At 37.7% G+C, this 278,215-nt stretch overlaps 2 protein-coding genes across 4 annotated transcripts; one reads left to right on the forward strand and one right to left on the reverse strand.

Annotated features, from left to right (window-relative positions):
• The first annotated feature begins 37,455 nt into the window (after positions 1-37,455).
• On the forward strand, positions 37,456-41,587 carry LOC131073075 (methylcrotonoyl-CoA carboxylase subunit alpha, mitochondrial). The gene is made up of 3 exons (XM_058009471.2): positions 37,456-38,396; positions 39,247-39,608; positions 40,330-41,587. The coding sequence occupies exons 1-3, from the start codon at positions 37,790-37,792 to the stop codon at positions 41,530-41,532; spliced, it is 2,172 nt and encodes a 723-aa protein (XP_057865454.2). The 5' UTR covers positions 37,456-37,789; the 3' UTR covers positions 41,533-41,587.
• A 33,718-nt stretch (positions 41,588-75,305) lies between these two features.
• On the reverse strand, positions 75,306-218,084 carry LOC131073146 (GPI ethanolamine phosphate transferase 2). Of its 3 annotated transcripts, XM_058009571.2 has the most exons (17): positions 217,651-218,084; positions 217,457-217,547; positions 189,906-189,950; positions 189,593-189,760; positions 189,384-189,468; positions 189,149-189,255; positions 185,751-185,831; positions 171,987-172,039; positions 171,789-171,891; positions 135,451-135,597; positions 116,503-116,599; positions 80,475-80,703; positions 80,219-80,321; positions 78,973-80,088; positions 76,490-76,582; positions 76,066-76,355; positions 75,306-75,660 (listed from the first exon to the last, which is right to left on the reverse strand). In XM_058009571.2, exons 1-17 carry the CDS (start codon positions 217,773-217,775, stop codon positions 75,531-75,533), a joined length of 3,063 nt encoding a protein of 1,020 aa, XP_057865554.2. In that variant the 5' UTR covers positions 217,776-218,084; the 3' UTR covers positions 75,306-75,530. The 3 variants fall into 3 exon arrangements, with proteins under 3 accessions (XP_057865554.2, XP_057865680.2, XP_057865610.2); XM_058009697.2 differs by lacking the exon at positions 217,651-218,084 and having other exon boundaries at positions 189,896-189,950; positions 217,457-217,534; XM_058009627.2 differs by lacking the exons at positions 171,789-171,891; positions 171,987-172,039.
• Positions 218,085-278,215: the final 60,131 nt, after the last annotated feature.

Raw genomic sequence — 278,215 nt, forward strand, 5'->3', positions numbered from 1 at the left:
TTCAAATTGGCTCACTTGAAGCTAACAGTTATGAAGCACTCTGCACATTTGCATGAAAGAAATAAACTCAGAAAATAGAAGCTTGTCTCTAATATCCTTTTGCAAATTAGTTTTGAAAATTCTTCGAACATTATGATTAGGCACAAGATAAGCAGTTTGTGAATGAAAATGTTTAAATCTACTGATAAAACTATTCACTTTTTCTCTAACTCCTTGCTTACAATAAATCAAATTAGTCAAAGTAATTTTAGGACCAATATTATTTGAAATAATTATCCAATTGTTGAAAAGATGTGATGGAATGAGGCAAAGAACAATACCATTGTAAATCTTTATCTCTAAAGGTTTGCGCAAATAGCTTTGTCATGAGTCTTTGATCATGAGAAAAATCACTACACAAGGTTTGGAATGTCTTCACATGAGTTAAGGGGTCACCTTTTCCATTGTATGTAACATGCCCATTGTTCTACCTATTTAATTTACTAAGTTTAACCCACAAGTGGAAGAAATATATTGACATCATACAAGTAATAATTTGTTTATTTTTCCCAATTCATAAACAAGATGCTACATTTTCCTTTTCAAATTTCCATCTACTTTAGGAACATTTGAGTACATATAAAGCTTCTATGAGCTTGATGAAACATAAGAGAAACAAATGATCTAGATGTCCTTGCTGGCATATATCCTCAAATTTCGGTTACCAACTGCATGAGGACGAGCATCACTCAAGGGATTTTCCACCCAACCAGGACTTTATAGTCATTCGTGCCTCTTCTAATTGAAGTGACCCAACCCTTTGACAAAGAGATTGGTTTGGTGACCTCATAATAATAGTATTGTGAGCATAGTGTTGTGTCCTACATATCTAGAGATATCATACATTGGCTACAATCTACATGTATGATGTTCCATGTCTAGTATTTAAACCTGGATCACAATGAACTAACCGTGTAGACAGTGGAAACCTACACTACTTTGGCCAAAGAATTCATCACCCAATACTTCAAGTGTGAGTCATAATATGTCCACCCACTTCATTTCTCTATTTGGTATATTGACCATTTATATTGTATTCCCACATCATTCCCATAAAGTTAATAATAGGATGACTAACTGGGTTATTCCCATCCATACATTGACCTAACCCCAAGATTAACTAATTCAATCATTCCTACATACTTAAGATGCACACCATTGCACAATTATAACTACATAAATCTATACATAAAGATTAACAAGTTTCTATCCATCCATGAACACATATTCTACAAGTAAACACAATTTCAATCATTGCATCACTTAAACTTCTACAATATCTTCTCTATACACATAACATATCTCAATATAAAAGAAAAGATAGAATCCTTATACTTGGATTCTAGCTTGCACACAAATATTGATTCCTACTCACAATCCCATTTGCTTCACAAATTATCCTCAAACTTAAAATCTCACAAGCTCTCAAAGATAACAACTATCCCACTTTTTCTCACAAATGAAGAATAACTAAAAGCAATGAGCAACATGCAAATGAAAAGAGATTATGAAGATTATGATCAAGAAGAAATAGAGCTCGTCTATTTATAAACAAATTGGAGAGACTTAATGCTATAATTAAGTTATCGAATTCTCTCTCCCATTGCCACCACTAAGACTATGTGGCTTCTCTTCTAACTATAAAGTTGACACATAAATAGTCTAACAAAATTTTACTATGAATCATCCTTAATTTCACTTAGTCAAATGATGATTAACCATATATAAACAAATAGGTAAATACCACATGCCTATCTACTAAGTCCACCTTTATATTAGGTGTAACTTATAACTATATTAACCATGCTATATAATAGGGTGCACTTATGCATAGGTGCTTGCCCTATTAAATAGGTCGATGCTTGGTCAAGGCATTACACTTATCCCTTTTTAAAGGGAGGGCTTGTTAACAATATATTCTAAGCGTTCCCCTTATACCACGCCTCCCCTTACTTGGTTTGCTTGACCTTTACCACTTACGTGGTATTGCCAAGGATTTCACCACTACGTGGTATTGACTGAGCCTTCACTTTCATGGTAGTATACACGTCAACCATTTCCATACTCACCACTTGATCGACCCATATCTGGTATACGTGGAGTTAATATGTTGTCCGATATATATATATATATATATATATATATATATATATATATATATATATATATATATATATATATATATATATATATATATATATATATATATATATATATATATATATATATATATATATATATATATATATATATATATATATATATATATATATATATATATATATAGTCCAATATTTCAAACAACTAATCAATCAAATTAATACAACACACACACACACACACACACACACACACACACACACACACATATATATATATTGATTAATATATAGTTGCATGAAGATTTAAATCTATCATAGTAGCATTGTTTGTTTTATGAACTTTCAAATTCAATCAAAACATGAGGAAATTTTTGCTTCATCTCAGCATAATCCTCCCAAGTGGCAGAATCTTTTGCATACTAATCCCACTAGACCTTGCATTGCAAAACCTCTTTGTTATGCAAATGGAGTTGGCGTGTTCTAAGTACTTTGAGAGGCTCGACTGTTACCACCCCTGAATCTTGTACCTGCAAGGCATTCCAATCAATTACACGATTATCTCTTGGTATGTACCTCTTAAGATATGATACATGAGAGACATTTTGCATCCTGGCAAGAGTTGGTGGCAACACTATTCAATAAGCAATAGGTTTGACTTCTTCGAGCACCTCAAAAGGACCTATGAAACGTGGAGCTAGTTTAGATGACTTTCCAAACTCTATGGAACTCTTATGAGGTTTAACCCTTAGCAAAAAAAATTCCCCTATTGAGAGATGTCTAGGTACCCACTTGGAATTTGCATAACTCTTATGTCTATCATTAGCTTTTGCTAGCCTATGCTTAATTATACCAACTTGCTCCTCCATTTCTGATATAGCATGTCAAGTCCCAGACTTATCATATCCTCAATATTATCCCAACTTATAGGAGTTTGACACTTATACAATGCTGCTCCTCCATTTCTAATATAGCATGTCAAGTCCAAGACTTATATAATGTTTCAAATGGAGCCATCTTAATTGTAGAGTGATATGAGTTCTTATATGCAAATTCGACTAAGGGTAAGTAATCTTCCCACTTGTATTGTTAGTCCATGCAATGCATTCTTAGCAAATCTTCCAATACTTGGTTCACCTTTTCAATCTGACCATCAATCTCTGGATAGTATGCTAAACTTATGTTCAACTATGTCCCAAGTGAAGAAAACAAGGTTTTCCAGAACCTAGATGACACACAAGCATCCCTATCAGAAATAATCTTTTCAAGAATTCTATGTAACCTAAATACCTCTTGAATAAACTTTCATGCTATAATAGGAGCTCCATCAGTTAAATTCCCTGGAATAAAATGTGCTACCTTGGTAAGCTTTTCCACTACTACCATAATGGAATTATGCTTATTCCTTGACATAGGGAGACCTTGTACAAAATCCATACTAATGACTTGCCATTTCCTTTCTAGAACTTCATGAGGATACAACAATTTTGTAGGATGATGATGTTCTGCTTTTACCCTTTGTCATTCTAAGCAACTTGCTACAAATTTTGCAGCATCCTCTTTCATCCCTTTCTAGAAATATAATGGCTTGACATCAACCAACAACTTTGTTACTCCAGGATGTCCAGGATATGGTGTTGTATGAACTTATTTCCATACCAAATTCCTTAGTTCCTCAGAGTTAGGTAAATAGATTCTTCCCTTAAACCTCAATAATCCATTGGGTTCAAAACGAAATCCTTCATACCTTGGGTCCTTTGAATTATTTGAGAGTGCATTCCTGACCTGCTCATAATACTCATCACCCTTGGATTTTTGCAACACTTCCCCTTGAAGTCAATTTGAATTGATATTTTTGAAGAGATATGCCTCCTTCGATTTAGGGTGTCTACCACCTGATTTTCCTTTCCCTTAATGTAATTGATATTGAAATCATAATCTGATATCAACTCCAACCATCTTCTTTATTGAGCATTCAAAATTGGTTGGGTAAAAAAATACTTCAAACCATGATGATCAGTTTTCAATTCAAAAGGTTTTCCCAAAAGACAATGTCTCCATATTTGTAATGCATGGACAACTACAGCTAGTTCCAGATCATGTGAAGCATATTTTTTCTCATATGGCTTCAAATTCCTTGATTCATAGGCTATGACTCGCCCATCTTGCATCAACACTCCACCCAGACCTTCTCTTGATGCATTTGTGATGACAACAACATCACCACCTGGATTAGGTACTTTTAATATAGAAGTTGTAGTCAACTTCTTAAATTGGTCAAATGCGCTTGACATTTTTCTGACCACTCAAACTTCTTCCCTTCTCTTTGTAATCAAGTAATGGGAAAAGCTATCCAAGAAAAGTTTGCTACAAACTTTTGATAATATCTACACAGACCCATAAAAATTTGAATTTTGATACATTGCTTGGTACTGGGCATTCAAGTACTGCTTTTATCTTTGTAGGATCAACTGCAATCCCATCAGTTGAAATCACATGACCCAAATATTGTACGTTCTTCTAAAAGAAGGTACATTTAAAGAGTTTCCCATACAACTTATGCTCCCTTAACCATTGTAGAATAATTCCCAGATGTTGGAGATGCTCCTCTTCATTCTTGGAATATATAAGAATATCATCCAAGAACTAACACAAATTTATCTAAGCAATCCATAAATACATTATTCATCAAGTTCATGAATGTTGCAAGTGTATTTGTTAGTCCAAAGGGTAGGACTGTGAACTCATAACGACCATACCTAGTTCTGAAAGTTGTTTTGTGTTAGTAAACAGATTTCTCACTTTAAAATATTCTACTATGTGCCCAATGGAAGAGTGACAAAAAGTTCCCAACAGTTGGATAGATCGTTCGTTGAAACATGATCTTCCTCTGCGTTTGAGAGGGGTAGCTCCCTCGTATGATAGGGGTATTTGTATTTTCATGTATAATTAACTTTGAAAAGAAAATGAACAATAACTATGAATGGAGTTTAAGAAAATCTACACAACATACATACGATTTCCATTTAAATTACACTAGCTTTTAAACATATCACTATCAACTCTAGACGACACATGAGAGGAGAGTGAAAAAGAACATTAAGTTTGCATAACGCCTATATATTTTAGAGATACCAATGAAATCTATAAGGTTACATGACCATTGTCTTCATGAACTGGGAAAGTAATTTGCAAGCTTGTTATTTCAATATCACATGATAATCGCATAACATCGAGAAAATGAACACTTAACAATCATAGGAGCACTCCCAATCTGCCTTGTATTCAAAAATGATGAAATAATACAATTCAAAAAAATTAGCTGTCCCAAACTCATAAAATCCAAAAAGTCCTTCCTCCATCTATATTTCTAATATTTTTAGTCTCTCAAAATAACTACCTCATAACCAACTTTGATTCTGAGTTAAAAACTAACTCATTTATGCGCAAATTACAATGAGTTAATAACTAGCATATTTATGCGCAGAAAAAGTCAACCTATTAACCTTGACTTCTATGAGATAGAAAATCACAATTTATACAATGAAACCAGAAATAAACTCAGGATTAACCAAGCGAGACACAACAAAAAGAGAATATACAAAGATATGAACATGGTATTACTTTTCGAAATCATGAAAGAGCACACTAGCTGATTAATTGTCTCTGTTGAATTGGTGTTCTGGCCTTGAATGATTTGTATGCTTTGAGCGCGTCTATCATGAACTTGTACCTGGGAATGATCACATTATCCATTTTTAATTTGGCAGTAGCTTGGCCATCCTTAATGTTAACTAAATCCTGATAATATGAAGGCATGCCACAAGCATCCAAGGCAACTGAAACAACATTGAGTCTCTTCATTCTATTAGCATCTGACACTTGTACATCTGCCAATTCAGTATTAATCTTGTCATGAAACTTGCTCAAAAGTAGCTGACTATCCATTTGCTGAAATTGCTCTTTTACCGATACATCACCAATGATGTTCATTGTGTCTTCTATTATCTTCATCTTTGTTTGTTTGCAAGTTAACAAGAGTTTTTAATACTCATTCAAACATTGCTCAATATTCTCCAATTTCCAACCTATACTCTTGCACCATATGCTGGATTGATTTTCTTCTTTATGAGAGAAGACCTTTTCAGCAATGAGTACATTAATATCTATTTTTGCTATCCCTTGGAACTCTTTTAAAGTATCTTGCCAAGACATCTCTTGTTCTTTAGCATTCTTTAACTCTGTTGTGATTTCCTGTTCCTATGAATCTAGTTTCATATGGATATCCTTGGCCTTCTCAATGAAGTCTAGTGTTTCTAAATTCATTTGATTAATCCACTCTTCTAACATGCTACTCTATTTCTTGCATTTATGTATATCTTCCATCACCTTCTTCTCAATCATTCCTCTGGTGTGTGCTAATGTCGAAGTTGAAGCTGACTCTACTTGTGTATCTGAAGAATCCACAATAGATTTGATGTAGGATGAAAGAACCTGAATTTGCTGCTTTAGTTGCTCCTTTGTTTCCTTATCCTTATTTGCTTTGTCAACAAGAATAGCTGCTGAAATTTGAAAATTATGGACAACTCCCTCGTGAGTTGTAGGACCTAGATCCACCCATGTCATGTTAAAATCTACCTCACTAGCTTCACATACATCTTTTTCAACAATGGGTTGAGCTACTTCAACACACAAATTTCCCGATGATGGATTAATTCCCAATCTGGATGCAACTTTGGTTTTCTTGGGTTTGGCTGTCTTGTGAAGTACATTTGCAACTGCATCAAAACTAGGAGTTACCAGCTGAACATTCCTCTTCTTATTCTGCAAACTCTGTTGTAACCATAATGATGAAGATGATAGCAATGATTCTTGATTGCTCACATATGCAGATGTTAAAGATGTTAAATTATTTGGGAAAAACGTAGATTGGATTTCAGCATGAGCATCATTCATTTCAACTTCTTCATGAATAACAAAATCACCATGTTGAGGAGATGAAATAATGATAGATGGTGAGGCATAAGGAATTTGTTGACTTTCAATATTGGGAGGGTGTTGAGGTGAAACACTTTCCATCTCATCTTCAAGCTCCTGGGCAAGATTCACTTTTTTCCTTTTATCTTCGATCTCTTTTTCTTAGTGACAGTACTAACTTCACATGCCTTTGCAATATCCTTCCCTTTTTCTGGATCTTCTCCATCATCACCTCCTTTGGAAATATTTTGGTGTGGACTCATCCCCGAGTTTGATCTTTGTGAATTAGTTGGAATGGAAGAACTTCCTTGTGCTCCATTTCTATCCTTTGAGGAGTTAGCTTTATTTGAAGGTCTAGTTGCCGTAGACTCAATCCTCTTACTTTTAACCCTTTCAAGGGTCCTCCGAACCACATAAGCTGATCTTTCTTGAATACTTCTTATTTATGAAATTGACCAATTGATGAGTGGGAGTGGAAGAAGTTGAATCCTTTCAAAGTAAAAACCATCAATCAAATCAGATTCATCATCCTCAATGCAATTCACATTTATTTCAATTCTATAGTCAATTATCTGTTTGATAGAAAATATCATCCAGTCCCTTTTCCGTACTTCAAAATAATCTTCACAGTCTTGCCAAAAATCTTCTATATCAGGAAAGTGTTCAAATTCGGCACCGAGCTCTAACTCTCCTATAGCATATCTTTTGCTATCAAAGGGAAATCTCATTTCATAAGGATACATGTGAATCTTTGCTATAGACCTCTCGATACTTTGAGCATCTGAATAGCTCTCATAGCTATAATAATCAAGTCCAATGGGAAAAGAAATGATACCCTTTCTTTTGTTCCGCCAAATTTTGTTGACTTGTGCAATCTGTCGACATACCTCAATGAGAATCAACTTATCTTCAACAAACTTCGACAACATGAGAGGGCGACCATCATAACCTCCTATCCGAATGTATGTGAACTTTGAAAATTGTATAAAGTAACTACCATAATTCTGAGTCAATGTTGCTGCTTCTGAGGATATTCTGAGTCCAATATTTCCTTGCAGCTCTCTTACTGTCAACATAGTGAAAACATCATTAATCCTCCTGAAGTGATGATAACTTTCCTCCAACTGCAATTGTGGATGATAATTGTAAATCTGAGTCGCATCATCATAAATGCCTTCAGCATTCAATCCTGGCCATTTCTTCATCCCAACAATGGCATAAAAGAGGTATGATGTCATGTAGAAGTTATAATTGTCCTTTAGTTTGAGTAACTGATCGCAAAGATTATTACTAATAATCTCGACCCAATTAATAAATTGTATGCCCTCACATATGATATTAATGAACAAGAACATCCACCCCTCCAAGTCATTTGAGTCTTCATTTCCTGTGACCCGATTCAAGAAAATGACCATATTAGCAATATCTTCCATCAGCAGAGACCTGTGAATTATTTTAGGAAGTTGTATTTTTCCTTTCCTTGGTTTTGCTAACCACTTCCTGGCTATGTTATTCAAACACTGGGTTTCGTTATTGATAAAATAATTTTCTGCATATTCCCTGTCTACCTCTGTGAACTGATCTCTGAAAGGTAATCTGAAAAATTATGACAATAGAGACTGGATCAAGTTTGGCGCCCACATTACCTTCTGTTGTCCTAATTTCTTTTGTATGTGGATTAAATGCTTTCATGCATTCCAAAACTAATTCCAAACATTGCACTGATGTGGGGTATCCTGTTGCGTGAGCCAATCCACTATTTAATAACCTCTAAGCTATCAAAGTCTTATCTTTCCTTTGCATTGATTTCTAGAAATCTGAAAGATTCACATTTCCCAACTTGGTATCCCCAATATCTGAAAGTGAACATTTGAGAATGGGAGCATAATTAGGGCTATGAAACTTATATTTCATTATGACAAATAAAAATAATGCTCACTCAGCTCTATTTTGATGAATATTCGCAACTTTACCAAATCAATTTATATACTGTCTTTGTATTGAAAGTCTTCAAATAGCTGGACATTTCCAATTATAACCTGTGACATAAATCTTGCTCTCATTATGCTTCAATAGCTGCCCATATATCATAACAATACCTCCATTATTGGCCTGACAAAGATTATGATGACAAAAAGTTATCAGACTCATCTCTATATCCGCCCATTACATACCCTGTGATTTATGCTCCATGCTCTGCATACAAATCTTCTGAAACAACTGCAATCATGACATCTAGAGAAATAATTCCATCTCTATGCTTTGATGAATGTCTATACCCCGATTCAATGCTCTCATTTTGACACGGAGGAAAGGATGTTTTATAAAAGGTTATGAGATTTGGTTAAACACCCGCTAATTACACTTCATAAGGCGACATTCTTCTTGAAACAATCTGTCAAACATCTCACACACTGTCTATGCTCCACGATACATGCATATCTACCAAAACAACTGCAACTACATCTGTCATAATTCCTCCATCCGTTATGCTTACTCCATGATGCAAATATCTTTTTACAAATATTTATCATGTAAATTATGTCAAAGCAGTTCACGTGCCAAAACGATGCCTTCATTTTCTGCAATTTATATGGATTTGGTTTTCACGGCAGTCAGATTTGAATACAAGTCAACCAAGCAATTACAATGACAACGACTGACGAAAAATCTTCTATCGTTTACACCTTGATGAGTGTCTACGGCATTTCAGTGTATATCCTACGATTATTGCAATTAGTGCTTATCATGCAGATTCCATGCTAAGTCCGTTTGGTGTTCATCCTGTAGTCTTTGCTCACCGTGATGAGGTGACATCTCTTTAAGGCATTCTGTCAAACAATTTGCATGCCACAAATCTACTCCTCATTCTGCACACAAGCTTTCCCAAACACCTCGTGGTATATTTCTTTTTGCATCTACGATTTACATGCGTATCAAACTCCAACGTTTGACAAAAACCAATGTATCTTCAACCTGGTTCGAAGATCCCATTTTGCATAGGTAAGGAATTAGCGAGGGTGTGGAGGAATTTAGCATAATATTTGCCAATTGCATCTGCTTTAATGTTTTCAAAAACTCTTCAACGAACCTGTCATTCTATTCCATGAATCTCCATTACTTTGAGACATTTCATCAGATGGTTCAAATGCCTTGTCGATGCCTTGATATCTCGCATACATCTACAACTATAATTGCCAATATGAGATATGATAAAATCTTACTATCCTTTATGTTGTGATGAGTGTCAATGTCGTGATCCAAAGTTCCCATTTTTGCACAGGCTGGGATAATGGAGTCAAAAGTTACAGAGGATTTCATTAACCTTACCAATTGCAAACACTTAAAAATTTCCAAAATCTAGTGAAATATAATATGTGTGTATTATGCCATCATTGCAACCACCAGATGAAAATCACTTGCTTTTCATTACATCTAATGAACATTCATAACTTGAAGTTTGAATTTTATGGAAGAGGTTAAGAATGCTCCAGAATGGAGCATTTCTAACCTTCTTGACAAAAGGTGGGCCCACAAGGTTAACAAATGAGGTTAGCGATGCTCCATTTTGGAGCATTCCTAACCTTTTTGTGAGAGGTTATAGATGTGGGTTAAGAATGCTCCAAAATGGAGCATTTCTAACCTTTTTCTTCTTCTTTTGTTTTTGCAAAGGTTATGGTTAAGGGTTAAAAATGCTCGAAATGGAGCATCTTTAACCATTTCTTTCAAACATATGACCTTGACTTTCGGAAACCATCGACCACGAAGAAGAATAAAACAGAGATGAAAATGAGATTTTAGACAACTTTTTCCCTCAAATGGCCACAAAATTAAAAAAAATCTAAAATCTAAAATTATTTATTTGAAAAATAATTTAAATATTTTAAATTTAATGCACAGGCTTGAGAAAAATGACCATAACTTCCAAATGGTAGGGAGTTAAGTCTTGAAATTTGAAACACGCGTTGATGGTAGGGAAACAAGCCAACAACACCATTTACTCCTCATGACAAATCCTAAAATTAGAGATTTTAATCATTTCTAGGCAACAAACACCAAAAATTGAAGGTTTAAAATATGACAAAGTATGAACTGGGTTCAAGTGAAAGTTGGCCACGTGATACAAAATGATGCTTAGATCCTGACTGTCAGCTTATTTCCCTCAATTTGTGGTAATTTTCAAAATTCTTGCATTTTTCATATTTTGACTAGCAATGACCTTGGACAACGTGCTCATTACTTATGTATAAACACCTATTGGATCTTTACTCGACACTGAGACTGATTTGAAGTTCAATTTTAAAGGTATGCCAAATATGGAGCAACATTTTGAAAATATCCTCATCCTTTATCCTTAATTGATGATATCTAGATCGTAGATCAATTTTTGAGAGCATTGCCACTCCTTGCATTTTATCAAATAGATCATTAATACATGGTAACGGGTACTTATTCTTTATTGTTGCCTTATTAAGCAAGCGATAATCAATGCACAAGCGTAGTGTACCATCTTTCTTCTTCACAAACATCACCGGTGCTCCCCAAGTCCCTGTTGCTGCCTGCACGACCCCTCGTGCCTTGGCATCGCACAGGCCCTCTGCTGCCTGCACGACCATTGGCCCGCTCCGCAGGCTCCCGCCGGTCGCCGATCGCCCGAGCCTCACCACTTGCCAGGCTCCCACCGGCCGCCCGCTGCCCTCCAAGCTCCGTCCGACCATCACCCAACCGCCGCCCCTGCACCACTCACATGCCGCCCAGGAGCCACCAACCTGTTTCCGGCCCCTCCTTTGTTTTTCCGACGATCAGGATTTTTTTCAGGCACCGGATTTTTTTTTTACGAGTCTTTCCAAGTAGATTGGTTTTTTGGTGGTGACGACCATATGACCATCAAATTTATGCTCACAAACAAATGATGTCAACACTGTGTAGGCAACCTTCAGGCCTCTTTTGGGCCCATGTGGACCACCTTCAGTCTTTTGGCCATATCTTGGGTATATGGAGGTGTTTTTTGAAAAATCTTATATTGTCGGAAAGCTCTTTTTGAGCTCTATCTAGATTTGGAGGTTTGCATTTTTTATTTTTCTTTTTTGATGGTGTTTTTTTCTGTCAAAGCCAAAGGTTCATTTTTGCACTCCGAGAGACATAACTTGAGCATCCGAACTCCGTTTTTTGAAAACTTTATATCGTTGGAAAGATTGTCTTGTGTTCTTTCCATTCATATGAGTTTTCTTTCCAAATTATGCTCCAGGTATATTTTATTCATTTTTTTTCTTTTCAGCACTCTGGTGAATATCTTGAATGTTTCAGGTCCCGGGATCTCTTTCTTTGAGTAGGATGTCTCGACTTTGGTTGTTCTTTCTGTTTCCAGTCTTTTGTCTCTTCCGATAATTGTAGCATCTTATTTATACAAACACACTGAGATAAAGTGCCACCATGCATTGTATACTTGGGATCTTGCACATCTTGTGCCTTATTGTACATGCACTACTTATAAAGTGTCATTAGGGGGTTGATGTTTGTCTTTGTTTGCCATCTAATTTTTTCATGTGAGTGTTCCTTCCACGAGATTAGCCTCATGATGTGTGTCAAGTGAGTGTTCCTTCCATGACACTATGTACTTTCTCTGCACCTTTGATGTTCCTGGTTCTTCATCATGCAGTTCTTGTTGGTCGTTCTTTTCAGTGTACCTGTCACTCTCCCTTTTCAACATTATGGGGAGATTTGTCCTATTGGTTCTAATGCTTCCTTGGTTCGATTGATCGGCTCTTCAAGCTTTGGTGTTTCATACCATCTGTATATTCAAGTTCAATTGTTTGCCTTTGTTTGCCATCTGATTCGAGTAGTGCCATTTGAGGGCACTCATGTAGATTACAATCTTCTCTACCTAGTCATGTTCTATTTCAGTGGAGGTTCTTTAGATCAATAGTTACTCTTCAATAGTGTTTGCAACTAGTTCATGCTTTAGTGGTGTTCTTCATGCTTTTTTTTGTTCCTATCTTCTAGAACACTCTTGTTTGGAGGCTTCTTAGTCCTTCACTTGATCTTTCATCTCTTCTTGGAGAGGAGTTTTGTTCCCACATGGTTTTCTTCTTTTTCTCCACTTTACATAGATTTTTATTGTACTTGGGTACCTCATTAGGCCTAGTTGTCAGGAGCCATTGTTGATTTCATGCATTTTTTACATGCTTTTTTAGTCCTTAGTTGTTTTTAGCTACTCCCTAAGTTCATCTTAAGGGGGGGTGTTGGAGTTATCTTTTATTAGCTAATAATTATTTATTTAATTATTAGTCTATTATACTCCATGCTTAAGCTAAACTTAGGAATCTTATAATTAATAAAAGTTATCACCTTTAGGGTTTCGAGTATCCTTTTATAAGGATTCTCTCTTTGTATTTTCATAACAACTATAATTATTGAATTGCATTCTTGTCGCACAATCAATATGACCCCTCTTTTTTGGATCTCTGAATTCTGGCCTCCATAGCTTTTTTGCTTCTCTCCTTTTGTGACAGGTGATCTTTGGGAGCTGTAGAGTTGATTTTTCCTCAACTCCAATAGTATATGTATATGTGTGTGTGTGTGTGTGTGTGTGTGTGTGTGTGTGTATACATATATATACATATACATATATACATATATATACATATGTGTATATATATATATATATATGTATATATACATATATATGTATATATACATATGTATACATACATACATACATATATATATCATTATTTAAATACATAAATATACTTTCATTTATATATTCATCGGTCGATATATACATTAATCACATATATTCATCGATTAATATATAGTTACATAAAAATGTAAACCTATCATAAATATTCAGTCAAACATTCCAATCAAGGATATTTGAACCATAACATTACGAAACATCACCAATTCAACAGAAGACAACTTACCACTAACCCAAATAAGTTTACTCAACTTGGCCAACTAAGACGTGAGTGTATGATAGCTCAATAAGGTACATATATAAGATTACTGAACCAAGTTCTTTTCCTGAGTGATACTCCTCCTCCCTTCTAGAGGCTTGTTCATTCCCTGCATCCAAATTAGAACATCACAAGAGTAGTCAGTTGTTATTAAAACATATATATAAACATCATAGATTTCATATTAAATACTCCAAATATCACATTGATTGCATATTCATTCATCAGATTCCCAATCAAGATAAATATATTCAAATCATATTCTGGTGCTAAAGTATTTTTACTACACAAAGTAACAGTAAATAAGTAATATCACAATGGGGTGTAAAATTGTATCTCTAATTAAGGGCTTTCCACATTGTTAGGAGCAACTATACGAATAATCTCATCAAATAGTGGGATTGATACATCATAGGTGGGAAGACTGAACTTGGATTCAATTATAGAATCCAATTGTTATTGTAAGGATGAAACACTTTGAGCTAGGTTATTGATAATGGCTTTAGTGGATAGATTGGAATTGGACATATTGGATTGTGATGGAGGAGTAATGTTATTATAGGTAGGTGGAGGTTGAGAATAAGGAGGGGGAACATTGTGATATGTTGGTATAGGAGACGATTGGGAAACACATGGAAGACTCATGGAAGGAGGTATTGAAGAATACGAATTAATAAGATTGCCCCACCGACTAACATGTATAGGATTATCATTTTGTGTAGGTAGTCGTGATAAAAGATGTATATGTAGGCACACTAGGCAAGGTTGTAGGCAAAGGACTGGAATGCTCAACTTGAATAGTAGGATGAGAATAACCAAGAGCTTCGACACAACTTTTAATAGGAATAATATTGGTATCAAGAATATGAGAAATGCCACATATCACTTCCACACCTAATTTATCACTTTGAACCATTCTCTTCAACCCTTGAATCAAGGAGATTTCTTCACTATTTAGGTGTTATTTTCCCATCCATTGTTGAAGATTATCAAATTCCATGTCAAGCTTCCCCAATTGAGCACTAGTAACCCTAGTTGGTGAGGCAACATTATCGTCACGAGAAGTGTGAGGTGAGTGGGGATATGCAATATTAGGTACATCATGCGTTGGATTAGAGGAAGTACCAACACTCACATGGAATAAGTTATTTAACTCAGGCTCCATATCCTTGGTATTTAAACTTTGAGAAGCCCTAAGTCTATAACTTCTTCTCACTAAAATATTTGATGTAGGATGAAGGGTAACAAAACTCATGCACAAGAAAGGAAATATTGAATGGAAAGATTTGAAACCATAATTTTTTTTATAATGTAGGCTATATGCATGATTAAACAATGAATTTTTTTTGTAAAATGATTGATTAACAAATGAATTAAACAATGTGAATTATTTGAATACTAGATGCTTCTAAATTTAAAAATTATATCTAATAAAAATCATATCTAAGCATGTAATTTGGAAAGTATGTAACCTATAAATCAATTTTAACACAATATCTAGGGTTTTGTCAATTTAACCTTTAAATAATTAATATGATTTAAGTGCAATGAATAAAAGATAAATTGAATTAAATGCCTAAAATTCAGATTTGAACATAAACAGTCAGAAATAAGCATTAGTTATAGGTTCACCGAAATGTTTGATGGTGAAAATTAGGGTTCTACCACCTTAATGGGTAAAGCCACTAATTTCCATGGGATCACCAAACATTAAGGGAAGATAATTGAACTTGACTGATCCAATCCTAAAAGGACTAAATTTATATCAAGTTAATTCTTCCCTTGTTAGAGTTGAAATTGAATTATAATTAGGGTTGACTTGCAATGCTAAATCTAGGACAAACAATGAGAAATTGACATAAAATAATAGTAACCAAATGTTCTTGATATCATGCAGAGCTGTAAACCTAGATCTGAGGAGGGAAATTGGATCAGAACCTGTGATGAGAGATCCAGTTGAATTATCAAGACCGAGGGGAGCAAGTAGCCCTGGTCCTCCAAATATTGGGGGTAGATAGACTAGATGTTTTCCGGATCAGTATGATACATAAAATCCATTGTCAAAAGGTCGTTAGAAATTCTAAGGACCGAGGGGAGCCAACCATCCCAGTCCTCCACTTTTTGCACCTTCAAAATCTGAGTTTAATTGTCATCGTCTACACTTCTTGATTCCTCGCTCACAACTCCTAAGATAATCTCTGCACACAAAAGAAGGAAGTAGGTTTGGTTGATGGGGGTTTGCCTTGGGTCAAACCCAAGTTTAGGAATTAACTTTGAATTGAATTGATAATCAAAATGGAATTGAACTAAAATATAATTCTCTCCTTTTGAGGGAGCTCAAGGAGAAAGAAGCAACTCCCCTTCAACTCCAAGAAGCAGGAAGCTTTCTAGAATGAAGATGAGAGCCAATCCATCAAACATGTGAAGCTATGATGGTGATGGAAATAGTGAATGAACAAGCTTAATAATGGTGGAAGACGTGCATAAAACCAATCAAAAAATACCAACAATAACAAAGCCCAAAGATTGAGAATGTTGAAGAAGACAAAATGAAGCCCCAAAAGGCAAGAAATACAACCCCAAATAGAATCCTAACATTGGTGTTCTTAGAGGGAGGTGTTACATTGTCGGGAATAATAGGTATAACATCTCAACGACTACCTTCAAACTGCAAATTCGTAGGATGAATGTGTGACACTAAGATGTATTTGCAACACACAAGTATCCTCAAATAAAATAGTCAACATTGTCAAGGAGATTGACAAGAAGGGTGACTAAGCAAGTCAAGGAGGCAAATGAGGTGGAAGCCAAGGGGATATCTCCAATTTGTCTTAAAGAGGAGGTGCTATATGATGTGGAATTGCACGGGGTACAATTTACGATGTTACATTTCTCCCCCACATTAGTGAGAATATCATTAAGAGGATGCAAGCTAAAGTAAACAACAAAAGTTAAGAAAAATTTATCGATATGAAAGGGAAAAATAATCCTCTATCTGTGCAGAGTTGCCCCTAGGGAAGAGACATGAAACTTCATGAGATATTGTTGAGGTGTATCATCACAAACATGTAACCTGCAGATAAACAAACTAGATGAAAAGTGAAAGTTTCGATATAAAAATGATTCATGATCAGACACAGATTGCAAGATAGTGATCATTGAGATAAAATATTATTAGATTGTGTCAGTATGGGTAGCAAGTTGTGTTATGCTAGATAGCCATATGATAGGGTAGTGTGTGACTTCTACAAATTGGGTTGTAGGATAGTTACATGAATTATTAAAGATTAGTTTAGATAGAGGTTTGAACCCCACAAAGACAACAGATAAAATAAATGATCTAAGATGGATATGAGATAAAAATAATATGAATGTAGATATGTAGAAATGTGAAAGCTAGTTTTAGCATAGATGGGGACAAGGAAGATAAGTTTAAGAAGACCTAGGAACATTCTACTCCATATGAGAGGCCATCAATATCATTGATGGTAGAGAAGAAGGCTCAATGAATGAGGTAGGAGGTGCCACTATAGTAGGCATGTAGGCTCAACCATAGACACCCTTCCCTATTTTTCTCTTGGAGTAGTTAGAGGACAGGGGACACCCTTGGAGGCTGAAATATAGGAACTAGAGGTGAAGGACAAGAGTGATGTGAACACCTACCCTTACCATATTGAACAGGTTAATGGATATCAACAAGGATTTACAACTCAAATGGAGGGTAAGCCTTAGACGTTGACAACATAGGTGCCTTTCCTTTATTTGTGCTAGGCATAAATCTAGAAATAGAAGACACTACCAAAGGATACACGGTCCTCGACATATGGGGAGCTCTACACTAAGGAATGGGTCTACTCTAAGGAATGAGGTATTATTGACGTAATCTAACAAAAGAAGTGAGCAACGAATGTCTCATGCAACCACAAACTTGGATCTGGGCTAAAGGAGATGTTTAAAACTTGTCCTCGAAAGTTTGGCATGATTTTTTAGGACCAGGTAGCATAGATCTGCTTGGTCCTCTAAAAATTTTGCTTTTAAAAGTTGACCTGTTTGTCGGTGTTGACTCCGTTAGATTTCCTGAGTATAGCTCCACACCTACTTCCTACACACAAAAACAAAGGGAAATATGTTGGAGATAGGGATTTGCCTTAGGTCAAATCTTGATTTTTGGAATTAACCATGAATGAAATAATGCAAATACTAAAATAAATATTAAGGGAATATACCTCAGATCTACAATTGTTGATGATGATGCAATGCTCTTTTAATTAATTATAAATGTTGAATGTAATGGCATGACAAACACATGGACATGAAAAAACCTAATCATACACAAATGCTTACATGAAGACTGATGTAACTTTTCTCCATAATGCTTTAATGATGAATATGTAGCCTTGAATCTTTGAAGATGGTTGACAACTAATGCTTCACGAATGCATGAATGATATAATTGATTTTCTTCTAGGTCTAAAATAAATTGATGGGATGTCTTTATATAGGGTTCCCTGGGCAATTTACCAATTAGGCCAACCTCCAACGATCATGTGTAGCCTCAGGAATCAAATGTTGTTGAGGAGATATAACACCTACCCCATTTCAAATCGGGGCCCCTTTGGGAGGGAGCAGGGCATTTTGGGACACCCTAGTCCTTCTACAAATAGGACCAAAATAAGTAGTCAGGGGGGAGGGTATCCCATAGTTGGACCCACCAAAGGGTGTACATGACATCAAAGTTGGATAATGAGGCCTAAATAGACCTAGAGAAGGGATGATGGTAGGGCACACTAAAGTAGGAGCACAAAAATGTAGTGTAAATTGGACACGTGACAATTTACAATGCTACATTTAGTCCCCACTTTAATGGGAGTATGAGCCTATGAAAATACTCATGGTAAAGTAAAAATATGAGAGAGAGGAGAAATTAGGAGTGTGATCAAAAGGAGATAAGACATCACTAATCTCGAGGAACCAAGCCCCCAATATTAGGATCTTACCTCACACAATCTTATGCAAGGACATACAAAACAAGACAAAGACAAAAAGTCAAACAAAGACAAAAGACATAACACAAAATACAAAAAGGCTCCAAGTCAACTAGTTGAAGAGACCTCAATAATCAAAATATCTCAACCGTTAATATTATTCCTGGATTTCTATCACAAGAACACAAGCAATCGCATAAAAAAGAGCAAGAGCATGCATCAAATGATGAACCATGATCCACCAATAGAAAAGATATGATCCCATGGGCAAGAGAGAAGAGAGAGGACATGGTTGTCATGACCTAGCTATGTTTTGATAGGTGATCCATGTTGGGGAGGAGAGTTGAAATAGTCTAGTTGTGTTTTGTTAGTTCCACTCATCCTGCTGCGTATGCTACTATCTAGTTTCAAGAGTTAAGCATCTCATATAAGAATTTCTTTTGTTTGGTTTCCAACATGCAACAACCTATGTAAGACATGAAATAAAAATGCAAAAGTGTCTGGTTTCAAGCATGAAGCATATTGTATAAGACTTTTTTTTGTTTGGTTTTGAGTCTGAATACCTCGTGTAAGACAAATATATGTCTAGTTTTGAGTACATCTTGTATAAGAATTTGTTTTATTTGATTAAAGAATGTGTACTTCGTATAATACATATATAAATGTTGCGTCTAGTTTCAAGCATGAAGCATCTCGTGTAAGACTTGTTTTGTGTGGTTTCAAGAATGGACACCCCATATAAGACATGCAAAATATAGTACAAAGATGGCAATATGCAATGCCCCCCCTTAAGATGTTAGCATAGCCCTATGTTGATGCCAAAAGGAAGCTAGAAACAAGGATACGCACCTTCAACACCAAGAGATGTCCTTTTAGGCAACAATGTTCATAAATCCAAGCTAGAGTCATTACTCTTATAAGCAAGGAAATGATAGTTGAAAAAGAGATATACTGCAACAAGTGTAAAGGGAATCCTTGGAAGGGAAGAGACATTTGATCAAAATACATCTACCTCCAAGAGGAGTTTATTGGACAAAAATATCATCATCAGCCCAAAGGGAGGAAGAAGAACAAGAATACATACCTTCCCACTATTGCTAAGTGAAAGGGATTCTTGGTGAAGAATGACACACTTTTAGGGTTTGTTTATAATTGTAGACTCCTAAAATTGTCCAGTCTAATTAAATAAATATTTTATTTATTTAATTACTTTTAGCCTAATTCTTCTATTAATTAAATAAATCTTTATTTATTTAATTAATTCATTTATCCTCTTCTAGCCTTATTTCTCATTTAAATAAATACATTTATTTATTTAAATTGTCCTTTTCCTAAATTAAATAAATATCTTATTTATTTAATTGACCCACCAGGCGTGCCAAAATGTATATGGTGAAAATGGATACAACAATAACAATGTTGGAAGACTAAATGAATTCAACCACAAAAACCCTAGCCTAACAACAACAAAGATCCACCATAACATATGAAGATTACCTAAGACAATGCAAATCAAATGAAATCACAAAGATTATACCATTACATGTCCAATAGGGTTTGAATCTCCATTGATCTTGCTTGATATATTTGCTCTCAGATTTTATGTGCACAAGAGCTCAACAAAGAACGGAAATGTGGTTGCAAGTAGGATCTCATATGAAAAGCGTAGTGTAGTCAAGTGCATAAATTGATTAGCCAGGGTTTGATAATGAAGGAAGCATCTCCTTATATAGAAGACACTATAAGAAATGGAGGGATAAGATTAAGAGGTGTAAAAAGAGGCCGGCTATGATTAAAGGGTAGGTAAAAATAATAAGAAAATAATAAGAGGGTAGGTAGTGTAGGAATTAAGAGATGAATGACATGTTTCATAGGTAGAAGAGGCTAATGAATTAATTAAATAAATAACTCTTCTACCTATGACACATGTCATTCATCTCTTAATTCCTACACTACCTACCCTCTTATTATTTTATTTTATTTTTACCTACCCTTTAATCATAGCCGACCTCTTTTTACACCTCTCAATCTTATCCCTCCATTTCTTATAGTGTCTTCTATATAAGGAGATGCTTCCTTCATTATCAAACCTTGGCTAATCAATTTATGCACTTGACTACACTACGCTTTTCATATGAGATCCTACTTGCAACCACATTTCTGTTCTTTGTTGAGCTCTTGTGCACATAAAATCTGAGAGCAAATATATCAAGCAAGATCAATGGAGATAGGAAGAATGGAGATTCAAACCCTATTGGACATGTGATGGTATAATCTTTGTGATTTCATTTGATTTGCATTGTCTTAGGTAATCTTCATATGTTATGGTGGATCTTTGTTGTTGTTAGGCTAGGGTTTTTGTGGTTGAATTCATTTAGTCTTCCAACATTGTTATTGTTGTATCCATTTTCACCATATACAATAATAGATATGCATGGCCAAGTGTAGAAGAAGTTGTAGTCAAGGATGCACACCTCTTGCATAAGAGAGAATCCTTGAGCAAACAAACAACTTCACAAGGAATGAGATTGTATCATAAGCAAACACCACTCAACAAAGGAAAAGTGGATCCTTAGAAAGGATAGGAAAAATCAATGCCCACCAAGCATAGGGACAATGAGAATGATTACACAACATCCAAGGGGATATTTATTCATAAGAGATGTATTGTTTCAAGAAAGGAATAGGTCCTACACAAGGAACACACATGTACTCGCATGAAGGATAATTCTATGCAAGAAAGGACATCATGTTATAAAAAATACAACACAAAAGAAGAGGTCATCTTTAAAGAGAAAGAGAGAAGTGAATATATATTGTCCTTGCCCCCCAAGCAAGGAGACAAGGAAGAACTATTTTTCTACCCCAAGATGTTTGGTATTGAAAAAGCATCACCACTCATGACAAAGATCCCCCAATGAACTTATCTACTAGTGTCATATGGTGAGGAGAAACATGAGGAGGCAAACAAATGTTATGAAGAAGAAATAAGATGAGGTATCATCCCATAATCATCAAATATTTGAATGATATGAGCTATAAAAAATTGTTGAATTTGATTCTTCAACTCATTACACTCATTGGTAGAATGCCCATGTATCAGAAGATGCTTGCAAAAAGAAGGATTGTCCAGATGTTTCTTACAAGTCTCTCTTCGTTTTTTCAAAGGTAGAGTAATTACATTGGCTTTAAGGAGCTCATATAAAATATCCTCTTGCTATGATGAAAAGTTAGGAATAGATGTAGTGATTAGTGGGAGAAGACTTTGTGATATTTTGAAGGGTCAAAGGGATAAATGGATGAAGGAATATCCTTTGTGGGAAAATTTGCCTTTCTGTCATCATTATTCATGTCCTCTTTAATTTGTTGGGAAGGAAGTTCCTTATCTTCTAAGGCTTCGTCTTTACTTAATGTTATATGAGGAGATGGATCATGAATAAAATGCATAGCATCATTTTCCCTACAAATATTTTGATGACTAAGATAAGCTCTAGGAGAATAAGGAGAATCTAAAGGGACTGATAAATCAACATTTTGATCTTGCCCCCCTTGCACTAAAGTATCCTTATTAGAAGAGGATTGTGTCATGTTGCTCTTTAATGCTTTCTCTCCATTAGAGAGATCATTGATAGGAGTACTGAGTATTTCCTCATGAATAATAGGAATTTTAGGAGGGGTACAAAAACTCATTGATACTTCACCTTTGGGTGTAATATCATGTATAAAAGGTAAGGTGACATTAAGGAAGGTGTTTATGATATCATCCTCTTCTTCTAGGATATCCTTATGATAGGCAGACTTTTTAGGAGAAAGATCAACATAATTCATCAAAACATCACCTTGAGGAGGAGAGAGTTTTAAAATAAATGTTAATAATCTCATCTTGCACTAAAGTGTCCTCATGGATAGGAGAATCCTTAGAGGAGGGTAAATCATAATTATGCATGAAAGAAAAACATGAGCTATCATCATATGCACAAAAGGGAACATTATGGAGATCTTGAATTAAACTTGAAATTGATTTAGCAAAGCAAAATAACAAATCCATTTATCCAATCTACTTATGAAATAGCTCAAGCAGTGTATGTAATGAGAAATCAAATCTAAACTTACAAGTGAAAAATTGTACAACCTAAGAGTTAAATCTAACAAAATAAATTAGGGTTTTTATGATGTTAACCTCTAAATTTATGTTTTTAATTGAAAATATGACCTACGAGTGCAAATTTGAAAGCTAAAATACATTCAAATCAGATCTGAGAATACAAATCAGAAATTAGCATGGAAGATGTTGGGTTCACCAGAATGTAATGGTGCAAATTTGGAATTAGGGTTCCAATTAGTAAAAACACTAACTAACCAAATTAACCATACATTGACAGGGGGTAAATCCAATACATATAGCCACAATTTGATTTGAAAAGGGCTAAGAATACTGATAAAATTTACCAATTTTAGTGGTGGAGTGTGATTCTCCTTCTTTCTAAGTTGAATTGAAATGTAATTATAAAATTAGGGTAAATGAGAGATAATTGAAATAATATGATAAAAATAGTGAGCTACAGATATCCCATGAAGACACAAACTTGGATCTAGGCAAAAGGAGATGTTTAGAACCTATCCTCAGAAGTTCAACCTAATTTTCAAGACCAAGTAGCACAGATCTACCCTAGTCCTCTAAATTTTCCATCGTTGAAAGCTAACCTATTTGTCACTATTGACTCTATTAGATTTCTTGAGTATAGCTTCACACCTATTTCCTACACACAAAAAGAAAATGAAATATGTTGGGGATAGGGGTTTGCCTAGGTTTGCCTTAGGTCAAACCCTAGTTTTGGAATTAACCATGAATGAAATAATGAAAATACTAAAATAAATATTAAGGGAATAAGCCTCAATTATGCAATTGTTGATGATGATGCAATTCTCTTTTAATGTAATCACAAATGTTGAATGTAATGCATGACAAACACATGGACATGAAAAACCCTAATCACACACACATCCTTGCATGAAGATTGATGCAACTTTTCTCCATAATACTTGAATGATGAAAATACAACCTTGAATATTTAAATATGCTTGACAATGATTGTTTCATGTATGCACAAATTATATAATTGATGTTCTTCTTGGCCTAAAATGAATTTATAGGATGTCTTTATATAGGGTTCCTTAGGCAATTTATCAATTAGGCTGACCTCCAACAACCATGTGTAGCCCTGCGAATCAAATCTTGTTAGGGAGATATAACACCTACTCCATTTCAAATTGGGGCCCCTATGAGAGGGACCATGGCATTTCGTGGTTCCTTTGTCCTTCTACAAATAGAACCAGAATAAGGAGTCGGGGGGAAGGGTATTCCATAGCAGGACCCACTAAAGGGTGTAAAGGTCCATCAAAGTTGGATAATGAAACCTAAAAGGACCTAGAGAGGAGATGAGGGTTGAACGCGTTAAAGTGGGAGCCTTATGTACTGTGTTGCTGTAAAATTAGGGTTAGGGTTAAATTTAAGATAACAAAACCACTAAATGACCTAACTAACCACCACATTAAGGAGAGGAATCTAATAGATCTAGCCTTGATAGATCAAGATTCTAATCAGATTCTGGGATCCTTTGATAGGGCTCTATCTTCCTTATATTTAATTGATTTGAATTGTTGAAAACCAGGGCAAGAAAGTGAATTATTGAAGCAATCTGATAGAAATAGTGAGCTACAGATGTTGTACGGATATTAGTCATAGCATAAGAATGAATTGACAAGTTGCATCACAATCAGATATGATCTCTACAAAATCCCTATGAATGTTTTAATAATTTTAACCTCCTACTTTAGAAGAAGCCAAAATCCATACACAATAAAAAACACAGTGCAAAGGTAAAATAAGAAATGCTTGATCATCGATTAAATAAGATTTTGGAACATATATGATGGGAAAAATCGGGAAATCATTGAACTAGATTTCAAGATGTTTATAAAATTACAAAGTACTTCACATATCCATTGCAAAAAGACTGCAAATAGGACATGATACTAAAAATAACACTATATTACAGAACCTCTGGACTTTCTATATGCAAGTTCACCCTTGGTGAAATGCCCTTTTCTAAAAACTAGACACAAGACTTCTAAAAATACTTTCAACTTGTTTCTAGAGACTCGACACAAGGCCTTGAATATCCTTTTATAGAATAAGGATGCAACAAGCTTCAACCCTTTTACAATATCAAAAAGGCAGTAGGTGACCACCTAACAAAAAAAGACAAACATCTTTTTGGATTTTCTGATAGAGACAAACATTCTCCTTCTACTCTCCATAGATGGTATATATTGTACATGATCTAGAATCCTCCTTTTCTCGCACAAGCTCTCTTATCAAACTGGAGAATCAAATAACCCTGAAGACCTATTGAATGCACAAGGACAAATAGCAACTTACCATATCTTTTAAAATATTTATATTAAACAAAGAGATCAAAAGTCAAGAATCTATTTGAGAATGCCATAAATTGGCCACCTAATTAAAACAAATTTCCATTTACATCTATACATATCGAGGAAAAAAGAAAAGGAAAAATTTCAAAAAAGGCGAGAAACAACAGTTAGTTGCTTAATTCAAAAATATAAAAAACAAAGAAGAATTAGGAAGCTCCCAGTCCATTTTGCTTGAGTTGTTGCAGTATCTTGATGTGTAGCTGGTAGTCCTCATCATCAATTGAAGTCCTTGCTACCTCAATTCTTGTCATCCCAATGTCAAATTTTGACAATGCATCAAAATAGGTCCTTAAATTTCTTATTATTTGTACATCATCAACATAGATATCAACCAACATTGGATCCAAGATAGTCTTAATTTTTGCCTTCCATTCTGATTTGATTTCAAGACCCTTCTTCCGTCAAGATCCCTCCCATCTTTGTCAAACAATACTAGCATATGGCAAGTCATCAGACACTAGCAAATTGATAACTTTCACTTGATCATCTTAGTGTACATCCCGTGAGTGATGAAAATTTGTTCCATCACACTATGTCCTGATCTTAAGTCCATTATAAACTCATGTAGATGAAGATGAAGGGATCTAACCAATTCTATCTCCAACACATTAATCATCTTGCTCAAGAAGGACAAAAGGTAAGCAAGGAATCTCTGCCATCTTAGATGCTCCTGATAAAATCCCCAAAGATCCATGTGCTCATCCCATGTCGCATCTGCATGGTCAAGAATAGCATCAAATTTAGACTCCAATAAGGCCCTTGTCATTTTAGTGACAACCTTCTTTTCCATCCTTATAGCATCAAATCTCAGTTGGTATATCTCATTCCTCATCCTTGACTAATCCAATCTAGCCTAAGCTAGATATTTTCTCAATCCCATATCCTCCTCAGAAGGATATTCCTGCAAAGTTGGAGGTTTGTATGTAGGTCCTAAATATAGTTGACCTCCAAGTTTATTCACTTTATCTCTCAAGATTTGAAGCTCTTCTTTAGTATTGAGTGCCACCTTATGGGAAAACTTAGCCACATTCATTGTCATATCAGTAGCCTTTGTGGCAGAAGTGTTTGTCACTCTCTTAAAAATAAAACTACTAAAGAGTATGTCCATATTGATTTAATGTAGACCTCCATGTAACTAGATGTAAACACAAGATAGCAAGATGATCCAAATGATCATCAAAGATCGTGCCAGAAAGCAACTTTTGTCTCTGCTCAAGATCCATGTCTTCTTCTCAAACTATCAAATGCAATGGCAAAGGAGATATCCCACCCCTCTAGAAGAAGTATTCCACTTTTCTTTACTACTTGTCTCCAAATCTCGGGGGTCATGATAGCCAGTTGTTCCTTTGCACTTTTCAAAATCTCTTGGGTGAACTCACAATGATGGTTCCCACTTTTTCGTACATCCTATTTTTTGTTGAAATCATACATTTTTTAGAAAATATAATGATTTAAGCTTTAAGAGGTCCCATTTGAAGTAATTAATTGAAGAGAGTTAGATCAAAGGTTCTTAGATCAAAATTTCGTGGATAGAACCTCTCTAGTTCTAAATCATACTTGCAATGGAGTCTCCTTTGGATCTATCAAATGCTGATAAAAAACCAATTTTACATTATCTTTTGGGGGGTCGAATGAATTCATTTAGAAGTTTTGTTTTTTTAAGTATTTATCCCTTTTTTTTTTCGCAAAAGTGGCAAGCCACTGATATATATATATTAATAAAAAGAAAACTGATTCAAGAGCTTAATAGGGAAAGAACCGAGAAGAAAACCCTATATCCTTGCTCAGATACAATGATAAAGAGGAAAGGAGGCAAAGAGGAGAAGCCACTCAATCCAGAGAGATAGATAGGGACTGCTCATAGAGTGAGTCGCTTAGGGGCCAAAATTAGAATAAATAGTCGAGGCGAGACCAGAGGAAATCATAAATAACCGACCCCCTTAACCGGTTACCGTGGCGACTGGGAAGCGTGGCTCTGAATGTTGAAGCACTGAAGAGTTGCGACAACCGGTTGTTGATTTTGCTATACCAATGCTTTGATACCAGTATGAAGTCCTGATGACCGGTTCATAAAAATAAAAGCCTCCAATACCGGTGTTAATCGTCAAGCAAAAAAGGTTCCTCTACTAGTTCTAAAATACCAGTGGAAATAAAAGCAAGAGCCAATCACCGGAAGGCTAGGGGCAGACAAAACATAGTGTCATAACGATTATCATTAGATTCTCCATCCATAAAAAGGAAGCAATTTCTGGATAGCAAAAACAAAGTCGAAACCATAATGACTTTACTCTTCCATGGTAGCGTCATCTTGGGTCTGATTTGCGGGGGCATCGATGATGGGCATGGAGGAGGAAGTCCATCCCGTGGCTTCATCCTGAAACGGTACATTGAGGTCAGGAACCCTATCTGTGGTCCGACCCCTTTCCACAGGTTGCAATATTTGCAGACAGGGGTCAACATTTTCTGTTTCCAGGATTTCCATTAGAGCCCCAACTTTAATTTTGACCCTATGTACAATGTGGTCATCCAATTGTCTGTCGAATTGATGCAGGTCGTTCTTCACATGGCGAAAATTTTGTCGTGCAAGGCCATGCTTAATTCGATCATAGAGTACCATGTAAGCATGGCTAGATTGAATGAAGTGATGCGGAAAGAGGCCCCCAAGGAGAGCCGACCTCTGCCATAGATTATATTTTGCCAGAGCTTCATGGAACGAGGCCGAGGGGAGCACATCTTGTCTTACCATCTTGAAGAATACTAATTCCAGCATAGGAATAGATTGCAGGAGATCCAGAGCATTTGACAGAAAGGAACTGAGAAGTTGATGGAGATACATAATCCTTTTAGCTTGCGGGGATAGCATCTCCTCACCGATAAAGTCTTTGACAACCCTTCTCAATTGTGGATTATGTAACAGAAAAAGATGGTGTATAATTCATCCCTTATTATAAGCTTTCCAAATAGTATAATTTTTAATATATTTAATTTCATTAATATATTTTTATTTTATTTCTTATGAATGTAGGGTTTTCACCGAACATGAACTTCTTTGTTCAATGCTTATGGAAAAATAGTAAATGTCAACCAAAAAATTCGGAAAAATATTTATGCACTAAGTATTGAAGTCCTCCTTCCAAAAAAAAAATTGATTTTCGTTAAATATACAACAAGTTATGTAATATCAAATGGACATATGTCAAAATTACAGTTAACTCAACTTCAAACCTTGATAAAATATAAAATATTGAAGATAATATTACAAAACCAATTTCAAACACTAGATATGGATGTTACAAAACCAAATTCGAAAGAATCATGTTCATATCTATTATAGAAAAAAAAGTTATGCTATACAGAGTGAGTATCACTCTTTAAAAATGTTGTTTTTTGAAAAAACTAGTTTTCGAGGGAGATAGAAAAATGGAAGCAAATTGATTCCCAAAATTATCAAAAAAATATTTTTAGAATATGCATACAAAATGACACAAATCACTAGTTCACATCATCTACAAATTCCTTACGGTTTAGAAGTAATAGGTGTTTGAATCTAAAGTTTTTTGTGAAAATGAATATTGTAGTGTCAAAGTGGGCCAAAAAGTGTAACCCACTATTGTGGGTTCATCCTCTTATTTTACCCTAAGTCTCTCCCCTTCCTCCAAGCAATCAAGTTGAATATCTTTCCTTCCCTGCATCTCATCCACCATGTTCCTTATTATAAAGTATTGGAACTCCTTTGTGTAGATAAAATCATCATCACTCATGAATTCCTCACAAGCATTGATCCTTACATCATCAGTAAGGTCTCCTCCCAATTTGAATGCATCAAGGACCCATTCTTGAGAGGGGTCCTCAATCCTCACACCAAGTCTGGTGTCAAATCTATGTGGGGGAAAAGGTGCTTCTCCTTGGTAATCAAAACCTTCATAAGATTGAAAAGGGATGTATCTACCAAGAGACAAGGTATGCAAGGGTGTTACAACTCTAGGGCTCTCTGGGACAAGGAGAGGTTGTCCACTTGAAGAGGAAGAGGCAACCATTGGCCTTTTCATAGTATCCTCAACAAGTAATCTAGATGGTAGAAGGGACTCTTGAGATGGGGGTTGTGATGTCTCAGCAGAAGGGGGAGAAGATGATGACTCCTCAAATCCAGGTGGAGGTGATAGTGGAGGGGAGGCTGGGCCAATAGGAGAACCAATAGATTGAGGTGAATCGGGTTCCTTCTCTTCAACTTGTTGCACTTGGGGCTCCACAAATTCATGCCTTAGATGGGGTAATGGCATTTGGTCCACATCAATATCCTTCAACCTTGCTTCTAGTATCAAGAGTTGGTTCCATGAAGGAGAATATGAGCTATCAACTCTTCTCTTTCTATTCTCTTCATATTGTATTTTATACCATCTCTCCTTTTGCTTCAAGACCTCATTATAATTAGAGGTATTTCTTATAAGGCCTTCCTCACCATCACATTCATGTTGATGGGTCTTTGCCTTCCCAAGACCTTGCACAAACCACTCTGAGTCATAAAATCTATACTTGGCCCGGGGGAGGTTGTATCTATTCAACAAACTATCTAAAATATCACAAGCCTTTCTATTAGTGAAGTGGTACATTCCTACCTTAACTTGAGAAGGAAGAAGTGAACCCTTCTTGTGAGTTCCCCCAATAAGGAACCTCTCTACCTCAGCCAATTGATGCATAATTTCTAAGAAGGCAACCTTATCAGGTAGAGTTATGGGAAGGAGCCTTGAGACCACAAGGCTACCAAAAATCCTGATAATAGTGTGGTCTTTAAAATAAAACCATGACCCCCAATTGTGGTCAATGCCTAACATAGACAAACGGTCCTTAGGCCTCAAGAACTCCTTTGCCTCTTTACTCAGACCCCACCATACCTCCCCTTGGAGAATACTCATCAACTTCCTAACAAAGTGGTTCTCAAATGCAAGATAACTAGACTGCTATGAATGTCTACCCCAAACATATGTCCATTCTTGGATAGGGGGATGTTCACTTTTAAGAATTGGTACAACTTTCAAATTAGGGTGTCAAACCTTAAGGCCCTTATACAACAAAATATGCATTAGGATAGAGTAATACCTAAAACTTAGAGAAGGTCCCTTCTTCAAATTACAAAGGGCTTTATGAAGTTCTCGGCCAATACACTTGCATAATCAAAGCGTCTATTTATGTCTATTCTCTGAATATCCATGCACAAGACAAGCATCCAATTAGAGATCATTTTCTGAGCATCAACATCACAAACTCGACATAGAGCATGGTATGTGTCCTTGAAGTATCCAACAAACATGTTAATATTGTAGGGTGTTATGTTCCTTGAAGTTAGGGCCCCTCTCATATCTCTTCAAATATGTGAGCCTAAAGGCCGAAATTTTGCTTCTATATAGGCTTTCATGTGTCTTGTATTTCTTCTCTAGTTCTTCTTCATTTATAGGCCAATTCGTGTTGACATTCAACATGAAAACCTCTCCAATCACCTCCCTGGTTATAGCAACTAGTCTCCCTTCATCCTTGGCCACAATTTCCCTCACATCTGGCCTATAGTTGCAATTAATTGCAACAACTATATATCAGTATTCACAAAGACATTTGGGACCACCAACCTTCCCAAATTGAAACTCTAGATGTTTCATATTGGCACCCTGTCCTTCTTATTGTAGAACCTTATCTAGAGAATGAAACCCCAAGGATCAATTAGGGGTTCCTTGTACACACTTTAATAATCAATCAAGAATTCATCTAGCCCAACACTAGGCTTGGATCTTTTCTGAGTTTCAGTTGACCTAATAATTTGTGCAATGATCTCCTCTAAGAATTTCCTCTTTCATTGGCTAGAGGATTCAACCATCTTCTATGATTGGGGTTTTAAACAAATAGACATAGAGGACCTCTAGGGTTTCAAAATTGACACACTGCTGACAAGAACCCCTTAGAATCCCTTGACAATGCAACAATTCAAAGAGCTAAAATGCAAAGTGACGCACATAGATCATAGATTGAGACAAGTATGATTATCACTGCACAAAACCTAGGGTAAAACCCTAAAACTCAAAAATTCAAATTACAAAAGATACACAGAGCGCAAGGGAACAATATGAGAGCACAAAAAACTCAAAGTGGAATGAATTGGATAAAAAATCTAGGCTTTAATAGTGAAAGTCGATCATTTACTATAGGCATGTATGTGTTAGGTTAGTGCAAAGTAGCCATTAATTTCCATATTCAAGAATGTTGCAGTTTCAACAACTAATTCCCTCTCTTAGGCAATGACTAATGAGAAATAGACACACAATTTTCCTTTTTTATTTATAAAATGGCCACCACTTTAAAGAGATTTAGAGTTGCAGAGTTAGGCTTTACGAGCAACTCTCCCTAGTTGCACAATTGTGTGCTCAATCTAAAGCATCAATTTCTCCAGATGCGGATGCAGATTATCTTGGCTACACAGTGGACATGCGGGGCTCATAATTTTGTCATGTCACATGCAAAATGTGTCATGTAACTTGATTTGTCCACATGTAATGAATCATCCATGGTGGGGCCCTCATACCATGTCCACAGACAGAGTTACAGAGTTAGCCCAAGCGAGCATATTTCTTTAATCACACAACTACATGAGAATCCTAACCGTTGATCTTAGAGAACCAACACGAAAAAGACAATAAAGTATAAGCCATAGTGATGGGATGGCTAACACGTGGGGCCAATCAATGCAACGAATTGAAAGACATAAGTTGTAACTAATATGATTGAGAATAGGATGTAACAAGTCTACACAAAAATATAACAAAACAAAGGAAAAACTTAGGTGCCAATACTAGGGTTTAGGGTTTAAGGTGTTTTAGGGGTAAAGTATGGTCTCTCAGGCCTTAAACCCAAACAAGACTTTGACAAAAAGGAAAAATTTCGCATCCCAACACATGCTCGATTTCACCTTGGGTCTCGTGAATACCATCAAGGTGGTGCAACCCAAAGAAGGAACAAATAGCCCATCATGCATCCAAATAGTAGCTTGACACTCATCATATCTCACCCGATTAAGGTCATTAATAAATAGAGCCTCTTCAGTAATAACACTGACTCTACATGAAGAGTCAACCATCACACATATAAGAAAGTGATCATTTATCTTCACAAGGATGTATAAAGGAGTGGGCTTCCCACAATACAAAGCATGTAGAGGCATGCAAAATATATCATAAGATTTTGTCCTCTAGCTAGGGGGTTAGATTGGAGTGATAGTAACCATATTCACATAAGGTCCATCACTTGATGCAGGATCTGATTATCCAGAGATAAAATTAGATGAATATGGTGAAAAAGGATCAATGTAGATCTAGAGCTCACCATTTGCCTTGTCCACAGACTTGTTAGATTTATGCTTTCTCACCAACCTAGATGGCATCATTGTCTATATGATCCTAAACTATATCTTGCAATTGCATACAATGCTTAGGATCATGGTCAGGCGCATGGTGATACTAGCAGAATTTGAGACCCATCATACCAACAAGGGTATGGTCAGTTATTGGTAAGCGGTCTAATCTCAGGAAGGTTCAAAAGATTATATTTTAATAGTTTCTAGAATATGCTCAAATAGGAATCTAATAACAAGTAGTGAAAACCTGATTCCATTGAGGCTCCTATGTAGTTCTCTTAGCTGCCTAAGGCACAGTGATTACATTCACCATAGCCTTATTCTTTCTAGACCCTCTTGAGGAAGATACACTCCCAAAGACATCAACATGAGAGTTCAATACAAAATGTTCAAACCAAGTCAGGAAAATTGGTACTCAAAATAGCACCACCAAATAGAGGATCCACAGTAGGACTAGTGTCCACCATGTGAACTGATGCCTCAAGGATAGTGACACCAATCTATGGACCAATGGTATCAGACTGATCGACCTACGTGATAGCCTCAATAAGAGGGACATGAGACCTCATGATTGTAGATAAAGCCCTTAACATCTATAGGACATTACTATCTGAGATAAGAATGTCCCTCAGATTGTTAATAACAAAGTCAACTTTGGTAGGACATCCTCTTGATTTAAGAACCCAAGTTCCTCGAGTTCTCCTCTAAAGATTGAATCTAGTCAAATGAATCATAAGAGTAGACTCATGATCAATAGTGGGAGTAGACCTTGGAGGATTGTTTGTTGGAGTGTTGTTTTAAGAGTTAGGTTGCGAACTAGATGTAGTAGATTCATTCGTGATAATGCTTTTAGGCAAGGGATGGGAAGTGAAAGGATCATTAGGATCTATAGTCCCTCAATAAGAGGGACATGAGACCTCATGATCATAGATAAAGCCCTTAACATCTCCAAGCCCTTACTATATGAGATAAGAATTTCCCTCGGATTGCTAATAACAAAGTCAACTTTGGTAGGACTTTCTCTTGATTCAAGAACCCAAGTTCCTCAAGTTCTCCTCTAAAGATTGAATCTAGTCAAATGAATCATAAGAGCAGACTCATGATCAATAGTGGGAGTAGACCCTGGAGGGCTGTTTGTTGGAGTGTTGTTTCAAGAGTTAGGTTGCGAACTAGATGTAGTAGATTCATCCGTGATAATTCTTTTAGGCAAGGGATGGGAAGTGAAAGTATCATTAGGATCTATAGTCCTCGAGAACATTGGTCCAAGTCTTGTAGGACTATAACAATTTGGTGGAATGCTAGGTCTAGAAGTTCTCCTCACAATAACCCTAGAAACAGTCTGGGTCATAAAGCTCATTGACAAGCCTCACAAAGCTTTGACAACTTCAAAAGTTTGCGAAAGAAAAACCTAAAACAAGAACTGAACTGTTTAAGTTTAAGAAAAAAATTTAAAATATTTAAAACACTTTTAAAAAATGAGGCAAATTCACGTTAGGTTCACCATAATGTAGAGTAGGAAAAGTGAAGCACTATGAAAGGTAGTCAAACCTCTCAAGGAATCACTAACCTCCTCTCCACTCAAAGCAACCTTTGAGGTCCTCAGACCTTTAAGTTTAACTTGCTATGATTAAATAACAACATTAAATTGACTACTGCTAACAAGATTTTTTTTTTGACCACATAACCAAAATATGCAAATTACAAGGACTATCTCGTAGTCTCCCCTAGCTCTCTATCTAGGATGCACATGCAAGTTATGGACAATAACGTGACATGCTGACGTCTTGTATAAATAGAGCACAAAGACTATACTAAAAAGTACAACAACGACCAACTACAAGTTCTAACTATTTAATGTGATGAAAATGACAATAGAAAGCTAAAATTTAGTTGAAATGAAACAACATAAATACAAGAAAGGGCAAGAAAAGTTCACAAATGTCCAACAAATATAGCCTCCAACAATGCTTCTCTTTCAACGAACCTACACACAAAAAAGAGAGGATGAAATGTTGGGGCAATGATTTAGAGGTCTGCCATAGTCAAACCCCCATTTTGGTGTTGCCACATCCATGGACAACCAAGATGGATGAAAAGATAAAATGATAAAAGAGATATGATGAAACAAACAAAAAAATGTAATTATATACTAATAGAGAGATTGATAAAAACAAGACAAGGGATGAAGAATCAACTCCCCTTCAACGCCAAGAAGTAGGAAGCTTTTTGGAGTGAAGACGAGAGCCACTCCCCCAAACATATGAAACTACGATGGTGATGGAAGCAACAAACATACAAGCTTGATAATTGTGGAAGAAGTGCAACAATCCATTCACAAAATACCAATAATAGCTATCCCAAAGATTGAAAATGTTGAAGAAGGAAAAATGAAGCCCCAAAAGGCAAGAAATACAACCCTAGATAGAATCCTAACATCGATGTGCATAGAAGGTGTTACATTGCTAAGAATAGAAAGTGTGATGTCTCAACGACAATCTTTGGACTGCAAATTCGTAGGACAAATGCGTGGTGCACAGATATCTTTACGGCGTGCAGGTGTCCTCAAATAAAATAGTCAACACAGTCAGGGAGACTAACAATAAGGGTGACTAAGAAAGCCAAGCGAGTATATGAGGTGGAAGCCAAGGGATATCTCCAATTCAGCTTAAAGCGGAGGTACTATGTGACATGAAATTGCACAGGGTGAAATTTATGATGTTACAAGGAGCCTTTTGTTTTTGGGAAATTTATTGTTATCTAGAATTTTGTACTATATATGATCACGCTAACAAATCTTTACAAACTTGTTATTTTCTCACATGCTTTATAATTCTAGTAGCCTTTTATGTGTTAGGGAATGTTCTAATGGTTTTACAATTATGTAACAATATTAGAAAATAAATAGTTGTCATTTGATTGATCACATATTGACACATCTAATGGAGCTTGCTCTCACTTGAAGTAATTTTAATGTTGTTTGAAATTTGGTGTTGCATTGGTTATATGATCTACATTAGTAAGAAAAAGGCCCAATATTTCTTAACATGCACACCATTCTTCATAATAGGTGATATTTAATGGATATCATAGATAATATATTTATAGATCTTGTCTGCCATGTTTTCGAGATTCAAATGTTATTGTAGTGATCATGCTAGAACATTGAAGATGCGTTCAAGGAAGAAAGCTACTCCTCCACTTCATATCAAAATAGTGGGCATTCATGTGCTAGGTGAAGGAGCCATTTCATATAGAATTTCATGTAGGTAGTATGTCGAAGTCCCTAGATGATTGAGGTACCCAGTCTCTATTTAGTTTTTAGTCTTTTAGCTTTGCAAACTTTGCATAACTAAGAACTATATGCTCAAATATAAGTTTAGAATGCACTAGGTATGCTCATGCTAATAGAGCTCTCAATAAACTTGATATTTTCTCATATATTTTTTAATTCTAGTAACCTTTATGTGTTTAAGAATGTTTTAGTGGTCTAAAATCTTGTAATTGTGCACACAAATGATTAATAAAAAAAAATTATGTTTAGTTTTCTCTCTCTTGTTATTCATGAGATTAACATTTTGTTTATGTTGTAATTGTGCACACAAACTTTATCTCTTTTTAACAACTAAAAGCTTTTCTAATTCCACTCCCTTTTTATGGATGCAATTAAATTATATAGATATGAGTATTTTGCCTTTGAGTGGCTTGTTACAACATGTTGATTAGGTGTTCATTTATATTAAGAGTCTCTTTTGACTAAGCTATCACAATTAGAATGATCTTTGTTAGAGTTACTTGAGGATCAAATTTAGCTCTTTTCTTGATGATGGATTGTTGAGTGCAATCCAAAATATCAATTCACAAAGCATACACAATTTATCTAAAAACACTTTCACATACTACATGGATTGTGGAAAACTCATGCCTACTATGTCTCTCTTCCTTTGGATATTTCAAGAGATTAAGATCGACCTTGATCTTCTTCAAATAAATATCTCTAAATATTTATATATCAATAAACTACAATCTCTTCTTCTTTATTCTATATTTAATTTTTAATTTAAAAAAACCATAAGAACTTTCAGAAGCTAATTTTCATAAGCTTTGGATGGCATTACTACATAAAAATTTGAGTTTGTGTAATTATGTCGAGAGGCATCTACAATGACATCAAAATGTTCGTAAACAAAAATTCAATTTTGAAACAATTTGACATGCAAATGACGGGTAAATGCATGAAATATGCCATCATGCCATCTTTTGGTTTTTATGGGGAGGTTATTTTATTATTCAAAATAAAATAGAACCCTTTGTTTCCAATTATATGAAACCGTTACATTCAAATGATAGTGAAAGAGTGCCATAATATTTAAAATAGAACAATCAATAAAATAAAATAAAGTTGAAAGGTTAGTAGAGGAATAGACTTGGCATTGTGAAAATTTGATGATTCTACTAATATTGTTGCAATTCTTGAATTCCCTTTTATTATAAGATATCTCTCAGACATAATTTACCTTATACCAATAGACTCGGGCACAACTTAAATATTCTGATATGACGTGTAAGCTTGATTTGTTGTAGTTATCCAAACTGAATTGTTATCATTTTGCATATCTGATGGCATGCCAGTCATCCAACTTTACACTGCATCTCCACCCAATCGAGTTGCAGATCAATGGCCTGCTAAATTTTGCCCTGTATGCCAAGTTCAAAATTTAAGCCTGGGAAGAATACCCGTTTATCACTACACCGAACTCCTTTGAACGGTTATAATGCAGCCTAAAACGGAATAACCTCTTTCAAGCACAAAGGGGATTTGCTGGGCAGGACATTACAATGGGAATTGCAAGACTTGTTGCAAAACATCTTTCATCAAAGAAAATTCAGACAATAAACAGGCTCTACAGCTCAACCTCATCGAGTATCGAAAAAATTCTGATAGCAAACAGAGGCGAAATTGCCTGCCGTGTGATAGGAACAGCCAGGCGGTTGGGAATAAAGACTGTGGCTGTGTACAGTGAAGCTGACAGGAATGCCCTACATGTAAACCTAGCAGATGAGGCTGTTTACATTGGCCCCGCGGCCGCCCGGGCCAGCTACCTCAATGCAGGGGCAATTCTCCAGGCAGCCCGGCGCACAGGTGCTCAGGCTGTACACCCCGGCTATGGCTTTCTCTCTGAGAGTGCCCCCTTTGCAGAGTTATGTGAAAAGGAGGGCCTCAAGTTCATTGGGCCACCAGCCTCGGCGATCCGAGACATGGGGGACAAGAGCGCCTCCAAGAGAATTATGAGCCAAGCTGGGGTTCCGGTCGTGCCCGGCTACCACGCAGCCGAGCAGGACCCTGAGCTTCTCAGGTCCGAAGCCCAGAGAATTGGCTACCCGGTGTTAATCAAGCCTACGCACGGTGGAGGTGGGAAGGGAATGCACATTGTCTCAGCCCCGGGTATTTTTTTGTTTCTTTTACTCTGTGCTCGAATTGTTTTGGTTTTTCTTTTCATTCAGTTATATTTATATCAGACAATAAGATTTCAACTTCTTAGTTCTAAGTCTACTGTGAGTTTGGTTAAAAATTCAAAATTCATATAAAATTTTGAAATATGAGAGGTCGATTGATGTTTTTCTTTGTTGTGAACTTAAAAATCATGTTAACTTTTGCATTTGTTATTCATATAATTCTTTTGATTTCTGTTTTGTGGTGACCTAAAAATCTATGTTTATCTACAGTTCTTTTGATTTCTTTCTTTGTGGCGGTTTCAAATATTATCTTTACCTTGTTGTTCATACAATTCTTTTGATTTTTTTCTTTGTGGTGACCTAAAAAACTATCTTTACCTTTATACTCATTATTCATATAGCTCTTTTGATAACAACACTGTCTCACTCTTTGCTTCTCTTGATCGTACACATAACTCCTTTTGTTTAAGTTATCAAACATGTTGTTTTACAGTCTGATCGATTGTTTATGTAACTTGTCTTATTAAATGGCATTTAATTGTTAGTAGCTTTGTTTTACATTATGCTCCTTTTTATTGCTCATGCAACTTCTTTTATTAAGGGCATTTAACTTCCAACAATCTTATCTTACTCTGAGCTTCAGGCTTTAGATGTTTTTGACCTTTTGTTTCTGTGAGTTTTGATTGTTTATATAACTTTTTTTATTAATGTCATTTGACTTATGATAGGCTCGTTTTATTCTTAAGATTTACAGTTATATGTCTTTGGCCTTTCTTTTCTCTGACTTTTGATTGTTTTAGGAATTTCTTTTATTTATGGCATTAGATTTTATTTTTCAGAGGAATTTTTGGACTCTTTACATGCTGCCCAGCGAGAGGCTGCTGCATCCTTTGGCAATGAAGCTGTGCTTTTGGAAAAATACATTGCCCGCCCTCGGCACATTGAAGTGCAGATTTTTGGAGACCGGCTAGGGAATGCTGTGCATTTGTATGAGAGGGATTGCAGTGTACAGAGGAGGCATCAAAAGATAATTGAAGAGGCTCCTGCACCTAATGTTTCAGAGGAGCTTCGGCGCCATTTGGGAGAAGCAGCGGTATCTGCTGCCAAGGCAGTGGGGTATTATAGTGCTGGTACTGTGGAATTCATAATGGATACTCAATCTGATGAATTCTTTTTCTTGGAGATGAACACCCGACTTCAGGTTAGCAAAAATTGGGATACCTAATGTAGGCATGTTGGTTTCTTGAATTAAAAAAAAAATATTTCAATTTAAAATGAACGTTACCTTCTTATAGTTTTTTCTCAGGCGATGCTGCTAAGTGAGAAATTACTAATATGGAAAGAAATTCCATAACAGAGACATGCCTTTGCATTAAAAAGCTTCCATATTAATAGACATCCCATACAAGAATTTCATAGTCTATTGCATTAAAATCTTCAATGAATTTATTGAGTTTTCTCTACCAGTTGTCACAAAGAAAAATCAGGAGACTTTCACTGGAACTTTCTTTGACAGACTGTCACTTGGCACCTCAGACACATTCCCTTCCCTCTTTAGTACTCGCTTATAGTCTCATGATGGAAAATGGTCAGTCCTTTGACTTTCTTCCCTAGAATCTTTTCATACAGCTTTCTTGGAACTGCCAGAACAGTAAGTAGGAGTGGCAGCCCCCTCAGAAGGACCCTACTCTTAGCCACAAATTATCTTGAAACTTTGTATTTTTTCTTTACAAATAAGAAAATTGGAAATTAGATCCACCTATGAGATCCCACCCTTAGCCTCAGTTTTTCTTAAAAATCTTTTTGATTCATTACTGATCTTTTAAAATTGGAAAATGTTTCTAGTTTTTGTTATTGAAGAATTTTTTCCAAGATTTCTCATGTTCTAAAGCTATGCTTTAATCAAAATTTCACTACTCCAGGTGGAACACCCTGTAACAGAAATGGTAATAGGCCAAGACCTTGTGGAGTGGCAGATTCGAGTTGCAAATGGGGAGCCCCTTCCACTTGGGCAGTCCCAGATTTCCTGTACTGGGCATGCCTTCGAGGCTCGAATCTATGCTGAAAATATTCCCAAGGGATTTTTGCCTGCAACAGGTGTTTTGAATCATTACTGCCCCCCTGCAGTTTCCCCAACCGTGAGGGTTGAGACTGGCGTTAGGGAAAAGGATACTGTAAGCATGCATTATGATCCTATGATAGCAAAACTAGTAGTCTGGGGGAAGAGCCGGGATGCAGCTTTGGTTAAACTCAAGGACTGCCTGTCTGACTTCCAGGTTGCTGGCTTACCAACAAACATTTCTTTCCTCCAGGGACTTGCCAGGCACTGGGCATTTGCTAGTGGTCAGGTTGAGACCCACTTTATACAGCACTTCAATGATGATCTCTTTAATGTTGAATTGGTAAAAACTGAGTTGGATAGTGCTAAATTTGGTGGAGCACTGGCTGCTGCTTGTATCTGCATGAGGGAACAAGCCGAGGATGGGTCATCTTCACTTTGGCATGCTGCTCCAGCATTCCGCATCAACAATGAATTGAAGCGTGGATTTGAACTGAAATGGAAGAGTGAAACCGTTGATATGGAGTGGGTACCTGTGGGAATTCTTGTAACGTATAAGAAAGATGGCACATTCTATGTGGAGATTGAAGATGGAGACTTTCTTGGCATTAGAGTGAGAGGGGATGATGTTGCAGGTATCAAGGAAGGAAAGTTGAAGCTGCATGTTGATGGGCTTAGCATGAATGCGAGTTTGGCAGTGTATTTAAAGGACTCCATTGAACACATACACATTTGGTATGGTAACCATCACCATCATTTTACTCAAGATATACCAATGAGACACCAGTCTGAAGAGGATCTTATGGGTCAACAAAATAAGTTATCTGATACATTCACTACTAGTGTAAAAGGAGCAGTGATTGCACCCATGGCAGGATGCATTGTGAAGATTCTTGTAGAAGAGGGGAAAATGGTTGGCAAGGAACAAGCCATACTGGTTTTAGAAGCCATGAAAATGGAGCATGTTGTAAGATCACCACAGCAAGGTTATGTTCGACAATTACAGTTTGGTGTTGGGCAGCAGGTTTTTGACAATTCTGTTCTCTTTGTTATTGAGGACAAATAACATCTAAATGCAATTAAAAATAAATAAAAATTTAAAGCATCTGTCATGACTACAATTTTTTTGGCTTGTGTTGGTGATACCGTTTACAAGAAATTTCAGGGTTTGACTATCATGGGAAAATTTTGGTAAGTACTAAAAATGTCTTCTGCCTGTAATGCACCTCTTGCACTTCCAAATTAAATGAGATGATTTAAAAAGGTGACCATCTTCACATTCTTAAAACATCTATCTTATTTTACAACAAGGTGCATTGAGGGAGATGCGTCACCATAATCCTGATTGCTGACTCTAAAAATATATGTTTCACAACTCTCTCTTCTTGAGACAAATTCATGTGATCTCTAGAAGTATTGCATGCTTTCATGAAATTTTCACTTACTGCAACTTAATAAACACAATCACTCAGCAATCATCAACTGCCTTTAATGAACTCTTTGCATTTGTTTCCATGGTTGCTTTCTTCTTTTAATGGAAAATCCTGTGCAACTGGTAGATATAAGAAGACACCATGAGGTAAAGCATAATTACAATGATCTGCCAAAGCTTATAGAGATACAATGAGGATTTTAAGAAAAGAAAAAAAACCACTTACAAATCTGTGCATATGGAGCAGATGCCATTAGACATCAAACATATTGGCACTAATCAAGATAACATGTTCAAGAGATTAAATTAACTAACACATAAAGTATGATATCAATACATCTGGGTGCATTATTTCAAAAATAAGGAAAACAAATTCACTGTAATTCGACAATTGAGTAGCAATCATCTACCTAACATTTTTAATGGTCATGTCTATCCTCTCCCAACTTGACCTAACAAGTTACAGAAAATCTCCTTAATCAATCTCAGGGTATAATGCCTTAGTCTACAAGTAATCTACAGGGCCCTACAAGTAATCTACAGGGCTTATTGTGGAAGCACCAGAAATCTGGTAGCCACAATAGCTACCTAAAACAATTTCAGGAGTCTATCCTAGCGGTCCCATGGAGTAGTGCAACAGGATTTCTCATTGGGTGCTGCAGTGAGAATTCACGATATTGTATGCTGAAACCTGGTCCCATGTACATTTGAAATCTTCTTATTTGGCAGGGAAAAATCAGAAGTTTTTACCAGAAAGTTAAACATGAAAAAATATTAGCCACACCAATCATTTCCATCCTGCCACTTGGCAGTAAATTTAGTTTAAAGGTTCAGGGAAAGTTACCAAGCTGCCTTCTCTTGGATTCTTGCTACAAAATGAAGATCCACTTTTTCAGCTTAAGATTCTTTCTTTTCTTGTATCTGCACGAAAGTTTCATGGGACCCCTTGCAGAGTGGAAGTAGGAGCAGCAACCCACTCCCTGGGATCCCATATGAAGAAATCTGAAGGAGAATAAGCGTAGCCATACTTACCATATGGCATTGGATACAAAGATCGGAATGCCATTTTGCAGAAGGGTAAAACAGGATACAAATATAGAGAAGAGTATATTACATTGAAATCTAGTACCCAGGAGTATGTCCCCATCTTTAAACCCAGGAACTGAAATTAGCTGATTTATTCACAAAGTTCTGCAGCTTTATGTGCTACAAATGTGGAGTAAATGTTTTCATTCTTCCACTTTGTTGCCTAAGAAAATATCTTCAACTCAACTTTTCGTACTTATCTCTGGTACCTGTATTATAATAAATATTCTAGCAAATGTTCAGGTTTTGACATTATGCGATAGACAAAAATGCTTGTATAAGAACATAAAGATCAGGACTGGCCTATTTATTACAAAGTTTGTTAGCAAGGAATTAGAATTTCCACGTAAGATATTTATGCTGATAGGCATTTCCCTATTAGATTATGAATTCTAAGTCTACCCCAATCTTGTACAAATCTAGGGGAAAAGATGAATATAATATTGTAGGACAACAAGAGGTTATATATAGTTTTAACATGCACGTGCAGTTGACATCCAATCTGAGATCATCTAATTGTGGCTTTGTGTTGTGCTTATGTAGACCCTCATGTTTCATGCTTATGCATTTGTGCCTTGCCTTGTATATTTCCTCATGTTGTTGGCTGGATCAAGTTCCTGGTTTGCATTCATGACAGATTGGTTTGATAAATACTATATGAAAACCAACGACTTTGCCTTTCCCATCATTATCCCCTTTATGTTATATTGCCTGTTGACTTATTATCGGCTGTCACATTTCCCTTAAGTAGTACTTTTTTTCTTTTGTTTGACCAGTTACCAGCTTTGGCTGGTAAAATGCCATCTACAAATCCACCATAGTAGTCCATGTCATTGGCACAAGGTGCATCCAGCCTGGAGTCTGGTTGGGTTTGGGCCACTAGTGCAATAGGTCGGGATTGATAACCACAGTTTGGCAGAGTAGAATGGGTTTTTTGTCAGCATTGAAACTCAAGGTAACGTGGCAATGTTTCATTGGTTTTTGTAGACTAACATATTAAATCATCTAGCACTTTGATGATCAACCAAAACGTGGAAGATGTTGATTTTGAGGACAAATTAATCTTGCCCATTGGTGATCATTGAAGCTTAAAGAGAAGTTAGAAGGCATTACTCAAAGGGAGCAGGAAGTCATAATGAATCCATGTATCAATATCTGTCTTACTTCTTGAAAGATAACTAGCCAAAACTGAACTAGCTTTTTGCAAAATGTCAAAACATTGAACTCAGATCCAAAAAGAGTTCTCAGACAGCCAGTACAGATTTATTAATTTCCAGGAAATACTTCAACTGTTCAACATACAAACTCTGAAACACAACCTCAATGAACCAATCAGTCTGTATATTTTATTTCTAGAACACCAGTTCAAGCAAGAAACTGAATCAGGAATTAACAATACCAAATTATATTTCTCAGATCTGCACTCTAAAACATACAGTAACAATTATAATCATTATGATTAATCTGACTCCCTTCCAGGGTCTGTAAGACAAACTTTAAAGACACTCTTATTACTGGCTTGCAGTATCGATTTATATCTCTGACTAACAATACACGGGCATGCTGAAATCCGATATATGATTGTTTCCGTTTTTGCCCTAAATCGCTCTCTCCAGATGATGGTCGCTGTAGCAGTGATTCCTATTGCTGCATTTACCATCTTTTCCTGTCAAAGACAATGGCCAGATGCGAAGTTATTCCTCCAGATGCAATCATCTTATCACAAGTTCCCTGACTGTGGCGGACTGATGATCTGCTTCTAAGTGCTTAGCCAATGGTTCTTCTTTACTCCTGCGGATTAACAGAATTAGAATGCTGTAAAATATAAATGCTCAGATTGAACAATGGCAGGTATAGGGGTTTCATCCTAACCTGCGAATTTGGTTCTGGTTTGCCGTCCAGAGCCAACGTGCACAAGGCAACTCAATTTGTCTTCCAAGCATGTCTTCTCTTCCAAGTGAATTGCCTTATATAGGCTTTGTGAGTGCCGTGATAAGGAGATGGCTGACCTCAAGTTGGCTGGCAAAATCAAAAACAAAATTATAAATTAAAACTACTGCCAAAACCACATAGGTCAGACTCCTATGATTTAGGAAATTTATCAATAATTTCATTATTATAAATTTCCTTTATTTATTTATTCTAAGCAAGCGTTGGGTGTTAGAAAACATCTTCGTGAGGCTGAGTAGGCCCATAAAAACGGGATCATGACAGTCCTCCCATCCTCTAATTGCTTGACCTCAAGCAATTGCAGATTGGGATTCTCGAAAATCTCTATTCCTTCCCATGTCGCATCCTCCAAGGAATCACTTTGTTTCTTAACCTCTTTTCCCTCACATTCAGCACTGTTTTAGTTTCAAGGATGAGCTTGCCTTCATAATTAAAAGGAGGTAGGTCCATTGAGGAGGTAATCTGTTGACCAAGGCCTTCTTGAGACATGAAACATGAAAGGTGTTATGAATTCTGCTGTTAAGCAGTAATTCCAGCTCATAAGCTACCTGGCCCACTTTCCTTATCACTGGATAGGTCCATAAAAACTAGGCTTTAACTTCTCTGCCCCATTGCCCTTGATTGAAGACTGTCAATAAGGCTACAATCGTAGAAACACTAAGTCTCCTACCTCGAATGTCTATTCAGTATGATGCCTATCAGCATACATTTTTTGTTGATTTTGAGCTTGTCACAAATTCTCCTCGAGGGCCTCCATAATGTTCTTGCTTTGTTGTACCATATCTTTAGCACTAGGAGCTCTACTATCAGTAAAAATCAGGTCCACAAAAGAATTAGCATCATAATCGTAGCGTGCTTTGGAGAAGACATCCCAATCGACATGTGATGAGTTGTGTCATAGCAATACTCACCCAAATGCAACCATTTAATCCATGTTTGCTAGTCTGTTACGTAGTTTTTCAAATAGCCCTCAATCCACTTGTTCGCTATCTCTATTTGGGGATGATAATTGGCACTAGGTGTTAATTTAGTCCCTGTCAAATGAAATAACTCCTGCCAAAACATATTAAGAAACTTGTTGTCCTCATCACTCACAATTGTCCTTCACAACCCATGAAGTTTAAAAATCTCTTTAAAAAATAGATCTGCCACTTGAGGTGCTTTAAAATTTGATGATATAGCATGAAAATGAGCATACTTTGTGAATCTATCAACCACTACATATAAACAATCTTTACCTTGGACGTTTGGCAATCCAATGATGAAATGCATAGATATACTATCTGTAGACACTCATTTATGTCCACTTAATTAAATGAATATTCAAAATTTGTTTGATTATTTAACTATTTTCTTCTATTAATTAAATAAATTATTATTCACTTAACCACATGTGACAATTAACTAAATAAATAAAACATATTTGTTTAATTAATTCATCTTATCCTAAAATCCCCTTTCTCACATGTAAATAAATTAAATATTTATTTAAATTCCTATATCCCTCACCCACTTGCACTTTTTCGAAAATGCAAGTTGCAAGTTGCAAGTTAACCTCCTTTTAATCATGTCTAAACCCCTATTATTAGTCTAATGACCCTTTAATGATTTGCACATTCCTAAACCAAAGGTTAACCTAAAACCCATCAACTCAAACCTTTTAAATGGTTTCCTTTAAAGTCTTTAAGCCTTTAATGGTTTCCTTCTAAAGTCTTCTTAAGCTTTTAATGGTTTCCTTCTAGAGTCTTCAAGCTTTTAATGGCTTCCTTCAAAGTCTTTAAGTCTTTAATGACCTCCTTGTAGAGTCCTCTTAAGTCTTTAATGGCTTCCTTCAAGTCTTCAAGCATTTATTGTTGTGTCCTCCTCTCCTCTCAAACCTTCCCTCGTTGACACTTGTCAACATGTGATTGGCTTAAAAGAGAGCACATAGATTGAGAATCAGCACTTCCTCAAGCAATCCTAATCCTTCCTCAATCAATTCAATCTCAACCCTTCATTTGCCCATTTTCCCTATAAATAGAGCTCAATCCTTCTTTGGTGAAAGAGTCACAAGGGTTATCCATGGATTGTTACTTTGCTTAGAATTTGAATGTTTTGTAGGAAGTCTTTGTATTATGTTTTAGCTCTTCCACTAGTTGGAATTGTTGTTTAACATTAATACTCCATTCACGTCTTCAAGCATTCAACACTTCATATAATCAACCATCTCGCATCCTCCATTTGACATCCTTTTGTGCTAGTGCTCAAGTTGAGGGCATACTTCACATAGCAGCAAGATCTTGGAGAGGAGGAGAACAAGGAAGAGTCATGGCATAGGGAGCATCATGGGGAAGTAATTTCGTTTTATTTATTTCCTAACTAGCTTCTAGTTTTAATCTTCTTTGATAATGCTTTGAATGGATTTGTTTTTATGCATGTGCTTATGGTTGAAAGCTTTTACTAACATGATTTTGTATTGATTTTACTAATCTCCACTTTCACAGTGTTTCACTATCCCATTTTTTATTTGGAATGGGCAAGGGCTGCAATAACCTTGCTGGAAACAAATGCTCAGCCTTATTCTATTGACATTCCTTGCATTCTCTTACATATTGCATTACATTTTTTTTAACCCTTTCCAAGAAAGATGTTTCCTCACTTGTTTATATGTTTTTTAGAAACATAGATGGCCAGCAAGTGGGGTATCATGACAAGCTTTTGTAATCTTTCCCTTTAATTTAGATTAAGGTGTGATGTTTATTCGCCCCTTGTAAAGAATTCCCTCATTTGCATTTTGAACCTATCATCTTGCACCTTGCCTTCCAAAATATCATTAGCAAAAGAATTTTTCACATAAATCAACAGATATATCAATAATAGAATGCAAATGAGGTTTTCTAGATAATGCATCAACCACTACATTGTTGTTCCCTTTCACATACTCAATGTCAAAGTCATAGGCTTGAATTTTGCTTACCCGTTTTTGTTGCCTATCATTTAAATCCCTTTGGTTAAGAAAGTACTTCCCTTAACCAAATATTGTCTGAACTTAGTCAAAGCATGCATTGTAGCCAACATTTCTTTGTCATAAATTGAGAGTTTATGCTCAACCTCTTTAAGCTTCCTACTCTTGAATGCTATGGGGTGTTTATTTTGCATCAAAACAACCCCTATTTCTTCACTAGATGCATCACATTCCAAAACAAAAGTAAGTGAAAAATCTGGAATTGCCAAGACTGGACACAAACTCATTACCTCTTTGAGCTTATCAAAGGCTTGTTGAGTTGATGGAGTCCATACAAATGCTCCCTTCTTTGTTAGACTTGTTAAGGGTGCAACAAGTTGTGAGAATCCACTTACAAACCTCATATAGTAATTGCATAACCCAACAAATCCTCTCAACTACGTTAGATTGCTTCATCTAGGCCACTCTTGAATGGCCTTGATTTTCTGCTTGTCCACACTTACTGATTTTGAATCCCAAATATAAGATTTCTTGCAACCCAAACTCACACTTAGATGCTTTGGCATAAAAGGATTGTTGTTTTAGGATACTCAACACCTCATCAAGTGTTTTAAATGATCTTCCTAGTTTTTGCTATAAACTAATATGTCATCAAAGAAGACCAAAACAAATGTCCTCAATTGTAGAATAAATACTTGATTCATAGATGATTGGAAGGTTGCTGGAGCATTTGTTAGTCCAAAGGGCATCACCAAAAATTTGTAGTGCCCATAATGACATTGAAATGTTGTATTGTGTACATCCTCATCCCTAACCTTGATTTGATGGTATCCTAAATGCAAATAAATTTTGGAAAAATACCTAGCTTTGTGTAGCTCATCAATCAATTTATCAATTTGTGGTATTGGGTAACAATTTTAATGGTTCTATTATCGAGAGCTCGATAATGAATACACATCCTCATAGTTCCATCTTTCTTCTTAACCAACACTATGGAAGATGCAAAAGGGCTAGAACTAGGCCTTGTATGCACCATATCCAACAATTCTTTGATTGCCTTTTCAATTTGTTCCTTATATAGTTTAAGATGGCGATATGGAGTGACATCACTGGTTTTGCCCCTTCTTCAAGTTCAATAATGTGTTGGAAACCCCTATTAGGGGGCAGACCTAGGGGTATGTCTTTGAACACTTTGCTATGCTTGTCTAAGATAGATTGAATCTGCACATTGGTAGCACCTCCTTTCTTAGCAGCACTTGTATTAGTGATAACACATTCTACTAACCATGCTACTTGCCTTTTATAGAAAACCCATTCCATCATCTTAGCTAATATTTACATTGTTCCTTTGCTTGTCAAATCATGTAGCACTACCCTATTTACGTTGTGTTGGAAAGAGATCTCCATCTTTTGGTGGTTGGTTTCATATTTGTCAATTGTATACAACCATTGACATCCCAAAACTACTTCCATATCCATGTCATTTACATAAAAATCATCCTTCAATTTATATTCCCTCATAGCCAACACCATTTGGGGAACCTTCTAAGTGCAAGAGAGAGTGATTCCACTGGCTACTTTTACTTCAAACCTTTCAATTGGAACTATGTTCAAACCAAGTCTCTTTACCACATCCCCATTAACATAATTATAGGTGTTTCCCCCGTCAATAAGAATGATTGCTCGTTGTCCTTTCAAAATCCAATTTATGCAGAACACACTATAATGTGGTTCACCTATGAGAGATACAATTGTGTCTCCCTCAGGTGACTCATTTTTTTCTATTTCATTTTCAAAAGAAACCCTTCACTTTTCATATCATCTTCGGAGATCATTTCTATATAATGCACTTGCCCTTTTCCTAAACAATGATGCCCTAGCTGCCATGGTTATTTGCATGTGAAACATAACTTCCTCCTCAGTTTGTTTCTTCTAATATTTGTTTGCTTGTTCTTTGCTATATGCATCCTTCGAGGTATTGAACTTTTTTGAAAAGGTTGTTTGGTCTGCATAGGTGGACCTGCCCTCTTACTATTGAAATTGTCCCTTGCCACTGAATCCTCTAAGTTGAGGGTTGTTTTGATGACCTCTTGGACAGTTGTAGGGTTTAAGGCTTTGAGTAACATTTTAAGAGGTTCAGCTAAACCTTCAACAAAGAGAACTATTAGCCTCCTATCTATCACATCGGGCAATATTACAACAAGTTTTTGGAACTCAGTGACATAATCCTCCACTTTGCCTTCTTGTTTTAATTGAGCCAAGTTTTTGAATTTTTTTTCTAGGTCTATCCTATCAAACCTTTCGATTAGCCTTTGACTAAATTATCGTATTGAAGTTATTGCATCATGCCCTTGAGTCACAATCCCATGATACCACCATTCATGGGCCACCCCTTCCAAATGCAAGGTAACAAACTTCAGAACTTCCTCCTCAAGCATGGGGTTTAGGGAGAAGTATCCAACTTTTGCAAGCATGAATTTGTTGATGTATCTCTCATCCCATCAAAATTAGAGATTTTGATCTTCCCTAATCAATACTAAATGCCTTTCCTTTCTTCATACCCTTTCCTCTTATCTCCACCTCTTGATTTTAGACTACAATACTCCATGAAGGTCATGTCATTCTTAACTGCTTCACTCAAAGAGTGCTATTTAGCATGGAGACGGTCCATTCCACTAGCTTGATACAGTTGCTCTTCATTTACCTCCTCATTTGTCAAAACTTTTACTCTAAAGGATTTGGAGTTGATTGAGACTCTTCCTCCATCTGTAGCTATCTTTCCTCCAACAAAATTGTTGTCTTCTCCCTTATCATTGGTAGACTTGTCACTAGTCGTTGTTGCTTGAAATCTCTCAATAACTAGGCTACTTCCTTCAAAGTTTCAAACACGATGGCATGAAGTTCTTCATACCTTTTGAAGAAAGCCTCAGCCTCATCATCTGAGTCTCCCATATTATATCCCTTCCTGTTTTCTCTCTGTTGATATCTCTGCTCCCTGTCACTCATTAATCAACCCTAGAGGTTGGCAGGGTTTGAAGCTCTGATACCACCGAAAGATACCTAGCCAAATTTGGACTAACTTTTTGCAAAATGTCAAAACATTGATCTCAGATCCAAAAAGAGTTCTCAAACAACCAATACAGATTTATTAATTTCCAAGAAATACTTCAACATACAAACTTAGAAACACAACTTCAATGAACCAATTAGTCTTTATATATTATTTCTAGAACACCAGTTCATGCAAGAAACTAAATCAAGGAATAATAATACCAAATGATATATCCTAGATCTGCACTTTAAAGCATACAGTAACAATTATAATCATTATGATTGATTTGATTCCCTTCTAGGGTATATAAGAGAAGCTTAAAAGATACCCTTACTAGCTTGCAGTATCGATTTACTTCTCTATCTGACTATACATGAGCATGCTGAAATTTGATATATGATTGCCTTCATTTCTACCCTAAATAGCTCTCTCCAGATGATGGTTGTTGTAGTAGTGATTCATACCGATGCATTTACTATCTTTGCTTCTGCAAGATAAAGCAAAGGAATCTATCGCTTTGGCCAAATGTAAAGTTATTCCTCCAAATGCAATCGGCTTATTACAGATTCCTTGACTATGGCGAACTAATGATCTGCTTCTAAGGGCTTAGCCAATGGTTCTCCTTTACACCTATGGATTAACGAAATTAGAATGTTGTAAAATATAAATGCTCAAATCAAAGAATGCCAGGTATAGGGGTTTCATCCTAAGCTATGAATTTGGTCATGGTTCATCATCCAGAGTTAGTGTGCACAAGGCAACTCAGTTTGTCTTACAAGCATATCTTCTCCTCCAAGTGAATCGCCTTATATAGGCTTGAGTGTCGTCGTAAGGAGATGGCCGACCTCAAGTCAGCTGGCAAAATCAAATACAAAAATGTAAATTGAAACTACTGCCAAAACCACATAGGTCAACCTCCTACGATTTAGGAAATTTATCAATAATTTCATATATTATAAATTTCCTAATTTATTTATTTACTCTAATCTAATGTTGGGTGTTAGAAACCACCACCATGAGTCCGACTAGGCCCATCAAGACAGGATCATGACACTTCTATATATCAGTAGATGATTCCATTTGATGTTTTGGACATCTATAGATTATCACAACCATTTATCTTGGAATCAAAGTGCTTGAAGCCCTTGATTGCAGTTAATGCTAAATAAGGGTAAATATAATGTGGTTGGAGGAATATTTGAGAGGAAATGTGCCACAATCTTATTGGTTTTGATAGGTCAAATGATTGTCAATTTGACTCATGGATTGTCTTCAAAGTATGATGCTACATTTCATAGTTTAATGATTTTTTATGAATCAATGAATTATTACAATTGGCATATTAATGATACACATATATGTAGATACTATTGATCTTCAAGGTAAATGGATGTATGCTATTGATCATGATCAGTGTTTAGTGGGTGAATTTGGATGATCAAGGGAATATTTAAAGAACATATAGCATGATACAACCACTTCCTACTAGCCAAATGATGAATATGTGAAACTTCTATAGGGAGATGTGTGAACAAATAAATTGATGCCACATGGTCTGAAATGTGGGTGTTTTAATATGTTGCTTTTATGACATCACAAAACAAAACAATTTATGAGAAAAGCCTCTCTTCAAATTCATAGGGGTAGCTCCTTGATGTAATCTATTCTAAACCTAAAACAAAAGCAATTCCGCTAATATGAACATTATACAATTAAAATAAAGATGCAAACTTGATCTATCTACTTTGATCTCAAATCTTGGAGTAGAAGAACTCCCACCAAATGAGTTTTCTCAATTTATGACAGCAAAAATTATTGATTTAGAGATACTTTTGAATTGTATCAACAATTTGATTTGGAAAAGAGAATATAAATCATAGTATAGCAATGATTTGAAGAAGAAATATGAAGATAGTTAATTGTTACTTAGAAATTCAAAGTTGCTTTGTAACTATGAACACCATAGTTGTACAAAGTAAACACAAATCAATCTTATTAATTGACTTTTTTTAACAATTACAACATGGAGTTTTCTAACTTTGAATGGAAATATTGGCCACATAAACAAAGCTTCAATTTCTCATCCATTGCACACACAAACACAAAAACAATTTAATCTTACTTTTAACTTGGATGACAATTTTTTCAGCATAAGTTTGGCATTAACTCTTGTTTCAATGTATGTGTAAATCATACACATTTATATTTTTTCAATTGCAACTTTTTGAAGCTTCGACAATGATAATATAATTGGTTTGAAAGCAATTCTATCCTCATCCTCTTAAAAATTTGTAAAACATTATTTTTGTTCTACTTTCACTTCTCATATTGGGCATCCATCTAAATCAAGGGAATTGATCTTTTAATTTTGTCTTTAATTTGCTTTAACTAATCCTTATCTTTTCAGCAAAATAATAAAATATCGATATGCTTCATCTTGGTCATCACTTTGATGGAGGGCTTAGTTTCATCATGTTTCCTAGTTTATTTTGCTTTATTTGATGTTCATTTTTCATTTGGGACCATATGCTAATTGGGCAACCACTTTTGTTTTGTTTCCCATTTCATTTTGGCTTAAAAAACATGTTATTTCGGTGTTTGGAGGAACTTAGATATTCATTTTTTTTCCCAACTTGATCTTAGTAAAATAAAACATTCTTATTCAAATCTCATCGAGGATGCTTATGTGGATGCCAATTTTGAGTTACTTTGATTTTGGCACTCATTGAGGATTTTCTCCAATGGATGTCAAATTGGGGACTTGGACCACTTAACACCAAATTGGTAGTCACCAAGGATTTCCTTTATGGATACAAATCAAGGACTTCGACCATGTAGTACCCCTTTTTTGTAGCCTTTAAAACATCTTTGGTAGCTCCAACTTTCTTGGAGAGTGTCAGCGTTTTCAAAATGGTTTTCATATTGTGGTATTGTGTTCAAGAGATCAAGTTGAATTCTTTGGTTCTTTCCAAGAGTAATTTTGACATTCCAGGTGCTTTCCACACTTCTTGGAGAAGTATTTTATTTTTTAACGTGACTGGTGATGCTAGCATGACACGCCCTCTAGCTCCACATGAAATGCTTCTGACCCAGAGCTATGAACCAGTGATGCCACAAATGGGGGAACTCGTCCTGACACTTCACTTGATCAAACCCATGAGCACAACGACCCAACAAAAGCACAAGGCATACGAGCTCAGTGGCCCAACAGGGATTTGAACCTTGGTGGCCGCTTCACCAATAAAGTGTTTTAACCACAACACTCCACGCAAAAACAACTAAAGGTTTATTATAAAAAAAGTAATTTAAAATTATAAATTTTGGAAAGTTCTAAAAGTGCTTATAAAAGGGAAATTTGGTGAGAAAAAAAGCATTCCAATAATTTTATGAAATCCTTGTTTATTTTGGAGATTCAATCAAGTCATTTTCTAGCCAAAGGATGAAAATGCTTTTCACCATTAGTTTCATAGACAAAAACCCACCTAGCTGATTGCAGGAATCCATACAAAATTTTCCTTGAAGGATGCCAAAACTAAAGATTTTAAATATGACACAAAAAAATGAACAAGACATAGGCACCTAAAGTGCTCTTTGATGATTTTTTGGGTGATTTTTCAAAAACTTCTAATCTTTCATTAAAATTGCTCCATTTTCCCATTCTTGAACACTAAGTCATAAAACCTTTGACTTCAATGAATTTTCCATCATTTTATACTGTTTGAAATTGGTTTTACCCAATGAAACTAGAATATAAGGTATTGAACTTTTGTCATTATCATTTATTACTTTTCACCAGAAAAGTAGAAAAAAAAAACATTTTCTAAAAATAGAAACTTGTGATTTTTGTGCTTGTCTCCTTGTTCTAGGGAAAGGAAAAGAAACAAAAAGTGAAGAAAACAACTTTTTCTAAAAATAGAAACTCTCAATAAAAATATAAACTTCGATCTCTAGACCTAATTGAAACTTCTTGTCTTGAACATTGGACCTTCTAAAGTGAACTTTATGTTTGGAAGATGATTCTCATATACAATTCTATTTTTATTTGCCAAAGAATATTAGTATTAGCCTCAATAATTATTGCCTATGCCTAGTTTCTCATAGTCTTTCTTTGGAATTTACTATTTTTTTCCTCTGTTGGTTTTGTAGCCTCTTTTAACATTCATGTCTTCAAAATCATCATGACAAGCAACCTACATACATTGTTAGTACACCAAGACATCTAAGGACTCAACCATTTTAACAAGAAAGATAATGTAGTTGACATTGATGTAACAAGAATCACTTGACATTTGGTTAAAATATGATTAAACACAATTTTTAAAGGGTACCAAATTTGGGTACCAACAAGCTAGCAAGTAATGGCAAGCTCACTTATCTATTCAAAGAAGTTTCTTGGTAAGTCTAGAAGTGAATTCAAGGTAATGTGGATTGTTAATTCCTAGAACATGTGTCACAATTTGATCAATAGTGGTTTATCTATTGATTAAAGTGCATATAGTTTGGCTATCCATTGATTTGTTGAAGTTGTAGATCTCAAAAGCAAAATCTTTTTTTTTCTCTAGATTACTATGGGCATTTAGTGGCTAAAGTAGAATAGAAAATGAGAATGCAACATGTTCTAATCAATTGGTGGATTGGCTGATCAAATTGTTAACATTTTTTTTATCATTTGTCGATCACCAACAACTATTGATCTAATAGATAGACTAATCTCATCTATCTATTGAGATAAAGTTCAAAATCCTTAGCTTTGAGAGCAAACACTTAATGTTAAAATGAAAAGAAACAATGCAAAGAATTTGTTGAATGTAAAATCTTAGTTGTAAGATTAATCGATAAGGTGTTGAGTTCAAAAAAATTAAAGCAAGCCTAGGATGTGAAATTGGACCAATTTGCATGTCATGCTATGCAAAAATTCAAATACAAGTTTGAAAAATGGGAAAAGCAAGTGAGAAATTAAAAGGGGAGATCTAGTATATTTTGGTCAAAGCATTAATTACTAAATTGATTGGAAATTTTGCATGATGATTTAGGGTATGGCAATGAAATGATGAATAGTTGCAAAGGTAAACATGATTTGGGTGTCGAATTATTGATCGAGGAGATGGTAACTTAGGAATTGATGAGAAGTGAGAATATGTGGAAACCAAGAAGTAATTGACTCTTAGGGTATGGGTTATTTTTTAGCCATTAATTCACATCATAAATCAATGGAGTTAGGTTTCAGTACACACAATTGTATGTAAATTTAAGAAAGATTTTTCCTATTATGTAAAGGATCAAATCCCAAGGAATATTGACTGTGCTACATGGTCTTTGATGGATTTAATGGTTTAGATGCAACGATGTTGATTGGAACAAGTGTTAATTGTGTACAAGATCTTGGTTGGGGTTGCTTCCTTTGAGGGAATGGCCATTTGAGGTTGTCCTTGTTAGTTCTTTGAAAGTGTGAGGCTTTATTCTCCTTGTTTTCCTCTTTGTTTGCCTCCTTTTTGTTGCTTCCCTTTTATTCTCTTCTTTGTTCACCTCCTCCTCATTTACCTTTTGGTTGGAACTTTTAAGGGTAGCAACATAATTCTTATTTTCCAACTTCTTTGTAGTTTGGGAACTCTCGCCATCAAAATCAATATCACTTTTGATAAATCATGATCTTTGTAAGTTGATAAGGTCTTCTAAAATCTCAGAACTTTTATCAAAATTTATGTTTTTGCTGAGCCAATCTTTAGTATTTTCTATCTCCTTCCTTAAAGAAATGATTTAAAGTTCAAGCATCTCACCCTCAAATTATTTTCCCTTTAGTTGGTATTTTAAAACATCTTCAATGCATTTGGTTTCTTCAACTTGAGTATTCAAATCCATAATTATTTTTTTCGTACTTTTCACCGTCTTCTTGAATTTGATCTTTGAGCTATGAATTCTGCTTCTTGAGTATTTTTATTTCATCTATGGGGATTATAAGTTCTTCGTCAAGATCTACTATGGTATCTTCCTTTCTTTCAATCTTTTCATTTCCTTTATCTTCACACCTTGGAGCTTCCTCTTTCGTTTCTATAGCCATGAATATAATTTATTCTCTATCACTTTTCACAAAGATTTCATCACTTTCTTTAGATGAGCTATTACTCCCTCAAGCATATAGGCTCTTCTTGTGTCTTTGAAAATTCTTCTTGGATTTCCCTTGAGTGTACTTCTTACTATAATGACTTCTCTTTGTCTTTTCCCCTGTGTTAATATACTTCTTCCTCTTCACTACTCTCACTTGCATTCTATGGGCATTTGGCAACAAAATGACCTATGTTACCACAATTAAAGAATTTGAGAGTATACTTACCTTTGCATTTGGTGGGTTCTTTCTTGAATCTTCTTGCATGATATATTTCATCTTCTTCACTTTAACTTCCACTTGAACCTTTGTTCTTTGTTCTTCTAGATGCTTTGAAGATTGCTTCCCATTTTGATGGTCTTTCTTCAATCCTCTTTTCAAATGCAGTGAGGATCCCATGCAACTCGTCCTTTGTTATTTTGTCTAAATCTCTAATTTCTTCAATCATCAACACTTTGGAATCAAATCTATATGGTAAAGTTCTTAGTATGTTTTGAACAATCATGGATTCTTCAATTGTTTCACCAAGTCCCCTTATCATGTTAACAATCTCATCAACACAAAGCAAATATGTAGCTATGTTCTCGTTTTCTATGTTCTCATTTTCTTTCATTTTGAGGCTTTCAAATTGTCGTCAATGGATCTTTAGTTTATCATCTCCTTCATAAATATTTTTCAACTTATCCCACATATCCTTAACCAATTTGCAATGCATGACCTTTACAAATTTAGATTTGGCTAGACTGCATAATATTTCATTATTGGATTTGGCATTATTCTCACTTTCTCTTTTTCTAGCTTGATCTGTTGGGGGCATAGGTAGGTGCCTATGCAGCCTCTTTCAACAAATTGCCAAATGTTGTACCCTAGGGCATTCAAATATGTTTCCATTCTTATGCTCTAGAAACCATAATTTGTCCCATCAAATTTATGTGCCTAGTTCAATGAGAAATCATATGATTATTGCCTAGCCATGTATGCTCTATAAGATCTCCCTTCAAGTAGTTAGGATTTATAGAAGGAACCCTCTCCGATACCAATTGAAGAAAACACACACTTATACAAGGAGGGGGGTTGAATCAATATAAGACAATTTTTTGCCCATTTAAAGTTTAGCAATCACATAGTAATAAATAAAATTAAGTGTTGGCAATAAAGAGCACAAGATGCACACACAATTTTACATGGAAACCCTTGTGGGAGAAAACCATGACAAAATATTGCTTTTATATATCTTCTTATGAACTTCTACAATATTCAACAATCCAAGCCTTTCAAATTTGATTCAGTCATTGTAGAAGCTCCCAATCATCATCTTTCTTATCTTTTTTTTTTTGAGAAAGGTAAAAAAATTATTAATCAGCAAAGAACATTACAAGGACATCAAAACCAACAAGCCCAACAAAAGGCCAGAAAACCAGATAAGCAAAGAATCAAGCCTTGCCCATCATACCCACATACCTACACATATCTTCCATAAGTAATTCCTCAAGAACAAATTCCTCAAGAACACTGGAGTACTCCTAGGGCAACTGCCCCCAATCTTCCATATTCCACTGACCACTCTACTCAGAAGCCCATCTTACCAAGCAATATGCCACCTTATTCTATTCCCGAGGGATGTGGCAAAAGGTAACAAAGTCCAAAAATCCATAGAGTCTAAAAATTTATCTTGCCACCTGAGCCAAATGTCAATTCACTCCCTCACACTGTTGTCTAGTTAGCATTTCCACAATAAATTGTGAATTTGATTCACAAATGATTGTTCTCCAACCTAGGACACAACATTTCTCCAAAGCATGTAGGATCGCCAAGATCTCCATCAAATTATTAGTTAGATGTCCTTTAGACAAGGAGAAAAGAACTGAACCACTTCACAACTATCTCTACCAACATGCCCAAGACTACCTCTAGAGGAACCATCAATATTTATCTTCAAAACACCTAAAGAAGGAAGTGTCCAGTAGCCGTCTCGTTTGACCTTACCCTTGACCCGTTTACCATCTCTAGAAGGGGACGACCTTCCTCGAAAGCTAGTGAGGCCCAAGCTCTGAATAACACCTTGATCTCTTGTATTCACCTAGCCAGACAAATCACATTCAGCTAAAATAGTTTCCCGCAAGCTACTAGTAATGTGCATCCAAAGTTAATGGCTAAGAATTCTTTTCTCTTGGAAGATCCTCCTATTCCTTTCTAACCAAATTTGCCAAAGATTAAATAAAGGTCCTATATCCCAAACAATATGGATGAAAGAAGTTTGAGTAAGGGCAAGCAAAGAAGAGATGGGAGGAACTATCTTACCATTGCTTGCATAAGAAACACATAGAAGGACCTTGAAATCCTCTCGTTCTGAAATTATCCCAGGTGAGACACCGATTCTGAGCAACCAACCACATAAATAAATTACATTTAGGCCATGAAAATCTATTCCAAGCCTGCTTCCACCAAGAAATCCCCTCTCTCCCATAAATTTGATTGTCAAACTCATGGTAGCCTAAAGCAACAGTGCATTTCCCTTTTAGGTCAGGGCCACAGGCAAGGGCATCACTCTCCTCTAGAGAACTATAGGATCTATCACACAAAATATTATTAAGCTCTTGTCAATCCTCCCTCAATCCCCTAGGAGGCCACTCATGAGGCTTTTTCCATCTAGTCTTTTCAACTTGGCCAATCAACTCAGGAGTTTTGTAATCTTGCACTTTACTCCACCCTGCCTCCAAAAAATATCACATAAGGATATCATACGAGGATAAATTGAAACGGTAGGGGAAAATCCATCCTAAGAATCAAACTAGAAAAGAGCTTCAAAGCCTTTATTGCATATCCAAAATAATCCTTGTTTAATTAGCTTAGCCCATCTTTTGAGAGTGTTCCAAATCATAGACCCCTTGCCCTCAATGTTGTACTGAGGAACATCCTTTCTCTCAACTCCATTTAGATACTTTAGATTAAGTATCTTGGTCCAATCCTGGTCTTAATGACAAGACCACCTCAATTAGAGCTTAGCCGCCAAAGCTTGCCCATTAAGGCTTGTCTGTTGAAGACCTATACCCCCTTCCTATTTTGGTCTACAAACTAGGGTCCACTTAATCAAACTCCATTTCCTCGATGTCAAATTACCAGCTTATAAGAATTGGCAAGAAAGAGCCTCAAACTTCTAAATGAAGTTGGAAGGGGCAACCTACATGAAACACCTATAAAGAGGAAGAGCCTAAATCATAGACTTGAGGAGGGTAACACGCCCAGCCAAAGAAAGACATATATTTGTCTAATGGGAAACTCTCATGCGAAGCCTATCCAAAATATCCTGCCAAAATGTTTTTGGTAGCGAACCAATGTGTTGAGACATGGACCAGCTAGGACTCGAACCTAGGACCTTCCATACGTTGCTGGAGTGCTCTACCACTAAGCTACTGGCCCCTCTTAGACCAGTCCATCGTCGGTCCGGGTGTGGCTTATGTTCAACACCAACACCCCCCCTTAAGACACACCTCTCATGTGCTTGGGGCTCCTAGCCTAGACCTGGCTTTGATACTATGTTGAGACGTGGACTGGCTAGGACTTGAACCTAGGACCTTCCATACGTTGCTGGAGTACTCTACCATTGAGCTACTAGCCCCTCTTGGACCAGTCCATCGTCGGTCTGGGTGTGGCTTATTTCCAACACCAACACAATGATAATAGGAATACCAAGACAAATAAAAGGAAGCTACCGGTCTGGAATCTAAGAATCCTAGCAATCCTGTCTGGATAAGATTAGGAGTATTAAAGAAAAATATTGAGGACTTGTTCTCATTGATCCTTTGCCCTGAGATAGCCAAGTAAGTATCCAAAGACTTACATAAATTAATTGCCTCATTAACTCTAGCCAGACCCATAAATGATGTGTCATCAAGAAACTGCAAATGTGAATGAGTGGGAATTCTATTACCCAGTTCCATCCCTGAACTGACCCAAGCCTCACCTGAGATTTAATAAATCTTCCCACATGTTCAACCATCAGAATAAAGAGGTAATGGGATTGCAAATCAACTTGTCGAAGACCCCAAGAAAATCCAAAAAGGTTCGACGGCTCACCATTAGTGAGCACTGAGAATGAGGTTGAGGAGACACGACTCATTACCCACTTGATCCATTCCCTGCCAAAGCCAAAAAGCTCCCAAAATTTTAGACAAAAAGGTCCAGTTGACCTGATCATAAGCCTTAGCCATATCAAGTTTGACAAACATAGCCCTCTCCTAAGAAGTTGTCATGGAATGAATAACCTCTATTACCATAGCCAACCCAACAATATTTGCCTACCTGCCACAAAACCCACTTGTTCCTCTGAAATGAGATGACTAAGCCATGGCTTAAGCCTCTCAGCAATTAAGTTAGTAATGATTTTATAGACAACACTGCACAGGGCAATAAGCCTAAGAAGATCCAAAGAGTTTGCACCTTCTCTTTTTGTATTAAGGCCAAGGAAAGTAGCATTCATGGCTTTCAACATTTTCTTATTTCTTTCAGATTCCCAAACCACCTCCAAAAGGTCCATCTTAACAGTATCCCAGTATTCCTGGAAAAGCTTCACTGGGAAGCCATCCAGTCCAAGGGCCTTACCCTAATTCATTTGGAACACAATCCTATCCAATTCATCCATGGTGGTCGATTTGATTAATAGCTCATTCATCTCATCAGAGACCAGAGTAGGAATGCAGTCTAAAATGAGAGCCTCCTACTCCTCAGCAACAAAGGTGTCTTCAATAAATAGAGTAGCATAGTGTTGTGTGGTCTCATTAGCAATCATCCTGAAAGAAAATAATTGACTCTCATCCGAAGACTTAAGAGAAGAAATACGATTTCCTTGCCTCCTATCCTTGACTGAGTTGTGAAAGAAAGCAGTGTTTATATCCCCCTCTTGAAGCCAATCCACTTAGGACTTCTATTTCCAGAAGATTTCCTTTCTTAATTTACATTCCTCTACGTCTTTCACGAATTCAACTTCAAGATGAAAGTAATCCTCTGTGAGGCCTTGATCCCAAATCTGATGAGTGATATCATCCAGGTGAGCTTGGGCAGCAACCTTAACTGAGAACAGATTTCCAAAGCATTGTCTATTCTATTGTTTCAACATATACTTCACAAATTGGAGCCGCTTAGTAAAGGAGAACATTGTAGTCCCAAAAGTCAATTACCCCTTAATCCACCACTCAGTGATCAAATCATGTAAAGAGGAGTCTTGAAGCTACATTAACTAAAACTTGAAAGGGGGGTTTTTGAAGGTACGAAAGGAAATAGCAAAGAGTTTAATCAACCAATGGTTTGATCCTCTCTAGTCAAGAATATCTGAACTAGTAGTCTAGTTATCCCCAATCCAATAACTAGAAAAAAAAAACTTGTCCAGCCTCTTAAAAATAGCCTCATCACCCATCCTTCTATTGTTCCAGGTGAACAAACCACTAGATGGCTTAATATCCACCAGGCTCAAGAAGTTAACATTACCCATCAAGATCTTTGATGCCTGCTCAAGCTTGCCAAGGGAGATAAGGAACAAGGGATCTGGCCATTTTGATATGCGGCCATAGCAAAAAAATTCTTCATATTTCAGATGGAGCATACGCATTGGTGAGAAGATTAACCTCCCTAGTATCTAAACTAGAAGTAGCCAAGGACAGGGAAGATCTACTTGAAATCCACCACAATGGCACAATCTTGCGCAAGTCGCAGAGGCACCCCACACCAACTAAATTACCAAATGCCCCAACACATTGACACTGTCCTCTAGCCCAAACCCTAGAGGCCAAGCTTAGCATACCTTCTACTGACATCTTAGTCTATTGGATGAAAACCAAATGAGGAGAATGAATTCGAATCAAATCGTGAATAGCCTTTTATCTAGGGATGTTATTCATACCCCTAACATTCCACGAGATAACTATCATTTCTAAGATGAGTTGAAATGAGAATCAATGGTTCTCACAGAATCGGATTCTACCAGAGTCTCCCCGATTAGCTTCAATTTTTGCTGATCTTTCTTCCTTCCTACCTTAGAGGTCTTCTCTAGAGCACTCTTTTTGAGATTTTTTTTGTTGAACCCCCAATGTAAGGATGTCACTCTTTCCTTTTTCCCCATTCTGAGAATCTTGTATAGGCTTATCCATTGAGAACCTTTGGAGGACTTACCTCCATGTCACCACTTTTCCTCACCTCATCTAAAATCAATAGGGGGATATTCGTGTCCATCCCGATATCCAAGCATCCATCCTAGTGAACACTGGAGGAGTTGTTGATCTGCTCTTCAAATGATTGTACCAAACTCAAAGGTTCTTGTCCTTTAGGCATCCCAACAAGTGCTTCACCAAACCAATCCAACTCCTCTAGAACATCAAATCTATTAAACATATCATCATTATTACTTTCCTTCCAAGCTCACTTCTAACCTCTTCCCTTGTTTTTGGTCTCGACCTAAGTAAAAACCTCTTTATCCACCATAGGAGATTTTTATTTATCCTGTTTGGGAGGTTGATTAGCTGACACATTACTAGAAGGCCCCATAGGATTACATTTGGGACACATTCTCTGTAGATATCCATACTCATGACAAATACAACATCTAAAAGGGAGAGTTTCATAATCCACTTGATGGATCCAAGAGGAGGAACCCAACTAGATTTCCATAGAGTCCGATAAAGGTTTACTCAAATCAATTTCAACACAAATACGAATATAAGTGATTATCTTTTTATCCATAGTTTGTGTTGACAACCCCACTAGCTTACCAAGTAGCATTGCAATTAAATGAAAAATATCTTGTCTCCAAAACTCCAATGGAAACCATGGGAGGCAAACCCAAAATAGAACTCTCTAAGGCAACTCCTCTGTAGTATCAAAACCTACATGCCATGGCTTAATGAACAACCCAACCCGATTGTAGAAGTAGGGTCCTTCAAACACCTTGTTTCTATCTAATATGTTCACAAAAGCCACCAAAATAATTGTTCACCGCTAGCATTACCTCCATATCACCCTTTGGATTTCATGTTCGTTGGGCCCAAAAGTCCAAAAAGGAGAGAGAGACCCGAAGACCCATGAACTAGCATATCAAAACATGATTAGATAATAGTCAAAATCCTCTGTGACAGTCTCTGGTTGGATAACAAGAACCGGTCTGCGTTCACTTCTAGCTAGGCATCCATTAACCTTAGAAGGCCGAAAATCACCGTGAAAGGAAGTTCCCTCCCCAAAACCGCCAATTTTCAAACCGTCTCCTAAATTTTCTTCCATCTCGGAAGAAGAGGAACCCTGTAAAACCGCATCCTTAAATGGAGAGTTTAGGGTTGATAGAGGCCCTAGATGCAGAGCCACGCAAGACAAAAAGAGGCGCCTCCAAACCCTACACTCGGAGAAAGAGAAAAACCCCACCCAGGGCACAGGAAACACCCGACAAAAGCCCACACAAAAGAGAGAAGGATCTGCATAAACAAACAACACTCTCCAAATAGCGTGAGCAGACAAGAAAGAAAAGCACAAACCCTTGAACAACCTCTGAGTGCACCCTTCCATAGGCCAAAAAACTCCACACCACTTGCACACTACATGCACACCCCTTAACACACCTGAAACCCCCACTCCAAACAATACACAGCCCCTAAGAGAAAAAGACGAAATAACTAAGGTTGAGACCCACACGTAGTAGTTCCTTATCACGCCTCCCTCGAACCTTCAATCAAAAGTCATCTTTCTTATCGTTTAACTAAAGTTGACATAATTTCTTTTTTCCTAGAAGTGATTTTTATTACTTGATTTGATCATACACAACTACTTGTAATTTTCTTTATCCCCCTTTTTCATAAAAACATGATTATCTAAGGAATCCTAAGACAAATGCCAAATATTTCAAGAGGAATAACATCTACAACTACCTCATCTACATATTGCTTCTTTGATACAAATCTAACCATGCAATCGTTTTGTTACCTATATTTCTTAACTCCTTTTCTCCCATAATAATGGGTATGAATGAGAATTTTTGCTACTTTTTAACCCTTTTAACTACAGTTCAAAAAATTAGGTTGCATAGTGAATTGGGATCTACCAATACATATACTCTCGATTTCTTTGCTTATAGTTCAAAGTAAAAGGTTTTTTCATATCTTCAATTTTGTCTCTTTCTTTAGCATTGGTGGCTACACAAGCAATCTTATCATCTACAATTGAACTATACCTCTACTTTGATTACCAATTCTTGTATAGATAGAATTGATTTCTTTGAATCCTTCTTTGCTCTCTTCTTTTTCTTGTTTTTAAGATCCAGGGTAAGATGAAGTTTTCAAAAATTAGTATTAACATGTCCACCTATTTTATAATGGCTACAATGTTTCCTTTTGTTTTCCCTTCCCTCCATAAAAAGCATCTATATTCTTTACTTTCCAATCTTTTTTTTGTAGTTTTCTCTTATTTTTGGAAGACTCACCTTTGTAACTCTTTTTCTCCTCATTAACTAAATATACTTAGCTACATGTCTTGTCCATGTCCATGGAATTGGTGGTAAGAATTCTCCTTAAAATATGAGAATAGACCATTTTTAGATACTTTGTGAACATGTCTTCTTCATCTAAAACCATGCAATTCAACATGACTTACCTTAGAAATTTAATAGTTTAATCATACACTCTTTGCCTACTTTGTTTTGATTAGATAAGCATGAGAAGGGCCTAGATCCATTACAAATCAGCCATCAAGGCAAGTGAAGCAAATATCACAAGACACGAGATTGGAAAAACAATGAACTAGAAAGCTTTTGATCGAAACATAGAACTAACGGGAAACAAGGGTCCCGACCCTAAACTAGATGCGTCTCTTTCGCAACACGCGAAAGAGAAAGAGGAGACGAAGGACATTCCTCCTATGAACCATAGTCCAAGCAAAATTGTCACCCTAGACCCCATTATTATGGGAAACATGGTGAGCCCCCTATTGGGGAATCAACAACAACCGAAAGATAGGTCTCAATTGTAGGAGAAGATTGGATCAGAGAGGAAGCAGCCAAAACAATAGGAGTCAAGAACATAGTAGCAGGATCTATAGTAAGGGCATTCAAACACATAGTAGGAGGAACTGTAGCAAAAGCAACAAAGCACACTCAGGCCATGCCAACAATCAAGAACTCATCAAAATTCTAGGAGGATCTAGCCTCCAAAGAGGCAGAAGCTTGACAGTCAAGTGATCTTCATTAGCATTCTTCCACCAAGTGGCAGAACCCCTCAACATGAAAGAGACTAATTTGAAGCTAAGTGACTAGTAGAAAAGCAATGACAACATCAAAAGGGGAGGGGCCTCATAATCTAACGGTTGCATCCAAAGTCTATCCCCTACCATCAAAACCACATCACCATGAAGGTGTTTGAAGATTTCAATATTGAACAAGATGCGAGCAAAGGTAGAAAGCCCTATGGGCAAAGTAGAATCATCAACCTTTAGAAAATGACCAATCGAGTTGTGAATGGTGTCATAACAATAATCATCCCAAAACTGGACGAGAAGATTTAGAAGTTTGATCCAAACCAGGAGCAAGAAAATGCTCTCCCCAAGCCCAATGCTAACTGAGCACCAAGTTTTTATCCTCAAAAGAAGAAAAAGAAGCATTGAAAAAACCCTTAACACAAGGGTAGAGCTCAATCGTACCGGCCACTACGAGCTTCCAAGAAGCCAAGTCCCAACTATGCAGATCAGGAAGAAAAGACCAAGGGTTGGAGAAGCGACACACCAAACCTCTACACTAGTAGAAATCATCTTTGCCTACTTTATTATTTATGATACATTCATTTAGATTTTTGATCTATTTTATGCCCTCTATGATAAAAATTCCTATAGATTAATATCTTGAATTCATCCCAAATTTTTATTATATGGGTAAGCCCTCTAACCCTTTAGAACAAATGTCCACCAACACAAAAGACAACCAATAGTGACTTTGCAACCAAGCTGCTCCTCAATAACCACATCAAAACACCCAAACCAAACAAGCTAAACAACACCTAGCTCCCACTTGGCACCATGAACTCCCAAAACATGTGTATTAGAAACAAGAATATGTTTAGGAAGTCCTCTCTTCCTTCTTTGGACAATCATCTAGGAAACACCATTTTCCAAACCTTTTGTTGTCACCATGAATCACTTCACCAACCATTTGTAAGAGGAGTTTATATTCAAAGAAGACAAAAGTAGCACATAATCCAAAGGTGTTGAAGGAACAACACTAACACATGCCTTGAAATAACCAATTTCAACAAAAGGAAAGCTTGAGAAAGGACTATGAAAAAACCATCCACCAAGAGAAAAAGAAGGCATTGATTCAACACCTACTAAATAGGAAATCACACTTTATTTAGAGTGATACTTGAGAAATTGTGCCAATGCCTAATGAGAAGTCAATGATTGATTCAAAAGTGGTTGTACAAATTGAAGCATACAATAGATAAGAGCATAGAGAAATTTAAGGCCAATTTTTTTTCTCTTAAAAAAAGGGAGTTGATTATGATAAGACTTTTGATCCAATTGCAAGGTATGCTTATGTATAGGTGATTATATCTCGTGTTTCTCATTTTGGTTGGCCTTTGCAACAAATGGATGCAAAAAACCTTTTTTGAATGACAACACAAGAATTTTATATAAATTAGCCTAGAGAATTTGAAGTGTGTGGGTCAATAAATTTTAATTTCATAACATTTGAAAAAATGCTGCCAAAGACATTACATCTAATTAATAAATTTCACTTAACAACTAGCCCATTAACATGTTCTGAATAAATTGCCATGTTTGCAATAGACTTCACATTACCGTAGTGATGATTCATCTTACTAGAGGTTGCATAATCACCGTAAGTTACATTTCAGCATCACATAATTGATAAGCAAAATTCTTTTGTTCTAATCTGCTACAAAACATCTCCTTATGATTAACCTTTCAATAGTTCAAACTTAAGTATATATCTAAGTGTAGATTAAAAGATATGCCATACATTTAAATTCATTTAATTAGAACTTCTCATGGATGAACTTTTATGGCCTTCATTGACCAAGTTAAAAATTATATATCAAATGTCTGTGCCATTCGGAACCTCAAAATATCAATGCATTTTATTTAAATTGTTTATGTATTTATCAAGCTTTCTAAACTTTTAAATGCAAAAAGAAATGTGTACAATTCGCAAGACAAAACGTACATAGCAAAGGAAAATTGACCAAAGGTAGGGTTTTAGCTGCAGCTTCAAACAATGTTTTAGAAACTTTTTACAGTTATCATTGCCAGTTTAATTAATTTTAATATTAATGTTCACTAAATGCTGAAACAACAAACATTGACTTTGGCCTCTATTATTAATTTCATTACAAACCAAGAGGCTCATAACAAAGAAATGTGAGAAATCTATAATTACAGTGGTAAAATGAGTTGGTTGAAAATTTTGTACACTTGGGGAAATATGCAAAATTGTGGTTTCAACCACAACACATGAGTAAAACTCTCCTAATTAAGGGAAGGCTCCCCCTATCTAACTACAACTTTGAAAATAAAATAGGATGAGACAACAATCTTTCTTCTTCTTTCAAGAAAGACTATCATTTTCTCTTCACAGAAAAAGATAGCAATTGAATATAAACAGCAGTAACCACTTTCAAATGAAATGAGAGAAAGGAAATGAAGTTTCCTGAAAGCGCAAAGACTTCCGTCACTTCCTTCGGGATGGGACGACAATTTCAAGCTCAAAGACTTGATTATATGAAGTCCTATCTACCATTTTCTATACTAATGCTATAAAGGACAAGTTATAACAGCTCAAAGACTGGAATTTCTTATTCTTTTCTTTTTTTAAACAATGAGAAGTAGTGTAAGCTCAAAGACTCACAGCTATTTCCCACAAAATATATTCATAAATTCTCCTAAGAACAAGTGAAAGCACAAAGACTTACAGCTTCTCTCAACAAAATATTTATTTTAATCTATATTAAACTCAACTACTTGCAGCACAAAGACTGCAAATCAGATGTGATTAAGCTCTTTAAGAACGCTTGCAAAAAAGATAATATAGAACACTAACTCAAGAATGTAGCACAAAGACTCAAAGCTTGAGTGATTTCCTTCTATTCCTTTCAATTCTTGAATTTACATATGAAAGCTCAAAGACTTTTTTGCTGTAAATTTGGCAGAGTTTTTGCTTGCTTTCCAAAAAATAAAAATTACAATAGACCCCTCAAGTATTTATAGAAGAGGAGCCTTGAGAAAAAGGTGGGAGGATCCTAACTAACTTGAGAGATTCTCTCAACTACCAAGACTTATTCAATAACTAACTAAGACTTATTCCAACTACAGTCCTAATTGGACACAACTTGTAGTTGCCTTACATGTAATTACAAAAGTGCAAGTAATGTGTAACTTGCATTTTACAAAAAATGTTTTTACATGTAACTTATCAAAACAAAATTACAACTAAAGATTACAAAAGTGGAAAAATACAACTAAGTGTTGAAAAACACTTAAGTTGCATTACGTGAAGACATGAATCTTTTAAATTTCTGGATGCTCGTTTGTAGCTCCTCGGGATTCGGTTCATGGGTGTTCTTGGCAACAACCATGGTCTTCACAATAGTGTCATGACACTGGAGGAGCGCAGAGTTGTTTTTATCCAGGATAGACTGGATTTCATGCAAAAAGGCTTGGTGTTTCATCAATATCTGAATTGAAGCGACCGAGAATTGTTCACTCCTCCATTCATTATGAATCTTCATCTATAAATCAGCAAGAACTTCTTCTGAAATCAGCTCTCCATCCTGACTTACTATATTGCAAGAGGCCCTTTCACAATGTGAGACAATATCTCAGAAAAATTCACCCCAGAATCTCTTTGCATCACCGATCTCCTCAATGAGGGATTTAAGAACAAGGGTTTTGTTTTCTAGGAGCTCTTCAAATTCCAAGTACATGACCCTGGAAGAGATGAAAGCATGCTCCTGTAAAACATTCAGCTATTGTTGGGGCATGGTATGCCAGATTGTCAAACTTTCTTCAACACTTTCCAGATTCTTTTTGAAAGCATTTGAGGTCTAATCCAGTTTCTCCTCAATGGTCTCTAACTTAGACATCATCTGAAAAATGTCTTTCATTACCTATGCAGATAGATCATGAAGCTGATCAACCCAGGAATCCAGTGCTTGTACTTTCTGAGCAGCCCTTTCCACTCGACAAATTGATTCTTGGGAACCAGAAGAACCTATGGAGTTACTCCGTTCAGCAACAGGTTTTGTGATTTTATGAATGGCTGCCATAAGTTGTCGGTTTTCATCTTCTAGTTTGTCTTTCTTTGCTAGAAGCTCATCACACCTTTGCACCAGCAAAGCAATAGAAAACTGAGCATCATGTTTAATGACCTCATGCGTCTGTTTGCCCAACTCTATCCTTGTAACCTTATAATCGGCAGCTGACATTTACCTCAAGTGGCTTATCTGCAATAGGTTCCACAATTTCAGCTACCTTCATCTTGTTGATGTCAACAGTTACTCTGCAAATAGTCTTGGCCTTCTTAGCAACTTTGGATCTAGACTGTTTCAATTGCTGATAGTCAAAGGCATCAGGTGAGATTTCTTGCTTCTTCCTTTTCGGAGTAAAAGAACTAAGCCATGGAGGCAAAGTCATCAACTCCCCTTCAGTAGCAGTTGTAGGCAAAGGAGAAGCAATTTGTGTTTGAATCACCGTGGTCATCCTAGGAAGAATATATATATTTGGACAGTGACCACAGTTTGCTCAGTTACCAATGGGCATGAAGATTGCCTCGTGAATTCTTCAAAACCAGAAGTGGAAGTATCAATTTCTGACAGTTGGATGCAAGTAGGAATATCCTCAGGAACTTCCAACACACTCTCTTGTTGATGATCAGGAGTTGGCGCGTATGCTGAAATAGGAATAGCATTCTGAGGAGATTCATCCACAAGCAAATCAGGAGGAGAAAGAGGCATCTTAATGGCAACTAGAGGAATGATCTCATGAGGCGAGTCTGAAACTGGAGACTTAAGAGCATCATCAGATTGTTGCCCTTCTTCTGGATTATCCAGATCGATCACCTGAACATGAAATCGTGATTTTTCCTTCCCACGAACTGTCGTCTTTTCAAGAGGAAGCATTACTGCTCGACTAACTCGCAACTTGATTCTTGTGCCTGAAGATGATGCACCTTCCTTGTTGTCAACCCGAATCTCAGACTTACGTCCAAGAGGCCCCGTAGACTCATTTTCTTTTCCAACCTTGATTTTTATAAGTCTAACAGCATTATTTTTCAACCACGCGTTAGTGTTAGCTCAGATAGGCTGAAATCACTCAAGGATGGATATGCACTTTTTGTGTGACCATTCGATCAAAGGAAGTGGAGCTTCCTCAACCCTCCGCGAAATACATTCAGGATCAAGTATGTGCCCATCATCAATCATCCCTTGTTGGATATCCACTAAGTTCAAATCAACAATTTGCTCAACAATGAGCCTGCAGTAATCCATCTTTAGAACTTCGGCTTCTGTGCGGAGATCTACCCAGACGTCCTCAATGCGATGCACATGCACAAAGGATTTCTTGATCTTCTCCTTCATACCCCTACAATCAAAATCAACTCTAGGTTTAAACTTTTTGAGTTTGATTTCCTGCAATTCAGTCTCCATGGCCTTAGCTTTCACAGATGTGACAAGAGAATACCGACCAATTTTTAATGGATTTGTGGTAGAAATCCTCATTCTAACTTTGTGTCTAGCAGACTGAAAAGTGTGGACAGCCATGATCTGTCTTCCCAACTCCATAAGAATGATCTTGTCAGTCGGGTATCTAGGAAGCATATATGGCTGACCACCATAGCATCCAATTTTCATATAGGTGAAGGTGGGAAACTGTAGAAACAAACATCCATATTCGCACACCCTTTCCCATGCCTCATCTGATACTCTTTTGTTCTTCAGAGTTTTGTCAAACTGACACATGAAATATCTGAAGAATGCATCTTGAACTCTTCTGAAATGCAATATGTTGGGTCTCAACGGCAACTGGTCATAATATTCCCAAACTGGTATAAGTGAGTGATCACCCTTGGTAAAAAAAAAACCTGGAAAGTATCTAAGTGATGCTACCAAGTATACCAAATAAGAGTTCATAAAGAAAGTCATGGTGGTAGAGACTGCTGCAAGTTGTTCACACAAGACATCGCTGATGACTTCTCCTCATGAAATGTGATGAGACTGCCTTATGAACATGATAAACAGATACATCCATGGCTCAAAGACATTAGAATATTCAAGGCCCATCATCCTGCTAAGAAGGGTTATGGTGTCTCTTATCTCCCATTTGAAATCGCAGCGATACAACTTCGTCCACCTTGAAAAGGAGGCTCATGGCTCTTGGATCCACCTGTTGATATGTTGCTTGCAATCTTTTTCCCTCTTCACGTAATACTCTGCTGCACTTTCTTTGGAGATTTCCATGTAAACAGGTGCAGGAGGTATTCTGAAGACCTTCTCGATTGTATCTGCATCAAGACGGATTATAGCTTCGCCATCATCATTTTTTGTTTCTTGTCTCTTTGTCAAAATGATGGGCGCAAGCGAGAACAAACTCAGGTTCTAGGGCAGCAACCGGGAAAAAAGATGCATGATGGATATGGTTGTCCAACAGCCACTGCATGTTATTATCTTGTGGATCTTCCACCCTCTTGACAAATTCCGGCATATCCATGTGCCCTATTTCCGTATCTCTAGTATGATCCAAAGGGGAAGAAACTTGGGAAGGTGCTACCTCGTTTTGATATTTGTCATATTTGTACTTCATCTTTTTTGAAACTGGAGATGCCGGCAAATCAGACATTGATTGTGAACCTAGAATATTGTGATGAAGACTTAAAAGAGTTAAGGCAACATCATAGTCAACTGCAAATAGCATTCTTCCTTCTTCAAATGGGAATTCAAATGGGAAAAACTTCGATTTTTGAACTTCACGATTTTGTGAGAGGAAGAGGGGAAATATATAGAAATGGGAAAATCTTGACTTTGACCAATTTCGGATCTTGGGGAAATTTTTGCAAGTATACAAGTTGGTAAGAACATACATGCAATCGGGGTTTTAAAACCCGAATGCAAGTATACTTGTAAATTTGCAAATGGAGAAATGGATGGAAAATGAGAATTTGACTTACGGAAAATGACGGAAATGAAAAGTACGGATATGGAAAACATGAATGGATAGAAATGGGAAAATCCAGGAATATCATTTTCATGAAAATGGGAAGAACTTTTCAACATGTAATCCGGTTTTTAAAACCCGAATTTGAAAGGGGGGGGTATTTCACACTTTTCAACTTGGAATTTTAACCAAAAATGGTTAAATTCCTTAACCGTAAGGGAAGAACAAAAATTTCCAGCGAACTTGTAATCGAGATTAAAAATCCCGAATACAAGTAAAGAGGGAAATATGGGAAAAACAATGCAATTCAAAAATTGCATACCAAGGGGAAGATCTCTCTCACAAAAACCTATTTTTGGGGAAGAACAACATATTTACAAAAAATGCAATTAAAAAGGAACACTAAGAAAACAAGAAAATAATAAAATAATAAAATGAAACAAGAAAGAAAGAAAAACATACCTTGAATGAAATTGAAAATGCTTCTTCAAAGATGCAATCAATCTTTGAATGAAGAAGAATATCTCTAATAAATAGACACAAACCGTAATCCAAACCCTAGCCACGTTTTTGCAAAAATGCCTTATGTGGAAAAATGTGGCAGCAAATACATAAGAAATGGCATGGAAACTGCTTGAATCTTCTTTAACCCTCAACACCTTATCACTCCTAGCCAAAACGATTCATACCATTGAAGATTCGTGGCATTCCAAAGGGTAAAAAATGTGGTTTTTTGAAAAAACGTGGTGGCTGTTATAAAGCTACAAACCAGCAAAAGCAACCTCCACGTGGCATGAAAGGTGTCCAATCATGCAAGAAAATAGAGAGTAATCCAAAATGCCTACCTCCTCCAACAAATTCTCCACAAAATTTGTCTTGAAATGTTCAACAAAAACGATTTTCTTGCAAATCGAGTTTTTGGGAGACAAAGACAAGTTCGAATTTGCATAAGTATGTGAAAATCAGGTTTTTTAGAAGATATGACAAGTTCTAATTTTCACTTTTTCCTCAACAAAGCCAAATTCGGGTTTTTTAGAACAAAATGCAAGTTTAAAATGTCAAAAATGCACTTTATGAGCAAAATCGGGTTTTTTGGACCAAAGTGCAAGTTTTAAATTGTCACTTTTTCACTAACAAGGCAAAATCGGGATTTTTGGAGAGAGATGCAAGTTTTATGCACTTGTAAAACGGAAATAAAACCCCTACAACAAGTTATAACTTACTTGCACACATGTAATAAGGGTTTAAAATCCCTATTACATGTAAAAACCATTAAAGTCGGGGTTTTTGGAGAGAACTACAAGTTTACTTGTAACTTAACCAAAAAATCCCTATTTTAACTAAAAAAACCAAAAAACAATAAAAATAATAAAAACAATAAAGGAGAAATTTAAAACAAACTACAGGTATACATCTTTTAATAAAAATGCACATGTAATAAGCTAAAAATTTCCCTACAAAGACCAAAACAATGGACATCATTAAAACTTGCACTTTGAAGAAAATTCTCCACCTGCAGTCGAGATTTTAAAACCCGAAATTGAAGGAAAGACATAGCAAACGAACGCAGAATGCGACGAAATTCGAAACGTAGTTCGAGGATGGATTGAAGATTAAGCCAGTCCAAGGATTAGTCGAAATTCTCCCTCGGGAAGTGTTCCATAGAGTAAAATTTTTCATTTTTTCACAAAAATTTCATGTTATGGTCCTTGGACAACAAAATGAATTTACATTCCCTATAATAGCCAAGAAAGTCATTTTATGAAACCTTCTTAACATTTGCTGTAGCTTACAGAAAGTTAACACGAAAGTCTTGCATCATGCCCAAAATTGTGAGAAAAAGATAGGTCTACAAACGAAATTGTGGGAAAAAGATAGGTCAACAAATGAAATTGTGGGAAAATGATAGGTCTAAAAAGGGCCATGACAGATGACCAGATTTAGTTAACTCTGTAAAAGATTATAAAGTGTAATTGAAATCTGAGCTTTTGCTATAATTGCCATTTCTAAGTCATTTAGAAGCAAATCTTCAAGATAAACCGAGGCAGTGAAATGCTAAAGCAAAAGATATTTTATGTGCAATATAATAAATAATACCTCTTGCATTGATAAATAAATGTTCTCGTTGATATACTGAACAGAAATAGATGATTGTTTTATGGAAGCTGCAATAGGCCTCTTTGCAGATCTCTAATGAACTTAGTTATGTACAGGTACAGGTAACACCGTACTTTTGATCTCAAAATGCAAAAAGTTTTCAACCAACACAAAACTCATTCTTTGGTGCATTTCACAGAAGTTTTATCTTTTCAGAGGCAAATCCAATCCAAAGATAATTTAGACCTCATGTATATCACAAAACTTGAATAAAGTCCAGTGAAAGCAATAAGAAATGTACTGGTGTATATACAGATTGTTGTTGCGCACACATACAGATATCTGCAAAATCATAAAAAAAAAGAGGTTAGAAAACTACATATGCAAAAACATAACATTAACTATTAATATGGCATGGACTAAAGGATGCAAACGACATTGCAGGTAAATCCATATGATGAACATTTTACAAGATATAGAAAGATGATGAACATTGATGATGCATGTTCTCAATATGCCTAATCTGTATGTGTTACAAAGTCAAGAAGAAACATTCCATTTTATGGTTCAGCTGAGCACTAACTCTGTCTACTTATATAAACTACTCATTTTGCATATGCAGTTTTTACAAAGCATTAGTTACAGGAAAGCTTATCTGTTCTCTAATATTCAGATCCTTGAAAATAATAATTTGTATGAGCAGATGAATGGCTAGATGCTTGCATGGATATGGTACTTGTTACTTACTTTGGTGAAAATACACTCCAAACAAATAGATGATTCCTCATAAGCACCAATACACCAGTGAATCCAACCAACACGACAGAATTCAAAACCAATGGTAAAACACATGGAAGGGCAATTGTCTTCAGAAAGAAATATCCTGAACATCTTTCTTCTTTAGTAATATTCATAGAGTTTCTTCCTTCCTCGAAAGATGAACACAGCATTGCGCCAAAGAGAAATAGCACCGGTGATCCATATGTAATAATAAATAATAAAATGCCTGATAGGACTGTTGAATGGGTAGTTAGTCCCTGTCAAATGGAATCATGAAGTAAGTTGATCAAATTGAAAATTAATATACCAGCAAACTATATATAATATATCAAATAAGAATCAAATGCTTTTTTGAGAAAATACACTACAATACACTATCTAGTACACTTACAATGTATGCACCTGCCACATCAACTGTGGCAAGAGTATTGCTGTTTCCAAGTCCAAAGTGACCTGCCATCCCTAACCAGTACATTGTGATGACCTTTGGAAAAAGCATGCAAATACAATTATTAATGTTCGACAAATTATTTTTAGCATATATCAAGGGAATTCATTCAAATCCATTATATCAGCCTCTTACAAAATAATACTACTTACAAAGGTTACTGCACAAAAACAGTGAATATTTACAATAGATCCTCATTTTTAGTGCCAATGCATCAAATTCAGCACGAGAGTAAATAAACCCTTGGAACAAGTTGGCATTTTCTTAGATAGAATAGCAGAGACTGTAATACCTAAAGATACATCAGATTTTTATTAAAATTATTTTAAAGAGAGAATAATGTATTTCATATAGAAGCCTAAACATGATATCTTGCAGGTGGTATATCTGTAAGGACAAACTGGCATCTTCTTACATGAATAGTACTGATTGTAGTACCTATAGATATATCAGATTTCTATTGGAATTATTCTAAGGATAGAATAATGTATTTCATGAAGAAGCCTAAACTTTATACCCTGCAAGTGCTGTAATTGTACAAGCCCAATCAAGAAGCAAATTCAATGCATGAAATGTAATCAGTTTTTAATGTGAATGAGCATGTGTTTTTAAATTTCAAAAGAATAAAAGACATGTTAATTATTTTGTTCTTGTAGAGAACATGGATTGATTAGCAATTCAGGAGTTCAATGACAAGGTGACAAATAATACACTGCAGGAAAATAGCAAATTCAATCATGAAGAAATCTAATCAGTTTTGAATGTGAATGAGCGTGTGTTTTTTAATTTCAAAAGAATAAAACAGAGATGTTAATTATTTTGTTCTTGTAGGAAACATAGGTTGATTAGCGATTCAGGAGTTCAATAACAAGGTTACAATAGTACACTGCAGGAAAATAGCAATCCTATCGACAAGAGAAAGCAATGAATAACACAGTATAAAAATTCTGGGATTAACTTGCAGACTCAGAAGTAATAATAAGAGAATGCAGTCTAGTAAACTTGCTGGCAGATGACTTGCTGGAAAATTTGGCATATAAAGATGGGATCCACATTTTTTATGGTTGAAAAAAAATTTGCCATATAAAGATGTAAACTTATGGCGCCTAATATTACCCTTTTGCATGCTTGGAGCTTCTCACTTCGTCAATTGCCATAGAGTAAAAGACAGCCATCTCCTCAGTGGATCATTTCCCCTGTCAATTTGTTTGGCATGACCCAGCTTCAGTTCATGAGGAATTCCTCCAGCTCAGAGAGTGGAAGTAATCATTCACGCTAGACATGGATTGCATCAATGTTTTAATTATGTTATAGCCCAATCAGCAATACAAACCAGGAGAATCATATTTTTTATTCGAACAGATTTCAATTACAAGCCGCGCCCTTTGCTTTCTACGTTGCCTCCCTATAGCTGCAAGCACATATTCTTTATGGATTTCTTAGTGCAAACATTAGTTCTCTTAAGAGGACATTTCTTTGTTGCTCCTTTGTGCACTATCAGTAAGGGATTCACCTCTGCCAAAGCATAGCACCCATAGGTTTAATTAGGAATGGCTTACATGCAGGAATGTGAAGAGTACAGAAAAGGTTACTGCTTCACAAATCAATTGTCGGATATGCAGCAGACAGAAGTTGACTATTTTCTTACATATCAGTTTTTTTGTCCAAGAACCATCTCCCCTGCTTATTCGTAGTAATAGTTTTCAGAGCAAGTTTTTGTTATCCTCTTATACATTTTGAGATGTCAGTACAAACATTTTTAATATGCTTCTTTGTAGCAGACTATAACTGATATTTTGACTACTGTAGTGATTACGACTCAATTTTGAAGCAAATGTGTGGTTAAGAAGATTTCTGTCCATGCCATCTTTTACAATTTAGTCTTGATGTTTCATATAGTTTAAAATGAAGAAAAAGCCATCGTCCACATTTTAAAAGAAAGAAAATACAGATCTTTCAATAAGCTCATGCACATCTAGAAAATACAGATCTTTCAATAAGCTCATGCACATCTAGAAAATACAGATCTTTCAATAAGCTCATGCACATCTACTTTCTCTATTATTCTCCAGTCTATATATTTCAATATCAATAGTCACCTGGAGATACAAAGGTATGGAGAATGGAACGCCATTTCTTATCAGGGCATGGGACTAAATGAATACAGCTATATTATGTACAAAGACAATCTTCAGAAGATGTGGTTATGGGGACAGGTGCATATTGCTTGTTCCTATACTCAAGTCTCTTGGTGATCGAATGTAACACACTTTTCAAATAAAGTTTCTTAAAGAAGTCATCTGATGATAGAAGTCATAGAACACTCAATTTTTTTCATTTTTATAATATAATCTCATTAAGCTTTCAACAGTTGAAAAAATTAAACATCTTTAACTTGAAAAGCCAAAAGGATTTGAAGTACTGACCATGATCCATTCTTTGTGGTATGGCCCAGAATTGTAAAAGTAGTTTACCATTCCAAAAAGTTGTAACAGAAGCACCGTGATAGGACATGCATTTCCAGGGTGTTGAAGTAGGAGCTGTAGAAGGCACCAGATAAATATATAGACCACTCCAACAAAATGAATGCAAGTTCTTATTCCTTCTTCAAGATAATTTGTACCAATACTGGAGCATGATTGAGACTTAACAATTCCATCTGACTTCTGAATTTTAGAATCTACTTTACTGCTACAATCTGGCAAGGATATGCTCCAAGGAAAAGCTAACAGTGTTGTCACTGTAGTTAAACCAAGAGAAGTATACACTAGACGGGCCATTAATGTTGGCCAATAATCTGATGATGGCATAATTTGATCTCGGTCCCATATTATGAACATTGAAATCAAAAAACCAGAAACTAAGATGTTTACACCAACAAAAGTCTGAAAAAGCTTTCTTGGCTTAACTGCTAGGAAAAAAAGAAATCCCATCAGCATTGTTAATAGAACTGAGGTCATTTGTAAAGACTTTGTGACACAAGGACTGGCATGATCAAGCCACTTTGAGATATCTGCCAAATGGGTCCAGTTGACACCACCTTGGTGCCATGCTCTTAAAAATCTAGCAGTAATGAGCACAAAAATGACAGTTAAAACCTGAAAAGAGTTGACTTGTTGGGCATTCAATGATCTCCCACCTTCACAATTTAATCTTGAAATGAAGTTTGGATTATCCGATTCCCTGCCTAGGCCAAAGGAATGGGGGGGCCAAAAGAACTTGAATGTTTTTCTTGGTAAATAATTCCAAACTTGACAAATTCTATGTATAAAACTAACGCACAAAGTTGATAACAGGAAATGCCATGTATATTGCTCTTCCTCCACCAAGGAGCTAGCACCCAAGCTAATAACATGTATGAAAATCCCAAGAATAGCTATTACTCTTCCAAGGTCTGTAATTTGATCTGAACAATCAGACTTAGAGGCCAGGCACTCTGGTATTTCATGAAATGCTTTGTAAAGTTGGAAAGAAATTCCAAGAAACAAAAGGAGTGATCCAAGCATCAGGAAACCTCCAACTGCAAGTAAATGAAAAGGTTTCTGCAGGGCACACAAAACATCATTTTTAAATCACAGCATTATGAAAATCTTGATTCTGAAATCATAAGAAAATATGTAACAAGGTAATAATATCAGTATAATGTATTCTGGCATTAGTATATCTTCAAACCTCAGTATTTCCTCTTGCTAATAATCCAGAGGCAGTCCTTAAGAACTCCATGTAAGCCTCCATTGCGATTTTGGGACCTCCAACTTCATCATTTTGATATTCACTGCATGCAATCAGCAAGGCTTGAGTTTGGAATCCAACTAATTAATGCTACTTATTTAATATTTCAAAGGTGTATATTCCAAATAACAATATAGTAGAAAGAGGAATAGAACATATAAAATTGCATTGATATAATAGAGAAAGTAGTTGCAACCCTGTAGAGCTTTGATGTTGCCTCCAAGAATCATGCAGAGAAACAGCTCTTTGAAATAAATAGCATAACTTTGCATCAGTTTGTTCACTACCCATTTCTCTTTCCAAGTTTCCATCATGCATTTCCTTATTGCATGTTGATATAAGACACTTTGAATTGGGAATGCGTGCCTGCAGTAACCTCAGCAGCTGCCATGAATTTAACTCCATTGCTCGAAGTTTTTGGTCATCTATAATCAAATGATAGAGAGATAGAATTAAAAAAGCACTATTAATTATTTCTATTATAAATACAAAACTAAAGTGGACAAAAACAGGCATATAAGTTGTGCTACCAAAAAGAATTGGTAAACTATGACAGCTGTCAGGACCATAAAGTATCCAAATTCTAAATGGAAAAGTGGACTACTACAACAACTTCAAACCCCTTCTTCTTTGAATGAACATATATTATATATACACACACAATTTTGGGGTAATTGCATCTTATCATTTATTAACAAGTGCCCAATAACTGGAAACAAAAATTTGTTCTACAGAAGCAAACATACATATAATGATTACAGAACTGCATTGAAGGTGTAAATGTAGCATCATACAAATGGATATACCATAATCTCTGGACTAAAGAATATGGCCAAACTATTATCTTTCAGGTTGTAGTCTAAAGGGAAGATAGAATACTTATTGCAGCAAACAACCAATTCAAAACCCAACAAGCAAGTCTTTATGCACTAATGTGGTAGTCTTGCCAAAGTGGCAGAATGTAAAAAAGACCAAGGAGTTGACTGTGGAGGTAGAAAGACTTGGATGCCTTATAATCTAATGAATTTTGTATTATAGGAAATGCTTAACAAACCTGTTCTACCATAAAAAATAACAGATAAATGGTTGCCAACTGTTGTCCCAATTTTTGGATTTTCAAAAATTTGACAACCCCTATGAATTTCTGCTCAAAATGTGTCGTTTTTGTCTCTAAAGCACGTTTTACGGGGTGCAAAACTCATATTTGTGAATGTCAAATCATCAAAGGGTGCGTTTGCCATTGTTGTCCAAGTTTTGGTTGATTTTAGCCTTCATTTTCTTAGCTTTCTGTGCAATTTCGGGTTTCAAAGCAGTCACTGCAAGAGATTTTTTGCTTGAAATTTGTGATTTTAAGGCTTTAGGGCACGCTTCCCAAGGTGGAAAGTCTACATTTCTTGATGGTAAATCAATCATGAGATTATCTTTGACCTCTGTGAAAATTTTGGTTACTTTTGGCCTTCATTTTAGCCATTTTTTGTGCAATTTTGGGTTTTAGAGCAGTCATTGCAAGTGGGGGTATTTTGAATGTCATTACAAGTAAACTCACTTTATGTTTCTTTTTTCACTTTAAGTGTTTGTAGGAACTTTTTGAGGTGATTGCAAGTAAAAAAGAAATACAAGATTTTCATCTTGTAATGAGTCTCCCAAAACCCGAAATTGCCTTTAAGTCAAAAAATAACTTGTAAAGAGACTTGAAACCCGAAATTGGCTTTAAGTCATATTTCAACTTGTAAAGTGATTTTAAAAGCCCCCATTACAAGTTATTTTCAAAAAGCAACTTGTAATGGGTCATAAAAAACCCGATTTGCATGCAATGAGAATTACAAGTCATTTTAAACTTGTAATGAGTCACCCAAAACCCGAAATCAGTTTTGCAACTGATTTTTACTTGCTCTTGCTCATTCAAACCCCTATTGGAGGGATTTTTGGCATGAAAAACACTTGGCAAGGTCTGCAACTTTATTGAATCCCCATTTTTGCAGATTTGGTTTTGGTTTTCTCTTCTTTCCTTGACCACATGAAGACTTGGTGCTTGTTTCATTGTCATTATTTGATCTTTCAAAGCGTGGGCAGGTATGATGGTTTTCATGCCTGTTGTTGTTGTTTCCTCTTTATTATGCCCTCAAGTTTCATTTTGGGTTTCAAAAGGGTGATTGCAAGTTCATAATTCATGGCTTTCATTACTTGCAGTCGGCCTTCCCAAACCCGAAATTGGTCCAAAATGCACTCAAAAACACGTGAAAATGAATCTCTAGGAGTATAAAATTCACTCTTTCTTTCCAAAACAATTTTGCAGTTGAAATAAATTCATTTTCAGTTCTTCCCAAATTTGAAATAAATTCACTCTTTCTTTCCAAAACACTACATTTTCAGTTGAAATAAATGTTCTATGTCCTTCCCCTTAAGGCCTACGTGAAAAACAATTTTGCAGTTGAAATAAATGTAGTGTTTATTTTGTTTTTTAATTTTTCTTTCCAAACATGCAGATTTCCATTTAATGGCTCCTCCTAAATCAACTTCTGAGGCATGGAAGCATGTGACCCGAAATGGAACTCACATCAAATGTAACCTATGTGAGGGAACTATAATTGGAACTTTAAAAAGGCTTAGGGACCACTTCCTTGCTAATACAGGGGGTCCAGGTGGAGGTGTTCAAGCATGTATAGGTGCCACTCCAGAACTTAAAGCTATTCTAGAGAAAGAGTTGGTTGCTTCAATGGTAGGCAAAATGAAGAAGGCACAAAAGAAATAGAGAATTGAAGGAGATATATCTAGACTCACATCTATCATGTCTTTCTCTTCTGTGCAATCCAAACCGCTGAGCATATCAAAACAGAGTGGAACACTTAACAACTTTTGGAAACCAGTAGAGAAACAGTAGGTGGATGATGCAGTTGCTGATTTGTTTTACACAAGTTCTATTCCATTCAATGTTGTGAGAAATCCACATTTTCGTAATGCAGTTCACAAAATTGCAGAGTTTGGCAAAGGGTACACACCCCCAGGTTCAGAGGCTATCAAGACAACTCTTTTGCAGAGGTCAAAAGATAGAGTGACTGAAAAAATAGCTGATGTCAAAGCCACTTGGAAGGAAACAGGTTGCACTATATTGAGTGATGGATGGTCAGATATGTGTCAAAGGCCATTGATTAATGTTTTGGTGTCTTGTCCTGAAGGTGTTGTGTTTTTGAAAGTCATTGACACCATGAACCACAAGAAAAATTCAGAGTATATTTTTCAAATATTAGAGGAAGCCATTCTTGAAGTAGGGGTGGAAAATGTGGTTCAAGTGGTAACTGATAGTGCAGCAAATTGTGTGGGAGTTGGGAGGCTGATTGTAGAGAAGTACCCACAGATATATTGAAGCCCATGTGCAGCCCATTGTCTCAATTTGTTGCTTCATGACTTGGCTAAATTCCCATGGGTAAATGAAGCTATTCATAGAGGGAGAGCAATTGCAAATTTCATACGGAATCATCATCTCACATTGAGTATTTATAGGCAGCATGCATCAAAGGAATTGTTGAGGCCTTATGAAACAAGATTTGCTTCATATTATATCACTTTGAAAAGAGTCATTGAAGAAAAAGCAGCTTTGAGATCTGTTATTTGTTCCAATCAATGGGAAAGTTCAGTGTTTTCTAAAGGCCCTAAGGGGAAGAACATAGAGCAAATCATCCTAAACAACAATTTCTGGGAAAGTGCAGCAAAAGTTTTGCTTGTATGTGAACCAATTGTTGATGTGCTTTGTATGGTTGATGGTGACACTCCTTGCCTTGGCATGCTTTATGAAAGCATGGACCGGTGTAAGGAATCTATTCAAAAAGCACTAAATAATGAAGAAGCAGAATATATGCAGCTATGGGAGACAGTTGATTGCAGATGGAAAATGATGCACACACCTTTACATGCAGCAGCTTGCTTTTTGGAGCCTAAGTTGTTTGCTATTGATAGAAGGGGTGCTAATGAAATCATGGCAGGGCTTTACCAAGCCATTAGCAGGTATGTACCAAATCCAGAAATTGCAGCACTAATCAGAGATCAAAGTTGGCAATACAAAAGAGGAGAAGGGATGTTTGGAGGGGCAAAAGCCAAATATGACTCGCCACGTATGCCTGGATATAGATGGTGGATCGCTTATGGATCATCAGCTCCTAAACTGCAAGAGTTTGCTATTCGAATTTTGAGTCAAGGAGCAAGTTCATCAGCTTGTGAGAGGAACTGGAGTTGCTTTGACCACATCCATTCCAAAAAGAGGAACAAATTGTTGACTGGAAAGTTGGGAGATCTTGTCTATGTTCGCAGCAATTTGAAATTGTTGATGAACAAATCAGCAAAGAACACTTATTTAGAACAAACTCTTGAAGGCAGAGCAATGTTAGATGTAGATGAGCCTGACTTTGCAGATGATGAAGTGAGTAGTGATACAGATGATGATGATTTGGCATCCCAGCCAAGTGCTCTTGATGACTTGGAGTTATTTTAAAGTTCTAAAGTCTTTGACTGTTATTGTACCTTTTTGACAAAAGAACATCTTTGCAATCGTGAAAACATATGTTTCCTATGGTTTATATTTTATAAATGTGTCATCTTTTTGTAATGATTTCAAATCTATTTATCAATGTTAAACTATTTAGGCAATTTTATAGATATATTACATATATTTATTAAAAAAATTTAAAAATTACATATGGCGAATTTAATTCGAATTTTATACATTCCGAATTTTTTCCTCATCGAACTTCATTCAAATTTCAAAGTTGTCGAACTTCAAATTCGAATTCGAACCTGGTGACTTAGCCTATATATACAGGAAGGGGTCTTTTGTATCTTTTACCTTTTGGCAATGCAACAAAAATTTTGTCAGTTTGTATGTGCACTCTAAGACTTTGAGCTTAGTTGTAAATCAGATTGTAGTCAATTAAAAGAGGCAAATTGCTTTCAAACTTTGTGTTGATTCAAGGTGTTATGTGACTACATTTTCTGGAGATTGATGGTGAGTTTTGAGGTGTTATATAAGAAGGATTCAAGCTCAATCTAGCAGACTTTGAGCTGCTTATTGCGTTTGGAGTTTTAGATTGGTTTTTGGATTTGATACTGCAAACTTTGAGCTGCATATCACATTTCAAACTATTGTAGGATGCTCAAGCAAAGGGGGTAACTTGCAGACTTTGTGCTACTTTTATTTTCTATGTTTGTGCATAAGAGGTGAATCATGTAGTTAGACTTTGCGCTGCTACATACTGTGCTTGGTTACCAGAAAATCATCTAAAAAGGTTGAAGGGAGAGTAGATAGGTGAAGACTTTGAGCTTTCTTTCTATTTTCCTGTCCCGGAGAAGCAACGGAGGACTTTGTGCCTTTATGGAAACGTTGCTTCTTTATTTGGTTTACTTCATTAAACATTTGTGCTTTCAGCTATGATTCTTTTTTGAAAGAAGAGAAAAGAATAAGTGTCTTTTCTGAAAAAAGAGAACAAGACAGAGTTTCACCCAAATTTAGAATAGATTTAGAGTTAGAGTTTATTTCTGAATTGATAAAGTAAAACACAAAGGGGGAGCCTTCCCTTTGAAAATAGGAGAGTTTATCTCACACATTGTAGCTGAGACCACAATTTTGTACTTCTTCCCAGGTGTACTAAATTTTCAACCAACACCAACAAGACAACTCATTTTTCAAGCCAGTATTATCAAATACGACTTTCATATTGGACTGACGCCCAACACAATTGTGAATTTCCACGACATAAGAGTAGTCCTTTCAAATGTGCCACTAGATAGGAGCTTGTCTGTAATTGACCTGAATACCAAATCTCCAATTCTTCAACACAGATTCTAGTTTACTTATGTGTTGATCCGGTGCAAATTTTCTATTTAAACTATGTACACAAGGCTGGAAATGGATGTTTTGCGCAACTAGGGCTGCTGTCCTGATCTTTCATTCAAAATGGAAATGTGTATTTGTTAAATTAATTCCCTTACTGCTGTAACCAATCACATGTGGTTTTAGGTTTCCCTGATGCACAGGTACAATGGTATATGAATGTATAGGTTCTATTTTCTGCTAGAAATTATGAATTATGCTTAAAATCAGCATTGTTGTGGAACAACTTGAGTACTCCCTTAAGTGTTGGATATCAAAACAGCATGTAAGAAATGAACAACTGAGCAAGTGAAGAATTTAAAACATAACACAATGAGGGATGTGATGTCCCCTTCTAGTTGACATCTGTCAGCTGAGTAGATTAGCCTATCACTGACCCTCGTAGGCTAATGAGGTTGGTTAAAGGGTCCTCCGAAGTTTGGTTCGTTATCTTCAGAGCGAGCACTCCAGGTCTGGTTTTCGTTTGAGGTCTCCAGGACTCCGTTTGAGATACTTTCTATTTTTAGCAGTCTTGCTATTTATAGCAAGTGGGTTGGGCAAGGACGGAGTATGGTTTGGCAGTCTCCAGTTCAGACGACAAGCAATTCTGATGAGTACTTGGAGAGATATTAATATTTAAATGTTTTTAATTAAATATTAAATGGGCGAACTTTAATGTTTAATTGTTTTAAAAGTCACTTTAAGTCATAACTTAAATGAGGGTCTATCTCTCATCAGATGGGGCCAGTTTTATATTAATTGGAAAAGTGATTTATTTTTTACACTTCAATAGTCAAAAATTAAATATTAAAAGTTAAACATCATTTAATGCCAAAATCGCACTCTTCTTGGGAATTGCACCAAACCCTAAGTGGAGAGGATTAAAGAAGATTTTAGGTCTTCTTTTCATTATGCGAAGTTTTGATATTTGATTGGAGCTCTGAGAGGAGTATTGGCCAAGGGTTTCAACAGAAGATTCTTCTGCAGTGATCAGAGGTATCGGTACAGGAAAACATGGGATTCTTGTACAACAGCATCAGAGGCTGTGAAATATCAGTTGATCTTGCTCTGTCCAGTTGGTTTCATTCAGGCACCAAGTTTGTGCTTATTAGTTAGAGACGCACCGTTAATCTCCAGTATTTTGTTGCAGCAGCAAACAGGGAAACAGAAGTACACAAAGGAGACTTTGTTGGTGGCTGTACGGCTGCCTGAGAAGTAGGGCCAATCACCAAAAGGGGCTGTGATTTGCATGTGAAGGAATCAAATAAATATTATAAAAATAGCTGAAGGTGCGCCTAGCCTGGAGTCATCCATTGAGCTATCACGTTAGTTGTTCGGGTCAATACGGAGTAAGTTACAGCATGCTGTCATGATGGACTGTGTATGACCGACGAGGAAGGAATAAGGGTTTCCAGAATTTCAGGTTATTTTTCAATACCTATCTAATAATGTTTGTTTATGTATTGAGAGTAGATTAAGGTTGAATAAATGTAATAAGGGTTTGATTAGTTTACTACTGAATTATTATTGATTTCTAGCGTTTCCCTATAGTTACTTTTTGAGCTTGTAATAGTCAAAGTATATTTGTTGTTCAAAACTTTGCAAAGAACAAACTTAAACGCAACAGGGTCAACTAAACTATAGTTGTCAGAGTTGAGGGCGTTGGTTAGAGGGTCCTACGGAGTTTGGTTCGTTATCTTCAGAGCGAGCACTCCAGGTCTGATTTTCGTTTAAGGTCTCGAGGACTCCGTTTGAGATACTTTCTATTTTTAGCAGTCCTGCTATTTATAGCCAGTGGGTTGGGCAGGGACGAAGTATGGTTTGGCAGTCTCCAGTTCAGACGGCAAGCAATTCTGATGAGTACTTGGAAAGATTAACATTTAATTATTTTTAATTAAATATTAAATGGGCGAACTTTAATGTTTAATTGTTTTAAAAGTCACTTTAAGTCATAACTTAAATGAGGGTCTATCTCTCATCAGATGGGGCCAGTTTTATATTAATTGGAAAAGTGATTTATTTTTGACACTTCAATAGTCAAAAATTAAATATTAAAAGTTAAACATCATTTAATGCCAAAATCGTACTCTTCTTGGGAATTGCGCCAAACCCTAAGTGGAGAGTATTAAAGAAGATTTTAGGTCTTCTTTTCATTATGCGAAGTTTTGATTTTTTATTGGAGCTCTGAGAGGAGTATTGGCCAAGGGTTTCAGCAAAAGATTCTTCTGCAGTGATCAAAGGTATCGGTACACGAAAACGTGGGATTCTTGTACAACAGCATCAGAGGCTGTGAAATATCAGTTGATCTTGCTCTGTCCAGTTGGTCTCATTCAGGGACCAAGTTTGTGCTTATTAGTCAAAGAGTCACCGTTAATCTCCAGTATTTTGTTGCAACAGCAAACAGGGAAACAAAAGTACACTGTTTACCCTCTGGGTGAACAGTTTAGAACATACAGATAGAACACATAATGCAGAATAATAATGCCATAGATATCAGATAAACAATAAGAGATGCTATTCCATTCATAATCATGTGTTTTTGTACAAGTTACCTCCGAGGTATATAAAGGTACCAAGGGGGTGCGAGTGCCAACCGATGCACTGTAACTACCATCCCTCGATTGCCGAACTAACAAAGACAATTACAACTTAATTAACTAGTTTTATTCGTGTACAATATTGCCGCCAACATCATCCCCCCCCCAAAAGAAAGGTCGTCTCCAGGCGACTTACAACAAAATGGGAAAGACATGGCGACTACAGAACCCAAAATCAAAAACTAAGGGGGTGCAGAGGGCATCCCTGATGAAGAAGGCGTCAGTGGTGGTGTAGTGGTGGACGCCAATCGCCCGCACAGCTCGTACACCTGCTCCGTCGTCCTCTTTAGATCTCGTTCTACCACCGTCTGTCTCTCCATCGCAGTCTTCACCATGTAGGCAGCCTCCAACACTTCCTTATCCTTCTTGTCCACGCTCTCCAATGCACTAACCAATCGAGTCTCCAACTGTTCTCTGGATGCCCTTTCCTCTTCCAGCTGTATAGCCAAGGCAGACTTATCTGCCACCAGAATGTCCATCGTTGTGCGAGTCTGTGCCATGGTAGCCTCAAACTCCCGAAACCTGGCAGTCAACTCCTCCTGAGCCGTCACTGCTGCTACGCGCAAGGCCTCAACTATGGATGCCATGTACTATGTCCTCCGAAGCTCAAGATAGCCTTCGCGGAAGGCTTGCTCCACCTCTCTCAACAACGACTGCATCCAGGTCTCGCCAACCCCCTCAATGAGGCGCCAAGCCTCCAGCATTCCCAAGTTCTCTGTCTTGGGCCACCCGACAAACTCAAAACACCTCCCAAACTCCTCTTTGCATCCGGTGTAGGCAAAGGTCAACAACCTCTCCATCCGCTCGACCATGGCGGCATTCGCCTGGAGGCTTGCAGATGACACAAGTCGCTATGCTCCTAGAGTCATCTCGGCAATGAACTGCTCAAATTCTCTAGCGCCCTGCTGCACTCCCACAAGCACCCCCTCCTCTCTGTAAGGACTGGTTACTACATCCGTCGGGGGTGACGCAGCACTCTGAAGTGCCGAACTGCTCGGAGAACTCTCTTCCTCTAGATCAATGATATCCAAGGGATGCATCTCCCTGCCTGGAGCTAGAGTGGCCTCCCCTACAGGTGCCACGGGTGTGAGCTGGTAACAACTCAACCAGGCACTCAGGTCATCCTGGAGAGCACCTGCTTCCATCATTACCTCTTGCATATAACCTGGCACACCCGACACATCCTACTCCATGGAAGCCCCTGCACTCGCCAAGGTACCCGGCCCATCCTGCTGAATTGAGGCCACCCCAGAGTCTATCCCTGCTATGGTCTCGACCCTCGGTGGTGTCATAGCTATCGTCACCCAAGGCTACCCAAAGCTAAGTACTGAAACTGTGGTGACTACGCTAACTGTCCCGAACGACCGCAGCACTGCCAACTGACAAGTCTCTGGTAAGCGTGCTGGTGTAAAGTGGACCTGAACCTGTGATGCTAAAACGGACCCTTCTGTACCTGCCGATTCCACTACCTCCTCTTCAGGCAACTGGTCACCCCCTCTACCTGCCAACCAAAAGCTCCCTCCGCTCACCTGGGAGGTGTCTGCGGATTCCTCCCTGCCACTATCTGCATCCTCCTTTGCATCAAACTCTTTTGTGTCTGACATGGCGGGCTTCTTCCTTTTTGTGCCCAGACGTGCCTCTGCGCCATGTGCCAAGACGTCCAAGTGCGACCAGTAGAATATGGGCAGTTGGTCCGATGCAACACGACCTTGTGGCTCCAATGGCTGTGAACCTGGGGTGATCTGTGTGCGGACTGCATCGAGAAATAACCCAATGGCATGATGCAGCATGTAAAATTTCTTGTACTGCAGGGTCATGAACTCGTCCATCCTATCTGCCAGCAGTGATGCCCAGTCATACACCACCCCATTGTGCAGCCCATTCATCAACACTATTTGGGCGATAGCTATGTCAGACGCACGGCTGGCACCTGTAAGGCGACTCTTCACTACGGACAATAGGCATCGCCATACTCCCTTAGCCAAAAATGTTTTCTTGACCCCCCTACTCTTGCCTACACTTTTGAGGCTATCTTTTTCTCCCTGCGTGAGGTTATCCCTCAACATCAACTGTAGCAAGGTGGAATGGTTTTCTGGAGTAACTTTCTGTGAAGTATCATTTTTTTTCCCTTTCAACCCCGGTATGCCAAACACCCTGCTGAACTGCCTGTCATGAAGGAAATACTTATCCGCTGGTATTGATAGTCAAATACAGACTGGTGGCAGTGCCTATCATAGCTGCCAATCATGGCACACAAAACCACCTCAAAATCTTTTATGCAGAAAACTGGCATTTGGACAACCCAGTGTACCTGTGCCTGGCGCAGGTTTTTCTTTATCGGGTCACCGTGAGTTGTCTTCGCCCACCAATTTCTGCAGTCTATTCCATTAAGACCTTCGAACACAATATTATTTGTTGTTACCTCATCCTTGTCCTTTATCGACTGGGTTTTTGGGCGATGCTTCCTACTTTTCTGACTGCTACTCATCCTGAGGTTGCCTGCAATACGCACACCAGATGGCAAAACTCGCTTGCCTGTGTCTACACTTGATTCTGAAGTTTTTCGCCCTCCCTGTAACTTGTCTTCTAACGGTTGTAACCGTTTTCTCCAATCCACATTGTTCCTGTTTGTGTCCATTGATCCCCGATTAATTCCCTTAATCTGCTTTTATAGTTTAACTTCCTTGCACCTGCCACTTTCTCCTTCCAACTGCCAGCCTGCTACTTTCTCCTTCCAACTGCCAGCGTTTCCCTTTCAGCTCCTGTCGGTCGGTAGTACGGTGTACGGCTGGCGTGTGGTGTACTTGGCGTGCGGGTGTGTGGCGTATGGCGTGCAATCGCTGACGGCTGCTAGATTTTACCTTGCTTGTAATCTCCTCGGCAATGTTTCCCTGTTTGCCTCTTTGATGCTACGGTTTAATTATATGGCGATTGGCGTGCGGTAATATAGCCACCGCACAGTGGACACACGGTGGGCACGCGGTGCCACCTGCGTGGCCCCCACCGTACGGTGCCTCCGTCGTACATGCACACTTTCTTTCTTTTTTTATTTTTAAATTTTTTTTTTTTTTTTATTTTATTTTTTTTCGGTTTTTTTTTTCGAGTCGTACGGTCAACTATCGTACGAACCCGTACGACCGTACGGTTTTTTTTTCTTAAAAAAAATTGTTATTTCTTCTAGAGGGTTCGGGATCGATCGTCCGTCTCAGTTCGTGGTACTGTTTTAATTTCGACCCATTGACGGCATCTGGTATCTCCTTCCCGTCAAGCGTCCACAACTTAATCGCCCCATTGGCATTGACCTCGCATACCTTAAAGGGGCCTAGCCATCGCACTTTAAATTTTCCAGGTTTGATTTCGTTCCTCCCATTGAATTTCAACACTAATTGCCTCGGAGTAAACTTCATTCGCCGAAGATGCTTGTTGTGCCTAACCTTCCGTCTTTGTTGGGCTGCCTCTGTGGCCCATTGTGCCATCATTCTTTTTTCGTCCAACTTGCTTAAGGCATACAATCTCTCCCTCAGGCTCTCCATATCCCCGAGTTTGTTCTCCACTGCAATGCGAAGGCTTGACACCACAAATTCCGCTGGCACCACAGCTTCTTGCCCGTACATGAGTTGGAACAGAGTCTGGTTGGTGGTCACCTTATAGGTTGTGCGGTAGGCCCACAAGACCGAAGGTAATTTTTCTTCCTAGTCCTCTCCCTCGACACCACACGACTTGTAAATTACGCCCACGAGAATCTTCTTGGTAGCCTCGGCTTGCCCATTGGCTCGCGGGTAATAGGGGCTAGACAGTGAATGGAAAATCTTGAATTCCGTAGTAAGGAGTTTAATCACATGGTTCACAAAATGTCCACCCCTATCGCTTGTCAACTGCATAGGGATCCCATACCATGTAATAATTTGCTTGTAGATGAATCTTGTTGTACTTACGACCGAGTTGTCAAGTAGGGCTCGCGCTTCAACCCACTTGGTTAAATATTTCGTGCCTACCACAATGTAGCGACACCTAGCGCGACTCACCTTGAGCGGCCCAATAAAATCCAACCCCCAGTGCTCGAATAGTTCTTGAGCATGCGAAGGGTTGAGGGGCATGAAATCCCTTTTTAGCGGCCTCCCCGCTCTCTGGCAGGTATCACAACCTACTACCCATTATCTCGCATCATTATACAATGTGGGCCATCGGAGGCCTGCTAGCAATACCTTCCTTGTCGTAGTGTCCGGTCCCATATGGCCTCCCGCGGGCCCCTCATGACGCTTGGCACCTCTTCCTCCATCACACATCGACGTAACACCTCGTCGGGCCCCATTTTATACAGCAAACCATTAATCAGCTGGAACGTGTGGCTTCTCAACACAAGTTTTCTTTGTTCTCCCAGTGGCATGCCTTGGGGAAATACGGAGGTGGAGAGATATTCCCCAATGGCAATATACCATGGTGGTAGTACTGAGATCTTGAATAGGTGGGCATCTGGAAAGTCGTCATTTACCCCTTCTGGCGGTTCTCCGGACTTGATCCGGGACAATTGGTCAGCAATGACATGGCTTTTGCCTGGCCGTACAATTATTGTGAACGTAAACTCCTGAAGTAGCAGTAGCCACCTGCTTATCCTGCTTTGGATGATGGGTTTGTTTACCAGGTACATCAAGGCCTGATGGTCCACATAGAAGGTGAAGGGTGTCGCTAGCAGGTAGTGTCGAAATTTTTGTACGGCATAGACCATCCCGAGGGCCTCCCTCTCGATGGTACTGTAGTTCCTCTCAGCTTTCAACATCAACCTACTCGCAAAATAGATGGGGTGATCCAACCCGTGTGCCCCTTCCTGCGCTAGCGTAGCCCCAATGGCATATTTCGAGGCATCCACGTATACGTGGAATTCTCGGTCCCAGCTTGGATAGGCCAGAATGGGTGCTGCCACCAGTCTCGTCTTGAGTTCTTGGAATGCTTCCCCTTGTGCCGATTCCCATATGTATGGTTCGCCCTTTCGAGTTAGTTTGTCGAGTGGAAATGAAAGTTGGGCAAAGTTCTTGATGAACTTCCGGTAGTATCCAATGTGTCCCAAAAAGGACTTGACTCCTGTCACATCAATGGGTGACTCCATTTCCACAATTACTCGTACCTTATCCGGGTCAGTTTTCAGTCCAGCTTTACAAACGATATGGCCCAGCAACTTCCCCTGTGGTACCATAAACCAACATTTCCATGGATTTAAAGCGAGCCTGGCCATTCGGCATCGCTCCATGCACTCTCTCAGCGCCACCAAGTGAGTGTCTTCGCTACTGAAAATCGACCAGTCATCCAAAAAGGCTTTAAAATTTCCCATAGACATCTTATCAAAGATGTGAAGAACTATCCTCTGGAAGGTTGCGGGAGCGTTGCACAACCCGAAACGCATCCGATTGTATGCATAGACTCCATCTTCCACCACAAAGGTGGTCTTCAGCTTGTCCTCCTCAACTATCGAAATCTGGTTGTACCCTGAGAAGTCGTCGAGAAATGAGTACGTTTCATGGCTAGCCAGCTCCTCCAAGATACTGTCTGTGAAGGGTATGGGAAACGGGTCCTTGATGGTGACTGCATTGAGGCACCGAAAATCCATGCAGATGCGGATTTGGTTGGCCTCCTCCTTTAGTGAAATCACAATCAACGAGACCCACTCACTTGTCTCCACCCGAAATATGATGCCGGCCTCCAGCATCCGTTCAATCTCCTCGTTCACCTTGGCAGCATAGTTTATTCGGTACGGCCTCAGGGACTGCTTTTAGGCATGGTTCGGCATCATGTCCACGCACACCAGCAATATGGTATTTCAGCCTATATATACCTCCATGGAATATTGTTTTGCAAAACATACATTTTGTTTGCCCCTTCCCTTGCCCTGGAAAATCATCATGATATTTCCAAGCAGGGTCCTTTCTAATGGGGGGTCTAGAAGCTGAAGTAGACATTTTAGGATAGTTTTGTGAAACTTGAAGTTGAGGGAAATTGAAATAATAAAGTGAAGTTTGCTGCAATAAAACATTACAAATACAAAATAAAATTAATACATATTGCATACATTCAAAAAAACTAAAGTAGGGTTTGTCAAACCCTACTTTAAAAAAAAAGAAATTTACAAACCCTACATAGTACAACACTACAACTACATACTACATGCTACATACACACATACAAAAGATTTTGAAAGAAGATGTAAAACTTTCAAAATAAATGGATACAAAATGAAATTTTTGCATACAAGAAACAAACTAATCTTCAAAAAATCAACCATACCTCTTACAACAAGCTTGAAACGAGCTGCAAAGTATTCCTATCCAACTCTTGATGCACCAAATCGAAACACAATGCAGCTCCAATGTGACAAATTGAAGAAAACTTGAGCTTCCTCCTTGCTGGTTTTTCTTCTATGCACCCTTGTTTTTCTTCCCAACTCACTTTACTCTTCCTTTTTTTGCAAGTGAATGAAATGAAAGTCACTTTTAGGGCTAGAAGACAATTAACATAAAAAAACGAACTTCAAAAAACTTTACATTATATTTTTTTTTTGTGTTTTTCATTTGCCTTACGCCGGCCGAGTCCGAGGCTTGGGACTCGCCGAGTTTGGCGAGTTTGGGCCAAACTTGCCAACTCGGCGAGTCTGGCAATTTTACTCGCCAGACTCGGACGAGTCCGAGTCCGAGCCTCTGGGACTCGCCAGGCTTGACTCATACTCAGACTCGCCGAGTTTGGGCGAGTCCGAGCGAGTCCCGTTTCTCTGCTTCAAACACATTAAAGAGAAAGAAACCTTTCGATATTGTTGATTTTTGTGAAACATCTAGAATTCAAATTTCCCCTATGGAATACCTCAAAGCCAATCTTGATGAGTTGGATAGATTAGTTAAATATGTTAAGTGCAGTTAATCAGAAAATCTTCCAGTCTGTCTTAGAATAATAAAAATCATACCGCCATTGTTTCTAATTCCAAAGCCAATCCTTTCTATGATCTTTGTATATAATGGCCATAGGTTGAGTAACTGTATCATAGATTCTGGTGCCTCTAACAATGTCACGCCTTCTTCAGTAGCAAAGGCTCTGGGTTTATCTCTTACCAAAACTTTTGGCAAATGTTATTCTATGGACTCCAAACAAGTTCCCATTATAGAGCACATAAACGATGCACAAGTCTCTCTTGTAGCACACCCTGGAAAAAGGCTTAAACTAACCATACTGGTGGCTGATATCCCAGCAAGTCATGGTATGCTTTTGATTAGGAGTTTTTGTAAAGACCTAGGTGGCAAAGTACAAATGAACTTGTCTCATGCATTTATACCTGTGGGAAACAAGAAAGTGCGTTTGGAGCCTGAGGCCAAACCCAAATTTACTGTAGTGAAGTCAGATGATCCCAGATCACAAGCCCTCTATGATTAAACCAGTTTTGGTAATTACATGGTATTTTCTGATGATGTAAGGGAAGAGAAAACTTTCGGACCAGATATCTCTTCAGAACTGTGGGTGTTACAATTTGATGGCAGTTGTTCAAATTTAAGTTCTGGGGCTGGTGTTGTTTTAGCTTTTCCTAACAATGAAAGATTTCCATTCTCATATAAGTTAGAATTCAAAAATACTAACAATACTGTAGAGTACAAAGCTCTGTTAGTGAAAATAGCAGCAGCAAAAGAAAAGGGGATCAAGAAGTTAAGAGCACATGGAGATGCTGAATTAATCTTCGAAATAGAGTGTGGAACAAAATTGAACACTTTGATCCTTTCTCCATAGAGGCGGTCCCTCGCGATCAGAATGCAAGAGCTGACTCACTGGCTGTTTCAGCTTCTCTGCTGTTGCCTCACCCAGATTTTAAAGAAGACATCTACAACATCTAAGTCATACATAGATCCAGCATTCCTGATAATGTTGAGTCCTGGCAGATTTTTGAAAATGATAGACAGATTTTGGCCTTTCTAGAAAACTCAGAGGTTTTCACAGGAAATTTCTTTAAGGGCAGTGAAAGTGAATGTAAAGAATACTGTTCTAACGATCCAATAAACTCGAAGGGAAATGTCATACATCTAAAAGGCAAAAAGATTCCGAAGGGCTTGGTTTCTTTGGAACAGTTGTTTGACAGAAGTGACTGATACATTGAAAAGAAAAGACAAATCTGTCAACGAATTGAGTTAGTCAACATTGGAGAAATTGATGATCCAAAGATAGTGCGAATCGGTAAGTATTGCACTCCAGTACAAAGGAACAATTTGATAAGACTTCTAAGTAGATATAAAGATGTATTTGCCTAGTGCTATGATGATTTGAAAAACTTCAGGGACGGACGGCTGCAATATCATAGACCATTGAAGCCTGGTACTACTCCTTTTAGGCAAAAACGGAGAAATTATAACCCTAAAGTAACATATGCCATCTTTGGAGAAATAAATAAGATGTTGAAAGCCGGGATTATCTGCCCAATCCATCATTCAACTTGGGTGACAAACATTGTTCTAGTACAAAAGAAAAATGGAGAGATAGGATTTGCATAGATTTCAGAAATCTAAATCAAGCTATAGTCTGAAGGATAATTATCCTCTTCCTGTAATGGATCATATTTTACAAATAATGGTTGGTTCCAAAATGATGTGAATGCTGGACAGTTTTGCTGGCTATAATCAGATCAGCATGAGAAAAGAAGACCAGCATAAAACTTCTTTTACAACACCATGGGGTACCTTTGCATATAACAGGATGCCTTTCAGTCTTATTATTAATGCATCAATATCTCAAAGGGAGATGGATCTATCTTTTGGAGATTTGAAGAATTAAATTATTGTCATATATCTGGACAATCTAATAGTATTTTCAAAGAAGAGGGAAGATCATTTAGTAGATATTGAAACTGTCCTACAAAGATGTAGAGATCACTGCATCTCTCTAAACCCTAAAAAGTCAGTCTTTTATGTGATAGAAGGAAAGTTGTTAGGACGTATAGTTTCAAAGGAAGGCATTAGAATTGATCTCAACAGGATAAAGGCACTTCAACAACTCAACTTACCATAAAATAGGACTGGTGATAGGTCTTTCATTGGGCAAGTCAACTTTCTGAGGAAATTTGTACCCGACTTCTTTGAGATCACTAGACATATTGTAGTCATGATGAAAGAAAAACAATCCTTTAAGTGGAGTGAAGTTGGCAAAAGGGATTTTGATGACATTAAAGGCCCAATAGCTCAAACACTAGTACTAGTAAGCCCCGACTTTCAGAGGGAATTCATTATATATTGCTATGCATCTGAACACACGTCGTCTTCTATCTTACAGCAAGGGGGTGATCAAGGCATTGAAGCACCTATAGCCTTTATGAGTAACCCACTTAAGAAACTCGAATTGAAATATTCTCATGTTGAGAAACATGCCTATACAGTAGTTAAGGCAGTTAAACAATTTAGGTTTTATATCCTGCACTCCAACTCAGTTGTATATCTCCCAAAAACACCAATAAAAAGTACCCTCACACAACAGGATGTTGGATGCAACAAGAGGGGAACGTGGGTAGCTAAGATACAAGAATATGATCTAGATATTAAACCTACAAATTTGGCAAGAAAAAAAGGTTATTGCCAGTTGATAGCCCAAAGTAACCCTAAAACCAAAGAAGAATTGACCAAAGTTTGCAAGATACATGGTTCTCGGATTTTGCCCACTACTTGACATATGGAAAGTGTCTAGAGTACATATCTCCTAAAGGAAAGAGGAACTTAAAGCTAAAGGCTTCGAAATACGTCATGTGGAATGACACACTATACAAAAGAGGGTTAGATGGTACTTTCTTGAGGTGCGTTGATAGGGCACAACAACAAAAACTCCTAAAATCATTTCATGACAAAGCTTGTGGGGGTTGTTGTGCATTCTGCACACAAACCCCATCTTGGACAGTGGACCCCCGTAGTTGGGTCTGCCCGATAAGGGGAGTAGGGAGAGCTCTATGAATGGAGTTCGTTTTACTTTATTCCCCAAATCTGCCGAAATCCCCCCCCCCCTCGATTTCTGTTGTTGCCATTAACCCGAAATTGCACAAGCCAGGAAACAAGAGAAAATGGCACAAATGATAAAAGCGGTCCAAATAAGCAAATTAAATCCCAAATAACCCTCGTCGCCCTGCAAGTTTTGAGAAAAAGACATAATTGCGTATACTTCATACATACCCAAGTTTTGGTGGTATGGCTTTTCGGTGTTTAGGAAGCAAGTTCGGCGTTTTTGAAGCAAAAGAATCCGAAGTCTTGAGAGTGAATGAAACTAAATTGCGCCAAAGACATCATTCAAGCCGAAAACCCCAAAAATGCAAATTCGCACAAAATCTTCATCTAAGCCGAAAATCATTCACAGGTCATAAACGCACAAAATCTCCTTCAAGTCCGAAAATGAACAAAGGCTTCAAGTTCGCCATATTGGCTATTATGCCGAAAATACAGTGAAAGATTTAAAATCTCACAAAATCGTCTTTTAGGCCAAAAACGACTCCAGACACAAAGTCACGCGATATACACATATATCCCGAAAATAAGAAGCAAGCTCCAAATCGCAAAATCGACCCTATTTGGCAAAAAATCACTGAATCGCGCGTTTTGAGCTAAAAGCCCGAAAATTATCATAGGCGTTAAAGAGAAACCCCAACTTGAAACTCGCAGAATCACCTTTTAGGCCGAAAATCACAAAAAAGTAAAATCGCGAGATTAGGGTTTTTGAGCCAAAATTTTCGAAGTCACTCAAAGGGCTTCATTGAGCCGAAACAAAAGCTTCAAAGTCGCGCAATCTCACCTCGACGATCCTGAAAATCATTGAGTGAAAAATGTCAATAATGGAAAAGCTTCAAAGAGTTCCAAATCTTGCAAATCTCTTCATTAAGCCGAAAATAATAAAAGTTCCATATAAACCCCTCCAAAGTCGCCTACCAACCCGAAATTAGAAGGCCATCTAAAATGTTTAAAATCGCACATTCCTCCTCAATATGCCGAAGAATAATTTAGATCAAATCTTGCATTTTTAACAAAATGGCCGAATTCCATTAACAAGCGATTTTGGCAAGAAAAGGAAAGAGCTTCAAAGTCATGCATTTTAGCCTGAAACCCTGAATTTGCCACATGATTAAGTTTGCTCATTTAGTTGGAAATGGGCGATTTTTATAGAAAGGGATGTCTCAAACTTAAAGAACTTAAATCACTCATTTCAAGCAAATAGCTCGAATTGCAAAGGGGCATTAAATTTGAAAAACTCGCAATCTAGAAGATCGCTCTTTTTCATCAAAATGCCCAAAATCCATTTAAGCCCTTAGAGACAACAAACCAAAATCGGGCAAACTCTTAAATGAGCGAATTTTTACCATTAGGAAGGAGGCATTTTAAAGATACATTTCACAAAGAGCTTCACAAGCCCAAATTCCACCGAGACGAAGCCAGACGTTCAATAAAATTTGATATTTGTCAAATTAATTTAATTAATTTTTCAAATTGATTGATTAAAGGTGAAATTGATTGTTCGCGGGAAAACAACATCAGGAAGACCTAAAGTGATGACTTAACACAAGATCAAAGCTAGGTGCTGGAAGCTGGAGAAGAAGATGCAGGAGCATGAGATTGGAACCAAGCATTGGGAAGCGTGTCGCTAGACCCCAAATTGAAGTCCACCACCGAGACCAAAGACCAAAGAACATTCAGAATGCAACAAATGTGCATTCTCAAAAATACACTACTGGAGGAAATTCCAGAAAATCAGTTTAAAGTTTAAAAACTGAAATACTTTATTGTACATGACTGCCTATTTGCCCCACCTAATGAATTTAAAGTAAAGGGACACAGGTAGTGGTCAAATAGTGGTCGGTAGCTGAAGAGGGTGGTTGAAGGGATAACTGAGAATTAACTAGGCATGGGTTAAAGATGCCATGCTTCTGGAAGGCAGATCAGGGCCCTTGGATGCGGTCGATCCTAGCCATTGACTCAGAATTGTAAATTCTATAAAAGGCAGGATGCCTCTCTTTGTAAAGGGTTAGATTTTTTAAGCAGTTAGGCTGTTAGATTTTTAGGTAGTTAGAATAGGTTAGAGTTTTGTAGAAAGTTAGATTTTAGGAATATCATAGAAATGTTGCAGAAATTGTTGTAATGGCAGCTGAAGCAAATATATGAACATTGAATCATGGTGTTTGTTGTCTTTGTTTTCTTCTGTTTGCATGGTTTCCCTTCAGTTGGTTAATTAGAGTGTAGGGATATTAATGGTGAAGTGTGGAGGGGTATTTGATGCATTCTAGGTTCATACCATTGGGGGCCTGCTGATTGTAGGTCACCATGCATGGTTAGTCTGAGCCTTAATGTGCTTAGTTCAACTACAGGTGTTCGTCTTAGGCTGCACCAAAATTGGTTGCCTAAATGAGTGTCTCCGGTCTGAAAATCCTTCATCCCTTGGAGATTGTTGTTCTTGTCTCGTTGTGAGGGTGTCTGTTTGCCTCTCACCGTAAACGATTAAATGCAGAAGGTAAATGCACAGAACATAATGGAAATATATTAAATAACCAGTCTCTGTATTAATTCAACAGTCCATGTACATCAAGTGCTTATAACATTACACAACTATCATGATCCACTACGCAGGAAAGGTATGCAATATATAATATCCGAAGGGGTGCGACCAACCGTCGCGTCCAACTGCCCTTCGGGACAACTAACTAACTGACCACCGTAACTCATTATTACCGACGACAACAACATAATATGACAACATAACATAATGATTATCCCCAGCAACATCATCCCCCCCAAGAAAAGAAGTCGTCTCCGGACGACAGAATACAAAATAGAGATGAACTGCAGGAACTGCTGATGCCAGTCAAGCCCGGAACTCATACACCTGTTGCATCCTCGCCTGAAACCCTTTTTTGCTACCATCAAACTTGTCTGCAAAACACGCTTTTCAATCTCAGCCTCCACCAACTGCTACTCAAATGATACTGTCTTCCCTAGCCAATTTGTCCTCGATAGCCACCCGCGGTGCCCTCTCGGCATCTAACTCCTGGGTACGCTGAGCTAAGTCTCACGCTAGTACTGCCTCCAACCTGGTGGTCAGCTCCCCCCGAGCCCTCTCTGCATCCACCAAGGCAACCTCTCGTCCAGCCGAGACATACTCCGAGTTCCTCAAGTGTACCATTCCTGCCTGGAGGTGGCCACAACCCTCTGGCACAAAGGCTAAGAGACACCTCAAATCCTCCATCACACTCCCCAAAGGCTGCTAACTGAACTGAATAACTCTCTGGTACCGTACAACTTTGCAATGCTTTCCCTCAGACTCTGTTTGTACCTCCAAATCCGTCTCCCTCCACGGCTTATGGCTTCTCGCCAATGCTGATCTTCAGGGTTCTTTCTCACAGTACGGGACAACCCAACACTTACCGTGCCTTCTTTGATGCCCTTCGCCAGACTCAAAAAGTGTATTGTAGCTCAAAAATAAACTGGGGGTCTAGGGCAGCGCCCCAGCGGGGTCGAGGGGCAGTGCCCCCGCCGCCAACACCAATTTACATCCTTCAAAACCACACGAAAGTCCATGGCGCACATCATTTCTGTGATATTTTAAGATGCCAAAACCCTTCTTCTCCACTCTAATATTTTCAGTGTCCTGGCTCCAGACATCATCGAATAATTTTTTTCAATCTGGTCGTCTTTTTTTTTTTTTTGTCACTGTAATGTCCCCGATGGCACCCCTACCATACAACCTCCCCATACGGTCAACAACCTCCTTACCGTACGGACACACCTCCAGCGTACGGACAACTTCCCGTGCAGTCAATATCCCTCCACCGTACGACTGTGTTTGTTTGTGCAGTGTACTTGGCGTGCGGGTGTGTGCAATCTCCTTCCTCCGCGTTGTTTCCTTCTTTTATTTATTTTCCTCTGTTCGCCTCTTCGATTGTGCGGGTTAAAATAGCCACCGCAAGGTGACCCCGCGGTGCCACCGCGCGGTGGACACACGGTGCCACCGTACAGTGGGCACACGATACCACCGCACGGTGACCCTACGGTGCCACCGCAGAGTGGACCCGTGGTGCCACCGCACGGTGACCCCGCGGTGCCACCGCACAGTGGATGCGTGGCCCCACTGTACAATGCGCTTTGCCTTTTCTTTTCTTTCTTTTTTTTTTGCAAGCTGTACGATCACCTGGCGTACGAGTTTTTTTTGTTTTTTTTTTGCTCGTACAGACCGTACGATTTTTTGTTTTTCTTTTTTTCTTTTTTTCAGTTGTACGGTCAACTGTCGTACGGTCCCGTACAGCCGTACGGTTTTTATTTTTGGTTTTTTTTTTAATTTCCTCATTTAGTTGTCTTAGAGAGTCGTCGGCTCGGGTCCCTTGTCTCTGGGATCGCCCTTCATCCTTCTCGGTTTTCCTCCCCCAAGAGTCTCCCGCGTTGGTCCCATGCCTCTCAAGTCACTTGCTCGGCCTCTCGAGTCCCCTTCCATCCTCTTGGGTCCCCCTCCGGGCTCTCGGGTACCCTTCCAGCATCTCGGGTCCCCTACGTACTTCGCGTGGTAGGGTTTCAATTTGGACCCATTGGTGGCAAGTCTATTTTCAATGGCCATCCGAAGACCTGGAACCACGAATTCTACAGGGACCACGGCCTCCTTCCCGTACATAAGAAGAAGAAGAATAATAAAGATTTTGAAAGCTATGGCCTTCCACACAAGGTTCGAGTCATCTCCGGCAAGGATGACCTTGGGATCATTTGCCTTTCCCAGATTTGTCTCCTTCAAATTCAAATTTACCTCGTGATACTTGATGGGTTCTTCCTGGTGTGCGGTGGTGTCACTCACACGGGCTTCCCCCTCCTTATATTCTCTGTATTCGATAGGGAAGACCTCTGGATCGGCGGGCTCCTCTATCTGCAACATGTTGCAGTGAAAAAGTTCGTAGTCCTCCATTTGCCAATGGAAGAGCCCGTTGAGTGAGCAAACCTCATCTTCAGAACATCCCTCCAATTCGAGCACCCCTTCACTGTTCGGCTCCATCGTGTTCTTGCTCTTGCTTTCATCGGGACCCCCTTCCCCTTTATTAGAGTCCTCTGAGTCCAAGTCAGAAGAGGCAAGCTCTTCGCTGACATCTTGGGTGTGTAGGTCAATGGTATATTTCCGCCCTCCCTTCTCCATGGAAAGTGTATTTTTCTTCTAGTTGTGGTTTACCCTCGCGGTGATCAACCACGCTCTCCCCAGGATGGCGTCATAGCCCTTCTTTTTCAAGGGAATAACTACAAAATCTAACAACAAAGGTTGCGTACCAATTGTCACTTGCTAAGCCATCAATATGCCAAGTGGCTTGATGCTGTTTTGGTCGGCTCCTACCAGATTAAATGTGGTTGGCCACAGGGTGGGTTTCCCCAGCCTCTTCCATGTCTCTTCTGGTAGTACATTCACCCCAGCACCTCCGTCCACAATGGTGTCCTTTAGAACGGTTCCCAGGATGCCCATTTCTACCACAGCTAGGTGTCTACCACTATTTAAGGTCAGTAACATCAGGTCAGTCGAAGGACTGGCGGGAACCTCCACCTGTGGTGCACTTGAAGGTACGTGTGCGGTGCTTAGCACATTGCTGAGGATGGCAATCCTTAGATGTGGCATGGAATCTAGGTCTTTTACCTTTATCGGTACCTCCATCTGCAAGACTTGCCCAATAATATTCTTCTCCGCTTTCAGGCGAGTTGAGGGACTCATCGGCTCCGTGTTCTTCCGTCCCTCTGTCGCCATCTCCCGTTCAATGTCAGCCTTCGCCTCCCGCAGTCTCTCCTTCTCTGTGCAGGGGTCGGGATACGTTGCCTTCTTCGCCTACGCGTGAGTGATTGCCAACACTTCGCCCATCTTCTCAATATTGAGGAGATTCACCCCCTGTTTCGAGCATTTTGTGTCATCGTGATCACCAGGGCCGCACCATCTACAAAGGCTCTAGGGGGTTTCAGTATTCTGACACTCCCGAGCGAAGTGCCCCCATTGGTTGCAGGCCCAACATTGGATTATTGGCCACCCCTTAACGTCATATTGCATTCTGCTCTGATTATTGTTGTTGTTGTTGTTGCCTCTCCCTCCTCTTCGGTTACCTCTGTAACCACCGGATGATGCAGTGGCATCGGCTTGCGGCTGGGCGGGGCCCGCTGATGGTGAGGGTTGCTCTTGGGCGAAGAATACCTGGTTCCCTTTTGCTTTCATGTTGTAGGGGCATTCCTTGATGGCGTGCCCCAACATCTGGCAAATTTCACAGAATGCCCTCTTCGGGCAGATGCCCTTTGTGTGACCTTCTTCCTTACAATCAGTGCACCACACGTCTTCGTTTTTGCTCGTGCTTCCTTTCATGTTCTTAAATTCCTTCAACATACAGTGCATATCCTTTTGAAGCGCTTGCACCTTCTTACTTGATGATTCGTCACTACTGCTTTCTCCCGAGGACTCCTCTTCTCCAGAGGACTTGTCCTTTTTCTTCCGCGATGTTTTGTCTTCACTTTCCAAATCCATCGCGCAGTTGTATGCGTCATCGTATGAAGTGGGCGGTACAATTTTCATCTTCCTCCGCAGGGATGACCGCAATCCTTTCATGAACCATCTCTTCTTTAGTCCGTCAGCCGGCTGGTTCTCCATCTTCCCCAGTAATTCCTTTAATCGTCGGATGTATGTTCGCACTGTTTCCTGCTTTCCCTGCTTTGTGTTTAGTATCTCCGCCACGATCTCATTATCATCTCAAAGGAGTCGAAACTCCTTCTCAAAAGCTTTCTGTAGGTCATCCCATGTTCCCACCTTTGTTTTGTCCACATCTGAGTACCAATCAATGGCTACTCCTCTCAAGGTGGCAGGGAACTGCACCACCCAATCCGCTTTGTCAACTACCCTGTTGGCTAACCATATTGTCTCACACGTACGGCACTGCTGTACGGGGTCATCATTGCCATCTCCATTGAATTTAGGCAACTTTTGTTTGCCCGCCATCAATGGGGGTCGCCTTCCTGGAGGTGGTTGTGGCTACGTCTGTGTGCCGCTCCCTCCGACGCCGGTGGTGTGTCCTACGTGGGTGACTAGAGGTACGGTGCTTTGCCTGTTGAGTGTGGCACCTACCGTACGGTTATCCTCCCCTTCGTTGTCACCCGCGCCCACTCCTGGCTCCCTTTGGGGATCCTCACTTTGTGGTGTAAGCGATAAGTTTCTGAACCGATCCCGAGTCTCTTCGACTAGATCTCTCCTTAACCTTGTTTCCTCCAGAAACTCTTCGTGGCTCCGCACCCTACAGTGTTCTGGCGACGCGTAGAAATTTCCGTCGGCTTCTGCACCCTCCGTGACACCTCCTTGGTTCCCCTCGAGCCACCCTTCAGCAGGCCGTCCTTCGGCAAGTTGCCTCAACCTCCATCTCCTTTCTACTTGCTGCTCCAGAATCAAGGCCCTCTACGCGGCCTCCCACTCGTCCGTTTCTGCTTTTTTATTTCTATCTTTATTCAATAGATTGGGCATTAATTGTCGTACATTTCCATAATTCGCAATACATTTCCTCAGATACAACTCGTGTCAATGACACTTTTATTTGAATATAGAAGATTCAAGGTTCAATTCCTTCTTGGCCTGGCGTCATCCCGCACCTCCAACACTGTCCACACGGCACTTGGTGGGATTTCAGCCTCCGTCGCCTCTCGTTGGATGTAGGTCTAGATGGCTACTGGAGCAGAATTGAGAATTCTCTCATTGCGCTGTCTTCTCCTGTGTAAAGTTTTGTTCGGGCGTCGTCGGCCTCTGGGTTTACCTCACCAACGGGTAGGCCCATCGTGTCCGTGCGCCATCCGCATCTTCCGTTCCCGAGTACATCTAGGCAACGGTGCCAAATGTTTGCCTCACACAATAAACAATTAAATGCAAAAGGTAAATGCACAGAACATAATGGAAATATATTAAATAACCAGTCTCTGTATTAATTCAACAGTCCATCTACATCAAGTGCTTATAACATTACATGACTATCATGATCCACTACAAAGGAAAGGTATGCAATATATAATGTCCGAAGGGGTGCGACCAACCGTCACGTCCAACTGCCCTTCGGGACGACTAACTAACTGACCGCCATAACTCATTATTACCAACGACAACAAACACAATATGACAACATAACATAATGATTATTCCCGGCAACAGTGTCTCTGGCGAAACAAGAATCTATTAATGGAAATTTGTCTACCCGCTACACTAGTCATTCTTATCGCTGTCCTTAGGATCTCTTAACCCTTCCCTTCTACTTTTATTTCGCAATCTTAAAATGTAGACTAGCTTGTTGCAAAACGTAAGTCCCCTTGTGCTCCCGGCAAAACACATCGACCGTTGAGTTATCCCGCAATCAAGAACCGACATTTGAAACCTTGAGGTTGTCCCCTTTGATCGATTAAAAGCAGCATTAGGGCTTCCTTATACAAGAGAGGATAGGATACTCGACGAGAACATTCTATTCTGCATTGGCCAGATAGAGTTGTAGCGATGCGACTTTAGGCACGTCAACAGAGCCCAAAGTAACCCTAAAATCGAAGAAGAATTGACCAAAGTTTGCAAGATACATGGTTCTCGGATTTTGCCCACTACTTGACATATGGAAAGTGTCTAGAGTACCTATCTCCTAAAGGAAAGAGGAACTTAAAGCTTAAGGCTTCGAAATACATCATGTGGAATGACACACTATACAAAAGAGGGTTAGATGGTACTTTCTTGAGGTGCGCTAATAGGGCACAACAACAAAAACTCCTAAAATCTTTTCATGACAAAGCTTGTGGGGGCCATTTTTCATCTAGCATGACAACATTCAATATTTTAAGACATTCATTAGTATGTTTAAAGATGCTTATAAATGGGTAGCAAATTGTGAGAAGTGCAAACAGTTCACTGGGGAACCACAGCTAGTAGCGTTATCCCTTACTAGTAATTATAGAAGAACCTTTTCAACAATGGGATCTTGACTTTGTAGGGCCAAGAAATCCACCCTCAAGTGTTGGCGACACCCATATCTTGACAGCTATTGATTATTTCACAAAGTGTGCGGAAGCGATATCAGTAAAACGTACTACCTCTGAAGTAGTCTATAACTTTATCAAAGAAATTATCATGGTATGTTTTGGGATCCCCTTGAAAATAATAATAGATAATGCTGCAATCTTTTCATCCAATGAAGTCATCCTTTTCAATTATGAACATGGTGTTTATGTGCCACATTCATCGTATTATTACCCTCAAAGTAATGGACAAGCAAAGTCCAATAATAAGAACACGGTTGCCATCATGAAGTTAGTTAATGAATCTCAAAAAGATTGGCACAAGAAGCTATATGAAGCTTTTTGGGTAGACAAGACTACTCCTAAAGGGCAATAAGCATGTCTCCTGAGTTGGTTTCTGGCATTGGAGTGACTCTACCTTTACCTTTAGAGTTATTAGCAACAAAATTGCAATCAGTAGTAGATGATCAATAGTTCCAAAACTCCCTAGAGAAGAGGATGATGTATCTTTCTAAAATTGAAGAACAAAGGACCGATATGGTAGATTGCATAACTTTACATCAGGCCAGAGTGAAGAATTTTTTTGATATAAGAGCAAGACCAATGAAATTAATGGAAGGAGATATGGTCTTACTATGGGACAATAGAAGGGAACCAAAGGAGCTCATAGAAAATTTGACTCAGTGTGGAAAGGGCCTTCCAAGATCTGGTAAAGTATGTGGTAATAATGCATTCAAGTTGGCATACCCTAACGATACTATTCTACCCTTCTCATATAATGGCCAAGATCTAAAACTTTTTCAAATCTGAAGTAGCAAGTACTCCTTGTTTCTATATCATATGTAATTTAGTTGCCTTAAGTTTTGATATGTTCCCAGTTCTTATTACATTACATAGGTACTCATATGTAATGTACTCCTTGTAACACTAATAAAATCCCTTAGCATTGATCACTTAAGAAATTCCTAAGTATAGTCAGGTCTCAAACCTTTACTCGAAACCCTTCAAAGAAAGAATCGGTTTCAAAAACCATGTCAAAACCCGACTAAGTCTATAGCAAGCCTATTCATTCCCAAATGTTGAGCATTGAACCATAACTCACAACCTCATCGAGACCAAGACAAGTTTTCACAACCACTTCAGTTTCTAACCAAGGGTTATGTTTGATGGTTGTGTGTGTTTATCTTACTATTTGGCCATTATTATTTGCTTGTTTCTATACATATAGTCAAAAGACTTAAAGTCGTTTGAAGAGAAAAGGCTTGGCTGAAAACCGAGTTCGATTTTTGAAATGTTTATTGAAACTAGGCCAAACATCAAATAATGAACAAGTCTTCAAAGACTAATGGGCGAAGAACCAAGAATGTTTTGAAACCTATGTACGGACAAAACATCGTTTCGCAAACTACTTCATCTCCCAACAATCAAACAAAATTAAATATTTTAGCCAATAGATGCAAAGCTACAAAGGTTTGAAAACCTATTATGTTTATCGAAAGGTTCTCAATCTTGGTTGGATTCTTGCTTTTCTCTTGCTTTATGAAAGGTTACTTCAAAAAGAAAAAACACACAAAACAATTCTTTAAATAGAGAGTTGTCACCAACTTGAATGAAAATAATCCTATGTCAGAAGAAGTACAAAGGTGACTTAAATGCGCCTCGAAAGTATAATTTATGCAATTTGAAAACATAATTGACACCCAAATTTGACAAATACTCGGGACTCAAATGCCAGAGTGTGATAGACAAAGAAGTAGCTTCACAACAGCAGTCATTCGAAGATTGTTGTATATGAAACCAGTAAGTTCTCAAAGTCCTTTGTAGTAATAGGGAATTCAAAATTTCTATAGCTAAGAATTGTGTTACTGGCACCCAATTGGTGTTCATTAGCTAAATATCTATTAAAATTTTCCAATTTCTCAAAGTTTGCTTCTATAACTCTTCCATCTGAAACAAAATGAGAACAAAGTATTTGGGGTATGAGCATCTAGCTAGCTTTTCAAGCTCAATGCCTGAAATAGGAGATACAATGTTAGGGCATGTAAATTAGTATGAGTCTCGAGACGGTTAAACAGCCCTAAAAAAGACCCAATTACCCAATGAGTAATTGAAAGTGGATTAATGCAAGCGGCCACCTTCCCTATTGCAGTCCAATGCCCGGACCTAGTATTGGAAGGCATAACCCGATACGACCCCAACAATAGATAAATAAGAAAAGTGGATGATGAGTTACTAAATACTATCAACAAGAAACCATCTTGACAAGTATTGGCATCCCACCAAACAAGAAGTATGCACACTTTGATATCCCCATCTCATATTCCACATTTAGTAAAAAGAAAACTACATATAAGAATGTCAGCACCAAGAAGTCGTTATTGAAAACCAAAGGAGGAAGTTCTCAACTGCTGAAGAATTTGCAAAGGGCTCACTTCTCTCATGAGATAGCTGAGATCATGGTATTGTTGCATGGGGTTAAGGGGAGTCAGACGGTGCACTTCTTGGAAGACTGGATGTATTTCTTTATCCAAGTCATTACCGACAGTAAACAATACTTGGAATAGGCCCAAATTATCAGTTGATCAAATTCACTCCGAAATGGTGAGGTTTCCTTAGAGCCAACAATTTTACATGTCCTCATGCCCCTTTTAGTGCTTAGCCTACATTGGAGAATGGCCATTTAGAAGCGTCTTTAAACAAGGCCAATAGTAGCATTGTCTTAAAATCTTGAATGTTGTCACGGTAGATGAAAAATGGCCCCCACAAGCTTCGTCATGAAAAGATTTTAGGAGTTTTTGTTCTTGTTCCCTATCAACACACCTCGAGAAAGTTCCAACTAACCTCTTTTATATAGTGTCATTCCATATGACGTATTTCAAAGCCTTTATCTTTAGGTTCCTCTTTTCTCTAGGAGATAAGGTGCTCAGAACACAAAAAAAATTATTTGATCTTCTAATATTTGGCAAGCATGCAAAATAGTATCATATCCAATCAAAATTGTCCGAGCTCCATAAAATCTTTTCAAACAGTATTTAAAGCATAACTGTACAAATATCTCCTTCAATAATCAGTTTCAAATTTAAAAAATAATTTAAAGCATAAAATCTTTTCAAACAGTATTTAAAGCATAACTCTATAACCAGTTCTATTGCTTTGCCTGTATCAGAGAATGGTCGGGTTTGGAACATATGCCCTTGACCGTGGACATTCAAATAAATGATTCTTACCCTCAGCTTAAATTGAGAAATAGCTATGATCATTATAATTTATAACAGAATGAACGACGTGTTCACCATGAAGCTAGTTAGGGAACACAACTCGAAGGATGTCTCAAGAGGCTATGCAGCTGGTAAATGTGTAAGGTAATTATTTTATCCAATTCAAGACCTTTTCTTATTTAAGAATAGGAGGATTTGCTGACACTACTGTGAAATTGCCAAGGTATGTAGAAGATAGATTTGTGTTAATTGAACTCTGCAAATAAATAAAAGAGGTGAATTAAGTGTTCTGATACAAACAAGTCAGGTATTGGCTTCCCCATTGATCTTGGCTATTATTCATGTCAATCTAATTCTTATACTCTTAACCTGAAAAGGAACATGTCTAAGTAATCTATTGTAATGTCCCCACTTCCTGAGTGATCTACCAGGATGGAGATTCACCTATCATTTGTCTCCACGGGTGAATTTAGTGGTTGGAGATGAGTTGCTTACCAAAGGAAGTTCTATACTTAGTCATTTTTATGACTTTGGTAAGTTAATAAAATAACTTTATAATTAAAGATACTTTTTCTAAAAATAGAAAAGTAAATAAGTTATAAGATGATTATTAAAAAACTTTATGTTTTCACCATGGCACCCTTTTCTAAGTTGTTTTTTTAATCAAAAGGTGGCCCCACTTTAATGATGAGATTACCCATACTTGGGCGTACCTTTTTGGAGGTTTAAGATTCCATGGGAATCTTTCTAAGATGCCATGAGAAGTTTGAATTAGGGTTGGAGAGGTAAAAAGAAGGTTTGGGGGTAATTGGAGAGCATTCTGAATTTTATTTTTACATCTAATTTTGAAGGTTCATGTCTGCAATATGGCAGAGAACAGCAAATTGGAGACAGCATCCTCTGATTTGTAGTGGAAGGACGAAAACCCTTTCATTGTGACACCGCGTGGGAGCTATATCAGCTTGCATATGACCAATAGAGGGTCAAATCAGCAGGCATTTGTCAGTTACAGCAGTATAGGAGGCAACCAATCAGATCTGGGCAAGGTTCCATCAGCAAATAATAGATTTGATATTGTTTTATGCAGACCGTACCTTTCCCAGCAGGGCCGTACCACTTACTTTGCCTGGGGAAGCCAAATAAATAAATTAAGGGTTAATTAGTTGGTTCGAGTGATCAGATTTTATTGTTATCAGCAAATAAGAATAATCCAATAGCTTCTTTGGTGGAAGGACGTCAATTCTGATCTACAACAGCAAAACAGTGGAAAAATGGGCTAATTTTGGAGATCTTGCCTAGCAAGATTTCAGGATTCATACCAGACTTGGGGTTTCTTTATCAAAAGGTTTTAGATAATTATCCTAGAGTGAAATAAAGTCATTTGCAACCATTAAAATCATCTGGAGGTGCTTGGTTCAGTCATCCCTCGTTCCAGGCTTATATTCCACCTTCAAACCCCAGCGCTGGACTTCCGGTAGGCCTTAATTGGCTTAGTTTGCTAAGAATAGACATTTCAAATTTATATGTACTTGCTGCAATTAAAAATCAAAAGTTTGAATTTCATTTCCAACTCAATATTTATTGTATTGCATTTATTATATTTTCGTGCATTGTCAAAATTCCAAAAAAATAACAAAAAATTGAAAAACCACAAACTCCCAAAAAACACTTTTCGCTGGTCAAAGAATTTGAATTTGAAAACAATCAGCAGTTTGGATAAGATATCTAGTCAGGGATCTTTCATCTATTGACTACTATGTTGCAAGAAAACCTTTTGACAGTAAGAACTATGTGAGTGAAAATTTAAAATGGGGTAAAGGGTTCACTCAGATCCCTTGGTTAGAAGATTATTGGGCTGACTGCAACGGTGATGTTGAAGTAAGGAAGAGGGATTGGAGCAGATTGACCCTAAAGAAAATTGTCTCTTTTAATGTTAGATTGAATTTTATTGGCATTCAAGATGATAAGACTGATGTAGTTGACACAATTTACATTAATCAAGTACAAATGCAGCGACCGAAACCTTTATATTGGGGACTAAACAAACCTGACACAATAGAACAACTGTTAATAGTAGTCCTTAAAAGGACTAAGAAATGGTTAGAAAGGAAAACAACAGAAAAGTCAGGAGGAGAAGTTCAGACCTCACAAGCACCACGAGGTCAAAGTCAAACACAAGGTTCTCATGATCAAAATCCAGTTGACATTAATTCATCACCTTTACAACAAAGTGTGACCATAACTGTTGCATCAAATGGAGGTGATGAAGAACCTCCAGGAAAGGTAAAGGGAATTAAGAAGACATGTGAAAATTCTCCTGCCAAAAACACTAGAATTACTAGAAGTAGAAGCAAAAGACTGCCAAAGGAGATGCTAATAGAAGATCTTACAGGAGAAAACAGGGATCTTCCCCCATTACAAGAAGTAATTCTTGATCCCCTTGATACCTCTAATCTTAGTTTACCAACTGCTAATACATCCACCCAGTCAACTCTTCAGCCACCATTATCTAGTCAAAGCCCTTTTTTAGGAGAGCCTTGCATTATCGTCCTCTTGGTTCCAAAACAGTAGACCAAGAGACTACTACTTCCACTGATTGGTTAGAGCAATCTCTAACCAAGAAGAGGAAAATAGAGCCTGTCAATTTGCCAGAACAAGATGTAGTAGGTTATTTCTCACACAAAGTTCCAAGGACAAAGAAGCAAAAAGTTACCTCTAAGCTTATGGAGGATCCCAATACTAGAAATCTATGTGTAAAAATAGCCCAACTACTTGAACAACAAGAAAAAGATCAAATTTATACCAAAGACTTTACGATTAAAAAGGTTTATCTAGGGCCATCCTCAACAGAAGGAGATCTCCACAACTTCCATCTGTTGGCTTGAAAAGTAATGGGAAGGATTGAGAAAGATGGAAAAGACAACAGGGATCTTAAGCAATTGGTACAAGCATTGACAGCTTATAATACAAATCTAGTAGATCCTACTTCTGAATCAATTAGCCAGGCCACTATCAGCCAAGAAATAGTTAACAAATTGCAAAACCATAAAACACTTGGGAAGGCAACAAAGGAATGGGCAAAAAGAATTATTGAAGATGGAATCCAATATATTCCTGAGATTAAGAAGATATAGGATGAAGCGATTGTATTGAGGAAAGAGACTAACGCTAATATGTCGAATGTCAAAACAAAAGGTGAGATCTAACAGCATGCATATAATGGTATCAAAGAGGGTATGGAATTTGGAGTGGATAAATTTGTTGCAGAAACATCAATTGCCAACCTCATTAGGAACAAATGCGTAGTATGGAAAAGGAGAATAGAATGGAAGGCCACTTTCTTAAGACAGAGCACAGGAGAGAACTACAAGTTTCTTAAGGAACGTGATTCAATTATTGAAGAAATTCAAAGGGAATTCCAAGTATTCCAGGTGCAATTGACGAAGGAAGATGGCATAGAAATGGAAATGGCGGAGTCCATGATGAATTGCTTAACAAAAATGATTGAAGATGTGACAAATTCGGTGTCAATAGGTGTAGACAATCTCAGTAAGTTAGCCACCATTGACTCTATGCTTACAATGTGTGCAGAATCCTCTACAGGCTATTTAGACTAAATGGATAATGTAAGAGCAGGGAGAAAGCTGTGGAAGCTTAGAATCTAGAATGTGGGTATTCCTGAGCAATGCAAGGTCCCAGTTATAACACAAGCTTACAAAGACCTGAAGGCAAGAAATGCTACATCAGCAGTTGGCCAGAGCAATGATACCAATGCAAACCCATCTTCCTAGCCGTGAAGCAACATGAAAATGTCAATGTTTATGATTGTTTTATTACAAAGACATTATGTTTTAAATTCTAATTATGTTTTAAAGACTTCGTTGTGGTTACTCAGTTATTTGAAACTGATTACCGATGGAGACAGATATACAATTATGCTTAATATACTGTTTGAAAAGATTTTATTGAGGTTGGACAATTTTGATAGGATTTGATACTATTTTGCATGCTTGCCAAATATTAGAAGATCAAAAAAAAAAAATTGATGTGCTTCCAAATAATCTCTTTGTTTGTGTCCATTGAGTTGAGATTCCATCTTATATGTGATTTAGTCAGTGTGCTTACGCATGTTGAATGATCTCTTGAAAGTTGTAGCATTTGTTTTATTTCAAGCGCTCTTATCTTCACATTGATGTTCAGATCTGTGAATGTTTACATCAATGCTAGTTATCTTTTAAGTTGTATGGTCTAAATTCCAACTTTCAATTGTGAGCATTTCAATTTGTGTTGAAAATTGTGGTCTATAGCTTGAATTGGATGGTTTATGAATCTGAAGTTCGTAAAATAAATCACTTGTTTGTTGAAATTACAGTTATTTGCACTTGTCATATCTTGAAATTACAGTTATATGCAAGTGCGAGTGCCTTTCCGGCTTTCTGGTAAAAAGCATACATCATATTTATTTTTATTTTCAAATAATTAATTGCTGATCTTATGTGGGAGTTGTACCATTAAAATATTGAGGGAGATTAACATATAATCTGCCCAACTGTTAGTTGCAAGTTTGTCCTTCAATCCGAGTATATAGAGTCAATGCTTGGGAATTAGTTTAGAAGGACAAATATGTTAACCAACAATATCTATGCCAAGTTTCGAGGTATTCAATGCCCACGCACAGTTTGGACCATTGTTTGGGAGATTTTTGGAAATCCACATGTTCTTCCATTCCTAGATGATCCTACCTCAGATTGCCTTATTCCACTTGACGATGTTGACAATTTTCCCTTTGATGATGGTAACTTAGAGGAGTTTGAATATGAAGTAGCAATTGAGAGTTATTATGATCCAAGACTCCTCCTGCAGCTCCTACTTCTCTAGTTGACATCACAAATTCATCTCTTGTTAACGATACATTGCAAGAGGTATCTATTTGTCTTCCTGATTGGGATTCCTATTTGCCAAAGATTGGTTCATTGTTTGTGGAGTCTCACATTACAGATTTGGGGGACACATTTGAGGGTAAATGTTAATACAGTTTCTTTATTTCGTTCTATTGCTAACTATATTGTTTTTAGCCTCACTTATAAGACTTGCTTTATATTATTTGAATGTGAAATATACTAACTATATTGTGAAATATACTAAACTGCCTCACTTATATGAATTGAAATTAGAAACAAAACAAGGGGATAAAAAATGAAAAGCTACAAAAAGCAATCATAAAAAAGGTAATATTGGAAAATATTTCAAAAAGAGCAATGAATGCTGGAAAATATTGCAATTCACAACTGCCTAAATGTGACAAGAAATACAAATAAAAGCAAAGGATGTTCAAACATAAAATACTAAATTATAAACCTAATAAAAACTTATTTATCAACTCCATGTTGGAATTTTAATAAAATTGTAATACAAAATATTCTTGCCTATCCAGTTTATAATACAAAAAATGCAATAAGCAAAACAATGGAACTGCATATATTTGACTGAAAATTTTGAGAAAGATCAAGCTAAATGAAGTGGAAAACTTGCATTATTAACATACCGGTGAATGAATAAAAAAGATGTGGAAGCAAAACACCAATGTTATTTTGTGGTATCGGCACACCTAGAAGAAGAGCTAATGTTGGTGCAATGTCAACCTGGAAAGGAAATAAAATGAAACTTCAGTTATATGCACACAAAACCAATGAGATATAAAACAGCAATAAAGGTAACAATGTGCTCAATAAAAATCTAGAAGATATTTAAACAACATAAAGATCAAGGGGAGTAGGTGAGCCAATAATGTATATATGCTTTCTAAAGAAACAAAAATAAGGATGAGAACTCTAGAAAAGAAAAAGGCGTAGTAGTATGCCAGCCATCGCTATAAACTCCTAATATCCATAATTATGGTGTAATTAGTTCTATCTTTAAGGAACCTGTTGTGACCTTTTTCACACATCGCCTCATTGCAAATGGGGACCCACCCTTTTTTTTTGCTTTTTAGAGTTTTGCCTTGGCGTCGCAATTGCTAATCACTAGTCTTTTTGCCATGAGGAATTAGAGTTTTTGAGAAGTCATCCAGGTCAATTAGGGAAATCATGCTCGGAATAATGTCCGGGCATCATTAAAGTGCTCGAGAGGCCCAAAGGACGAAAAACGCAATTGCTTAGGGTCAATTCTGACACTTTCCTATTTTTGTGGGATTCTGCTTTTTTTATTTTTGGCACTTTGGGACCAATCGGGGAAACAGATTTTTCACTTGCTTTTTGTTTTCTTCAGCTTTTTTGAAAGTTGACCTAGGATTGGGTCCCTTAGGTCATGGCAACAGCATTCCTATCTTCAGAATCAAAAATTTGTGTCTCCAAGTGTAAAAAGCAGGGTAAAATCTCTGGACAAAATGTTCATTCAGATGTTCCAGATAAACATGCATAATGACAAGCAAACCATGAAGTCCGCCAAGGACAAGTTCAAATGGAGATAGCAATGGAAGAAATTCAAAGTGTTTGGCCAAACATGAAGTTCGCCATGCCAAAGGTGAAGATGGCAGATCATGTGCAAAGTCCGCCATGGAGTGGCATACAAAAGTTGAAGTCCGCCTTGCACATGGCAAGACAACCTTAAGGTCCCCTATGTCAAGATGCAAGGGACATTGCAAGGTAAGTGTCAAGTCCGCCTTGCACGTGGCAAGACAACCTCAAAGTCTGCCCTAGCATATGCACAATGGCATGCAAGTCATGAAGTCCACCTTGCACAATGGCATGTCAATGTTGAAGTCCGCCCAAGGAGATAAGCAAAAAAAAAAAACAATATGCGAGACAAATGTCTAGTCCACCCAAACATGGCTTAAGAAGTGCAAAGTCTACCTTGCACAATGGCATGCAAGTCATGAAATCTGCTCAAAGTAGGAGTTTCCAACGTCCAAGCCATCATGAACTCCGCTCAAGGTAGGAGTTTCCAACGTCCAAGCAATCATGAAGTCTGCCCAAACATGGCATGAAACACTCAAAGTCCGCCAAAAAAAAAAATCAAAAAATTGGCTAAGTGTTGATACCTTGGGGAGAAAAAATTCAGAAAATTGGCTAAGTGTTGATACCTTGCGGAGAAAAAATTCAGAAAGTTGGCTTGTTGATGATTGTAGCCTCGATCAGATTAATCTAACCGATGAAATCATATATGTGAACATTTGATATCTATCCTTTCATATAGTCTGATCGATGTATTTAACTTGATGATGTTAATCATAACATGATTATGAATAATCATGTATATATATATTTAATGATATATATGTATATATATAATTAAATATACACATACATGATTATGATCATTATATATAAATCATGTAATTCTGGAGATGATTATAATCATCATTGCAAATCACCGATCTGCCTGTGATTGAATGATAAAGTGAATCGATCATACTTTGGATCGATTAAAGAACAATATTATGTACTTAATCATTAATGAAGTCAATTATGTGAATCGACTAATCTGATTATGTATCAATTAAAAGTCTAACCAATATCGATTATGTAAATCGATTATACATTAAACTATGTATAAATTGTATCATGCTGATTCGATTATGAGAATCGAATTATTTATTATTGGTTATGAACATCGAATATATTGATCAATGGAATGATCAATATAATGAATCGATCATCCTGCTAAACAGATTGGTATTACTATGCTGTTTAATATCAACGATTATGTAATCGTTCATTGCTATTTAGTAGAGCATGTCTATGAAGAGACATGACTCCACGTGAACATAGTTCATGTGGAGGCATGTCTATTCATTGATATGTCTAATCAAAAACATATATAATATGGATGAATTTGATTCTAATGGTAAGTACAGAAATCAATAAGTGCAAGCCAAAGATATACACAACAAACAGTATAGAGAGCAATCGACATATGGAAGTTAATATTAAGTACAGTCAAGATTAGTGATTAAAGCGGAGAATATTGTGAGAGAAGATAGAGCGATCTGCAGCGTGAGAAGTCTGTCATATACGAACTTGGATAGTTCGATATACTGTGTAATCAGCATTGATAAATTCTGATAAATACAACAGTGAATAAGGTCGACATTATATTGCAATCTCTTCATATTGTTTACTTCTCCATATCATCAGTATTGATATTATAATTTCTGCAGATTGACATGTATATATGTTAATATTCAAGAAGAAACTATAAAGACTTTGTGATCAATATCTTATATAGAAAAATTAAAATACCATAACCTCTAAATCTGATCAAACATTAACATGGTATCAAAGCTAGCATAAGGAAAGATGCGATCAGATGTGAATGGTGTTAGATTTGAGGACCGACTTGAAGGAGCTGCAAATTTTGTATCTTGGAAATTTAGAATCATGCTTGCACTAAAAGAACATGATTTGAATACATTTATGGAGAAGGCAATACCTATACCTGAGGAAGATGATGAGAAACTTATATGGACAAAGAACAACAACAAAGCTATGAAGATACTAGTGGATGCAGTGAAGGATCATATAGTTCCAATCATATCCAAACTAGATACAACATATCAAATGTTCACAACTCTAGAGAACATGTATGAAATAAATAATACTAGCAGGGCTCTGGCTTTAAAACAGCAACTCCACCATGTCAAAATGAACAAGGGAGAAACCATCACATCTTACTTCATGAGGATAACAGAATTAAGAGATCAGCTGTCCACCATTGGACACATGATTGAGAGCAAGGAGTTATCCATGCTGGCCCTTAACGAACTCCCTACATCTTGGGAAGGATTCATCCAAGGGATAAGCGCTCGATCTAAACTTCCTAAGTTTGATCATCTAAAAACTGATTGCATTCAAGAAGAGTCGAGACTGATCACAAAAGGGATTGGACAAAGCTCCACGAATGAGGACATTCATGTACTAGCCACACACTCCACCAAGAAGAAGGGAAAGAAAGGATACTTCAAAAGGAAGAAAGACAGAGATCAAATGGTGTTTCTACATCCAAGAGAAGGAAGGATATTTCAGAAATCCAATGCTTTAGATGTGACAAATATGGTCACTATGCAATGCAATGTCCTACCAAGACTATGCCTCAAGCTTCCATTGCGGATGTTGGTGAAACTCTTCCACAAAAGGATTCAGATGGATTCATATCTGACTTGAAAGAGATAAGTTCTTCTTTTATGATTGAATAATGTTCATGAATTTCATATGTAGTTATTAATTCGTGCAATTAAATTATGCGTGTTATTTGTGAATCAACATTGTTAGCAGATGTTTGTTTACAACAAGCTGCATATGGATATCCTATGGTTAAATTTCTTCAATTTACTATGAGAAACTTATCTCCTACATACAAGACCTCCTTAGGATCACAACTTGTGAAATTTTGAACTTCTATTTGTGATGTAGAGATTGAAATTCATTTCCATTTTAATATTTACCTGCTAAAGTGCAAATAGTCCATTGGAGGTAATTATTGAGGCATTCGTACAAGGGATGATGACATCTAGGGTTACAAAGCAAAGTTGAGACAAGAGGGCTCTCCAAGTGAGAGGGAGCATACTGCTAGGGGATTTTGTTCTAAATCTCAGGACAGTCATATTCCTGTGACGGTCATATTAATTCAGAGGGAGTGGACCTTACACTTTCAGACATATGAGGATCATTCCAGAAAATGAAAGTCTCCTGAAGCAAGATATCGTCCATGATTGGGTCCATGTGAGCAAGGGATGCTTCAGTGACAGAGGGAGCAACTAAGAAGATATGCTTCGATTGATATCTAAGGATCTTGGTCATATTAATTCAGAGGGAGTGGACCATGTCATGATGGCTTCACTAGTGATCAGTCCAAAGATTATGATTCATGGGATGGAGTCCCATGTAAACTGGAAGGCCCTTTATGCTGACTCCTAAGTCATGATATTTCCAGATAGATGAATACTTGATGAGCTTGGAATACACCAAGAGTGATGCATGTGGAGGTCATGTGGAAAGGTATGTTATTCAGTTAAGAAACATTAGTACTAATGAATTGACAGCAAAAATTCTCACCAAGCCTCTCTCCCAAATAAAGTTTGTGTACTTTCGAGATAAGCTTGGTATGGTGGAAAATGTAGCCCTAGCTGAGATTCTGTCTGGGCATCATTGATTTGGTTGTATTGTTTATTATACTAATGTATTCTTTCTTATTATAAGATGTTTAAAGTGTAAACTCTTATTAATGCAACTTATTAATCTGATATGGTTCATGATTAATGTCATGTGTGTGACTCCATGACAACATTGATTCAGTGCTTGATGAGCCCCTGTGAACATTGTTGAAAGGTGACGACTTTTCAATAATGAACACTTGTAATTGTTTGATATTGTAAGATGACGACTTTACAATGATCAACTTCACCATCATGATGGATATCATGAGACTTGATATCCGTGGACATGTCATGATAGTTAGTATTTCTAAGGATATTATGGTAGATATCAGGAGACTTGATATTATTAAATAAACCAAAAAGTTTTTAAGAGATAGTCATGGTGGATATTATGTGACTTAATATCCGTGGATATGCCATGATCTGATATCCTTATGGTAGACATCATGAGACATGATGCCAGTGCACATACCATAAATATGGATATTTTGTGAGTTATGGTGAATATCATGTGACTTGATCTTTTTTGTTCTTGCCATAAACTCCGGATATCACGGTGAGGTGATATATCTTCCTCTACACAATAAATGGACTAATTGTGTTTCATTATTGGATAGATTTAATCCTCCCTAGCTAGGAGGGAGTGTTGATGATTGTAGCTTCGGTCAGATTAATCTAACCGATGAAGTCATATATGTGAACATTTGATATCTGTCCTTTCATATAGTCTGATCAATGTATTTACCTTGATGATGTTAATCATAACATGATTATGAATAATCATGTATATATATTTAATTATATATATGGATATATATAATTAAATATACACATACATGATTATGATCATTATATATAAATCATGTAATTCTGGAGATGATTATAATCATCATTGCAAATCACCGATCTGCCTGTGATTGAATGATAAAGTGAATCGATCATACTTTGGATCGATTAAAGAACAATATTATGTACTTAATCATTAATGAAGTCGATTATGTGAATCGACTAATCTGATTATGTATCAATTAGAAGTCTAACCAATATCGATTATGGAAATCAATTATACATTAAACTAACTATGTATAAATTGTATCATGCTGATTCGATTATGAGAATCGAATTATTTATAATTGGTTATGAAGATCGAATATATTGATCAATGGAATGATCAATATAATGAATCGATCATCCTGCTAAACAGATTGGTATTACTATGCTGTTTAATATCAACGATTATGTAATCGTTCATTGCTGTTTAGTAGAGCATGTCTATGAAGAGACATGACTCCACGTGAACATAGTTCATGTGGAGGCATGTCTATTCATAGATATGTCTAATCAAAAACATATATAATATGGATGAATTCGATTCTAATGGTAAGTACAGAAATCAATAAGTGCAGGCCAAAGATATACACAACAAACATTATAGAGAGCAGTCGACATATGGAAGTTAATATAAGTACAGTCAAGATTAGTTATTAAAGCGGAGAATATTGTGAGAGAAGATAGAGCGAGCTGCAGTGTGAGAAGTCTGTCATATACGAAATTGGATAGTTCGATATACTGTGTAATCAGCATTGATAAATTCTGATAAATACAACGGTGAATAAGGTTGACATTATATTGCAATCTCTTCATATTGTTTACTTCTCCATATCATCAGTATTGATATTATAATTTCTGCAGATTGACATATATATGTGTTAATATTCAAGAAGAAATTATAAAGACTTTGTGATCAATATCTTATATAGAAAAATTAAAATACCATAACCTCTAAATCTGATCAAACATTAACATGGCTGTGTGTTAAAACCTTGGGAAGAAAAAATTCAGAAAATTGGCTAAGTGTTGATACCTTGGGGAGAAAAAATTCAGAAAAAATGGCTAAGTGTGGAGTTTTCCACAACAAAAGAGTCAAATTTTGACTAAGTGTTGGAAAGGAAATAGGAAGAATGAAGAAGAATAAAGAGGAAAAGTAAAGAGGAAATGAATAAAATCCTTGTCCAAGGATGGAGTCTGCCCTACTTAAAACAAGCCAAATTCAGAATTGAAGGCAAATCCACAGGCAAAGTTCATCCGAGCATAGAGATGGCCAAAATCTTGGCTAAAGTTAAAAGGTCTGCATGAAGGTGTTACAAAATGAAATTGCATAGCCAAAATTTGGCTAAGTATGAGAAATACTTCACACAGAAAATTCCAATTTCAAGGCACAGAGAAACTCTTCTCCAAATTCAAAGCACTTGAAAGAATTTCAAGGCATCAAGAAAGGAAAGTCATCAGACTTAGTGAAAATATAGGAAAAAACTTCGGACTTCTTGGGGGATTTCATCTACAATCCTAGACCTATTGAGGCAATCAAGGCAACTTCTTGAGGGATCTCATCTCCTAAAGAATTGAAGACAAGCTCCCAACTAGAATCAGATAGTGACAAGAAAAGTATTCCAAACAAATTTCCATACTTAAACAATTTATTGACACAAATTGGAGACTTCAAAGGAATAACATCAGTCCAATTCAAGCAGGAGGAATTTCAAAGCAATCAGGGAAGAAAATTTTAATAACTTCAAGTACAGATATTTGCTCCAAGGAGAGACTTCCAGACCTCAAAGATTCAAATGCAAGTGAGAAGAAGAAATCAAAATCTCAAAAGGAATCCAAGATCAAAGCTAAGAAGAAGCAAGCACAAAAGACAAAGTCGTCGACAAGGAAAGATATTCTAAGGCAAGTACGCAGAAGAAGAACAAAGTGACCAAGGAGGATATCCAACATGCTGAGGCAGCGCCTCGTCATCTTCCAACCAATCAAATTGTTCCAAGTCAACACGTCCAAATTCAATGAACCTGACTTATCCACAGAAGATTCTAGAAAGCACACACCACAATGCAACAACCTTCTATTTTTAGCAAGGGAGGCAAGTTTCCCCAGATGTAATTTTCTCATTGGTCAAGGGGTAGTTAGTTGTAACAAACCCTAATTAGGGTTTTAATTTGTAATCTCGACCGTTGATTCAAAATTAATCTTGGCCATTGAATTGTAATTGAAGAGCCTATAAATTGAGCTCGCCCCTCATTTGCAAAACATGGGAGCATGTTGCAAAACATTTTAAGATAAGCAAATTGTTGTTCATGACTGCCAAAGTAATAAGTAATGCATTGTTCAAATTGATGGTGATTACTTCTATTATTTTGGAGTTTACATGGTTCTTATCCCTCATCATAGTTTAGATTTTATTTTGTGTATGTTAGACGAATGCAAGATTTGATAAGTGTTGATTTATGGTGAATCTTTTGCTCATACTTTTGATGAACAGATGATTTTTGTTCATTGTGTAAAGCTAGTCTGAGCTTACTTTGTGGATGCTTAACTTCTGTCTGGATGAATATTGTTCAATTTTATGGTAGTTATTCATGACATGAAAATCATAAGCACATCCCTTGAAGATTGCACCCACTTTGTGCAGTTATCCTAGTGTGGCAAAGCAAAGCATGGTTATTGGTTTCACCTAGTCAATACCGTCTCTTGAATTCTTAGGAATAGATTAGAGCTTCTAAACCCCTATCTCTTTTTCAGTTTTCTTGAAATCTATGATCCAAGACCCAAATGATAGAGCTTCATTGTCTAGACCTTCATTGTGAATTGAACGAGCCAAGCGTAAGTCCCTTTGTGTATTACCAGCATATCACAACGCCCATTGAGCTTATCCACATGTCAAGACCTGACAAAAGAAACCTTGGAATCGCCATATGATCTTCTCGCAATCTTAGCATATGTGGTGATTTTGTTCAAGAGAGGATAGAGTGTCTTTGGACATTTTATTCTGTGTTCGATGGGTAACAAAACACACACCAACAAAACAGCTATTCATTGCGCCTATTATAATTCAAAATACATAATGAGAATATTGTGCCCAAATAATATTTTTGTATTATGTCAAGTTTCAAAACTAAAACCTTGTCTATCCATCCTTTTGAATTGTCATTGTTTTCAATTTTTTTAGTAAAGACCTTCAAAAGGTTAGATGAGACTGTGCGTCCAATAAGAAACAAACAATGATGGCATTCAAAGAAATATTAGCATGTAAAAATAGCTCACAGACAGAAGTCTAAAGGTTTTCGATCATAAAATCACAAAAAAGGTGCTCTAGTACTCAAGGAAAAATGACAAACTGCTTGACAAAGCCCACCTAAGGCATGAAAGAAAGTCAAGCATAAAAATTGCAATGCACCTTTTAGTGGTTTGAACCTAGCAAAATTCTAGCTAAAAGCAATAGACAGACTATCCTAAGTGCCACATGTAAGTCCATTGGCAAAATAATGTAAAATAAAATCAGCACCAAATACCCTATGAAGTGGGGAAGTATGCTTCAATCCATGCTCAGGGAGGAGATGCAACAATAGGTTAAAGGATGACATTAATAGCAAATAGTGTCAAAAAACTTGTAAAATTGTGTTCAACATGAAAAAGTTAAGTGTTGGTGTTAAGGAATTCAAGGGCTCGTTTAAACTGGCATTACTATGTTAGACATTTGCCCAGCCTTTAAGGGGTTTTAAAGAACAGATTAGACACACTTTTAAGTGATTTTTTGTTATCTTCAAAACCAAGATAAGAACGTTGGAAGGCAAGCCCACCTTTTCAGTTGCTCTAGTAGCAAAAAGTTCCACTAAATATAAATAAAATAGTGTCAAACAGCTAGTAAAATTGTGCTCAACATGAAAAAGTTTGTTAGCGGTAGTTGACTACAGTTGGCGCTCTTAACCAACCGTCGAGTAGTATATAGGAAAACGATTGTATAACCAGTACGTATTTTGGAAATAAAGTTATATCGTTTTGGCCATATGCGGATGTTTGCTTTCTAATCTACCGCATTGATTATGTAAACTATTACATTCCTATTTAGTTTGTATAGTTAAAGAATACTTCCGTAGGGAGTAAACATTTTGGCGCCATTGTCAATTCGAACCTGGAAATTTGAGAGTGACCGAGAATGGCGACAGGCAGGATGGCGGAGAAATGGGCCGACCGTTTGAACAGCTTGTTACTAGTAACAAAAAGTGACAACGAGGAAAAAACACCAGAAGATCGGTTGACGCAAGACTTGGCACATGTGTGGGAAGTTTTGGTGAATCAGTACGTGTAGAGGTAAGCTCGAGAGAGAATGGTCCTGAGAGCACGATACGTGACGAACTTGCAGTGAACCACGCGTCTTAAATCGTCTCGAGAGAATTGCACGGCTGTTGGCACGAAATTTGATTGAATTGCAACATCGATGGAAGGAAAGGAATTGAGAGCGACGTCAGCAACAAATACTACAACAATACGAAGAAAGGATCCATAGGGAGGAAGAAGAGTGAGATACTGGCAGACGTCGTAGCCCCTACAATTAATGCCCCTACGACCAAATAAGAACTGACGTACCAAAGACACTTAAGAGGAGGGAGAGGGATTAGTAAGGGGATCTCTTTGACTGAGAGAGAAAAGTGAGGAGACAACAATTTCAAGGAATCGTCGAAGGTTTGAAGAGTCTAGCGAGAAGTAGGAGTCGAAGTGTCAGCCAAAGCCGCAATCAAGAGAGGGAAAAACCGTGCACGTGGAGTGAGTTGGAAGAGGTTGCCAGGAACTTGCCGCTCCCAGACGAAGAAGTAAGCAAAGATCTCGCCGACCAGGCAAGTAACCATTCCAAACACTTTGCTTCAAGAGAAGACTCCAAATCTACAAACAGTACCAACCAACCAACCCGCATACTAGCTAACCTACCCGCATACTAGCCAGCCTTATTAATTTTAGGTTTCCTAAACCCTTCTCCTTTGCTTTTATTTCGCAGTCTGAGAATCACAACAGACCAGCTTGTTGCAAAACGTAAGTCCCCTTGTGCTCCCAACAAAACACATTGACCGTTGAGTTATCCTGCAGTCAAGACTGACATTTAGAACCTTGAGGTTGTCCCCTTTGATCAATTAAAAACAGCACTAGGGCTTCCTTACACAAGAGAGGATAGGATACTCGCCAAGATCATTCTATTTTGCGTTGGCCGGATAAAGTCGTAGCAACGCGACTTTAGACACGTCAACAGAATTGGCGCTAGAAGGAGGGCCCCTTATCAGGTTCCTTGCAGCAAGTTAGTCCATTGAGCCAATTTAAATGCTATATTTGGGATATGTTAGATCCCTGTTAAACCGAAAAATCCAAAAACATCTGAAAAATCTGAAAATACCAAAAAAGTTCCGAGTCAAAATGTTGGGTCAACCGCTTCATCAAGGCTGCCCGCAGTCCCACATTTCCCAGATCCAACAAAGGTTGAGTCTGCAGTTGTATCCAAGGCAGTTATCCCAATTCACATTGGCAGCTCCCTGCAGGATTCATGGTACAGCTAAGCACGATGAGTTGAGTTGCTTGACGATTTTGTCAAGAGTTGAGCTCGCATTGCAAGGGCAGATATTTTTCTGGGATTTCCTCAAACCAGAGGAGCTAGCACAGCCGGATATTCCTAGTCCTCTATCCAACACTGATGAGTTTACAAGATTTAAGGATCGGATTGAGAACCAGTTTGGTCTCGAGGAGTTGTGCTTGGAGAGCGCGCTGTCACCTTGGTGGTGCAGAATTCACCGCACCCCACACTCAGAATTCACTTGCTCGCTATGCATGGAGGCAGTCAACCAAGTCAGAGCCCAATATAGACTGCCTGAAGAACCAGAGGAGAGCATCATCAGCAAAGTGTGGAGTGCCTACCTCGCTGTAGATGAATACAGAAGATCGCAAAATCAATGCAGCGCCACACTCCCCGATGATGAAAAGATGGAGTTGCCAATTGTTGAGCAAGATGAACTAGTTAATCAGACTATGGCAGCAAATGACTTTGTTGTCCTTGTGCCAAAAGAAGATATGACAGCAAGTGACTATGTTGTCCCTGCACTTAATGAAGCCAAGGCTGAAGAGGATGTTTTTGAGGACGATCCAGTGAGCTCCATAGATCAGCCCGACACTGAGGAGCAATTTGTAGTAGCCCTGCCAATGGACGATGCAGTCCAAGAGCCCGTTGAAGACATTTTTGGAAAACCAATCAATCAAGGAATCCATGCTGATTGAAGACGCGCTGACAGAGGTGCATAAGGTTGCATTGTTCACACAATATGAAGATACACCGATAGGTGATGAACCCCTCTTTCCTGAGTTCGAGTTCGGTTCTGAGATCGATTTTCAGCCTGTACCACCCGACAAAGAATTTGATGTTGACTTGCACACACCGGACACTATCGAGATGCTGCACCACCAGTGGCAACCTCCTGATGAAGTTGTTGAAGCTTTTCCATCGCATGACACCCCGCATGACTCAGAAACTTGCCAGGTTGTTTCTTTCCCTCTTGCTATCAATTCTAAAAGTTTTCAGTTTGATTTTGAATATGCCGGAAAAACAACCTGTAAATGGATTAACCACAGACCTAACGAACTTCCCCAAGTGATAATACTACCCGATGTCTCGGTTAAATCTAAGAGTGGCCATCTGAAAATTTTCCTTTCAGAATACAAAGACAAACAAGCCAGACTTAGGACTGTCCCCGTTGCCCTATTACTGCTGCACATACTGAGAAATCACCCTAGGTCGGGAACGCATGCACATAGTCCGCATTGTGTACGGTCGGTTTCTCCTTGTATATAGTTAGTTTAGGTTTTGTTTTCTGTTTTAGAGTAGTTTTTTTTCTATTTTAGCTTAGTTTCGCTTTAGTTAGTTTGTTTTCCGTAGTGTAGGTGTCCTTTCAGAAGGGGTTGTCTCCCTATCATTTTTTTGTAGGGGTATGTTTGCTTTTCCCAGCATTGGTGTGCAAAGTCAGGAAGTTTTTTCGGTCTATTTCTTGGATGCCGACTTTGGTAGAGCGCCTAATTGACGGTTGCCCCCATAGTCAGTTCATCTAACCTAAGGCCTAGTCATTCTTTTAATTTAGTTGCATACTTCGTCTAGTCACCTACATTCAGATCACTGCACATTAAACGCTTAAAATCGCTTTAGTCTGACGTTTTATCAAAGCGAAGTCAATACAAGTGAAAATTTGAAGCTCTGCTTCAGCGACCACTGTAACACTCAATCCCACGTAGGCTTCATTGCTTACCAGCCAATGTGAAAAAGTGAAAGTTAAAAAAAAAAAATCAAAAGAAAAGAAATTGAAAAGCAAAGAAAGGTCAAATTGCTTGGCTTTGGGAATGCAAACATCTCTGCCGGTATTGAAAAACAAAAAAAATCTACCATAAACAGAGCAATCTTTGTGTGCTTACAGGCGATAACCTCGTCGGGGCTATGAACGCTCGCTAGCAACGAGGCAATATTCAAGTTGCTTTTGAAGTTAGACCCATCCCACATACCTTGTCTTGATTGACCAATGATATCTCAACTTTCTCTAAGCTCAAATGAACTTCACTGCACACACTCGATTTTCAAGGTTGGTGACTTGATTCAGTTTGTGACCTCATTTTTATGTTGAGTTTGCCTTTTGTCATTTGGGTTGTTTCGTGGGGTATATACTAGAGATTCTAGGGTTCGATCCGAATAGTCATCCTTGAAATGTTCAGGAACATTTCCCAGCTGAGTCACCATTTGTTGTGCGTATTGCACAGGGACCCCCATGTTATGTGTCTGTCTGCCCCGATGGAAGAAAGAAACTCGCGTATCCTCAATTCGAATCCCGAGTTTGGTCGTAAAACTTCAAAATCGGCCTAATTGCCCGAATTGCAAGATTAGAACTCTCAAACCTGACCTCTGCAAATGCCTCCCAAAGCCCGAAGTCCATCAATTGAGAGGGAATTTAAATGAAGTTAAAATTGGCCTAGAAGGCCAAAATGAGAGTTTGAGGTTGACAAATCGGCCCCAAAGGCCGAAATTCAAACAGCGAAGGCACAAATGCCTCCTAGAAACCCAAAATTTGTCAAATCCCTTTGTGAGCCAAAATGAAATGTGGGGGGCTAATTCGTGCAATTTCGCCTATCAAGCCAAAAAACTCTCCAAAGCTCACAAAAATAACTCATAGGCCGAAAGAAAACTTTAGAAGAAATCATGCGATGTATCCTTAATGACCGAAAAACGCTAATGCTCAGTATAAATCACATCATTCACTTGCTTTGGCCGAAATCCAAAACGAAGAGCAAAATCAGCCTAAATGGCCATAATACAAAGTGCAAAGCTCGCAAAACTCCCATTCAGGCCGAAAAATCTTCAAAACGGTTAAAGCTCTCAAAATCTCTTTATAGGCCGAAATTTATTAAACTCACAAAATAAGCTCATTGACCCGAAAATACCAAACTACCCAAAATCGCGAATTTCGTGTTTGTAAACCGAAAATGGTGAAAGACAAAAATCGCCAAGTTAGTTCAAATAGCCGAAGAGAGTCTCTAAAATAAAACCACGCAAATAGGCTTCATGAGTCGCGAAGTCCAAGTTTGCAAGTTCGCAAAATCCCCTTGGAACCCGAAGTTTGCAGAATACCCTTGTAAGCCGAAAACGAAATAGGCTAAAATCGCGAAGTTCAAATCATGGCTTCATAGCCCGAAAATGAAAAGAGTAAATAAGTTTTAAAACTCGTGAAATGCTAAGCCCGAAAATCATGACAATCCCACAACTCACAAAAGACTTTCCAAGCCGAAAATGATCAAATCACCAAGTTCACGCAAAACGTTTAAGGAAGCCGAGGATTCATGAAATCAAAAACAAATAACCAAGAAAGTAAAATTGCGCGATAACATTCATTTACACAAAAACTTAAGGTTTCCAAACTTGCAAAATAGTCAAATAACCCGAAAATGAGTAAATGACAGAAGACTCTTAAAATTCACGAAAAGGCCTTTAAGGCCAAAAGGAGGCTTCATAAAGAACATCACACAATCAGCTTGCAAAGGACCTCATTTTCTCGAAATTGGCTATAGAAAGAAAATCGCGAAAAAGAGGGGTTATTCAGGTTCAAATCTCGCAAAGGAGCCTTTTAGCCGAAAATTTCAAAGCGTACAAAAGCCCCATTAAACCATTAAAGCTTCAAAATCGGCTCAATAAACTAAAAAACTGAGGGAGGTAAGAGTCGCGCAATTCGGCCAATTGGCCAAAATTGAAAAAACGTCTAAATCTTCCAAATTGGCTAATTTGCTCAAAATGACAAAGGGGGACATTTCAAAAACGACTTAAACTCTCAAAATCATCATTCAACCCAAAATTAAACTTGTCAAGTCACACCAAAAGGTTTCTCAAGCCCAAAAATCATAAACAAAGGCCTGATTTTTTTCTGAAGTTGGAGAACAAATCAAGACGAAGAATCGGAGTCCACGTTTGAAGAGAGACGTTTAAAAGATACATCTCACAAAGAGCTTCTCAAGCCCAAACTCCACCGAGACGTAGCCAGACAGCATTCAAAATTTAATATTTGTTAAATTAAATTGATTGATTAAAGTCCAAATTGATTGTTCGCAAGAAAACGACGTCGAGGAAGAGCTAAAGCGTCAACCTAAGGCTCAGATTGGATGTGTGATCGCAAGCGAAGCTGAGAAGCAAAGAAGAGGAAATGCAGGATCGCACCACAAAGTGCGAGATTGGAACCAAGCATTGGGAAGCGTGCTGCTGAACCACGAAGCTAAAGTCCACCACCGAGACCAAAGACCGAAGAACATTCAAAATGCAACAATTATGCACTCTCGGAAATGCACAGCTGGAAAGATATTCCAGAAATTTAGTTTTAAAAACTAAAATTGTTTTAATGTAAAACTGCTTGTGGGCCCCACTTAAGATATTTTGAAACAAAGGGGAAACAAGTCAGTTGTGGACAACTATTCCCAACCACCAAGAGGACCGAATTAATGCCAAACAGTTGTAGGTAGTTGGAATGGTGGTTGGATAGATAACTGAAAATTGAGTGGGCATGGATTAAAGCTGCCAACTTCTAGAAGGCAAGTTGCAGCCCTTGGATGTAGTCAATCTTGGCCATAGGTTCGCCATGTAAAATCTATAAAAGGCAGGATGCCTCTCATTGTAAAGGGTAAGAGATTTTTTGTTAGATAGTTAGACTCTAATTAGATTATTGTTAGATTTTTAGGCAGTTAGAATAGGCTAGATTGTAGAAGTTTAAATTTTAGTAGCATAGAGATGCTGCAAAAATTGTTGTAATAGGCAGCTGAAATCAATATATAGACATTGATTTGGTGTTTATCATCTTGTTTTTCATCCTGTTTGCATGGTTTCTTTCAGCATTTTAGATAGATCTTTATGTTTTGGGTGTGCAGGTATTTGATGGATTCAGGCTCATACCATTGAGGATATATTGATTGTGTATCCTTTTGTATGGTTAACTTGAGCCTTTGAATCGTGCTTAGTTCAATTGCAGGTGCCCATCTGAGCTGCGCCAGAATTGGGTGCTTAGCCATGCTCCTGTAGTCTGAAAATCTTCCAAGTCCCCTAGAAGATTGCACCGTTCCTGCAAGGTTGTGAGTTATTCTGGCCAAGCAAGGATTGGTTATGTTGAATCCGTCCACCCGCATACTGGCCAGCCTTATTAATTTTAGGTTTCCTAAACCCTTATCCTTTGCTTTTATTTCCCAATCTAAGAATCACAGCAGACCGACTTGTTACAAAACGTAAATCCCCTTGTGCTCCCAGCAAAACACATCGACAATTGAATTATCCTGCAGTCAAGAACTAACATTTAGAACCTTGAGGTTGTCCCTTTTGATCAATTAAAAACAGCATTAGGGCTTCCTTACACAAGAGAGGATAGGATACTTGCCGAGATCATTCTATTTTGTGTTGGCCGGATAGAGTCGTAGCAAAGCAACTTTAGACACGTCAACAGTTCCAACTATCAAGTCTTGACTGCTTAGGATAACTCAGCGGTAATGTGTTGTGTTGGTAAACACGAGGGGACTTACGGATACAAGAAGTTGGCTTGCATTTGACAATGCCTTGATTCTCAGACTGGGGAAAATAAAAGTTGATAGAGATAGGGTTTAGGGACCCTAAGTACAATGAAAGTAGCAGTTGGTGCTACAGGCAGACAGATTTCAAATAACTAATTCTTGTTCTGTTAGAGACACCCTCACAACTCCACAAGAATAGTGCAAGCTCCTAGGAAATAAAAGATTTTCAGACTATGGACATTCACTCCAAGCATCCAATTCTGGCGCAACCTGAAGCAAACACCCACAATTGAACTAACAACGGTTTTGGGTTCAGACTAACCATACACAGAGACCTACAATCAACAAGCCCCCAATGGCATAGTTGAACTACTCACCATTGGCAAAAACTCGCCAAGGCCTGAAAAAAAAACGGAGGAAAAATTCGGCCAGTACTCGACAACTTAAAAAACACGCTTAAATTTAATTAAAAATGCATTTTTTTTGCAAAATTCAATGAGAAGATGCATCCAATGAGTCAATAAATGAGAACACAAAAGAAACAAGCTAAGTCTAGATATATTTAAATGCAAAGTGGGTAGAAAATTGCATCCTCGTGAGGAATGCTAATGGCTGGAAGCAAAATAGTAAAGAGTTATTGTAAAACTAAAAGTAAATACATCATTACAATTACATCTTCCTCTTTCCAGCTCTAGTATAAACTGGGGGAGAGGTAGAACTAGAGGGTCTAGTCCTAGAAGTCTGTTGTGGTTGTGGGCGTGGCGTGACTCGTGAGTGTGACTATGCCTCCTTGCTCGGTATGTCTAGCTCAGGCTATGGCTCATCCTCCATCCTGGATGAAGCTATGTCTCTACCTACTCCTAGCACTGGCAATGACTCCTCATCCTCCTCAATGTCATCCAAAGTGAAACCAAATCCACCCCCCTCCTCCTCCATAGCCTGCCTCTCCAAATCAGTGATGTCATCCTTTGTAAACAATGGAGGTTGCTCCTATGATGTCCAATCACTATAAGGATCTATATCATCCAAGTCAATTGGACCAGCTGGTGCTTCCTCTACCTTCCTTATGCGCAACTGAAAATTATATTGCACAAAGACAAGGTCATTGAGGCGTTTTTGCGCTAACTTGCTCCTCTTCTTCGTGTGGATGGCTTCAAACAAGCTCCAATTGCGCTCACAACTAGATGAACTACAAGGCTGACATAAGATTCTGAGGGCAATTTTTTTGAGATTTGGGGCATTTCCACCTCAACTTTGCCACCAAGCATCTACAAAATAAAAAAATATTGAAAAGTTAGAAAGCAAAGAGAAAAGCAAAAACATAATTTATCAATTTATCAATCACTTTAGACCCCAAAATCCAAATGGCAAATGTTATACCAGGGGTTCGAGTGGTTCTTCCTCTCTTGGCCAGCTCTGAAGAGAATAGCTTACCCCTTGCTTCCTCATAATTTTGGAGTTCTGTCACAACGCGGTCTCTCACCTCAACCTCGAGTATCATCCTTTGAATGCATATAGTGAGACCCTCCATGACCTCTCCTCTAGAGCCATAAATAAAATCTCATCATTTAAGGACTCCACTTCACTAGCATCCGATGAACAGACTCCTCTTCAGTAGCATCCGATGAGTCTTCTTTTCCTTTCCTTGGTATTTCTTTTTACCAAACTAAGACTTCTTTTCATAACTGCTAACCTCATCCTTCTCATATGGATATTTGGCTGCAAAATGTCCTACCTTGCCACAGTTTAAGCACTTGAAAGGCAGCTTGCCTTTATATTTTCCAGAACCTTTTTTTAATTTTCTCACAAAGTGAGCCTCTTGAAAATATTTAATGGCAAATCACAATTTAGGGAGGATAAAAGGCAATACAAAAGTTTGTAAAATACAATTATACATAAATTCATTCTTGCAAAGAAACTACGATCCCATAGACTTCAGCATAAGGAACAATCTTGGAATTATATTTTGATTCCAATTTTCCTATTGTCTTTCAATTGGATTGGACATGCTTTCCTTTAAGTTTCTTAGGACATTAAGTGATCTTCAATACAAGATACAACTAAAGCTCAAGAGTTGTAAATTATTCATGTGATTCTGTGCATTAATAGATACAATAAAAGTAAAGGACAAAGTTAAGAACTTATTTTCCCTTAATCAGGGATTCAACTCTAAGACATGCAATTCAACATAACAAGCCCTAAGCCTATGATACTCGATAGCATATCATAGCTAAAAGAAGTAAAATAATACAATGAACAGTTATCAAGGGTAATTGTCCAAAGAACTATGTATGTTCTAGTCAATGATGAGTTGGAATATTTCACTTTAAACTTTGCAATCATGAATTTAAAGTAACTGATCTTTATAACCACAATGCCAGAGGCAGCTTCCACAAGCCAGTATTTCTACTGAAGCTTGAAGAAAATTGACAAACACGGTCAGAAATATCTTACCTGGAAAGCTGAATAAGGAAGTGTAGCTGAAGTATTTATGTTTAAAGCAGCATTCATAGGAATAAAAAGAGCTAGAGAATCAGTTTCTTCAAAAGAGGATCCTCCATGGTTCCCTCCATCATTCATGCCATGGTCACTGACCACAATCTGATTTAGCATTCAAAACATACAAAAATACAAAAAGAAAATTAATAAGTATAGTTTGAACATACATTTAAATTGTTTGTGAGGTTTAGAAATTAGAATGTATTTTCATTTATCATATATTTCAAATATTTACATGAACTAAAAAAAGAAAAAGACAATAACATATTTTTTATTTTCAGACTGATTAAAAAACATTTATATTTCACAGAAAAGACAAGTCTGGAGAAAATATCTGAGAGTTGTGAATCAAAATAGCATGAACGTCATCAACAAAAATGTGTTCACTTTCCAATTCAGAAACATCGAAAAATAAAGTTCTGCACTGTGCGATAAATATTTAAAACTGTGTATGGCATGTCATATGTGACATTTAAATATTTAATATAAAAGATTCAAAATTTAATGCCCTATATAGTTACATATACAGCAACTTAAGCCCCTGCCATAAAACTTATTATTACTGGAATATAAGGCCACTTGTGTGTGTGTGTGTGTGTGTGTGTGTGTGTGTGAATAGCATGATTGTGGGCTAAGATACCCTAAAATTCAATATATTTAGAAATTGAATAAACCTTTGAGGTAGGGCAACATCATACAATACGTCTTATGGAAGAAGTTACTCCACAAAATATGCCTGACATGAGATGCAAACCAAATAAAAGACTTCATATCTTCCATATATAACAATAATATGTAGAAATAAAATAGAAATCACACAACATGGGATGTTTGTGGGTTAAAATAGCCTAAAATTCAATATATCTAAAAAATGAGCAAACCTTTGAGGCAGGGCAACACCATACAAACCTCTTATGGAAAAAATTACTCCACATAATATCCCGAACATGAAATCTAAACAAAAGACAATACTCTTCATTTCCTATACAATGATATTCAACTTCTATAGATAGACCTCTTCCTAATTATTTAATGGAGGGGTATGACATTAATACCAACATAGGACAACTCATTACCCAATATTATTAATAACATTAGTTATCTATACAACCCAATATTACCAAAGGTACATGTAACACATGTTGGCAAATCCATCACCCTATAATATCATAGTTCTAGGCATATAACATGTCATCTCTCCTTGAAATGTTTTGTCCAAGAAATATGAGAAGAAGCCAAATAGTGAGTCTTGTATAAATCGTTCACATGACACCATGGTCTACCACCCAACCATCCATATATAATCATCTTAGGCAGCACTACTTTATTATAGCTATCTCCAAACTCCAAACCTTGTTTCATACTTCACTAAACTACTATGATTCCATTCATATTCACTAATATTCCTATAACGTTAGTGATTGCTTCTCTAATACCACTTCTCATTATCTAAATATATAGTAAATGTATTACAAATAATAACAATAATATGTAGAAATATAATAGAGACTACACAACAAAAGAGATGTTTGTGAGCCACGATGCCCAAACATGAAATATATTTAGAAATAGAACAAAGCCTTCAAATAGAGCAATAACATACAACAATCTTTAAGGAAGAAGCCACCCCACAACATCCTCGAAATGAGATCCAAATGAAGTACAATAATCTTCATATCATTTACAATGATATTCACCTCCCATATATAGACCTCTATCCAATAATACAATAATATGATAAACCCTAAGTTACCGATTTGAGTTCAGGCTCGAGTTTGGGGAAGCAACCTCGACTCATGGGTTCAGGAAAAAAAAAATTGCCCTTTGGGTTCATGGGTCGAGTTCATCCTATATATATATATATATATATATATATATACAAAATTATAAAACTAAATACGTTTAATAGTATGCTATTGATCAATGCCAAATACCAATTGATAGTTTAGAATTTCAAAAATATCATATTATGTCATATGCCATATAATATATATCAATGTATCATAGATTCATATATGTCCAAGTTCATGATTTAAATGAAGATCATTACAATTACAAAATTGACAATCAAAAATAATAATTGTCTTCTATCTTAATCAATCATCAAAAGGATCTAGATCAAGATCATCATCATTCGCTCCAAGTTCAAATTAAAAATCATTTGAACCCAAAACAATGCACTACCACTAGGTGCATCAAGTGTAGGTATCTCATCACCATCATCCATAGTGACTCTAGCCAGATCGTCAATAGTTCCATCCAAGTTGGTACACTCAAGGGCTACATCCCAACGGTTCATTGACCCGTCCTTGTATTGTTGTTTCTTATGGTTTAGAAGACGCAAATTGGAATGAATATAAACCAAGTCTTCTACTCTTTTTGAAGCCAACCAATTACACTTCACTAAGTAGATAAAGGAGTATGTACTCCAATTCTATTCAGCAGTGGAAGAACTAGCAACATGTTGAAATTGGAGAGAAAACCAACAAAACTTAAAATTAATAATTGTAAAGTAAATTAAAGAATGTTCAATGCTAAAGTCTACAATACAAATGTTAAAATATAAAGTAAAAAAAACTTACTTGTGATAGAATCTTGATTGCAAGAGGTTGGAGGAACATATAATCTTGACCATGAAGGTACCACCATGTAGTACCATTCATTTTGGATTGGTCATTAATGGCACAAGGACTGTGACTTCTTCCTGAGATAAACAAACCAAACTCTTTTCTAACACTTTCTACCACTTCAGGATGTATGAAGAGTCTAGCAAATGCTCGCTTGTACCCAATAGCAACTTCAAAATTTCTATACGGTGGAGTTCTCCCTGGCAAAGAAAGTACTTCATTGCTATAGTACATGGGAGATAATGCATGTGCAAGGCGGTGCAATGGCGTGCTCATCTTGCTCCAACAATGAAGAATGATTTTTACCACCCTTTTGAAAAATACTTCTTCGGGGCCATTCTCTTTTTTTACTATTATGACTGATTTTTTCAATCATGGTGTCTGTGCCATCATAGACTTCCCCCAAACATGTTGCATTTGTATCAGTATACCTGATCATACTCATGATAGGCTCGATGAAATTCAAGACATATCCACACGATCCCATCAATTGTCATCCACGATCAATGACTTAACCTTTTGGGCCCTTTCTGAATTTGCTTGTTTCCAAACACCCCATTGTTTACTAATAACCATGGCACTCAATGTTTCACCTTCAAAAGTTGTCTGATGATTATTGTATCTAATTGAAATCAAGTCTCAACAACCGAGGTTCACGTAAAAAATATGTCAATAACACATGAAAAAATATTATAGACATATTAAACATGGCATACATAAAATTAAATAGATAAATTAAATTTACCTTCAGCAATTCAAACTTCGAGAACTCCTGAAAATGGCTTGTGACATATGGTGGTTTGTCACAAACACTTGGATCTCCTCACCCTCTTGGTATACTTCCTTCGCCAACTCTATTTGAGTGCCAATTGCTTGCATCACCAAGTTGAGGGAGTGTACAATGCATGGTATCCAAAAAATGTGCACATATCTTCGCTCAACCAAAGCACCTGCAGCCCTACAAACCTTTGCATTGTCTGTAATGACTTGGACAACATTTTCATGACCCACCATATCTATGGAATCAAAGAAGACTCTAGAAAAGAACTTTGTGTCTTAGAGTTGCCCCTCACAATCAACTGCCCTCAAAAACATTGCCCCTTTGGGGGACACAGCAATAACATTTATTAATGGACAGTTTTTGCAATCTTTTCATCCATCAGAAACAATAGAAACACCCGATTCAACCCAAGAATCTCTAATCGGTTTCAGAGATGTCTCTACGAAATTTGTCTCTCTTGCCAATACGGTGGTGCACAACTTTTCATACCCATGACTTGTGAAACCAGAAGGTGCATTATTGATTGTCGTCACCATCTCCCGCCAATAAGGTGATCTTACCAGGTTGAAAGGAAGACCATTCACATAGATGCAATGTTCAATTTTCTACTCTACAATATCTCTTGCTTCCATTTTAAAAGCTTTGTCAAATGGGCCTCTTTTGCGGGAAACATTAGGATTTTCTACTTCATTTTGCATAGAGGGTATCCCCAAGAAAGGATGATGGGAGGTCTTTTATGGTAGTATATGATCTTTAGGTAGTGTCATTGGTGTTTTGCTTGTGGATAGGATTAGCTCTTAGTTTTTTTGTTGCTATAGCTTGATCAGCTTCTTCTTGTTCTCTAATGAATCTTGTTATTTGTGTTGCAAACGACCCTTGCTCATTTGGCCCTACACACATTTTGATCTCTTTCCCAACAAGGCCACAAAAGTGACATCTCACTCGATAATATGAGCACCTATAATTAGTTTTACAAAAATTACAATTGCATTCATATCCCCCACATCCCAAAAGTTGTTGAAGCATTGTAGTATAATTCCATAAAGGAGATCCTCTATCAGCTTTAAATTTTAGGTTTTGAGTCTTGTAACCCCCACTCACTGAACTCGAACTTGTTGCCATTTTCATTTTTTTGCTATTATAAGAAAATAAACATTTTTAAATTAGAAATAAATAAAAAATTAAAAAATGCAAGATTACACAATGTAAAAGCTAATGGAAGTGTGAAATATAACGGTTAAAGTGTGGTGGATTATATTATAAGCTCAAAGAAACTTATGTCAAGTTTCATAGAAGTAGAGGTGGAGGACTGTCCCACTGAAATGAAATCAGACCGTAGCCCAATATACGTTAAGATTAGCATGCCGAAAGATAACCAGCATCAAGAGAAGATACAACAAAAAGAAAAGAAAGAGGTCACTCAAGGTATTGTCCTCTTGATGCATGAAACCAAGAAACCTTTCAAACAATGCTCAAAAACAGCTACATGGAAAGGGAGCCAATGGGCTGGCTAGTTCAAGCAAAGAAACAATCGGAAGCATCAAGCTAACTTCAATAATCCTCAAGGCACTCAATTCATGCAAAAGGTCTAGGCGTACGAGAAGTAGCAAGAATAGCTTTCCGACAAATCCATAGTATGACGAAGAATGTAAGGCAGCAAAGAAAATGGTCAAAATATGGGGCAATAACAAGGAATATGTAAAGCTAGTAAGAATGAAAAAAGAGGTTTATATGCAAACTAGAAGAAAAGAAATGATTTTGCTTGAGAGGCACGATCCAAGAGGCTTTTGGAGACAGTTGCAGCAAAGAGACACAGTCAAAGAGAATAATATCACAGAACTTCAGTGGTTAGAATATGCAAAGAAACTATATGAGAAAGTGCAAGATAAAGACACCTCGCCGGTAATCAAGTCAAGAACTAAACTCTTCTCCTCGAACAATATTAAAGAAGGAATTAAAAAACTTGCAATAGGTAAAGCTCGAGACATAGATGGCTTACAAGTGGAATATTTAAGATGGGGCATGGAAATCCTCACACCACACATTAAAAGAATATTGAATGGGGACATTCAAAATGGATTTCCGACAAATTAGACAACTAGTGTTGTCATCCCCACGCTTAAGAGTGGCGACATCAACAATCCTTCAAATTATTGCACTATAATGATCAATCCTCTTTTTGGTAAACTTTTTGGGAGCATGATAGAAAGACGAATCAGTATTTGGGCTGAAAAAGAGGGAAAGAGGGCGAAAGGGCAAGCAGGTTTGAGGCCGAAACATTCTACGATCAACCATTGAATTACACTAGGACACTTGATTGAAAAGGTTTGGGACAAACAAGGAGGGGAGGTCTTTTGTTGCTTTGTTGAATTCAAGAAAGCTTTTGACACGGTACGTAGAAGTAAACTATGGAGTAGAATGGAAGAATTGGGAATTCCAGAACATCATAGGGTTGTTGTTCATAGGTTGTATGACCAAGTCTTGGCCAAAATCTGAACCAAACAGCGATTATCAGAATGCTTTGGAAGTGACATTGGGGTCAAGCAGGGCTGCCCATTATCTCCTACCTTATTTGGGTTATACATTGAAAAACTAGAGGAATAGATCGACAAGTTTGGTGGAGGGGGAATTCGTTTGACCAATTATGTAATAAAATTGCTCTTATATGCTGGTGATCTTATTTTAATGGCAAAATCAGCACCAGATTTGAAGGAACACTTGAAAGCTCTAGAACTTTTTTGTCATGAAACAGGGATGCAAGTGAACACTGGAAAAACTAAGGTCATGATCTTTACCTTGAAGAGAAAGAAAGTTCATAGGGAATTTGTTTTTGAGGGCAGCCCATTACAAATGGTCAATGAATATAAATACCTTGGCCTTGACTTCCACAATAAACTCAACTGGGAAACATGTAGAGCAAAAAGGATTCAAAGAGGATGGAAAGCCTTATACTCATTGCAAAAATAGAAGTAGAAGAGCTGAGCTATGGGACTGGAAAACTAAGAAGACTCTTTTTGGCCTTCTTGTGGTTCTAGTGGTTTTATATGGTTGTGAGGTTTGGGGCAGCAACACTTCAAAAAGTAAATGGAGGTAGATAGAGAGATTACAAAAACATTTAATCACAAACAGCCTCAAGATTAAATCATCTATTCCATACAAGATTGTTCTAGTAGAAGTGGGGGCTTTTCCTATTGAGGCGCGGCTATGGTTCGGTTACTAAGTTATCTAAGAAGAGTAGAAAACATTGGAGATACATCGTTGGCCAAAAATAGCAGCGGAAGAGAAGCTAGAGAGAGGAAGAATACATGAATGAAGCAAAACATTAAATGGATGAATAAATGGGATATTAGCATAAGAGACTACCCAAATAACAATATGGAAATAAAAAAGTACATGCAAGGAAAGTTTAGAGAAAGCATGTGGACAGGACAACTTGGGAGGAAAAAGGAATATTATATCAAAAATTTCAATTCCACACATGACCATACACAAAAGAATTACATAGAAATGGATATAAAATGGAAAGCAAAAAAGGTTAATTGCTCATATTAGAACCAGCTCACATCAACTTAGATGTGAAACCGGAAGATGGATCATACCTAAAGAGGAGTGGGCAGATAGAAAATGTAGATATTGCACCCAAGGTGTAGTGGAGACAGAATGGCATTACATCATGGAATGCCTAGCTTACAAGGATATCTGGATCCAATACATTGACACGCTAAATGTAAACACCTTGAGCAATCTATTTGAAGAAGAAAAGATAACAAGAGTTGCAGATTTCTTGATTAAGTTACACAGTTTAAGATCCAAGATGCAGAAGGAAAAGGAAAAGGAGGTTTAGCAGACATAGCTCTTTCGTCTTTGCATACTCTTCTTTGCTAGCTACTCGTGGGCCCCATAGGTTGTTTGGCCTTGTGGACGTTATTAAAAGGATTCATTCATTCATTCATTGTAAAAAATAGTAGAACTTGTTTATCTTTTTCTAAAAAAATTGAAAAAATTCATTAAAAGATTAAAGAATAGGATCAAATGCTTGCCTTAGATTCTTGAATCTCCTTTGTGCAAGCTATCCTCCTTCCTCAAGCACTCCACGAACAATCTCCTTCTAAAATAATCACCTGCCCTTCAAAATGCCAAAATGAAAGCAAGGGAGAATGAATGAGCAAATGAGCATGTTTTAGGTTTAAACAATGTTATAGGGAGGCGGATTAGGGTTTTTCTTTAAATAAGGCAAAAAAAATACAATTTTTATTGTTTTTTAAGTCACTTTCCCGGCAACGCACCTGAGTTCGTCCAGGTGTGGCCCGAGGCCCCTAGGGTGCACCCAACTCGACACCCAACGAGAACCCGGACCCATGCGGACCCAATCCGGGCACGGACCTCCATACCCACGAACCCAATATCTCAAGATAAACCACTAATCCAAAATAGGATGACTCATCACCATTGTTGGAAATATCATCATTGATGTCAAAGGGGCATGGACATGTTTATCATTGTTGTCAAGAAGAAATTAGTTGTCCAAGATTGGTGTCATTAATGTCAAGACAGATTTGAGGCAACATTGATGCAAGTTAGCTTGTGCCAAACTGATGGCACTATCTTCGAGATTTCATTCGACAAGGACACAGTTTGGATATTAAATAGAGAAAATAATAATTTATTTCCTTGCTGGCCAATCCATGTTCTACACCCTAAATGAAGGCATTATTAATTGTAAATAAATATAATTATTATTAATTTTTATGGACCCGACACCCCTCTTTGAGTCACCCCACTTGGGGATTTGAAATAAATCGTTATAATATTTTTTGTGCCTCACAAGAGGGCCGACCTCCTTGGCATTGAAATTTCAAAATAAAAAAATATATATTCTTTAAGGGGCTGACCACTTTATAGTTTGCACCCACCTTGTAATGGTATTTTAAATAAATAAATATTTTTCCTTGCTGACTTGGCCGACAACTTTTGGAGGGGTACATTTTTTGGTGAAGGGGTACATTGCAAGGTATAAATAGGAGATGCTTAGAGGGTTTTCAAGCAAGCAATCAATTGAATATTATTTCGATAAGAGCAGATCTAGAGCAGTCCTAGAGCAGAGAAATGTGAAGAATATTTCAGATTTGTTTTGAAGCATATTGGAGCAAATTTATGAGACATACTTGAGCAGAATATGAACAGATTTATGGAGGATTTGTGAGCAGATTCACAAACAAGTTATGAGCAGATTGCGAGAATATTTATAAGAAGATCATAAAAGGCAGATTTATGGCAGACCTATAAAGAGGAGATTATGTAGATTTAAAAGAGGATTGTATAGTAGATTTATAAAGAAGAGATCTATGGCAGATTTGTAAAGAAGAGTATATGCAAGATTTAGAAGATGAGTCTATGGCAGAAATATATGTGAAAGGAAGGTTAAAATACTCGCAAGAAAAATTGTGAGGGTCGCGAGTACTCGGGAGCCGGAAGGGTTGCGAGAAAACTCATGAAAAAGTTTTGGACTTAAATTGCAGCGTTTTTTACCCTGAAAATCATGAAAAAAACTGCCTAAGCTTGGGAAAAAATCGCCAAAAGACTGAATATAAAGTGACATTCAACAACAAAGATCTGGAATGAGTAATGTTGGTAGCACTGTTATGTATTTTTTGATAATTGCATCTTTACCTGCAATAGCTGTTTTCTACAAAGTTACCCCGAGTTTCCGGGACGGGGACGGCAGGGGACGGCAGGACGCGTTTCCGGGACGGCAAATTTTTTTGCCAAATTTGGGGACGGCGGGGGACGGCAAAGGGGACGGCTATATAAATAATAGGAAAAATTTAAAATATATAGGAAATTTTCAAAATTCTAAATCTTCATATGAAAACATGGATAAAGCATGCATACATACATTATATTCATATGAAAACAATAAAACATGGATATAGTATGTGTATGATACTATGAAAAGTTGAAAACATTTTAGAATGTAAATTTTGTACATACAACATTGTTAATACTCAATAGACAATATGCAATTATGCATTCATAAATCAGAATTTCAATTCATTCACATTGTCAATATGCATATCAATAGACTCGGAGGTTAAATTTTCCCTACTTCTATCGACGCAGTTTCCCCCCATATTTGTCAAAATGCCCAAAGGCTACACTGCTGCCATATAGTTTCATTGTCAAAATTATGAATTAAATTAATAAATTTAAAATTTAATTAATGTTATCTTTTAATTTTTTTTATTTTAAATAACAATTTGAATTAATAAGGGGCCTATATTAGAAAATTTAAATAAAAAATTGAAAATACAACTTTTTAAATTTTTTTAATATTTTTAAGGGCCTTAGATATGGGGGACGTCTGGCCGTCCCCGGGACGGATTGGGGACGTCCCAGCCGTCCCCGGGACGTACGGACGTCCCCCAAAGCTAGGGCAGGCATCCCCCCGTTTCAAGGACGTCCCCTCAAAATACAGGGCAATTTGGGGACGGGGGGAAACGTCCCCTGGCCGTCCCCAAGTCCCCGGGATGGGGACGGGGGTTTTTCAGATCGGGGACGCGTCCCCGAGTAACTCTGGTTTTCTACACTTTACTTCAATAAACAAATCAATAATGTATCGTTGAAATTGGGATTGTTAATGTCAGTTGCCATATCTTTCCATTCTATACTTGCTGTTTCACATACTCGTAGCTTTGATTTATTCATTTTTTATAATTATAATATTAACAAGTCTATCGCCTGACCTTTTTCAAGTATAGTGTGTTTACATTCTTATTTTTCCTATTAGCTTGGCCATTCTTTCGTTCTCTCCATTTTTTCTTATTACCATGTGTTTTAAAACTAAAATATGAACACAACAGTGGCTGGCAGCACACATTCAAAATAGAAAGAAGCATAGACTTGAGCACAATTAAAATAGATTTTAATTCATTTATTTTTTAAAATAAAAAAATAAACTATTTGGATGACAACTTTTAGATAATTATCTTTCTGAACTTAAATCATACATCTTGCATATCTTTGTTTAAAAAAAAAAAAAAAAATTAGAAATTACATGTACATATTTATAATTTATTTAATATTTTCCAAAACATCAAAAATAACATTTCTAATTGAAATTGAGTATTATCTTTCATAATTTATGATTTCTAATGTTCATTGATACCAAAACTTGAACTTAATATGTAATCAAAGGTTGTAGTCGTTTTGTGGTCCATGATATGATTCAATTCAATTTTATTTAGATGTTGCACTTAATTTTTGGTCTATGCTATGTATTTAACTCAAACTTTGATTTATATATGATGGAAATCAGTATATGTTCTACAAATTTGGTGTATATGTGTGTTTTTTAAGAATATTTACAGAAATTATATATTTTCCAATGTTCAATATATTTGTCAAGTTATTGCCGATTTTTTCCCGAGATTCCTGGCGAGTTCCGAGATTTTAAAAATTTTGGGCCAGCCAAGTCTGAGTTTTTCAACTGTGAAAGCATTGCATTCAGATTTGTGGAGGAATGTATTGCATCATCATCAAGTAGATTTGTGAAGAAGAGCATTTGTATGCTAGTCATTGGATCATATACAAGCAGATTTGTGATGGAAACTATATCTACTTTCAGATTTTGTGAAGTTATCATCCATTGAAGAATTTAGAAGTTGGTGCTTCCTTGTGGATTGGTGTCTCTTGTCCAGTAGGTTGCTAGCTATGAATTAAGAGCATTGGTGTCTCCTATCGTTTTGTACCTATGAAGTTTGTAAGACAAGTTTTTATAAGCATATATTTTGTTGTGGATTATCCTGTAAGGGTTTCTTCATAAATCATGTGCTATTCTTGTGTTAGATAATCGTTGCATCTTATGTGAATGATCTTGTCCAATTGATGTGCTTATGGTATTACGTTTTGAAAAGCAAATAATTATATTATAATGATTCACACCTCCCCCCTCCCACAATATATTCATCATGTTCTCATCGACCACATAATATCACATGCCTATGCATATTTGACTCTAGTAAGTCTCCACAATAACCTATATGTCCTCTATCCATATCTCTATGTAAGAGAATGAGAGACAAAAACAAAAGAAAAAGGAATTAAATATATCAATACTTGTATTGATGAAATTAATCAATGAGAATCAATGCAACATGTATAAGTAAAGAATGGGATGGCATAATGAATAATTCTAATCAAATCATATGACAACAACCAATCCATGATTCCAACAACTAGGTACTTGATGGTGTCTCAAATACCCCCCCGCCACTTCAAAACAAAGTTGTCAACGAAATACCCATTTAGAATATTTTGTAATTTGTTGTTCAAGGATCTTGTCAACATTATAGTGGATATCAATGTAATAACGACGCACCAAAACTTTTAATTTTTCAATATAGGAAAGATAAATACAAGTTTGTGCGCTTTTTGATCACCAAGTTCTCAATGTGGGCAAGGTGAGATTCTGTGGTGTTTGGACAACACACATTCCATCTAGGAGAATGCACTGCTAAAATGTAAAGAGAAGACAACAAAAGCATGCAGGCGACAGAGATGACCCAAATCAACACCTCTTCAGTAGACAAGGAAATTCAATAAAGCCAAAATGACTGATTACAAGCAAAAATCCATGCCAAAGCAGGCTTCAAATGCAAAGGGATCTTGCGGTGAACCAACCAAGACCTTCAATGATAAATACATTAATCGATAATATGCCATCTAATTTTACAAAAGATTGAACATGAAATGCACAATTCTCTAGCAGTTCTACCATCTAGAATTACAATAATACGAGCAAGGAATGCACTAAGTAAAACTAAGAATGATATTGATAAGAGAAGCTAGCTGCGCACACTAATAATGTTATTCAAAATAAAGAACACATTGATGTACATACATAAATTAGTCAATAAAATCATAGGTTGATATCATACATGCAGACTCAATACACTAAAGTGCAATGCCAACGAGGGTTGAAGGATGGTGTAGAATGTTGATTGTAGACCTCCCAACTCACAAAACATTACTCAAAATTGTTATATCGAACTATTTAAGTCTGAAAAATACCTTCATTCTACCATACTTAATACCACAAACCATTGTATAACCACCATCTAACTATAGGATAAAACAACACTACTGTACTACCCAACAATGATACAAGAGCACTGCAGGCAGATGGAAATCAGCATCATCCAAAATATGTCTGATTTTTTTCTTTTCTTCTTTGTAGCTTTGTGTTTTGAGTTTACATTTTGCAAATATTGTAGAGCTATTCCTTGAGCCTACACTAGAAGATCGTTTTTAATCTATAAATGAAGTTATTAAAGCCTTAATGTCTAAAGATGGTTGTAATATCCCCTTCCCAATTTGCCCTAGAATTTACCCTAAAATCACAATTGTAACAATTTAGGGTTAGGGTTACATCTTACCAAATAAATATCTCTTCAATGAAATGCAATCCTCGATTTGAATCCTGCAATCACAACATGAACAGCATATGCAAATATACACATATATATGTTTAATCATTAGGATTAAGCAATTACATCATATTCACAGATAATCAATAATAGAAGCATATTAGGGTTTGGGAGAAGGGACATGATGGGTCCGTCGAAGCCATTTCTACACCAAGCCCAAGAGTGGATGTCTACCACAGCCCTCTTGCTTGGCGGCTTGAATCTGCTTTCCCCATCAATGTCTCATCTCCCTAAAGACACTTGACATCTTGTGTAATTGGGTGAAGGTCGTAAGTGGGTTACTTGGCTCTCTATGTAAGTGCCCTCCGTGTAATGTCCCCTTCCCATTTTTGTCCTAGAATTATAATTATATCAACTTAGCGTTAGGTTACTCTTAACTAGTAAGGTTTATGATACTTCTTACTAGGAAGACCAACATATTTCAACATAACTATTATGCTTAGATTCAATTATTGCAATTAATGAACATTTAGCTTTCATAATACATTTGATAACTATTATATTTAAGCCCCAATCCCTACCTCTAGCCTAATCCTCAACCCTAAAAAGGATGGGGAATAACCATGTTAGGGTGCTAAAAACTATCCTTCACAAATAGTTCCTTTGTATGATGTAACACATGCCCATTCCACTGCAAGTCTTATCTATTGCCCTTGTATGATGTAGCATGGTGCATTCCACCATAGGACTTACCTATCTTGTGAGGTATTAATACCGCCTCTCCCTAACATTCCCACATTCAATCCTTCTTAGGGGCAATAGGAAAGATTAAAGATTAGGCTACCATATAACAATTCTTAATGTATTAAGAACGTAAATGTTATGAACATATTCTAATCATTTATTTATATGAATTTACTATCTTAGTCCACTTGCATATATATATATATATATATTATTAATGCTTATAATATATGAATATAAAGATAACATAATTCTACTCATATTATGTGTCAAAGATTGGCCTTTCATCTTTAATTGTAATAATTAATTGTTCCAATTATAAAATAGATTCAGCATACCAGGCTGTGGTCTAATAGCAGATTGCAATTTAAACTTGATCGATACTTGAGAGCCAGTTCTTATTAACTGTCTTATCTGATCCATGATGATGCCTCTAGAGGCTTTTGATTCCTTTCCTTTATATCTCCCAATGTGAAGGAGAGGTCACACCTCTTCATCATGCATGCCCTTTGGCAATAGACGCACCCTTTCACCATTAGCACCCTCTGAAAGAGTGCAACTCTTCATTATGTCTGCCCTTTGAAAGAGACACACTTTCACAATCAGATCTGCACTTCTGATTCCTAAATTACCCCCCTTTCAAATGAAGTTCTCTTCTCCCTTTATATCTCATGTTTGAGGTGTTGTGAGGTATTCACACATCGCCCCATTGCAAATGGGGACCCTGACTTTTTCGCTTTCTAGGTTAGTCGTCTTAGCTTAGTTGTTAGTTGTTGTCGAGTCTTTGCTATTAACCTTTTGTTTGTAGTTGCTCAGGAGCTGATCAAGTCTCCCTCTTAAGAATGAAGTGAGGTTCAACACTCCCTTTGCCCAGCCAAGACATAATCACTTCCAATTCTCCCAGCACTACCTGAGGGTGCCCAAACCCGATCACTCCCATTTCCATTTCTCATCATTGACATCACCATTTCCTTCTATTTCCACCTCCCCTACCACGCTTCACTTCCATTTACCATATCCTCTACCCACCTACCTTTCTATACTCCATCTACCCTTACTTCCTTCCACCCATCCCCATATCCTAACCTACTTCACCTACATAACCTACCTTATATTTCCTAACTTCCATCCCACATCCTTAACCTACCCCTACCACTACCTTTACCTTTACCTCCATCACCCCTTCCATCTCATTCACCTCTCACCTCTCACCTCTCACCTGCCCTCTTCCCATCCTAGCATACTCATCCCCTACCCTTCACCTACACTTACCTACTCATCCCCTACCCTTCACCTACACTCACACCTACATCGTCTACCCTCCATCTCACACCCCTTACCCTTCTACTTCCCTTAGCCTACCCTTTCCCTTACCTACTACTTTACCCCTACCCCTATCTATCCTATCCTATCCCACCTTCCTTCCCCTAGCCTAAACCCTATCCCATTATAACCTGCACCCCCTCTACCCTTTCATTACCCCCTTATACCTCCCTTTACATTTTACTCCGCAACCTCCCCTAACTCCATCCACTACCCCTTATACCTCCTAACCCCACGTATCTCCTACTTCCATCATTTGTATCCCTTATGTCCACCTTTCCTCCAACATCCCATTCCCCCTCTTTCTCCACGTAGCAGCTACCCTTAACATTTCCTGCCACCCTCCCGCTTCTTATTTCTCTCCACCGTATCACATTACATGCTGGGCCCCACACACTCCAAGATGGAGAATTAAATAAGTTTTTTCCTAAGGACTCTTTGCTGGGACCCACCAACCACTAGCTGAGAATGTAAATCTGTTTTTGTTTTGCATTGCATGGGCCCCACCAAAATTTTGAAATGAAAGAAAAGTTTTTTTTGGGTGGGAATTTTAAAGGGAGAGCATCCACCTCACTCTACCCCTTCATCTCTTCCACCTTATCCCCTCCGTGGCACTTCTTTACCACATCACCCCATCTTCTTTGCCACAATATCCTCTTTAATGTTACACCTTTCCACTCCCTTTTCACACCCGTGGCATATTTGGGCTCCACTAGAACTTTAGGATGAAGAATATAAAGCAACTCACTTCAAATTTGATTAAAAACTTCTAGGTTCGTACCTGTTCAAATAGATTCACCTTGAAGGAAGATATTAATCTCTGATTGGCTCCAAAGGAGAGAAGATTTTCAAGCATAAATGAGGTGAACTATAAAGGATAAGGTCTGTAAGAGGAGATTCAAAAGAGGCTGGTTCCTCATCACTGAGAATTTTATCAGATCTTTGGGGAAGTGATCAGACCTCTTTCACCCTTGGTTTAAATGCAATTTCCAGTAGATTAATTTCTCTGAGTTTAGACCACAATCAGACCTAAGTATTATTTTATACTCGGAAATATGATTAATGTGCATGATGTTTGATTTAAGTTGTGTTTCTTTGCAGGTATGGTTGTAAACAAATGAAGAATGGAGCACAAGGAATATAAGATGATGGCAAACCAAGAATGGGGACTCCCCAACATAAGGGAAAAGATCTGTGCATCACCGCATGAAGAATGCATTCAGATAGAATTAATCCTGCAAAAGCAGATAGACAAACGTGAAAAATCCTATAGTCAGATCAAAGGTTGTGAAAATCAGGTCAGATTCAATTGTGCAAGTAAGAGCAGAAAACACCACTTGACAATGTGAGAGAATTAGCACTCAGAAATTTGTGTTTTGTACAAATCAGACCCTTAAGAGTCTAAGACCTGATCTATTTGATGAATGAAGGCAAGTAAAATTGATTGATCAATCATCTGCTACAAATGAAGCTCCAATGATTGATTCAGGAGTCTGGATTTTTGTTCATACAAAGATGAGAAATGCTTTCACCAAACAGCTTTAGTACAAAGGAACCTAATTTGGCCGATCAAGTGTGCAAGTTGTGCAGGTCTCCCAAATTGGCCGATCCACTCATGCTAAGCTGCTTAAATTAACCAATCATGTTTGTTAGGCCGTAATTAGGGAATAAAACTTTTAAGTTATTGTTATGTCTTTTTGTTATGTTTGGAGTCGGCCGTGTGGGTTCCCGTGTTAGTTGTGACGGTTGGTACCTCCGCCAACCGCCAGTTAGTATATATTGCCATGTAAGGGAACTCCGGCAATAATGTTGATGTATTGGCATATTCTGGGAACGGAATAAAGATATCATACTTCTGCCATATTTGTGTGTTCTGTAATTATTACTTGTGCTTTAATATATATGAATGTTACTTGCATAGCTGTATTGTTGGTACATGTTCTGTGCTTATTCTGTGATTCATTCTAGGACTTAAATCATTCACAGCAGGGAACAAACATTTTCGCGCCGTTGCCGGTACGAACCTGGAGATAACTATGGCTGCAGGTGGAAGGAATTAATGGGCCGGCCATTCAACCAGCAATTAACTATCGTAGACAGTGACACACACGAAGAAAGTACCGAGGAAGAGGCACGAGAGGATCAGCTGACTATAGACTTGGTAGAGTTGTGGGACGTGTCGGTCACGTAGTACGTGCAAAGGGAGGCTCAGGAGAGAGTCATCTCTGAAGGCACGGTACGTGGTGAACTCACCGTCAACACTCCCGTCTTTGATCTGCTCAGAAGCATTCCAAGGTTGCTCACTAGAAATCTGATTGCACTCCAAGACCAAAGAGAGGAAACTGGACGGGAACTTCGTCGGCAACAAGTACTCCAAAGGTACAAAGAGTGGAACCGTAGGGAGGAAGAGGAAAGGGATAGAAACTAACGTCGTACCCCCGACACTTAATGCCCCTACGGCCAAACAAAGACAGACGTACCACTACCACCGAGGGAGTAGATGAGGGAACCGTATGGAGATCCCTCAGCATAAAAGAACAGACTGAGCAGAGACGACAGCTAAGGGAAGTTGCTGACTCAAGGAGCCCTGAGGAACGTACCAGAAGTCGGAGTGTGAGTCGGAGTCATAGTCGTAGTCGGGAGAGACAGAGACTGTGTACGTGGAAGGAGTTGGAGGAGGTCGCCAGGAACCTGCCACTTCCAGACGTAGCGGAGGAGGATCTCGCTGACCAGGCCCCACACTCGATGTCGAGTGAAGAAGACTCCGAAGCCGAGTCGCAGAGCAGTCCATCAGAGTATCCTGAACAAAGGGAGGAGGCAGTACGGGATCTGCACGAGGAGATCGCCAATATTTTTGAAACGACATCCTGCATCGAGAATTTGTCCTTGACGAAGGAAACCAAAATAGCAAGGTCAGACCCAGAAACCCCGGGAAGGAGGGACTATAGGAGCGAGGGTGACCAAAGCCCTGCGGATAGGGGTCCAACCAGGTCAAACGCGTACAGTACCTTCCAGACACATAATACCTTCCAAGCATATAATAACTTCCAGGCATTACATAAAACCCTCCAGACGAAGACAATGGCACACACTCCATAGAAACAGAAGCTTCCAAAATTCATGGGCGACGGGTCGGAGGACCCCGTGCGACATTGTAAGACATGCGTGACCATTTGGGAGGCAAATGGCCAAGATGACCAAGATTACAGGTTGAGGCATTTTCAGCCACCCTGCGAGGAATAGCAATTGACTGGTATACGGACCTAGATGCCCAGTATAAAACATCATGGAACAACTTGAAGAAGGCTTTCCAAGAGGAGTTTAAACTCCTACGGGATGACAATGAAATCGTGGCAGAGATTTACAATACCAAGTAGGGAAAAAGTGAAAGTGTGTGGGCCTACAACACAAGGCTGAGGGAACTGCTCAACAAAATGGAGAACCAGTCGGCTAGTGGCCTGAAGAAGAGATGGTTTGTCGAAGGACTGGTACCGTCCCTCAGACGAAAGATGAAGGTGGTCCCTCCACCCTCGTATGACGAAGCATACAACCGCGCCATGGATATTGAGAGTGAAAATAAGAAATCCCGAGGGAAGCGTCGGGTGAGTGATGGTGATAGTACGGATGAAGATAGCAACAGGGAATCTAAGACCGTACAAGCACTCCGAAGGGATATGATGAGGATAATGAAAGAACTGAAGGCTGACAAAGAAAATGGCAAGGAAGGAAAGGAACTATGGTGCACCGACTATCAGACAAAAGGGCACACTAAGGGGAGTTGCCCTCGAAAAGCCTTATGTGACATCTGCCAAGTAATGGGACATTCCATCAAGGAATGCCCGTACAACTTGAAAGCACGGAGCACCCAAGTGCTCTACACCCAACCCGACCAAGTCACACCATCAGCGACACCTCCGAAGCCGGCAGCAACTCGGACGCGTCTCCTGGAGGGTACCGCAACAACCAGCGAGGTAACAACAGGTCCAACAAAAACACGTTGAGGAGTAGAATTTAGTACGACACAAAAGGACGACCCATGATCCAATGCTGGAAATGCAACGAATGGGGTCACTTTGCACGGGAATGTCAAAATGGAGATAGTGCGAGGAGTTTGTTGTGCAAATGGTGCGGTCCGGGAAATCACAAGGACACAGAGTGTCCAAAGCAAAAAGGGGTGAATATGTTGGAGGTGAAGGAACCGGAGGAAGATGTACTGGCAATCACAAGATTGCAAAGTAAGAAAGCCACGTACCCTGACCCTCGCACGAAGAAGGAAAGGCTCCGGGAGGCCAGGGCAGACATTGAACGCGCGATGGCGGAAGAACGGAGGGCCTCGCACCAATACTCCACTTCAGTCAAGACCGAAAAAAACGATCATTAAGCAGATATTACAAACCACTATACCTGTACGAGTATCTGACCTCCTGCAAACCATGCCGCAGTTGAGGATGGCCTGGACAAATGCAGTCGGTGACACCACTGCCGACTAGGAACACCGAACGGCAATAGAACCACCTAGTACAGTTCCACTGACAGAACCTGGTACAGATGCCACAAACCCTATGCTACTCACAATAAGCATTGGACGGAAACTTGTCGTGGTGGAGATGGAGATAATGGGGCAGAAGCTCACAAACACCATTGTGGATGGCGGGTTTGGTGTCAACATACTACCAGAAGAAACTTGGAAGGGTATTGGCAAGCCTACCCTCTGGCCACCAACATTCCACCTTGTCGGCGCGGATCAACAGACATCAAACCCCTTGGGACTCTCGTGGCACAAAAGGTGGTGATTGGGACACAACAATTCCTTTTGGACTTCGTAGTCATTCGACTGGAGAGGAAAGCGTACAATGCCCTCCTCGGAAGGGGATGGTTGATCATGGCCAAAGCCAATCATAACTGGAAGAAGAATACACTCTCAATTGAGAGTGAAGGCCATAAGTATGTGATTGACCTGAGGAACCAGGTCGTCAGTGAAGAGCTTGCATCGTCCGACTCCGACTCGAATGACTCAAACAGATGGGAGTGGGGTTCTGAAGGAGGCAGAGGGGGAATGGAACCCAACGAGGACGGTGTGCTGGAATTGGACAAATGCTCTGAAGATGAAACTAGTTCATTGGTCGGACTCTTCCATTGGCAGATGGACGACTATGAGGTATTCCATCCGGAGTGCCACATGTTGCAGATATGCGAGATTGGGGAATCAAGTGGCAGTACGGAAGAGCCGTCATTACCTCCGGAGTACGGTAGGTACGAGGAAGGGGTGGCACGGGTTGCTGACACACCGGCACCGTTGGTAGATAAAATATGGTACCTGGAATATGTAGGCACATGTTGTCCTGAGGAATGTTACAGGAGACTGCCACACGTGTGTGCGTGGCTTCACGATTCAGAGATCAAAGTTCGACCCCAAGAGGATCCAACTGGAGTAAAGAGGAAAATGGAGGATTCTAATGATGATAGCAATGCTAATGAACCAAGGAAAAATTGTAGAAAGAACTTAGCAATAAAGCAAAGCAAAGCAAAGAAAGAGACTGAGATTGGTGGCACAGAAAGCTAAGTTGCGTATGCGGAAGAAGGCAAGTCGTACAGAAAACAAAGGTGGGACCTGCCAAGGTATAGCCAAGCAATAGAACAAGTAGTCAAGGGAGGCAAGTGATGCAATACTGTAGCCACCTAAAGGTACGAAGATTCAAATTTAAAAGAAGTTGCCAAATTAGAAAATTGAAAGGATATTTTAAAAGGCGAGTACTAAAAATAGAAAAAATAAAGCATGACTTAGAAATTAAAAGGAAAAGGTTGGAAGTAATTAAAAAATTAAAACAAAAGGTGGAAATTATGAAAATAGAAAAAGAAAGACTAATGAGGGTGAAAAAAAAGATTATTTTATAAAATACTACTAAATTTTGCCCTAACCCTAAAAGTGAGAAAACTCTATAAGTTGTCCGGAGTGGCCAATTTCCTCACATCAGAAGACAAAAATCGCATGGAAGGAGGAGATCTATATTGCGTGGAAGGAGGAGATCTGTCTCGTACGGAAATTGCAAGAAATCTGTACGGCAACAGTACAGAAATTGTAGAACACAACGGGTCGTACGAAGTGTGTACGGAAATCACACGCAGATGTACGACAATCACAACATGTACGGAAATCGCAGCTGAGCGTACGGAGTACGAAGTGTGCACAAAAATCATAACCGATACGGAAATCGCAGTTGAGCGTACGGAGATTGCAGACAAGGGAAAGGACGGTACGGAAAACAGAGATTGCAGAGAGACAGTGTCATACGAATATCGTACGGAATTGGTAGTAACATAGGGTCATGGGAATCCACGGAAAAAAATTATTGCAATCCGTACGGAATTGGCACAACTCCGTACGAAATTAGGCCACCACAGATTTCTGTACTATCACGGCCGGAGGAGTTCGTATAGCAGGAAAGATACTGAAATTATGTACGGCCGATACACAGGGAATTTGCATGGTGAACCAAAGGCCAGTTGGTCGTACAGCGTAGTCAGCACGTGGCAGGATTCAGCTGATTGCGGGAACGGTTGGGCTAACGGATTTGACAACGATAGGGTGGATCCGGCAGGAGAATTGAAAAGGAAATTGCAACTTATTAAAGTTGATTCAAATATGTCGCGACTAAGTTTTGGCAACCCAAGCGACAAAGGCACAATCGTTTTCGTCGGGAACATGGCCACACAAGGCAGCAGCAAAGGGAAGAAGGTGCGGGCGCGTGTGCAGAGAGATGAGCATGTCACTGTGCAGTCCTTGCCATGGGAGGGGTTGAACGGCAGCGACTGCAGGACATGGTGGGAGGAGACGGACGGCACCAACATCATCAAAATGAATCTGAAGAGGGCAAGGGTCGACCACATTCTAACCATGCCAATTTTCAACATTAAGGAATTTGAGCCTGTACTGAAGGGAATGGTGGCTGGATATGATCGGCATACACACAAGTCTATGGTACAGTATGGGGGATGTCACCTCACCATTTCTTATTCCACCCCTGAATTCGCCAGAATTTTTGGAATTCCTAACCAGGGCAGCCCTGTCATTAAAAGAAAAACGACATTAGAACAAAAGCAGCAATTGGTTCGATTGGTTTGCCAAGGGGACCTGACGCAAGGCGAACAGGACAGTATATGGAAGTCTGGCAGTAGCCGCAGTGTGAAGCAGACATTTCTGGCCAATGCGGAGTGGCGATGCATCATGGACATCACCAAAAGCAGACTGATAAGAACCAGTTGGGAGTCAGACATTGCCGTGTGGATGTTGTATTTGATGAACGGGTTGCGGAATGGCACGGTCTTCAACTAGGCGTCATTCCTTTCCAAGCTCCAGCACAAGGATTTTTATATGTCGTATCATGCCATCGCCATGTTCCTGGATGTTGTTCGTACAAGAGTGCCACCGGAGAAGAGGAGCGACTTGCAACCGTTAGCCAGGCTAGAGCCATATAGACCCCCTATCTTTTATTGGACGCATCTGGACATCATGGCAGCCGGCGAAGAACCACAGTGGAAGAGGCGACGGCAAGATGTTGGGCAATCTCCCAGTGCAAGCAGCAGGGATAGTGAGGAAGATGTCGTGGAGGCATCCTCGTCCGACGACGATGAGAGTGGAGAAGATGATAGTTCTCGCTTAGCTCCAGCCATGGGCCGACAACCAGTTGAGGTTGGAACGGAGGGTGGTGATATTTCAATGGCAATGAGGTGACAGAAGGGGCAGGAGACAATAGCATGGCCGTGGAAGTGATGGTGGCCAAGAACCCTCTTGAGCAAAGGGATGTACCAACCCAGGTGATTGATGTCGTGGACGTGGACGCATCACCGCCACCGCCGCTTCGAGTAAGCCCTAGGCAGGAGGAGATTGTCCCAGACTTGAGTCCCACCCGTGTTGATGACCACCAGGAGCAGAGGATCGACTCTTGGTTGTTGGAGACCCTTGGGGTAAGTGTGGAGAAATTGCCTGAACTACCACCGTCACCTGGTGGGGATGGAGGACTTGATACCAGCACTCTGTAGATTGGCGGTATGGAATCTGCTACAGGGAAGGACCTCCAGATTCCCAGGTCTACAAAAGAACTTACATTGCACAAGGAAGTTCAGGAAGGGAGGGGGGAATCTTCCTCGCCTCATACAAAAGAATTGATACTTCGGCTGGAGAGACCTGACCCCGCAGACCCAATTGGCACCTTGCAGCATTGTACGCTTCAATTGGAGGGCATGGCGAAGTTCTTGAGCGACATCAGCCATATCGTGAAGGGTGTGGAAATTGGCCAGGATCCGAGGATAGCTCAAGTGGCTGAGCACTTGCTATCCTTTGTCAAGGAAGACTATGAGGGGGAATTCTTTCGATGCTTCACGGCCAAAGGATGGCCGAAGACAGAGACTCCAAAGATGACGGATACTTGGATGAGGAATATGATAGTGACACAAGAGAGTGGGCTTTATAGTTCCATGCGGGGAATAGAGACGGCTTTTCGGGACCTAGTCCAGAAGTATTGGCGTATGGCAATGGTGCGGATGGAAGCTATGAAGACCCAGCAGGATCAGGCACTGCGAGAAGCAAAGAGTGTCAAGAAAACATTGACCCAGGAGCACTCTCAAATTACCACATTGGAGGAGACAGTTGCCAAGCACGTGCAGGAGTTGGAAGTGAGTGGTAAGGCGAAGGATGCGCTGACAAATAAGGTAGCAGGCTTGGAGGCCCGATTGGCAAAGAAGGAGCAACAGTTGCAGGTGCAGGGCCAAGGGATTCAGAAAGCCCGCAACAAAATTGTTGAGGCTGCCCATATGGTCAAGCTGGCTCGAGAGCGGGAATTGGCAGCCACACAGCGACTCCAATGAGCGGGCACATCTCAGTCATCTGTACTTCCAGGGACGCCTTCTCATCCCTCCTCAAATTAGTTTCAGTCGTTTCCGTTAGCTTCCATTTGTTTGTAGTCTGGAAGACAACTTCTTTTTTGGGGGGGTTGATGTTAGGCCGTAATTAGGGAATAAAACTTTCAAGTTATTGTTATGTCTTTTTGTTATGTTTGGAGTCGGTCATGTGGGTTCCAGTGTTAGTTGTGACGGTTGGTACCTCCGCCAACCGCCAGTTAGTATATATTGCCATGTAAGGGAACCCCGGCAATAATGTTGATGTATTGGCATATTCTGGGAACGAAATAAAGATATCATACTTCTGCCATATTTGTGTGTTCTGTAACTATTACTTATGCTTTAATATATATGAATGTTACTTGCATAGCTGTATTGTTGGTACATGTTCTGTGCTTATTGCGTGATTCACTCTAGAGCTTAAATCATTCACAGCAGTGAGCAAACAATGTTTTGGTTTGCAATGCTATCCAATTTAGCACTAATTTCATGCATGAGGCAAGTAGAGCGACTTCAAGATTAGACCATGAAGAGCGAACTTCAAGATTCAATCCATAAGCGACTTCAAGAAACAAAATACATCAGCGAAGTTCAAAGAATCCAAGTATAGGAGCGCACGTCACAAATTCAAGAGGATGAGCGCACTTCACAAATCACCATATATGAGCGAGCTTCACAAACTGAAGTAGATGAGTGAAATTCATAAATTGAGCTATATGAGCGAAATTCATGATAGAAGAGCGAAGGGGATCTGAAAGCATTCAATTTGAAACAAACTTCACAAATCACCCCACGTGAGCGACTTCATGAGTTAGGAATTTGGAGTGAACTTTACCTTCAAGCCTTCATGAACGAAATGGAAGTAGAGGAACGAAGGGAATTTGAGAACACTTCACGAACTCAACATTTGGAGCAACTTCATGAGTTGACAAATTGGAGTGAATTTCATGTTGAGACATTTGGAGCGAATTTCATGTTTAAGACATTTGGAGCGAACTTCACAAGTTGAGAAAATGGAGCGAAGTTCATACAATATACTTCATGAATCAAGGAAATGGAGCGAATTTCATGCAAAGGTGAACTTCATGAGTTAGGAATTTGGAGCGAATTTCACTTAAACAAACTTCATGAGTTGAGAAAGACAAGCAAATAAGCTAGGTGAGAGAAGCAAACTTCATGAGCACACTCCTTAAGGTGACTTTCATATCTAAGCTTACATGAACGACTTTTAACATCACAACTTGACCTACAAAGACGAATTTCATGAGGGAGCAAGTTGGAGCGAACTTCATGTGGTAGCTGATAGGAGCGAAATTCATGTTTGGATGAGCGAATTTTATGTTTGGAAGTGGAAGAGTGAAATGTGTGAGACCATTTACCTCAAGCTGATCCAATTTGGAGATAACTTCATGAACTGAAGAAGATGAGCAGATTTTACAAATTGGACTACTACATCAGTGAATTTTACAAATTGAGCTACATGAGCGAATCTCAACTTCATGTTCAAACCTACATGAACAAATCTCAACTTCATGAATTAACATACATAAGCGAATTGAACTTCATAAACTCACCTACATGAGCGAACTTTATTATTGGAGGGAGATGAGCGAATTTTCCTTAAGAGCTTTGTTTGAGTGTATGTATAAGTGTAAGGATTAAATCAATGAAACAACAAAAAGATTGAAGAAAAGTTCATTTGAAATTCATTTCATCTCCAAGACTTCAAGAACTTCATGTCGAACTTCACAAAATGGAGGAGATGAGTGAGCTTCAGGAATTGAACTATATCAGCAAACTTCAAAAACGAGGACACATGAGCGAATTTTACAAATCGAGCTTCAAGAGCATATTTCAAGTGAGTGAATTCTACTTCATGTGTTCCTAGCTGAAGGCGAAGGTGCAAGATTGGTTACATGATTACTACCTTAAACTGATTTGAAGTCTAGAAAGAGTCATTTTGGGTTAAGCTCATATAATGAAGGAGAGTAAGTTCAAAAGACAAGGGCAATCTAATGAACATCAAAGGTGTAGTAAACTTCAAGAGCTCCTTTCCAAGAGCGAAAAAACAACTTCAAGTGTCCCTTCATGAGGGCGAATTCTCTTTATATGCTCTTATTAAACCTATATATCAAGTGTATTTGATACTTGCTTGTTTGTTTTGCAGGAGATGGAGAAAGAAATCAAGGAGATCGCATTGGAGAAGGAATGAAACAAGTCGCTCGAGGATCAAATTTCAACATCAAGATTAAGATGCAAGGAAGATATCCTTAAGGGAACTTCATAGACAAATACAAAAAGGTGATTACATAAGATGCACTTATTTACACAAAGACATGACCTACAACATCAACGATATGAAGGGAGTCACAAGAGAAGGAATTCCAAAGGAGAGGGACAGTGGTGACATCAGAAGTACATCAATACTTCAAAACCAAGACCCACACCTTGCACATCTATGATTGAAGTCCTCGAAAGCATACTTTAAGAAGAGTTAATCAAAGTTAGAAGATCATCATCATCATCGCGGAAGCTGGATAATGTTGAGTATCAAGAAATATTCCTTCATGATGATCTATCAAGCCTACAAGTGCAAGATAAAAGTGGAATCCTAGTCATCGTCCCAGTCACCACTCGCCAATCAAAGAAGTTCCACATCAGCTCGTCTTGATTCAATGTACCTGACTCACCAAAAATGGCACAAACTCTGAGGCACTGTTGACGTGTATTTTGTACACTATCAAACACAAAATAAAATACCCAAGGGTACCTTATCCACTCTTGAGTAAAGCCTCTGAATGCTGAAGATATCGCGAGAAAGGATCAATCAGGGTGACTTCAAGGTTCTTCGTTGTAGGATCTCTATGTGTGGATAAGCACCAATGGTCGTTGTGAATGCTGTTTCTTCAAGGGGCCTTACGTTTTCGAACTCCAGGAACAGAATTTTCCTAAAACTAACAGGTTCTCAAAAAGATCAAAAGATAGAGTCTGCAAGAGATAAATTCTAATCTAATCCTAAGAATGACTCAAGGTAGGCTAGACTCAGTAAGATTCTACCAATTTCAGTATTGCCAAGCAATTACAACTCTACTGGAATTGATGCGATCTTCTAAGGTGATTAGTGATTTTCAAATCATCAAGAATTATAGATACTACCATAAAGATACATATCAATAGTTCAATAATGATTGAAGGTTCAAGCAATCCAAATATCTCCAGTTGACCACACAAGGCGTCCTTACAATCAGTAAGAAGCTAGTGGTTTGGAACGTGAATCTCACCAAAGATCAAGCCCGACACTTAGTCCTTCAAGCTTAAATACTACTTCGACTGAGAATGATTCAAGAAAGTAAACAACCATGAAGATAGCCACGAGAATTGCAATAAAACACCATAACTTCAATATTTTATTGATCTCAAAGCCACAATAAACAACAATTGCTTGCAATTCTTTCTTCAATGCTCAATCTTGCTACAAAATAACTTTCTTCTCTCCAAAAGCTCTAATCTTCTAATTTCTAACTATGACAAAATGAAAAAGAGTGAGGGTATATATAGCATCCTCAATTACAATGAACGGCCCAGATCAAAAGAAGATCAATGGTTGAGATTTTGACACCTAAACCCTAATTAGGGTTTGTTACAAAAAGTTCCCTTTTTAGTTGAACATTATTAAATGCACAGCCAAATATTTAATTGGCACAAAAATCGAGGGAACATAGACCAATGATAATTGAGATGCCACATCATTTTATAACAACCTTTCTTCCAGAACCTTATTCCCTTTCCAATGCTATTTCTTAGCATATGCAACGAATCTGGACACAATTCCTTCAATCTCAGCAATAGGAATCTCGAGAAGATTCCTCATTCGTTCCTCTAAGTGGATAACCTGATCAAAGGCTTTGAGGAGAGCCGTATCCCATCCAGGTTCGAGTTCTTTGATCTTCTCAATCAGGAGCATAGTAGTGAACATTAGATCTCGTTGTTCATCTATGATGACATTCTCATCTTTGCAAAAGATAACCTTGACTCTTTCTTCCAACTCTTGAAGGTCCACATCTGTCTCAACTTCGATCCTCCTGCCAAGAATGGTACACAACACCTCAAACACCTTGTCCTGAATTGGATGGATGACGCCCTCAACTTGATTGCATTTGGTGCTGATGTCCTCGAAAAGAACCTCTTTCATCTCGAGTAGAGTTGACCACTGAAGTAAATTATGAGCTCCTCCATCCATTATCTTTTCTTGTGCCAGGATCTTCCTTGGTGTTTGCCTGATCACTTGCAGAACAGGAATGATAACATCTCTAGTGTGAGCGAAAGCAGCTACCGTTATCATCAGGTTGTGGACGATCTCAAGGACCTAGATAGCTCGATGGATTACTTGCATCATTCTTGTTGTAAATTCAACGGCTACTGTGTGGGACTTGTCAATCCAAGAGCTCATAAGCTGAACCAAGCTCTTGACTCTTTCTGCCTCGCCAACTGATTCAAGGGGAAGTGCTTGCACAGGAGACACTGCTGGATCTTGACGTCCCAAGGGTTGATTGAGATGGCTAAAGTAACCTCTCCAAGCACCGACCTCTCTCTCAAGCTTTCTATTCTTTTCCATTTCTTCCTTAAGCTTGTCTTTAAGTACTTCAAATGAATCGGTTGCCTCATCCAGTGCTTGCTCAGCAGTAAGTGGACCAAGCTCAAATGTTTCCACATCATACTCATCTGCAAGGATTTCACCCTCATACTTGTCCACTATTGGCGTAGCTATCTGCAACTTCCTGGACCCTGTCTCATCTCTGATCATCTTGGACATCTTGGTGGCCTTCCTCTTCTCCGTTACTTCTTGAGAATTTCCTATAAGGCTCTCTAAATCAATTACATCATCCTCATCTTCAATCACAATCACCCTCGTCAGTCTCTCCTTCAACCAATCTGGAATGGCGGATCTTGTCTCTCTAACTTGTATTTCTTTAGGCAATGGTTCGTCTTCTCGGAGAGGAGATGTCACTTCATCATCATTCTTGTCTTCATGTAGCTCATTGACTTGGGGAGATCGACTTGACGAATGCTGAGGTGCCTTCCCTTTTTCAGGTTTATCATTCTGTACCATTGACTCCATAGATTCATCAACCTCAAGTACCATCTTCTCTTGTCCTTCAACTTGACTTGTCCTTTTTTCATGTCGGGATGATGTACCTGATGAGCGATCTCGGTTGGCCTCTTGCTTCTTCTTGGAGGATTCCCTTTTCTCAGGTCTTTCTTTCCTCTTCGCGCCTCTAGGATGAGAATTGTCTTCACTTGCACTCGCTCCTCCTTCTTCTATTTTTTCCTCCAAAGTAAAAGTCATTGGTACGTTCTGTTCTCTTAACTTTTGATGTTGTACATCCACCCATCTGTGAGTACATGACAAAACTGGAGCCATCAAAGCTCTCAAGTCTGAAATCTCAGGCTCGTCCCAATCTATCTTCACTGCTTTGTCTTCTCTGTCATAGGATGACTGGAGATGTCTGCCACTGTCCTGAGCTTGATCGGCCACTCTGTAGACTTTGCATTTCCTGATGAAATCTAAAGGTAATCTGGAATGCATCTTTCTTTTCACTTCTAAATCATTTGAGAGATTCATCCAAAAGTCCTCTATCTGAAATTCATGCTTGTACTTCCTACCAGCTGTCTCTTCCATATACCCATAAGGATCAAAATTCTCCCTCAAGGCAAAGAACGTGAATGAATATAAGGCCAACTCCCTCTCTGCATCATCCAAGGCTAGAGCATTAGGGCATACCTCAACTGAATTCCCCAATATGATGGGCACGGGAATTCCATTTCCATGCCTGTGTCTGAATGCCTTCGCATAAGCTGCCAACTGCCTAGTCACCTCAAGTAGCACTATCCTGTCTATCGGATACCTCGGCAACATGTAGGGAGGTGAAGGACACCCATGAACTCTGATATATGTAAACTTTTGAAATTGGATGAACCAAGCACCATACCTCTTTACAAGCTCTTGTGCATCTGGAGATAGTCGATTGTGAATCCTGCCTTGCAATATCCTAGTGATGTTCATCGTGAAGGTATCATTGACTAACTTGTAGTCACTTCCAGGTGGATGATGCAAATGAACATAAGAGTCACAAACTCTCACCTCTCTGGGTCCTCTTCCGATCACTCCTCTGTGAGGTAGTCCTGCATATTCGAAACTCCTGATCAAGGCATATATGACGTATGAGCTCATGTGAAATGACTTTGTAGGCTTTAATCTTCTTAACTGCACATCCAGGCAATGGCTAATAATTCTAGCCCAATGAATCGTTCCTTTCCCCTGGACTATCACTTGGATGAAGTAGAACATCCACTTCTCAAAGTATAAGGCTTGAGGAGCCCCTGTAACTCGATTGAGCAAAGTTATCAAATCTTTGTACTCCTCCTGGAAATCAATCCTATGTGGTGTGTTGGGAATCTTGCTCAGGCGAGGACGACTTCTGAGTAACCAATTCTTATTGATGATGCTCAAGCAAGTGTCTGGATCATCTTCATACATTGACCTGGCTCCCTCTAAGCTTTTGTAAATCATATCTTTATGCTCTGGAAGATGGAGAGCTTCACTTATAGCCTCCTCCGAAAGGTACGCCAAAGTGTTCCCTTCCTTGGATACGATCGATCTTGATTGTGGGTCATAATGGCGAGCACACTCGATCATCAGCTCATGGCACTGGATTGCTGGAGGGAAACCGGCCGCCTTGATGATGCCACTTTCAATTATCCTCTTTGCGACAGGTGATGGCTTGCCAATGTAAGGGACCTCTCGAAACTTCTTGACACTGAAGTTTCCCAAGTTGGTATCTCCAATATTGCTCCACTTGGACACGATCTTGGTCTCCAATTCTTCATTCCTCTGATCTTCCTTCATGAGAGTTGGACGACTAGTAGATGCTCCTGCCTTTGGAGTCGCCATCTTGATACCTACACAACATTTCATAATGAGTAATATACCTTAAAGCATAGAAATATAAAGTAGAAAGGAAGATTTAAGATTTTAATTAGGAAACTTCATGATAAATCTCGAGTTATCATTTCCTAATTAACTACATCAAACTTAGGATTTTCAAAACGAAGCTCAAAATTCAAATCTTCAACAATGGTGTCAAGGTAATTTCGCCATACCTCCTCTTGAGAATTAACTCTAAGAAATGATGCAAAAATAAGAGAATTCGCTAGGCAAAATGTGGACCAAAACTCCCTTTAGCAAAATGCGCCTCCTTTAGTCTTCACAAGCATCAACTCCACCACCTAATACTTAAGATAAATTCGCTCCAACTAGACTAGCTTTCGCACCTTCTTCTTGATCTCCAAATTCGCACTTAAAGTAATGAGTGAATGATTGATTAAACTTGATCAAAACACCCCTATTATATAGGGCGCTCACCACTTTGCCTCCCATAGGCCGACTTGGCAAAATAGGCCTAAAAAATAAATTAAAATGCAAAAAGAAGAGGCTGACTTGATAAAATAATAAAAATAAGCCCTCAAGCGCTCCATTTTTTAATTTTAATTTCACAAAAATTAATTTTAAATGCCTTTATAATAAAAATTCGATTTTCTAAGGCTCAAAATTAATTTATTAAATACCAATGCGCCTTTCATTAAATGCCAATTTAATTAATTTTTTCAAATATTTCGAAGTTGGCAATTTTGGCACCTAATGCGATTTGGAGGATGCTAACGCCCAAATATGGTAAAAAATACTGAATGCCACTAACTTCGCCCTGGTCCCTTGGAGAGGGACAGGAGCGAACTTGCAATTTAGGCCTTGCATTCCTTATTTTCCACGTTCAAAACTTCATCTAGGCTTTTTAAAATGGCATTTTCAATTGGAGTCTTGAGTTTAATTCACTTGATTTCTAGGAGGAAAGTGTCTTAGGACATTTTCGCCCTGGACCCTTGGAGAGGGACAGGAGCGATTTTCCATTTTTGGTCTTAATCCTTCACCTTTTAATTGCCAACTTTCAATGCGGAGTAAGTAATGATCCCCTTCATCCATTCTATGCATCCTTAACTTGCTTTCGCAAGGCAAAATTGGTGTTCCAAAGATTTTCGCCCTGGTCCTCCAGTGAAGGACAGGAGCGACTTTTGCATTTTAGCCCAGGATTGTCAAATTTTGAAGGCAAATCCTTGTTCACCATGCCTTAGAAGACATTTCCCATCTTGCACAATCTTTGCCTTAGCGTAATCTTGGAGGGAAATTGTTGATTTTGTGAAAATCGCCCTGGTCCTTCAGTGAGGGACAGGAGCGCTTTTGAGTCTTTTGTGCAAATTCTTGATCGCTTCAATCTTCAAATTACCCTCAAGGCGTAGAACATCACACCTCACTTCCTCTTGAGCCTTGGAAACAAAAATAGCATCTTGAAATGTAAGGTAAATGGGCATACTTGGAAATTTCGCCCTGGTCCCTCAGCAAGGGACAGGAGCGCTTTTCTTTATTGTCATCAAAATTTGCAAATCTTGTATCTCAATTCCACTTCAAGGCATTTTAAACACTCTTTCAAACTTGCGCCTTGATTTAGATTTGTCCAAACTTGGAGAGAAAGGCTAGATATTAGGTTTTTCGCCCTGGTCCCTTGGAGAGGGACAGGAGCGATATTGCAATTTCAAACTTATCCGTCCTTTGCTAGCCTTCCAAATTATCTTCAACGGGCTAAACATGCCTTATTCCATTCATTTCAATCACAAAACTCGCCTTGTCTTTGCAAGAAAATTGCACCTTTAGAAAATCGCTCTGGACCCTTGGAGAGGGACAGGAGCGCCTTTTGCCACTTGGGTTGATTTCCTCCTTCGTGGACTACTCAAATTATATTCAATGGACAAAACATGCCCTCGTTGATCTCTTCAAATCATAAAATTACTTTGATCCTACAGGAATAGTGCAAATTTGAAAATCAAGCTCCGGTCCTTCAATGAGGGACAGGAGCGAACTTTGCCTTCTAGGCCAAAATGCTTCATCATTCCATCATGAAATACCTTTGCTAGGAAAGATTTCATCTTGTTACACGCTATGAATAAAAGTTCAAGTCCAAGCAAGGTCCAAAAATGTGGATATAAAGAATTTTGCCCTGGTCCTTCAGAGAGGGACAGGAGCGAATTTAACCTTCTAGGCAAAAACTTCATCATTTCATTGTCTTTAATCAAGTCTGGATGCTCTATCACGTTCATTTCATCCTTTGTTATGCCTTTGATGTTTCAATTTGACCAAACAAGGTCAGGAATGACTCAAATAAGTCTTTTCGCCCTGGTCCCTTGGAGAGGGACAGGAGCGAACTTCTCTAAATCTTCAAAATTCACCATTTTCGTGCCTTCAAAATCTTCAAAAGTATCAAGTCACGTTCGATCATGACTCCTGGAGACCCTACACAAAACAAAATAGAAAAGTCAGTGACAAATATGCAAAAAATAACATTTTCGCTCTGGTCCCTTGGTGAGGGACAGGAGCGATTTTGTCCTTTCTAGCTAATCCATTCAAAATTTAAGTCTCCAAACATTTCACAAGGCAGAGTTAGGTCATTTTCAAGGTCAGGAACCAGTTAGCAAACCCTCTCAAAGCACGAAATTGCACTTAGAATGAAATTCGCCCTGGGCCTCCAGTGAAGGACAGGAGCGAACTTTCTGTTTCAGGCATCATCTTGCCTCCAAAATTTGATCAAAATTCACCTAGGCAAGAATACCTAGTTTCATCTTCAAAATGCTAACACTTAGACAAAATTTTAGATTTTACCTCAAAAACCCTAACTAGACCTAACCTGAGACCTATCTGACTTCCTGACAGACTTACCCTATTTCAACAATCTCAACCCTCGGAAGGATGCTTAATAACCTTCAAAATTTGACTGGACTCAGCTTGAATAATGTCCAAAAGAAACCCCTAAGGTTTAGCCCTATCCCAGACAGACCACTCACTCAAAAACCTAAAAGCAGAGAGAAGAACAGGCAAAACAAAAGCGAAAAGAGGGGGTCCCCATTTTAATGGGGCGATGTGTGAAATGGTCACAACAGGCACCTACCCTTGTTATCTATTGGTTATATTAAAGTGTTGTAATCATTTCGTTGGCCAAATTGAGTTTGTTGTAACAAATCCTAATTAGGGTTTTCATTGTAAAATCTTGGCCATTGATTTCAAATGAATCTGAGCCATTGAATTGTATTGAGAGCACTATAAAAGGCTCAAGTCTCTCATTTGTAAAGGTTAATAGTTAATAGTTAGCTAATAGTTAATAGCAATAGAAGAATAGATAGTTGTGAAGAATAAAATAGCAATTAGAGTAGAGTAGGAGGAGAAGGCAGAAATTGTTGCCTAAGTTGTAAATGAACTCCATTTTCATTGAAGTTATGGTGAAGTGTGTTGTTTCTTTACAATGTGCATTGTTTCTTGTTGGATCTTTATGTTAGATGGCAAATTATTAGACTGAATGGAAGAATTTGTTGAGTGCATTTGTGTGGAATCCATTTCGTCCATACCACTAGCCTCTTGTTGATTGTAAGCATGCCTTGCGTGGTCAACTGGAGTAATTTGAGCTTAAATTCAAATTGTTATGCGTCCATTGTTTATGTATTGACTTGAAAGGTGAGCATATGTTTGATGGTAATGATTTGAAAATCTTTGAAATGTCCGTAGAAGATTGCACTGAGCTTGCGTCAAATTGTTCGAGTTGATGGTGAGACCTTGCCCAGTAGGATTCCATCTAGTCATTCACTCATCTTCTTGCATTCTAGGCTTTAGGGGTAGCGTAGAAATCTCAAACCCCATCTCTTTTGCTCTTTTTTATCTTCCAACTGGGTAGATAGGACCTAAGTTCCAGCAAATCAAGCATTCAGGCATTCAAATACAAGTCCCCTTGTGATTCCAGCATAATCACATCAAACCAATGAGCTTATCCACACGTAGTGACCCTACATTCATGAACCTTGGAGTCTTCTCAAGTGATCCTTAAGCTAATCTTCAGCATCTGAGAGATTTTGTTCAAGAGAGGATAAGATACTCTTGGGTATTTTATTTTGTGTTCGCATGTGCCTAAAAAACACATCAACATGAGGGAGTCATAAATTTTCATTCCATGTCTTTTGACCATTCATTAACTTAATTAAATTTTAATTAAATTTAATTATATTCTTTTATATTTTTATTTTAATCTTATTTTTTATTCTTTTGAATTTTAATTTTATTATTATTTACCATTAGATTCTATTTCAAAGTGGGGACATTACACTAGTCCTAGGAGCCATTACAGTCAACTCTAGAACAGCCTACTTACTTAGCCTTGTATACCTCTTTTGCTTACACCCCAGGCGGTTCCTACAAAGTGGGTTTCAGTCAATCAAGCACATCTCATATTCTATCATGAGAGCATATGCTTAAACATTATTTATTATGCATAAACAACATGTATACATATATATGAGTCTAAGACAATGATTGGCAGAAATATCATGTATACCACCGTATACAGGCTTTAGTAATAATAATTTCTAATGACTAGAAATCTGCTGTATGAACTGGAATTGTCTCCTTCGTGATTGCTGTTTTCTATCTTATGGGAATTGATTCATATTGCTGATCGATCTGATGGTGTTTGTGTGATTCACTGATTGTTGATTGCTGATCTTAGTCCATGATTGTAATTTCAGTAATATTCCATGATGCCCCCCTTTCACTCTCTCCATTTTTGCTTATTAACATGTGTTTTAAAACTAAAATATGAACACGATGGTGGCCGGCAGCACACATTCAAAATAGAAAGAAGCATACACTTGAGCACATTTAAAATAGATTTTAGTTCATAGATTTTTTTAAATAAAAAAATAAACTATCTGGATGACAATTTTTAGATAATTATCTTTCTGAACTATTTGGTTCTTTACTGTTATTGTTAACTTTGTTATGTAAATGTAACAAGTAACAAAGGTAGTATACATGGAATTAGATCAATTCAAGAATGCTGTTAACTAGGTAATGTCCTTGCACTACATGCAAGATGCTAATAAATATCTATCACCTAGAATGATAGATAATGCACAAGCTCATGCAAAACCAGAATAGGTAGTAAGATACACTACAGAACTAGATCCCCACTTTCTATAGATGCCCCATACCTCATGTTGCCTTTGATGAATACCTATAAATGGAATGAAAATCAACACAAGAAAGGAGGATAAAATGGCCCTACACCCTCAAAAGAATAATAACTACGGAGAACCTTCTACCATAGCTGCTCCAATGGTTTTGTCCAATGTTCTTGTTATGCATTTAAGTGCATGTACAACTTTTGATCTCAACTTTATTTGGCATTATATTTTTCAGTTTGCTTGTCATCATTGATGCAAATCAAGTTAGCATTGTTTATTCAATGCATACAACCAGAACTTCATTTCATAATTTATTTTCAAACAAATGAAATTAGACCTGGTAATGGAATAAGTATCGATGCATAATCAACAATAAGAACCAACCAGTAAGGTACGTTGATTTGTTGAACTGTTGTTGACAACCAATGTTGTGTAAAGCTTTTCTATGACTTTGTCCATCTCCAATAGTTTGGGAGTCATCAAAGGACTACAAAAGAAATCAAAGCAAGACATGTGCTTAAATTTCATGAAATTTAAAAAGAAGAAACATCTAAGCATCTAAACGTTGAGAAGGCAAGATACCTTGCACGGCCACCTGTATGTCCTACATGATCCAATCCTAAGTAGTGGAGAATCTGTAGCCATAACAAACTTGCCCATGAGAAACAAACACAAACTGAGTTGCAATCGAAAGGAAATAACAATGATGTTAGTTTTCAAAAATAGGTTGTCATTCAAGAGAACATATGCATTAGTGCAATCTTATAGCATGTAAACTTCGTCATAATTATTATTAGTAAAAAACTAAAAATCAATCCCAATTGAACATATTGTTTGTTATTACCTTCTAAGCAATCATTATTTTTGAAGTATGTAATTAACAAAGATAAGGCTGTAGCTTTTAGAATTTTTCAAGATAAAGTATGTATCTCTATATGCAAAAATTTGGACATTTTTCTTTATTTTTAAAGAAATTGTGACTGTACTACACCCAAAAATAAAAACCTTTAGAAAAGAGACTTACCTTGCATCCTAGAGCACAAACAACTCATGTTGTTCTCAAACAGCCCACAAAATATGCCGCCAACATGGAAGACTATCTGTGTGACTCTGTCTATATGCATATTCCGCTTGAGAATGCCCTCTATATATAATACTTGAAGTGCTCTATACCACCAATGAAACAAAGCTAATGATAAGAATTTGTGCCATTCTATTCTTTCTAATGAGTAATGTGCCTAGCTCACTTATGAATTGAAGGAATCATTCATGCAAGCAGTTCACTCACACCAACAAAACAAGGTCAAGGACCTTTAGGCACTCTCCTACTGAAAGAAAGAGAGAGACTCAACCAACCAGTGAGGAGCTTGATTCAATCCTTCATACCACTAGCCTCATGTTCTCTTGAGAAAAGTTGCAAATCCAAGAGGTTAAGCTTAACTGATTTAAGAATTGGATTCTTAATGTGAAAACCCATGTTCAAATCCTCATAGGCATATCCAATGCGGAATTCTGAGTTATGACCCTTGGTCTTGCATAGTTAGTTTCCAATGTGGATGTGGTTCCTAAATGAGTGGATTTCTAAGTAGTGAATATCAGTCTTCCATAGTTGGCTTCTAATGTAAATGTGGTTTCTAAATGAGTGGGTTTATAGTGTGTTTTCTCATACGAAGCTTGTATCAGTCTTCCATAGTTGGCTTCTAATGTAAATGTGGTTTCTAAATGAGTGGGTTTATAGTGTGTTTTCTCATACGAAGCTTGTATCAGTCTCTAATAAATGCTCACAAGAACTTGGGTTGGTCCTATTGACGTGTCTAAAGTCGCGAAACTACGACTTCATCCGGCCAATGCAAAATAGAAATGCTAAGAATCCTATCCTCTCTTGAGATAAGGAAATCCCTAATGTTGTGTGAATTTGATCAATGGGGATGACCTCAATGTTTCGGTTGTCAGGTTTTGACTGCATGATAGCTTAGTAGTTGATGTGTTTTGCTGGAAACACAAAGGGGACTTACGGTTAGATGGAATTGGTTTCGTACAGGTTCCCTAAAGTTTTACAGTCCTATATCATCTAATTTGCTTCTAATTGATGTCATTTCAGCTTGACTGGAGGGTTTCTTTAATGAAAAAAAGGAAAAAAGGAGGGATAAGGATAAAGAGTGAATAAGAACAGCTAACTAATTTAACTAAGACAGAATATTTCAACACATAGACGGAAGTCTCAAAATAACTAGAAATTACTTTGCCAGCTAGTTAGCACAACTAGGTAAAAACCAGTGCAATCATCTAAGGATTTTGAATTTTCAAGCTATTAGATACGAATGATAGACTCTTACACCCATTCATCCAAATTTAATAACCGAACTTAGCACAAAAGGGGCTCAGACTAACCATGCAGAGGAAACAATAATCAACTATTTCCTAATGGTATGAACCAAGATTTTCCATCAAACACATGCATAAATAACTGTCTGAAAGTAAATACAGTTGCAGAAATATGAAATAAATGGAGAAGAGGACCATGCACTCACAGTAAAACAAACACAGCTTTAACATCCATAAAAATCCTATATATATTTCGCCAAAGTTTTTGCAACAATCTTTGTTTTCTGCTTCTAACAAAGGAAGAACTAACTCCTTTATATAGAATTCCCAAAAAAAGGATGAATGGCAAAGATTTTAAACTTAATCAAGGGGGCCAGATTCACCCTTTATCAAAACTGCCCATACCCATAAATGGGAGGCAAAATATCAGCAACAACAAAAGGAGAAACAATAACTACCAAAAAGGTAATCAATAACTCCCCAAAAAGTTGCTCCAAAAAGTGCACATGCACGGAGCTCAAGATTTACAACTGTTTTGGTAGTTAGGAATAAACTTTATTTCTGAAAAAGTGTTTTTTAAGATTTAAAAAAGAAACTTGTATTTTAGGAAAGCACTTTTCTCCTTTCCTGTTGTGGACCCTTTTTCCAAAAATTCATCCTCGCTGTGCAAATACTCCTTCCAGATGTCCCGACCTGCTATACGCTCTGCCCGAACATATTCCTGAAATCTGATGCATAGCTGGAACAGCACCATGCTTGAAGGCATAGGAGGATGGCGTATTTTATATTGCATACCCTCCAAGTGGCGATCTACATGCTTTAACCCATCCTTCCAGTCGGACCGATGAACCTCAAAACTTAATATGTTCGAATGCAACCCACTGGCAAATTCTAGGTCTTCCATGGAGTATGCGACCTTATCAATTCTCAATCTATCCTCCCAGTTTGGTTGTACTTGATTATCGGACAAACTATTTTTCCAGCCCAAGACCATTGATCTGAGGATCTTTCCACCAAGATCCCTCATGTTTTTCAAAATTTCCTCGCACTCCTCCTGCTCTTTATTAATGGTATCTTTTGTGTCATTCTTCATGTTGGCAATCCAGTACCATTCCTTGAAAGTGTTGATGTCACAGGGATCCAGGATAGCAGACAATGTGGGAATCTGCGTGTGGGTCCAGAAAAGAGCCCTTATGAGGGGAAGAATTGTACCAACCACCTCATGGACCCTGAAACACTCCCTCTTTACTTCAAACAATTTGACAAGAATGGTCTCTCGATGGTGGGCCATTTCCTTTACGTCTTCAATGATCCGCTCTCCCTTTTCCTTAATGTCCTGAATCCATTCCCTGACGGCCTTGGCGGTATCACGTACTCCTTCAAACTCGGTTGTAGTCCTTTGTGCCAATGCCAATGCGGGAACATGGGATTCAGGGCATGTTGCAATGGTTCCAACAGGTGATCAATGTATCCCTCAGCTTGCTCAGCACGAACTCGATGCATGTCTCTCTCAACAGTCATTTCGTCGAGTTGTCTGAGCATATTCTGCACATAATCCTTGAACTCTTCCCTTTCTTGCTCTTTGGTGGCTCACCCTATCGGGATGGTCGTAATACTATAATCAGCCAATGGTATCTGATCCGCTAGCTTATCTGTAGGCGGGGTAGCGATATGAATGGTGCGGTTCCTCTGCTCATCATTAGTGATCCGAGAGTAGGTCTTGGGATTTTTCTTACCTTTGGATTTTATCTCTCCTGTGCGAGAGAAGATATCCTCCAAGTTGATAGGTGGCTTGATAGCTGCTTCCCGTTGTGCATGAGCAATTAACCAGTCTTGAGGGATGGTTTGTCCGGATGTTATTGCCAAATTCCCACTCTGCTCCTTGAAGGTTTCAGCTGGCTCACTGCCTATCTGCAATTAATCGGTCATAGAAGGAACGGACGCAGTATCCAATCCCTTATGGCTAAGTTTTCCACTATCTCGCTGAACAGTTGTCGGGTATCCCCTTGCGATGGTTGCTCTTCAGTTTTGTTGGGCTCCTGGGTCTCATCCTCCTTTTGTTCTCCCTCAACGGTGGTGTTATCTTTGCCGGCGCTGTTCAATTGTAATTCATGCCGACTTCCCTTTGTCAGCTCACGCTTACCAGCCTCTTGATTAGGTGGAATTTCTCCCTCCTCAACTTGGTTCTCAAGTTCATCGGAGCCAATGATCTCGACCTCTGCATCTGGCTCACCTTGTGCCGGAGGATTATTAGCCTCGAACACATCAACATCACTCTAGGAAGGCAGAGCAGGTATATAGTCAAGTTCAACTACATCACCCTCCAAACTAGGGTCTTTGGATGACGAACTAACTTTCGGCCTCCTTATAGGGATCTTTTCTCTTCTGGTCCTTTTGATGTCCGAGTCCCTCTATTGGCTCTGGCTTTCTTCCTCTTCTTTCCAGGTTTCTCAACCTCTTCTTTTGGTGCGCTTGAGGTTCCCTCATCCTCCGAAGACTGGGAAACGAGACTGCCCATCAGATTGTATATAAATTGAATCCCTTCATGGGTCAGTTTCTCAATTTGCTAGGATAACCAGTGATCGGTATACCTTCTTGGAGCCTCCATGACCGCCTCAAAATCAGTAATTGGATCCTGAGACCAATCAATGCCTGGCAAGAGGTACTTAACTGCCTCAAATTCTTGGACTTGCAAACAATTGCCATAATCTGTTACCTGATCTGGGACCTGACGGTACTCATAAAGCCGCATTTGCTGCACACTTAGCCTAGAATACTCACACCGTCAGACCTCATAGTCATCGGAACAGTTGCTCCAATAATCCTCAATTGATGCCTTCGCTCTGTAGTGCCTGCCATAGGCTCTCTTTGCCAAATTGTCATGATCGAAACACTTCCTCAGGAAATGTTCTTGTAGGCCATAGGATGTTAATTCAGCAAATGACTCATCAACTTGCACCGAATTCTTGAAATGCACATAGAGGTCACCCAAGATCATGGGGAAGGTGAATCCAGACTGTTTCTTATCTCTGAGTAGGCTGCCTGTTGGGTGTGCTTGTCTTGCGACTTCCATAAGAACTATTTTGTCTGTCGGATAGCGTGGAAGTCCGAATGGTGCTCCCTCAAAGCCTGCCATCCTGAGGTAAGTGAACCTGGGGAATTGAATAAACCATGCGCCATACTTCTGTATCAAAATGGTAGCCTGCTCTGAAAGCCTTATGTGCAATCCTCCTTGCATTAACCTGATTAGGCGCATTGTAAAGGCGTCATTGACACGCTCATACTGACCAATTGTGTAAGCAGTGTTGTTCTTTTCTCTTCGAGCTATGTCATAGTAATGCAATTGAGGGTAGCATTCATACACCTTTACCTGATTTGGCCCAATCCCGATCTCACCTTTCTTGATTAACCCTGTCAGTGGCTGGTGTCGGGCAAACATGTAAATCAGGTAGGAAGTCATGGCGAAGTACTTCTTTTCTTCAAGCTCGACCAGCTGTGTATGGATATTATCGCTGATGATCTGAGCCCAATCGAACTTGGACTTCCCAGCAAAGACCTGTTCAGTAAAGTAGAACACCCATTCCTCAAAAAAATTGGATTGAGGGAGTCCCATAACCCGACTGAGTAAGGTGACCATGTCGCCATACTCATTATAAAAATCACTTCTGGGGGTCTTTTTACTGATCCTAATGCTTGGGGGCCTTCTTTCCTTGTACCATTCTTCGTTTATCAATGTCTTGCATTTAGCAGGATTCATGTCATAAGCAACCTGTGCCTCATCAATAGTTGTAGCAACAGGATTATCGAGAAATGGGATATCAAATGCCTCCCCAATGGCCTCAGGTGTGAAATCAGCTAGCATCATATTTTCTAGGACCACTAATCTGGTCTCTGGCTAATAACGTCTGGCAGCCTCAACTACTAGTTCATAATTTTGCACGGACAGAGGGAAACCTGTTGCCTGAGAAATACCACTCTCCATCATTCGCCTGGGCCTACCATAGGCGTTCGGAGAGTATACCCTGTTCCTGAAATCCTAAATGTCTGTGTGTCCCAAATCAATATCACCTACGTTCTCCCATATGCTCTGGACTTTCGACTCCCTAACTCCTCCTCTTTGGTATTGGTACTTCATTTTCTCACCTCTGCAAGGAATGTCAAATTTGGAGACCCGAGATGTTCCGGTTGCACAAAGTGTCTTTGAGGATTCTACCGCCAATTTAAGCATTTATCCTGCACAATCGGACACGGATTACGAGACGAGATGAAGGGAGTGAACGGATTAGCCAAAACAGAGGATGATGTTAGCACATTGTAAAACCAATGATCAAATCCAATTCGAAAAAGTGTGACGCTTCAATAAAAGAGCTTGATTAACTAGAAGCGAAACGCTATTTGAAACAGGAAATTAAGCTGGTTCCATTTAAAATTTGCCACTTGGAGCGGGCTCCAAAAAGTGCCACTTCCGACTAATTATGACGGTACAGGAAGAGGTTCAATTTTGCAACTGAGAGCTCGGGTGTTTAATGATTGCCAATTTTCGCACTTGGAGAAGAGTTTTGCCTAAGTTCAGTTTAGATATGGAAAATTTCTCTAAGTCTGAAATTTACTTCAACGGTCAATTTCTTGGAAGGCTTTGTTTTGCGCTATGTTCAGCTTGATATTTTCAAAAATCATGACCAATTTTGCAATATTAACGATTTTAAAGGAGGGAATCGAATCCTACCTTGCGGATTGCCCAACACAGGATGACCTTCGACCAAAAATGACCTTCCGCAACGTGTGATTCCTAAAATCTCGGAGACTTGGACAATTTTGCAAAGTGTAACGCCTTTCTAATTTTCCCTCTTGGTGCGACTTTGGACAGCAAGGTTTTTTGCAAACTTGAAAGATCAACGCCGCCTTTCCAATTTCTCTAACTCGCGTTTTCGGCCAAGAGAGGTATTGTGAAAAGTTTGAGATAAAACCCTATCATTCGATTTTCAGCTGGAGAGAGGCTCTTGCCAAGTTCAAAGCCAACAACGCCCTATTAGGAAAAATCGCGATGATCCTTTTTTTGGCTAAGAGTGTGTTTTGAAAAAAGTGTTATAACGCCCTCACTACGACTCGCGATTTCCACTTCCTTGCCGATTTTCGGGCTGGAACCACTGAAATGCAAACTTGAAAGAGTTAAACGCCTTACTTCTTCCGCTATTCTTAGGTTAAAATGCCATTTTGAAAAGCAATTTTCAAAATTCGGCCTAAAAAGGCTTTTTGAAAAGTTAAAAAAAATGCCTCTCCTTTATTTCGCGATTTTCGGCGGAAGGAGGCATTCTGCAATTTTTTTAAGTTAACGATTCACCTTCTTCACCTTCTTCTTTCGATTTTTGGGCTAAAGGCCACTTTTGCAAACTTTACAAAAAAGACGCCTTACCTCTCACGCGAATTTTATTTTCGGCTGAGAAAGGCTTTATGAAAAGTTTTCCTTTTGGTGCGACTTTACATCATTTTTAGGGTAAAAGGGTTTTTTGAAAAGTTTTGGTTAAGCGCTTTTCATTCTCTCCATTTTCGGCTTGGAAGGCACTTTTGAAAAGTTTTTAGTTATAACGTTTTCTTTCATTTGCTTGCCCATTTTCGGGCCAAAACCTCTTTTTGCAAACTTGCTAAGTTACGCCTTTTTGTTTTGCGCGACTTTCACTTGACTTGCGATTTTCGGGTCAAGGGACCACTTTGCAAAGTGTTAAAATGCCTTTACTTCATTTTGCGATTTTCGGGTCAAGGGACCACTTTGCAAAGTGTTAAAATGCCTTTACTTCATTTTGCGATTTTCGGCCAAAATGGGTGCTCTAAAAAGTTATTAAAAAAAACGACGCCTTCCCTATTTCAAGCTGATAATGCCTTTTGAAAAGTTTTTTAACTTAACGTTTCATGATGCATTTGCATTTTCGGGGTAAAAGGCATTTTTGAAAAGTTTTGAAGTTCAACACTTTACTTTATTTGTGACTTTTGCAATTTCCATTGTTTGCCTATTTTGGGGGCTTAGGGGAGTTTTGAAAAGTTTATTTTAAAAGTGAAACGCCCTTTCTATTTGCAATTTCGAGCTAGAAGGCCCTTTTGAAAAGTTTTCAAACTAAGCGCTCTACTCCTCATTTTCACCTAACTTGCCCAATTTCGGGCTGGGAGGACAAAATGAAAAGCCTAAGTTCAACACCAAATTCGGCCTAAAAGGCCATTTTGCAAACCCAGGAACAATCTGGCGCTCTCGCCTATTTGGCTGATTTTCAAGCTTACGCTAAAACAAGTCTCCCTTGGAAGAAATCGTGAACACTTCATATTGCAAGACTCTCTGCAAATTGACCCCCTGGCCTTGCGACTTAAAACTTACTGCCGCCCCATCTCCTGCACGAGCTGATTCAATCCTCTCATCATGGACGAGATCATTCTTGACCTCCTACGAACTCCTCGAGACTCAAGGAAACGGGCAGGCTTACTCTCCTGCACAATCATTGCTTCACTACTACCTGCTGAATCTCAAAATGGCGGATAAAGATCAAAATCCTACACCGGGCGAGACGAAAACAAGGAAAAGAAACGAGGGGGACCCTGTCGGCGACAGGGAGTGTGTGCAACGCACAACAGGTCCCATGTAGACGCTTGTGTGATCAGAATATTTGTAAATAATAAGCAATATTAAAAAAAAGGAAAATATTGCAGATAGCTCTTCAAGAAGAACAATGAAAACTGAATTTGTTTCTCTTCCATGTAAGCAGTATGACAATCGCTACTCTATGCTCTTAAAAAATTCCTTTCCTAATTTAAAATTTTATAAAACTAATTGTAAATTCCTATTGAAGAAAGCTTAAATCATGGAATGAGAGTTGAATCACCAATTGCTTGGGCATGCTCACTGATCAAATTCAAGCCATTAAATATGTTACATGACTTTTGTACACAAGCAACCAACAAATCCATTTTTTGGCATTGTCTATCACCCAAATGTCTTCCTTGTACATGGAACGCACAGAAAACATAATAATTTGTGTAATTCTTCTTGAACTAACTGATACATAATAACTTTAATCATATGCAGCCACCTGCTGAACCCTTGAATAACTGCATATCCAATAGATAGAAATGATCTTAGTGGAGCTTGAACATATACACAAAGCTTTTAGCCAAGTCCAAGACAATCACACAGATTTCAATGTTTCAGAAAAATAATCTTGAGAAATCAAACAATAAATGTCTTTAGTTGACTTTTTATTCCAGTTTCATAAAAGCCTCCAAAAAAGATTCAACAGTTCAACATCAATGTTTAATATTTCAAGCTTATAAAGTAATGGCATTGTAATGAATCTTCTCAATCTAGCTGATAATTCTAACCCAAAAATTCCTAGGTAAATCAAAATCTTAACAATTACTTTATTCAAACATAATTGACTCTTTGATGCAAAAAATGTTGGATTAATTGTCATTGATGTCAAAGGTATGTGTAGTTGTTGGAATGGACAATAGCTCAAGTTGTGAACAGCAAATTGTTTGGAATTAAATAAGGTTGCTGATAAATGTTGATCATATCCATGAATATGCTGAAGAAGACTTAGAAAGGCCTAGTCACTGAAGTAACCACAATGGGCCAACCATCATCCTTGTTTGGCATCCAAGACAAAATCATTTGTTTATTAGTGGTGACTGACTCCTTTACGATTAGCACTTTAGCCAACTTTTATGGAAATAAAAAAATAGTTATATTACATGCAAGGGCCAACTCCTCTTCGTATTAAAAAATATACAATGGAATAAATATGTAAACCATATGCCAGCTGACATCACATATAAATTATATTCAAAGACCTCATATTAATTCTAAAGCTGAACCGACCTGCAGTGCTACTTTTGGAGAGAATAAAAGAAACTAAAATAATTATTTTTCTCATACATGGCCGACCCCTTTCGATGTGGCTGACCTAGTTAGTGAAAATGCATATGATTGTATATAAAAAGTTGTTTTGAGGTTTTTAAAGAATGTAATCCAGTGCAAATATCTCTGATTTTTGGTTAGATTCGTAGAACGGATATAACCCAAAAATAGAGCTTTCGGGTATGGACAGAGCTAGAGCAATTATAATCCCAATGTGGGGAAACAAAGTGAGGGAGTATATGGAAATTACTCAGAACAGTGGCTTGCTATCTTTCAACTGGAAAGACATGAGTATGTTAGATGAGGAGACAAAGGCTACCTTGGGAAAGGAATTAGCAAACCGACAGTTAATATTAGCTAAGGGTGATGACAAAATATTCTGGTGTGCAGCGAAATCTAGGAATTACTCTCCAAAATTGGGATATAGCATCATCTGGGGTGAAAGGGAGCATTGCGAATGGGATTCTAGATTATGTTGGAATCCAAACATCCTTCCGAAGGCTAGAGCCTTTGCATGGTTAGCAGTACAGAGTAGAATATATGTCAGGAAGAAAACATAGATCATCTGTTTTTTTTCAAAGTAAATTGAACTACTCCACTCCGCTGGCAGTGACTTTGAAAGAAATTTTTGTGAGCTGGCCTCTTAAAAAAAGGAGTGGTTTGGGGGTCTGTGGTATGCAGTACCGGCAACCATCATTTGGAATTTGTGGAAGGAGGTAATCAACGCATTTTTAATGGCATAGAACTAAGTTTGGAGGCGCTTCTTAATAAAATGGAAATAGGGATTAGTGAGCACATTAATGCAATCACACAAGGCAAAACTCATAATCAGTTCTCGTCTTAGGATGATCGGATGGTAAATGTTTGGCCTCACCTTATTCCTCCAAAGGTGGATAATATCAAGAATAAAGGAACCCGATAGATGCACGTTGGATTTTACCACCAAGAGGCCAATTAAAATTAAACTTTGACAGCGCCTCCCATGGTAATCCGGGACTCTCGAGCGCCGGTTTCATTGTCAGAAATGATTCAGGCAACTTGGTCTGTGTGAGTTCCATCAAACTACCAGTTAGCACAAATAACGATTCAGAATTTGCAGCCCTGTGGAGAGGTCTGAAATTGTGCAAAGAGAAAGGAATGAGAAATCTAGATATAGAAGGAGATTCTCTGAACGCGGTTCGTGTCGTAATGATGGGGAAAGCTCCTAGCTAGAAATCGCAGAAGTGGGTCGAGGCAATCAGAGAGATTCTGAAAGATTATGGAGAGTATGCAATTAAACACGTGTACAGGGAGGCCAATTTCGCAGCAGATGTTTTTAGCAAATCATGCCATAGATTGATCCAAAGCAGCAATCATTGCAGATGTTTCTCGGGAATGGCAAGGATTGGAAGCTTTCTTGTAAGATAAGATGGGAGTACTGACTCTGAAATAGGAAATGACCAAATCTGGCAAGAACGATAAGGCAAATCCTCTATAGGAAAAGCCAGAGGATTAGCTAGAATGTTTTAGACTTTGGCTTATAAAAATCAAACTAGAGATAGAACAGAAGATATTGGAGAAGAGAAGCAATGGGGGGAGAAAGGGTCTCTGTCATGGGAGTTGAGTACTGATGCGATCAGACAATTGGAGAACAGCTGAAGCAACTGTTTGTATTGGATGGGGATGTTGCCGAAGGAGTGGTGAAAGACATTATGGGTGAAAGGTTTCTGCAAGGACAACACGCTCACAACGCATCTCTACTGGAGCACTTCATTTACACCATAGCCAGAACTACGGGGAATCATGAAGACACTGAGAGGGCCATCAAGCACATGGTAGAAGAGCAGTTTAGGGAGCAAGCGTTGGTGGCACTGGCAGAGTTGAATACAGCTGCATTTAAGTAGAAGAGATTCTGAAAAATGGGAATACCATTATGTGTCTGAGGGAGGGGTTAGACAGGAACAACTAAGAGACATATGAATATATGATGTCTGAGAATGGGTATTTGTTTCCCCCTGCACAAATTCAGAGAGCTCGGGTGGTCATTGATGCTATCAAGATCCTGTTGTTCTCCCTTTGTGGCTAAATGTATCTTTTTTCTTGGAATTAATAGAAAGGTAGCTACCCCTGGGTAGCAATTTGCTGAGAAAAAAAATATCTCTGATTTAGACCAAACCCAAGGAGAAGAAGAATGTAATGTCCCCTATTTGGGATTGCCCTAAATTTTGCCCTAGAATCTCAAGTTCCATAAAAACAACAAATGTAATTTAATTAGAGACATAACTTTACCAAAAAAAATGTTCAAGCAAGATAGATCTTGATTGAGATCCTACAATCATATTAGACAATAATTGAAAAATAAATTCATAAAATCAATCATTTCTACTAGGGTTAAAGAACATATATTCATTACCATCTTAATTGAAATAAAACATATAATATCTATAATTCATTATTGGGGTTCAACCATAACAGGGCTTGGATAAGAAGACATGATAAGGTGCCTCAAGCAATCCTCACACTAAGCCCAAGAGTGTATATACCATGCCTCTTGGCCTCATGTGACATTCCACCATCCATCCCTGATGAGGTGGTGTACTTAGTGGGGGAAGCTTGTATTCACCCTCCTACAATCTGAACGGGCAGCAAAGATCAAAGATGACTTTGAAACAAATGCCAGCGACATTCTTAGGAATGATGCTCTTCAATTACGCTCAAATACAAACACTGCCCGACATACTCAGCCCGATAGGTAAAATATATGAGTATTGCCACTCACTCAGATCACCTCCGACAATCAGATCTCGATTCTTCAAAAACAACCTTCACAATGAACATAAGTGTTGTCTTACTCTGCTAGTGATGAGTTTCACAGGATACGTATATCGGAGTTTTGCTTTTGATATCTCAACGTATTTCCAAGGATAAAATCTCAACCCGATATGTCAATTATGTGCAACCCGATATATCGATCATGATGTATTTTTATCCTTTAAATTTGGTCTGCTGTCTGCGTTTTGTATTATGTATGCTTGTTCTGCTGTCTATTATATACCACACTAGGACTCCAAGTTTTAATACCACACTAGGACTCCAAGTTTCAATACTAGGCTGCATATTTTATCTTCACATTCATAACTTCTGCATCTCTGTTTGACATCAACGAAACTTGTTTGGACTTCTGCATCTATTTTTAACATCAATGACAAAAAGCAGAGATAAATCTGTCTAACAGAATACATTTCATGGATTTCTCATCAAGCTTCTTTTCTATTTTGCTTAGTAATGTGCATGTATATTGTGCAACCAAATACATGAAGATGAGAGACAGATGGGCTAACTCTTGTTTGTGCTTCCTCTAGTGTGATGCCATCAAGTGCTTTGGTGGGTGCACAATTCAAAAGGTAAACCGTTGTAATAGTTTTGGCCCAATATGCATGTCCCAAATGAGAATCCTTCAAGACACTATGTACCATTTTCATGATGATGCAGCTACATTGTTCTAGAACTCCATTAAGCTACAATTAATTGACAAAGAATTCAATTTTCTTTCAAGTAGGTGGAAAATTCTCTGCTAGGGTATTGAAGAAGGAATCCATCTTCTTAGGTAAATGCAACTATCTTTCGACAGTTGATTGGAGTTTTGAGTTACTTAACCTAAACTATACCAAATATTGATTTTATTGTTAATTATCTTTCATGATTCATGCAAGAACCAATGATGTGTCAATGGAAAACAACAAAGCAGGTACTAAGCTATATCCATGGTACAATGTTGGAATATTCCATCATTGTTTTCCCGTAGCTAGTTTGTTTTGGGTTTGTTATTGTTTGTTAGTATATTTAGGATACTACTTGTTATTTGTGAGTGTTTCATGGAACCTGTGAGTGCCAAGTTTGTCATTATTTACAAATTACATGTATAAATTTACATCTTGTAATACAATTTGTGAGTAGTATTTTACATTCTTCTAACACAAGTTATTTATAAGGGATAAGGCAAAGAGCTTGCAAAATTCGATATCCGAGCACAAAAAAAAAATCATTAATTTATTTATTTCTGAGTGACTAAACAGAAGAAACTATCAAATCCTTGATATTTTTTATATTACGTACAAATTCAAAGTCTTAGACTGAATTACCAAGAGGTCCCAATCTGTCGCAGTCAATTCATCCTCAATATGTCGAGATACATTTCTGTCCACTTCAATGGTATCCTTGACCTGTTCAAGAAAAGGATACAATTTCAACAAATAAACTTGCAATTTCAAACTCCATTAAGTATGCAAGTAGAATAAGTAACCACAATGTGGAAATCTTAAGGACAAAAAGACCCATTTATGGTAACATACTTCACAAATGAAAAGAAAATAACTTATTAAACCTCAAATTTGTTACAGATGATTATTCTGACAATTCTTATTAGCTTCCCCAAAACAAAAAATCTATGCAACATGCACAAGCTAGATAAATTACTCACTCTAGTCTTACCTCCAATCCATACAGTACTTATCCTCCAGGATCCTACACAATCTAATTAATTTTCACTACCTGCATTTTCTCCATGAGCATGCTTGCTCAACAACAATAACTTTTTCTTTGAGAGTGATTTGTTCACAGCAAATTTGATGGCTAAGAGATTCTGGATCTGCCTCTGATGAATCTTCTTTAAACTTTCTTTATAGTGAAAATCTAAGCTACTTTCCTGAGCACTAGTATCTTAACAACCTACCTTACTGACTTAGCATCTTACACTATTAATCATAAGTATAACATTCAGCAATTGCATAGCATACAGCATTTATGTCAAATTAACAGAAAAAGAACTCTGCTATCAATTTAAATTTGTTCCATAAGAATGTTTGCAAGTACATGAGTGCTTCCAAGTCCATTTACCCTATGATAACATAATATGTTCTCAATTTACAAATAAAATAAAACAATTGACTCATTCACCAGAAAACCAAGTAAACATACACATGTTAGATGTTGCATGATCCACGACATTTCAAAATTATTTGTTTGCAGAAATGCATTGTTTCAGGCAATTTCAAAAAGTCAAGATGACCCTGTTGGTCTAAGAAAACACAAACTCTCTGTGTACTTGTAGTATACTTGGCTAAAAAAGTGGAGGCAAATCTAAGGAATTCAAATGAAATTCCCTTACCTACTACCATTTAATACCACAATGAAGACAATCCTTAGGCCATTTTAACCCTTTCACTTAAGTTTCCACGCTCTAATTCACTTCATTTGCAATTATCTACAGATAATATATCCATAAGAACAAGAGTTATTTGGAATTGATATAACTAAAACTAAGCAAAAGCATAGGGAAATTAAGAAGCTATTTAAAAATGACATTTCAGTCCTGGGACAGGAATATATAAACCTTGCCTACAAAACAAGTTTAGAACCAACCCTGCAATGAATAAAATACTGAATCTAGATGTTTATTCCATTCTAGATTTAAGCTTGAAGCATTGACTGATTGAATCCACTATTTCAAGTTCATCATCAACATCTTTTTAGAATGTTTACAAACACCTTTGCATGCAGATAAAGATTCTATTTTGGCAAGGTTTAATCACAAGGTTTTGGCAAGGTTTATATCCATGAACCAGGGTTCGACAACTCTAATTTGCTCTAAGGTAGTTGAATCTGTATTAATCTTATGGATCTGCAATGGCAGATATGTTTATATCTTCAAGGGAATTTCATAGTTTTTATACAGACCAAAGAAAAATTCAATCTTTACACCCTTCCTGAATAATATTAGCAAGCACCCTCGATGGTACTTGCAGTCCCCTCTGTCAAAAAGGTAGTAGTTTGTTTAAAATTTCAGAAATCTGCAGTTTAAGAACCCTGATTTTGAAATCTATATGCCATATAATATTATATAGTTCTTAAATATAAGCACTATATTTTTGTGATAGACACTCAGTGCAGCTCTGAGATTAAGTTTGTAAGCATTTAATTTGCACACTAGGAATAAAATGTTTGAGAAGCCACAAGCCATAACATAAACAGAAATACAAAATACAATTTATGTTGGAAACACGATCTTCTTACAGATTGGAAAAAAAATATTTTCATTATAAAGAAAAGTATTTTTTGCCAATTGAATATTACTTGTGGGTGTAAAAAATTTTATTTAGAGTGAAAAAATTTCTATGTCCTCCCGGGACCCTTTCAAAGGATAGAAAATCAGGGGAACATGAAAAGACAGAGCTTAGAAGCACCCCAAAAGTTTGGTAGAAATGTTTGATTAGGAAAAATAGCATGAGGAGCTGGCTGTAGGGGACAACCGATGGATGAGGACATATCCACATTAAAAATATCATGGTTGAAAAACTCTGCGATTTTTTAGCAGACTCGCGAGTACTCGCGAGCCATCTTCGGCCATGAGTCACTCGCTGCAAAACTCACGGACGAGTTTTGCCCTAATCGCAGCGAGTATAACAGCAAAAAGTTGCTAAAAATCGCAGGGTTTTGGGTGAAAAATCGGCAGTAAAAACAAAACAAAAACATTAACTCGCAAAACCTAAATTGCATTACTCATTTTGGACCCTTTCCCAGTTGCGACGGAGGTGATTTTACAATTGCATTTCTAAACCCTAAAATTTATATGCCTTTTTTAGCGATTTACGCTGCGACGGGAGACATTTTTTTGACACAGAAATACTGCAGAGATACCAGGTGGAAAATGGCTCGACGGAAGCCCATGTCTATATAGTGTGAATAAATTATTTCATGAATAAAATGATGAATTTGAATTGCGAATTAGAAAAGAGCTCAAAGGTAGACCGTAGACTCACAATGTATTTTAATTTTTATAATTAGGATGAATTTGTTTAAACAATTGGTAGGATAAATTTATTAAATATAATTTTTTATGATTAAAAGTTTGCAATATATTACTATTATAACTATGTGGAATTTGTTTAACGATTATGATTTATTAAATTATATATTAACAATTATATAATATGATTACAAATTAAAAATTACAAATTAAAAAGTTGTATATTTATATATTATAACATTTTTAAAATGTAAATATACTTATTTTTAATTAATATATTTAATTATAACATATATATTTATGATTCTATATGTTTTCAAATGTTCGATAAAGTTGCCGAGTTTTTCCCCGAGTTTTTGCGAGTCCCGAGTTTTTGAAAAAAATTGGGCTTGCCAAGTCATTGCTGAGTCCGAGTTTTTCAACTATGAAAAATATAATTGCAGCTTTCAAGTTCACTGCAGCTCCATATTTGTAATTCTAAAGATTAGTGCAAACAGGTTTTGATCAGCCTTCCATTGAAAACATAAAACAAATTATTGAACCATCTGAAAATTGGTTCACTATTTGACAAAACAGCAATCTTCCTGTTAAGAAAAGTGTTTCTCCAATTGTCTTCTTCATAATATAATAACTGAAGTAACATTTAAATTGGATATACAATTTAAAAGAACCATCAACCTTGCATCCTCAAATCAATCATAGAAAGAAGATGTCAAACCAAGTCAATGGCATTACATAGAAGCTGCTAACGCCATCTTGACGTATGAACAGGCCAGGGAATAATTTAAGCCATGTCTCGTCTCCATGCATCACCATCTGCCAGCCTGCTCTTGCTAATTGACCTAAAAATGACAAACAAAAAGTAACATACAACCAGGATATCTCATATATATCTGGTAAGATTGAATATCCTCACTTGTTTTGATAAACAACACTCACAAAGATTCCAAGGACAATCACTAAAACATACCAAGAATGTTGTCATCTAGAAGTGCTTGAGTATTGAAGTTGTAAGCAACATCAAGGAAACCGGCAATTGCTCCCGAAGTCATTGCCTTACGTAGCATTTACAAAGTATTAGCATCATAAATAAAAACAAGACACTCGATAAAGGAAAAGATCAAGAACTCTTTCATGTTAACCATTCAGAGCAAGAGTTGATATTACAAGGTGTTTTACCTTTAGGCGAGGCATGGTAACTGTTGGAGGTGCTGCTTTTGCATGATACCCAAATGCCTTTCCATTGGATAAAAGTGATTGGGTATGAGGCATAGCTCTTATCATTATCTCAGTTGGGGGAATCCTTCCCTTGCCTAGAACAAACTCTGCTGGCAGACCATCAATTACCTGTATCACAAAGCCATCAAAAGGCAAACATATTTTCTTTAATAAAAACAAAATCAAATTCTAAAGCAAAAAAAGTAACTTGCATTATGGAAATTCTGAATTCAAGATGGGAATCATATCATCCCAAAAAATTACCGACAAATACCATCAATATTATCCGATCAAATTGCACAGGAATTCCTGATTTTTCCTGCAAAAGATCACTTACACTTATAAACTACTTTTGCATATGTACTTCACAGTTAAATTTGAAAGAAAAGCAGTAACAACAAAAAATAGCTAAGAAATTTTAAGAATTATTGTACCACAACATATACCAAACTGTAAAGGGATTATAAGGCTCCAAATTTCATTTTTGTTCCTCCCAATTATATAAGTAATCAACAAGAACCAGCTACAGTGAAATAACCATAATAGCATTTACAATACTGGCTTTTAAGTCCTATCAGTATGAACAAGTACTTGTAAACCTTCAAAATAAAATCAAACAAATTAATAATGAGAATACAGAATCCCTTTATGTCTGCTTTCAGTTTTTGTGATAATCACAAAGTTTGACCAATTGGTGCAAAAATGGATCAGTCAAAGTCTATACTCCCAGGTTCTTCCAGGATGCTCCCCATACCTGAACTGAATAAGTTTGAGGCTGAGTCCAGGGCCTAGTACCCGGGTTTGCTTAGTGTACATCCCAAGCACTACAAGTGCAGCCCAATATACTATACACATACCTGAGGCATATCTAAAGTGCTCTGGAAGTGCCATGGGTGAACCGGAGCATACCCAAGTGAAACCACAAGGCAAACAACCCTTTTACAGAAAAAAAAAATATTTAAAGGCACATTTTTGAAAAAATTTAAAACCTTGTCTCAATGTCGTTTGGTTGCTCAATTTTTTGGTAGATTGTTGCTTGGTTGATGTGGTTTGCCATGCCAAAAATGGAAAGGTGAGATGTTGCAAAATGCATGATGTAATGAGGCACGGTGCCCCCTAAATCGTCCACTAGGAGTGTTGTTTCTTCACAACTAGCAGAAATCTCACAAGTTTTCCCTCAAGAACAGATTCCAAGACATTCCAAATAATATGTTTCTTCACAGCTAGGTCAGCTAGATGTACCACATTCAGCTTACAATATTCTTTGTCTGCTTTTGTTGTTGAGGCTTCTTCCAACATCAGGCTCCATTAGACGGCCCTTTAATGGGAGTGCTATGGTTCTATCCTACTAACATCATGCCCCATTTGAACCAATGTCTTGTCCTCAAGACATCTTGGGTTTTGTCATGCCAAAATGTCAAAATTACAAAATCAAGATAGTTTTTCAATCCCCTATTGTAGTCAGTATCTAAATTCATTTATCTAACTTCTTAGCTTCTATAATCAACCCAATCATATGTGCAAGTCTTAGATTAACTATTTCCCTAAATTGTTTGATTTGTGCTATCAATCCTTCCTGCTGGTCTTTGATCTGTTTTTACTGAGTGTAGGGGGTTTCTATATTCACCCTAATTGTTTTGTCCAAATTTTTCATCATAAGTGGATGAGGCTTGCAAAATTTGGTTCTACAAATTGTTAGATAATTATTGAAAGCATAATCCATAAAATAGATATTTCCTACTAGGGTTAGGAACATTATCTTAATCATATGATATACTTAATTCATTAATGGAGTCCAACCATAAAAGGGTTAGGATAAGTGTTGTGACCATTTCACACATCGCCCCATTGAAATGGGGACCCCCTCTTTTTTGCTCGGTTTTGCCTGTTTCTCTCTCTGCTTTTAGGGTTTTGAGTAAGTGAGTGAGTCGTCTAGACTAGGGCTAAGCCTTAGGGTTTCCTTTTTGATATTTTCAAGCCAAAGTCCAGTCAAATTTTGAAAGTTTATTGAGCATTCTCGCATGGATTGCAATTTTGAAATGGGATGAGTCTGTCAGGATGTCAGGTGTGTCTGTCTAGGTCGAGTCGGAATTTTGAAAGAAAAGTTCAAATTTTGCCTAAGTGTTAATGATGGAATTGTGCAATCTTGTCCGGGTGAATTTGGACCAAATTTTGGAAAGCTTGATAATTGACCCCTGGCCTTGGAGATGATCTAATTATGCCTGGTGAAGTGACTGAAAGCCTAAATTCTTGATATTTTGGCCCATAAAGGCAAAATCGCTCTTGTCCTTCAGTCAAGGACCAGGGCGAAATTGGTATTTTATGCATCTTGGTTATTGACTTGTTTCATTTGTCTTGTGCAGGGTCGCCAGGAGATGCAATCGAGCATAAATTGAAGGTTTTGAAGATTTTTTTGAGACTCAAAATGGCAAATTTTTAAGGTTTAAGGCCAAATCGCTCCTGTCCCTCTCCCAGGGACCAGGGCGAAATAGCTTACTTAGGGCATTTTTGGGCCTTACTTGATCAAATTGAAGTGTCAAGGACGCAATAAGGGATGAAATCAACATGGTGGAGCTCCCAGACTTAGTCGTTTGCAATGAAAAGTTGAGTTTTGACCTCAAGGGCAAAAATCGCTCTTGTCCCTCACTGAAGGACCGGAGCTTGTTTCTCAAAGTTGCACTGTCCTTGCAGGGCCAAGACAATTTGTTGATTCGAGGAGATCAAGGAGGACATGTTTCATCCATTGAATATAATTTGAAGTAATTTGCAAACAAGGAAATATGCTTAAGGACAAAAATCGCTCTTGTCCCTCACTGAAGGACCGGAGCTTGAACTCCAAGTTTGCCTTATTCTTGCAAGATTAAATCATTTCGTGACTTGGAAGAGATCAAGTAAAGTACGTTTTTTCCATTGAATATAACTTGGATGGACCAAAAGGAGAAAATTGACCCAAGACACAAGTTCGCTCCTGTCCCTCTCCCAGGGACCAGGGCGAATTTTAAAGATAGCTCCTGTCCCTCTCCAAGGGACCAGAGCGATTTTCTCAAAGGACAAGTTTTGGACCAAGGAAAAGCGAATTTCAAGTTTGAGATGAAGGAAAGGCGACCCAACCAATCCGTTGAAGATAATCTTGAAGGTTGGCAAAACACAAATGAGCTTACAAATGAAAGTTCGCTCCTGTCCCTCTCCAAGGGACCAGGGCGAAATATGCATTATCTAGCATTCCCTTCCGAATTTGGTCGAGTCCAAGCCAAGATACAAAGTCAAAATGATGTTTGGGATGTCTCTAAGAGGAACGAAGTTGCAAAGGACCACAAAACTTGCTCAAATTGCCCAAGGCGCTCCTGTCCCTCTCCAAGGGACCAGAGCAAACTCTTCAAGTGTGCCTAATTTTGGAGTACTACTATCGTTTGCAAGACTTAAGAAGGAATAAGAAACAACGTTTTTCGCTTTGAAGACAATTTGAAGTTGATATGATCAAGGGTTTGCACAAAGAACAAAATGGCGCTCCTGTCCTTCAGTCAAGGACCAGAGCGATTTCTATGAAATCAAACATCTCCCTCCAGAATCACGCCAAGGCAAGAATTGTGCAAAGTGAGGAACGCCTTTCGATGATGATAAACAAGGAATTGACCCCAAGGCTCGGCAAATTTTGACTAAAATGTAAAGTTCGCTCCTGTCCCCCAGTCAGGGACCAGGGCGAAAATCTCCAAAAATCAAGTTTGCTTTGCAAAGGACAAGATTGGCATGCGTAGAACAAACAAGGATGATCATTGCCTACCTCGCAAGTTGATTTGGCGATTCAAAAGACAAGGACCATGGAGTAAAAGAAAAAATCGCCCCTGTCCCTCACCAAGGGACCAGGGCGAAAATGGTCTAAGAGGCATTCATTTCAAAAATTGAATAGATCAAACTCCAAGTTACAAATGAAGATCCCAGTTTGGACGTAATGGAAGTGACTTTGAACGTGAAAATCAATCCAAGTTGGCTAAGGCGCTCCTGTCCCTCTCCCAGGGACCAGAGCGATGTGGTTAGTATCCCTTATATCTCTCATGTTTTGGCGCCAATAAATTTTGAAGTACATTAAATGCTAAAATTCGATAAAAATTTTGAAATATTTAATTAAGTTGGCATTTAAAAATAGCACATAAGGCATTTAATAATTAATTTGGCCTTTTAAAAAATCGAAACTATTAATTACAAAGGCATTTGAATTAATTAATTATTAAATTAAATAAAAGGGAGAGCGCTTGGGGTTATATTTCCATATTTTTATAAAAGTCGGCCTCCATTTTATTTAAATTTTATTTATTATTTGCCTTATTTCCAAAGTCGGCCTATGTGCAATTAAGGAGGTGAGCGCCTATATAAGAGGGGTACTTTCAAGCATTTTAAACCATCATTCAATCATTGTTGCATGCGAATTTGGAAGAGCAATAAAAGGAGCGAAATTTCCATCCAAGGTGGAGTGCGAACTTTGTTTGTGGTTAGAGTTGGAGCGAGTTTTCCCTTAAGGCGTTGAAGACCCCAAGGTGGTGAAGTTGATAAAGGAGGCGCATTTGCTAGGAGAAGCTCACGTTGAAGACTCCAATCTTCATTTGCCTAGGCGAATTTCCTAATTTTGCATCTTTTTAGAGTTAGTTCTCAAGGAAGGTATGGCAAGATCTCCATTGTCCAAATTTTGAATTTTGAATCGTCCTAGCCTCAATTTTGAATTTTGAATTTTGAATCTTGAATTCCAAAATTGCATCGTTATATTTAGGAAATGATAATTCAAGGATTTATCATGAAGTTTCCTAAATTTAAATTTTAATCTATATTTCATATTGCAAAATCCATTACTCATTATGAAATGCTGTGTAGGTGTCACGATGGCGACCCCAAAGGCAGGAGCATCTACCAGTCGTCCAGCCCTCATGAAGGAAGATCAAAAGAATGAAGAATTGGAGACCAAGATCGTGTCTAAGTGGAGCAACATTGGAGATACCAACCTGGGAAACTTCAGTGTGAAGAAGTTTCGAGAGGTCCCTTACATTGGCAAGCCATCACCTGTCGCAAGGAGAATAATTGAAAGTGGCATTATCAAGGCGGCCGGCTTCCCTCCAGCAATCCAGTGCCACGAGTTGATGATTGAGTGTGCTCGCCATTATGGTCCACAGTCCAGATCGATCGTGTCCAAGGAAGGAAACACTTTGGCTTATCTTTCAGAGGAGGCTATCAGTGAAGCTCTTCACCTGCCAGAACATAAAGATATGATCTATAAAGGCTTAGAAGGAGCCAGGTCCATGTACAAAGATGATCCAGACACTTGCTTGAGCATCATCAACAAGAATTGGTTACTCAAGAGTCGTCCTCGCCTGAGCAAGATTCCGAACACACCACATAGGATAGACTTCCAGGAGGAGTACAGAGATTTGATAACATTACTCAACCGAGTCACAGGGGCTCCTCAAGCCTTCTATTTTGAGAAGTGGATGTTCTACTTCATCCAGGTGATAGTTCAGGGAAAAGGAACAATTCACTGGGCTAGAATGATTAGCCATTGCTTGGACGTGCAGTTAAGAAGACTGAAGGCTACCAAGTCCTTCCACATGAGTTCATACATCATATATGCCTTGATAAGGAGTTTTGAGTATGCAGGATTACCTCACAGAGGAGTGATCGGGAGAGGGCCCGGGGAAGTCAGAGTTTGTGATTCCTATGTTCATTTGCATCATCCTCCAGGAAGTGACTACAAGTTAGTCAATGATACCTTCACGATGAACATCACCAGGACATTGCAAGGCGGGATTCACAATCGGCTATCTCAAGATGCACAAGAGCTTGTAAAGAGGTACGGTGCTTGGTTCATCCAATTTCAGAAGTTTACATATATTAGAGTTCATGGATGTCCTTCACCTCCCTACATGTTGCCAAGATATCCGACAGACAGAATAGTGTTACTTGAGGTAACTAGACAGTTGGCAGCTTATGCAAAGGCATTCAGACACAGGCATGGAAATGGAGTTCCTGTGCCTATCATACTAGGAAATTCAGTTGAGGTATGTCCTAATGCTCTAGCCATGGATGATGCAGAAAAGGAGTTAGCTTTATATTCATTTTCATTCTTTGCCTTGAGAGAGAGTTTTGATCCTTATGGATATATAGAAGAGACAGTCGGAAGAAAATACAAGCATGAGTTTCAGATAGAGGACTTTATGATGAATCTCTCAGATGATCTTGAAGTGAAAAGAAAGATGCATTCCAGATTGCCTTTAGACTTCATCAGGAAATGCAAAATTTACAGAGTGGCCAACCAAGCTCAGGACAGTGGCAGACATCTCCAATCATCTTATGACCGAGAAAGCAAAGCAGTGAGGCTAGATTGGAACGAACCTGAAATTCTGGATCTAGATGCCTTGATGGGTCCAGTTTTGTCTTGTACTCGCAGATGGGTTGATGTGCAACATCAAAAGTTGAGAGAGCAGGGCATATCTATGACTTTTACTTTGGAGGAAAGGCCAGGCGAAGGAGGAGCAAGTGTAAGTGAAGGTAATCCTAATCCCAGAAACACAAGTGAGGGCAACCTTCGAAGCGTAAGTGAGGGTAATCCCCATCCTAGAGGCTCAAAGAGAAAGGAGAGACCTGAGAAAAGGGAATCCTCCAAAAAGAAGCCAGAGGCCAACCGAGATCGTTCATCCGGCACATCTTCTCGACAAGAGAAGAGGACACTTGAAATGGAGGAATCTATGGAATCAATGGTACAGAACGATAAACATGAAGAAGGACAGGCACCTCAACGTTCATCAAACCAATCTCTCCAAGTCAATGAGCTACATGAAGACAAGAACGATGATGAAGTGACATCTCCTCTCAGAGAAGAAGAAATATTGCTTAAGGAGATACAAGTTAGAGAAACAAGATCTGCCATTCCAGATTGGTTGAAGGAGAGACTAACAAGGGTGATTGTGATCGAGGACGAAGATAATGTGATTGATTTAGAGAGCCTTGTTGGAAATTCTCAGGAAGTGACAGAAAAGAGGAAAGCCACTAAGATGTCCAAGATGATCAGAGATGAGACAGGATCTAGGAAATTGCAGATAGCTACACCAGCAGTGGACAAGTATGAAGATGAAATCCTTGCAGAGGAGTATGATGTAGAGACATTTGAGCTGGGTCCACTCACAGCCGAGCAGACGTTGGATGATGCCACTGATTCATTTGAGGCACTTAAGGACAAGCTTAGAGAAGAAATGGAAAAGAATAGAAAGCTTGAGCGAGAGGTCAGTGCTTGGAGAGGCTACTTTAGCCATCTCAATCAGCCTTTGAGGCGTCAGGATCCAGCAGTATCTCCCGCGCAGGCACTTCCCTTTGAATCAGTTGGAGAGGCAGAGAGAGTCAGGAGTTTGGTCCAGCTTATGAGCTCTTGGATTGACAAATCCCATACAGTTGCTATTGAATTTGCAACAAGAATGATGCAGACCATTCACCGAGCTATTCAGGTTCTTGAGATCATCCACAACCTAATGATAACTGTAGCTGCTTTTGCTCATACTAAGGATGTTATCATTCCTGTCCTGCAAGTAATCAGACAAACATCAAGGAAGGTCCTAGCACAAGAAAAGATAATGGATGGAGGACCTCATAGTTTACTCCAATGGTCAACTTTACTTCAGATGAAGGAAGTTCTTTTTGAGGACATCAGTAACAAATGCAATCAAGTTGAAAAGATTATCCATCCGATCCAGGACAAAGTGTTTGAAGTATTATGTACTATTCTTGGCAGGAGGATTGAAGTTGAGACAGACGTGGATTTGCAAAAATTAGAGGAAAGAGTCAAGGTCATCTTTTGCAAAGATGAGAATATTATTACAGATGAGCAACGGGATCAGATGTTTGCTACCATGCTCTTGATTGAGAAAATCAAAGAACTTGAACCTGAATGGGACACTGCTCTTCTCAAGGCTTTCGATCAGGTCATCCACTTGGAGGAACGAATGAGGAATCTTCCCGAGATTCCAATTGCTGAGATCGAAGGAATCGTGTCTAGATTCATTGCATATGCTAAAAAGGAGCATTGGAAAGGGAATAAGATTCTAGAAGAAAGGTTGTTATAGATGATGTGGCATCTTAATTATCATTGGTCTATGTCTCCTAGGTTTTTGTGCCAAATTTAATATTTGGCTATGCATTTAATATTGTTCAATAAAAGGGGGCTATTTGTAATAAACCCTAATTAGGGTTTAGGTGTCATAATCTTGGCCATTGATCTTCTTTGATCTGGACCGTTCATTGTAATTGAGGATGCTATTTATACCCTCATTCATTTTCATTTTGACATAGAGATAGATAGAAATAGAATTAAGAGAGAGCAATAAGAAATAGTTAGAGTTTAGAGTTTTTTGGAGAAGCAAGTTATTTTGTAGCAAGATTGAGCTTTGAGGAAGGAATTTCAAACAATTGTTGTTTATGATGGCTTTGAGATCAATAAAATATTGAAGTTATGGTGTTTTATTGCAATTCTTGTGGTTATCTTCATGGTTGTTTATTTTCTTGAATCATTCTCAGTCAAAGTAGTATTTAAATTTGAAGGACTAAGTATTGGGCTTGATCTTTGGTGAGATTCATACTCCAAACCACTAGCTTCTTACTGATTGTAAGGACGCCTTGTGTGGTCGACTGGAAATATTTGGATTGCATAAACCTTCATTCATTATTGAGTCATTGATATGTACCTTCATGGTAGTGCCTATGATTCTTGATGATTTGAAAATCATTATTCACCTTAGAAGATCGCATCAGTTTCAGTAAAGTTGTAATCCCTTGGCAATACTGAAGTTGGTAGAATCTTGCCAAGTCTAGCCTATATTGAGTCATTCTTAGGATTAGATTAGAGTTTATCTCTTGCAAACCCTATCCTTTTGATCTTTTTGGAATTCATTAGTATTAGGAAATCCTGTTCCTGCAATTCGGATTCGTAAGTCCCCTTGATGAAACAGCAATCACAACGACCACTGGTGCTTATCCACACGTAGAGACCCTACATAAAAGAACATTGGAGTCACCCTGATTGATCCTTTTTTGCGACATCTTCAGCAATCAGAGACTTTATTCAAGAGAGGATAAGGTACCCTTGGGTATTTTATGCTGTGTATGATTGTGTACAAAATACACGTCAACAATAAGGAGGCATCATAGGGTTCCCAAAGCAATCCTCTATCCTAGGCCTAAAGGCAGATATACCATTCCTTTTGGCTTCATGTGGCCTTTCTCCATTTATATGAGGGGGTGTACCTAGTGAGGAATCCTATAGCAGTTCTTCCTCTTCTTTCCATCCTTATTCTCCTCCCTATGATTGGGATTCATTAACCCAACAGTCAACCATGGTAGAGGTTTGAGGGGAAACTACAATAGGATGCCCAGAGTATCCTTCCCTTCTAAGGCCAAGGGCGGGGCACACCTTGCACCCCCTTCGCCTCATGGAATTATCAGTCATGCACCATAAGGTGGTGTGCTTAGAAGAGGACCTCATAACAGTTCCTCCTCCTTGGATTCCCTCACTATCCCTATCATGGTTGTTTGCAACATTTAAACAAATATATGAGGAATCCACATTATTGGCTATATTCTATCTATAAGAGATTATATAATAATATGATATCATTAGGTTGCATACATATCATTCATATGTGAGTAGTTATACATAGAATTACATCATTCTGCATACCACAAGAGTTACTACTTTTGTTAAATGGATTGAACCTCAGATTTAATCGAAGTGTGTGCTGAGATGCTTGATCCCGATCTGTCTTTCTAAGATTAATTCACCTGATCACCGATTCTCTTTCTGATACTTTCTTTTATTGTTTTCCCCCTTGAACCCCTCTCCCCATTGTGGTCTTCTCCATTTAATATCTTAATGTTTCTATGAGGAGAAATGTCTCTTGGTTGTGCTGCTCTTTAGGCAACAGACATGCCCCTTCAATCGGTGCCCTTTGTTTATTAACTCAATCACATGTTAGTAATTGATTGCCCTTGTTTCCTTAATATTAATCATTGCTCCTTCTAAGATAGAATTGCTGTCCAATCACTATAGGGGTTGCTCCTTAATTAAGATTAAAATCACAGCTTTATAAAGAATAAGATCACTTCTTGATGAATAATGAGATTACTTCTTCTTATTGACTTTGCTGCTCTTTAATCGTTACAACAAATCGCTGCCTTAATGAACATTAATCATTAAGGCATTGCTCCTTAACTGACACGTTGATAAAGTCTCTCCTTAATAAAGTCTTTGACCGAGGTTGTATACTGGTCACTGTGTTAATCATCTTATGCATCGATGCAGGGTTAGTTTATTTGATAGGGTGGGCTCAGTCTTAGAATCGCAGAAAATTGTGAAGTCTTAAATAAGACAATTTTCTCAATTTATTTATTTATTTCTGATGTGGTAGTGAATATTATTATTATGTCCATTATGACATGATCGGGGGCATGACAGGTGTTACTGATATGAAGCATGTTTTATAATCATTTAGCGTTTTTTACTCTTACATGTGGATGTGTTGATTCCCTGAGGATTGCTGCCCATGAGTTTCTTTCAGCCTCTTAGCTTAGTTTTTCATATGCCAAGATGGAGGTGAAAACCTAAGATCTGGTACAATATGCCCATGCCTAAACTTTTGCCTATCTGTGTCTCTTGTTGCCAGTTTAACCAGGTTTGGAGTCAAGGTTTTCAAACGAGGATTTCTGACTTTGTCAAATAAGTTCAAAAATTGGCACTTTTAGGTTTTCATAGTTCATCAAAGCATCCATCAAGGTTGCAATTTGAAAAACATTTTCAAAATATAAAGGGATGCTCATGTACAAATTGCTATTTTTTAGTGATAGTTCTATTTGGCAGTGGTTATTTTTTGTGTTCTACTTCCAGACAATGGATGAGGCCTACTTGTAGGCCTAGGCTTGCTTCAGTTACTTTTTTTTATTATTATTTAGGTATCAATTCGCTCTAAAATTCCTTTCTTTTATGTTTTTTTTTTGGTAGCATTCAGGGGTTGATTTAAAAACTTTGTTTTTTGGGGATAACTAGTTAATATTTTCAAATCCCCAAAGGCATAATCATTGTAACATGTAAATAAGTGCCTAAGGCACAAGATATTCTTAATGATAATTGCATTTGAGCTTATGTTACAGAGATTGCCATTCAAGTCTTGATTTGAGTTTATTATGTATGTTTGTGTAAGATTTCATTCAGTGGATTAAAGTGAAGAGTAGTCTTAAGCTTTATATCACCACTGCCTTTCCTCTTCGTAAGAAACTTTGTGTGCTTCTACGGACTCATCTTTCTAAAATCTTGCACTGTGATTCGGTGTTAAAAGTTTTTCTTTAATCCATTTTTGTGTATGGGATCTATTGGTCTCTATTTTCAGCCAATTAGGAAGCATTCAAAATTTAATTTAATTTGTTTCAATTGCAAACTTTATTCATAGAAAAGTAATTTGTGAGAGAAGAATCTTTCAGGTCTTGTGCTCAAACTCCAAGAACCAAAAAGATAGGTCAAAAGTTTATTTCAGTAATTACATTTATGCCAAACCACATTGATGATCTCGTTAAATGTGCATAACTGGTGAATCTTGTTGATAGCTTTCGTGTTATCGATAATTGGGTTATTAAGTACTGCAAGATACTTGTTGCTGTGTTTTTTATGACACCTCAAACACAGAATAAAATACTAAGTATTATATCCCCTCTTGAACAAGGAAACTGTAATGTCCCCACCTTTTTAGCATCTCATTGGAGTTCTTAGCCTTTACATTCTCCGAAGGCTAAGTGGAGAAATAAGGAGAAATTGATTAAATTAATTTCTTATTAAGTCATTAAATAAAATAAAATTAAAAAAGGTGACTTTATATTTAATTAATTTAATTAAAAGTGACTTAAGTGATTTATTTAAATATTTTAATGTTATTATAAAGTTATAAAGTAACTTTATAATAATAAAGTCACTTTAATATTATAATGTGTGAATATGTCTTTAATCCCACATTGGCCAAGAAAGTGTTCGAGCTCTCATAAGAAAGAATAAGAAGGGACTTAAGAGCTCATTTTATATCATCCATCCAGAGAATTGATATTTGTTTGTTATGAACTTGGGAGAAGAAGCCAAGGGTTTCTGATTCAGTCAGCCATTGGAGAGCGACAATTCTTCAGTGTTGCAACCATTTGAGGTGGTGAAATATCCACTAAATTTGGCATTTCAGGAGAGCTTCATTCTGGAGTTCTATTTGGGCTTTAAAAAGAAGGGAAGACATCTAGGGTATGCAGATTTTCGAATATATATTAATTGCAGACCTACAGTTTCATTTGGCAGCCATTAAAAATCAGAATTGAAGCAATCATTTCAAATACAATTGCTGCTACAGTACCCGCGCTACAGCAAACGCTACAGTACCGCCGTACGGACCGCTACAGTGCCGCGTGAACAGTGCCGCCGTACGGATTGCTACAGTACCGCGTGAACAGTAATTTTTTCAAAAAAATTAAAATTTGCAGTTGGCAGATTTTTTCAACTACTGGGACAGCAAAAATTAGGTTTTTATCTTACATTGTAATGAATTTGTTTTCCAAGCATATTGGCCATAAAACAGAACAAACATTCCCTTGATAGTTTCGTAAATTAATTCCAGCAGTAATATTATTGTTCCAGTATTATTTTAAGCATAGGAGTTTATTCCAGTATTGTTTCATTGCTCATTATTACCAAAAAAAAACACAAAAAAATCTATAAACATTCAAAAACCAAAACAAATTCAAATCTATTGCATTCAAAAGAAACAGTCAGCAGAGGAGAGCCAAGTTGGGTTCTTACAGAAACCTCAATTGCTAAACGATGTGATCAAATAAGGCAATCCCAAGGTTGACAATGCGAACAATCGACTTTAATGTTGGATAGACTCAGTGTATTGATGTAATTTGCTGGTAACACAAAGGGACTAACATTTTGCAAGAACGTGGAATACTTAACTAACTTGGAAAATAAAAGACAAAAGGGACTAGGTTTTAGAGAATCTAGTCTAAAATCATAACAATGTGAAGGCCCTATTTGTATCCACTTCCTTGAACTTGAACATCTTGACTCCTCCATGTGGTTGAATCTTTGAGGTTGGTCAAGGACAAAAGTGAAGGGGTCAGAGTATTTCTTTTGGTTGCATGGACAAGTTTGAGCGCTAAGGAGGTGTAACTCAAGACTATAGGTCCCATGGGACCTATAGTTCCGGATTGAAGGACACTATCAACATGTAAACAAGAATTCCCTTGAACACACCTTCAACCAAACTAAGGAATAATTTCAACCAAAGCAATCCTACAAGAACTAATCCAAGACACCTAGGTGCTAAAGAGGATGAATGAAAGATAGCTAGGTGCTAGAGACAAGGAGTCCTGGATTATGGAGCGCTAAAACAAGTTGTGCATGGAATTCCTAGCGCTAGCTATTGTTGATCATGGAATGTTAAGCGCTAGAGAGGCATTATCAAGGACAAATGACTTTGTGCGAAATTCACCAATGAATTCCATAGATTAACCAAAGGAAAAATTCATTTTGATAGTGAATCCATACTTAGTCCTTGATTTTGCATCTTAACCTTGAAATTCCTTGTTTAGACTTAGGATTGAGTTTTTGAGTTTAGAATTCCACACTTCAAACAAGGAATTGAAACAAACTTTGTAAATTTCCACACTCACCAATGGAATTTGAACTTCGATTTTGAAATTCCCAACTCAAATGAGGATTTTAACATCTCAACCTTGAATTCCACATTTCAACATGGATTGCACTTGAATTTTGCATTTTTGTCGAAGGATTTTTACAAAATTTCCATATACTATTTTCCCTTCCTATCAAGGTTGGATTTCCTTGACAAGGAATTTTCCTTGTCTTGGGATTGAATTTTCCTCATTTTTTCACATTTGACATTTCCAAAATCTCAATTCCGTGACAACTTGTCCTGGCGACATTTTGCAACATTTTTGCATTTTTTGACAACTATGACAACATTTTGCAACTTTTCTTGCAATTTTGACAATTCTCAATCACGACATTTGTTCATGGGTTTTGGACTCAAAACTTGAGTTCCTGACTGGATCACACCCTAAGGACAAATTTTGCTTTCTAGCCTATTTCAAGGGCCACTCAACACACCTTTTCCCAAACTGACAAGACAAAACGAAGTCCCCTTCTCACAAACAAAGGCAGAAGACTAAATTACTGCCAAGCTAAAACAAAGCAAACCAAATGCTAGCAAGCGAAAAAGTGGGGGTCCCCAATTGCGATGGGGCATGTGTGTTTACAACACAATAGTACCCTGTTGTACCTAAACCAATCTAGGTTTGGATTCCAATCTAGGTCTAGCCCAAGTACAACCAAGGTGCACCCCAAGCCAAATGTACAATTCTAAGAGAACCCAAAGCAAACCCAACACCCTTTTGTTTAAACGAATTTTTTCTAAAAAAGACAATTTCAAAAATAAAAACTTTTTAACCATATGTAGATCTAAAACTTGACTTTTATGTCACTAAAAAGACACAAACACAATCATAAGCTTATTCTCCCATCCCTCACTCACGGAAAACTCATTTTCTCCTTGTTGCTTAGGGTTGCTAGTGTTCAAGCATTGGAAAGGCACTATTCCTTCACCTCAAGGAGTATTAGATAGGTGCTGCAAAAATGAAAATGCATGTATCAAGAAGACTCATCATTCAATGTAATTTTTTGAGTTTTTGTAAGCTCTTTTCTAGCTTGTTAAAAATGATTTATCATTAATTCAAAATTTCTTATTCAATTTTTTGACAAGTAGCCTAGGGTTATAGTATTCTTTCCTTAATTCTTTGACAAGTAATAGTAACCTAGTTGAGCTATTGCATTTTTTGATTTCACTGATATTTGTTTATTTTAAACATGTAGGTGCAAGTATAGTTTACAATGGCTGATAGTTCTAGCTTGATGAGTGATAGGGAGGCTACCTAGTTTACCATCAATTAGGCTTCTTTAATGGTTTGTTTCTATCCCTTCCCGGGTTCACGTCTACCTCACCAAACTTATCAGGGCTTCCCTACCATTTGTTTGCTTATCTCACTTTTCTCAAGCTCACCAGGTAAGCTTGCTCACCAAAACCTTGCAGGGATGCAGCACACACCCACATATTCCCTCATTGCAACACCACCCATCTTGTTTGGTTTAGCAAATTTTTCTCTATTGGATTCACAATGTCACGGTTTCAGGCTTGTAGCCTTCTGGAACTTCTTCCAGTTCTCAGTAGATTCCTTCCCCTACAAGTTATCTTCATTACATTACTGAAACCTAGTCGGACTACTTCCAAGCTCGCCTAGGCTCAATATGCAGAAATGGCGTTGCCATTTCCTGGTTTCCTCCTACTGCTATTCTACTCATACTGTACATTTTTGGCTCTTCCTGAAGTACTCCAATGGCTGCGTGGATTCCACGGTGGAGTTTCAAGACAGAACCATATTTACAATGTGGATTCAAAATAAAGAACGAACAACAAGGAAACTCTAGTTACAAAACTGTAATGAAACTCTCAGCAAAACAATACAGAACAGTACTTCAGCGATCGAAACCAGAAAACAGACTTTTATATTTCTTTTTGTTTATCCAAATGATCCAACAACCAACCCTTTACAAAAGCCCATTGGGTCTTTTAAACATTACCTCCGTCGTGAAACACAGACAGTTTCAAAACTGAAAAACGGTTACAAAACGGTCCATCGGCGTAGCCACAGAACCTGGTTTCCAACTGCCAATGTCGACTTTCTGCGCTCCGCATTTCCTATCAAGCTTCAACGTAACATCAATTCTTATTTGCCGATGTTCGATGACTACGTCCTCCACTTTGCACTTTTCTATCGGGCGTCGGGATAACAAGAAATCCCTTCGTCTGATGGCCGATGCTCTTCCTCCGCTCGCACTTTCCTATCAGGCGTCGAGATAACAAGAAACCCCTTCGTCCGATGGCCGATGCTCTTCGTCCGCTCCCTGGACGTTTCCATCGGGTCATCGGGACCAGCCAAACAGGTTAACCCGATGGCCAATGCTCCACTTTGTGATGTTCCATTAGGCGTCGGGATAACAAGAATTCCCTTCGTCCGATGCTCCTCCGTTTGTGCTTTGTCTTTGGGCCGTCAGTGTAACACGGAAGCATTCCTCCCGATGGTCAATGAACCTCCTTTGGTTCGTCCACCTTCCTATCGGGTGTCGGCGTAGGTGAGAAACTTGCCTACCGATACCCGATACAACCCGGTCTGCGCCTATGCTTTCCCATCGGGGTAGCGGAAAACTACTCCTTCCAATACCCGATGCCTATACTCCAAGGTACTCCGCTCCGAATGCTAACTCATCGGGTTATCGGGGTAGCATAAACCCGCTCCTTCCGATACCCGATAACTCCACTCCAAACTCTGGCGACCGCATCGGGAGAAGTCCTGTCGATCGGGGTAGATCTTGCCGATAAGGCAAAATTTCAAAAACTGCAATCAAAAAGGACTTAGAGCCAGTCCATAGTATGTACATGCCAAAATTGGTTAAGGGCATTTCAACCCTTAGGTGCTCCTGCACCAATGAGCCAAAGGTCAATTAGAGCTTTCAACTTTAACCTGTCATCACATCTTGAACAACATGTCAAAATGATTGACTTAGTGTAGACGAGGGTTATCTTTGGCACTAGAGTAAGTATAAGAGCTCGTATAGTCAAGTGAAAGCCTACTCATGTGCAATTGTTGGCCAAGATATCATAGCTTGTGGTAGACCAAACAAAAATGGGTTGTTGAAGGGGCAAATTCTTACTTGCATTAAAGAGAAAGAGGAAGCAAATAGTCCAGCCAAGAGAGCTAGATCAAAATTTCATCCCTCAGGCCAAGAATAGATCCCACAAGCCACCTATAAGGCCATCTTACACTACTTCAATAGTGGTTGCCACACATTTATTCATTGTGATACCATTTCCCCAAGAAGGTGATAGCCTCCATCTTTTCTACAAAAGAACTAGGGATAAAAGCTCTATTAGAAAGGGTATTGCTAATGAGCACAACGCATGTTGCATTTATGATGATGGGCGTTCTTTCAACCTCGTTAGATCACCATATTGGCAGTAAATGGTGGGGGCAATTAATCAAGCATTAGTGTCCCTACCAAAAAAAATTTTAAAAACTTGCAGATTTTTCAGCCTCTAGCTCACAGACATTTTGTCAAACAATTGGTGGAACATCGAACCAATCGCTATTTCTGAATTTAATGATAAGGAATAGTTGCAACTATCCTTTATACCATAGGTGTATTCACAAACAGTCGTCATGCATTGAATAAATAGTTGTCATACATCCCATATTTGGTAACTCCTTGACACATGGAAGAAAATTGCATACAAATAAACATTTAAATGAATGAACTGATTTCTCTTATTTTTGATAATGAGACCAAATCAATCATACAATTGAATACAAATTTAATCAGCTGATGTTTGAGAAAATACACTCAATATACTAACCAATTTGTTTATTGTCCACGATTGTTTGATATAATTGGAATAATATGCTGTTCACACAAATCTGCTTCTGATATAAGTATAAATCTGATTACTGCTGGTTGTCTTGCTCTAAAAGCTAGCTTTTTTCTCTGAAAACTAGCTTCTTGCTGACTGTATGTTGTTCGAAAACTGATTATGCACTGTTGTAACAGAAAATTAGACCCTCCAATTCCACCAAATGACACAATAGTATCATGACATCTGTATATGGACTGTTGAATACAATTATCAGCAACTAATACTGAGTACTGTAACTGAAAAAAGTCATATTTATGATACACCATATGATCCCAAATAATACTAGCAATACTCGAAAACCTAAAAAATGATATTTCAATTCTTTAATGCAAATCTCCACAAATCTCATAACATTCAGCACACTAGCAAACGCTGTATGAAATTGCTCCAATGGATGTTGAGAGTTTTTGTCCCCAACCCAATATCTTCAACATGAAGGTGACTTATTTATGAAATCACTCTCAAATAGCTAGGAGGGTTTTTGTCTCTAAGCCCTTTTTAAATAGCTTTTTCATTGCTTTTTTGCAAAAGTACTTTTTACTTTTTGTATTTTCAAAAAGCAATTTTTTTGCAAGCATTTTTCTATTTCCTCCAAGTGACTTTTGAAATTTCTTTTTTAATTCAACTTTACTTTTGAGACCAAAAATAAGTAACTTTTATGTCTCCATATAACAACCCATTTTTAAATAATTAAATATAAGTTATCTTCTAATTTTTCACATTAAGACAACTTAAATATATTATGGCAACTATTAAAATAGTCCAAAATATGAATCCTAACCACACCATCAATACTGTTGATGTGTTTTTCATGCACATGCAAACATAGAATAAAATACCCAAAAGTATCTTATCCTCTCTTGAACAAAGTTTCTCAAATGCTGAAGATTCACATAAGGATGACTTGAGACAACTACAAGGTTTATAAATGTCAGGTCACAATGTGGGGATAAGCTCATTGGTTTGATGTGATTATGCTGGAATCACAAAGGGACTTACGTTGAATTGTTGAATGTTTGAATTGCTGTAATTCGATCATCTGATGTTGCAATCTTCTGATGCTTTTTGTCCTAAACTAGCTTGAATTGAAAAAAGGGCAAAAGGGAAGGGTTTAGGGAGACTATTTTAATCATAAGAATGCAAGAGAATGGGTGAATGATTCAATGGAATCCTACTGGGCAAAGTCTCACCATCAAACTGAACAATTTGGCACAAGCTCTGTGCAATCTTCTAAGGGATAATTCAGAGATGTTCAAATCATTACCATCAAACATTGATTACCATTCAAGTTAATGCATAGACAATGGATGTATAACAATTCGAAGTTAAGCTCATATCATTCCACTTGACCACACAAGGCACACTTACAATCAGCAAGAGGCTAGTGGTATGGACTAAACGGATTCCACGCAAATGCATTCAACAATTTCCTCCATCCAATCTAATCAACATGAAAATGAATTGAGAAGTAAAGACCATGCAAATTGTTGAAGTAACAAATCAAATTCACCATAGCTTCAATGAAATCAATTGTTCTCTACAACAAAGTTTTGACAACAATCTTTGCCTCTTCCTAATCTAACTTCTATTCTAATTGCTATCTACTATTGAACTATTCTCTATTCTATTCTTCTAAAACTATCTATTTGCTATCCCTCTATTAACCTCTACAAATGAGGAGCTTGAGCTTTATATCGAGAGCTCTTTACAATCAATGGCCAGGATCAAACCCAATCAATGGCCAAGGTTTCACAATATAAACCCTAATTAGGGTTTGTTACAACAAACTCTATTCCAGCCAATGAAATAATTGCAATATTTGGACACATGTCCTCTTTGGAATATTCGACCAATGGATAACAGGGTAGGTGCCTCGAAGTTTGTGCCTTTATATGATGACCCTGGTTCATTGAATCTGGATGTGCTGAAGTGGAACTCCTTGATTTGGTGAGTGGTGACTGGGATGACACCTCGACTTGGCACTTGTGGACTTGATTCGTCGTCATGAAGGGATGTTGAGAGATATCTCTTGATACTCAACATTTCAAGTTCGCTCAAAGTAGTGGTGATGGGAAGCATTGATGTAGCTAAGTCATTCATCCATCCTCGCCTTGAGGTGATTGTATGACTTCTCCTTTGTACTCCCTTGATCTCTTCATGTCTCCATGGTGCGGTGAGAGTTAAGAATCCTCTTGGGCATTCTCGTGCTTGTAAATGAAGTCTTCCCTTTTGCATGGTGGTGTAGATCTTACAATCTTCCTCTTTTTGCTTTGCGATCACCATCATTGATGTTTTTGTATTTGTTGATGAAGTTTTCCTCTTTAGGACATCTTCTTGACCTTGAAATTTCCTCCTTAGGACACTTGTTTTGATCCTCCTCCAACGTGATACCCTTGATTTCTTTCTTCATCTCCTGCAAAACAAACAAATGAGCATCAAACACACATGACATATAGCCTCTATAATCTCTTAATTTGATATGATTTCTGATTTTATATGATTTGCAGGTTTAATAAGAGGATTTCGCTCCTAAGCTTGGGCATATGAAGTAGATTTCACTCCAACTAGGGAGCACTTGAAGTTGTTTTCCAAAACGAAGTCTCGCTCACTAATGACAATTCAGATGCACCAAATCACACTCATTCAAGGCTTTAGGGGTAAATTCGCTCCAAAGAAGGAGCACTTGAAATGATCTTCAATCTTGTCATAGAACTTGCTTTCACTCATTTCCCTTCATTCTATGGGTTCAAACATCGAGTCTTTCAACCATTTATTGATGAAAACATGACAAACTAACTTTAGGAAGGCCTCTAGAGGAATTTCGCTCTGAGAGTGGAGCACGTGAAGTAAAATTTGCTTCAACTGGGATGCACATGAAGTTCGCTCCAAAGTGGATGCACATGAAGTTTGCTCCAAAGTTCATGCACTTGAAGTGACCCTCAAATTTGCCTTTCATCATCTTAAACTCAAAAGTGTTCTTTTCTAAGCATATGAAGACATCAAATCGGCTCAAGGCAATGATCTGTAAGCAATTTTGCATCTTATCTTGGGCAAATGAGGCAAATTCGCTCTCAATTAGGAGCACCCGAAGTGAAGTTCGCTCCATGATTCATGCGCTTGAAATTCGCTCCAAAACCCATGCACTTGAAGTTTGCTCCAAAGCTCATGCACTTGAAGTTCGCTCCAAAAACCATGCACTTGAAGTTCGCTTCTAAGCCCATGCACTTGAAGGGAATTACAAATCAAAACTAAACTCGCTCTCAATCACTTTACTTTGCTCCATCGACTCAAACCTTAGGTCTTTCAAACATTCATTCATGAAAACCTGTAAAACTCACCTCATGGAAGGCCTAAAAAGGAATTTCACTCCTATCAAAGAGCACTTGAAGTAGCCTTCAATTTAAGTCTTGCTCATCTTTTATCCATTTTGACAATTCAAATACATTGAATCATGCTCATTCAAAGGTCTTGAGGTAAATTCGCTCCAAGGGAAGAGCACAGGAAGACGTATTTCTCTCCTAGGAGGGAGCAAAAGAAGACGTATTCGCTCCGAGACTAAGGCAATGGAAGTGACCTCAAATTCGCCCTCTAGCTTGGTTTCATCAACTTAAATCTTGTAGTTTTGCTCCCCTAGCGTATAGATGTGTCAATTATCATTAAAGGAGGCTTTGGAAGCAAATTTGCTCTTACGAGAGAGCAAAGGAAGACGTATGAATGAGCACAGGAAGACGTATTCACTCCTAAGAGGGAGCAAAGGAAATCTTCATGTACTTAGTCAAATTTTGCCCTTTCAACCTGCAACTGACTTTCCTTACCTGCTATGCTCAAATTGACATCACTTGACCTCTCCTTTCTAGCATTTTTCTACTATAGACCTTGACCAATCGAGCTGACAACCACTTACTCATCTCATAACTCTTCATTTCACACCTCACACAAGGCTATCCACCTGACTCCTAGCTTCTTGACCATCTATACCCCTTCAATGCAAAGGCTAATAGCTAAGGATTCTAACACTACCCAGGAAAGCAGAAAAAAGTGGGGGTCCCCATTTGCAATGGAACGATGTGTGAATACCTCACAACAAATACCTTAAGAGCATAAGATATCCATCCACATGAAAATTGGCACTCTCTTAAGATAACAGACTTGTCCAAGAAATGTGTGCTCCCAAAATGCCATATATGTACACAAAAAGTACCAATGTACTCATCTTGGCTCCGAGAACTCTCTACCACCATCAAAATACCTTTCCAAGAAAGCTGGCCTCCAAGATAGTTGACAGTTTCCAAGGATGTTGGAATGGACCAGAAAAGGAACACTACAAGCACCCATAGAATATATAGGTCCTGGTTATGAAAAGTTGTACAACCTTATTAGCCAAGGAAAAAAATTGTAGACACGCTATTGCAATCAATCAAGGATTCGTGGACCAAAATTGGAGCATCTGTCATGGATGGAAAGATTGAAAAACAAATTATAGACCCCTAATTGCAATGGAGCATCACTGAAACACAGGAACCAGCAACCCTATAGGTTCTTATAGGCAATGTCTATGGAGCCAACTGATTGTGAAGAGCAAATAAAAGATGCAAACCTTATTGCCAAAATCTTGATAGATTCAATTGAGATGGTGAAGCCTCAAAACATTGTCCAAGTTGTGACTGAAAACACTGTAAATTGCAAAACATCAAGGTTATTAATTGAGACAAGATACTAGCAAATATTTGGACACCATGGTTTGTCCACTCACTCAACTTGATGATGCAAAAGATTTACAAACAAATCAAGTGGATAAAGGATATCTGCATCAACATTGAAATGATTGAATGAATAAATGAAAGATTTTTAATAGTGTCCACAAAGCCAAAGCAGCCTATGGGACCTAGGGACAGCATACAACCTCGCAACGCCAAAGCCTTATCAAGTTTGTAATCTATTCTCGAGATCAAACTTTCTACAGTGAATTTTGATCAAAAAGTTTGCAGTTGTAATGCCCCTTTTGGGGATATTTCTGAGTTTTGCCATAAACAATAATTCCAACTCAAGATGAGAATCGCATTATATTTATAAATATAACTTTATCAAAAATGATGAAATTTTAGTGCAAAAATTCTCCTTCAAACTCTCTTGCCAAAGATCAACAATACTCGGATCAATAAATCATAGCACAATACTCAATTGATCAAATCGTGAATTCTCCGTAAATACCTTGCAAATCAGCTGAGTTAAAAGACCCCATCCCTAACTCAATAGTGATGAAACCAAGGACCCCGTCCCTAGCTTGTCAAAGGTAGGAAAAGACCCCTCCAAACCCTAGCTCACCCTGTGAGCTCAGACCCCATCCATAGCTTGACAAAGAGTAGGAAAAGACACTATCCTTCCAAACCTTAGCCCACCCTATGGGCCCGGACCCCGTCCGGTTCACAAGTACTAACTAAAATTCAAAATTGATCTTGATGTATTTCCTAGATTACTGTTGATTGATTGATCTCTCTTTATTGACATTTCTTGAAGGATGAGTGCATGCTTAAATGTAGCTTGAGTGAATTGATGCATGAATGTTTGATGTTTGAATGGTTGATATTTGAATAATTGAGGTTTTCATAATTGTTTGATTATTGTTGAATGATTGAGGTTTGCATAATTGTTTGATTGATTGATTGATTGTTGTTGTTGAATGATTGATATTTGAATGATTGATGTTAATATGATTAATCGATTGATTGATTTGATGATTGATGAGATGATCTTACAAATTGATTCTTGAATGGATTTCTGATTTTGTATATAGCTGAAAGAATTGATATTTGATGATTCTCCCTTCATTTGTCCTTACTTCTTTGCTTGGAGGATTGATTTGCCCTTGATAATCATTTCTTGAAGTAGTCACCACCCTTCACAAGGAATGAGTCAGCACCCTTCACAATAATTGAGTCACCACCCTTCATTGCTGCCTTTGAGAACAATAATTCGTTTACAAATTGATTACCATCATTACCCATTGATGATTTGTGGATAACCTTCTCAATTGATCTCCCTTTTATATCTCATGTTTGAGGGAGTCACAACTCTTCACTTCATGCCTTTTGACCATTCATTACACTTAATTTCATTATATTTTTTTATATCTTAATTTATTATTATTTATTATTATATCTCATTTCAGAAAGGAGACATTACAGCAGTTTTGTCCAGCCTTGTCTCCTCAAAAAAGGTGCTTAAATTGTCAATTTTCAAGGTGTCTTTATAGCTGGTACAGATGTCATTGTAGGCTGAGCACTCCATGATGAAGTGTTATTTTGTCTCAAACTCTCTTTTCCACTCCTTTTAAAGTATCATCTATTTGCTAGTTTCACATCTAAGATGATGTGAGCTAGTCCCTAGTTGGGGACTATCAACATTTTTGCTTTCCATTTAATATTCGCTCCAAAGTAGGCTTTTTCCTCATGGTCCCACGTGGGATTAAATTCTTTAATATAGTATGCTTTTTTTCAAATGTATGCAACTAATCATCATATGTAACAAACCATCTTCAAATCCTTCTCCAAGATGGAGTTGTAACAAAGTATTTTAAGCTTGCTATTAATATTTTAATCTATATTTTTTAATATATATTATTTTACTTTACATCTGTGCACTTGCATCATATTTTTGAAATTTGTTCTAATTTTTTGAATACCATATTAGGTTGTCGTCACTCAATTTGCCTCACACAATCAGCTCAAGATGAACTTGTGAAGATGTGATAGACATCAAGCACCATGGTGATCAACAACTCTTGCAATGTATGAAGGTGGGCTAATATAGAGAAGGCCCAAAATGCCAAAGCATTTGCCCTTGGTGGTGATTAGTAGGCTTGTGCGAAACATCTATTGAGTATCAATTAGCCCATCATGAACATGATCAAATTTGCTGATACAAATTAGCCATGCTTGGGTGAGATATATGATAACATTGACTCTATACTAGAAAAATAAGGGGCATATTAATAGTTGAAGAGAAAAAACCTTCAAAAACATTTTCCAAACAAGTGCATATAATCATAGTTGACCGGTGGAACAAGACGACCCTGCCCTTGCATCCCCTAGCATTTGCCTTGACCCCCAAGTATTATAGCACAAGGATACTTTCTTTGTTGAGGAGGGTGCCATCATATAGAAGTGTTCATGTTAGCAAAAAGTGCAAGGCAGCATTCACTAGACTCCACTTTGATCTACATTGTAGAGAATATAGTCATGGGTGAGTTTGGAAATTTTATAGCTTCAACAAGTCACACCCTTGGCGCTCTTGAGACAAGTCCTAGAAGGGCTCCTATAGGGTGGTACCACCATGACCAAGGCTTTGTTTACCTACAGCCTCTTGTCATCAAAGTTCAATCAAAGGTATGATTTTTTAAGTTTTTAACTTTATTACTTGTATTTGGCAGGTATAAATTATAATTGTAAATGTTATTAAAAATTTGTCTCAAATCTTAACAAGTTACGAATTCCTCTTAAGCAAAGCTGGATTGGGGAATGTGTACTCATTTGTTCACTCAATTAAGCAAAACGGTTTGGCTGCCAAAAAGGTAGAGGAGTTGGTGTATGTATATTCCAACTTGCACCTCTTCTCACATAAGCAAGTCAAGTACAAGGAGGGAGCCATGAGGAATTGGTACACAGCCCTGAGAATGTCTTCATGGATGCTTCTATTGCACAACTTTCCACAGTCTGAATCAAGGATGAGGGGCACAAGGCTGCTACAAAGGGATTGCATAGTAGATTTAGTGGGAATGGCTTGGGGCTGCCTGTGATTCTAACAAACCAATTGAAGGCATTGATGTTCTCAATGAAAAGCGACATGGTGATTATTGATTTGACATTTGACATTGAATTATCAATGATCACTTTCAGTTATGTTCTCATTTCGGCTCTTTTTTGCTATATACATTTATGCTTTGGATGAAGTGCAATATGATGATTATTAACTTGACATTTGACGTTGAATTACCATTTATCACTTTCATTTATGTTCTGAAGTCTGCTTTTTATTGCTATATATAAAGTGTAACCAAGCTGCAAACTAAACCAGCAACATAGAGTTGTTGTTATCGCTCCTAATATTGTTATTCTTTGGATTTATGTATTCTAAGGGAAGAGCATCTTATGTTCAGTACTGTTGAGTATACAGGTTGTCTTATGGATTCTACCTTAATTGCAAAGGAAATAGCATTGCCTAGGTGTTACGTTTTTATTTGTGCGGTATTTAAAATGGCTGAAAGTTTAAGTGGGGCCCTCTCCCAACTTAAACTGCCATTTTGCCAACTAGTCAAGCTCTTCTATTTATAACCATTTAAATTGTCAAGCATCTCTAACTAGCATTTCGAACAATTTGAACAGAATTAGCGATAAAATAAGCAATTTTGCAAGTAATTTTAGTTGTTGTTGGCCCGGCCATGTAGCCTTTTAAAAACCAAAAAGAAGTCAAATCTTCACCCAAACAATATAATTCTACCTGGTTAAATTTTGCCAACAACCAGTAAAATCAAATTTTCTAGATTCCTTCCTCACTTTCATATTTTATCCTTCAATAAGCACGCTCAGCTAACCTTAAAAAACAAGATTAAGTTGAACATATTTGGATTGTTAATCTAAGGTTTACCAATCACTTGGTGCGTAATTAGAGGTTTTTGAGGGTTTGGGAGAAACAAAGAATACTTTTGTTGGATCAAAATAAAAATGAGAACAAACAATTGACCAACTTCCAACCATTCCCCCTACAAGTATTCTTTGAACCTACAACTATGTCTTTTTGAAGATACAATCAGCATCAGGAGCACCAGACCGGTCACGGAGTGGTAGGGCAGAACAGGTGAATGAGGAGAGTCAAATCTAGTGGACTAGACCTGCCACCATTCTGTCAACACATTGACCAACCCACATGCTGTAAAACTCACGATAAACATAAAGTGATCAAGATGCATTGATTCAAGATGTTTTCACTCCTTGTATTAAACGTTGTGAATTAAATTGATTGGTTATGATCAAGATGCTTTGGTTCAAGATGTTTGCACTGCTTGTATTAATCATGATGAACTAGATTAAATAGTTGATTTTGATTTTGAAGATGTTCAAATGTCATATTAGAGCCAATAGATCTTAAGACCTGGACTATGGAGGCTCCTTTGTAACTAATGCCACTCTCTAAATATTGTACGGTGGGTCAAAAGTTTTGAACTATAGAAAAATATTAGACGTTCAAATATCTCTTTTATGACATTTTTCAAGTCTTATCTCCATACTTATTTTGGTGTTTCTAAACTTTCTATACAATTTTGCCATTCTGAACTTTGGCGAGAACTTCCGCAAACATCTGGAACCTTATAGGTATGATTGATATAGTCTACCGCGGCCAATTTCTACCACGGCATAGTATAAGGGGAAAGCGTCCCATTGCCACTTCCAAGCCTCTCGTTGATTAAAAGAACAACAATATTCAATTTCAAACTCTCTGAATGTTAAATAATCTCTCAACAACTGTGTATATTCAAACTTCTTTAAGTGTTAAATACCCTCTAAATGTACATTATCTTATTTAATTAGGGCACAGAAACTTTTGTGAGCCCCTTCTCTTTGCAAGAGTATTTTCCTGACAAGTCCTATAGACGAGATTGCCACCTTATAGAGAGCCCGTCAAGGTTTGATTTTCAACCGATTGCAAAATAAAAAATGGAATTGATCGGATGCAAACCTTGGGGAGTGTTGACAGAATAGCTACAGTCTGATTGGACCTGATAGTGATGAACTTGTCCTCTAGGAAGAAAGGTCATAGATTCAAATCTGGGGAAGACGGGGAAGTACATCTCATATGATAATAGCACAGCAAGGTGATTTCCTTCCTATCCATTGTAAAGGGTAGTCTCATACATGCCATGCTCCTGGACCTTAAGAACCTTACCTTTTTTTATCTCAGCTTAAGAAAAGAAACAATGGGTTTCCAAAGGTTTCTTAAATTTAGGCTCAAGAAGAGAAAACAAAAAGAAGGATTAGATGCTTCTCAGTTGATGAAAGAAAAAACCGATTTCATCTGGCGCCAATGCCGCCACCCTTTAAATTGAGGTTACCTTAACAAGGTAGATGGGAAAGCAAAGGAAAAAGCTAACGAAAGAAAAGACGGCATGCAATTATCAAAGAATCGTCTCAAGTTCAAATTCCGACAAATTATGTTTTTCTCCATTTAATTTGCATACCGCATACAAAGAACGCAGATCATCCGTGGGTATGTTTTTCTCAATTTCCTTTTGATCTGAATAACAGCCAGGCACGTAGCTCCCCAGTCCACTGCAGTAGCCACAAAATTGTGAACTGAATAAAAGAAAAGAATGGCTGAAAATTTAAAGCAGACAATAAAATGAAATCAAGAATCTGGCTCCAATGTATGTACCTGACCCCGCTAAGAGCAGGCTTTACAGGAAAAAATCCAATGATGAATAGAAAAAGTCCAAGAGCTTGCATCACAAGTGCCATGACCGTAAATGTTCCAACCCTCCAACATGTTACGCTGCTCATTTCCAATCGTTTTTATTGACCCTGATCTGAATATTTCAAACTCTGTAAGCATTGAAGCAGTTCCTTACAAAGGATTCCACTCAAATCTCCCGAGGGGAAGCCTTTCCCGCTTCAAATTTCAGAGTCTCCAAGCGACTTTTAAATTGTTAAAACATTGTGATCAATCTCTTTTTCTACTGAAACCTGCAAACACAGAATTGCATTTAAACTATGGATAGTTTGACCTTCGTATTGCTGGTTCGGATAAACATAACGTTGCTTTTTTTTTAAATCGGACGTCTCAAACGGATTTGAACATGGCATTTTAGGTGTCTAAATTACAGTAACTTGCCGTTATATTGTATATACATACACAATACAACATTAGTTTTACTCTTGCATCTCCTACCAAGGTTAAATATTTTCAATAATATGTAAGTTTGATAATTAAGTATACTTTTAAAATGGATTAAATAGAGTGTAATTGTTGTGAGGGGTTAATCTTTTTCATTTAAATTCGTTTGAGGAGGTTAAAGTTTAGTTGGAATGTATGTTTTGTATTTAATTCAATTAATTATAATGTTGGTGGTAGAATTTATTATAAACGTTTTCTTGGAAGGGAAGTGGGGGAGTGCAAAGCTCTAAAAAACGGATAGACAAGGGGTCTCACCATTCAGAGACAAGCATGAGTCCTTGATTTACCTAAGAGTGTGAGCCTTGCAATCCATGACTACCACTTACCATATCCAACAAAAAGGTCTACAACTATGGATTTTCAATTAGTACCTAATGAGCTTCAACAGGGTAGGAACATGCACATCTACAATATTTCACAAATTTTCTTGGAAGCTTCTAATGGAGCTTGACTTCCTTTTTTCTACTATGTTGCTAAACTACAAAGAAGCAAAAACTAATCTAAATTTTGCAAAATGGAAACTAATATAACCTATTCTAATGGTGGGAAAGGAAAAAGGATAGGAAGATGAGGCTTAGAAGTAGATAGCCCGATAGATAATCCAATAAAATGGTGACTAAATCTACATCAAATGAGGTAATCAATCAACTTTCTCTTATGCACTCAAATAGTTCTCATATGTGAACATGTAAATACTCGTGGAAAAGTTGTAAGTCTTAACTTACATTATGCTAACCTACCTGTTGATAGGTGTTTTGTGACACTCTCTAACATAGAATAAAATACTAAGTATTTTGTCCTCTCTTAAATAAGGAAAAGTCAAAAGCTAAGCAATGTGATCAATTAAGGTAACCCCAAGGTTCCTATTGTCAGGTCTTGATGTTGCAATGGATCTACTCAATGAAATGATGTGATTTGTTGTTTACACAAAGGGACTTGCACTTTTCACTTCTGCAAAGCAACTAGAACTTGAACATTCGATATAGCAATTTAGGTGATGCTTTCTAACCTAAACTTCTACCAAACAAAGGTCAAAAAGATAAGGGTTAGAGAATATAATCTAAGACCTAAGGACAATGACAATAATGGACAGTGTTTTAGATAGACAAATTCCTTATGGAGCTACTTTCTACTTAACCAGAGCTAGCTCGCAATGCCTTAGAAAGAGTGCAATCTTCTAAGGATAGTGAAAGATTTTCATATTGTAAACATACATTCAAATACTAAATGTTGGTGCAATTCAAATGACCATCCGCAATTAAACTCTAGCCAAAATAAGGTTTAGACTAACCATACACTGCAATTTGCAATCAACAAACTACAACTGGTATGAACCAAGGAATTCATCAAATATCTTCACATATCTCCATTAAAATCAATGAACTTCAACCAAAACTTGAGAAGTGGAAACCATGCAAAATGTTGAAACTTCATACAAAGATCCACCACATCTTCAATGAAAATTATGTATTTATTCGAGCATAGTCTAAGCAACAATTTCTAATCTCCTCCTCCTCCTCCTACTACTACTACTACTTACTTCTATTCCTACCTCTATTCTTCTAATAACCTTTATAACTAACACCATAACTACCATGTTCTTATAACGTTTGACCAATGAGAAAAAAGATATCCTCAATGACACAATTTACGAGTAACTGGAGCAAATAAGAAATTTCCATGTCTTTTAGTATTGTGCTTCCATTATCTCTTTCTTGGGATGAGCCATATTTGATGAATTCGAACATGTTGACCTTGGATTATTTGATTGATGGAGATGAGTAGGCATCACCTCAACTCTTACACATCTTGTAGGCTTTCTTCTTTCATTTCATCTAGCTCTTTGTTTTCATTCCACCTTTATATCATCATAAAGAAGTCTCTACATCTTCACCATGTCAGTTTCTAACTTTGATTAACTCTTCTCAAACTTCAAAATGCTCTCCTTGTCTTCATCTTCATGACAGTAAATGAAAAGCCATCTTGTCGTACTCATATCCTTCATGTTGTTGAGTCCTTCTTTGTCATCTTCTTGAAGTGTTCTTCTTCATATTTCGCCATCCTCCTCTTGAACATGTTGATCTTGTCTTCCATCATTCTTATCTCTTTATCCTTCTCCATCATTAGTTTCCTTGCAATTATCCCTAAAAAAGAGAGAAATTTTTTTAGATTACAATTGTAAATATATCTCTAAGTCAATTCCAAAAAACCTTGAACAAAATGCAAGAAGATCATAATAGGAAAATGAAAGTTCAAAACTTGCATTCCTAATCATTTTGAAGAACTCAAAATAATTTTCACGATAATCGTTGTTCAAAGAGAAATTGTGAAACAACTTGTATATTAAGAAACAAGTTCATTTGGATTTTCAAAATGTTATAAAAAATTCTTAATCCATAATGCTTCGTAGGATGTTTCACAAACCCTTCCAAGCCCTTGATCTTCAGTTTTGCACAAAATTTCTAGAAAATTGAAGCTTAAAGACTTCTTATTTTTCCTTTAACAATCTAGAAATGCTTTGGAAATTCTGGAAATAATGCTTCAAGTCTATAAAATGCTCAAAAATGGTAAGGAAATCACTCATATATGCTTGTAAATCATTGGTAATTTTTACTGGAAGTCACTTCATTTTAAGGTCTTTTAATGACAAATCATGTCTCCTTCAACACTTTCTTGGATAACAAAATGGCTTTCTCCGAATGCCATTGATTGCTTATTAGCGGAAGGATTGAATAAGAATAAAAAAGCCTAGATCTTTCATTTCAATATAAATTGATATTACGATGATGTAAGAGTAAGCATAGTAATAAATATGAACCAAGTCAGTTCGCTTGAACTTGATGAAATATTCTCTACTATGTTTACTCTTTCTTTTTTATTCCGAAGAAATAATCTTTCATTTGATTCTATAGATTCCTATTATTTGTTCAAATTCGATCGGTCCCAATTTTGCAAGACTTTGAAAACAATAATTTTGAGTATTTTAGCCCGTATCAAAAAAGAAAATAAAATTGATATTATTTCAATTCGATTTGTCGATATTACGATTTGTTGATATTATAATTATAATATCAATTGAATTGCTCATTCAATAGACATTATAGTATGTCTGCCTTGAAGAGGACTCGAACCTCCACGTTGTTTAGCACGACGTTTTGAATGTCGCGTGTCTACCATTTCACCATCAAGGCATCCAACAAGCTAATTCTATTTCATGGATCAAATATTTCACAATACAATATTATAATCGCATATTGTTATATAGTTTAGCGAAGGTGGATCAAAAGGATATAATATGAGCTAGATATTATTCAATATCTGAATAATATCTAAATAATATCATGTTCATGCTATAACTAACATGCATGAGATGGAAATAAGCATTTAGTAAACAAAATGAAAGGATATTGATAAACATCTTTCTATAGGAAAGATATTGTATAGATGATAGATAATTCGTTGTGTGATGAATGTCCGCCTCCTGAATCCTCAACTGGTGATACCCAGACTTACGATCAATCTTATAGAAGACCTTAGCATCCTTAATCTGGTCAAACAAATCATCTATCTGAGGCAAGGGATATCGGTTCTTCATGGTCACCTTATTAAGCTGCTTGTAATCAATACATAATCAAAGAGATCCATCCTTCTTCTTCACAAATAACACAGGTGCACCCCAAGGGGACACACTAGGATGAATAAATGCCTTTGCCAACAACTCCTCCAACTAAACCCTCAACTCATTCAACTCCTGTGTGGTCTTTCGATAGGGATCATTAGAAATAGGTTCAACTCCTGGCACCAAATCAATCCTGAAATCTATATCTCGTCAAGGGGGCATACCTAGAATCTCACTAGGAAAAACATCTGCAAACTCCTGAAAAATGGGATGTTGCTGCAATAAATTCTCCAAGCTAACTCCCTCATCCACACCCTTCACTCTAACCACAAACAACTGGCAACCCTTATGCGCACACCTCTTCATCTGCATAGTAGAAATCTTGCGAAGGGAGATAGGTCTCTAAATACCTAAAATCTCCACACTCTCCCCACTATCATCCATCCACTGCACTCTCTTGCCTCTACAATCTATCTACATTTGGTGATATCCAAGCCAATCCATACCAAGAACCACATCATAAGATCCCAAAGACATAACACGAAGATCCACAAAAGTATGACAATCTCCTAAAACTAAAGGGCAACTGAGCACAAGGGAATCCACTACCACTTTGGACCCCGGAGATAACTCTACCTACCACCTATCATCTTGCTTTTTCGTAGCAAACCCACATCGCTCTACTAGAAAAGGAGAAATAAAAGAGTCTGATGCTCCAGAATCAAATAACATTGAACAAGAGATACCACCTATCACACTTGATGCCTCTACAATAGTGGCTTGATGCTCAACCTAACGGTTATTAACCACCGCAAAAACGCGATGAGACCTGCCTGCATCTCCAACTGTAGGCTCAGAAGTAGTCGGCTTCTGCTACCCTGACATCTAAGAAGTACGCCGAGGACAATGAACGACAATGTGACCTAATTGTCCACATGCAAGCAATCTCTCCTGATAAACACTCTGCTACCTAGTGTTGTACTCGATTGCTGAACACTGCCTCTACTAGAAGTTGGCTGAGAACTTTGCACTGGCTAAGAAGGAGTAGGTCTCCTATCACGCTGACGACTATGACTCCTATCAACCTGAAATCTGGCACCTCGTGCAAAGCTCTGCCCCTGAGAAAACCTCTTCTTAAACCGTTGACCACTACGAAAAGAAGAAGGATGGCTCCTAACAGATCCTGAAGACTGTTGTTGTGGTCCTCTCACCGTAGATCTTGTCACAGGTGCACTAACTGTCTGCCCTCTAGTTGCTCCTCCCGATGCCAATGAAACATTCTCCTCTGCTAGCCTTGCCTTCTCCACAGTTGCCTCCAACGTCTTAGGTCCATGCATCTAAACCTCTCCACTACTATGATCACTGAGACCTCTCACAAAGTTTTGAATTAGCATCGGCTCATCATCTACATATTCAGCATACTGCCCAAGCTTGAAGAATTTGCGCTCATACTGCTCCATAGTCATCCTCTGTTGTCTCAAATCATGGAACTCGTCGGCCTTCCTCAGCCTCCAATGATCTAAAAGAAATCTAGCATGAAACTGCTCCAATAATAACTCCCAAGATATCGTCGCTATGTCCAAATGCCACTTATGTTCCTCCATGTGCCATCATGTTGTTGTAAAATTGCGAAGATAGAAAATGGCACATCTCGCCTTGGTGTTGCTACTACATCGATGCATAGCAAAACACCTACCTAAGTCCAATAACCATGTCTCTGCCTCCATGCCACTGCCTAAGCCGTCAAAAGTAGGAGGATGAGTCCTATTCAGATCTCTTATGTGACTAGCTGCAAGCGCCTCCTGATCCACCTCAATTCTCCTCCTAGGAGAACGTGAATTCTCTCTCTCTCTCTCTCTCTCTCTCTCTCTCTCTCTCTCTCTCTCTCTCTCGATGTTTTGAATGACGAGATCCCCCCTGCTGGTTCTCCTCTTGTCTCAGTCCTAGGCGACCAAGAAGCTCCTGAAGCACATTCACCAACTATGGAATCGGATCATCTCTAGGCAACTCCCGCTCCTGTTCCTCATGGTGTGACTCTTCAAAAACCTTGGGACGAGGGTTCCTATGAGTACCCATGCGACCAACATGACGATGATCTCTACCCCTAACAGGCATCTTATCTAAGCAAAACGCAAAGGAGACTATAAGCTAGACATCTAAAGGAACTATAACAAGAAAATAAATAGCAGGGATAAAACCGTTGGGCTACCTACCCCATGCCAAATGCTAAAATGCACAATGGGCTCAATCAAAACCAGAGTACCCAGTGTTGAACATGGGCTTTGATACCAAGTTGTAATGCCTGCCAAAATACCCTAAAGAAACTAAACAATAATATTCAAATGGAGATAATAAAAAAATTAATTAACATCTAATAACAACCAAGGCAACACATAACATCTCCATCTATTTACATTCATTAACCAATTAACCAATATGAACATACATCATTGCTCAATACATCAAATAACGCAAGCAGAAATAACACAACATCGTTAACCTTTCCCTAAGGTACTTCAACATCATTACTTAATTTATCACCATAATAACATACTACACATGTATATTTCATCTTCACTCAATGCATCATGTTCTAATTCTCTAACCATGAGATATGCAACCCACAACATTACTTATTCCTCATGATATGCATAATTTCCTTTCTACCAATGCATATATATGAATCATTAATCTTTACTAGATCCAATTAACACCTTCTAACATATTCATTTATTAATCTATGAACGTTCCTCTTTCAAGATTAATTTACAATCTAACTTGCTTCCTGACATTCCATGAAATAATACAACTGAATCCTAATGCAAATCCATTCTATTCCAACTATAATCCACTTATATCCATGATTCATAAGATCCCATCTCTACAATAGTATAATTATAAATATGTCTTAATTCTAATTCCAACTACAATTCATTTTACAAATTCAAGTACATTGATTACATAATGAGAATAGCTCGTTATACTACAAGGATCCATCTACTATATACAAAAATATTGCATTACATACATTTCATCTTATCAATGACATAACCTGCTACAAGGTACATCCATAGTACATCATGAAGAAGAATCCACATCCACGCAAGAAGAATCCAAGAGAACATCCCAATGGCTAAAAAGAACCAACCTCCCGACCATGTGGAACCAAAGGAACCACCCCCTGTGCTAGGAGATGACACAAGGTCCCAACACATACTCTAAACCTAAGCTGACACCTATAACTAAGGAGACTAACCACACAAGGACTCTCAAGCAAGAACTCACACAATACAACAAGAATGAACTCCTAGAGGCATAAAACTCATTAAGACATAAATGCATCCAATAAGCATAATCATAAATCATAAAGGGGAAACACATGTAGGAGTGGAGTGTCATCACATGCCATCCTCATAACATAATAACATAATAACATAATAACACAAGGCACTAGCCTGATGGACATGTGGAGCCATCTCAACCTATGAGAGACTAAGGAAGATTAGCTTACCGTCTTCACAGCCATCTCACGCTTATCCTAAAACATCCTCTCTAGGACTAAGTCACGAGGCACAAATTAATTCATCATCTTATTAATTAATCTAACTACCCAACCCATCAATTATTAGGTTATCACTTATTTACAATCATGAAAAACTCTAATGTGCCCTGGTGATCTAAACTTCATGCATCCTTACAAGGAACCTCATGCAATCCTATTTCTCGTGACCCCGGTCATCACAAGGAAGCCCAATCCTCCTAACATGGCCCAATAATAAATCACAAGAGGCTCTACCAACATAAATACATGAAAATAATACTTAATGCAACCAAAAAATTCCACACATACTCTCACAACATATGCAAGGCTACAACAACATCAATATAGCAAAATGAGCCTCTTGGCTAGCAATAAACAAAGGCATATCAAGCCATCAAATAAAAGATAACATCACAACAAGGCCTACCCACTTGCTGGTCAAAAACAACATAATAATCATCTCAAACAGCCATGGCCTATCCACATGGAAGAGAGTCTAAAAATATCCACAATGGCATAAAGAAGTAAAAATACTTAAACCATCAAAATACATCAAAACTGATAAAACTCAAAACTGGAAAATATTAACAGACCTCAAATAAAGCTTCTGGTACAATAATCAATTCGGAAAAATACATCAAAAATGACCAAAACTGAGAAAACACAGAACACAGACAGTTTAGCGATTTTGTCCCATAGAACAACTCTTATGTAAAAAAGAACAGTGCTTTCATTCCATAGAATAGTGCTTTCATTTCCAGAATCACGCATACATATCCTGAGACAATGCATTTATACCCAGATTCATGCTTATGCCTTCTGAATCAACGCTTATGTTGTGCAAAGCAACACAAATACAAAACAGAACAACGCTTTTATGTGTTAAAACAATGCTTTTACAGAAACAACACATTTACACAAATCTCACAGAAAACTCAAAAAAAATTTCGGGTAAAATAATAAAATCCAGACTTCACCAAAGGGCTCGAAAAATATATGTTAAGAGACGCCCAGAAACAAGGAATACTTAAGTGAAGACAAAATAAAACAACTCAGACTATAAGCCAAGATTCAATCAAATGTCTTCATGACATAAAACATACAGAACCACTGCAAAATTCCCAGAGAATCCAATGGAACCAAAACCAAACACTCACAAACTGAAAGGGGAAAACCATTCATTCAAACTCCCATATAAAAACAAGGATTTATCACCAGAGATTTTCACAAGAATTTCATAGATTCACAGACCCGAGAAACGACATACACAAGAAAAACCATATATATATATATATATATATATATATTCCAGCAACTATATAAAAGCTCAAATAATATAAAGTTTCCTCCCCAAATATTAATCTTCAACAATAATAAAACTATAGAATAACATAATACTTCAACCCAAACCCAAAATACTTGCAGACACAAAGCATACATAGAGAAACCATTAAAACCAAAATGCAAAGGTACAAAACTCCAACCTGCAACCTGAAGTAATGGAATGAAGCTGAAGAAGAGCTCCCACAAAGCCAAACCAAAATCCAACCAAGGGCCAGCCAAAACCAAGGAATAAAACTTGCTAGATAAATTTCTAGAGAAGAGCCAACCAACCCAAAAAACCTCCCGGGAATGAAAATAAAAAGCAAAAATAATCCAGAAACCCTATCCTCAATCTCGGCCAATCAAAATATTCCATTTTGGATTATATTTTACCAACCCACCATATATTATAATTTATTCTCCCATTTTGAATTTAACCAATGAGAGTAAAGGGTAGGTATAGTAAATATAAAATATACTTATCTAGCTAAGTGGGAATGTTTTATTTTTATTTAATTTAATGTGTTCATACACCCCACTTAGGAATAAAAGTCAAACTATTAAATAAACATAAGCTGTAAATAAATAATCCAAATGGGATTAAAATCAAATAAACCAAAAACTAATAAAATAATTTAAAGAACCAAAATATCAAATAAATATTAAACCATAGAAATTCAAATAAATAATTAAATAATCAAATACCATTAAAGATTAAATCACAAATATAAAATAAATATTAAACGACAATAAAGCTTATCAAATAAATATAAATACCAATTAATTAAATATTCAAAACTAATAAATTAAATACATTAAAATAAGCATTACTAAATATAAAACCACGCATCAAGAGCCACATAATTACTGTAACATAATCAAGTAAATCAACGAACATAAACCGAACTCACAATACCAAAAAGACCAAGCTTACTAATTGACGTGGCGAATTATGCCAAGACGTTGACTACTCACGATGAACAACTTAGACCTAGAGTTTATGAGGGGAACTCATGCCATCTCCGAACCACATAAGCCATTGGAACTAAAGACACACTCGAACTTGTGAAGCCATGTGGAGTTGATGTCTGGTACCTACAACCATAAAACAATAATACCACATATACATATACATATACATATACATATACATATACATATATAGAACAAGCAAGCAATAAAGAATCGCGATGACACATCCTGCTCGCAATGAGTGATGTGGAATCGTCTCTATCACGAAAACATTCAAACAATAGTCAAACACATCTCATAAACATCTCATCACATGTAATCATGAAGTAGGGTTATCGTAATCGTAATCATCATCAAAACCATGATAAATCTAATCTATCAATAATCCATCGAGTACATATATCATCAAATCACATGATCAATCATGATAGTACCAACATCCATATAGATAATCAAAATAGCATATGTCTAACAGTGTCTAACATCCATAATAAGTCACTGAAGCACATGAGTAATCATCATCCAAATCATCAAATATAGTCTAGATAAGTCTATCAAGCATAATATAAAAGTCAACTCGAGTCAAAATAAGTCAAATCAAGGGTGGACACTACAACTTCATTCACAGAGATGAATCAACCCTTTTTGGCATATAGAAAGTTCGGAGGACCGTGGTGCCACGTCATGGTCCTGACTTTTTAGGAGCTTTTTCGAGCGTCAAATCTAATTTGGCTTGTACTGCTCAGATCCAGGTGCACTTGACAATCTCGCATCCGTAGCTCACTTTTTCCACATATTTTCCTTCATTTTTCAGCACTTTACCTATTTCAACATTTCAACTTACAAAAGAGGAAACCCAAATCAATCCAATCCATTTAGTATTCAGCCCTTATCTGATTTGCAATTGAATCTAGTGGATTCTAACCCTCTTTTGAATGTAAAGATCCTAAGTCATTAAAATTAGTGGTTTTCATTATCCTTTGGGTGGAAACCATAGTTTTTCACCTTTACATTTTGGTGAACCCAACTCCTTAGACCATTAATTTTGATTTTTGTTCTCAGATATGAGTGTATGCAATTTAAAATTCATGTTTTCATTTACAAGTTTGATTTCCTTGCAAATTTTAAAATTTAGAGGTTAATTTCACAAAAACCTCTAATTTTTAAATTCAAAAGTGAGCTTGTGATTTATTTAATTTGGATTAATTATTTCAGATCTGAGTACTTTTCAATTTTACAATTCAAATTTGTATCCACATGCTTAATTTTCAAGTAATTTAAAAAAAATTAAATGGTTAAATTCAAAAATCCAAATTTTTTATTTTAAAATTGAGCTTGTGGGTTGTTTAAATTTTGAATTTCACACTTCAAATTTGGTTGTTAATTTCAATTACAATTCCAAATTACAATCTTGGACCAAATTTCAATTTTAAATTTAAATTTTAAAATTAAGTGGTTAACTAAAAGAACCGTAATTTTTAGATTTAAATTACTTCAACTCCCAAAATTCCAAACATTTCAAATTTTTAAAATTAAGAGGTTATTTTCATAAGGCCCTAATTTTAAATTTAAATTAAGAGATTATTTTTGTATAACCCTAATTTTAATTTTAAATTTTCTAGGAGGTTACATTATTACTTGTTATTCTTTTTGCTTATTTCATAATCATTTTTTTCTAAAATTTTGTATTGTTCAAGTTCCAAATTTCAAATTTCAACTTTCAAATTTTCAATTTTCAAATTCTCAATTTCATTTCACTTTTTTCAAAAAATAAAATAAAATATATATAATAAATAAAATTAAAAAAATCAAATTTGTGAATCTCGTCAATTTAAATAAATTAAGAGGTTTTATTTATAAAACCTAAGTTATTTTGATATTCATCATGGCAATTAATGGATTTGATTTATTTGTTATTTCACATGTGATTACATTGCTTTTTATGTACATTTATTATAATCATGTGTTGGATAATGGCTTCTTTCATTTTATGTTACTCCTTTTCATCCATAGCACTTGGACAAATTGCATTTTTAGGATTTCCAAGTTGCTTCCTTTTCATCAATTAGATCTCAAAGCTTGTATTTATAATGTGTGTTGTGTTATGGTGATGTTTTTGGGAAAATTTATTTCATACGTAGATCACCTAGAAAAGCTTTTGTAGATCTCAATCCTAGAGATGTTCATGAAAAACTTAATACTTGTACCTCTCTTAGGGTGCCTAATACAAATGAAGTAAGAGCTAGTACTCCTATCAATGATCTCTCTAATGGAGAGAAAGCATTGAAGAGCAACATGGCCCCATCTTCTTCTCAAACACATACCCTAGAGCAAGAGGGCAAAATCAAAATAATGGTGCTTCCATCTCTCTAAATCCTCATTATTCTCCTAGAACCTATCTTAAACATCAAAACATTTTTAGAGAAGATGATGTTATGCATTTCATTCACGATCTCTCTCCTCACATAACATTAAACAAAGATGAAGCCTTGGATGATAAGGATCTTCCTTCGCAATCTACCGAAGAGGATATGCATGATGAAAGAAAGGAAAATCCTCCTCTGCAAGAGATTCCATCTTCATCTACTAATCCTTTCATTCCTTCTAAACATATTTACATTACAAACTTCAAAGAAATTTATTATAATGTTCCTCTGCCTTATAAATTAAAGGATTCCTATAGGAGTGACTTTAACATAATATCAAAACAAGGTTTTAGAGGATGAGGAATTGAAAAATTTGAACAAGGAATTTGAGTTCCTATAAACTCTCCTACACAAAATACTATAGAAGACCTAGGAAACGATAATAAATCTTCTATGGATGACCTCCTTGGGATTCAATATTTCAAAGATCATCTTGCAAGACAACAAGCCATTCGTTTACGTAAAAGTGCTTCTTCTTCAAAAACTCGTTTTTGTTAATTTCATCAAACTAATGATCGCCATGTTGATAATTGTCTTGATTTTCAAAATTCAATTAAAAAACTTGTCGAAAGTGGAAAAGTTAAAATCATTGATGACAATCCTTCCTTTTCTAATAATAACTCTTGTCCTCAATTTCAAAAGAGTAAACCTACACATATTGATGATAAAGGAAAATTGGCTACTAGAATCTTTTGGAAATTGAAGTATGACAAGAACGTTGTTTTTCCTTTTGTGAAGTTTAGCACTAAGCATAAAGAAGGAAGTGAAAATTGTCTTTTTCATCATGGTGGTTCTCATTCTCTTGGAAAGTGTAAAGAATTTAAGGAATTTGTTCAAGAACAATTTGATCATGCTCGTATACGTCTTTCAACAGATCTTGCTCTCTTTCTTGGTGAAAAGGTAGTGCCTTAGCACTCCTCTTACCTCATGTTGCTCCTCGCCCTATGACACAAGTAATTAACTTAATTGGGGGCTCTTTGTCATTAGAGGTGTTTCTTTTTCAAATTGAAATTTCTTGGGGTAGTAACATGATTCTCTTCTATCCTCCCTCTCATCTTTATGTTTTCACCATTTCCTTTTGGGATTGCATTCTTCATAAATTGATGCCCTTTCTTGTATTGAATTTTCCTTCATGTGAGTACATGTGTGTCCCTTGTTAGGACGTATTATTTGATTGAAATGACGTATTTTATGGATAATCTCTCCTAGGAAAATGTGTGTTTCTTCCCCCTTGTTTATCCTTGTTTATCACCATTGCCTTTAGGAGTTGCATTTTTCATGTATTAATCCCTCCTTGGGGAATATGTGATCTTTTCTTTCTCTCTCTCTCATTGAAGATTACCACTTCTTTAGAGTTGCATTTTTCATAATGTGATGTCCCTTATTGCATATAATTATCCTTAATTTGAGTACATGTTTGTCCCTTGTTAGGACATATTCTTTGTTTAAAATAGTACATTTCTTATGAATAATATCTCTTTAGAGGTTGTCTAATTCTTCTCATTATCCTTAACTTGGGGGGCGATGATCTCTCTCTCTCTCTCTTCTCTGTAAGGATCCACTTTTCCTTTGTTGAGTAGTGTTTTCTTATGATTTGATTTCATTCCTTGTGTGAAGTTGTTGTTTTCTCAAGGATTCTCTCTTATGCAAGAGGTGTATGTTCTTGGCTACAACCTCTTCCTCACTTGGCAATGTATATCTATTATAAAATTACCTCTCGCATTGGTTCAAACGTGTGTCATCCTTCATCAAAAATCTATTCACCTATTAATAGGGGAAATGTGTGCATTCTTGTTCTCCTTCCGTTCTTTTGGTAGAAGATGCTATATTTATTCAAGAAACTCCTCTTGGAGGTAGATGTGTTTTGAACAACGATCTCTTCTCCTCCAAGGATCTCCTTTACACTCATTGCAAGATATCTCTTTTTCAAATATCTTATCCTCGCTTGAAGTGTATTCCCCTCTCTAGCTTGGATTTATGACATTGTTGCCTAAAGGATATCTCCTTGGTGTCGAAGGTAGGTATCCTTGTTTTCAGCTTCCTTAAGACATCAACATAGGGCTATGTTGACATATTAATTGGGGGGGGGGGGGGGGGGGGGTTCCCATATCGCTCCCTTTGTACCATATTTTTGTATATCATTTTTGCATGTCTTAAATGAGGTGTTCATTCTAAAAACCAAAGAAAAACTCTTACACGAGATGCTTCACACTTGAAACCAGATGCAACATTTGATATATATCTTAGATGGGTGTACAAATCACCGAAACCAGAGCAAAAATCTTACACAAGATGTCCTCAAAACCAGCCATGTATCTATTACAATCGGGGTTACATATTCTCAAAACTAGAGCAAAACTCTTAAACGAGATGTTCTTGAAGTTGCACATTCGCTCCTTGTCATTTGCATACACGGGTGCCCCTTGGAATTTACGTTTACATTAAATATCTTAAACAGGTTCAAGCACACTCGAAGCTAGAGGAAACAAACTCTCACACAGGGTGTTATACTCTTGAAACCAGACATCACTTGCAAACATGCATGAGGATGAGTGGAACTAGTAGAATAGGGCTAGACTATTCCTACTCTGCTCCCCAACATGCATCTAGGGGCAAGGTATCTATGTTCTCCTCTCTCATCATTCTTCTCATGGATCACATGGATAAACATATCTAGTGTGTATTCATTCTCTCTCTCCTTCTCATGAACTTGTGGCTTTGCTATTGATAGTTCATGGATGATGCTTGCTTTTCTCTTTTATGTGATCACTTGTGTTGGTGAGATGGCATATTTCGAGAATGATATTAGTTGTTGAGATATTTTGATATCGAGGTCTATTCGACTATTTGACTCGAGGTCTTGTTTTGGTCTTTAGTTTCTGTTGTGTGTCTTTTTGTGTCTTTTGCCTTTGTTTGCCTTTTTGTTTTTGTCTTGTTGTTGTGTGCCCTTGCATGTGTTTGAGCGAGTTAAGATCCTAAGATTCCAGGCTTGGTTCCTCAAAATTAGTGATGTCTTATACTCCTTGTTATTTTGCTCCACATTCCTCATCTTCTTCATCTCTATTTCCTCTACTTTACCATGAGTATTTGTGTAAGCTCATACTCCCGCTAAAGTGGGGGCTAAATGTAGAATCCTAAAATTGCACCTTTTATAATTTTGACCAAATTTGGGGCCCTCACCTTAGTGTTATCATCCTCACGCTTTATCTGGACCCATTTATGCTTGTACCATGCAATAAATGTCATATTATCACATTTCACATTGCATTGAACCTTAACCCTAACCCAAATACGGGGTAGGACCAGGGCGTGGCACCTTGGTCCTCACTAGGACCATGGCACCACGCCATGGTCCTCCCTAATTGACGATACATTCCCTCCTCTTGTCAGCCTATGTCAAAAAATTAACATAATTGACGATGAGCAAGTATATAAGGAGGTCTTTCCCTCTCATTTTGCATATAATATGATAGAAAAAACATTCACACAGGTGGATTGTTCAATATCCATCATCAAGCATTTCTAAAGGTCTTCAAGGCTGCATATTCTTTATCTATCTATTGTGGAGCAACTTTACATCATTCATTTTCAAGCATATGTGTGTTAGGGTTTTGTCATGTTCATGCTATTTCATACAACATATGTGATTACATTCAAGAAGCAAAGCATCATTATCAGTCATTGCATATATGAGGTATATCCTTCCATCATTTTCTTTCAGTATTTGCAATATTTCATTAAAGGTTGATTCCAAACCGAGGTTCGACTTAGGCAAACCCCTATTCCCAACCTATTTCCCCTTCTTTCTATGTGCAAGAAATAGGTACAAAGTTGTACTCTTCAGAATAAGCAACATTCACATAGATGAATCAACTCTTTTTGGCGTATGGAAGGTTTAGAGGATCGTGGTGTTGCGTCATGGTCCCAACTTTTTAGGAGCTTTTTTAGGGTTAGATCCGATTCGGCTTGTACTACTCAGATCCGGGTGCACGTGAAAATCCTACATCTGTAGATCACTTTTTCTGCATATTTTCCTTCATTTTTTAGCACTTTACCTATTTCAACATTTCAAATTATAAAAGAGGAAACCCAAATCAATCCAATCCATTTAGTATCTAGTCCTTATCTGATTTGTGATTGAATTTAGTGGATTCTAACCCTCTTTTGAATGTAAAGATCCTAAGTCATTAAAATTAATGGTTTTCATTCTCCTTTGGGTGGAAACCATAATTTTTCACTTTTACAGGAAGATGGTTGAAAGAACAAATGTTAAGTTAGATAAAGAATGAATTCAAATTACACAAGATACTAAGGATTACAGATAAGAAGAATATCCCTACATAGAAGAAGAAAACGAAGGGACATAAGAAAAGGAACAAGTATCATACAAGGCCCCTAAGACACTAACCAAGTATGTTCAAAGCAATCATTTAAAAGATCAAGTCATTGGTGACAAGAATGAAGGTGTGCAAACCACGAGAATACTTGCAAAAGAAAGTGAATCTTTGTCTCCAATAGATCCCAAAACCTTTGATGTTGCTATCAAGGATGAAGGATGGTTGCAAGCAATGGAAGAAAGATAAATTAGATTGAGAAGAACCAGACATGGGAATTAGTCCCTAGACCTACAGATAATAATGTCATAGGAAAAAAGTGGGTGTTCCAAAATAAACTGAATGAGAAAGGAGAAGTGACAAGGAACAAAGCAATGTTAGTTTACAAATGATATTCACAAGTGGAAGCAATTGATTTTGAGGCGACATTTTCTCTCATAGCTAGGATGGAAGCAATCAAAATGTTCCTTACCTTTGCATCTCACAAGAACTTTGAAAGGTTTATTAGATGGATGTCAAATCAGCCTTATTAAATGGTGACTTGGAGGGAGAAGTCTACATAGAGAACCCTAATGTGTTTCAGTTGTTTGATGATCCAAACATGGTTTTCCTACTCAAAAAGGTTTTGTATGGTATCAAACAAGCCCCTAGGGCTTGGTATACAAGGTTGGATAAATTCTTGCTTCAACAATGATTTAAGAAAGGTACTGTTGATAGCAATCTTTATATTAAGGTTGAGGAAGAAAAGTTTTTTATAGTTGTTGTTGATGACATCATCTTTGGTGGGGATGATGATATGTGTAAGATGTTTGCAGAAGAGATGCATAAAAAATTTCATATTTCTATGATTGGTGATTTGTCTTTCTTCCTCGGACTTCAAATTGCTCAACTAGATGACAATATCTCTATTTCTTAGGCTAACTATGTTGAAGAGATGTTGAAAAAGTTTAATACGGAGGATTCTAAACTAGTGATTACTCTAACAAGTTACCACAAGTTGATCAAACTCTTTATAGGTCTATGTTTGGAGGACTATTGTGCTTGACTTCTTCTAGACCTAATATTATGCATGTGGTATGTTTGGTTGCAAAATATCAAGCTAATCCTAAACAAACTCGTGAGAAGGTTATCAAAAGGATATTCAAAAAATTGTTGGTTAACAGATTCTATTCTCTCTATGTTATAACAATATTGAATCCTAGCCCAGATACGAGAACAAACTATTAACAAACAATTGGAGAAGTCACAATTCTTTCTGTAAGTTTCCTCTGAATTTGAGAGCTACAACTCCCTCTTATGATGTAATTTGGGTTTCAAGATATGATTTTACCCAGAAAGCAAGAAAGGCAAGTTTCAAAAACTTTATAAAGAAAGGAAAATTGTTATCAAACCTGTATGATCTTCATAACAAAGTATGAATAAATACTTCAAAATTTATATAAGGGCCATTGTGTAGGGGAAAAAGTGAGACCAAGCAAACAAGTCCTAATCTCACTCTCATTTACACACTATGGAATACGAAAGAGCCTAGGAAGGTAACACACTTCGTCTACTTCTTGTGAGGAAGAGAGAGCCAAGGATTACCTCTTAGGGTTTATATTACTTTGCTGCAAATGAGAGGAAGAAGTGATGCAAAAGTGTAGATTTGAATGATTTAACTTAGAATACAAGTATGCATAAGAAACCCTAATCTAGAAATGCAAAACTAAGAATAACTGATATGTTATTGAAAAGTACAAATTAAGAGTAAAATTCAGAGGTGCACCTGTGTTAGAAATATGAGCCAAAATGTTTGGGACCAAGGTGCTGCCCCACTGTCCTGATTCTGCAGACCTAAAGTTGTACTTGTAAAACTAGAATCTGAAATCTGAAGCTTGTTGTCCTACCAAAATCTGCCTAGATTTGGGGGGACTAGGGCACCACGCCCCTATCTTGGGTAGGACCAGGGCGTCACACCCCTGTCCCAGGGGTTTCAGATAAATTTTGGCCCTCGGAACAATCCCTGTGCACTCTGTCAGTCCTGAAACTTACAGCGACACTCAGATCCGAACCTGCACCTGTAGCTGAAAAATAGGGTTTTGGGTGGCTATGTAGGGCTTTTACTTATTCAAACCCCATTTTGCTAATTTTTACCTCAATGAATAACCAATTTTTAAAGTAAAATAGTGTGTGCAAGATCCTTGTGTGTGTGAAAGATCCTAGGATGAGAGAAAACAATCCTAAGCAACCCTAAAGAGTAAACCCTAATTTCTTATAACTAATAAAATAAATGCTCTAAATCAATGATGCAAAGTGATCTAAAGCATGAATGAATGTGAATAAAATTGATATAATGAAGCTCATACAAAGACATGGAAACAACATGAAACCATACCAAACCCCAAGGGAGAGTGACAAGCCAATCTTCAGTCGATGATCTCCTATTGCTTTCCTACATCTTCAAAAGCCCCCAAATGAATGAATTCTTGATGAATGCTTGATAGGTGTTGTTGAATGTTGTTGAAGACTTCAAAATATCTACTCTTTTGCTACATAGAAGGCTCCTTGTGATCGCTTGTTCTTAGCTCTTAGATCCGATTAGATTAGATCCTTCAAATGAAGAAAGAGAGCTCTTATGTATGAAACCCTAGATCTTAATTTCATCTTTAGGCCAACCTAGGATTTGAATTTCCTGCCAATATTTTGGGGTTAAGCATTATAATATCATAGAATTATGCTCCCAAAATTTGGGGAAAAATGTTGGGGACCATGTGCAAAGTGCACATGGTCCGACCAACTTTTCACCAAATTTTTAGGGTCATTACATATGATGATATTAAAGCGAATCCCAAAGTTACAACTGATTCTAAGATGTTTTGATATGCAAAATCGAGCCTTAAAGGTTGAAATAGGACATAATTAGGGTTTATGATTTAATGATTGATTGGAGGAATAAAATGAAAAGGGGCACACTTAGGGTAAAGGGCCCAACTTTATAACATGTGAAAAGGTGAAATATGAATTTAGATCTTCAAGGAGATGAGAAATGTAAGATGCAAAACACACTAAGGCGGATGCTAAACCAAGTGTGGAATTGTACCACCCTAGAAAGAGTGTACAATTTATGATGCTACATTTAGCCCCCACTTTAGTGGTCATATGACACTACATGCATATGCAAGCTAAAGTACAGAAAAAGTAAACATCATTTAAAAAATGATATATCCATAAGTTGTCGGACGAAGCCCCCAGCGGTATCTGCAGTACACAGTTAGGAACCGCACCCTACAAAACCACATGTTAGATCACAAAATCACCTAATTCTTACTAAGGAAAGTGATGACATTCACGGGTAGCTATATGCCCCCTGTTTCGGCTTGCTTATTAGTGAGGTGAAACAAGGTATCATGTTTACCACAATGAATTATGATAAAAACCTTGATGTAACATGTTCACAACAAGGATCAATTGTACATCCAAGCACTTTATAGAACCAATTAGGAGCAAGAGATCAAATTCACAATTCCAATGCCACTAACGACACAAAAATCGGATCTCCCTAGCTCAAGTTATGATAGATCGAGTGAAAAGGGTGAAATTATGGTTTATAACTTAAAATCATAAAAATGAAAAAGTGCATACCTCATAAATATGAAAGTGTCACTTCATTTGTCACTTTTTGACTTTCGGTACTATTTAATGCAGAGGAGCACACTTATTAGTCATCATGCCTCGACATCGACTCGAGCGACCCACGCGGATGGAGATCGTATGCCGAGCTGTTTTGATTGGCGGAACACTCAATGAGGTGAGTTGAGCTTTTGTTGACTCTTCTTTGACTTCATTGATTGCATTGATTTTCAATATTGATGATGTCATCGCCTAAATCCTGTATGTGCCCTATGTTCGGGCCCCACGGGCCCTAGGGTGCCTTAGTCCCAAGAGGGCACCCTGGTCCACTCAGGGCGCCTTGGTCCTAGCTCAGAGCAGTCAAGGGTCACATGGGATCATGCGTCAGATAGATAGGATAGAATGATGATGCTTTCTGTTAGATTATTGTGATCGATTGAGCGATTACTGATGATCTCATATTTTTGATTTTGTAGATTCTTCCCTATAGCTGTGAGCATATTGTCAGTCACACCTTTCAGAGCCTAAAAAGTCAAATTCTGAGGCTCTCACAGGAGGATAGAGAGTTGTTTCACGCAATAGGGTTGTGGTACGTGATGACCATGCCTGCCATCAAGTTCCATCTAGCGATGCTGATGGCACTGATGGAGAGATGGGACATGGATACCTCCACATTTCTGCTACCCATGGGGGAGATGACAGTGACACTCAAGGATGTATACTATATCCTCCATCTTACCATCAAGGGAGAGACAGTGAGATACCGAGCCAACCGCACCGCTATCGCTTACAGGAGGGAGCAGGTCTACTGCATCGGGAGGGAGATGCCCACTGAGATGAGGGGTCGCATTATGATCAGTTGGCTCCTACATCCCACCGGTGAGGTTTTGCTAGTGAGATGATTGATGATTGTGACCATTGCATTAGTCGTGTTCCCTAATGGGCGCAACACACATATGCACAGAGGTCTCACTTACGCAGTTAGAGACATGGAGATACATCAAAGAGTATTCTCTTGGGGGTGGAGCATGTTAGCCCACCTCTACCACAACCTAATAGAGTATGTGTTTGGATAGGGATGTAGGCCGATGACCTACACACTGCTACAGATGTGGATATTCGAGCACATTATATGCACTAGACTCGCTGGGGTACCCATTGACTTGGTTCCAGAGCAACCTAGAGTGTTCGCATATTCACTTACCTGTGAGTGGCGATTCGGGGATCTGCTGCATCGGAGAGTGAGTTTTGACAGATTGACAATGAAGGTGATTAGATGGAGACCCTACCTTAGGATGTTCATGTGGGCGGGGATACAGAGGCAATTGTTCTAGATGCAGTGAAACCATCTACTAGAGGAACGATACAACCACCTCGTGGTCCCATTCTACTTCGACCGAGTTCGATGGCAATTTGGGTTTGAGTAGTGTGCTCCTACAGATGTACCTATCTATATCTGACAGTCACATGTGACTCCTAGGCTGGGAGACATTCTGAGGCCTACTAGTGATGAGATTGACATCACAAATTCAGATGGGTCGGATCCTCCTCATCACCTGTGTGTCTCCATGGCCGGAGCTTCCCTCTAGGATAGTCTGCTAGAAAGATGGCTCCAAGGTATGTCCTAACCACCATGTGATGTAGGTGAGGAGGACACAGATAATCAGGATGATGATGCAGGGAAGTAGGAGGTTGGCAGTGCAGGAGAGGGAGATCAAGATGGTGACAATGAGAAGGATGGAGAGGAGGAGGATGATGAGGAAGGAAAGGATGAGGAGGATGAGGAGGACGAGGAGAGAGAGGAGGGTGAGGAGGATGGCGAGAAGGATGAGTCAGATGTAGTTCCTCATCACTCAGGGGATGACACCATAGCCCTAGATCCACTGAGCATTCCATCGCGAGTGGAGAAGGACCCTATAAGTGGTTCTGATTCTAGTCCCCACCATCCTATGCCCACCGTGCAAAGACACTATGAGCTCAGAGAGCCTAGCAGGTCCTCGTCACAGGAGGTCCCTTTCGATGACCCCTATGGCGAGAGGGAGATCCAACTAAAGTATTTTGTGATTATATTATTTATGCATCTTAATATTTTAGATTTGATGATATAGAATGTTACTGATGAAAATATCTCTCTATCTCTGTTGTTGGTGTCCAGGAGTGGCGTTCCCTGATCTAGAACGCAATGACAGATCTCATCACGATCGCACATATCCCTAGATTATCACAGATAGTGCATAGACCATAGGGGAGTGTGGGGTGTCATGAGGACCTATTCACCCCTATTCAATTCAAGATGGAGGTCTAGAGAGAGAGAAAGGGAGAGATCTTTGCTAGAGAGACTATAATAGATAGAGCGCGATCTAGCAGCATCCCAGGTAGAGGCAGCCACATACCGAGGGATCATGATGGAGAGGGATTGTAGGATCTCCTCACGGAGTCACTCACGCTCCACATCATGATATACACCCATGGGCCCACCTCCATGACCAGATCAGGAGGGGACATCTAGTCACCATCCTCCGGCTACTAGTCCTAGAGATAGGAGATGATCGTGATATGGTATTTTTTATGTACAATGATATATATGTTATGACATTTATCGATATGTATCTTTTTATGCTTTATATTTTGTCTCAAACATGTTATCTTAATTCATGAAGCAATGTACGCATTATTTTGATTAAAAGTAACATATTTGGTAATGAACATGTATGTCTAATTTAATTTCCATGTGATTGATTTTTCAATGCTTCATGATTAAATTGATACATGTGTGATTTAATTGAATAACCGAGTATTTAATTAAATGCTACTTTGGTGATGTAGGAGGAAAATGTGTTAAGCTTAAGAATTATATGACTAATGTGATTTAATTAAACACAACATGATATAAACCTACGTAACACATAAGGAATTGTATAACATGCTAGAACGTATAAAATGTAAATCTATTTGGAATTTACATAAATCAATCCAAGACAAACAATAAAGTGAAGAAATATGCTTGTCAAGAATGAAGTAATGTAGACTGAACAATACAATATCATTTAATACCACATACTTTAATGAAGATATGCTAACATATTATTCAATTTTGAAGAAAGAAAAGACACAAGAAGAGAGAGAGAGAGAGAGAGAGAGAGAGAGAGAGAGAGAGAGAGAGAGAGAGAGAATAAACTTATAAGAAGAGTGATAGAGGGAGAAACTAGGCATAATATCTACGAAGGTGCATATCCTTGAGAGGCGTACCTTCCACATCTGCTATTTTGTAAGCACCTGATCCATAGACTGACAACAATGTATGGTCCAAGCCAATTAGGGCTGAATTTTCCTTTCTCCTTGGGTAAGGCATTCACATTGCACTAATTCTCATAAAGTACCAAATCACCTATTGAGAAGGAATGTTGAATGACTTTATCATTGTAGCTTCATTATAGAGTTTTATTATAGGCCTGAATATGCTCAAGAGTATTTATGTGACGTTCATCGAGCATCTCAAGTTGTTGAAGCTTTTTTTCTCTATAGGAATCATCATCCATTATACCCTTAAGGGAAACTCTTAAAGATGGAATTTCCAACTCCAAAGGCATAATGGCATAGACACCATAAACAAGATTATAAGGAGTACAACCCATAGCAATGCATACACTCATTCGATAAGCCCAAAGAGCGTAGATTAACTGAGTATGCCAATCCTTACCATGTTTGTTTATAGTCTTACAAAGAATTTGCTCAATTATCCTATTTGAAGACTCGACTTTACCATTTGACCGAGGATAATATGGTGTAGAAAATTTATGTTGAATATGATATTTCTCGAGAAACCTCTTCACCTCTTTATCTTTAAATGACATTCCATTATTTGAAACCAAGGTGGAAGGTATTCCAAATCGGGAAATGATGTTTTCTAAGATAAATTGACAAATTACTTTGGCGGTAGTGGATCAAAGGGGAACTACTTCTACCCACTTCGTAAAGTAATCAGTTGCAGTAATGATGAAAGTATGTCCTTGAGATGAAGGAGGAAATATTTTACCAATGAGATCCAAACCCCATGTAGAAAAGGGCCAAGACGCTACTTTAGATCGAAGTTCTTGGGCGGGAGCATGGATCAAATTGCTATGTTGCTGACACTGATGACATTTCTTAACAAACGCAAAGGAATCCTTTTCCATGGTCTACCAATAAAATCCCATTCAGAGCAATCTCTGAACTAAAGACCTACCTCCAAAATGTCCCTGGCAAGCACCTGAATGTGCTTCCTCAAGGGCAATAGGGATTTCAACTTTGTTAAGACATCAAAGGAGAAGACCATTATAACCCCTCCTATACAGAACATTAGAAAGGATAATGTATCTAGTGGCCAACTTGTGAATCCTAGCCCTAGTATTCTTGTTCGTAGAGTCAAGAAAGGTAAAATCATTCAAATATCTTATGATATGCGAGTACCACTCCTCAGAATCTACAATGAAACAATATGGCACATCACTAGGATTATCAGCAATAGCCAGGGTAGTGAGGTTGTGAATGATGAATTTGAGATCTACCAAGGGGTCCTCTAAAGACACAAGAGAGGCTACACATGCCATTGCATTAGCATGTTGATTATATTTTTGAGGAACAGGCTCCATGGTATAAGAATCAAACTTTTGCAACAAGGATATAGATACGTCTCTATATTGTGATAATTTATCTTGCTTAGCTTGATAAATTCTTGTCACTTGTCTTATGATTAACTGAGAATATCCATAGATATGTAGATGTTTCACATTTAGTTCTAAGGCTGCTTTAATTCTAGCTATAAGAACCTCATATTCAACAATGTTATTAGTACACAAGAAATTGAGACAATATGATAAAGGGATGGGTTTCTTTTTAGGAGAGATTAGGACCACCCTTGCCCCCGATCCTGCACGACACCTAGAGCCATCAAAATATAATTCCCAAACCTCATCAATCTCAATAGAGAAAATGCATTCATCAGGGAAATACTTTGGGTTAGGTAGGGAGAAGGGTGAGGGAGCCTCAACTAAGTGGTCGGTCAACGCTTGACCCTTTATTGCCTTCTGCGAGACAAACTTGAGGTCAAAATCGGTCAACATCATAACCCACTTGGCTAAGCATCCTGAAAGATCAGTTTTAGAGAAAAGATGTTTTAGAGGATCGAATTTATTGATAACATGGACTTCAACATTCAAAAGGTAATGCCTTAAGTTTTGTGTTGCAAAGACTAAACTAAGACATTGCCTTTCTAATGCAAAATATTGGACTTTATAATCGAGCAGAGTGTGACTTATATAATAAACCAGACATTCTCTACCATCCTTATTATGGTGTGCCAATAAGGTTGCAAGAGCATGAAGAGAAGCAGTTGTTTATAGAAGAAAGGGTTTAGAAGGGTCAACGGGTTGAAGAATAGGAGGATTGGCCAAATAGGTTTTTAAATCTTCAAATGCTTGATGACAATCCTTATTCCATTGAAAGGTGATATTATTTTTAAGCAATTGAGTAAAAGGAAAGGTACGATCCACAAGTTGAGAAACAAACCTACGAATAGCTTGGATCTTCCCTTGTAAACTTTTTAATTGGGAAACATTTTTAGGAGGTGGCATATTGACAATGTCATCTATCTTTTTTTTATCCACCTTGATTCCATGGTGCAAGATAGTGAATCCTAATAGTTTACCATTATCCACACCGAAAACACACTTTTGAGGATTCAAGCGTATGTTGTACTTATGAATTCTTTCAAAGACTTGATAAAGGATCTTAACATGATCTACACAAAGAATGGATCTAGCTAAGATGTCATCAATGTAATCGTGGAAGATAAGGGTCATAGCACACTCATAGGTAGCGCCTGCAGTTTTCAATCCAAAAGGCATGACAACCCAACAAAATGTGCTCCAAGGGGTGGTGAAAGTGGTTTTAAATTGATCTTAAGGATTAATAAAGATTTGAATATATCCTGAGAAACCATCCATGAAGGATAATAAAGCATGACCTGTTATAGATTCCACTATCATATCGATATTCGGGAGAGAGAAATCATTCTTCAGAGAGGCTTTATTAAGATCTCAGAAATCCGTACACATCCTAATCTTGTTATTAGGTTTAGCTACTGCCACAATGTTTGAAATCCACGGGGAATAATCGATAGGATGAATGAATCCAACATCCAATAATTTTTCAATCTCAACCTTAACAAGTAATGCTACTTCAGGGTTCATCTTTCGAATCTTTTGCTTCACAGGTTTAGCATCAGGAACTAAGACAATGTTATGAGTGACAATCTTAGGATCAATTCTAGGCATGTCGAATATATCCAAGCAAAGAATTTAGGGAATTCATGTAACGAATCAGAATATTGTCTTTGTTCTTCTTCATCAAGACATTTCCCTATATTAATGATTTTATCTTCAACACACGGATCCATCCTTGTATCAATGGTGTCACTTATGAGGAGATTACTTTGTTGAGGAGTATCTTGTAATTGAGGAAATTCTTTAATCATCTCATCATTATTTCTTTCTTTCCTAAAGTATGCTTCTGCATTTAAACAATAGGGAAAACCACGGTTATGGTTATAACGAGGAAGGCTATCATAAACTCCTAGTAACTCAGCTAAGGAATCATCAGTGGGAAAAAATTCCAAAGCAAAGAGACTAGAAGAGTCACAGTCAATATACTCTTGATACTTTAATGAGAGAGAAGTATAGATGACATTAATGCTAATAGATGGTCTCTTGGAAGCTTTAGTACGCTTACAAGGATCATAGCCAAGTCCGAATGTCATTTTATGAAAGTTTTTTTCCAAGGGAACCTTTATCCCTTGTTCTTGAGCACCACATCCATTACCATTATATCCACACCTAGCTAAGATGTGAAAATCAGGACCATAGAGGTTAGCCATTTCCAAAAGAGAAGAAGTATTTTCATAAAGTAAAGGATCAAAATCCTCTAGATCAGAAATCAAGGGAGACGAAGTCTGAGAAGCTAACACAAAGTTATTACTTAATGGCCCAGATAGAGTGGATTGATTTTTAGGTTCTTCTTCTTTCTTATTTTTGACTTTAGGCTCTCTGGGGGGAATTCTATATTCTCCTATAAAAGTAGGAGTAAAGACAATGGATCCCCAATCATCTTCTGCAAGAATCTTTTCAAGAGAGAAGGCATCCTTAGTGGTAGAATTAGGTTGGGAAGGCTCTTCTTCAAGAACCTTAGGTTCACTTGAGGAATTATTGGTAGAAGATAAATTTGAAGAAATAGACACACTAGTGGGAGTAGGGGCTTTAGAAGAATCATCTAAGATTGTTGGGGAAGAACCGGTTGAAGAGGATTTAGATGTTGATGTTTGCAAACAAGCTTGAAGATTTGTGTCACCTAGCAAGGTATATGTTTTATTGTTGTAAATGAATTTAACTTGCCTATGGAATGTGGAGGGGACAACTTGCATGCTATGAATCTAAGGTCTCCATAATAACAAGTTATATGTCAAATTCCCAGACATGACATGGATAGTTGTGGGTAAAGTAACAAGACCTACTTTAACAAGCAAGGTGATGATACCTAGTAAATATTTAGCAACATTATCGAAGCCCCAGATAGTAAGAGAATCGAGCTTAATAAGAGATGTATCGACATTTATTTTATGCAACAAGTTAATGCTACAAATATTAAGGCCAAAACCATTGTCCACTAGTGTCCATCTTATTGCACTATCATTTATGATAACCATGATCATTAAAGGATCATATTGATGTTGGATCTCGCTAGTAGGCAACTCATCTTGTGTAAACACAATGAGCTTTAGGAGATGTGATATAATCGATTAAGGAAGCCATGTTATTAGATGTCACCGTGGATGGGACATTCAAAGGTTTCAAGGCATCTTGTAACATTCCATGATGGTTTGAGGAAGTTTGAATCAAATCCCAAAGGGATATCTTGGTAGGAGTAGCTTTAAGTTGTTCAATGAGATCATATTCCTTGCCAAGAGTTTGTGAGATACAGGGTGCTTGAGAAAGAATAGGTTGAGGATCAGGAAGAGAAGTTGGGGTAACCGGAGGAGGGTTAGGTTTCCTATTATTGCTTGTGTTGTAGGTATGGGCAACTGCATGATGACTCTCCTTAGTTAATTGTTTAGCATAACTATAAGGACTCTTAGTGGGATTTCTTCCTTGTACAATAATGATGGGTTTGTTAGGAGTACTGAAGGAATCATGACTATATCCACATTGAACCATGAAAAGAGGTTGATTAGAGAGATGGAGTTGAAGAAGGATAAGCACCTTGGACCATAAAAAGAGGCTTTCTATGTTCATTCACATTTATCATGTTGATTAACCTTTTTGATGTATTGTTTTTGTTTGAATGTTTAGGCAAAGACATAAAGTCATCAAGGGCATCATCCAATAAAGCGTGGTCATATCGGTTGAAAGGTGTAGTGTCGTAAATTGTACACCCTTGCTAGGGTGGTACAATTTCACACTTAGGTTAGCACCCGCCTTAGTGTGTCTTGCATCTTGCATTTATAATTTACCTTTAAACATTTAATTAATTAATTTTATTAAATCTAAAGTCATATTTCATCACTCCCCACATCATAAAATTGGGCCCTTTACCCTAAGTGTGCCCTTTTTAATTTTTATTCTTCCAATAAATCATTAAATGATAAACCCTAATTATGTCTTATTTCGACCTTTAAGGCTCGATTTTGCATATTAAAACACCTCAAAATCAGCTGTAACTTTGGGATTCACTCTAATATCATCATATCTAACGACCCTGAAAATTTGGTGAAAAGTTGGTCGGACCATGGCGGGAGTGCACATGGTCGTCGACTTTTTTCCCGAAATTTTGGGAGCATAATTTTATGATATTATAATGCTTAAACCCAAAATATTGGTGGTAAATTCAAATCCTAGGTTGGCCTAAAGACGAAATTAATATCTAGGGTTTCATACATAAGATCTCTCTTTCTTCATTTGAAGGGATGGAAAAGAATCAAATCTAGGAAAAAAGCTATTAGAGAAAGCATAAGGAGCATTCTATGTAGTGAAAAAGAAGCCTATGTGGAGTCTTTAACAATATTCAACAACATTTCATCAATAATTCATCATCAATTAGGAGCCTTGAAGACATTGAAGAGTAATAGGAGATCTAGTGGCAATATCTCTTCCTTGGGGATTTGTACGATTTCATGTTATTTTCATGTCTTTGTATGAGCTTCTTTACATCAATTTGCATATTTACATTTATTCTTTAGATCATTTAGTATATTTGGTTTGAAGCATTGTTATTTACATTCACATTTACATTTAGGGTTTACTTTCATGCGTAGGGTAGCTCTAGTTTATTTCATTTTAGGATCTTGTATACACACAAGGTTCTAGCACACACATTTTCAGTATGTTATTGGCTATTTATGGAGGTGGAAATCACCAAAATAGGGATTTTACTAAGGCAAAATCCTGTATAGCCATCCAAACCTTCCCTTTTTAGTTGCAGGTGCAGGAACAAGTACCCGAAGGTAGTGTCAGATTAGGAGAAGGCACTGGAACCACCCACAAGTCTCAAATTTGTAGAAAAATGTCAAGGATAGGGGAATGAAACCCTGGTCCTACCTCGGATAGGGGTGCGGCACCTTGGTCCCCCTCAAAATCAGTCATTTTCCACAGGTTTCAGCTTCAGGACCTTCAGATTCCATCTCTCCAGTTATAGCTTTGAGTCAGATTCTCAGGGACAGTGGCGTGGCACCCTTGTCCTGGTCAATTTGGATTAGTTTGTAGCATAAATTACACATCCAAAATCCTCCCCCTTTCATGCTTTTAGTATCTCATTTTCAGATCTGCAAGTTTGTGCAATTTCAAGTTCATTTATGCTTCATTCTTCATCTCCTAGTCTAGTTGACCAATCAAACCCTAGTTTTTCTCATCATTTGCAACAAGAGGAATAGAAACACTAAAATTTAATCCTTGGCTCTCTCTTTCTCACAATAAGTATCCAAAGTGATCTATCTCCCTAGGCTCTTTCGTAATCCCAATGTGTTAGCAAAAGTAGGATTAGGTCCTAGTCACCCAATCTCGCTTTTCCTGCCTCCACATTTTGGTGAACCCGACGTGAATCCAATATTATTTAATTCTGATTTATGTTCTGAGATCTGAGTGTTTTTGCTATTTCAAATTCAAATTTACATTTACAAGTTTCAATTCCTTGCAAATTTCAAAATTTAGAGGTTAATTTTGTTAAAACCCAAATTTTTCAATTCAAAATTGAACTTGTGGATAACTTAACTTGGATCATTAATTTCAGATCTGATTTAGGAACACATTTCACTCATAAATTTAATTTTCTAAATCAACATTTAGAGTTCTTGTAGTGGTTAAAATTGAATATTTCCTTCTATTTTGCATGTGTTATCATTTGAAAGAGGAAAATTTTGTCATGATGCATTCATTTCCTAAATGTGATAATGGGTTAGCTTCCCTTGTTTCAAATTTTCCCTCTCTTAAATAACCTCCTCCTATCTATGACAACATTTTAGTGCCTAAAATATTTGTTACCAACCCCTTCAAAACTCTCCCATGCTCTGAGGATGGAGATTTGAAGAGTGATATTGACAATTATCCTAAAATGTGCACTTCCCATCTAGCTATCTTAGAGGAAGAGGATGATGTCATAAACACCTTTCTGAATGTTACTTTACCTTCCCTACATGATTCCTCTCTAAGTGAAAAGGTAATGATGGACATTGACTTATCTTTTCCTAAATTTGGTCTTACCAATGGGGGCATGTTAGTGCAACAAGAGGTTATGAGCATTTCTTTCAAAGATCTCCTTCCTAAGCATGAATCTTTGGAGAAATATGTTCATCTCCCTCCTAAAGAGTACTCCCTTGATGAGGATAATTTTGTGCAAGAAGATGGTATTTTGCCTACTTTTCCTAGTGAGGGTATTTCCTCTTTTGATTCCAACAAAATTCCCACTAGAGATGATGCATTAATGAGAAATGCTTTCCCTTCTCCTAAAGTTTGTCTTACCCCTAAAGATGCCTTAGAGAAAGAAGATGAAATCATAATAAATTTCCTCAATTCTCTCTCCCCTAAAGATCCAATTGAAGATATTTTGAGGAAAGATGATGATTTAAACACATGTAGTGATGTTCTCCCTCCTAAGGATGAAGAAATAATGAACAATGTTATGCCTTCTCCCGAAATTGGCAATAACAATCAGGACATATTTGTGCAAGATATTCCTTTCAATTACCTCACTATTTGGGATGAACCATTAGAAGAAGATTTTCATTATTCTCTACCCCATGAGAGAATCCTAGCCAAAAGGGATGAAATCATGATTGATAACTTCCTTGATAGCATCTCACCTTCCATGAATCTCAATCATTCTCCCTCTAAAAATAAGGCATCTTCTTCTCCCCAACTAGGCTCTACTCATAAAGATACTTTAGTTCAAGAAGAGATTGTTAACATCTCTTTCAAAGGTCTCCCTCTCAAAGGTGAAACTTTAGAGAGTAGTGTTGATCCTTCTCCTAGAGAATTTATTCCCCATGTAGATCCTTTGGTGATAGAGGATGATATTACCTTTCCTACTAATACTCTTCCTTCTAAAACATCAATGTTTACCCCTAGTCTATCTCCTAAAATTGATCTTATCCATGATAACATTTTAGTGCAAGAAGAGACTATCAACAATTCTCCCAACAATCTTGTTCATTCTTCTTCTAAAATTCATAAGGACACCTTTGATATTCCTAAACCATCCTCAATAAATTTGATACATGTGAATGAAACACTTAATAAACCCCTCTTCACAGTTCAAGGTGCTTGTCCTTCTCAAGATTCCCAACTTAAGCCTATCTTAGTGATTCAAGGTGGTTATGCTAATGATTCTTTATGCACTCTTCAGAAACCTATTATTATTGTGCAAGGAGGTTATCCTACTAAGAGCCCTTATGAGTATGCTAAGAAAATCACTGAAGAGAGTTATCATACAGTTGCTCATACTTACAACATGAGAAACAATAGGAAATCTAGTCCTCCTCTAGTTATCCCAACTTCTCTTCCCGATCCTCAACCTATTCTTCCTCAAGCACTTTGTATATCAGCCCTTAGTAAGGAGTATGATCTCATTGAACAACTTAAAGCGACTCCTCCCAAGATTTCTATTTGGGATTTGGTTCAAACATCACCTGCTTATCATGGGATGTTACAAGACACATTGAAAAACTTAGATGTCCCACATGCAGTGACACCTAATAAAATGGCTTGTTTGATTGATCCTATAAACAAACCCAAAGCTCAAATTGTATTCACACAAGATGAGTTACCTCCTCATGAAATTCAACATCAATATGATCCTCTTATGATTGTGGTTATTATCCATGATAGTGCTATAAAATGAACCCTTATGGACAATAGATCTGGCCTTAATGTTTGTGGTGTAGACTTATTGGATAAGATTAAAGTGGATCATTTTCTCATCGAACCTGCTTCTCTTACTATTCAAGGCTTTGATAATGTTGCTAAATAATGTCTAGGTGTCATAACCTTGCCTATTAGGGTAGGTCCTGCTATCTTACCTACACATATTCATGTTATGCCTGGTAATTTGACATATAACCTTCTATTAGGGAGACCTTGGATTCATAGCATGCAAGTTGTCCCCTGAACTTTGCATAGGCAAGTCAAGTTAATTTATAGCAATGCGACATACACCTAATTAGCTGATACTAAACTTCAAGAATCATTAAAACCTAGATCTTCTTGTTCAACTACTTCCCATTCTTCTTCTAATCCTCCTACTTCTTCAAATACATCTATTTCCTTTAATGATCTCATTCCCTTTAGTACTCCCGATTCTTCTACTCAATCATAATATCCTCTCGAGGATATCTTTTCTCCCAAAGGAGTGCTCTCAGATGATGATTGGGGATGTCTATGTTGAAATGTGGCGACTGATCAACAAAGCACTGTACACTCAGCACGTATCCTCGAAATTTTTTTTTTGCCATTTTTGTTGATGAAAACCGTCATTGTAATAAAACCCTAAAAAAGGCCGACTTTGTTTGTTGCCCTAAAAATGCATGTTATAAGCGGCTGGGATGCTTAAGGCATTGTAAGGTTGATGTACTATTTTTGCTGGATAATAAGAAAGATTGGACAGCTGTGTATGGTGGACGTAACCCATTCTGGGTGAACCACGTTAAATCTCTGTGTTATCTGTGTCCTATTTTATTTCTTTATCTTTTGTATTTAAATCTGCATATAATTGTTAGTTCATATTTGCTTCGGATCTGCTTGAAACCCTAACAATTGGTATCAGAGCGAGGTTTTCTGTAAATTGGCAGGACTTTCAGATTTGAGTGGGAGCAATGGAGGATTCCAAATTCAAGGTCGAAAAGTTTAACGACCAGAATTATCAGTTATGGAAAATGCAGATGGAGGATTACCTGTATCAAAAGGATTTGTGGCGGCCATTGGAAGGAAAGGCAAAGAAACCGACCACAATATCAGATGAAGAGTGGGACATTTTAGATAGAAAGGCACTGGGATCCATTCGATTGTGCCTTGCGGCGTCTGTAGCATTCAATATAACAGAAGCAAAAATGACTGTAGATTTGATGGCAACATTGGCTAAGCTGTATGAGAAACCCTCGGCTTCGAATAAGGTATTTCTTATGAAGCATTTGTTTAATTTGAAAATGAGTGAGGGAGGATCTGTAGCGGAGCACTTAAATGAATTTAATACAATTACCAGTCAATTGTCTTCGGTAAAAATTACCTTTGCAGAAGAGGTTAGGGCTCTCTTGATTTTATGTTCTTTGCCAGAAAGCTGGAATAGCTTGGTTATGGCTGTAAGTAACTCTATCTCTGGTAAAAATACTTTGGTATTTGATGATATTGTTGGTGTTATCCTAAGCGAGGAAATGCGAAGGAAAAGCACAGGTGAGACTCCAACATCATCGGGTAGTGTTTTGAATGTGGAGAACAGAGGAAGATCAAAGGAAAGAGGAAAAGGCCCTGGGAATGAGAAGTCACGAGGGAAGTCAAAGAAAGGACGCTCTCAATCTAGAGGAAAGAAAGATTGCTGGTACTGCGGAAAGCCTGGTCATCTAAAGAAAGACTGTTGGTCTCGGAAAAACAAAGAAGGAGACAAAAATGAAAATGACAGTAAGGAAGCTAATATTGCAAGTAATACTTTACAAGATGCTTTAATCATATGTTTGGATAATGTTAATGATTCCTGGGTAATAGATTCTAGGGCTTCATTTCATGCAACACCCCATAGAAAATATTTTCTAGATTATGTTCAAGATGATTTTGGACAGGTATATTTGGGGGATGATGAGCCCTGTCAAATTGTTGGAAAAGGAAAGATAAAGATCAAGTTGCAGAATGGTAATGACTGGTTTCTTCAGGAGGTAAGACATGTTCCTAATTTAAGAAGAAATTTAATTTCTGCAGGGCAACTAGGTAGTGAAGGTTGCATAGTTACCTTCTCAGATAGTATGTGGAAGGTCACTAAAGGATCATTAGTAGTAGCTAAAGGTACAAAGGTAGGCACATTATATCTGTGTACTGGTAACACTTACTCTACCTTTGCTACTACAGTTAAAGTTACTGCAGGGACAACAACAATAAATGTTGCAAGAACAGATTCGATAATGTGGCACCATAGGCTTGGGCACATGAGTGAGAAAGGGATGAAAATCCTTCACTCCAAAAATCTATTGCCAGGACTAAAAAAGATTGATTTAGAGTTCTGTGAAAATTGTGTTTATGGTAAACAAAAAAGAGTCATATTTCTCAAGGTTGGGAAAGAGAAGAAGAGTGAGAAGTTAGAGCTTGTACATTCAGATGTATGGGGACCGGCTCAGGTATCATCTCTTGGTGGCTCTTGTTATTATGTTATTTTTATTGATGACTCAACTAGAAAAACATGGGTATATTTCCTAAAACAAAAATCAGATGTTTTTGAAACTTTTAAGAAATGGAAAGCTTTGGTTGAGAATGAGAAAGGAAAAAAGTTGCAGTGTCTCAGATCGGATAATGGAGGTGAGTATTGCAGCAAAGCATTTGAAGATTATTGTTCCTTAAATGGGATTCGAAAGCAGAAGACAGTTCCAGGAACTCCACAGGAAAATGGTGTGTCAGAGAGAATGAATAGGACCATCATGGAACGTGCGAGGAGCATGAGATTGCATGCTGGATTGCCCTTACTTTTTTGGGCAGATGCTGTACATACTGCTGTCTATTTGATAAATAGAGGACCTTCAACCCCTTTGGATGGTGGTATTCCAGAGGAGGCATGGAATGGTAAAAAGGTAGATTATTCTTTTCTAAAAACTTTTGGTTGCGAAGCTTTTGTCCATGTTGATAAAGAAAATAGAACCAAGCTTGATGCTAAATCTCAGAAATGTACCTTCATTGGATATGGGATAGATGAATATGGCTATCGGTTATGGGATTTTGAAAATAAGAAAATAATTAGAAGTAGAGATGTTATATTCAATGAGAAGGTTATGTATAAAGAACAGATGCAGGAAAAGAAGCATGAACAGGACAAACAAGAATATGTGGTGTTGGATGAGATTCTTGAAAATGAAATGCCACAGGTACCTGATGCTCAGCAACAACAGATTGTCCCACAAACTCCTACAAGTGTTAGACGTTCTACGAGGACAAGTAGACCCCCTGAAAGATTTTCTCCTTCTTTGTATTCTATTTTATTAACGGATTCTAGTGAACCAGAAGAATATGAAGAAGCAATGCAGGTGGATGCCAAACAACAGTGGCAGCTAGGCATGAAAGAGGAGATGGACTCCCTGATGAAAAATAAGACTTGGGACTTAGTTCCTCTACCTGCAGAAAAAAGAGCCTTGCCTAACAAATGGGTTTATCGGCTGAAAGAGGAGGAAGGAGGTCAGAAAAGATATAAGGCCAGACTTGTGGTAAAAGGTTTTGCACAGAAAAAGGGTATAGATTATGATGAAATATTTTCTCCAGTTGTAAAAATGACTTCAATTAGAACTGTACTTAGTCTTGTGGCTGCAAATGATTTACATCTTGAACAATTAGATGTCAAAACAACTTTTCTCCATGGAGATTTGGAGGAGGAAATTTACATGTTGTAACCACAGGGATATGAGGTCAAAGGTAAGGAGAACTAGGTGTGCAGGTTGAAGAAAAGTTTGTATGGCCTAAAGCAACCACCCCGACAATGGTATTTAAAATTTGATAGTTTCATGGCTGAACACGGTTATCATAGATGTCATTCTGATCATTGTGTATATTTTAAGAGATTTGATAATGGCAGTTATATTATCCTGTTGCTTTATGTTATCCTGTTGCTTTATGTTGATGACATGCTTGTTGCTGGGTCTAACATGCAACATATAAATGATCTTAAACAAAAATTAGCTAGGTCATTTGCTATGAAGGATTTGGGTGCAGCTAAGCAAATTCTCGGTATGAGGATTACACGGGACAAGAAAAATAGAACCTTGAATTTGTCCCAAAGTGAGTATATAAAGAAGGTGTTGAAAAGATTTAACATGCAGGATGCAAAAGCAGTTAGTACACCTTTGGCTAGTCATTTCAAATTGACTAAGGAGATGTGCCCAAAGGCACAAGAAGAGGTTAATAAAATGTCTACCATCCCGTATTCATCAGCTATTGGCAGTCTGATGTATGCAATGGTATGCACAAGGCCAGATATTGCACATGCAGTGGGAGTTGTGAGCAGGTTTATGAGTAATCCGGGTATGGAACATTGGAATGCTGTGAAATGGATTCTTCGGTATTTGAAACGAACTACTATGAAGGCATTATGTTTCAAAGGATCTAATGCTACTCTAAGTGGATTTGTTGACTCTGATCTGGCGGGTGATATTGATTCAAGGAGGAGTACTACAGGGTATGTTTTTACTATAGGGGGAATTGCAGTCAGTTGGATTTCTAGGCTGCAAAAGGTTGTTGCACTTTCAACCACTGAAGCTGAGTATGTTGCTGCTACAGAAGCCAGCAAAGAGATGATTTGGTTGCAATGTTTTCTGAAGGAATTGGGTCAGACACAAGAGGATAGCCCATTGTATACTGATAGCCAGAGTGCCATTCATCTTGCAAAGAACTCTGCTTTTCATTCTGTAAAGCGGAAAATCGCGGTCGAACCCTAGTTGTTCTCTCCTCTTCCGACTTCGAGGAGAGAGAAGGGAGGTTCGCTAGGATTCGATGGGTTTTCACTTAGGGGGAATACTTTACATTCAAAAGAGGGGTTGAAACTCATAAGATTCAATCCCACACAATGTAAGATTGGATGCTAAATGAATTTCAAGGGTTAGGAAAGCAAGGCTACCCTCTTTTGTAAAGAATGTGCATAGAAGAATTAAGCTAAGCATGCATAGAAAGTCATAAAGATTCGCTTATAAACTGAGTTTAGGTTATAGGATGAAGCTGCGGACCTGGAATTAGCAGTAAAATGTCGATATGGCGCTGTCCTGCAAATTTGAGCAAAAGTTGTCGGGACGATGGCACCCGGCGCCACGGTCCTCCGAAAAATCCGTCAAACGAAGGGGGATCGCTTCGTCTCTGCACAAGGATTCCAGATCTTCAATCTCAGCCGCGTACCTGCAACCTACACACAGAAAAGCGAAGACAATTGGGGGGTTAGGGATTAGGGGTTTGCCTTTAGGTCAAACCCCGGTTTTGGAATTAACCAAGAAATGAGCAAGAGCTGTAAATGTAAATGACTGTAATGTAAACAAGTACTAATACCTTGTTCTAAGGATGTTGGTATCCTTATGTGCAAAGGTTTAGATGTTGTATGTTGTATGTTGTAGCATGAAGTAGGTGATCTCCTCTTCAATGGTTGAATCCTTGTCTTGAATGCAACACTTAGCCTTGAATGGAGATTTGAAATGATCAATTGCTTGAAGGAATGCTTGAATGCTTGAATGCTTGAGTATAATTTCCACGCCTTTTCCATCATATCGAATGAAAGAGGAAAATGTAGTTTATATACTTATCAATTAGGGCTGATAGACTGATTTTCCCGACCTTAGGCCGACCAGGGAAGTATATTTCCAAATTGCAATAAAAAAGACCCGATATCACTTAGGAAACCGGGCCCAAAATAGGACCCAGGGACCAGGGCGCTGGGCGCCATGGTCCTGGAGGACCAGGGCGCTGCTGATAGACTGATTTTCCCGACCTTAGGCCGACCAGGGAAGTATATTTCCAAATTGCAATCAAAAAGACCCGATATCACTTAGGAAACCGGGCCCAAAATAGGACCCAGGGACCAGGGCGCTGGGCACCATGGTCCTGGAGGACCAGGGCGCTGGGCGCCCTGGTCCTGAGGGACCAGGGCGTTGGGCGCTCCGGTCCTGAGGGACCAGGGCGCTGGGCGCTCTGGTCCCACCTCCGGGACAGCGAGGTGCAAGGAGGTTCAGGCCAAGGTGCTTGAAAAATGCAGTTTTTGGTGTCGTGAGCAAGTTTTGGGGTCTCCATTCAGGTTGCGTGTTGCGTCGCCATCGTGAAGACCAAAATGCAGTCGAAATTGCAAGTGTCGCAATTTTAGGACGCTACACATTCAAGGACAAAGCACATTCAGCTCAGGTACCACTTCATCCGGACTATTTTGGAGGAGGGTCAGTTACGGCTTGAGAAGATTCACACAAGTGAGAATCATGCCGATATGTTCACAAAGGCAGTTCCACAGGAGAAGCTGATTTCTTCATCAGTTTCTGTTGGTCTTCTTGATTGATAATTGTGGAATTTATACCAGTCAAGTCCTAGTGTTTTATCTAGCGGATGTTGCATGTACAGTGGTGTCGTGTAGTATCAGTCTCCAAGTGGGAGATTGTTCAGTGTGGAGCCTGATCAGTCTCCAAGTGGGAGATTGTTGAAATGTGGCGATTGATCAGCAAAGTACTGTACACTCAACACGTATCCTCGCCGACTTTGTTTGTTGCCCTAAAAATGCATGTTATAAGTGGCTGGGATGCTTAAGGCATTGTAAGGTTGATGTATTGTTTTTGCTGCATAATAAGAAAGATTGGACGACTGTGTATGGTGGACGTAACCCATTCTGGGTGAACCATGTTAAATCTCTGTGTTATCTGTGTCCTGTTTTATTTCTTTATCTTTTGTATTTAAATCTGCATATAATTGTTAGTTCATATTTGCTTCGGATCTGCTTGAAACCCTAACACCTGGCGCCATCCCGTTCTGCTTCCCGTCGGCTGTTATTTTTTTTTGCCGTTTTTGTTGATGAAAACCGACATTGTAATAAAACCCTAAAAAAGGCCGACTTTGTTTGTTGCCCTAAAAACGCATGTTATAAGCGGCTGGGATGCTTAAGGCATTGTAAGGTTGATGTACTATTTTTGTTGGATAATAAGAAAGATTGGACGACTGTGTATGGTGGACGTAACCCATTCTAGGTGAACCACGTTAAATCTCTGTGTTATCTGTGTCCTATTTTATTTCTTTATCTTTTGTATTTAAATCTGCATATAATTGTTAGTTCATATTTGCTTCGGATCTGCTTGAAACCCTAAAAGTCTAGACTTTAACCCTACTTTTGTAGGAGAGTATAGAGTATCTCGAAAATAATTTAAGACTGAGAAGGATAAATCTAAGGAGGAACCTAAAGAGCAACCCACTTTTTCTAAACAACTAAGTAACCACTTTGTGGCTGCTTCTAATTCAAATAATTCTTCAAATCCTTCCTCTAATTCATATAGCACTGAGACCTATGAGGCACAACCATCTCTTTCTGATTCGGCATCCCTTTATGGTCCTGGTTTTCACATTTTAGCTAAGAGTGGCTATAATGGCAATGGTTGTGGTGCAAATGAACAAGGAATTAAAGTTACTTTAGAACATAACACACATGAAGCTTCATGTGGACTTGGATTTGATCCTTCTAAGCCCACCAAAGCATCTAAAAGGTCATCTCTCAATGTGAATTCTATATTTAGTAGTGATGATGATCTCACCTCAATTAAGTCATCTTCTACTTCTTTCAACATTCATCCGCCTCATAAGGAAATCTTGGTGATGAACAAATCTCTTTATGAATCTCCTCAAGAGATTTGTAATCCCACTTATGAGACTTTATCTTCTACTCATTCTAAAATCTATTTTTCTAGGAATAAGGCTCTAATGAATTACACTTATCCCTCTCCTAAGATTTCTTGTGTGCAAGAAAAGTACGAGTTTAGTGGCCTATTCTTCTCCTATAAACTTCTCTCTTTCTAAAGACTTTTTAGCATTCATCATCTTATACATGTTTTTTATCTCACTTATAGTAGAGGATTTAACAAGTTATATTCAAATGTCTCATTCAATCTATCATGTCTTTAAATAACATTAATGGCTATTATGTTTCTCATCATTATGTGACATTGGTAGCTCACTTATTGGGGGCTCATTGTCATTCATGATGGTATAATTTCACGTGCAATCATACTTTTGGAAGCAACATAATAGCCTATTTCTATCTCATCTCTTCTCCCTATATATGGGGGGAAAGAGTGATTTCAAACATCTCTCCTTGTTAAGATTAAAATTTCCCCTTTGTGAAGTAGTATCTTCTATAAGGATTTCTTATTGATTGTAGAGGTGTATTCATATTTGAATTCCTTCTCTCATATTGGAACAAGCATCCCAAATGGGGATCTTAAGCACATATCCTTAATTGGGACCTCCTCCTTGGCGTTGGAAGTCTTTGATCATTCATCAATTTTTTTTCTTCATTGAGTATTATCTTTAATAATAAACCCTTCTATTTTGTGAAAGTGCATGTCCCTAATGAGGATCTTTGGCCTTCTTTAGAAGAGTGTTGCTATAAATAATCTCTTTTTGATGTCATTTCAATCCTCCATTATTTTCCAATTTCCTTTATAGAGTTTTGGATTATATCTCTTGCATTTGTTTCCATTTAAATCTTTCATCTTGTGCTAGAGAACTCTCAAATCCACACTCTTTGTTGTGTTGGAATTCAGGTTTAGTTCTCTTTCTTACCAAATGATTCTCCATTAGTTTTTGGTCTTGTATCAAATCTTCTTGTGAGAATTTGTCATCAATCTTCTTTCACAATTCAACGTGGTAAACATGATATCTTGTTTCAACTCACTAAATTAGTAAGCCAAAATAGGGGGGCATATATCTACCCTCGAATTTTTATCACCTTCCTTAGTAAGCATTTAGGTGATTTTGTGATTTTATCTAACATGTGGTTTTCTAGGGTGCGGTTCCTAACTGTGTACTGCAGATACCGCTGGGGGTTTCGTCCGACAACTTATGGATATATCCTTTTTCAAATGATGTTTACTTTTATGCACTTTAGCTTGCATATGCACATAGTGTCATATGACCGCTCAAGTGGGGGCTAAATGCAGTGTCGTAAATTGTACGCCCTTGCTAGGGTGGTACAATTTCACACTTAGGTTAGCACCCGCCTTAGTGTGTCTTGCATCTTTCATTTCTAATTTCCCTTTAAGCATTAATTAATTAATTTAATTAAATCCAAAGTCATATTTCATCACTCCCCGCATCATAAAATTGGGCCCTTTACCCTAAGTATGCCCCTTTTTATTTTTTTCCTCTAATAAATCATTTAATCATAAATAATTATGTCCTATTTCGACCTTTAAGGCCCGATTTTGCATATCAAAACACCTTGAAATCAGCTGTAACTTTGGGATTCGCTCTAATATCATCACATCTAATGGCCCTGAAAATTTGGTGAAAAATTGGTTGGACCGTGGCGGGAGTGCACATGGTCCTTGACTTTTTTCCCAAAATTTTGGAAGCATAATTCTATGATATTATAATGCTTAACCCCAAAATATTGGCGGGAAATTAAAATCCTAGGTCGGCCTAAAGACGAAATTAAGATCAAGGGTTTCATACATACGAGCTCTCGTTCTTCATTTGAAGAGATAGAAGGGAATCAAATCTAGTAAAAAGCTATTGGAGCAAGCATAAGGAGCCTTCTATGTAGTGAAAGAGAAGCCTATGTAGAGTCTTCAACAAAATTCAACAACATTTAACAACATTTCATCAAGCATTCATCATCAATTAGGAGCCTTGAAGACATTGAAGAGTAATAGGAGATCTAGTAGCAATATCTCTCCCTTGGGGATTGGTATGATTTCATGTTATTTTCATGTCTTTGTATGAGATTATTTAGATCAATTTTCACATTTACATTCATGCTTTAGATCATTTAGTATATTTGGTTTGAAGCATTTCCATTTACATTCACATTTACATTTTAGGGTTTACTCTCATGTGCAGGGTAGCTCTAGTTTCTTTCATTTTAGGATCTTGCATACACACAAGGTTCTAGCACACACATTTTCAGTATATTATTGGCTATTTGTGGAGGTGGAAATCACCAACATAGGGGTTTTACTAAGGCAAAACCCTATATAGCCACCCAAACCTTCCCTTTTCAGTTGTAGGTGCAGGAATAGGTACCTGAAGGCAGTGTTAGATCAGGAAAAAGCATCGGAACCACCCAAAAGTCTCAAATTTGCAGAAAAATGTCAAGTATAGGGGTGTGGCACCTTGGTCCCCCTCAAAATCAGTCATTTTCAATAGGTTTCAGCTTCAGGACCTTCAGATTTCATCTCTCCAGTTACAACTCTCTGTCAGATTCTCAAGAACAATGGCATGGCACTCTTGTCCTGGTCAGTTTGTCTTAGTTTGTAGCATCATGTACACATCTAAAATCCTCCCCCTTTCATTCTTTTAGTATCTTAGTTTCAGATCTACAAGTTTGTGCAATTTCAAGTTCATTTATGCTTCATTCTTCATCTCCTAGTCTAGTTGATCAATCAAACCCTAGTTTTTCTCATCATTTGCAACAAGAGGAATAGAAACCCTAAGAGGTAATCCTTGGCTCTCTATTTCTCACAATAAGTAGCCAAAGTGATCTATCTCCCTAGGCTCTTTCGTATTCCCAATGTGTTGGCAAAAGTAGGATTGGGTCCTAGTCACCCAATCTCGCTTTTCTCGCCTCCACAAAAGGTTTATCTTTTGATTCAAAATGAGACATATCCTCATAAATGGAATTGTTGTAAGCAACCATGTCACTAGATCTAGTGGAGGATTTGATAGGAATGTACCCATGAGAGGATTCATTCAACTTTTCTTTCTCATCACCACGAAATGGCATAATAACAAGGTTAATTAGTTTTTGGCAAAATGAGGGTTTAGAAGGCTTAGGGTTCAAAAACTCTTCTAGAGCTTCATCTAATTCATCCCTACTAAACTCATAATCAACATAATTGCATACATCATCAAAAGTATGAACATATTGTAAATAAAAATTTGACATTTTGAAGTGGAAATTGAATGAAATTTAAACAGACAATGCAAGTAAATAAAGGAAATCTCTTTTTTTTTCTTGAATTTTTCACTTTTTTCTTTTTGGAATTTTATGTTTATGAAGAAAAATGAAAAGATACTAAATCTATATCTAACAATGCAATTCAATAAAAAATGAAATTGGGTTCACGTCGAGTTCACCAAAATGTGTAGGGGAAAAAGTGAGACTAAGCAAACAAGTCTTAATCCCACTCTCATGTACACACTGTGGAATACAACAGAGCCTGGGTAGGTAACACACTTTGGCTAATTATTGTGAGGAAGAGAGAGCCAAGGATTACCCCTTAGGGTTTCTATTCCTTTGCTGCAAATGAGAGGAAGAAGTGATGCAAAAGTGCGAATTTGAATGATTTAACTTAGAATACAAGTATGTATAAACGACCCTAATCTGGAAATGCAGAACTGAGAATAACTGATATGTTGCTAAAAAGTACATATTAAGAGGCAAATTCAGAGGTGCACATATGTCAGAAATATGAGCCAAAATGTCTGGGACTAGGGTGCTGCGCCACTGTCCTAATTCTGCATACCTGAAGCTGTACTTGTAAAACTGGAATCTGAGATCTGAAGCCTGATGTCCAGCCAAAATCTGCCTAGATCTGGGGGGACCAGAGCACGACGCCCCTATCCTGGGTAGGACCAAGGTGCCATGCCCTTGTCCCAGGGGTTTCTGATAAATTTTGGCCCTCGGAACAATCCCTGTGCACTCTGTCAGTTCTAAAACTTGCAACGACACTCGGATCCGAACCTGCATCTGTAGCTGAAAAATAGGGTTTTGGGTGGCTATGTAGGGTTTTTCCTTAGTCAAACCCTCATTTTGGTGATTTGTACCTCAACGAATAGCTGATTTGTAAAGCAAAATAGTGTGTGCAAGAACCTTGTGCATGTGCAAGATCCTAGGATGAGAGAAAATAATCTAGAGCAACCCTAAAGAGTAAACCCTAATTGCTTGTAATTGACAAAATAAATGCTCTAAATCAATGATGCAAAGTGATCTAAAGCATGAATTTGAATCAAATTGATATAATGAAGCTCATACAAAGACATGGAAACAACATGAAACCATACCAAACCCCAAGGGAGAGGTACAAGCCAATCTTCAGTCGGTGATCTCCTATTGGTTTCCTACATCTTCAAAAGCCCCCAAATGAAATAATGCTTGATGAATCATTGATAGGTGTTATTGAATGTTGTTGAAGATTTCAAAATATCTACTCTTTCGCTACATAGAAGGCTCCTTGCGATCGCTTGTTCTTAGCTCTTAGATCCGATTAGATTAGATCCTACAAATGAAGAAAGATAACTCTTATGTATGAAACCCTAGATCTTAATTTCATCTTTAGGCCAACCTAGGATTTGAATTTCCCACCAATCTTTTGGGGTTAAGCATTATAATATCATAGAATTATGCTCCCAAAATTTCGGGAAAAATGTCGGTGACTGTTGCAAAGTGCACATGGTCCGACCAACTTTTCACCAAATTTCCAGGGCAGTTAGATATGATTATATTAAAGCAAATCCCAAAGTTACAATTGATTTAGAGATGTTTTGATATGCGAAATCAGGCCTTAAAGTTTGAAATAGGACATAATTAGGGTTTATGATTTAATGATTAATTGGATGAATAAAATGAAAAGGGGCACACTTAGGGTAAAGGGCCCAACTTTATAACATGTGAAGAGGTGAAATATGAATTTAGATTTAATTAAATTAATTAATTAAATACTTAAAGGAGATGATAAATGCAAGATGCAAAACACACTAAGGTGGGTGCTAAACCAAGCGTGGAATTGTACCACCCTAGCAAGGGTGTACAATTTATGACACTACAACCATCTACCAACAACTTTACAAAGATTGCTAGAAGTATATAATTATCACATAGAAAGGAATCTAGCAACAACAATATGCATAATATCTGCTTTTAATTCCAAAACATTCATATCTTGATATGATATGATAGAACCATATATAAATAGAAATTCTTTTTGGAACAACACAAAGTTTGCATCCAACAGAATTCAATTAAACTTTTTTAAAAGTATGCAACGCTACTGTAGACTAAAAGAAAAAATAGCTCAGAACGAAACTCATTAATTGATTCACTACCCACTTAAATAGTTTCAGTATCCACCTAATTAAAAATAATAGCTTCTTGAAGACAATCAACTAAAGAGAGTTTTAAAACATAACTTAAAAATAAAGGGCCCACTAGGGCTAATAGTTTGAGCAAGGAGAATGGAAAATTAAAACAAGCATACTAAGAAAACAACTAACTAGCCTCCACATCATCATCCACCTCTTCATCTTCGAGTTCTACTGCATCATCCCTTGCCTCTTGGTCTTCTATTGCTATAGTCATTACACCTTTCTGAGACTTTTGTGCCACTTGTGGGTTCACCTTTTTCCTATATGCCATGTAGTTAGAGAGAATCGACGACATTTCTTCTACTGTAGGTTCATCTATAGCTCCAAGAAGACAAGATTGTCGGAGGCATACCTGGCTAATTTCAAAGGTTCCTTTTCATAACGGCCAACCCTCAAATATGAAAATCTTTTAAACTGAATATAGAAGTTGTCGTAGTTCTCAATTAGGACCATAGCTTCCTGTGAGAATCTCTTTTTAGGATCTCCTTCAATATCCCTCATGAGTATCATTAAGAATGTGTCATGGATGTGAGAAAAAATCCTCATGCCTTCTTTTTGCAATTGAGGAAAACAATTGTACATAGGAGCACCATCTGTAACATTACCCACCTTTCTTAAACCTAGCCAAGACATTCTCCCAATAGTTAGTACATAGAAAAACACAAAACTTAAGTGAAATTGCTTCCTATCATTGAATCTTGCTAGTTGTTCATGAAGTGAGTCACTTATTAGTTTCACCCAATCTACTTGGTTCGTATCATCACAGACAGTGAGAATGAACTAACACATCCATTCCTCAAAGTATTTTGTTCCAGGCTTACCAACAACACGACACAACAAGAAAATAATATCTGCAATATCATCTTTGAACAACTTTGTTTTTATTCGGGAGGGTAATTTAGATTTGTTGGGTTGAGGGGTTTTCAACCATCCCTGAGCAATGGTAGAAAGAAACCAATTTATCTGATTTTGAAAGAATAACCATCTTGTCTGCAAAGAAAGATTCACCTTGTCCTCCCTCTCAAGAATACGTAGTGCAAGGACGATATCGTCTATGTCGATTTTAGCTATGATAGCTTGATTTATGTTTCAATTCTCACGGGAGTCAGGGTGATAATGTTGTACACAATTGAGAACCAATTTCAGACATGCAAAAGTTGAAGGATAACCCCCAACTTGAGACTGTTAGAGTAAAAGGTTTTATTTACTTAATTAATTTAATCATATTGATTAATTAATTAAGTCACCTTTTCTTTTTTCACTTAAGCTAAATTTAGGAAGCTTTCTTAGACATTTAATAATCCTTTAATATGCATGCATCCCTTAGGTATATTAATAATTAATTCATTATTAACTATTAATTGCTTTTTAGGGTTTCTATTTTTAGAATTAGATTTCTTTATAAGGATGGCATATCCTTCATTGTAAATTAAGCAATACAAGCATATTCAATCAAGCATTCAGATCTTGTTATTGTTTTCAATATTCTTGTTTGTTGTGCAATTTCTCCTTTGCAAGTAACAGGTATTCTTGCAGATGATTATCTGGGCTTGTGGGAATTCAACAATCATGAATTCTAACATGGTATCATAGCTCATATCTGAAGACCCTGTTTGCCTTTTTAGGAGATATTTGCTATTTACAACAATCAACGCACCTTGGGCTCAAACTGACATCGCCATTGGACTCAAAACATCCAAAAACCTCAAGATTCCCTGTTCATTCGCTCAGATAGGACACCGTTTGCTTCAGAGAGAAAATTTCCCCTCCTTGACTAGTCGTACAAATGCAGGTACATATATTTTTTATTTTTTTATTTTTTCAAAACCAAATAAACTAATTTTTTTTTATTAAAAAAAACAAATTTAATTTTGCAAGGTGTGAGTTTTACTTTTATTTTTTTTATTAGTTTTTTATTTTATTTTTTTAATATCGTTTCTTTTTTATTAATTTTTTATAAAAACTTTTTATATCTTTTATCTTTTTAAATTAAATGTTCGCATGAATTTTTTTTTATTAATTTTTTTAATCATGTCTTATATTTTTTTAAATAAAATGTTTGGATGTTTTTTTATTAGTTTTTTTTAATTAAAAAACTATTATTTTTTTATTAGTTTTTTTATAAAAACTTTTTATGCCTTTTTTTAAATAGAATGTTTGCATGTTCTTTATTCTTTGATTGCATGTGTTTTTTTATTTTTTAAATCTTTTTTAAATGCATGCATTTTTTAATTAAAATTTTTCTTTTTTTTTCTTTTTTCAAAAAGTTCTTTTTTTGCATGTGCTTTTTTGGGTTTTTAATCAATTTTTTTTGCATGTCTTTTTCAATAAAAAACAAATTGTTTTTTTTTATTTTTTTCAAAAAGTTTTTTTAGGGGGGTGTTTTTTTTAATAAAAAAACTAATTTTGCCCTAATAAGCAAAATTGGGAACATGTTTTATTTTCACCTAACCTGTATGCAGTGTTCTCCAACCGACAACCTTGGGGGGGAGGGGGGGGGGGGGCAATTTTGACTTCCTTAATTTCACCCTCGGCTACATTCCAACTATAGGGTATATCATCTGCACATATTTCTACATGGCATCATTTGGTGGCAGCCTCATCTACATGTTTTCCAGTTTTGCACACGTGCATTTCATGTTGGATCTTCTTCTTTGAGCTATGTGGTACACACACTATCATAAAGTGCCACACTTCTTTGTCCTTCGTCTTTTGATGACACATATGATGCAATCCTTCTGTATTGTAGATTAGGAGTTCGATATCAAACCTTTGACATGTCTCCTCTATTGAGCATGCCAGTATGTTTGTGTAATCGATGGTTCCCATACCTGCTCTACGCGCCTGATCTTTATCATCTGCAGTGAGTGATTCATCGTCATCGACATTGGTGCCTGGTTTTGTCACACTTCGATGTTTTTTGGTGCAACATTAGTTCTGATTCTTCCTATGGAGGAACATTTACAAGAGATTCTACATTTTTTGGAGGGCTTCATGGTCTTCCTTCATCTCTTTTTGGAGAGGAGTTTTGTTCCCATTGGGTTTTCTCCTTTTCTCCACTTTACATAGATTTGCATGTTGTGATTGGGTACCTCATCAGGCCTTGTTGCCGGGACCCAAATTTGCATGTAGTTACCTTTGTTGCATGCAACTGCATTCATGCACCTAGCTTTTTAGCTTCTCCCTAAATTCATCTTAATGGGGGGTGTTAGAGTAAAAGGTTTTATTTACTTAATTAATTTAATCATATTGATTAATTAATTAAGTCACCTTTTCTTTTTTCACTTAAGCTAAATTTAAGAAGTTTTTTTAGGCATTTAATAATCATTTAATATGCATGCATCCCTTAGGTATATTAATTAATTAATTATTAATTATTAATTACTTTTTAGGGTTTCTATCTTTAGAATTAGATTTTTTTATAAGGATGACATATCCTTCATTGTAAATTAAGCAATACAAGCAATATTCAATCAAGCATTCAGTTCTTGCTTCTGTCTTCAATATTCTTGTTTGTTGTGCAATTTCTCCTTTGTATGTAACATGTATTCTTGCATATGATTATCTGGGGTTGTGGGAATTCAACAATCATGAATTCTAATAGAGACAAGGTGGATTATATTACCTTTTGTGTGATAGGGGACCTTTCTGGGTTTTGCAACCTTCTATAGATATCATGCATTACAAACGACCCCATTTTTATATCCTTTATAGTATCTAGTTTACTCTCTATTGGTTGAGAGACTTTGGGTGCCATGGTAACAAAATAGAGAAAAGCTAAGGTTTCTAGCTATAAATGGAAGCTTGAATTGGGATATAATGAAGAAAGATTGCAAGGAACACAAATTAATATTTATGAATGCTAAGTCGAAAAACCCCCCTCTAACTTCTCTGCAGAAATGAGAACTGGAAATTTTATAAATTGGAAATGAGAAAAGCCTTTCATCTCAAACCCGGTCTTCGTGTTTTCTCTTGAGTGCTCCTTCAAATTCGCTAGAGATTTCAAATGCAGATGGACAAAACAAAGGTGACATACATATGTGTGCCTGGAGAAATTAATTCGTTTAATTCGATAATTGTCGTACCGTCAGTGATATTTGAAATGGAGAATCAATTAATATTTTATTTAACGTACATTACAAATTGGTACTGAGCTGATGTCACCACACAAGTTATTGACCATGAGAATGCCTTTATTAGATAATTGGTCTACTAGACACTTCAAGAATCATGGAACAATAGAACGTGTCTGCAGAAAAGTCCTAGGAGTGCGATTGGCCGATATAGGACTCGTGAGGACCCCTTTCGACACAATACTCTTAGAGATCGAGGATCGAGTGGAACGAGACTTGGTGACTACAAGATTCAGTGACTAAAATTCCATCGATGAGTGATTAATTGATAAAGTAAGGATGGGCCCTTTGGACAAAGATAAGACTTAACATCTAAAAATAAGGATGATCAGTCGATTGGGTATTTTTAAGACTAAAATAAATAAGATGCAACCCAAAATAAAAGAAAATTTCGAGACCCAAAGGGTATTATTCCTACTTAGTGAAAATGACGGGTAATAAATATTTGAAGGGCACTTTGGACTATGGATTGTGGTATAAAGGAATGACGACTTTTCTTTGAGTGTCTAAACTGATGCTAATTGGGTTAGTTGTGTGGATGATAGGAGAAGTACAACTGGTAGTGTATTTTTCTTGGGAGATAGATTGATCTCTTGGTTTAGTAAGAAGCGAGACTCAGTGTCATAATCAACAATAGAAGTTGAATACATTGTTGTAGCATCTTGTTGCACTTAAGTGTTGTGGATGAAGAAAACATTGAAGGATATCATAGTGCTATATGATGAGCCTATTCCTACCTCATGTGACAATACAAGTGTTATAAACATTTCAAACAATCCAATGATGCTTTCAAGGAGTAATCACAATATCACTTTTTGAGAGAGAAGGTCACATAACAACAAGTTAGAATGGTTCATATGTTCCTACAAAAGATTAGATTGCAAACATTTTCACAAGGGCTCTTTCAAAAGATACATTTAGATATCTTATAGAGAAGTTAGGGGTTATTTGTTGGCAATATGTGTTGTCATTGATGTCAACTTGAGGTCATTGTTGAAATTGAAGAGGTTGACAAATGATGTGTGATGAGACATTTGAGAGAGATAGTTTGACTTAGATTTTGACATGTAATCAACATGATTGAAGACAATTTGAAAGACCATTAGATGTATCCATGCCAAAATATCAGTTTGGATGTATGGTATGTATATGGTAACACATTATTACATATATGCTTCATACTTTAGTTATTGGATACATTTACATTAGTTGATGGCTACATGATCCAGGAGTTGGTTGATATTTGAGGATAGATTCATACTTATGCTATTGAGCAAATTTGTCTAAGGGTTGAACAATGTACTTTCCTAAGTCTGTTAGTTGATATTTTGGTCCATTTTCCTCCACCTTGCTTGGCTTGGCTTTGTGGTTTTGGGGATAAACTTGTCAATCACTTATGTGATTACCTCCAAGATTTCATGTGATAATATATTCTACAACAAAATTTGTGTGTGACTGTTATCTAGATTGCAATTTAACAATGTAATGTGTCTTAGTTGCTCACTAGAATGCTTTGCACTCCTCTGTAGTTATTTGTATGATTGTGTAGATTGTATAATATGTTTGGTAAAGTATAAAGATTCCTCTGTGTTAGTTTTAAATGATTTGGTTCTCTACAATGTCATATCTTATGTGTTGAAGTGTCATGGTCTATTTGTTTGCCATGTTTCTATTTGTTCAGTGGGTTTCCCCCACTTGTGCTTGCATTTGATGATTGATTAATTCAAGAGATGGTTATAGAAATATTGTAGATGGTTTGAATTTCTTTCATTTTAGTCGCATGATGTTTTTATTTTCTTCCTTGTTGTGTAAAGGTAAACAAATAACAATCTTGATAGTGGTTTGATGTTTGGGCTGACAAATTGAGTTCCTTTATTTGCAGTTGATCCTGACCTATTCTAATTGCTTTGAAGGATGTGTTGTGGTGTGTGTGGGATTAAGCTATGTCTTGGACTAATCTACAACCTAATTTTTTTTAATAATACATATGTTTTTGGAGTTGGCCTATGTGATACTACATGTTTCCTCATAGGTCCTATTGGATACAACGTAATTGATGTTTTGAGGTGTTGCAGAGGATATATAAGGAAAGATAAAGCATTTGTAAAGGTGATATGGTGTATGGTATGATATGGTGATGTATAATTTGATTATGAAGTGTGCAAAGCTAATATGATAGAGTAATTATGCTACACTACAACATCAATATGTGTCAAATGCTTCCTTCACAATTGTTCATGTTAATATTTTCATTTTAATTCTCATGTATTCTGATACCAGACAATGAGTCTCTTTAGCAGATCCCTATTACATTGTATCTTGGTCTACAAGTCCTTTCTGAGAGCAATGTGCTTCCTTGAGCAATGAGACCTAAAACAACATTGTGATATTTGTTTCATATAGTGTGAGTTAACTCTCATGGTGACTTTTCCATGTAAAAATATTGGTGTTCTTGTGTGGTGCATGCATCGTTTCTATTATTTCCTTCAACAAATTTGATTTGATATTCAATTGGCTAATGTATGTTTAAGTTTTACTTAATGTTGATTCACCCCCGCCCCCTCAACACGTGGGTTTGTTCAACATTATTTCCCCTCTTTCTCTAAGAAGATGCATAAGAAGATGCATCTATCCAGGGAGAGAAATTCAAGGTATATCTTTCTTTCCTAGATCGATGTCAGCTACCTCTTAACGGGAGTAGGTAGTTTGATGGTTGCTACTAACAGGGGGAGAATGTATGATATTTTGGGAAAGAATATTGACAAGTAATAAAGACCTTCACCAATTTTACTTGATGTCAAAGGGGGAAAGAGTGTAGAGGATTAGTAAGGAGAGAGTACATATGATTAATAAGGAGATAATGCAAATGAATGCTAAGGATAAATTATATATGATTGTTCTATCAGTAAGTGTTACCATCAATGACAAAGGGGGAGATTGTTGGAGATTGTTGTCATTGATGTATCAAGTGCAGTTGTGGTATCGATGTGTGTTGAGATGTTGTTGAAGCTACGATGAAGTTCATGGTTAAATGACAACTATTAATTTTGTGTTGATGTCTATACTCAGTGTGTTGTGGAGTCATTAGTGCTTGCTCCTATATGATGATGTTGAGGTGTTATTTTGATGAACAATGATGTTGATGAAGTTCATGATTGGATATCATGCCTTGTTTGTTATTAATAGAGATGATTTCATAATTATATAATATTAATATGAGGATTAGAAGCATTAAGTTGAGGATTAGATGGATTACGATGAGTATTAGAAGCATGATGATTAATTATTTATGGTGTTGTTGTCTTGTGCATGTCTTAAGTTATTATTGTATCTCTCTTGTTGCTCTTAAGTGAGAAAATAGTGCCAAAAGGTTGTTCTGATTGAAGTGTGTGATTATAAGAAGGTGCTTTTAGGACTATTTGCAAAAATGATCTGCATTCTTCCACATTTGAAGCTATGGTCTTGTAGTTTGGGATTTAATGTATATGTGTTGCTGATGTTGCACTACTACCTTTTTAGGCCACTAGAGTTCTCATAGATGTTCTTTAGTGAATGCAGTAGGATGGTAGTTTGGTTGCTTGACAAGACTGGTCCAAATAATTCTCTGCATTAATGTTTCTATAATTATGACTTGGTGGATGTGCTTATATTTTTTTGTGCAGTATCTTAGTTCATATTTCAGGTGATAAAGTGTACTACAAGTATATTTTGATAATTTTCTATCTCAGGATTGCATTGTCTATCTCTTCGGGTATATAGAACTTTGTATTTGTTTGATTGTGCTAGCTTGTTTTCATATAATAATGTGAAATAAATGTATAGGAATGTTGTTTGATGTTAATGTAATGTCTTTATGTGGTCTGCATGTCAATGGTTAATCCTTTTGGTGCCACATTTTATATGGAGTTATGGTAGATAGAGCTTATTCTCTTACTTGTGCTTTGCATTTTGAGGTTTGTGCTAGCATTGGAGGTTTTGTTGAGCTTTGTCTGGGCCCTGCTATGTCTTAGTTTGAGCCACATTATGTAAATTCATTCAAAAGCTAAAGTTTTTGGGTCATCCAGGTAAGTGCTACACGTTACCATGATGTTGACTTGGGAAGGTGTGTGCTAGCGTGTTTGATATTCAAGGTTGCATAGAAAGATGTAATAAATTGTTTTAGGTCTATCTCTCGGTTTGGAGCACTTTCACTACAATATGTTTTTGAGGCTGATTTGTTGGGGTCATTGGTAGTCCCCCGCTTTGGCCAACCTAATTTGAAGTTTCCTTACTTGAAGATGATATATATAGAAGATCAAATCAATTCCAAACGTGAAATATGTGGATTGTGAAGTATGAAAAATTGAGGTTGTAAAAGCATATGATGGAAGTATTGGAGCTGAATTGCTTAATGTTGCTTAAGGAAGTGTGTCAAGAGCACCCATATTTTACAGATATTGATAGTGGTTGTGAGTTGAAGGCTTATTCTTTGTAACTCAAATCTTCATTGTATCCTACTCTGAGATAGTGAATCTTTCAACGTGTCCTTTATATCTTGCTTTGAGGTAGTGAACTTCTTCAGTACGTCCTTCAGGAGTAGTGTGTTTCGTTAGACAATGAGCTTAATTTTTTTTTGTAATTCTTGTTCATATATTGTGTTTCACCATGGTTTTTCCCTTTTTGGGTTTTACATGTAAATCTAGTGTTCTATTGTGCATTGGTGTTCACTATTTAATCTTTCATAGTTGTTGATATATTTAAAGGTTTTGAGTTTGAATTGTGCTGAAGGATTTAAGTTTTTAAGGATATTAATTCACCCCACCTCCCAGTAGCAAAGTTTGTTTAGCACAAAGAAAATTTTGTTAGTAAATTTTATTGCTTTTCTCTTCTTCATCTTCTTTTTGTGATAGGTGTTTGATTGCAGGTGATCCTTAGGAGTTGTAATATTGAGGAATCAACTCTAATATAATTGTGGGTAAAATAATCATGTCTCCCACTCTCTTTCCTTTCTATTTAAATATTCTATAAAATCTTTTTAAATCTTGTACGATCAAATGTGGTTACTATGAGAAGAAAAATCATAATAAAAAAAAAAATTCCAAATATATTCTTTAAGATAATTAAATTAGTACAATAGATTCTTTTATTTTAAAATCAACAAATACATTAAGTATTCAATCTCAAACATATTTTCTAGATATATCATTTAGGGATGAGTAGTGTAGTCAAATAACATTCATCAAGATCTCACATCCACCTTTTGTTTCTTCGCTATAATTTAGTGTTTTTACATCTATGGCTTCTAATGATTCTTTACAATAGGATCATTCTTATCATCTTCTAGACACTATTACTTGGGATGAGTGCCTAATAGACATTACATGTTTCTTTAACATTCTATATTAAGCATCATAGTTAGTCTGAGAAATTAACATTGAGGGGGGTAGCATGGTCTTTCTTCTTCTCTCTATTTTGGGAGATTTTTTTTTTTTGCATGGGGATCTCTCTTTCTCACTTCTTTCAAGGGAGTGTTGGCATTGTGTTGTGATTAATGTCAACCGGTATGAGATGACTACCGACATGAGAGATGTATTTGCAACACTGTCAACAAGGAGTACAGATTGAGATATCTTGGATATCACCTCGTGTTGCAAAACACCGGTAAGCTAAGGAAGATGTTCTCGGGAGTCACTGGTATACAAGGTTGTACCAGAATTGTGAGGATGAGTTGAGAAAGTGAGCGACATCGGTGAAGTGCATCACTGGTAAGGAAATGATGTCAACTTGTAAGTGACGTGTTGACATGGAGAATTCAGATCAACTAAGTGAATGGTTGTTAGCCTGCAAAGGTTATGACTAGTGTACAAGTAGGATGGGCAAGGTGTTTGAGCGGTTGTTTGTGATTAAGAGGGAGAATGTTTCCTAAACCACATCAACATTGGAGGAGAAGAATGAACAGGTATTATGTTGTAAGTTTGAAGAACAACATGACTCCCACCTGATGAAGATGCAGTCACCATATGAAGAGATGACTGAGAGTGAATGTGCCAATACCAGATCACATGTGCCTGTTTGAAGATATGCTACACAAACAGGGAAGTCACATGAGTACATTGCAGAATGCAGATGTCAAGGTATCAGTCCACCGGTAAGTAGAACTTATCTCCAGGTATGCATAGTGTGCATCATGATTCTTTGAGAGAAGAAAGAAGAGGTAAAGGCATGTTGAGATGTTAGTACAAAAGAAGAGTGATGTGTTTGTCATCTTGACAAACTGGTTGTGATATGGTCTTAGCTGATCAGGGAGAAGGCGAGGCTAATCAGATACAGTCAGAGGAGAATGGTCGGACTGAGATGAAGTCTGTTGATAATTGAAGACAAAGTTTCATCAAGAAGGTTTACCAGTATGTAATTCCACCGGTAATATGAGCAGGATGCAGTTGCAGATGTCCTCCCACCTTGTGGGAATGAGAAGGTTCAAGATAGACAGGTCTGATGACCGGTCAAGGTGTTCCACCGACAGTTCAGTAGAGTGCAGACATGATGAGTTAACTGGTAGAGTGTGAGATGTCGATAGGGTTTGTATACCGGCAGAGAAGAGTAACCGGTAGAAGTGTTTGATCGGTGATCCTATATGGACTGACATGAAGAGCCAAGCTGGCATATGGTTGACATGGATGCCACTTGGAGTCAAGGTGGCGAACCTGCATTTGGATAGGGATGACAGGGTAGTTGTAGGGTTGGTCGACATAAATGGAAGGTCCCACAAATCATGGGACATGTTGCAGAGCTATTATAGGGGTTTGTGGCTTGAGGTCTGGAGGACAACTACGAGCCATCTAAGAGTGATTGAGGAGATTGAGGTGGATGAAGGAAACAACGGAACCAAATCTTGGTGTATGACCAAGAGACTAGCTGATAGGGTAAAAAAAAGATCGCTAGAGATGGAAGGCGTGATCTAGGAGGTGTGTAAATGATGGAGTTGTGTAGACTGGCAGTCTGGAAGATCAGATTCAATAGGATCTGATTGGATTTGGTTTTCCTCAAGGATGGTGAAGAAACCCTAATCGCCTAGAATTTGAATGGGCTTTTGGCAAGAAAACTAGTCTATAAATATGAAGGCAAAAGACATTGTTAAGGGTTGTTACTAATGAGAAGAAAGATATTGTGCTATTGCGAAGTAATTAAGTGTTGCTTTTGCATGTGAGATAAAATCAACCAAGTGCTCAGAGAGTATCTGAGACAAGAGGGAGAGTGAAGAGCAGAACCAGTAGTGGCTATACCAGTAGAGCAAAAGTGAAGAGTGTTGAAGAGAAGGCAAACAATGGACCAGTAGAGTTTAGCACTGGTAAAGTGCAGAATAGTGAGGAGGAGATCCTACAAAAAGAAGAGCAAAAGAGGTGTACCGGTAGGGTTTACCGACAGAGAAGCAACAGGTGAAGAGCAGCAAGAGAAGTGAGTCAGTGCTGCAGAGAAGGCATCTCACCGGCAGAGTAAGGTATATGAAATGGTTGCAAGATTCACTTGTAACAAGATAAATACTTTTGTATTTGAAGTTTACTTTAAGAACACTGAGTTGTAGCTCGATGTAGGGGTTATATCCCATAAAGTTAGGGGTTGGTGCTCCTTGGGTAGGTGCCTTAAAGTCAGGGGTTGTAGGTCCTTTGGGTTGTAGCACATAAAGTCAGGGGTTGGTGCTCCTTGGGTTGGTGCCCTAAACTTTGTAACAATGTTTTCATTGTGAGGCTAGATTGGAGCAATAGTCTCGAGCAACAATGCTCACCGAGGTTTTTCCCATCTCGGGTTTTCCTCATATATATTGGTGTTATGTGATGTTCCTTGTGTGATTTCTCTTGTGTAGATCTCCCTACTAACCGGTAAGTCTTCATAGAGTTAGATCCATTAACTGGTATGCTCATAGAGGACAACAAAAGAAAAAAGTTTGAGAACCATTGATTCACCCCCCTCTTAGTGGTGCATTGTGTCTAACAAATTGGTATTAGAGCGTAGGCTCCTAGTTAGAAGAGTGTTCTCCAACTTGGTTAGGTTCTGGCTCAAGGACACAATGGTTTATCTAGTATCAATCTCTACTCCTATATTTGATGGTTCAAACTTTTCTATTTGGAGTAACGAAATGGAAGTCTTCCTATCCTCTTTAGGGTTTGATGTATGGATGTCGGTAGTTGATGGTCTCCCTACAAATGTCAGTCTTCCTACTGGATTTGTAGAAGAAAGAAGAAACCAGTGCAATGAAGAAGCCATGAAGGCTATTTTCAGTGGACTCACTAGTGATGTTTCCTCACAGGTGGACAAATGTAAAACAACAAAGAGCTTATGGGAAAGATTGAAGAAGCTCTATGGAAATGAGCCCACAACTGCAGAACCAACATTTAAAGGAAATATGAGAAATACATCTTATATTTATAAGGATGATGAAGATAGATCTGCTAGCGGCTGCAACAGTGATAAAGAAGGAACCCACCTCTTCATGGCTCAAGAATCAGAAGATGAAAGGCACACTTCTGAAAATGATTATGCAGAACACTCCTATAGACAAGATGTGTTTTGGAGTGATAGTGAAGGTGAAGAAGAAGAAGCTGAGGTTGATCTTGAAGGAGAACTTGTAAATGCACTTGAAGAACTCAGTAGAGTCTGAAGAGAATATAGGCTATTCAAGAATGCTGCTATAGTAGAGCAGAATTGGTTGAAAAAATGCCTTGAAGAATATGAGAAATGCATCTCAGAGTTGAAGTCTCAGGCAGAGAACACTAAGGAGTGCCGGTGTAAAGATCTAGCATCTAGGCTAGAAGTAAAGAATGAAGAATATCTGCAGCTGGTTGGAGAAATGGAGATTCTCCGAATTGACCTTGAGAAGTGTAAGGATGAGCTCAAGGCAAGAACCCGGTTTGATGGAAGAAGTGATGCCTTGGACAAGATATTGAAGAAGCAGAAGCATGCCAAGGATACTGAAGGGTTAGGAAGTGGTGCTGGTGAATGCTCCACCAACAAGAATGTCCCCCACAATGACATTCAATTTATCTCCTCAAATGGAGAAAACAAAGGCCAGACCTTCCTAGTTAGGAATTCTCCTCGAAAGAAGGTTGACCTAACCACAACTGGTGAGGACTTGCAGACAAGAGTGAAGACCAGTGCTGTAAAAAGGAAGAATCATGCAGATCCCAAAGGTAAAGGGAAAATGGGAGAAGATAGCTTCACTGGAAGTAGGAAGAGAAGGAAGCAACAAAGAAGACCCTCTACCAACAGAGGACAAAGAAATGCTACCACCCACAGGGGGAAGCAAGTGTGGGAGAAGAAGAGATCAAATGGAAGAGCTGCACAGGATGGACAATCAAGGATCCATTCTCAAAGAAGAAGAAATAGAGATGCAAAACCGATAAGATCTCCTCATGCATGGCAAAATAAATTTGTAAGCCATATGCCATCATTTACCGGTTACCGCTTTGCATGTAATGCTTATGGCCATAGGGCAGGGGAATGCGGAAAGAGATTTAGAAAGGATAATGTAGGATCTCTTATAAATCAATCATATGAGAAAAATCTATCCAGGAGTAGATACATGCATGTCCCCTCTCTCAGTTATGCAAATGTTGTCTGTCATAACTGCAATGTTTTGGCCATAGAGAGTTTGAGTGCAGGAAGAGGAACCTGCAGCCACATGGAGGCTGATACAACTGCCATACTCTACATAAAGGGGAAAACAAAGCATATAAAAAGCAGAGACCTGCATGGAACCTAAGGAGAAATGTCCCTGCAGGAGAAAGGGGCCCACCGGTTCCAGTTGCTAGTCACAACAACATGACCAGGAGAAGATGGTCAAACTGGTATGTCAAGAGATTCCCCAATCATGAAGTTGGGATGGATGTTGTGTGCTACTATAGCACTACTTCTAGCTATAATGGAGAATCAGGAAATAGAAAGACCCATCAAGAGAAGAAGGAAAGACCTGTTCCCAAGCCTGAAAATGGGAAGAAGGATGAGACCAAGCAGGCATGGAGGAAGAAGACCATGGACCAGCACTGTGCACCTATTGCACATGTAATGTCTCCTAAGGCCTAAAGGAGATGCATGAACTCAGGGGGAGTAGTACATTGAACTTATTATTCACCCCCTTAGCATTGGAGGCAACATGGAAGGACATGATGTTGTCGGTATGAAAAATGAAAATGAAAAGATAAGTGTGTGTAGAGGCTTCATTGACTACACACCTACATATGAATGATGGATCACTACTGATGTGTCTGTGCATGACAAGTTAACAATTGAAATCAGATACATGGTGACACAAGATGTCAAGAGTCACAAGAAGGTGCTCTAGTAGTGATGATGGACCAATTCAAGAAATTGGTATGTGCAGATTGTTACTAGTATGACTGCTAACAGGTACTTGCAGGTTATGTAAGACAATGAGGTTGGAGATCATTGCAATAGCCTTGGTAGCATGAAGTGAAGCTATGTCTTAGGTGGTATTGATTAAGACCTAAATGACATGAGTAGTCTTGGTTGTTGATCATGCATGCTTGC

This window comes from Cryptomeria japonica, chromosome 3 (genome assembly GCF_030272615.1).
Source record: "Cryptomeria japonica chromosome 3, Sugi_1.0, whole genome shotgun sequence".
Classification (NCBI taxonomy): Eukaryota; Viridiplantae; Streptophyta; class Pinopsida; order Cupressales; family Cupressaceae; genus Cryptomeria; species Cryptomeria japonica.

What these genes read in the sequence shown, in the direction of transcription:
- LOC131073075 (XM_058009471.2), top strand. Translation starts at nt 37,790, where the DNA reads ATGGGAATTGCAAGACTTGTTGCAAAACATCTTTCATCAAAGAAAATT. An exon ending in GCACATTGTCTCAGCCCCGG is followed by an intron (nt 38,397 to 39,246) that starts GTATTTTTTTGT and finishes TTTATTTTTCAG; the next exon opens with AGGAATTTTTGGACTCTTTA. An exon ending in AGATGAACACCCGACTTCAG is followed by an intron (nt 39,609 to 40,329) that starts GTTAGCAAAAAT and finishes TCACTACTCCAG; the next exon opens with GTGGAACACCCTGTAACAGA.
- LOC131073146 (XM_058009571.2), bottom strand. Translation starts at nt 217,775, where the DNA reads ATGAGCAGCGTAACATGTTGGAGGGTTGGAACATTTACGGTCATGGCA. An exon ending in TCTAGATGACAACATTCTTG is followed by an intron (nt 189,256 to 189,383) that starts GTATGTTTTAGT and finishes TGTCATTTTTAG; the next exon opens with GTCAATTAGCAAGAGCAGGC. An exon ending in CAAATCAACGTACCTTACTG is followed by an intron (nt 135,598 to 171,788) that starts GTTGGTTCTTAT and finishes ATGCTAAATCAG; the next exon opens with ATTGTGGTCAGTGACCATGG.